This window comes from Haemorhous mexicanus, chromosome 15 (assembly GCF_027477595.1).
Source record: "Haemorhous mexicanus isolate bHaeMex1 chromosome 15, bHaeMex1.pri, whole genome shotgun sequence".
NCBI classification, from domain to species: Eukaryota; Metazoa; Chordata; class Aves; order Passeriformes; family Fringillidae; genus Haemorhous; species Haemorhous mexicanus.
Genome location: NC_082355.1, coordinates 6970479 through 7253655, shown reverse-complemented (window position 1 = coordinate 7253655; position 283177 = coordinate 6970479). Strand labels below are relative to the sequence as shown.

Sequence of the window (283177 nt, the reverse complement as noted above, 5' to 3'; positions counted from 1 at the left end):
CATTATTTGCTGTGCTTTTCCTCCTTGCCTCCTCTGCAATGGCTGCCAGAGGATTTGTTCTAGCTGTCTGTGTTCTGTATGTGTATTCAACTGACTCCTTTTCATCTTCCAGGGGCTGGATATTCTCTGCTTTTAATTTAAAATTGATCTCTAATCGTTAAATTGACTTGAGCACGCAAGAAAAGAGTCAATAAAAAGGAAGCTATGATGGAGAATAGGCAAGATTCTTCCACTTAGACATTCAGCTGATGGCTACACTTGGTTTATGCAAAAGTATCTTCCCAGAACTCCCTGTCCATATATCACACAAACAGCAAAGAAGTCCCATAAACCTTTGGGTTCACACACAAGGTTCTTGCAGCACTATTCCTCTGCAAAGCAGATATTTACTAGCTTCACAGAAAAGCACAGAGAGCACCTGTAAAACCCTTTAGCTATCCTAGGAGATCTGTGACCATGGTTACACAGCTGCTTTAATCCAGCATAAATCCAGTCTGCCAGGGAAATGGGGGACTTCTAAATTCCCCTCTCTATGAAACTGCTCCTTGTCATTCCCTCACTAACCCTGGCTTTAGCTCTCCCATGGTTGCACAGCGAGTCTGACACAGAAACTGATGCAACTGCAAACCCAACCAACAAGACCCCCTCGAATATTCATTTTTAGTCAAATGAGCTCCCTGATATAATTCATTGCAAAACTCTACAAGCACCAGCTCTGGAGAACAGTGAGCATATGCTGCTGAGGATGAAGGGCAGGGAGTGAAGATATTGCTCTGTTTAGTAAAAGCAAGCTGAAAATCCGCTGAAAGCAGGTGTGAAGTTGCAGCCCAGTCTCTTCCTTTCTGTGCCTGAAAGTGCAGCTCCATTTCCAAACTTACTGCCACTGGTTTGTTCTCTCAGTGCCTTGTTCTTGCAGTCTGAACTCAGGCTAATGGAAGAACATGCTTCAAACAGACTCAGCTCCTGATACACAGCTCAGATGCTCAAGGTTCCTGTGTCCCAGAGCATTCCTATGCTATGGCACAGGAGATGAGAGGCACTGACAATCCTCTGCTGAGGCTGAGGTTTCCAGTTTTCACCAGGGTTCTAAGGAGTCTGAGCTTCCACCAGGTAAGCAAGACCTCAGCCTCTCTCCTGCTTTGCAACCCCTCCAATCAGATGTTGGCCACATGTGCAAATATTGCACACATGTTTTGTCACCTTGTTAGTTACGGTCACATTCACAGGAACAGTTCAATAAAATAGGTAATGAAAGGTTTTGCTCTTGTCATTAAAAATTGACACTAAAGAATAAAACATTTGGAACATACATGGTCCTATATCAGGGCCTGCATTTAAATAGTTAATTCCACTTAATCTACAGGAAAATAACTCCAATGACCCTCAATTATAAAGTCAAAAGAAACATTTTGTCAACATTTATGGCCATCTAGTCAGTGAAGCTGAAATATACATGCCTTAGGGGGAAAAATCAATTACTAGTTTATCTAATAAGAACTTTCCCAAGTACATGTGTGTTTTAATTTTTCTCTCTTCTCACACCTATGTATAAAGAGTTAATGTATGTTATACAAGTACAGTTATATAATTACAAAAATCCTCATAGCAGAATTAAAAAACTATGTGAAACTGTATTATTTTTAAATGTAGAGCCACATACTCATGTATCATGGCCCAAAGACAAGAAACATTAATAAATAGTTTGAATTAAAAAGTATGCATAATTTTTAAGCATTTAGATATATTACTGCTTCCCTGCTGCACCAACTCACAAGGCTGGCTAAAGAAACCTGGATAATTTTAAAGAGCAAATCTGGTGTTGCTCAGCAACAGCACACCCTGATAGAAAGGATGCAGGATGTTGGAAGATTTAATATTAGGGAAACTGCTTGCAAGGGGAAGAAGAAGAACAAATACAATTGAGTCATACAACGTCCATAGATTTGGGACAGCTTAAAAATAATAATCAGATGAAGTTATCATTCTAGTATTAATCTTTGTATAATAGAGCTAAATAAAAAGTTATTGCCTGGAACCAATGAGCTGCCATTACAGCTCATTAAATGGCATTGATGTTTGCACTGTGTTGATATGATCTGACATGATATGATGAGAAAAAAAAGGCAGTGCATTTTATGAGAATTTGAGAGCAATCTCATGGCTGAAGGCTTCAGTTCTGGCACCAGCTTAGATGAATATTTGCTAAAGTGAGGACTGAGTAAGAAACCAGAACTTCACACTTTGTTCTGGATCAGAAGAAATCCAATGCTTTCAAGAAGAAAATGTCTTGGATGATACAGGTCTTACCTCCGCCTTAGTCCTACAGAAGCATCTCCCCCGTTTATTTATTCCTGATTAGAGTAGCAAACCTTCTTCTGTCACAGTACTCTGTGACTTTCTGTATTGGAGCCACACTGGCTCCACGTTCGTTCCATAATGTTCTTTTTCACTGAACATAAAAATTCCCACAGAAGATGAATTTTCTGTCTGTCCTTACTCAGCCATACCTTCTATTACTGCTGTGTGCTATTGAGAAAAACTGCAAGGGAGGCTGAGGCTGCTGAGATGGTAGAAGGCATGGCAGGTTCTAGGAGCCAGCAAAGACAGATAAATGATAGAATCATACTCAGTGCTTAGGGAACTGAGCAGCCAGACCTGCCTGAAGGTCTGCCACATGCCAGAACACATGCCAGACCTCACTAGCAGGGCTGCTTATACAAAACAGATTCTGTCTCAGAGCTCTGAGGGTCTGTTACTACAAACACACGCTGCAGTCCCCATGTGTGACAAACTCCAGTGCATCTCCATGGATGGCACCAACTCAGAACATAAAACATACTGCTTGCAATCCAGTACAATGTGGACAGAAATTCTCTGCCTTGGTCAATTTTAACTTTTTTTATTTTTTATGGTAATACACAGGACAAACAGTATGAAGGTCCTTCTATTAATAAACCATGAGGATGGGACTGCCTACTAGACCTCCATCCTCCCATCAGCTGGCCCTCTGTAATCATTTGCCACATTGCATTCTACATCAAAACTCTCTTGCTCTTCCTAGATATGTTAGATGGATACCTAAAATGGGCTATAAAGTCCTCAGAAAACAGATATTTTCTCAGAAATAAGCTCTGTGGGACTAAAGGTACACCTGAACAGGATATTAGCTTCTGTTTTGTTCATTGATTCACTGTTGAAACAGAATCATTAGGACTGAGTAAAAAACCTGTTGCTTTAATGTTTGATTCTTAGACACCTGGTGACAGCACAGTCATTAGCAACTGCATCACTCTTCTCTCTGCCTAACAGCAAATGTCAAACTCTGCAAGGTTCTTTGTTGTTTCTCCAATGTAAATCTCATTTTATTAAACAGGAGTGATACCATCTTGCCTATTAAATGACTGGCTGCATGGAAAATGAGTCTGACAGCACACCTCAGTGAATCTGTCCTTTGGGTGACTACCTTTGCTATGACCCAACGATACCCTTAGCTTGTCAGAAGATATTTACATTAAATAACATCAAACTTTCATTGAAAATACAAAACAAAAACCCTTCAAGCACCTGCTGTCCCAAAATGACAATGAAAAATGTTTACTAGAATTAAAAAGTATAAATATTTCATAAAAATAAGCATTTCATTAAAATTTCATACTTATCATTTCCCTTCTATTCTGGGAAAAGGATTTTAATTAAAATGTACAGGGCATAAGTGTAAAGTAAAAGACAGAACTAATAACCTCAGGAGAAGAAAAAAAAATGGAAGGAAGAAATTATCAAAGAATTACAATGCTGAAGATTTTGCCCCTCAGATTTTCCCATTGCTAGCATTCCCTCTCTCAAAAGGATCAAAGATCTCAGCATATTCCTATGATATTAAAATATTGTTGAATCCTTGTTTTCAAAATGTTGGGATTGTGCTGCAATCTTCAAAGCAGCTTGAAGCCAGTTTTGTTTCAGAGCAAGGCCCATGACTGAGCCCTTTAGAACATAAGTCAAGAAGAAATCACACTTTTCTGAATGGCAGTCAGTTATCGTATTTACAAAAGGAATTGTGTGGATGGACAGTTATACTATAACTCAGAAGAAAATTGTCAGATGAAGTGGAAGGACTACAAAATAAAAATTCTGGAAAACTAGTCAGTCTCTATAAGTTCAGTACTTCTTTCTGTCCTTTTACTTAGCTCTGACTTTGCAGTGTATTTTATTTAGTAGAAATGTTATAAAAAAGTATATTTATACTATAAATTCTCGTTATGCTTCTCAGGTATGCAGTTCTGGAAGGGTCAAGGTGTGGTGCCTTTATAGCCATGTTTTCCTGACCTCTGCTTCCTCAGGTTGAGAGAATTGGTAACAGTTGAGAGGAATGCACTGAGGAGGATGTGGTTGTTCCACAGGTGCCACCTTGCTAATTTGCAGTGGTACAGAGTCTGGAGCTGGCTCTTACATAAAACAAATAGTGTCTTTTTGGAAGAGAAAAAACTTCTCTGAAAAGGTAGAGCAGATTTTGAAAACCACATGATAAACAAATGGCCTAGGCCTATTCCATAAGTGTATTTTTCTGCTGGAAAGCTTTGGAACAATTGTAATGTCTTCGAAAATATCACTAAACTAAAGACTTGGAAGTGTATCCATGACAAAGTATTTTAACTAGTAGCACATGAATTATAGTTCAGAAATGAATATAAAAATAATCAGCTATAAGAAAAATCTTCCAAATTAATTTTATCTGTAAAGTTAGAATATATCTCATCATTCACAAGCAATAAAAAGAAAGGGAAATTATTAGATGAGTACTATAACAGACTCATCAAAAAAATACAAATAGTAGATATATGATCACTACTTTGAAGAGAGAAAAGGGTTTGGAGAGAAATGGACTAAAAATGTATCTGTGAAACAGAAGGGGAAGATTACCATGAAAATAAATACTATAGTGCTAGGAAGTCCTGTTGCAAAGTAGTTGTTACAGAATGCATCAAACCTGGAGGTATTTCATTGTGCACTGTCCTCAGAAAAGCTGCTTTACAAACTTGATTCTGTAAATTTTTTCTTGCACCTTGGACACAGATGTATAAATGTAATGGATTCAGGTATAACTTGTCAATGCTTCCTTCAGAGTGTACACTGGCAATAATTCCACAGCCCATCCTGATGTAAGAAATTTGACTGTGTCCTTCATAGGACATATTAATCATAACTTATGATTAATGTATGTTTTTCAGGTTCATATCCTTCAACCACACAGTGGATGAACATATCAGAACATGAGACTGACTCTTACCAGGTGTCATATAATACAAGTTACTGTAGATATTTACTGATACCAGGTATCTGCTCCCAGAGCCCATCTCTACAACTGTAAAACTGCATCCAGCAATATCTTTCAAGAAAGTGAACCACAATCCTAAAAAGTCAGCAAATATTCCCCTAACAGAGTAGCTTGCATTCTTGAGACCATTCAGCAGTTTTACCTTCAATTCTGAACACATTCTAAGTTGTAATTTGTTTGGAGAGATCTGCGTGTGATGAAGAAGGAGCTTGTTGCCCTTTTCAGTTTATAATGTCACCAGAAATTAAGTCTATTTAACAGATGTGAAATTCATCATTTCAGCCTTTAACTTGCATTAGAAAGTCACCTTTTTGATAACTGTTCCCACTGTGTGTCGTTTACACTGCAAGTATCAAAGTAACTCACATTGAAACAAGTTTTCTTCAAACAAAAAAGAAGTACCCTGTATTATATCTAAAGAACCAAGTCTCCGAAAACCACGTTTTTATGCAGTTTAGATAAGTAAAATCCTTGCAAGCAAAATAAATCGAAATAAAAATTAGTTGCACTTTAAAACCCAGATCTTCACCCAGTCACCACACATTGACAAGAATATTGTTTCCCTAAATTCCTTAGAAATAAGGTGGACATTTTTTACCCTGCTTGTAACTGAAAATATTCCAGTAACATATAAACCGACTGGCTAAACTAATGTTGGTGTTCCAAATCAATTTCACTTACACAAATTTACAATACAAGAATTCATTAAGACAAGGAGGAAACAGGTTTGCTATGTGGAATAATATTTATCTAGAAGCTTTGATCAAGATAACTTATCCTCAAATTCCAACAGCAAATTAGTTCCTTTCTCCTACTTCTCTGCATTTCATTTACATATATACCAGGCTCTTTCATGATAATCATAACAAATCCCTCAGCTTACTGAAATAAACATTAATTCAAAATAAATACATCAACATGCAGATCCTCAAACTGAGCAGGGGAAAGAACAAAAACTACTGCACATCAATTCCCCCACACTTACAAATTTCCGTATTTGTCAAACTGTGATTAGTCATGAAACTGAACTAAAATTAAAAATTTTAGAGTTTCATAACAAATCAGGAGGCAATTCCAAAAAAACACTAGTGCCTTTTCCAGGCAAATGTGAACACTTGTTACCTGTTTCTTCACCATTTAATTTTTTTTCCCCCTTTTCTAATGCAAACAAGCACTACCAGAAAAAGACTTGATCCCATTCTCATTTACATTATTTTTAGAGAACTTTGTCAATTGTTTTCAGTGGAGGGACTTCAGCAGCATCACAGCCCCATGGCATATGTCTGCTTCAGCTGCAGTCAGATTCAATCATTTGATTCAAGTTAGAGACAAAGTGAAGAGCTGGGAATCTACAGGAGGAGCCAGCAAGACTCAGTTCATACCTAAAGATCCATTCAGCTTAAGGAAATTCCATGACAGTCATCAACACATCAAACTCTTAATTTTTTTTTCTGTGTCTTGTCACCACTTTCTTTAGTTTAACAAATTTGAAAGAAATAGTGGTAGGATGTAGGCACCTCTTCACCTGGAGAGAGTTGGACAGCTCCACTGAAATCAGTGGATCAGATCTTCCAGTTAATATAAATCTCCTTTGGACCACTGAAGCTACTCACAAGCCCAGTTGGAATAAATTCATATACTGCTCTTAAAATCCATGGTGTTACTTTGATTTACAATCACTAAAGAAGTGCTGCCATGTTATACAACAAATAAAACAGGAACATTTGACATATTTGTAGGAAATTTCTTGGAGGGGAGCTACAGGACTTTATTTTCTTACAAAACGTCTGAAACTGCTGTATTTGTTTGAAATACAGGGTGGGCTTGATTTGGACTCTGTCCTTTTCCCAGGCTCAAGGACCAGTGAAGTGAGGGGGGTTTTGCCTAAAATGTCTCTAAAGTCAGTGTATAACATGAAGCTACTGCAGACATTCATATCCCCTCTACGCTAAGCCAGAAGGTCAAGCTCTACAAGACACCTGTGCAGTGAGGAGGGAGAGAGCACAAAATCCTGAGGGCACTTAAAAGCAAGAGTATGGTGCTAAATCAGCTTTAACCCTCTTGAGAAGGAAATGCCCCTCTCTTGCCCTGCTCCATTGTCCTTTTGGATGGTGCGACTGTAAAAACATGTGAGAGGCTTTTGGGGTATCCTTCTGTGCATTTTCTAGTTACCCAAGGCTCCTGTAAGACTTAAACAAGATGTGCATGTCTGGGACATTTCACACCACCCTAAATAACATGTTAAAGAGCCTATGAACTATTTTCCACAGCCCAGTAACTAAGTATGGGCAGGAAATTCGATTGCAGCTGTACACAAAAAAAAGCACCAAGATTGTACCTGCTCTCTCTCTCTCATCACTTGCCCCAGTTTTTCCCAGCTTAGTCAAGACCACACCATTCCCCTCACTTCCACTCCCTACCTGTTGTAACCACCTCTGCCTCACCCCTGCAGTTTCCCCAAAGTAGTGAAGGGAGAAAAAGGTACAGGCACTTTTTGGTATAATCCTCTAAAACATTACTTTCTGCAAGGTTTTCAATTTTCTGATTTACAGGAGTATTTTAGACTTACAGAAAATGTTATAATACTTGGAACCCCAGGCAAAATTCCAGTATTTCCTGAACAGTTAATCTTTTATATCTTTTGTTCTTCACTTCTCTGGAAAGAGAAGAAAGCTTGATTTGTGTTCAGATTATCAACTGGTTAATGGTTGTCATTTTTCTACTCTGATAATTAAAGTGTGGAAACATCTCTTCTTACAAAAGTCAGTCTCTACTTGGATCATTTTTCCACAATAACAGCAAGGTTTGTGTATACACATTTACTGTAATAATGTCAAAGTTCAGTCATACGCAGAGTTTATTAGATTTTGTTTTATTCTTTCCTTTGAATTATTCATTGAATATCTATAATTTCCCAAAGAATAATTTCATAAAGTGCTGCAGCAATAAAACTTTCCATATATAGCACACCAATGTGAATGGTATTTATGATGTACTCAAAGGAAAATCAGCCTGTTACATTAATCATGTAAAACTATTGAAAAATTACATTTAATCATTTCTATTTCAAAATAAAATCTGCTCAGAGCTTTAAAACCTGTGAGAAACCTAGAATTAAATTTCATACAACATTGCCTGCAACAGTATCTATAATTATTCAATACTTCCAGGTTTGTCTGGTGTTCAGTGATCTCTCATCTCATTTTCTCTGAATTGTGAGTTGTATTTAATCTTTTTTATTTAGTACTTTTTGCTTAGAATGTTCCAGCTTTAATGAGGAGAAACAGCAAGATAAATAAAGCCCTGTCCTTTGGCCAAGACTCAACAGGGAGATGTCTCCCTGCTCAAACCCAGCTTTGACTCAGGGCACCAGGCACAGCTTCCAGCACCTTCTCTGCTTCTCTCAGGCCCTGTGACTGAAAAACCACCCCAGCACTTGTGCTGGAACCCAGGGCAGGACACAGAAGGTTTTTACAGAGTGCCACAGATTTCCTGCGGGTGACTGTCCATTCAGCAACAGGATGAAGGATGCAAAATGTGGCCCACTAGAGATTATCACAAGAAATGTGGTGACACTGGGGTTTTAGGTAACTTTAGTAAGATTAGTAAACTCTTTTGAATGCCACCTAGTTAGAAGAATAATTTTTCCCTATGTTTGACTTCTGAGAGCACTGAACCACACTGTAATTCAATTTGATCTGTCTGACAATTAAACTTTACAAGCTTTACTATACTCTGCCTGTACAAAGTCAAGAGAAAGTCAAGCCTGAGGACAAAACCTGCTCTTCATTAGGCCAAAAAGCAGAGGTTCTGCCTTGTGTTCCTGGCAGGCTCATGGGCACTGCAAGCCAAATCATGCTGACATCTTTCAGATGTTTGAAAAGCTAAATAGGGTGTACCAAGATGCTGAGTATGTGGCATATGAAATCAAATAAAAAATGAGTGTGCATGATTCCTAATAAACCAGAATATATTGTCAGAGAGCTTTACCTTTGTCAGGACTGCAGGAACATTCCATAAAGTCAATTCTTCAAAAGCTGGTATCTATAAATAAACAACCATGTACTTAATTAGAAAATAAATCTATGAAAACATAATAAAGCCTTTATGAACCCTAAAAAGCAAAATGTGTGTGTATAGAATATATAAGCCGATATATAGCTGAAATTTTTCTAGAATTTTATGTTCCCTACAAAGGAAGCAAAGAATAAACAATTGGTATAATATTAAAACCCTCAGCTTTCAGATATGAGCATTAATAACTTATTTGAAATTGCTCAGCCTCCTGTATATGAGCTACCCTGTAGTGCTTCAGCTGATTCTGATTCTCTTTGTGCAGAAACCTTTTAGCTAATCATTTTCATCTCTTTGTGTCAATAAATCTTGCCTCTCTAGGGCAATGACTTTTACTCAGCAAATGTTAAGCAGAAATAAAACCACCCAGAACAGACTAAGCATGAGAATTTCAGTAAGAATTTAGCAATATATTGATCCACTTCTCCCCCTTCTGACTTTTCATTACTATGCCACTTTCAGCTCCTAAATTCAATAGGATAAAAAGCTCAAATATCATGTGACATATGGACTTTAGCCAATCCTACTAAAATTATTTTAAATGGCTTTTTCACCAACAGTAAACTCAAAAAAATGGTGAATAATCTGTTCTTGAAGGGAATAGTTGACAGCTATAGACTACAAGACAGTGACTTCATCTAGAAACAGTGTAAAAGGTACAAATTAGAAAATAAAAAATTAATACATGCAATAGTAGGAAAACAATGAATGTAATGAAAAGTCATGTTTCTCTATATTTCTATATGTAACATATGTCCTACAATTCCTCTTTCTCGGAAGCCAATTGACTAAGTATCTACATTTTGCATTACTTCTTAAATAAAGTAAAATTAAGTTAAAGTAACTCCTATGTAATTATTTATAAGGATCCTACCTAAAAGCCACTTGGTTGTGTCAAACCACACTTCCTGCACACCAGATGATCACATACTATCTCCTTTCTCTTAGTATTTATCAATGAGAACCAAAAGATAATCAATAGTCACCAAAAAAATCATTTTCATTTAGGTAAGCTTGTGAAGTTTGGGCTTCAAGACACATCCACAGCACTGAAGAGCTGCACCTGACAATGTAACAAATACTGGACACAGCATTTTTCAGCAGGTTTTGCAGAATGATTTGCCCAGACAGCAACTGATAACCAATAAATCCAGGTAAGATCTAACACAATCAGTATGACTGACCATTCTCTATCAAACAGAGCCACAGAACAACTTCACAGAGATGGTGAGTTCTAGGAAAAAATCTCTTTTCTTTCAGTTTTTAAGCAGACCCATCCAAGTGAAGTCATGATCTAAAATTTACACCTCAACATGCTTTTACTGAAAACATTGAAAAAATTGCTATGAAAATAAAGGAATTTGGTCATTAAATGAGTATGAAATCCAAAATGTAGGAAAACATAAATAATCCAAAGCAAAAGGTGAACTTGGTAAGATTGTTACTAAACTTCAGAAGTAAAACTTACAGTGTTCATAGTGTCCTGTATATTTTGTGACAGTGGTATCACTCTGTTTCCCAAAGGACAGAGGACACATAGTTACATACCTGAAGTTTCCCAGAATACTCCAGAATGAAGTTCTACACAGCAAAGCAGCCATGGGAAAAATTATGTTAGACTATCACAGACCATTTTTGTCAGCAATGGGTCAGTTTAAACAAAGCTGCATTGAAAATTGTTTTGGAAAGTGCATTGATTTGTATCCTGAGATGAAAACAAGACGTGGAACTCAGAACATCCCACAAACTGAAAACTACAAGTTTGTATCAGCTCCATTCTAAAAAAATTGCTAAAAAATGGATAAAAAATGCCAGCTGAGCACAGACTGAAACCTGCTCACAACATCGTGATAAACACAGGCTTCAGTGACACAAAGTAAGCAGGGTTTGTGCGCTGCAGCCAACCCAAAGGTTTCAAACCCAACTCCATAATGCTAAATTATCTCATCCTCCCCAAGCATCACTTTCAGCATCCAAGTGTTTATCCCATTTGTCCTCACATATAACATTCCCACAGAATGCAATGGGAACATTACCTAAATATTCAGAAAAGTTCCCTGGTGCATTTGCTTTTTCAGCACATCACAGAAATCTGTGTATTAGTTCATTGATCTCGGCAGATATCTTGTCCAGAAAATACCAGGAATGGTTTTTACTTATTCAAGGCAGAAATGAGAAAACAGGCTGAGTTGCTTTGCTTGTGTTTAAATAAGAACACAAGCATATTTTCCAACTTCTCTGACATGAGATTTCAACTTTGCTTTTCATACAATGGAAATGTCAGGAAGAAACAAACAGATACTGATAACCCAATAATCTTTTATAATACAGGTGATATGGTGCCAATTAAACTACAAGAGAAGTACAAGAGAACATTTCATGCGGCCCTCTCAAATAAAACTCACCTCAGGCTTCTGAGCACCTGAAGTATTTTTCAAGATCACACTGCAAATTCATCAACTTAACCATAATAAAAGTCCAAATAATCTGAAGTTTGATGCAGAGTCTTTCACAGATTGCTTCCATAACATTCTCACATCACAAAGGGAAATTATGCAATTAATCGTGACAATGGACTTCTTAAAAATGCAAATTTAGCTGCTGTGGCAGTGCACTTTATTAGCTGCATGAGCTACAAAGTCTGCTTGTTCATGTACTGTATGTGTCCCTTCTGAGACTGGGAAAAAGAACAATCTAATTAGAAATAATCCTGCCAAGAACAAATATCAAAGAAGAAAATCTAGAAGAAAAAAATTTTTTTTTCCCTACTTGCCAGAAGAGTCCATTAACCACAATGTGGGCCATGGTCTTATCTCAAGCAAAGATGCATTAGGCCTTTTCCCAACTATTTGGTTATTACATCTTTTAAAAACATTGTGATATTTTCTAAACATAACAGGACCTGCAAAAAACCTGCTGATTCTTATAAAACCCAAACAAGACAGAGTGTCAATGCACAGAATTTATTTAACACTAAGTAAACTGAGCTGCAGAGAAGAAACAAGCTTTGCTTTATGTAATGTTGTTGTCTGAACTGTAACTCTTGTAATGGGAAATAAAATGCTTTTTATGAGGTTCTAGTCCCTCCAGATATTTGGTAATAATGATTTAACAGCAAAGTTTGAAAGTAAACCCAATTTTTAAGTGAGCCAGAATCCTAGGTCTTTGGAGATTATCACTGGAGGTCAAAGTCAGTAACAAATATCCAGAAGTGAGCAGAGAATGTCAGGGTTGTTTTCTTAGTTCACAGAAGCTTCTGAGTTTTATATGGTCTCCCTACTAATTAAGATTCAATATAACAGTTAGATGTGATCTTTGGTGTCTTCTACACCTGCATAATATTTTCTGACATTTAAGTCAAGCTAAATCTGTGTGTTTTAGTGACAGTAATGAACTGTATACTCAGAACTATATTAAAAAAAGGTTTCCCAGGTTGGGTTTCTTAAGTTTCATTTGCAAATGTGGAGGTAGCAGCACACTGAGGTCTTTTCAAGCTAATCCCATGAGTTGTTACAATATTTCAAGATTAAGATAAAAATTGACTGTATCTCTATAAAGAAAAATGTAAAACCTTGTGAAATCTGTTTTTTATTTCCTATTGTACAATGCATTGGTTCTACAAGTAATGCCAAAAAAATTTGCCTCTTTTAAGACTGAAAGGTCTGGGAATTTTGAGACAGAAATTTAGTCCTGCAAAAATTGTTACTTATATCAAGGCATAGCTCTTATTTCATGATATTTTCTATTATCATCATAATAAAAAAAATCACGTTCTTTCTTTTACGCTTTACAATTCAATGTAGTTGTAAGAAACAACTCAGAGTAAAAGGTGTGTTAAAGATTCTCAGATTCTGAAAAAGAGAACACTGTTTTTAAACCCTTATTTTAGACTGATACCATAAAACAATAGAAAAATTCATAGGTAGGAGAATGTGAAAATTAAAAACAAGCCGTATTAACTCTCACATCATAGTATAAGTTTTCCCAGCAAAAATATAAGTCATTAAATTGCAAACTCTGGAATAGCAACTTACTCAGCAAAACTGTAGGGCTCCCTGCCAGCTCTTGAGTCATCACAGAGTGTTGTTGCCACATGTTTCTCACAGCAGCTGAATTTTCATCAGACTCTGCAGTACAGCAGGTAGGAAACTGTCACAGTCAAAGGATAAAGTCAAGTATGTGCAGACAGTGATATGGAAATCAGACTATCACCACTATCACCACCATCAGACTAACTATCACCAGAACTGGTCACTAACAGGTCAAACCAGTAGAAGGAGAACTAGTCAAAAAAAAATGGGAACATGGCATTTCCTGGGATGTCTAATTTTTTGTATTTGCAAGGCTCAAATTCTGACTATTTTATTCCTAAGCAAGATCACTCAAATAAAAAAATTAGGCATATGCTAAAGAAAAGTAGATTGTTAAATTCTACCTATAGAACAGATTTCTCAGACTGCAGCAGATACCGAAGATGTCATTGCCAGCTTGCACGATTCACAAAAATTGGATTTTTGTATTGGTGGTCTTCTAAAAAGAGAAAAAATGTAAATGGAAATGTAACAAATTAATATTTGACATGGTTTTTTAAAATGCATATTGTAACATTTTAAAAGTTTTTAAATTGTAAGAGGGAGAGACTTACTAGAAAACAAAAAGGATTACACCTAGATTTTCAATTTAATAAATTTAATTTAAGAAGTTCCTTCCCTGTAACTGAAGCAAGATATAATTTCCCATGGAGAGAATAGGTCCCTCTTCAATTATGTTTTCATCCTTGCACTATCTCTGCCACTCACTTGACTTTTAGTGAGATCATTCAACTCTCCAACTAAGCAGAAAAAACATTAGGATTTGGGGTGGGGGGGAGCAGTGTTTGTTGTGGTTGATTGGTTGCTTGGTTGGTTGCTTGGTTGGGGGTTTTGTGGTGGGGTTTTTTTGGAGGGCTGTAGCTTTCTGCTCCTTTAGTCAGATTTAGCTGAATCAGCTCATGGTAAATGTCAGATGAGTTCCTGAGCCAAGGGAAGAAGATGAAGGAAGGAACATGCTGATGACAAACAAGCAGAAAAAAGAAGGAAGTGATGTTCTTCTGGAGGTTGTGAGCTCCTGCTCTGGTTCAGACATAATGCAAGACTTAATACCAAAGATGAACTTCTATTAACCTGTGCAGGAAAACATCTGAGATTATTTTTGTTTCTTACACTTTGTTGTAAGTTCCAGTTCAGTCTCTTCTTCCTATGGTCCCTAAGGATAATGTATGTTACATTTGATTTGTCCTGAAATATAAAGGTTTTCTGGAATTTTAAATTAAGGCAACAATAAGGCTCACAACTGTTATCCTGAAGAAGGCCCCTAACCTGAGGAAATTTCTCAAAGCAAATTCTGTCCAGTTTCCTGTGGCTTCTGTCCTGTACATGAGTATAAATTAAGGCTACTTTACAAAGATTTGGATCTCATGTCAATTATTCACAGCAGACATTGAAATTTTGATTAGTAAGATCTAAAATCACTTGGTTTTTTCCTTCTCAACAAGCAGGGATCATATCTTTAATTAATGCCAGTGAAGTTCCTATTCATAAAGCAATATAAATTTTAGTTAAGACAGCCATGTGATCATGACACCATCATCTCTGCCCACTTAGGGAACATAAAAGAGGAAGAAAAATACAAAAGGCAGAATTGAGGATCAAGGCCCAAAGTTCAGATCTAGGCACTACCTCCAAACTATTGCAAAACTGGTTTTAATAAATTTCAGAGATACTTCAGGCACAAAACAAATATTTCCCTTTGGACTCTGTGCTCAGTGCATCTCAGAGCTGCTCGAGGAGTAAAGCTTTGCATAATGAGTTGTCATGCTTTAACCCCAGCTGCTGGCAACTAAGCACCATGGAGCTGCTCACTCACTTCCCCACCAGTGGGAAATCAAACAACTGACTGTTCTGATTCTGATCTAAAATTGAATTTAAAAAGAAGTTTAGCTAATTAGGAATCTCTACAGAATGTCACAGTCAAATGAAAAGAGATCTGTATCAGAAATTATTTTGAAAAAGTTAACTTGCACCTAGATCCATGGTGGCTTTTTTTTTTGTGTGTGTGTGTGTGTGTGTCTGCACTAAGCAGAGGCTAGCCTGGAAAAAAGCTGGATTTATGGTAAAATAGTGGCCTTGATATATCAGGAATCAAACTGATATTTTCTTTATGTTTTATAAAATATGAGCACAACAGTAAGAGATCATAAGCCAGTCATAGAAGGGAAAAAAATAGAACTTTTCTCCATTATCCTATAGTCTTAAATTAGTTCAAAATATTCTCTCACATTCTGTTTATTCAGGACAAAATTTTGCTCTTTCCTTCCCTCCATCTTTCTTATTCTGGGATCCATCATACCTACATAATTTCTCAAGCAGTTATGGATTTTGCAGTTCAGTCTCTACAAATAACAAATAGCAGAAATACTTTACTTTCAAAGACACATAATAAGCTGAAGTTAGAAGCCTGTGGCAAATTTAGCTGGTTTTGGTTAACGAAAATTTATAGCTTTCACTGTGAAACATTTTCTCTACAATCAGACATAAAAGTAACTTTAACTGGAAGCACTCCAATTCAACAGTAGCACTTTACAATAATTTTTTTTAAAGAGTGGCTTTAAATGTATCTACTTACCCAAACCACATTAGCTCTGGTTGTGCCAGGCATGATAGATGCATTTAGTAATACAATGAAAAGTCCCTGCTCCAAACAGCCTGCAGCCTACATAGAGAAAATTAAGGAAGATAGTGACCATTCTGCAGAAAGAAGACTTGAATCATAAACAATGTGTCACAACATAAATAAACTACCCAAGACCTGGGAATAGAACAAACACCTAAGTTTCCCTTCAGTGTCTAAGCCATTAAGCTTCTTCTTATGAGTAAAAACCAGCATCACTTAATAGTGAACTGTGAAGTTTTTAATCAATCAGTTTTTCCACTTACATATAAACACAACATTTTCTCCAAAAATCAAAACCAACTATTTTTCTGACCATGCAACTCCTCAATGACTTTTCAATTTGCAACTAAAATACAACAAAGGGGACTGCCTTTAAATCCCATTTACTTCTTCCACAGCATTTCCAGATTTTATCCTTTACCTGAAAGTGGTGGTGGATTCTTAAGAAACAAAACACCAATAATACCACTGAGGTCCTGGAGGGGATGCCTGACTGGCAAGAACCATCATAATTGGAACTTTTCGAAATGTACCTGAAAAGTCAGCCTGTTTTGAGAGTTCCAAGACAGCAGTGGTTACCCACCAATACAATACAGGGAAAGAAAAGATCTTTTCCTTCTGTGTTTACAGAGTGCATATGGCATCCCTGACACAGATCAAAACCAAAGCAGGGCCTCAGGATTATGTGACAGTGCCTTGGGTGGCCTCACCCCCAACCATTATAAAGCATTGACTCAGGGGAATCAATACCAACATTTCCTGGCCGTACTGGATACTGCACTGGGAGCTTATGAATTCTGACAAGCTGACAGCCTGAAGTGATAATTGGCAGAGAATGATGGGATTTTTTTTTATTGCTATTATTGTACTTAAAAACCAAACATGTCTGCTTTATGCTCATTAGAAAAACAACAAAACTCTTCAACTTAAGCCTTTATACTACATTTGGGCTTCACGTTTTTCCCTCCTCACTTCAGTCCATAGAGCCATTTTCAGATGAGGGTTTGGGGAATTTTTTGCTCTTTAAAAGAGGTCCTAAAAATTTTGCTACAGTTACTAATACTAACACTATTTCTATTTCTAATACTAATAGGTACTAATACCAAAACAATTTCCAACAGCAGTCAAGGCAATGTGTAAAATCTGCTGAAATTATTAGACCAAAGAGGAAAAGCAAAGATGGCAAGACACTGTACCTTAACAGCGGGATGCCAATTACCACTCTCTGATAACAAAACATAGCCATCTACCAGAGGTGTCTTTGCCCCCCCCTTGCACAAAGTGGCAATTCAATTACAGGTCTCTTTTTTTCACACTGCTAGAAATTTTAAACAAGTTCCACCTAAAAAGATAAATGATCTTCACTTTATTTCATTGAAGCCATCATTACACTTCTTTATTGCCACCCAAGTTATTATAAATTATGGCTTTTTCACAATTCTGTAACTTTCATCTTTGTGTGCTTTTAAGGTTCACCCCTAAGAAGGAGGTCTGCTGTAGAAAAAGGAATTCTCTTGATTTTGTGAGATAATTTAAAGAGATCTGTATTATATCAGGTGAGATGTCAACAGAAATTTGCCATGGTATGCACGTCTATCAATGCCACCTGTAGCACACTAAATGCATTTGATGTTATTAGACCCTTCTATTTTTCTTTTCCTAGCTGAAAATTCTGTCGTGGTTCCTTGGTTGCTCTGTTTCTCAGTACTTGAGGAAGGAAGTTACATCTGCCTACATGACAGTATCATCAGCATTCAAGGTGAATGTGTGAATCAGGAACAGTATAAACTGAGGATCTAAACAGAATGAATTTAAAGAATAATAATTTGGTGTTTTCTGGAGAGGTTCTGCTGTTGCACATACAAACCTTCAGTCTATACACATCTTGTTTTCTCTATACACTCTTTATCTAAAGATGGCTCCTTCAGATAGAACTCCTAATCACAAAGTCTCTGATCCATTGGTTACTTGAAGCTTTTGGAATTTACCAAACCAATGATTCCTCTTTCTATTCCTGGTCTTTTTCCCCAATGCTGGTATGATGCCAGGAGTCCCTATGGTTGAGAAAAGATGAAAAAAAAAAAAAGGATACTTAAGATAAAACACTCCAGTAGTAACTTTGTCATCTGTTTTGCTAATGTGGAGTCTCTGCCATGTGAAGAATTCAGGGCAGACAGAAAACTGGAGGTTGAACAGGACATCCATACAGGAAGTGATTGTCCCAATACACAATCTGGAAAATATGAGCATTTGCAGTGCATTAAATCAGTAGAATAATTACTCACTTTTGTTGTATTAGTTTTCTGCCATCTCAGTGCACTGAAATGGCTTAGCAAGCCAATGGCCAAGGGAGCTGAGGAGGGGGTTTGGCCAGAGGCAAGAGGCGACAAGAAGGCAAACGGCCTTGGGGTACTACAGAGCCCCAGCCTGCATTTCCTGCTGCTTTCATTGCCACTGGCTTGTCAGGAGCTGGGCTATGTAAGGAAATGGGAACACACAGCTGCAGGAAAAGGGGAACAGCAGCACTCCAGTGGCCCTTTAAACTAGTTTAAACCACTAGAGTGACTAGAGCCCTGCATTTTTCAGTTCTGTTTCCAAAGGTGACATGCTTACATATGATTAATTCCCTCAGATGGATCAGTGAAGATATTTCAAAAGATTTCTGGTCAGAGATCACTAAGCAATCTCACTGTTAACATCTAACCTGCCTACTCAAGCTTCCATCAAGCATGGAAAGGCCTGATGAGAAATTAGCCAAACCTGTAATGTGATAATGTGTCCTGATAACAGAGACATGGTGAAGCTGAGCTGCACACCTGCATTAACCCAAAGCTCAGGTTTCCCTTTGATTCTGTCTATAATTAAAGTGCTTTTGTACATCTGTAAAACATTTCTTTCCTTTTTTCACCTTATAAAAATTCCTATTGAATCAAAAGGTCTGGGAGTTATCCCTTAGTATGGTATAACAAATTTAAGTTACAGCTCTGCAAGAAAAAAACAGTCTGAGGAAGGAAAGGAGAGAGAGAGAAGATATTGTTTCTATTTAAAACAAAGAAAAATCTAGCTAAAGATTTATTGACTTCGCTTTTGGTTTAAGCTCTCTAAATATCTTACTAATTAGTATGCAATGTCACTCATAAAGAAATCAGAAAATAATAAAATTAAATGCAGCAGAAAATCAGGATTTGTATTTCTCACACTACTTGTTGCAATTTTTCCAACTTTTTGTGTCCTGCACCTTACAGAGGGGACTCAGTTATAAAACCTCAATTCTTTGTGGAGAAACCTGAGCCTGCTGGTGCCACACTGAGCCCTCAAGTGCACGAGTGCAGCATCACCAGAACTGCATGTAAGCACCTAAATGTTCTTTAGTTTATGGATAAGGGATTAAATGTCTATGAACTTCCAAAGTTTGCTTTTGAAACAGATGATTAAAATAACTAACAGTGGTTTTTTTTTGTAAAGCATAAAGGTATTTTCCTAAATTTGTCTAGGGAGTATATAATGTATTTCATTGGTTGATTTAATAACTAACATTTTCTCCTGCAATTTGCATAATTTCTGTTACACTAATAGAACGATAAGTGCCCATTTCTTCAGGTAATTAAGTCACATATAAGTATTCTCGTGTGTGTAAGTTGAAAGCTGCTTTACGTAGCAAAAATGTCAGCACATTTCAAAAATACTGCATTCATATCTTACTAGGATACAGCCTGTAATCACATTTATAATTCCTTTGACCCTATGCCCCTCAGTCGAGTCAATCTACAGCACTTTTATAAAACATTCAAAATTGTACTTGATACAAAACTGTCTGCATGAAATAGTGAGAAGAGAAGAGAAGAGAAGAGAAGAGAAGAGAAGAGAAGAGAAGAGAAGAGAAGAGAAGAGAAGAGAAGAGAAGAGAAGAGAAGAGAAGAGAAGAGAAGAGAAGAGAAGATCCATGAAAAATGTAACCCAAAACCACACAGGTCCTGAGGTCTAGAAATTAAGGTATTCAAACATGTGCTCTGATGTCTAAGTTAGTCACAAATGATACCAAATCTTTATCCAAATCTTCCTACCCATAAAGTCCATGGAACATTATGTAACAACTTGTAACAGAAAAGCATCCATTGTAAAACACTAATAACTTCATAATCCCCACAAAACTCTAGGACTCTAATGGAACTATGCTCTCTAATGGAACTATGGAGTCCTACCTGATTCATGCACAGTTCCATTAGAGAGCATTCTTGGACACTCATCCAGCAGTCCCAAATTGAAGCTCCCGAAAAAGGAGCCAAGGAGCTCCTCCTTTCCCCCCGAGGTCTCTGTCAGCACAGCCACTGGCACAGAGCAGCTTCAGGGGTCGCTAAAACGAGAATCTCAGCTTGGTCCTTTTCTGTTTCTTGGGAGCTCGCCGGTATTTTCTGGGGATGTGGTGTCTGCTGGGCGCTAGAGGCTGTTCTTGAATAAAGTGGTGCCATAGTGTCACCTGCTGGGAAGTTCTGCCCCTGCCTCTTTTTACAGGGCCAACAAATGTTAAATAACTAAACGAAAATCGGTGTGTTTGTTTTTTACATTCTTTCTGATACTCCACATTCTAGCCCACTATACTCTTATTGAAAGATTTCTCTTTTTTTCTAAAAATCAGGCAATAGTTCAGAGTAGAACAATAAATATCCTAGATTTTTCTTCAGACCCTCATTCAATATATATCTGGTGGGCAATTGGTCTTAACTGTCTGATTTAAACTTATACAGAGTGAGCTGCTGTTCTTTTGATTCCATACCAAAATTTTCTCTTCCATATTTTACTGTCTTTTCCTTTATTTACTATAATGACACACACTTCCAGCTATAAATATAATATGTCCCCTTAGGGACTCTAGTGATTTTAGAAAGAAGTCTGAAACAGCTGATTCTGTCATTAGCATTGAGTTTTTGCAAGGATGGCACTAGCTGGTGCAGTGGGGTCAGGGAGCATAAAGTTGTGGCTTTGAAATTAAAAAAAAAATATTTCACTCAATACAGATGAAATGACACAACTGGAATTTTGGTTTTCATTAAATCACTTTTTGATTAGAAGTGATAGGAAAGTATCTTAACTAGCTAGCTGCATTAGAGGTAGAACAACAGCTAAAACTTCTCTAATTACTTAATCACTGTCATAAGAGAGGAATTCATTCATGGACGTGGAAATTGTTGAGGGTTTGGGGTTTTTTTGATGATGTCCCCAAGGAAACGTTATCATTTCCTAACACCATTTTTCCTCAAGTGTCACTCACTCACCCCAGTAGCCAGGGGGAAGAATGTTTCAGTGGTCTGAGGAATGGGGAGGGAGAGAAGAGTACAAGGAACATTTTACTGCTCTTTGATGCTGCTGCAGTCACTGGGAGGTGACTCTGGATGGCTGCACTGTGTCCATGCATGGCTTCTTGTCCTGCTTACACAAAGTGGTGGCTAAGGACTTGTGGATGCAGCCCTACTCAGCAAGTACTGAATTCTCAGCAAATACTGTGATTTGTACTGTTCTGTAAAACTACTATAATGTGCTGTCAAACACGTAACACACCATTTGGGGGGGTTATGTTATTCCCAACTGCAGCTATGGTTGGTATTTATTCACACCAGCATTTTAAAGGTCAAAAACTCAACTGGATCATTTGCAATATAATCTCTTTTGCTGACTGAAAAAGTTATAGGAATGCTGTTATTTTAAATAACAGCTAATCACAAAAGTTTACCCTTTAGCACACAGTGGCATTTTGCTGTTTTAAAATATTTATAGTGTGAGATTAACTTGAAATGTTAAATGGCAAAAAAAAAAAAGTTCCTCAAAACATTACCTCCCAAAACAACAATAAATCTGAGATAAATAGGAATTAGCCAAAGAAACTGTCTTGCTAAGTATCAGCGAATAAAAATTTAGTTTCTCCTATTCTAAAATTAATTATCTTCCATTCTGCTAGCCAGACATTTAAATTAAATGTACAATTTCCTGATTAAAATAGGAATTCTTCCAGAATAATCTTCTTCTATACTTTGAATTAATTATTTTTTAACTAAAAAGTGAGTTTTTATTCTTCCACCTAAGACAAAGAAGAGGGGGTCAGTAAAACCAAACAAGGCTGTGCAAGATTTGCATGAAAAAAGAACAAAACTCTACTTATCTCAGCTTCATAATGGTATTTTTTCTTTAGAAACACTTTGATTTCTACAGTTAGGAAAAGCAAAATGTAGTAAGTGAGTCACTTAGTCCCCTAACTATTCAATGAGCCCTAACTATTTTAAGTATTTTTGTGCTTACACAGAACTGACATTTATGGCAGACAAAAACTAGCCACAAAATGGGTTTTCAAAAGAAAATATTGTTCATCTTCACATGAGTGGCAAGAGCTGGATCAGTGGTCTGCAAAAAGAAAAGTGGTGAAATAGCATCATCTGCAGAAGACCAAAACAAGCCCGATCTCCAAGCTAAAAGTAATCAAAGTTATTCATGCACAGTGCCCCTCCCTGATAAGTCAGTGAACTGAAACCAAAGTTACATCACCTTTGTTTTTGAGTTTTTTAATTTTTTATTTAATGTTCTTAAAGCTGCATTCTGTATTAACTTCACCCTCCTTGGCTGCCCCAAATGACCCCTTAGGAAACTGTAAAACAAATCTCTTTAAGTTAGGGCTCCCTTACAATGCCACAAGACCTCTTGCTTGCTTTAAAATAAAAAGTGTGAGGAGAGGGCATTTAAAGCAATCAGTAGCTGATTAAGTAATTTTGACCAAATAGTAGTAAGTGAAGCACAATTAAATCATGTGTAGCAAAAGTTTGACCACATTTATTATGCACAGTATAAATTCTCCTCATCAGACACTTGAAATAAAATTATCAAATGTTTCTTTAATGGCAACATAAGAAAATATGACCACAACTATGTGACAGCTTCATTTCATATTTTTACAAAATAGCATATTGTGAGTCTGTAAAGAGGAGTCTGAGGCATCCTTATCTTAAGGGAGCAACATAATGAGGTAAAGAGGAGCCTTGGTTAACTCTTATGTTCCCAGTCACAAAACTTTTATGCCCTATTCTTCAGATGCATAGGGAAAAAAATAATATTTTAATGCTTAGAATTCTCCTTCTATTCAAGACGACCTTCTCCACTCTGACTCTAATATTGGGTAGTTAATGAGAGGCAGAAAATCACTATCAAGTCTCACTTCTGTCAAGAGGTATATCCATATACTCAACTGCAAGACAGCAACATACGGAGCTGAGCTACTTCCTTACGAACAGCCCAATACTGCTGGAGTCCACAAGATGGAGCAGAACTTAACTCTAGCAGCCTTTAGCAAAAGTAGCTTAAAGCCTATACTTAGCTCATCTGAATCATGGGTGAATAAGAGGCTGCTGATCTCTGAATCCTCAACAAAAATACAAGAGCTTCCGTGTGCTTTGTGTAACACAAGTTGTTAAATTTTCAGTGTTGAAGAAGCCAAAAAGACAGAATCGATCATAAAGTAGCTTATATTAGGGAAAAAAATTATATATATATATATATATATATAGCTCTGAAGATTTATATTGCTGCAAGACTAAATTGACCTTCAACTCTCCTATTCTAGCCTCCTTCTCCTATTTCTTAAAAAAAAAAAAATCACCCAAAAGACTTTCCTCTATGTATCATAAAAAGCTCATATGCAGCATCTACTACCTCGTGACTAAACGAGTGACATATCTCAATCACACGCAGCTGCTGCATGGAAAAACAGTTAACAAGCCATACATCTGTAGGCTACATTAATATTTGGGGCACACAGCAAGATCAAATTTTCATAGTGGGGTAATTTCAGTTCCCCTTCATGATACATCTTTCTACCAAACCCAGCCCATACACATTAATGAAGCGGCGTTACCGAGTAGTTGTTTTCATGTCAGTGACGAGGACAATTCCTTTTCACAGCAGTGCACCTGTCATACCAATCCTCCACTTTAAGTCACAACGACTTGATTCACAGACAGAGTAATAGAGATCTCGTTAAGCTGTCACAACCGAACTGTGTAAATCTGAGACGTCAAAACACTTTTTTTTTTTTAATTGAAAACTGTCTGGGGACACAGATAGCAGTAAAAACCTATAGTTTTTTGTTCCTTTCCTAACTTGCTTAAAGGTGAACTCCTTCCTCATCTTCCACGCCCTTTAACTCTGAACACCAAGCGAAGTGCTCTGTCCTGGCCAGGTCTGTCTTACAGCCCTGCCTCTGTGTGCAGGTGCTTTACGCTGCCTGCGGGACCTGCCCTGGTTCCCGGGACCTGCCCTTGTTCCCGGGACCTGTCCCGCTTCCCTCCCGGCCCCCTGGTCCCTGCCCCAGGCCCTCACCCGGGGCGGGGGCGGCTCCTGAGCCGCGGTCATGTGACCCGTCCAAGATGGCTGCCGGGGAGCTCCGCGCCGCGCCCGCCGCGGGAAAGGAGGAAGACTTTGAGATTATTGACAAAAAACAGCTCCCTGACGCGGCCGAGCTGAGGAATGAGGAGAAAGCGAAACCGGAAGAAGCGCGGTGGTCTGCTCCGATCTTGTCTCTGGCCAGGAAAGCCTCGGAAAACTTGGCGCTGAGCTATGGCAGCGCCCTGAAGTCCGCATCCCTGGTGGGATTGGTGTCCAAGCCCGGCAGCAGTGACAGCCCGGCAAAGACAAGTACGGCTCCACTTCTTTAGTAAACTCGCTTTTGTGGTGCGCAAATGAGTTCGCTCCCGTAAGTGCTGCTGGGTCGTGTCAGTGGTGCATGGGTGTTACTTTGAATTTCCTTTTTTAAGATGCTGCAGTTTTGTATTGAAGTAAAATTAAACAATTGACACAGATATAGAATTTAAGAAATGCATTATAACCAGAAGAAGCCTAAACTCTTATATTTGAAGAAATTTACTTTTGTTTTATTTGCTGCCTTTTCTCCTTCTCCTTAAAGCTCCAGCAGCCTGGCTGCACTGAGGGATCTCTCAAAATTCCACATCCTCCCTCCAGTGCTGTTGGTTCTGGGAAGGAATCTCTGTACCTTTCATATCAGAGATTAGACCAGCAAACTAAGTTACAGATTTGTTATAAATTACTTTTTAACTACACTAAAACTGCCTTCAGTTTAACCTCAGATTGCTTTGTTCAGTATTGGCATTTGTAGATGTAGTAGCCCAACAGATTTGTGGAACAGATATCTTAGAACTGAATTAAAATGGCTTTAGTTGAATCATATGGAAATTAAATCTCAGCAATGTGGGGGGGTAGAAAACCCAAACCCATTCAAATGCAGCAGAAATCGGGCCTGGAGCCTCGTACTCCAGAGTCTCAGACTCGTGCTTAATTGTTCTGGAGCACTGGAGCTCAGTTTTGCTCTGTTTGGTGCTGACCTTTTTGTTTTTAATGGTACTGAGTATTCAAAGGGAAGTCCCATGCAGTTGAGTTGTGACAGCATGGGGCAATGTTACTGCTGATGGACTTCTTCATTTTTTTGTGAAAATTCCTCAGTGTTGCATAGTCAGAGTTGAAGATTAATTGTCCTGAAAAAAAAAGACTTTTTTCTTTTCCTGCATCTCAAAGTCTCACACAAAACTTCCTGGAGGTTTTTTTCTTGTGCACCTGGGATCTAACTTGACAAAGTGCAGAATATCCCAGTTTCTTTGTTTGCTTTTGGAATAATGCTGTGGATAGATGTAATTGAAAACAACACACAGCATTTGGCAAGGGGCAGGGAATAAAATATTCTCCTACCTGAAATTAAGGTCCCACATTTCATGAAACTTTTACCATAACCTTTCCACTTCTTCCTTGTAAAGTAAGGAAACTCACCACAATCTTCCCACATTGTTCAAAGGATTTTGATAATATGTTGATAAGTTTTATGGAAAATTCTGAATGAAAAATCAGTTAATAACTTGTATATGAAATGTGAACAGGCCCTAAGGCACCTGGTTTTACCTGTTCAATATTACTTGCCTTTGACCAAGCACATAAATATAGTTTAAAGCAGGTATGTTTAAGAAATAAGCCAAGGCCTGCAAGACCATTTGTGGAAAACTTGGAGCTTGTTGCCTGCTGTAATCTTTTTCCAGAGATTTTTACAACCTCTGTCTGCTACCTCAGATCTGTTGATCACATGTTCTAAACACATAAATCCCATCCTAAAACCAGTGTCTGCCACTGAGGAAATTGTGTCCTGCCTTGCAGAGAAGCCAGAAGCTTCAAATCTAAAGAAAATGAATCAAGAAAGACTTGCAGTCCCAAACACCAAGGGATGGAGAACTGTGAGCTTTCTTTTGTGCTTCAGTGTTTTCTGACTTCAAAGTGTGCTCAATAATTACAGTAAACAAGGCATGTGGCTTCAAAAAGATGTTGAAATAAATCTCTTGAGTTTAATAAGATACAAAACTGTGTGACTGCATTCTTAAAGATTGCAGCATCACATCTCTGATCATTTGCACTGGGGTAATCTGATTCCTAATCTTTAAAGCTTGGCTTTGGTAGTGTGTCTAATACCTGTTTATTTTGCATGTACCAACCTGCACGGTTTTGCAAAAGATGTGTAAATTTGCAACAGTCTAAAAAATATTGTTCAAGTATTTAACTTAATGCAAACTGATATTAAGACACTTCTCAGTTGAATTGTTTTCATAAAGAGCTTTTCATTCATGGTATTTTATAAGTAAAAATTCAAATTCAAAAAACCATCAAAATGGTTAACATTGCTTTGGAACACCCCAAAGTTTCTGGTTTTCTGTTTGTGCAGCTTTTTTTCTGTTCCTAATATGTAACCTGACAATATTGAGATCAAAATTCTAAATATTATGGTGATTTTAATCCTCAGCCTCATGTCAACACATTATATACAGTTTTGAGGCTATAGGCAATATACAGAATGCTCCTTCTCTATATAGGTATATGTGTAATATAATGTATATTGATTATATACTATATATACTATTGTATATACTGTATATAGTATATATACAATGAGCTATAGAGTAGCATGCAGAGATGACAGCATTTTGTGTGTATTGTGGTTATTAAGGTCAGTTAGATTAGAATGACTCTGTTTTCCTTCTTCTGACACAAGGAGTTTTGCTCATTTTTAACCCTAAATTAACATTGTGTGCACAAAAAGGAAAACACTGGAGAGACTTTTGCAAGATCTTAAAAACATTGTTAACCATCTTGGGTGTGACTGACACAGGGCTGGGGCTTCTGCCACTGCTTTTTCTGCAGAGTGTAGCCATGTGTGATCCACAGGTGACAGCAAGACTGTCCTGCTGAAACAGCAGTGGCTTAAAACATAATTTTGGTGTCCACTGGGCTGTGGTTGGCTGCTCCTGTCAGAACCTGTAGGTGCCTTAAGAAGCAAGGGAGCTGGTCTTGGTCCTGGTCCCAGTCCCCCTGTTGTCCCAAAACAGGTTCTTTCACTTGGTCTGCAAGGGGCCAATCCATGCATGGAGTGGAGGGATTTGATTTATTTATGGTTTTGCACAGAAAGGTGGCTGGGTGGCAAATCCACAAAGCCACCACAACCACCAAAACTTTTCAGTATTTTAGGCATTAGGTATTAATGTTCATTGGTTACAAATTCCCTAGTTCTCTTATGAATTACCATTCTATCTTCTGTTGGTCCATGATATCCTCACTTCCCATGCTCGTTAATCTGCACGCTCAGGCTATCTGTTCTTTTGGGTCACTGGGTTTCTTGGGTCAGTGATCACAGTCTGCCCCTGCCAGAATTACCTTCTACCCAGTCAGAGCTGATTGAGCACAGTTGCTGCCTTGGCTTTATGAGCTTCTTCCTTATCAGGGGTTCTGCCAAATGTCATAAAATCATAGAATATGCTGGGTTAGAAAGAACCCCCTAGGATCATGGAGTCCAACTCCTAGCCCTGTACAGGAGCATCCCCAGGAGTCACACCATGTGTCTGAAAGTGTTGCTTGAGCTCTATTAGGCTTGGTAATGTTTCCACTGCCATGAGGAGCCCATTCCAGTCCCCCCTACCGTCTGGGTGAGGAACCTTTTCCTGATCTCAACCTAAACCTCCCTGACTTAGCCTCAGGCCGACCTTGCAGCGCATAAATTCTGTATCCTTTGAGTCCACTATCAGTGCTACATCCTTTTATTAATCTCCCTTAGGCCTCAGGTCACTGAAGCATGTCCAGCCCTAAATCTTAACAAGGCAATTCTACCTACCAGTGATTCGCCTTTGTAACACCTGGGCGTCGCTTACAGCTTGCTCGTTAGCTGATGTTTCACGGCTTAAATCACCCTTATTGTTGCTTAGGCTTGAAATCGTACAAAGATCGAGAAACATCCTTTCTTTAAGTAAATCTGTACATAATTCCACATTTTGCAACGCGCCCCGGCCGGGCCGAGCCCGCCCCGCGTCCCTCACACGGCTCTAAGATGGCGGCCGGCCCGCCCCCGCCGCGCGCGCCGTAGCCGTGGTAACGCGGCGGGCCGGGGTCCCTCAGCCGCGGGGCCCCCAGCCCGGCCCCGCCGCTCAGGTACGGACCCCGCGGGCCGGGGCTGGGACCGTGTCCCCGCCCGGGGGCCGGGCGCGGCGCTGAGGGGGGGTTTACCCTGCTCGCCTCCGCCGCAGGATGGAGGCCCAGCTGGGGTACCGCGGCGAGGGGTCTTTAAAAGCTGCGCAGCGTCTCCGTGCAGATTCTCCCCAGGTACTCGGCACTGGGGAGGCCGCACCTTGAGTGCTGTGATCAGTTCGGGGCCCCTCACTTCAGGAAGGGCATTGAGGGGCTGCAGCGGGCCCAGAGAAGGGCAGCAGGGCTGGGGAAGCTTCTGGAGCACAGGTCGTCTGAGGGAGTGGGGGTCTTTAGTCTGGAGAAAAGGAGAATCAGGGGTGGCCTGATTCTCTACAATCCCTGACAGGAGGCTGTAGCCAGCTGGGGGTCGGGCTCTTCTCCCAAACAACCAGTGATAAGGTTACAGGATATAGTCTTACGCTGCACCAGGCAAGGTTTAGGTTGGACATTAGGAAGTATTTCTTCAGAGAAAGGTGATTGATTATATGCTGGAAGAGGCAGCCCAGGGAGGTGGTAGAGTCACTGTCCCTGGACCTGTTTAAAGAAAAACTGGATCTGGTACTCAGTGCCTTGGCCTAGTTTCATCATACATTGGACTTGATGATCTCAGAGGTCTTTTCCAGCCTATTTGATTATAGGACTGTAAAGCAGCTTTCCTTTCCCCACCCATGTGCCCCCAGGTACACGGTGTCATACCATGGAGGAGCGTGCCAACCTCATGAACATGATGAAGCTCAGCATCAAAATCCTCATCCAGTCAGCCCTGAGCCTGGGCCGGACCCTGGACTCTGACTTCCCACCACTGCAGCAGTTCTTCGTGGTGCTGGAGCACTGCCTCAAGCACGGGCTCAAAGGTGGGCACTGGCTGCCAGTCTGAGGAGAGCAGGTCAAGGAGTCTGTCATGTCCTGCTGTGGCTCCAGCTTGACTCCTGAATGGCATTATTAATTCTGTAAACACGATGCTAATCAGTAATGCAGACATAACTATGTGGTTACCCTTGTACACCCTGTATTTTGTGCCTCCTAAACTGTCAGAGTATTTTTAATGCCCCCTTTCTGCAGACATGTTATAAGCTGATAAGACAAAGTAACAAAGTGAATTTTGTCTAAAATTCTGGAGTTGGAAGCCTGCCATTTTTCCTCACAAATCTCTCTGTATGCTCCCTTTAGTGAAGAAGAGTTTTATTGGACAGAACAAATCATTTTTTGGTCCTTTGGAGCTAGTGGAAAAACTTTGTCCCGAAGCATCAGATATAGCAACCAGTGTTAAAAATCTGCCAGAGTTGAAGTAAGTTAATTTTTGGGGATGATGCATTTTGCTCATACTGCTGGGAAAAGCAATCCTTCGCATAGTCTCTTGGCTTCCTTAACAAGCTCTTGTTCCTAAAGAAAAAAAAAAAGGGTGTGTAGGAGGCATTGACTTCTCCAAGAGATAAGAAGGGTATCTCAAAATATTCAGAGTTTCTGATTCAAACAATACTGTCAGATTGAAAACAGCATTTGGAAACTTCTATAACCTTGCTAAAAATAACTAAAGTATTCACAGGTATTTTTCCTCTTCTTTCCCCCCTTTTAATGATTTTATATCATTTTGCGCATGTGCTGATAGTATTTGGTTTGAGTAATTCAGGATGATTGAGATAGACTTGATTTTAATACTAGGATATATTAATGGTTGGATTATGGTGGTAGTTGACAATATATATGGGTTTTCAAATTAAGAAGACTTTACAATATACTTTCCCCAAAGAAAGGAATATACTTAAATGTTCTTGTGTTCTGGATACAACAGTTCATTTCCCCACAGATTTGTTGGCTTTTAGTAAATAATGTCCTTCCCCTCACTTTGTAAACTGAGAATTTTGAATTGCACAAATCTAGTTAATAAAACACTTTGGTTTTACCAAAACATGCATTTTTTTATTTTAGGACTGCTGTGGGCAGAGGGAGGGCTTGGCTTTATCTAGCACTCATGCAAAAGAAACTGGCAGATTATCTCAAAGTACTCCTGGACCATAAGCATCTCTTAAGGTAACAGCACAGACAGTATTCCTGAATATTCCTGAAATATTGACACCCCCTGTGGCTCCAGGGAGAGTCATTAATTGACCACTTAGAGCTTGTTCTTGCAGCCTGCAGAAGAGCAAGTGGTTAATTGTTTTTGCAGTGAATCTACAAAGGAACTCGCAGAGTATTTTCTGAGAAAGTTCTAAATCTTCTGCTTTATGCAATAAATAAGTGAGAACTCAGCTGAGTTTTGTAAAGGCTGCATTATGTTTATATGATTTCAGTGATGGAAATGCCATTATAAATGTTTGATGTGCAGTGATGCCTTGTACTGTTTGTTCCAGTGAATTTTATGAACCTGATGCATTGATGATGGAGGAGGAAGGAGCAGTTATTGTGGGTCTGCTGGTTGGACTGAATGTTATTGATGCAAACCTCTGCTTGAAAGGAGAAGACTTGGATTCCCAGGTGAAGATTAAAGCTTAAATAGGATCAGTTGGTATAGAATTCTAGTAGAATTAAGTACATCTATAAATACTTTATTGATGGGTCCAGATTTCTTTCCAACATGGCCTGTGCGGCAGCTTGTTGTGTTTCCCTCAGTGAATTAAAAGAAAGTACATAAATAGCAGTTTATGGAAACACTGTCAAAACTAATATCTGCAAGGAAACTGTTCACACATAATATGGTTACTTTGATGCTTTTATGGCAAATGCTAGTTTGTATGTTTGCTTCAGCTAAGAATACAGGTATTATTTGTCTCTCTAAATCTAAACTTCAGATTTTTATCGTTTTCCAAATATACAGTAATGCCTGCTTCTACACATAATTGCACTGTGAAGGTGTGTTAATATCTTAAATATATTTTTCAGGTTGGAGTGATTGATTTTTCCTTGTACCTTAAGGGAACACAGGACAGTGATGGCAAACAGTATGTATGGGGAATTAATAATTCTAAATCATTACCATTTTTGTAGGACAAACCTGTCAGACAGTCTGTGGGAGGATGAGAGTGCTGGAGATTTCAAACTATTAATCATCCAAAACAGAGAACCCAAACCTAAACAAAAGTAATATCTTTCAGAGACTGAATTTGTGGTAATTTTAACAATTTGGAGAGTTTGAGTTTTGAGCTGGGACCAAATATAAAGTACACAAAATATTAGATTATGGTTTTATTTGGTTTTAGAAGAGATTATTTGCCAAGTCACCCATTGCCAACTCACTGCTTTGTTTCTAAGCACAGTTTCAGAAACCTTTTCAACTAAGCAGCTGTCCTTGAGGGAGAGATCAGTTATGGAGAAAAAAATGTAATTTTAAGTGAAATATTAGATTTGAGACTGCAGTTAGCAACACAGATCAGGTCTTCTAAGACCTGTAGCAAATGAAGGGATCTTCATATTTTATGTGCTTCTGTCACTTCAGAGCACTTCACTGTGGAGCTTCTAAGAAGCAGCCAAGCAGCTGCTTCACCTCCGTGGTGCTTCTGATCCAGCTCAGACACAAGTATTTTTATAAGGAAAGGATAAACGATTTTAGCTTTGTTTGCAGGTATATGTTGAAAGCCCTAGTACAGACTAGCACTTTAAAATGAATGAGTTTCTTCTCAATCAATAAATTCTCACTTTTACAACTAGAGATGGAGGGATTACAGCTGTCCTTGACCAAAAGCATTATGTGGAAGAACTGAACAGACATCTAAGGTGGGATTTTCATCTGTTCTCATATAAAAACACTTGTCCTCTTTAGCTTTTCCAGCATGACTTTGAATGTCTCTGCTGCCAGTCTTGTAGATTTTTGTTTGATATTGAAATTTTCTGATTATTTCCCAAAAATCTTAGTTTTCCTGTGGGTACATGCAACGTAGAAAGCAAGTGTGTGTAATAGTTTACTTTTCTGAGAGTGATTAATAGAACATTTTGAAATTTTTTTTTTTCAAGAGAAACTATTGCAAGTGCATCTGAAAATTCATTCCATGGAGGAAGAGTCTCTACTCTTCCCCCATAAGTTGCTCAGTGGGACAAGCAGGCCTCCCTTGCCCTCTTGAGGTGTTACAACTGCAAAAGCTGAGCCAGAACAGGGCTGCCAGCAGAAGGACATGGTCCTCTCAGTGCTTGAGGGGACAGTTGTTCTTCCTCTGAGTTTTTCCCCAGCTCACCAAAGTACTTAATTGTTAACAAATGCAAGATGGTAAAAATACTGTTGAGGATGGGAGTAAAAGTTGAACATTGACACTTCATTTATTGTTTTTATGTCATTCTCTTCCTTGCTGCAGTTGCACAGTTGCAGATCTCCAGAACAAAATAGACTGTTTAGAAAAGACCAATTCAAAACTCCAGGAAGAGGTTTGTATCTGGTCTGTTAAATATTTCTCACAGCTCTTTTCCATCAGAGACAAAACTCCCTAAGACTGTACCTTACACCTAAAAGAGAGGTTTGAATAGATAGTGATGAGCTGTGGGGACTGGACAGACTGGAATGGGTTGGTGTGACTTCTAGTTCATACCACAGATCCAGGGTGGATTTTAGCCTTTTACACTATGGTGCATTTCTTTACTCATTTAATGCTTAAAAATAATTGATGAAGGTGTGAAGCAGAAGTTGGTGAACAAATGTTGGTGGGCACATTAATTTTGGCTGATAGTGGGTATGGCTGCAGAAGGGTCAAGCAGCTCCTGGGGAGAGCAGAAGGGGAAGTGAGCAGCACAGCTGCTGCAGAGACTGAGCTACTGACTTCAGAATTGCTCCAGATGCTGCGTGATTGCACAGTGATTAAATATAGATATGTTCTCTTCACACAGCTTGCAGCAGCTACTGACAGAATTGGATCCCTTCAGGAGGAGCAGCAGCAGCTAAAACAACAGAATGAATTAATCCGTGAACGGAGTGAAAAAAGTGTAGAGGTGGGACACCTGCTTAGAGATGATGAGGATCCTTAAAATAAGTGAACTCTTTTGATCACTGTAGTGAGTTCTCCTGGGCCCACTGTGCACTGGAATGCTCAGCACAGTTGAGCACGTTGCTGTGCAGGTCACTGGGTTTGGGTGTTGTATGCTCAGGCATTAGATTTGACTGTTCTTTACTACACACCCAAAAATACACTTGCAGAAGGAAGAACAAATTCAAAGTATTAGAAGTATTAAAGTAAAAAGTGTAGAGTATTGAAGTATTTTTATAATTACTATATATTTGAAATTTCAGCGTATTAATGTTTACTAGGTCATTGATTGTAAAACAGTAGGATTTTACTTGAAATAGCACATTGAAATACTGTGTTACACACAAGAATTAAAGAGATACTTTAAATACTTTGTGATCTTATGTAGCTGATGTTTCTTGTAGGTAACAAAAGAGGATACAAAAGTAGAATTGGATACTTACAAGCAATCTCGCCGAGGCCTTGATGAAATGTACAGTGATGTTTGGAAACAGTTGAAAGAGGAAAAAAAAATCAGGCTGGTAAGGAAAGTTAACTATAGAAAGTGAAGTGAAAGACACAGGATTCAGCCTGTGGTAGCATTACAAATACAAGATGACACCTGTGCACCTTTTGCAGCTGTTCAGAATTCATAGAGCAATTGCAAACAAGATGCTGGGCATTGATCATTAACAGTGTCTGTAAGATACTGGGAATTGGGGTTTTTGGAATGTTGGAAATAAAAGGCCTCTTTTTAAGAAACCATTGGCATTATTATAGCAGAGACATTGTTTGTGTATGGGGTTGTCTGGGTTTTATCTCTGACCTATGGCTACATAGCAGTAACGAGGAAATGTCTTTGTAAGGAACTAGAGAAAGAGTTGGAACTACAAATTGGAATGAAAACAGAAATGGAAATTGCCATGAAACTTCTGGAAAAAGATACTCATGAAAAGCAAGACACTTTAGTTGCCCTTCGCCAACAGTTAGAAGAAGTGAAGGCCATTAACTTGCAGATGTTTCACAAATCCCAGGTATGCACAGGGGGCTGGGGATGGTTTTGTGAGGTTTCTGTTGTTTGGGTGGGTTGTGGTTTTACATCATTTTTTCAGTTGAACAAAACTGTATGATAGGCATTTCTACGAGGAAGCCAGGGTGTAGCAGTGCTCACACAAAGTATACAAAGCTTGTTTCCATTAATGAAACAAAAGTTTAACTAACCACTCCATGCATGAAGTAGGAGTTCAGCAAGCCTTCCTCTCCCACATCTGGTTCCAGATATCCAGAGAGGATTTCTCTCAATTTTTATGGCCTATTTCTTGATGCCTGTTCAGGCTTTACCCAGGTCCTTGCCTCCTTCCCAGACACTTGCAAGTCAGCAAAACCCTAGTGCTGAGGTGTGCCTTTGCTTTTGAAAAAAGTATTTATTTGGGTTTTTATTTGCTTCCTGGTTCCAAGCCCACTGAGTGCAGTTGCTACATTCAAATCATCATTGGTATTCTTATCCTGTCAGTTTAATCTGGTTTTATTTCTTCAGGCTTTTTCTGAAGAGAACTTTTTTTGGCTTATAGCTGATCTCATTGGTCAAAACATAGTTAAGGTGGTTTGGGTTTTTTCTGAGGTTGTAACAAAACAATTGGAGCAATGTCTGCTCTGGAATTATCAGCATTTTGTTTGCACATTCCAGTCAGACCCAGGCATGGCCTTCAGCAAGCTAAACATTCTTTTTCTGGTGGCAGACTTTAAACACTGTTCACTATTTCCTACAGAATGCAGAGTGTTCATTACAACAGAAAACAGAAGCAATATCCTCTTTTGAAGGAAAAACAAATGAGATGATGTCCTCTATGAAACAAATGGAAAAGAGGTAATAATGGCAAGATCAGAAAGTCAACACTGAAGTCAGTAGAAAGTTTCCAGTATAAACCTTTTCAGCATGACCTTCCATATGCCCCATAGACATTTGGTCCTGTGTGCCAGCAGGAGCTTTTTTACTTTCTCCTCTTCATCCCTCTGTGCTTGCTGTTCTCTCTTCCCAGGCAAACATGCCCATAAGTGACCCACTGGAAAACCATAGCTCTTTCCGTAAGCAGGCTGTTGAAAAACATGTTAACTTCACTTTAAGAACAGGTGTGACTTTGCTTTTGCGGTTTTTTTCAGAAACAGCTTTCAAAAGTCTTTATCCTCCACTAGCATTTTCAGTTCAAGCTTTTATAAAGATCCCTGTGGTAACTCTACAAGAAAGGGTGAGAGGGTGCAGGGAAGGAGTGAATTGAAAACTAATGTCTGTGTTCCTTCCCATGCAGGCTGCAGCAGGCAGAGAAGGCCAGGCAGGCAGCAGAGGAACGGTGCAATAAGATGAAGCAGGAGCTGGCTGGGAGGCTCGACTCATGTCGGCAGCAGATGGCCCAGCTGGACAGCAAATGGTATTTAATCTGAGCAGGTGTTTTCCTTCCCTTTGCTGTTTCTTTAAGAAGTGTTTTCTACTCCTTTTATGCTCAGGAAGGGTGGAGTTTGAAATTCTGTTGGCTTCAACATTGACAGACATGACTCAGGGAAGCACAGCCCTTCTGTACAGTGTGCAGTTAGCATCAGGATTTTGACATGTTTTTTCCAGGACATCTAATTAACAGCACGGAGTAGCAGCAAAAAATCTGCCCATTCCAACTAGCAATGGAGCTTTCCATTGCTGTTTTAATAAATCAGGAGATAGGTATGGTCATGCTTGTAGGCTGAGCATAGAACTGACTGTCATCCAAAGGGACTGGGATTTTTGAAGGGACTTATGAGTGTTTTCTTAGGGAATGTTAATCCTATAAAGATTTCTAAGACCGATAGAAAAATCTTTCACTGTGCAGACTGCAGGAAAGAGTGTCCCTTTTAAACACTACAGTTTAAACACAGGTGGTGAAATATTAACTTGTGGGGATTGGTTTCTTTGGGGGTCTTTTGGTTGGTTGTTTTTCTTCTAGCCCTTCATTGCTGTTTGTTTTCTGTGACTTGAAAATGTTAACATATGTTCAATGTTAAGTGTTGACATTTTTGATGTCTGCTGCCTGTTCTTTGCTTTCCCAGAACACCACTCTAGTTTTGCCCTCTTTTGGACAAGATTTCTACTTCTCACACTGTTGCTATCCTTAAGTGCTATAGGATATCCTTCTGCTATAGGGTTTTTTAGAATGAATTATTTTTAAATAGCTCAACTCTGGAAAAGGAGTTAAAATCCGAAAAGGAACAGAGACAAACTTTGCAAAAAGAACTGCACCAAGAGAAGGATGCTACCACTCTGCTTAAAACAGAATTACAACAGATGGAAGGACTGAAAAAGGTATGCACAGTTTCAAGCATTCAGAACAACTGAATGTGATTTATTTTTTTAAGCATGAACATTCTTATTAACCTGAAGAGGATTTGCTGCCATATATGGAGCAGTGTCTGAGGACACAGTTGTGCACCTGTAGCTGTGTGCTCCTGTGTTGGCACAGGACAGCCATTTTCTAGCTATGCTGAAGGATGGTCAAAGCCTGAAAATCTTCCTTTTCTTGGTAAATATGGTTAAATTATTCCATTGTTTGTGCAGAACCTGTGGGTAGTTCCCCCTTGTAATTTTAAAAATCAAGCCTTAGAAATAGGGGGGTTTGCAAAGGAGCCAATTCTTGTGAACTGCTTGGGTAGTTTGGGTAGACTGATCGAGGTTTAGGTCAAGCAGTGCACAAAAAACTTGATTTTGTCCTTGATTTATAGGAGCTGAGAAAACTGCAAGATGAGAAGCAGCAGCTGAAGAAGGTCCATGAGGAACAGGAGCAAGCTCTTCAAGAAATGGGACTTCATCTCAGCCAGTAAGTTCTAGGGAACAGAACTCCTGTAAGTGACCTAAGCTGGAGTATCAGACTAATACCAAGAATTTTAAACATCATTTACTTATAAAAATCAGTTGTTGTGAGAATTTTAGTAGGCAGTTAGTATGTATAAGAAAATAAAGAGCCGTGAAATGAAAGTGAGGGAGGATCTTGTCAGAGTGAGCTGGCTGAGAGGAAACATTAAAGGAAATGTTTAGTTCTTATAGTGGAACTGTGCTTTTCCTACATTCTTCTGTTTATACTGAAAAAGGGGCAAACCCTGAGTTGACAAAGTTTCCCAGTGATAGTGAGTGGTTCAGACAGGTAACAGGGAGCTGACTGAAGAATTGGGGTTTGAGTTCCATGGCTCGACAGTGGAATGGCAGGGAAAACCAAACACAGCTAAATAAAAAGTCATGCTGGGCATAATTTCTTTTTTCCAGATCGAAGCTGAAGATGGAAGACATTAAAGAAGTAAATAAAGCACTAAAGGTACTCTCTCGTGGATATGTTGACTAAGCATATGAATTTCATTTAACACCTTCAAATTTCACCATGGTTATTCTGCTTTAAAAGGTGGCTTTTGAAAAATACCAACAATGTTGGTAAAATGCCTCTAAGTTTATTTGTATCTCCAGTGTGGTTTTCATACCAATTTTCCAGGGTCATACGTGGCTGAAGGATGATGAAGCAACACACTGCAAGCAATGTAAAAAGGAATTCTCCATCTCAAGAAGGAAGGTAATGTCGTTCAGCAGATTATTTTTAAATAATCAATGGAAAACAAAAGTGGTGCTGTTGCATACCTTGCTGGGAAAGACTGAACCTGTTCAATTCCAAATCTTGTTGGTATGATAAATATATAGGGAAGAATTTGGCATTTACCACCCAAAAAGTAATACTGCCCCCTGCTTTCGTGCTCTCGGTGGAGAGCTGTTGTGGCTGTATTCAGGCTCCCTTCCCAGCTGAACAGGTGCTGCTCAGTGCCCGGCCCACAGTGCAGGACATTGTGGGGACCCGGCAGCTGCAGGCGGGCCAGCGCAGCCCCTCCCTGCGCAGCCAGGCCCGCGCCCGCTCCGGCTCCTGTTCCTGGCTGTCCCCGAGCCGGGCCCTGTGCTTGGCCCTGCGCAGGGGGAAGCGCTGCTGGGGGGGCTGGGCTTGGTGGGAAGTGGAGGGACTCAGTGGAGTTGGACACAGTTCCCAAGGCCTGACTTTTCTCTTCCTGATGCTGTTTTTAGGCAGCTATGCTCATTCTGACTCTTTTTTGTAGCACCACTGCAGAAACTGCGGGGACATCTTCTGCAACACTTGTTCCAGTAACGAACTTGCGCTGCCATCCTACCCCAAACCCGTCCGTGTCTGTGATAATTGTCACACATTGCTGCTCCAGCAGTGCTCCTCTAACTCCTCCTAAGGCTCTCCCACCCCTGACAGAGCCACTTTAACATTGGAAAGTAGCCATTATTTTTTTAATTCTGAATTGCAGGTGTCTTCTGTGCAACAGACTGGACTGGCTGGTCTGATAATTTCCACTGTAAGGGCAGTATAAATTAATTTGTAGGGATTGTGCAAGCTAATGCTTCTCCAACTGAAATAATTAAAGAGCTTATATCAACTGTAATTTCTCCAAAAGTTCTATTTGAAACTAAAATTCATTTTTCTGATTTTTAAAGATATTTGTATTAAAATTTGTATATGGCATTTCTACATTTATTTGATCCCTGTAGACATCATTGTCTCTCTGTACATGAACTTAATTTCTTTACCTTCACTGTAGGTGCTCCGTGTGCTCCCCTGGCTCGTGTACAGTTTTGTATTTGCTCTAAGTCAGTCAGAGAGGAAAAGGTCAATTTATGAATTGTCTATAGAAAGCTTTATAAGCAGTGTCAATGAATGTGCCTTCAGTTCACTGCGGAGTCAAAAACTGCACATTATACTCGTTCTGGAAGTCGCTGTGACCACAGTGTAGTAGTTACACAGTAAAGTCTTTTGCAAAAACTGAAAGCAAGTGAAGTTCTAATTTTTACCATCTGTCAAGTCACAGATCCTAGAAAAGAATGTTTTTCAGGCGTGCATATCCAGGGTTTAAGCTGAAAGTAGCAGACTGTGTTTGGGATACCTGACCAACACTGTGGTAGTCCCTGGAAGGTGCCAGATGAAGCCACTGCTCTGCAGCTGGAACTGCTTTGACCCTTTTCCAGAAAAAAAAGGGAAGTGGCTCCAGTGGCTCACTGCGTCCAGCCCTGAGACAGAGGGGAGCAGCTGCTGCTCCTCCCCCAGGGGACCCTGGTCCCTGTTCTGCCAGGCCTGGGCTTGGCTGTACCAGGGATCCCAAAGGACTTTGTGTTCCTGTGTCAGTGCACAGGGCTGTCACCACACCAGCAGCACGGTGAAGGCAGCTCTGTCCCCAAGCAGCACCCAACACCACCCGTCTGTGCCCCAGGTTCCAGAGCAGCTCTTTAACCAAGTGAGCTTCTTCCAGAGGCTCCATGTGGAACAGTGCAAACCCAGGGGTGATCCCCTCTGCCCCAGCTCTGACAGAGGCACAGCAGGGCCAGATGTCCATTGAGCTGGGCTCACTCAGCAAGCCCCTCAGGAAGCAGGTTGTTTTCATGGCAGACAGCCATTGCCAAAATACCCAGTGCTCACAATTCCACCCTTACAGCTCCTCTGCTACAGAACAGGAGGACACTTTCATCACTGTAGAAAGGAGCTCAGGTTCTTAACCCTTCAGGACAAACAGTTCCTTGCCACGGGCAACCAAATATACTATGGCCACTGACTGCATAGAAGCAGATTCCGTATTATTTCAGGGGAAGTGCAGTGCTCAAAAAGCTGTAACAATGTTGCTTACAAAATCACATCTTTAAGCAGGGTGTTTGACAAGTTACATTTATTGAAACATAGTTGCAGTAAGCGGCCCAGTTCACGGATGCCTACAGGAAAGTACAGAACGAACTCTCACCCCCGCCAGCAGCTTTAGGGCCTAGGCCCCCTGCTCAGGGCACAGCCCTGCAGTGCTTTGGAACCAACGCCCACTGGGCACCCCCAGCAGCAGGGGTGGTTGCCTTGGCTCCCCCTCCCCCCCCCCCCAGTTTTACTGTAACATTCTGTGGGTCAGGGCTCTGTCAGGAGTCACTGTGTGGCAGCTGCAGGGCAAGGGCACGACAGTCAGAGGACATGGGTTTAAGTGTGGTTACAAGAAGCTGGAGGTCAAGAAGGAGTGAGTTTTTAAAAGGATGATTTATTTAACAAGTTTCACTTAGCGCAATACACCTAAAAAGGAAATCACAATACAATGAAAGATTAAATCAAGGCCTCAGAATTTTATACGAACACCAAGACCAAAATCCTAAAGTAGCCGTATTGCGTCTCAACATGTTTCCCCCATTAACTTAAAAAAAAAAAAAAAGCTTTAACATGCCTTACAGGATATTAAAAGAAATAAACTAGAACTAACATGCCAAATGTTCACTTTGATTTTCAGACACAGCTCCTATATTGGTTCTTTACAAAAAAGCATGTCTCTTTCAACATGTATTCAAAACAGTGTTGGATGTAATATATGGTATAAGAGCAACATTTAACATAATTCAAACAGCTTTAACCTAAATACGCTTACTGCTTAAATACAATCCTACAACAAAACTAACTTGAGAAACGCTCCAAATTGTTTAACAGTTATAGTCTTTACTTGGTTATTACATCCTAGATGAATGTTCATTTCTGTATGTTCAAAAATACTGAACCTGAAAGGCTTTAAAACAATCCTGAATTCACTTACAGTAAAGCATAAATCACAAGCTCGTATTGCAAAACTGTTAAACTTAGTTTTTTGTTTTTTTGTTTTTTAAAAAAGATGTGACCAAAAGTCAGCGATTGGTTACATTCCCCAGCCACCACTCATGTTGGACATGTTGGACATGCCGCCCATGCCGTTCACTCCCATGGATGCGCGGTTCCCACTGCTGTAGTAGCTGCTGTTCATGGCGCCCTGGCTCCCGGGGTCTGAGGGGGAAACCGACAGCAGGTTCACAGCTGCCTCAGGCCGACTCGAAGCATCCTTGCCCCAACGCCTGTCCTTGCTGGGCCACCTCGTAAATACCGTCTACCGTGCCCAATGCTGCAAAGTGTCAGTTTACAGCTCCGTACCCAAAGCCAGTTATCGGATGTTCAATGACAGCACGAGCTCTGCATCACCCCCTTCCCAAGCCAGAGCTTTACCACTGCTCTGGGGGAATAGGGAGGACCCAGCCTCCCATGACCCCCTCCCCCATTTGTACTGTGCTTAAACAAAGCTGGTCGCCAGCTTCTGGGTTAAGAAAAGTGATCAGAGCAATGCAAGTCTGAGACTGGCATTTACTGCCCCTTTCAGAATAATTTTCCACATTTCCCCCCCCGTCAGCTCCCCACTGCAGCTTTGAATTGATTTCCCCCCCACCCCCTTCCCCAAATTCACAGTAGCCACAACCTTTAACTTCAGAGCCTGTGCTGCCCAGGTTATAACAAACCCTTTAACACCAGTGAAGGGCATGTTAAGCCAGCTGCACCTGGCCCAATGGAAACCAGCAAAGAAATGCTCTTACCATAGCCACTCATGCTGCTTTGACCTCCATATCCTCCTCCATAACCCCCACTCAGCTGCTGGTTGCCTGGAGCACCGTAACTGGACTGGCTCCCTTTTAAGTTAAGGGTAAAAACATTAAGAACTTGCCGGTCAAGATCTGCTCATCATCAACAAACCCAGCCCTCACCCAACCAACAGCCCCTGCACTCTGGCACTACCTTGCTCACACCAAGGGAAGTTTAACATGCTCAAGGAAAGTGATGGGGTTTCTAAAGACATCCCTGCAATCAAGCAGCAACAAGAACTTTAGAAGTTACTTTTACAATTTCTGTGGACTATACTAAACAGGCTCAATCTGCACTGTAACACACCCCAAAAAACTTAAGCTTGGCTTTAAGGGACCTCACACTGAGTGCTGCCCTTTCAGAAGCACAGAAACTCATTAACTGGAGTCACTCCTGTGTACACAGTCCTGGACAGACTTATTCCTGCCCCAGGACTGTGCATCACATCACAGCAGTGCTGTGGCTCAGGCACAGATACCTCTGTTTAAACAAAAAACTGCTCTTCACCTCATCACTTGCCTACACTCCTTTCCGTAGTTTACTATGAACATTTTGTAACCAAACACAGCAGCAGTGTATCCATCCCCCCACCCCAGCACCCTCGAGAGAACGGAGCCCCCACAGAAACCAACCCCACCTTCATCTCCGAAACCAGCCCAGCTGGGTGTCAGGAGGGTATCTGTCTTAGAGGCATAACAGCAACAGGCATTTAAGACTTGTGCTGCAAACACACATTTTAGATTTTTAAACAATTTTGGGGTTTGCCAGAGCAATTCAGACAATTTCTCCCAATTCCAAGTATCTCTCTCTCACCACCAAGACTCAGCTTGAATGGCAGGTCACATGCCACAGATACATCCTCCATCACCGAACCATGTTCTGGTATCCCCCATGGGGAAGGAGAATCAAAAGGACAGGCATCTCCCAGATTTTGCACTACCACACCTCCAAAGAAGCCACTCATCCCACCAGGCACACCACACTCAGCACCACAAGTTTATTCAACCTATTAAAGCTCAAATGTATTCCCAAAAGGATTATATACCTGGCAATGTGCTAGTGTTCCAATCCTGGACTACCCCTTCCGACTCCTTGACTGTGTGATTAAGACAGAATGTTGAATTTCAGTTTTTATGCCAGGCACACAATAAAGCAGGAGCTGTACAAAACAAGGCAGCTTCCTAGTGCAGTGAGACCGTTACATACCCATTGCTCCCATCATCTGACTGCCATAGGCACCACCAGTTCCTCCTGCTGTAGAATTCAGGAAGAGTTCTACGTATCTGTGTTCTGCAAGAAAAAAGTTTTCCCATGAGAGCATTTCACACCAAACCTATGCACAGCTTGTCTCACTGCAAGTGAAGCTGCAGTGAAATCTTTGGCATTCCAGTTGCAGCAGATGCACTACACCACAGTGCTGGCAGCTCCCTAACGCCACCTCTTCAGACTTACGCATATTTGCTTTGTCTTTGGACATAGCAGCCACTGCGTCCTCGTGAGTAGCAAATTCAACGTCTGCCTCTCCAGTTACTCTGCCATCTGGTCCAATTTCAATGTGTACTCTTACAGGGTTCAGAGGTGAGAAGAACTACACATGGAACAGTCACACAGATTAAAACGCACCAATGCAACAGTTTGGGTTTACAACAAGCCATTTTCTCCAAAGGAACACTGCAGCTGCCGTGCAGCTGGTATGTCCCCACATGGACCCTGGGACCTAAAGCCATGCACTGGGGAGCAGCATGCGGCACTCACGTTGTAGATGTCATTCTCCGTGGCTCTGTAGGGCAGACCTCGCATGTGGACGCAGTGGCCAGTCGTGCTCTGGAAGGTGGACGATCCGTCGCCGTACCTGTGGTCCGACATCCCTGCGGAGAAAAGAGTCCATTCTAGGTCTTTCAGATGTATTTTAGTTTCTTTTGGGACATGTCTTAAGTTCAGTTACTGTTCCTATTAGAGATCCTTACCTCTTCCAAATCTATCAGAACCAAACCCATAGCCATCATTATACCCATTGTAGTCATCATAACCTCCATAACCTAGAAACAGATTGGACATGTTCATTTCAACTACACAAAGTTTCAAATAAACTTTCATTTCGACTACACAGTACACACTGCAAACAACGACTACAACAACATTCCATTTCTTCTACAAGAATTAAGGCCAAGGACACATACAAAACTGGGGAGACACTACCAGGTCCTAGAGTTGCTCAAACGAGCAGCTCCCTGGGCCCCTGGGCACTTACCTCCTCCGTAGGCTCCACGCCTCATTCTCTCCAAGCTACTTCCTCTACCCAGACTGTTGTATCCGCGCGTCAGGCCGGGCCTGTCATACGGACCAGGTCTCTGCATGGCCAACAGCTTGCGGGGAGGGTCGTAGTGAGTGCGCACCTCTGCTCGGCTACTCTTGAAGATCTCAATGTACCTACGAGTGTTTGCACAGCGAGAAGTCAGTCTTTGATTCCTTCCACAAACACCTCACAACTTCACATTACAACAAGCCATTTAGTCATAGCCTTGACACTGGCAGTAATTTTAAGCCAGGTTTCGTTACATTATGTAGGCAATGACTTTCTATTATTAGCACTACATTACATTTAAATCAGTGTATTTTCAAGAAATTAAAATTACTGAAGGGTTTATGTGCTCCTCATACTTTGCAGTATCCCAGCCTTAAGGGTGGGGGAGCAATACTGATTGCCCACCCACCTCCCCCCAGTTTAAAATGTTAGTCAAACAATGTAGGAGGGACCAGTGTCCACTCAACTCAGCACTGTTGCTCAAGGCAACAGAAACAGAGGGTTAAAAACCCGATCTCCACCGAGAGTTTAACCCATCAGAATGCCACAAAAAGCTCTGCATGTACTACTGAACCCAGCCTATGCTTCAGTGATTCAGCGTAGGCAAAAGGTGCATGCTTCAATGAAAAGTAGTCACAAGTAAAATTGAATAAAAACCCTTTGTGACAATTTCTTGAAAGCTATGCTTATTACATTGAAGATTAATACAAGTAAGTAAATTTGTTACATTTCAACTTATAAAACAAGTTTAGAAAGTATCACATTTTCTTATGGTAGTAAGAATACTGTGCATGTCTTTAGAGCTAAAGGCAGAATTGGTGCTATTTGAGAAGTTAAAGCCATAGTCTCTCAACTTTGTCATTTCCAAGCTATAGTTTTGAATGTCTGTCATTACTTATTTTATAAAGCACATTTTAGTTTAGCCCAATTTTATCTTGTATTTTTGGGTAGATCTAAACAGTCTATGCCACACACACTGTAGCAATCAATACCTTAACTCATCATCAAGTTAGAGACCACAATACTATTTTGATTTGGATGTTAACACTTTCAGAAGAGAGAATATGGATTTAATTGTTTACCATAAGAAAAGTGACAGAGCCAACCAACCATCCATCCCCACCTGTGCCCTATTCTTTCCTTGTGTTTCTTTAGAGCCTTTTCAGCTATTTCCTGTGAAGCAAACTGCACGAAGGCCTCCCCCGTACTCCTCCCCTGGAAGTCCACCGGCAATGTTATCCCATTTGGCACGATTTCCAACCCTTCAACCCAAGGACAAATAACCCCAGTAGGGGGGCAATATTAACATCACAAGCCCAGTCATGAGTTTTTTTCTTATAGCTTTAAAAACACCAGAATTTAAACACTTTTAAGAGAATGGTATGTTGATTCTATAACACCAGAATAAAAAAGTCACTTTTAACAAAGAGCTCCACGATCACATACCATTCAGTTCAGGTTCTTAACCCACCCTGCAGAGCTCAGAAATGCTCTGAGGGTCAGGGACAGCCCCTCAGAGAAGGCATCTAATGCAGGGTGTGTTAAGAACTTCACACATCATTACAAACCTCGTCAATTCTGTGAAAGTATTTAAGATGAACTTTTTAAGAGAACTTAAATTCAAACACAGCAAGTTAAACAGCTTTATACAGAACAAGTAATTTTACTAGAAGTCATGTAAAATAATTAGTCTTATGCAAACATCAAGTTTCAGCAATTTTTTATCTTTCGGAGTGCTTAATTAAGAAAAAAATCATGAAGTAATTTTTAAGTATTATTTCCTGAACAGAAGAGACACATTTTGTATATTAAGCACATAAACAACTTATAAAGCTTGAATTATTTCACCATGTAAGAAAAAAACAGCTTAAAATGCACATGCTTAGAAATTGCTCTTGTTCATATCACCAATTCAGAAAACAAAAAAAAAAAAAAACAAAAACAAGTTCTGAGACTGTAAAACGCGATATGGTCTACTGCATTTTAAACCAAAACAGCAAGCTTCATATCATCCTTGTAATAGCAAAACATTTAAAAATCTAGTATTTTGAAAATAATAAATGAAATCCTAAACAATCAACAGATTCCATTCTTAGACATTTTAATAGTCTAATTCCAGTTTGTAAACATAAAACAGCTGCAAAAAAAGTAAAAATTAGTCAAAACAAGGCATTATCTCTTCATCCACAAAAACTTTGAGCTAGGCAACATCAAGGGTCTGGTGGGTTTTTTATCTCCATAGGAAGAAAAAGGGACAAATGTGTAGATCTGTATATTTGGGTAGAGTTCAGCAAGTTTTCTCTGCATTTCATTCAATACTAGCTCTATGTTGGGAAGAGGTCATGGGTCCTTACTGAGAACCTGCTCCTCACACAGAGCCCAGCGGTGAGTGTGTTCTACATCCTTCACTGACCAGGGCCAATCATCCAAGGCCGGGGGTGGAAGTAGCCTCCCACATGAACTGTTCAGCTTTATTGGGAAAGCAAGACATTTTTCTATAATCCTTTATTGGAACAGCACGTCCCATCAAGTATAAATTCAAGCACCTTTTTGGCATTCCCTAAATCATTTAATTTAGCAAGTATTTTAGGAAGTGATCCAAATGATTCTTCAAGCCCAGAAAACTAGTGAAGAATTACTTTATTTACTTTTAATACCCATCATAATACTGTTGGATGTACTACTGGGCAATCCATATGCCTGTTTGGTTTGCTGGGGTATTTTTAGCATAAACCAATAGTGCTATAGCTACTACTTTTATCCCACATACCTGAAAAAAACTGTACAATTTCTTCTTTACTACAGCCAAATGGGAGTCCTCTAAGACGTACAAAACCATCATTAGCTGTATCAGGGCTGTTGGGACCAGTATGCTTCAGAACCCAATCCATTTCAACGTTGTTTGACTTGAAAACTGTAAAAGGCACTTAGAATTAATGCATTCTGGAGTAAGGAAGAGTTTTTAAAGTCATTTGCCTTGAAACTAGTCAACTTATGATATGCAAGTCCATTTGTCCTTTCACATGCATTTTAAAGAGATTAAAAAAGCAATTAACCAAAAACCCATCAAGCACAAACACAGTGCAGTCAGTTACTAGACCAACTGAATCAAACCTTCAACGTATCTGTGTCCCATTGTTTCTCTGTCTTTTTTCAGGGCCAATTTCACATCCTCCTCTGACTCAAGTTCAGCAAATGCTTCTCCACTTGGTCTGCCCTCCCTGGTGTAGATGAAACGGATACCCAAAGCCCCATTCAGAATTTTGCAATCTGTAAATTAAACAGAAAGGTAAGAATTACATTACAAGAACAGTGTTACTTTGAAAGTTTCAGAGAGCCGAAACCCAAAAATGTATTGAGTATCAATTATACCATAACAACAAAACCAGCAGCGTTCCTGTTGCAATGCAACTTTAAAATGTCCAGTTAACTAAGACACTAACTAAAGTTCTCATTCTAGTCAAACCTACAGATAAAGGATAATTGCAAACTAGCTATTTCCAAAGCTTTTCTGCCTCAACTTGAGCATACTATCTGCTTCTGATCTTAACTTTCTTATTAGCGTGAAATAAGGAATAGTAACAATCAATGTAAGTGTAATAAACTAAATCAGAAAAAAGTCAAATACATTAAATTCCTGAAGCAGTTTTAAAAGGTCCAGTCACTGCAGAAAGCATGTATTTATCACCTCTATTAATTACTGCAGAATGCTAATAATCGGGGAAAGGATATACACACTTAACACTTGTATTGTCCCAACAGACATGAGTCTATTGGGACAATACAAGAACTAAACTGATTTAGCTTTAAAATTCTTGCTTCAGGTTGAACTGTCTTTAAAATTGAACCTTCTGTCTCCTGGTTACTCAAGCAGCAAAGGCAGTTGTGGCTATCCCGGCAACTCAGACTAAGTCCCTTTGTACTGAGCTCCTGCTAGCATGAACATGGTTTTGCATCCCCAGTTCTGGCTGAAGCATTTGTTGCACTACAAACTGCACTGGCTACTGAATGCCTCCTGCAACTGCTCACTACAGCACTCCCACTGCCACAGTGTCCCTGGGAGGGACCCAGAATTGACAGCAGAGCCCGACCCCTCTCCCACACTGCTTATTCCCCCACAGCCCTACTTACCGGAGAAGAACCTCTGCACCTCCTCGGTGGAGCAAGACCAAGGCAGCCCCCGGACTTTCACCACGTATCCCTCGCTGCTCTCTGTGTTAAGCATCACATTGGGGGTGAGGCTCTGCTCTGTCTCTGCTTCTGTGGTTGCTGGAAAGACCGGAACGGACCCTTTGAGAATGCTGCTCAGCACGGCCGCCACCCGCACCCCCTCAGAGCGCCCGGCGGCCCCCCTGGCCTGTGCCCCGGCCCTCCCTGATCCTCCTCTGCCTCGACCGCTGCCGCCTCACACACACGGCGCCGCTCCCGCCCCGCGCCCTGCCCCTTCCCCGCACGCACACATGGTGGGGCTCCGCGCTGGTTCTAGGGCTCCAAGCCTGATCCACTGTCCGGAGAGAGCCTAGTCCCGGTCAGGCGGCAGCGAGCGGGCGAGCCTGTAGCGAGAGCGCGCTAGGAAATGGCGGCGGGTGCTCCCGCTTCCGCTGGGCTGGGCCTTCCTCCGCACAAAGAGCGGGGTCCCAGACGCCGCCCTGGCGGGCCCGGGGCCCCCGGCGATGGCGCAGCGCCCGCGGCCGGTTCGCAGGGAGGGCCGTGTGACGAGAGGGCACCGAGCACCGCAAGCCTCCGCCGAGCACAGGACAGGCCGCGGCGTGGCCGGGGTGGGTGCGGGGCGCATGTGCCCCGGTGGGGCCCGGCCCCACCCCCGAGACCCGCGCGCCGCCTATGCGCACGCGCCGCCCGCCCGCCGCGCCGAACAAAGCCCCGGCCCCGCGCGCGCTGGGCACCGCTCGCCGCACTGCGCGTGCCCCGCGCGCTGCCGCCCCCGCCCCGGCCCGTCGCGGCTCCCGCGTGGCGCGGACAGCGGAGCGCTCTGGCTGCGCACACCGTGTGTGCGAACTAGCACTTACCAGCTTCAAAGGCTGACGCTACCCCACGTGAAACAATCTGCTCGCTTCGGTCACTGAAGCCTGGTGTGTTTGGAGGAGATGGGGAAAGAAGAGACAATGGGTCACAATTATCATAAAAGAACGGAAAAGTTAATTCCCTCCCATTTCCTCCAAACACACCAGACCTAGCTAGATTTCACCTTGTTATTACCGAGGAGGAAGGAGGAAATTGGAATAACTCATCATCTAAGAATCCTCCATCTTCTTTCCCCTTAGATAACCACTCATGTTTCAACTTGTCTGCACAGTTGACAGAGGGCCTATGCCTAGATTTAAGCAGGCTTCTGGAGCCCTGAAATAGGTATTTAGAGCCCAGAAGCTGCTCTGAGTAGTCTCCGGATGAACACCATTCATCCACGAGTGTTTCTTCTCCAGTCAGTATCAAAACAGACTATGAGCCTACTTTGCCTCATCTTTCATTACTTGTTCCAGACTACTAACAACCATCCCACCCCAGCAGCTGGAGGCTTTTTGACTTTTTTTTAAATGCATGCTCAAGTTTACGTAAGTAAATCAAACAACATGGCGAACTTGTTTACAGAAATGCAAATTAGATCAGTGGAACCGTGCTACAGCCACTTCCTGCACAAATCTCTTCTCCATTTCACTTGCCGAACGCCCATTTTGTAACACCGCGGCGGCGGGAGCTGGGTAGGAGCAGCGGGGGAGGGGGCAGCGCCTCCGCCTCTTCACGGGGAGGACTGGCGGGAAGCAGCCATCCCGCCCACCCGCCTGGCGGGACACTTAAAGTGCACTGGAGCAGCCGGGAACCCCTAGAGTTCCCGCTCGGCACCGCCATGTCTACCCCCGCCAAACGACACTGCAAGAGCCCCGCTGGCTCCCTCGAATCCAGCTTCCAGAAGCGCCTCAGGAAGATTTCCATCGAGGGGAACATCGGTGAGCTCGGCAGAGAGGGTGCGGGAGGAGGCTCAGGGTGGTAGGGGAGTCCGGGGCAAGGTGGGTGGTGTCAGGCCGGGAGCACCCCACGGGGCTGGGATGCCGGAGGAGACAGAGAGGGGCGCCAGCGGCGCTTGTCCCCCCGGCTATACGGGCGGGGGGGGGGGGGGGGGGGCGGGGGGGGAGGCCAGCTCCGCAGGGAGAGCCGCACCGGGACATGGACCCGGAGCGAGGGTGGGGCTGATGGGGAGTTCCCCGAGCAGGGCGCCCGTCAGTGACACCGAGACGCAGGGCGAGCTCGGGAGCACAAACCCCTGTGCCCCCCTGGCCCTGCAGCACTCGTTCGCTCCCGCCCGCGCCCAAGTCCCAGCGCCTGCGCGGCCGCTCCCTCGCTCTCCCCCCTAAGCTCCGCCCGCCACGGCAGCTCTAAAATGTCGGCTGCTCCTCGGCCGCCCTTATCGCCCGCCCGGGCGCGGCCCCTCTGGCGAGAAAGATTAGCGCAGCTTGCTCCACCGCGAACACGGCCGGCCCCGCGCCCCAAAAGACACTAACAACCCTTAAACTGCCCCCTGTCCGTCAGCAGCACCGGAGCTATCAACCCCCACACCTTTGTGAACTGCTCTAATTTTCCGCAGCTGCGGGGAAGTCAACGTTTGTCAGGCTGCTGGAGAAACACAGCGATGAGTGGGAGATCATCCCCGAGCCCATCGCTAAGTGGTGCAACATCCAGACAGCTGAGGATGAGTATAAGGTAGGTGCGCTGGATTTGGGCCAGAAGAAACTGCAGGGAGCTCCACAGCCAGGGAGTTATGCCAAAATCCACTATACTTCATCTGCAGCAGCCAGAGTCATCTCCACTCTCATACCACAGTTGGTCAGGCACTCAAATTGTAAAGGCAAGATACTACTGAGTGCATATTCCAAATCACATCCCCTACTCCACGGGAATCACACTAAAATCTGGAACTCAAACTGCTCAAAGAAGCTGTCATGAAAACCACTATCACCTGAGGAAGAAGAGTCTCTTAGGTCCTATGCCTAAGAATTTTCTTAGTAATAAAAAGAAAGCCATGAATTCTTTCTTAAACATATCAGAATTCTGGATTGAGAAAAGCAGTATATTCATATAACTTTTTTATCTTGCCTTTTAGGAACTTTCAACATCTCAGAAGAGCGGAGGAAACTTACTTCAAATGCTGTATGACAAACCCACAAGATGGGCTTACACATTTCAGACTTATGCCTGCCTGAGCCGAGTAAAAGCACAATTAAAACCTCTCTCAGCCAAGCTGTACGAAGCAGAACATCCAGTGCAATTTTTTGAAAGATCTGTGTACAGTGACAGGTAATTACTCTCACAGCATGGCAAGAACTCGCATTAACAATTTCCAGGTCTTTAAAGACACGGAGCTGAGGAAACACTTTATATTTAAACTAATACCTGCAAGGGAGCAGGCTTGATTAAGGCATTTTTTTCAATACCATCATTCTGTTCTGATGATTAAGTGTTTTGGTAGTTCACTTTTGTCATTCTTGGCACGAAACCGATGTCTTTCATTGCAGATATGTGTTTGCTTCTAACCTGTTCGAGTCTGGAAGTATTAATGAAACAGAGTGGTCTATTTATCAGGACTGGCACACATGGCTTTTGAATCAGTTTCAATCAGATATAGAACTGGATGGCATGATCTATCTCAGAACCACACCTCAGGTACGCTCACTAAAAATGGAGGTTTCTCAGTTCCAGTTTCATTTTCCAGAGGCTTAAGAGGGTACAAAAAAGTTACTCTAGATTTAACTCTTATATTCAGCCAGCCATCTAAAATTAATGCTCACTAATGTCCAGCATTAGTCCTTCCAAGTTAAGGCCCACTTGATCCGTGTAGATGATTTAACCTACAACATATGATTAATGACTAGGTTTATATTTTTTTCCCAGAAATGCATGGAAAGGCTACAGCTGAGGGGAAGAAAAGAGGAGCAAGGAATTGAGCTTGAGTATTTGGAAAACCTCCACTACAAACATGAAACCTGGCTTCGTGAAAGGACTATGAGGTAGGAACCCATTTTCTGTAGCAAGTTTCAACTTGCAGGCAAGGCTTTTTCCTACCTTAAAGCCCTAGTTTTGTCGAGTTTAGTTCAAGTCGAGTTTCACTCAGGCCGCTGGTTACACTCATATTTATACCCACTTCAGGTTTCAAGAGATGGAATTTCATCTAACTTGAAACCTTTGTTAAGCATTAGCTTCAACTGGAAAGCTTTACAGTTGTAACTCCAGCAAGGATATGGATTTTGCTGATTGGAAAAACTCAGGAAGAAGACACTTAAAATGGTGGTCAGAGGCCAATCACATACATTTCTCACCATGTAGTTTCTGTTGCAATGTAAGGGGCAAACAAGGCCCAAACTACCTTTAAAATAGCAGGACTGCATTTCAACAAAGTTTAAATATTAATCCTAACTTAAATTTAAACAATAAACAGGCTTTTGGCAGACCCGTTACACACAAGAAACCTAATGAGCAGAGTGATCTCTGTACACCTTCCCTTAAGCTCCTTATTGAATCTTACTGGCTTTCCCATCTAAAGAATTTGAACATAAAAACAGTCTCTAGATTTTTCCCTAGAGGAGTCCAAAATATTCTCCTGAAGGGGAAGCACTACAATTCCAGGAAAAGTACATTATCAGTTTGATCTACTTGCTGAAGTTTCACATAGGATGACCCAAATGCTTAGGAGAAAGAAGGCAGTGCATAGCGTGGAATTTTGGGAATGTTTATGTTGTGTACTCATTCCAAACTCAGTAAGGAAGCACTTCCTTCGTTTGGAATAGGTACTGAAGTGTGCAAGCACAAGTTAGAATGTTGTTCAGCACACATACTGTGTTTTAGAAATGCCTTCCACACTCAGAAAGACTAACTACTGCTCCCATCTGTTCCTAAACTGAAGCCAAAATGGTCTTGCTTATGTCCAAGACGTTATAAATACCAGTCTTATAACCTGTTAAAGAGGTCATCCTTATGAAAGGAAACTTTAAAATTGCATCTTGGTAAGTGGATTAAGTGGGGGAGACACAAGGCAAGAGATTTTAAAAAAATTACTCCATCTTACAATTACAAAATCTGTGCATTGATTCCATTACAAGAATGAGAGAAAGGAAATTAAGGTTAAACTATCCCCCCCCCCCCCCCCACTCGTACATTACAGATAGATACTAAGAGTCCAGATTTGTGAAATATATCAAGATCAATTAAGGACAAAATTGGCATGGGCGTTATATATAAAGTCATGAGCATCAGCTTTAACATTTCAGGTGCATGTGGTAATCAAGAGCAGGGGTCTTGAATGCACAGTATTTCGTGTAGATTTTACTCAAACTGTGTTCTTCCATTTAACAGAGTTGATTTTGAGAACATTAAGGAGATTCCTATTCTAGTTTTGGATGTTAATGAAGATTTCAAGAACAATAAAATTAAACAAGAGTACCTGATTGATAAAGTAAGTATGAAGTATTGGGGGGTTTGTATCTGCTCTTCTCCTGCAGTTATCATGCACGCAGTGACACTTTGAGAGTGGGGAGAGTAAACAACCATTCGAGGAGACAAGGTGGGAATAAAGAGCCAAAATGGTGTTTACCAGTTCTTACAAAAGGCAAGACTTGGGAAGTAAATGCCAAAAGAAATTCTGGTGGAGTTATTCGGCTAGTCCACAGGGGAAAAAAAAACCCTCCACCTAATACTTAAAAGCATGAGGAAGTGCTCTCCTAGCAAACCCTATAAACCATTTTCTTCATCTTGTTCTGGGTCATCAATTTGAGATTACTGAAGAATGACTCCTTTAAGACAAGACTAATTATCTCAATTTAACAGGTCTAAAACTGGGAAGGGGAGCCCTAATTGTGGAGGTATTTGTCATTACATCCTCGTGGAAAACAGCAATTAATAGCTTCGTTTTGAGCAGACACTCAGATATGCTATCTACCTTGCCCCTCTGAAAGGCCATACATATTTCAGCTCATGAATTAAATACAGGGGCAAAACATCACTGGAAAAATCATAGTAAAAGATTATTTCTTCCCAAATAATTGGAAAAGCCTGCTACTTTAGCTTTTGATGTACCAAATAATACATATGCATCTTTTGTTTGTTTTTTGATAGGTCAAGTCATTCCTGACTTCTTTAGAAGAAGAAAATTAATTCAAGTAACAAGTCCCTGAAGTTTATTCAATCTGTGTGTTTAAAAATTTACTTTAAACAAATGCATTACCTGTATCGCTGATTTTAAAGCAAGTCTGAAATGTAATAACATGATTTGGGGTTTATTTTTATCCTTGTCTGAGCAGTGTGAGTTTTGCTAGGCCTTTTTGTATAGCTAAAAAGAACAAATATGGGGTGGTTTGACAGTGGTTTTTTTCTGTATATTCTCTGCTGTTTAATAAAGATTTGAAAGTATATTGCCTCTAGAGTGTCTGTCCCCACGGGAGAGCTCAGCGAGAGGCCGACACCCAGTAAACAGATAGCAGGCGCTGAGCAGGGCTGTTTTGCAATAACTGGCACGGGTTCATCCTTTAAAGATGAGACTGTTATGGCGTCCAGAAACCTTTACTTTCAACTTCTGCTTTACTGAGTAGCTGTTTCCACCGGATTTACGCTACTTAAAGCTGGACGTTAGACCTGTAATAAACTGTAATTTACGCTTATCTCGTTTCCGATCTCACGCCCAGCCCCCCAGCACGGGGAGGGACCCGCGGGCGCGGCAGCGGCGGTGGAGGCGGGACAACGACCCCGAAGAGCCCCCGTGGCCCCGCCCGACACGACGCACGCGGCCGGGGGGGGGGTGAACGGCACACGCGGCCAGGCCCGTCCCCACCGCCCCCCTCCCCTCCCCCGCGCCACCGTGAGGCCTCCCCGGCACCGGGCCAGGGCGGGCGTCGCTACGAGGGCCCGATCGCCCTTTCCCCCATCCCCCCCATTCCCTCCCGCCACCACCTCCTCGCCCGCCGTCGCCGGGCCTTACCCAAGCCGGGGATCTCGCCCTCGGTCTCCTCGGTGTGACAAGGGTCCATCTTGGCCGCGCCTTCCCCGCAGGGGCCGCAAGAAGAACAAAGCTGGGCGGGGGCGCTCAGGCGCTGCGCGAACAGAAACAAAAGCTCAGCGGCGGCCGAAGGGGCGCTCGGAAATGGTGGATCGGGGCTCTGCGGGGGATTTCTCAGCAGTCCCGCGGGGATGGGTCGCGATACAGCCGCCGGTATCCCCGGTACCGCCCGCTCACTCCGTCTGCGCAGCGCCCGTTCCGCGCCTATAAATGGCCGCCGGCCGCGCAGCGCCGCACGCTGACGTCACGCGCCGCCCGTCCCCGCCAGCCAATGGCCGCGTGACAAATTGAACGCAGCCAGTCACGTCCGGCCCCCCGCGCGCGCGGGGGGGAGGGGGGGGGGGGGGAATAATGGAGGGGGGAGCGCGCGACCGCCCCAGGGGTCCCGCGAGCCCCTGCGCCCCCCGCGCCCGCCGGGGGATCCGGGTTCGAGTCCCCAGGGACCCACGTTCGAGTTTCTGCCGCCGGCCTCGGCTTCGGTTCGAGTCCCGCCCCCGCCCGTCCTTCTCCCCGGTTTTAGAACATGGCGGCGGCCTTGTCCCTCCCCCCCCACGCCCGCCCCGGCGCCCCCACTCGTCCCCGTTCCCCCGACACCCCCGCTCACGGCGAGCTGCAGCCACGGGGCTCCGACGGCGATCGGCGGCTCCGCGCACTGCAGCACCGCCCGCCGCCGGTGTCAGCAGGGCTCGGCTCCGCCTCCCGCCGCGGCGGGGGCCGGGCACGGCGGGGCCTGCGCGGGCCTGGCCGGGGAGGCCTTGAGGGCTCCCCCGCACGTTTGAGGGCCGCCGTGTGGCAGCCCGGGCTTTGGGAGCGCAGCCCGAGCTGAGCGGCCCCGCTCAGGCACTGCTGGGGCTGTTTGGGTTTGGCGTAGGAGGTTCCTGGGCCGGAGCTGCCCCTAGAATCCCCGAGTGGGCGCTGGGAACTTCTCACATGCCCTCTGCGCCCTCAGACCGCGCCCTCCTGACCAGACCCACCGTCTCCACAAAAATCGCGAGCTGAAGCAGTTTCAGGTTAAAATAGCTGCAAGGGAGCCTTGCTGTGGGATTGAACAGATAAGAGGTGACCTTAGGAGTGTGGAGGTGTGGCATCGACTCCAAGCTTTGTTCCTGGCCGAGTTTAGTGAGTGTAAAGCAAATCCCTTTGCTAATCCCCGTTGAGGCCTTTGCGTTTCTAGCAGTGAGATAATGATAATTTTTGGCTTTTTATAGTGTGTATTAATGTTTATACACTGAGGTACATTTACTATGTGTCATTTTATTAGTCCTGATTGGTATTTTTAGTCCCCATTACTGCATTTGAAAAAGAACAGAAAATGGGTTTTCTGTTGTTTATGCATCATGAGCCACGTGATTAAATGGCTTTAAAGAGAGCTGTAATGGCTGTTCTCTCGCTATCTAATTTACAGTGAGAAATTAAGCCTGATTTGCCTAATATTTTCTTGATCTTATGTTTATTTAGTTAAACAGGAATCTGATGTAAGACCTACCTTTAGAGGTCTTTTAGGAAATAAAATCATCCTGTGTTCACACTGACAAGAAGTTCTACATATCCTTCCAGTGTTAGAAGAAAGGTCATATGATTTCTTTCTGCAAATATGTATCTGCTACCAATCTTAGACAAAAAACTCAGCTTGCCTTTGACATAACCCACAGAAAGTTTGGTACAGCCATTTCCAAGGAAAGAACGTGACGGTGAGCAGCAGGGGCAATCAAAGACATAAACAGTTATCAGAAGAGTTTTGATTAGCTAATGTATATGCTGGTTTGAAAGACAAAAATAATTAACAATTCAAATGGACTTACTGCTAACAGAGCAGCCCTTTTCCTCAGAGGCCCAGGCTGGTTAGGTGCTTTTGTACATGGGGGTGGTCTCATGGCATGTGAGCACTCGAACAGAGGGAGACAGGAGATTAAAAATCTTCCTGAAAACATTGGTACAGTTTCTTCCTTCCATGATTTCTTCTAGGACTCAGGCATCACATTTACCTGGCTTTTGTTTCATGGTATGAGCCTGACACCTGCACCTTCCCCTCCAATAGACCCAGTAGAACCCCAGAGTGTGTCTGTCACAGCTCATGCTGCAGCTCTGGGTACATGTTTTTTTCCTGAAAGGCTTTGTTCTACTTCAGAAGTTCACTGTTCTGTTCCTGTGATGGGGAAAGGCACACCTGCTGCCCAGAGAGCAGGGGAGAGAAGCTGGTCTCATTTTCCCATTTGCAATCCAAGAAGGTTTTGCCCCATTCCAGTCAGCTGGGGGAGTGAGGGCTGTAATCCAAGCTGACCTCAGCCTGCTGGGTGTTTTAGTGCATCAGTTAGGAAATGGGCAAAGAAGTTGATGCCTTGTGAAGGCTGACCTAGAACAGAGACTAGAGAGAGTTAAAGAATAAAGTAGGTGTTTATTAGAAGGCCTCAATGGATACAGCTTGGGCAGTACGAGAGCCGACCCAAGATGATCCCAAATGGTCACAAAATGGATGACCAGTCACAGGGTCTCACACTTTTATAACTTCTGGTTCATTAGCATTTTGGAATTAATTGTCCAATTATATCATTAGCCCATGAAGTCCCATCCTTGTTTTCTCTCTTCAGTGCACTGTTGTTTATGCTCTTGGGCCTGAGATTTGGATCATTTGTCCTTGGTCCCCAGCTAGAGAAGGAATTGTTTTGTCTACCTACTCTGTGAAGAGAGCTTACTGTGCCCTAATATGAAGCTCAGAACTACACACTAAAGCAGTATAGAGTCTGAAAAATATAAAAGCTAAAACCTGAGGCATCTAGGTGGCCTCCAGAGTAGAAATCTGCCAGATAGTCACAGCCCCTTTGCAACATCCCAAATTCCATACAGGTTCATGGAGAGGAGTCCCAGTCCAGTCTGCAGAGAGATACATAAAGCTGAGTACACATGTGGAGTTTTAAGCTGGACCAAAGTAAAGCTCTTGAAACCTGCTACCTGCTCAAGAATTTTTTGTTTTATACCAGTCTCTCTTTGTTATCTTGCTTGCACTTCTTTCCAGGGTAAGAAAATAATGAAGATCTGCAGCTCTGGTTTGAGGGTTCAGAACTTAAATACTTGCTCTGAAGAGACAACAGAATTCAGTCCATCATCACTGTATGTGCCTTCCCTTTCTTCCTTAGCTGTTACCCATTTCTTCTGCTGCTACCATCACAGAGTCCATTTTTCATGTCTCAGCTACGTGTGTTGCATATGCCTCATGTTTGCATATAAGCACCTATAATTCAGGATCTTATGGTTAATCTGCAAACCTGATTAACTCTCAGTAAACACTGCTGCAGGTGACTTGTTTTTCATGTGGGCTCTGAAAAGGGGAATACATGGAAGTCTTATACTACTGATGTGTTGTATGTTTCTATGTGTGTGTGACCTACAATCAAAAACCCTACCATCCAATCATAACCTTTCTGTACTCCCCATGCCTTTTGAAACAGCCTCTAGCTGTAACACTGTGATAAATAGAAGCAAAACAATGCTATTAAAAATGCATGATGTGTATTCTGCCATATTAGATAACATGGCCACGTTCATCACCCACTAATGCTGCCAGTTCACAGCTTTGCCAGTGCAGTCTCCTTCCCATGTCTGATTTGGAGAATTTAAGGGGATTTTTGGCTACACTTCACCTTTCTTCCTTTTTACCTTTGTTTTTTACCTTTATTCATTTCTCTGAAAATGGTGGTCTGCAGTATGGATTGGATGTAGCTCATGTTTCCCAGTTTTCCTAAGCTGTAATTCACTAAGAAGCCAAGCTGGAAAACAGTTGAGGAGGTTTATAAACACTGTTTTAGTGGAAAGTAGATACCCACGTCCCTTGTTCTCTCTGGGACCTCTGCCACACTTTTAGAAGCTGTCATACTTCCCTTTGTGCCATCAGCTTATCCACAGCTTGTGCTCACCATCCTTTGCCACTGCGAGAGTGAAGAGTTCTGCTCTCTCGATGGCTGCACCCTTTCAGGGCTCAGAAAAGTTGACCAGCCTGGTTCTCTGTTTGTCAGTGGAACCCAGGCCTTTCGCCGTTTCAGTTTTGCAGCATTAGAATTATAGCAGTGGGCAGAACACCTGAATTTACCGCTGGAGCTGCCCCACTGTGAGTGCAGGGCCAGCGGGGTGAGGTGTCTCCCACAGTGTGCTGCAGCTATCTGCTAGTTCTGCTGCCTGAGCTCTGTGGGCATGAGTCAGCTCTGGTCCAGGAGCCATCTGGCTGAGCAGCGCCGTGCTGAGCTCATCAGACTGCTCCCGGGAAAGGTTTCTTCACTCAGGCAGAGCATTCACAGCCCCTTGGCACTTCATCGGTGTGCTGCCAGGAGAGAGGTGGAAAGTGGCCATTCACATACCTCCAAGGTCTGCATTTCTTCACACCCTTCCAAATGGAGAACGAGCTGTAAAGCTGTAGATACTGGACAGAGGGGTGACTCAGTCCAATGTTGGGAGAGTGTGCTGTGGTACTGTATCAGGGCAGACAGCAGTCCTGAGCTGCTCTTATCCTGGCCAACTGCATTCAGGAAATGGAGCCTATTTTAGCCACTCACCCATTGCATGCTTAGAAGCAGAGACCACAACAGCTCACTGGCTTCGACCTCACTGGAATGATGATCCTTAACTTTTAGCCCTGGCAGGCAATGTTGCCTTAGTAATTTGGTGTCACCCACCTTTCTCTTGTCAACCAGTGGCACATCAAAGCAATACGGCTGATGCACATGCTAAGGCACAGATCTACAGATCTTCTTTCATTCTCTCACTCCAAAAGTGCTCTGCGAGTCCTCCTGAGTGCTGACCCTTTGACTCTTCCTACATAACTTTTACCTTTAGTCCCTGAACACAGAGTCTGGCACAGCATCACTGGGGGCTGGAGCAGGGTATGCTCTTCCCTAAGGTTCCACAGCAGGTGGTCAGTTTTCCTTTGCAGGGAGGGCATTCACAAAGGGCCATGTTAAGCCCTGTCCATCTTATATATACTGTGGCTCTGCCCTTACCTGGGGAAAGGTGAATTCTTGGAGCTCTCTTACAAGTGGTATTTGCTGAGAGGTAGAAAACTGATGAGAACGAGGCAAATTGTAACTTTAAAATGTGGATTTTCCTGGCCTCCCGACCTGCTAACAGACAAAGTTGCAGATAGCTTTGGTTTTGCTTAGACTTTACCACACTATCAAGTGCCAGAACGGTTTTTACTGCACTGGGTTGTGGCCAGTGGTTAATGTAAATGAAGAACTTGCCTGCAGGTGAGGGGCCTGCTCTCACTGGCCTGTCTGAAACGCCCTGTACCTGCATCCACTGCTGCATCTACACCCTGATGGTGTGGGGGTGATGTTCAAGCCAAGCACGGTGTTCTCCAACTGCAGGTATGACACAGGTCAGCCACAGTCACGCTCTTCACCCGAGTGCATCTCAGCCTCTTGCACCCACAGTCTTCAATTCCCTCGAGCAAAGCACTCCTTCCCCTGACCCTACTCTGTTAACACCCAGCAGATCTGTGTGTCCATATGTTTGCTTGGTTTAAAAGGGCTCTGGATCTCACTGCCCATAGTGTTCTTCATAATTTTGGCATTGATGGACACATAGCTCAAAACGACCATACTGCAAAGCAGGCAACCCCCAAAATGCTGTGACAATGACAGCGAGGTTAGGTGAGTGAGTGTGACTGAGTATGTGTGAGTGTGCCCAAGTGTGCTAGTGTGCGCAAGTGTGAGTGTGCCCGAGTGTGCACAAGTGTGAGTGTGCCCACGTGTGCCTGAGTGTGCACTAGTGTGCATGAGTGTGCCCGAGTGTGCATGAGAGTGACTAAGTGTGAGTGTGCCCAAGTGTGCACAATGTGAGTGTGCCTGAGTGTGCATGAGTGTGCGTGAGTGTGCACGAGTGGGCAAGAGTGTGAACGAGTGTAAGTAGCGTGTGAGAGTGTGCTAGAGTGTGTGCGAGTGTAAGCGAGTGTGCACAAGTGTGAGTAATGTGCAAAAGTGTGCAAGAGTGTGAGTAGCATGCGAGAGCATGCACGAGTGTGCGAGAGTGTGCATGAGTGTGAGTAGTGTGCATGACTGTGCGTGACTGTGCAAGAGTGTGAGCGAGTGTGCTAGAGCGTGCCTGAGTGTGCGCGAGTGTGCCCCAGTGTGCCTCTGCAGACTCAGCACATAAAATGCGTCACTGGTGGGGTCATTTTTCTCACACAACGCCATGTGCCCGCCTTTCTTTTTCCTTGCCCTTGAAGTCATTTGCATGTAAACAAGTAAAACTATGACAAAGGGTAACAAAGTGACGGTGAGGGACGGTGAGGGGAAAGGGAACCGTCCCACAGTCCTGCTCTGGAGACTTCATCCTCCTCACAGCTCCTGCCGGCTGGCTCCCCAGAGCTCTGCTCCTAGTGCTGCTGCAGAAAGAAAGGCCCATTGAGAAGTCTGGCTCCAAATTAGCATTTGAATTCCCTTGTAGCCTGTTGTCAGATGTGCAGGAGGTGGATGCTAGTCTCGGTTGTTCAGCGCTGATACACAAAGGTGGCTTTAAAAGGTCCTTATTTTTCTGAAGGCAAGAAATGCATTGCTCAGAGTGTGGATACTTTAATCTTTTTTTTTTTTTTTTCTTTCCCTCTCCCATTCTTCTCCGTTTCACCCCTTTCCTGGGTCAGGCTGAGCCATAGATAGACACGTCTGGGTATTGTTAGCCCTGTCTGACCTACTTCTCTCCCTCCCCTTGGCCCCGTGTTATGGATGCTGGTGCTATGGAAACCTGCTTGACATGCCAGTGCCACAAAGCCGGGGCCACCAGCTGCACCCTCCTTTCCCGGCCCCACGGGAGTTTCCCTCCCAAAGAGCTCCTCAAAGAAAGTTAGCAGCCCTGCTTTCCGGGGAAATTCAAGGGTGTTCCCCATCCGTCCCACCAAGCCGTGCTCCGGCGGGACTGGGGCGCTCTTCCGTGGGCTTGGGGACACCGGTGCTGTTCCTCCTCATGCCAGAACCAAATATTTCGGTCTGGTGGCAACTTGTAAAGCCGACGCTGCCCGCACCAGACCGTATCCGGCACGGGCCAGCACGTCTCGGATAGGGAAGTACACGTGGGTGTCCTTGAAGTTTTCAAAATAATAAGCTACAAACTTCTGCACCTTGATCCCAAAGCCTTCCAGGAACCCGGCTGGGATCCTGGGAATGCGGCGGTGGGAACGCGGAGGTGGCAACACCTGCGTTCCGGTGGTGCCTGCGGCGGGTGGCAGCGGCTCTGTCCGGGGACAGAGCTCTGCACTTCCACCGTCACTCGCGTGGAACCCGCCCCGCCGGGAACAGAGGCTTGTTTACAAGTTCAGCCTCTGTACCTCTTGTGATAAAAAAGTTCTCGCTGGTTCTGCGGGTTTCCTTTGCTCTCTGGTGGCCTCCCATCCGGCTGCCTGTTTATCCTGGGAGCATGTGACACTATCAGAGTGGATTTCCTTCCAAACACCGCGCGTCAAACGTTTTCGCTTTTTCTCCCCGCTGCTGGCAATGAACTGGCAGCCGTAAGGGGAGGAAGCAGGAAGGAGCTCTGGAGTCCGCAGAGCGCTTTGCTTTATGTCTGTCGTGAGCGTCCTCAGGAGATTCCTGCGAGGCTCCAGGACTCCCCTACCCAATACCTTAAAGCCAGAGCCTGGCCCAGCACGGATGAAACTCGAAGAAAGGCAGATCCGTGGATGAGTGCCAGAGGCCGTGGCTGTGCCTGCTGCCCGGTGAGCCTGTCCCAGGGACCTCTCGGGGTGCAGCCAGTGGGGCTGGGGCACAGGCGGCGGGCCCGGGGCCGTCGGTGGTCGCTGCCCTTGGACACCCCCGGGCGCCCCGCCGCCCCCGGGCCGCCCTCGCTCAGCCGCGGGCCGCCAGCGCCCTCTCCCGACGCCGGGGAGAAGCGGCGGGTCCGGGACGGGCGGAGCGGGCACGAATCCTGGGAGGAACGGGGACATGAATCCCGGCGGGAGCGGGGCTGACGGCCTGGGCCTGGCCCCCATGGCGGATTCTCCCTCCCTCTTAGCGCTGGACCGTAGCCCATGGGAGCGCAGCAATGCCGCTGGCGGCTGGATCACCTTTAAACTGGTGTTCACGGGGTGGCTTTCACCCTGAGGGATGGACGGTGACCCGGGGTGGAGGTGCAGGCCCCCAGCACACCTGTGGCAGCCCAGCGGGCCCTCAGCACTTCTGCAGCAGGTTCAGGCAGGCACACTGGTGCCATACAGCACCAGCACAGCGTGCTGGGCAGCTGCATCATGAATTGAGTAAATCCCAAAATCATTGACTGTTTGAACCATCGATCCGTGTAAAGTGGTTTTCTTTGACTGATGAAGAAGCAGAAAATTACAGCAGCACTGGTGGAGGGGAGCAGCTTCCCTTCTGCTCAGGGCACCTGAAATGGCCCCTCTGACAGCGTTTTGAAGGACTGATGATGTGCCTGTCAGATTTTCTATGGCAGAACTGGTGGCAGTTCTGCCACAGAAGTGGTGACAGGCCTGGCAGCCACCAAGGCCAGAGCCTGACTGCGCCGTGCCAGGATTTTTAATGGTCTTCTGTGCATCCAAGGGGAGAAGCCGGCTACAATCTCACTGCTGAATCATTAATTTCCCTCCTCTGAGTCATCCTGCAGCCCTGTCACACACAGAGCGGACACAAGCGGGGCTGAGGTGGGCAGCGGCTCCAGGCTGATACAGCAGGTTTAGAAAACTGGATGTAGGATAAAAGACAGAGTGTGTCTACAGAACCAAGGAGCACCCACTTTGACCAACCCTAGAAAGCAGAGTTTTGATGCAGAGTCAGGACCTGCACCAGCAGCCGGGGCTGGTCCTTCTGCGTTAATTCACTGGGAGGTGACTGGTTATACTGGTAAAAAGGTGAGGACTGGGGAATATCTTCAGGACATGGTAGGACCTGTTAATGCAAAGGCTAAGTGAAATCTCACTGTGAAATCTGTTCCTCCCTGACCTTGCTAAGGCAGAGCCAGGGTTAAACTATGCTCAGACTTTTCTGAAATGTGTCACCAAAGATGCCAGGAGAAAAAGTTATTGTTTATCTTACTGTGACACCTGAGGATTTTGGTGAGGATGAGGCCCTGCTGCACTGAAAACTTCACAGAGACAAGGGTTGTACAGTTATTTTTGTTTGGCTTTAAGCTTTGCCCTGCAGCATTTGCCAGTTTCAATGCAGCAGCATGACTCCAAGGTAGGAGAGCCTGAAAGGGAAATTGACTGGATGCTTTGCTGGAGAAGCCAATTTAAAATGCATGGAAGGAAAAGAAACAATGTGAAAAATTCATCATTTCCTCCAAAAAGCCCTTGCCTTTTGTTCTTACAGTCCAGATATGCCTACTGCTGGGAAAAGGAGGGGAGAGTAATTGGCTTTACAATGTGTTTGGACTGGCATCATGCTCATGCAATTATTTTCACTCTCTGGGTTTGCTGTGAATTCCCCCCATGATGACACACAGAGCACTGCTGGTGTTTCCTGTGGCACTAACATGAGCACCAGTGGCCAAAAGCATCAGTATTGTGCATACTGGACTCATGAAAATCCAGCCCCTCCTGATGCAGGAGGGACCTGAGCACTGGGTAAACCCCTTTTTGGTGCTGAGTGGATCAGTACCCAATCCATGAGCTCAGCATCTCCAAAAATTAGCTCCTCCCTCTTCAGAGCTCTCCTCCCATGGCGCACAGGGTTGCAGGCTTTGTTGGATTGCATGTCAGGGAAACAGAGGCAGCCACCTTGCACTCACTCATGTTTCTGTTCTCTGCTAGCTGCTGACTCACAAAGAGACACCCAGGACAGCAAGTTCAGAGACCTTTTATTTGTGCCTGTTGTCACTGGGCCAAGTTCAAAGTGGCACACACAGCAGAGGTGATGAGTTTGCTCACTCTGATTCACAGCAGTGGCTGATAGCCAGCATGAGGGCACCAACAGATTTTTGCACAACGTGTTGGTGGCTACTCCAGTTTATCCCTCACCTCTTTTATTATGTCTCAGCCCACATCTGGTTCCAAACAAATGCTTTTCTTAGGTGTGGGCCTTGGAAAACTGGCGTGTTCTGTGCCTGGGCTGAGGGCAGAGCTGCTGGATAATGGGGAACATATGGCACTTCTCTTTGGCAACTCACAGGGAAACTCAGACTGAGAAGAGTTTGCTTTTATATGTCCTTGTTTGGAGTTGTTGTTTCCACATCAGACACGATGGAGCTGCCAGATGTGGAGCACTTGGCACACCAAGTGGCATGGGGGAAAAATATCTCCTAAACAGCTCAGCAGCTCCTGCCAGTGCTGGACAGAGAGGAAGGAGGTGTTAAAAGCTCAGGTGAGGGTGGATTTCTTATTGAGGGCTGTAGAGTTGCAGCCAGTCTGTTAAGGTGGGCCAGAGGGAGCACGACTTGAAGATGAGGACAGTGGTGAAGCACACTGAGGAATGGGTCATGCTGTGAGAAGCTGGAGGACGTTGAGCCCCACATAGTGAGAGAGGAAGAAATGCAGGATGCCCAGGGCTGACACTGCAATGAGAATCCAGAGAACTCCAGCGCTGAAGTATATCGGGGCTAGTCTGGCGGGAGAGAGACAGCTGCTGACACTGAGCTTCCCTCCTGGGAACAGCCCCTTCCTCCCTGCAGAGGCGGGTGGAAAGGCAGCCCCTGGCTGTCCCCTGCCCCCTGCATGGAGTCCCATGCCCTGCTTCCACCTCAAAGGAGCAAACACACACACCTAAAAGGGCTTGGGGCAGCCCCAGCCTTGACCAGTATCTGTGTCTCAGCCCTGTGTCCATGTTCACATTATGCCTCAGAGACAAGGCTGAGCCATGCAGGAGCCCTAGAGCACCCAAGTGTCTTGAGTTTTCCCAAAGCACATTATGTTTCCAAAAACAACCCCCCAGGAGTTACTGTGTAGTCCCCTGAGGGCTGCTGTGTGTGAATGCATGTGTGTAACTGTGTGTGTAACTGTGTGTAAGAGTGTGCAAGAGGGTGTAGCTGCGTGTAAGAGCATGCAAGAGTGTGTGTGAGTGTGTTTACCTTTCTGAGGATGATGCCTTGTATCCCATAAAGTAGCAGTAGCGGGCGTAGAGATAGAGCAGACCCAAGGCTGCAGCCAGACCTGTGTTTAGGAGAGATTACAGTGACCATCTCCAAAAGCTTTTCAGAGCTACTCAGAACCAAGGACGTAGCCCAAAGTGAAGGAATAGAGACTCTGTGTCATCTGGCTCTACCATTCCATCAGAGACAAAATTACTTCTTAATTTGTTGTTCAGAAGTTGAGCGGGACCTGAGGACTGAGGCAGCACACAGAGGAACAGATTCAGTGACAAACCAGGTAATGGGATATTCTCACCTTGATGGAAGAAGAGTCCAGCCTGCCACAGAAGTGCCAGGAAGATGGGAAAATACTCAGAGGAGTTCACCCTGCCAGGAAAGAGAAAGGTCATAAACTAGGGAAAGGAAGGAAGCTCTTCTTCTTTTGCTTCCCCTAGCAATTTCCAGACACTGGAGACTTTTGCTTTTTAGAACTAATGTTGTCATAAAAAGCCTCCAGGCTCCAGTTCCTGTCCCAGCTTTATTCACAGAAATTAAACAATGGAAAGAACAGGGTCTCCAGGTCACAAGAAATTAAGTAAAAGATTCCCAGGTCAGACTGTGCACAGAAAGGCTCCATGAACCACTCCCACAGCTGCTTCCCAAGTGCTGCAGCTCAAACCCTGCTGTAGATGCCCCAAAGCCCCAGGCTGTAGGGAAGGTCTGTCCCTAAAGTACATAAGGCCAGAGCAGCCTGGGCTTTGTGCAGGAGTTGGAGGGAGCACATAACTCTTGGGATTGTTTGTATGCCATGCCCTATCCTCCCAAAAGCACAGTAGCACCAAAAGATGCTGGATGAAGCTGAGTCTAGGCTAGTGAAGGAGCAAAGAAGGGGATGGCTGAGGGGATCCAGCTCAAGCTATTCAGTTGCTTTTTTTCCAGTGGTCACCTACAACAATATGAAAGCTCCTCCCTCCCCACTGCAGCCCTAGCACAGAAGTCACAGCAGAGATGCTGGGTTATCCTCATCCCAGCACCAGCTGAGATCTCTCTGGGAACTTGTATTTCACAGTGAGTGAAATTCAGAGCAGGGCTGAAGCTGCCTGAGGTTTGGCACCACTTGGATAAAACCAGTCTAAGTGTCAGGCACCAAGGGTTAGGTCTTTAGGAGCCCTTCACCGTACAGCAGAGATTCCTGTGTGCTTTCTATCAGCAATGGCTGGTTTAGGACTCAAGAGCCAACTCAATCCTGGTGTTGACTCTTCAAGCCATTGATAAACCTTGAGGGAGGTAATTGCTTAATTACAGTTTCAGGAAAAGAATTGCAAAGCAGGGGAAAGGCAGTGCAGTTACATGAGACCTGACAAACATCAAGTAAGAGGAGTTTCTTACTGTGCTCGAAAGATCCTTTCAAATTCAGGAGGGCCTGAGATCTTTGGAGGTGAAATGCCAAACAACCTCCTAGCATAGATCACCTGGAGGAAGAAGTAGGCTGCAGCAAAAGAGAGAAAAGTAGCAGTGGTCAGTCCTATGGCTGGGCACGGTGGAGTCAGGAGCTGGCCAGAGGCTGGGGAAAAAGATCTGCAGTCTCCTCCTAACCCCACACCTCCACACAGCAGAGAAAGTTTGAATAAAATCCCAGGTACCTTTTAGATAAGAAAAAGGAATGACCCAGAGCTATAGTGAAGCAAGTAATGTACTACCAGTATTATCTGCTTTCTTGTATAATCAGCAGATGGTAAAATTGTTACACAGTTCAGATGCACTTTATTACTGACAATTTCAAGGCTTTTCATTCTTTTAACTTTTTCCTCTTCTAAATTCTGAGATCTGTTTAGGGATGGAACTGATGCCACAGATAAGCCAACCAGATACTGAATTAAATTGGCATGCAATGTGGACCTGTGGCTGGGAGATGTTCCATGTGGCCCACCACAGCCCATACTTCCACCTTTTCACACAGCAGAGCTCTTTGTATGCTCACATCTACATGCACTTCAGGAGCTGCTGTAAGCCTAAAGAGGGAAATTCTACATGTTTGCAGAGGGAAAGATCTACCAAAAAAATTCTGAGTGGAGGGAGTAGGTCAGTTCAGAGAAAGGGCTTCCCCTGCACTCATTTGGTTGAATGCTCTCCAGAACCCAAACAAGATATCAGTTCCCTCTCAGAAAAACAATGAAGTGCCAGTGCGACAGGAGACATTAAATATGAAAACAAAAGAAAATCAGTGGAGTTACAGTAGATTGATTCAGCCAGTACTTGAGCACACACACCCAATGGTCCCTACCTTGCTCCAGGACTCCCAGGATTGTCACGGCAGCCAGCCAATGAATCTGATCAAACATACTGACTTCTCCAGAACCTAGAAAATCTTGTTCCTTGGTCAGAAGTTCCTCTGGCCAGGTTCAGTCCTTGCTGATATGGCAGTTTGCAATGGTATCTGGCAGCCTAGGCTTGTTCTAATTGAACAAAGCAAACATTTAGTCAGTGGTATTGACATCCAGGAGCAGCCTGGTGCCCATTATCATACGCACTATGGAAATGGAAATCAGTGGAGACAGGTTTAATGGAGTATTTCCTTTCCCACCCCGCCCTTTTCCAGGAACAGAGTTAAGAGGAAGTGGAAAAGACAGTAGACTGACAAATGTAAGAGATAAGGAAACTGGAGCTGAATGGATGGACAAAAGTCAATAGCCCACTAACCCACTCCCTCCAGGGCATCTGCTTTAGGCTAGGGCACATCCCCTCTGCTGATGTTGCAGGAGAAACCAAAGCTCTGCTTGGGCTGTTGTGTCACACCAGAGCACAGGCAACATTCCAAGGTACATATCCCTGTGTACATAATCCTACACAGGCTCTGGTTAGCATGTGTTGGGCACAGAGAATGACTTATGGCCACAACACTGAGACCCTGTGTGAAAAACACTCTGAGAGGGTAAGAAAGAATGTGATAAAGTATAAAATGTCTCTAGAGCTGTCCTGCACACTGATATTTTATCTGGGGATGGTCCTGCAGAATGACTGCCAGACACCAAGGGGGTTTCAGAGGCAGCCCTCATCCCAGAAAGGCTGGGAGATGTGCATTTAAGACTTCTGACCAATCCTCAGCACAACCAATTCTCAACATAAACACCAGAGTGAGCTCTTTGTGGGGAAAAACCTGCAGAATTCATCAGGACATAGCAAAAAGAAAATTACATTTTCACATGTCAGAAGAGACCCATTTGTTTGGTTCCCCATCTAACAGCACAACAGCTGGCACAGACAGAAGCTGCTGGGACCACCAGCTTTGTTTCCTTCCTCTCTCTTCATTCAATGAATTCTCCCATCAGACCAGGGAAAAAGGAAAGCAGGTTAAGACAAAGTGACCGTTGAACACCACTGTTATAGAAAGTTATATTACAGCAGTTTACAGAAATTACATTGTACACCTGATGTCTTTGATAAGCTTTCTAAGAAGCAATATGCTGGTTCTGGTTTTCTGCCTCTCTATAAGCTATAAAGGCACCCAAAATGGCTATAACAATGTCCCAGCTTGGTGTTTTTCAAAATAGCAAATACACACCCCATTGTTTTTCAAACACCAACTCTAAGATTAATTCCTTTATTTCAGAATTGAACTTTTTTCGTTGCAGTGACTCTTTAGAAATATGACTGACGAACATTGTGTCTATTTAGTTGTCAAAGAAATTAAGAACTCCCCTGTGTCACCTTAAGAAGGGCAGAGGTCTTGCAGTGCTTAATGATGTTTGATTTCCCTTTGCTCCTGTCTGATAACAGCCTGCTAGTGACAGAAAATAAAGAAAACAACTAAGCAGAAAAGATTTGAGCTTACACCTCCATCAGATGACAGTGCACTGTGAGCTGTATCAACAGTGTCAAATGTGTGCAATGGAATCTGGGCCAGGAGGAGCTGCATAGGCTGCCACAGAGCATTCCTGCTCTCCAGATCATCACTAAACACAAAATACTTCTAGCATCATTTTCTGTCATCATCTAGCATGATCTAAATATAATAAAGGCCAACAGAAATATGAATGAATAAACAAGCACAGATGTCTCCCCCCTCCTCCTCCCTCCTCCATAAGCATATTTTTTCAAGCTGTTTTTAAACTTTTGAAGAGCACAACCTTTTTTTGTCCCTGTTTCTCACCATCAGAACTCATTTTATTTTCCATTCTCCCTCAGTGTTTACAAGGAACAGGTACAAGTACCCCAGTCCCAGCACCAAATGCCCCTGGGTGACAGACTTGTCATGGGTGGGCAGCCTCTGCACCCATGGACTGCAGCATATTGTGATATCTCATCCTCTGAAGTGACACAGACACCCCTCTAGGCAAAGACAAGTCTTGCAGTCCCAGGTGCACCTCAGGGTGGATTTGCTGAGCAGGAGCTACTGAAATGCTGCACCCCCCTCCCACTCCCTGGCTCTGCACTCCAGGATATGCTGTGTGAATGTGGCCCCAGTCAGAGGGCACAGACCAAAGTCCTCACACCTCCCACTGAGTCAGCACTGCAGGCATTTCTCTGTGCCCATGGTTGCTTCTCCCACCTCTTCTTGCAGTCAATAATCCTTTCTGACTCCTAATTTTCACTGTAGGGATACACTCTTAGCTGTACGGCAACACCAATAGGGATTAAAAATAATCTTGGGAAGAAAAATGATCAACACAATGCCTTGGATGAGTTTTGAAGCATCCACAGGGCTTAGAGCACCTATTACTTGCCCAGAGCAGCAGGGCAAGGAGAAGCCAGCAGTGCTGAGTCCAGCACTGTTACATGCAGTAGCATCCCCTGGAAATATATTTCAGGAGCGTACAACAGCTCAAGAGCTTTCTGTCAGTGGAAGGGAGAACATTTTGCAGATGAGCAACTCACCCTTCAGCTGTGAAGCATGGAGGTGCCTCGTTCTTCCAATCCTATTGCACAAATAGGGAAATATTTTCTAATGCAGGTCGTACTTGTGCTTCTTTTCCTTCCGAATCCTTTTGCAGACACTATGTACATCCAAACCCATGACTGTGGGACTGCTTGTGAAAACAGTTACTGTCTTTGTAACAGCCAGAAAGAAAAAAAGAGGAGAGGGTTCATTCAAAAGAATTTTTCCTCACAGAGAGGAAAGAATTTCTCTAGAGAAAGAAAGAGAGCTCAGCCCTGAGCAACTCAGTCTGTTTAAGTACAATTCCTTGGGGTGGGGTGGTAGAGCTGGTGATGTGCCCTCCTGACCTCCCATTCCCATGGAGACTTCTCTTAAACTCAGACCTACATGTGTTGAGATTTTCCTGGAATTCGTGGATTTTCTATCTGTGTAAGGAAGGACATGCTAAAAATATGTCAGAGGAAAAAAGAATTCATTATTTTCCTTGTTAGGAATGCAAAACTGGCCACGTGGAAGTGGGGATAGCTGCTTGAAATAGACAATTTCTGCTCTGTGATTCCCAACAGGACACAGAGCAAGTCATAAGCTGGATCAGATCTCCTGACCACATTGAAATGTGTTCTGGGTTCTGCATTTTGAAAAAACCATAAGAACTTTGCATGACAAGAATTATCAGGTCTTCCTAAAATGAGCGTCTACCCAGAGGTAAAAGAGCCGGTGGTTGGTTTTGTCAGCAACATCCAGATTGGCATTATACAACTCATCTCTTGGAGTACAAACTCAGTGTATATTGGAGATGTGCCTTACCCTGTTCATCCAGACCAATTTCAGACCATATTTCTGGCATTTATATATCTATGGCAGATCAAAGAGTCACAAAAATATTCACAAATATTTAGTTATAGCAAAATTTCTAGGGGCCAAACCAGTCTCTGGGCTGCTTGAACGCTTCTGCATGGACCAGGACCAAGCCAAGCACCTATTGACAGCACTTCTCATCTCAGTAAAGGTGAATGGCTTCACTTTGAGGATCAAACAGGGAAAACATAAAAAGTAATTTTCTAGAAAGCAAGATGGAAAGCTGAGTCTTTGGAAAACCACATAAATGAATATATATACTCATTTATTTAGGGATAGTTTGGAGAATTTTTTTTTAAAGCTTTCTTCTAATGGAGTTTAGTAAGCTTTATCCATTTGCACATTAAGTCTGACTGGAGGGCACATCAGTATTAAAATAATGCCAAAACTCTTCCCTTAATTCCTCATCCAAAGGCACTGGTACATGCAAATGAATTATACCCCTTCATTTATGATTAACATCTGTTAAAAGTATTAATTAAATGTCTCTCTTGCCCCGCCTTGTCTTGTGTTATTGTCACACAAAGAAAGCCTTTTCCATTTGTTTGGCCAATTTTCCTACCTCCTGTTCAACAGAAAGTCAGGAATAGCTAATAAGCAAAAAGGAACAATGCCAGAAAGTGGCTGGCTTCAAGAATAAATCTCTGGAGCAATAAGTGCATATGTCAGGGAGGGGGAGGATTTCCCTTTGCAGAGGGACAAACAAGCCTTTCAAACATCTTCGGAAGCTCTTATGTCAACATACACTTAGTATTATCCTATAATGATGTGGGGAAAAAAATTACAAGTATACAGGGTACATCAGAATACATCAAAGGCTGAAGAGTGGTCATGAAGTGCAGCTTTGCTTTTCCTAAATTACAGAGGTGAAGAAATAGAGCTGTTCAGCATTTCTATCTAGTTTAGATCAGCACACCCAGATGCTGGCTGGCCCTAGCTGGTTATGAGTTAAAGCTGGGCAAGGCATTGGAGAGGGGCAGAGTGAGGACAGATCTAAGGAGACATTTTCCAGGGGAAAGCCTGGAATTCCTAATAGGTCTCCTGCAAAAAAGAGACCCTTGGCTTGTAAGAAACAGGGAAAGTCAGGGAATTCACTTAAGTGGGGAGGTGTTGCTGTGCCCAGGTGTTCCTGGGGCAATCAGGAAGGCACTGGTCCCTCTGCTTTATGGTGACTTTTCATACCAAAGTTCTGTTCCACATGGAGTTGAGGGAAAGGAGATGGTTTGGGGGGAGGTCTGCCATAGGTCCCCACTGGACATGCTCTTCTCTCCTTGCTTAGTGCTGTGGGACTGTGCCCAAACTTGAGTCCTCCTGAGTGTCCTGCCCTGTGTCACCCTGTCCATAACACTGGGGCACAGCCCAGCCAGACAAATACAGAGGGCAAGCCCACAGAGTGTCTGGTGACCACAGAGGCCCATGGACAAACTTGTGCAAGAGCAGAAGGCACTAAGGGCAGGAAACTGACTGATGTTTCTGTAGAACTCCACTGATGTCAGCAGTGTCAAAAAGTTTTAAAATACATCTTCAGAATGAATCAAAGGCAAACCCTGTGGATGAGAGCAGATTGTTTGGAGTGCTCTTTGAACTCATTCACTGTCATACCCCCAGAAGATGTCCCAAGTGATGTGCTGGGCAGGGAATGGAGCCCAGGTAGAGGGTGGGACACCCCCAGTGAGGGGCATGCACACCCTGCTGCAGCTGGGAGGCTGCAAGTGCACTGGAAGCAGAGTGAAGAGGCCGCCTGGGTCACATAGCACTGAGCACAGAGGAACACAAACAGGCTCTGTTTCTTCTCCCACCTCCAAAGCAGAAATTAAACAGAGCCAGCCTCCACATCTCCTGCTGGCTCAAGACCAGGGAGACAGCAGCAACTAGAGATCATGGGAGCAAGATGTGAGTGTGGGAGAGGCGGGTTTTCATTTCTTGTAGCCTTTCTGCCACATCCACCTATCTGCTCCATACTGCACAGGTCTGGGATGCTGCCTAACTTGACATGTCCTGAGGGTGGCCACTCCTAGGCCATTCTCCTAGGAGAATTCTCAGTGCCAAGTCAGGGCTTGATGCCTGCTGACTAAGCCAGCTTCAGTATGCGGAATAGCATCCATTCCCTGCCTCCCAGGCTGCGGGATTGGAGCAGCCTTTATCCAGGATCTGGGGAGGCAAAGCAGGTTCAGCACAGCACACAGGAGCCTGGGCTGTGCTATTTGAAAGCCCTGCTGTGAGTGCTGGTATTCGCTGTTTCACATCACAATTTAGTGCTTTTGTTCAGCACTTGCTGAGATCCAAAACGAATCCAATCTGTTGGTACAGCACTTATCAGGGACCAGTGTTTAAGTTATTACTAAAGCAAACAGAAAAATCTCCACCTATCGTTTCCAAAGGTTCAATATTTACAATAGATTGACACAGTCAGCTACCATCTGCAGAACACTTCTTTTACTCCTGTGAAAATTTGTTAAAATCACTCCAAAGTCCTCAAATGATCAACAATTTCAGAATTTATCATTTATCGTAACAGTGATCTTCTTCATCCTTAATACAGGGTTTCTTAACCAGACTCATACAGGTAGATTTTTTATTATGTATATTTTTATTTCCAGTGTCTTGATGGAAAACTAAAGCACCATATTCTTGACTTTGGAATTTGTGTTTGAGAATACCAACATTCCCTAAGGCGCAGATGATATTTTTATTAATCTTAATCAGATCTTTCTCTTCATTCCTCCTCATTCTTTTGAGTTTCCATTGAGCTTAGTAGCAGCTTGCCTTTATAATTGATCTATTTCTTTCAGTTAAAATACTTGCCCCATGATTAATTCAAGTCTTGAGTGATAAGATCTAATTCTGAGCTATTTGACTTGAAAATGAAAGCAAAGGTTGACATGTTTCACTTGTGTAACCTTAACCATTCCTTTCCCTCTCATGCCAAGCATTTTCTGTGACTGACTAGACCACCTTAATTTCCCTATCTGTCCAAATAACAAAAGAATTCTCTCACCCCCAACTTCTACTTGCTTTAATAGCCAGCCAGTTCTGAAATAAATCCCCACCTCCGCATTCCCTTGGGTTTCTGTACCTCTTAACTCTGCAGAGAATACTGCACCACTTGTTGCACTTGCACACAGCCACAGTGCTGCTGCACAATCTCTCCCACTTTCCCTGGAAACACTGTTAGAATGGGCATGGTTTGGGGGTTTTAACAATCTCCAGCTTTCCAGTCAGCTGCACAAGAGACTGGGGTGAAGCTAAGATCAGGACAGTAAAGAACAGCAAGAACGTAACACCCTTAGGGCTATGCTGTCACTCTCCTTACTCAGAACTGGAAGAAAAACCTGTGGATCCCAGATTCCCACTTATTGTCTTCTTTGGTTGACACGCACTTGCCTAAATCTGCTTTTAAAAAAGGTTCAAACTCGGTGGGTGAGCCTGCAGGACAGGCTCTGCTATTGCCTTGGAATGAGTCAGAATGGGCAGAAATGTTTGGTGTTAATCCAGTCATCAGGGCCCTTGTCTCTACTATGTCATGAACAAGCAGCTGCAAAGCAGTGCCCTCTGGTGCAGGGTAGGACTGCAGGGTTCTCAAGGTGATTGCTGATGATGTGGACAGCCTTAGTTTTCCACCCGAAGAGTTTTCAATTGTCTACAAAGATAATAAGGACACTACAGGCTGTGTCTCAGATTCACCCTACACTTCAAGGGCCTCCTGGGTGAGATACAATAAAAACATAGACACTCCCATAAAAGAAACCTCCAGTACATCTCCACAGTGCACACTTTTTGCCCATTTCTAGACACTTTTTGGACAAGAGTTCAGACTGACAACAAGTAATTGACAGTAAATTTTCCTCTGTAACCACGGGAGGGAATGCACACCTCACTGTAATATTATTTTGGTTTTGCCAGCCACAGCAATGCAAGAAAACACTGAGGAATAACAGGTTGGACCCTCCAAGGTCACCTTCACCACACAGAGCCCCATGCAGTGGGCTGGAAGCAGGGGCTTGCCGTGGTCCCCCTCTTCATCATGCTGCCACATCTGTGCCGACTCACTGCTGCCCCCGGGCACAGCGCAGCTTGGCGCTCCGGCAGTGACAAAGTCCTCAGCACACTCTTTGTTCCTGCTGGCCTTCGGAGGCCAGGCAGGCGCGGGACCACCTCCGGACCCCGCAGCTAATCCTTTCCTAGGAGATGTCTATCACAAATACAAGCAGCAGCAAATCCTATAAGCCCTTCACTGCTGGCTGGTTTGCTCCCAGCAACCAGGAATGGAAGTCCTCTCACCATTCCTGACCAGCTAACCCTGGGCATCCTAAGCTTCGGAGGTGCCTGCACTTTTTGGGGATGTTGACAAAGGGCTGCCAAGATCTTGGAGCTCCTGTGTGGGAGAGAAGCGTTGGAGACACGTCTCATTTCTGGAGGCAGAGTTGGAGCCTTCAAAACACAGGGTTTGTTTATCCCCTTCCTTCCTGGCACAGAATGGAGCCTTTTTCTGCAGAAAAGATGCGGAACTTCAGTACGGCTCTGCAGGGACGGGAGGGCAGGCGAGGCCAGGAAGGGCGTGAGACGGGGCCCCAAACCGCACGCCCTGTGCAAGTGCCCTGGCGCCGGCTTGGGAGGAGAATCCCGGGCCGGGAGAGAGATCCATAATGCATTTTTGCCACCAGAAGGCAGCGGGGAGCTGCGGTTGGGAACAGCTGGTGTTCGCAGGACCTGCTCCAAGGAGAAACAGCAGAAGGAGCTTCTCCCTCTGCTGACTGTAACCTGCCTTGTTACACTTCCCTAGTAAAGCCCCCTTCGCTGTCCTTAGGAAAGCACAGGGACTACAGTGTAGAGAGAAAGCAATTTTCTTATGATTTTCTTTGGAAAATACATATGCATCAGACTTGCCTTGCCCTCCCATCTGCTGAAACCCCCCTGGGGTGAGCATAAACGTGGACCCCTCCCCATCATGGACCACCCTCCTTGCACTGCTGTGGCGCTGCTGTTGTTTTTGAAGAGGGAGCTAAACGTGCAAAGTCCCTCTGCCCTGCAGCTCCAACCTATGGCCCAGTGGTTATTAGGGATACAGTGAAATCCTTGCTGGCTGGTTGCAGCCACCGTGGCCACAGAGCAGCTGTACCGTGACCGTGACCCTCCCTGTGGGCACTTGCTCCTCCGTACATCTCACACACTATGGGGAAGGAGCTGTTACTGGGAAGAGATTTTCCTTGGGGAAGTTGTTTCTCAGAAGCAAGTCCCTTCTGCACATTACAGAGCTCTCTAACTTACACGGCTCTTGATGGCAATTTAATAGGTTATCTCAGTTTTCCATGGGGGCCATCCACCAGAAGCTGATGCTCCATAGTAGGGACAACTGACTAGGATGTATGTCCCACCTGGACCATTCTGGCAGTGGCGTATTTCAGATCCAACCTGCCTTCATCAGCAGTTGCACTGGATGTTAGAGGTTCAGTTTCTCCAGTCATTCAGGCACGTCTACATCCATGCTGCTCCTCAGAAAGCCATTCTGCTATCCCAGCAGAGATCAAACCATGTCTCTTTTACTTGATTTGCTTTCAGCTGGGGCAGGCGCCCAACACCAGCCATGGAACAGCCACACAAGCACACAGGAGGAAGCCACATGGAAGGTGGCACACTGGTAATAGAAAGAGGCTCAGTGTAAAACCACATGCAAGATTTAAGTGAAAACAGTAGGGAAGTATAAAAAATAGGGATCAAAAGACAGCGTACAGGGTACTGACCAAATCTGGGTTTCTGTCTTCCTTAAAATAGAGTGGTGAGGGTTTCTTAGACACAGACAAAGACCCATAAAATGGCTGAAATGCATGTTTTTTGTTATCCAGCCTCTTCAGCTCCAGCAGCTGCTGATTGCAAGTGGGAGAGTGGCCAGTCTAGAGAGGTTACTGAGTTAAGTGCTACTAATTCCTTGTTTATTGACTTCAGTAAACTGGGATTAGGATGGGCCAGGGGTTCCAGGTGGTGGCCTTGTGCTTTACGTGGCATGTCAGGAATGCAGAAACTCTGCCATGATTTTGCTTGTTTTTTAAGAGGATGTGGTGGGGAAAGCAGAGAGCTGAGGAGGAGCACTGTGCTGAGGCCAGGTCAGTTAACCCAGGGTTGCATCTGGCCCCAGATGCCAGGCTTCTTGTGCAGGGCTGGAAGAGTTCTTGTCCCCTGAAGCCAAAGGGCAAGTGGGATGTGGGTGGGGGGTTCCTGGGCAATCCTGGCCATGGGACCTCACTGTGCCCCAGAGCAATCACATGTTGTTATGGGAGAAGAAGAAGATCCTTCCTTCCTTCCTTCCTTCCTTCCTTCCTTCCTTCCTTCCTTCCTTCCTTCCTTCCTTCCTTCCTTCCTTCCTTCCTTCCTTCCTTCCTTCCTTCCTTCCTTCCTTCCTTCCTTCCTTCCTTCCTTCCTTCCCTCCCTCCCTCCCTCCCTCCCTCCCTCCCTCTCTTTTGGCCTTGCTGCTAATCACTAATCACACTCACAGCCCCTCTCCGTGCCCTGGCTCTCAGAGAGCTGTGGGGATTGAGCATTTTCTTCTTTGCAAAAGGTTTTGGGCATTGCTGATTCCCTCAGGACACCAAGGTGTTGGCAGCCTCTTGCTGTTGCTGGCAAGCCTTCAGCTGTGTTTAAATCCAAAGGGTAACCTGCATTTCCCTAGTGAGGGAATAACTCCTGTCCAAGTGTTGCAACCATACTTGGATACAAATGCCTCCAGTGTGAGATCCTCAGGGAGGACACCATTCTGGGGATGTACGAGGGTCACTCTCAAGCAAACCAACACCAGGTCCATGAAAGAGCTGGCAGAAAGGGGCACAGTGAAAGCCAAATGGTGCCCAGCAAACTGGTGGAATGCTTGTGGGAGCCAGGAAAAGTGTGTACAATCATCAGGATTTCCCTACCTTATGTCCAGACTAAACCTGCACCTATTGTCTTGTCTTGGGTGACTCTGAATTTCTGGGTCCCGGAAGCTGTCTGTAAAGTTCCTGTTCTCAGGGACACTTCCCAGCTTGTGCAAATGGTATCAGGTGGATAGATTGTCTTCTTCCACCTCAGTACTGTGTCTGCCTGTCTCTTTCCATCCATCTGTGAGTGTTCTGTTACTACTTCTCTGTTGATTTTTTCTTCTATTTATCTGCTTCATCATTACAATTAATTTATAACACTTTTTATATTCATGTTTATTAGCTCTGAAAATGGCAGGACTTCATTATTTCCCTTTAAGATAATTATCCTCCCCCCACTGCAATAATGTTCACACATCTTTTCCCATCCTTCTCTCAAGCATTGTCTCCAGAGATCTCTTTGTAACAAAATGTTTTCCATGGAAAGCATTCCAGGGCACATGGACATTGCTCTGTACAGTGATGTGAGCTTGCCTTCCCTCCTGCAGTTCAAAGTTTGAAAGAGCAAAAGTCAGTGTTCTCTCACTGGTTGTCTGCCTTGACTGCCTGCTCCCTGCCAGTGTGGTGTCCCTCCTGTCACGCTGACCTGCTAGATTTTCCACTTGCTTCTTGCCAGTTTTCCAGAGGAGATGAATTTGAAATTATGTACTACTAGTGCTTGAAATGCAAGGAGAGCTTCAGCAATGTGGCAATGCCCTGAAGGGATTAAGGAAGGAGGAGCACTTTGGAGATTAAGTTAGAGGGAATTATGAAAATACCAGTGGAAAGCACATGAGATTTCTGTCTGATAACACTCAGGACAAGAAAGTTCCCCAAAATGGAATTACTCACAGTTCTAGTGCACTAATAAACTGACTGTTGCCTCTCACCTCTGAGGTGTGTATATTCAGGCTCTGCCAGTCTCACCACAGTGCTTGATTTCTGCCTTTCCAACTGCACTGCCAAAGTCAGAGAGCAACACACTTCCGGAGTGTTTGTCAGTGTGACAAAGCAAATCTGCTGCAATAAAGCCTGAACACACCAAAATGTTTTTCCTTGACAATGTCATGTTTGCCATGTGGTATCTGCCATTCTCTTTCTTTCATCTTCCCTGCCCTGGCACTCGGGAGTCTAAAAATACCACCTTCTCAGCTGCCAAAGCAGTTAAATCTCTGTGCATGTTTCTTCTGTTTCCTTTACTCATCCCTTTTGCTTTCCTACTGGATTATCTCTCTCCTATACTCATTCTGTATTTCTTTTATCTAAGTTCAAACATCTTGAAAATCCCCGCATAGGATATGCATTTAGCAGACTTTTTTTTCTTTTCTTTTTTTTTTTTTTCTTTTTTTTAACTTACAGTGCTCTGTTCTCCTCGATGACAAAGCAGCACAGGCAGGAGCCAGCTCCAGGGCTGCCTGCCTGTGCCATGATTCAGCAGGTTGTAAAAGGAAGGAATGTTTTCTTTTTTGGGAAAGGGTGGGAGAGAAAGGTGTTTGTGTGTGTATATTTGACTTCCTGGTGCTTCTGTGATTTCAGCAGGAGTATTATGCTGTCCTGCAGTCATGTGGCAGTTAATAACCTGTTTCAAAATAAAGGCTTGAAAGACATTTGGTGGAAAAATGGGTTTGCCTAGATTGAGGAGGGCACTTGCTAAAATATACTGCTTTGTTACTCTTTAAAGTATTTTTCCATAGTGTTTTTAGGTTCTTCTCTAAGGATTTGATATCTCCTGTGCTGCCTGTTTGTGACTGTTTCCCTGCCTGTCTGCATCTTCTGCTCAGTCTGGGTACAGCTCAACAGAGCAGTTTAGGAGCCAGCTTGGTGTCTTTCTGGAAAAATGTGTTTGATTCCAAACTTCAGTGCAAGCAGAGATTTGCTGATTTCATTTATGCTGAGCCTTATTTCTGAATGCTGGGGCCCTGCTTGCTTTGTCCTAACACGGTGGAATTTTCTCTGTGGGGAAACTTATACGGCTGACTCATTGCATCAACTCAAAACAGATTTATGTTTACAAAGGAAAAAAAATCACCACCCTTTCTTTCTTACTTTTCCCGAGTAATATTGGATTTGTTATTCCTACAGAATACCTCCTATCTCCTGGAACAGGCTGCAGCCCACAGACCACATAGGAGCTCGCTTTGAGCTGGGTGGTTCAGACACAGCTTTCTATGGAACTGCTCTCAGCTGGTGCAGCTCAGAGACAACGCAAAGGTGCTGTGACTTCCAGGCTACCAGAGCCTGTTTTCCTCACCGTGGGGCTGTGTTCCCTGCCCTCCCACATGGCTGTGAGTGTGGCAGGACACAGAGACTCCTCAAGTTTAATCTGGACCTTGTTCACATGGTCCCATCAAACCCGGCATCGCCTTCGGCCTGCCTGTCCCATCAGCCCACCAAGGATACTTTTTTCTGTATTTCCCTGTGTTTCTTTAATGATTCGATGTACAAACATTCAAAATTTACACAGTATTTCACCTGTTCAAAACTACGGTACTTTCATTTTCAAAATACAGCACATTTGATAATGTCCTGTGCTGCCACATTTGATATGCCCTTGCACAAGGCCTTTGGGCAAGCAGCTGCTGAGCAGCACTGCCATGTTCTGAACACGCTGGAGTCTGGGTCACTGTTCACTATTTTATTAAACCCTTGGCTTGTAATTGAGGAAAATAGCCACGGGATACACTGAATTTGCTGATTAGGCAAGAAAACCTGAACACCCTTTCTAAGGAACGAGAAGACAAAAAGGTAGCTCTGCTGGTTAACACGGCGGTATTTTATGGGCCAGAGGGTGAGAGGCGTGAGGGGATTGGGGGGGGGGGGGGGGGCGCGGAGAAGGTGTGAGGTGCTGGTGCTGGCCCTGGCCCTGGCCCCGCCCCCTACCGCCCCTTACCGCCCTCTATCGCCCTCTACCGCCCTCTACCGCCCTCTACCGCCCGCAACGCCCTGTCAGCCTCCGCAGCGCCCCTGGACCGAGACCCGTTGGGACCCCGCCCACATCCCAACGGCCTGCCCGCAACCATCCAATCAGCCGGCACTTCCTGCAACCCCGCCAACCAATGACAGCGCTCCACGAAGGGCAGCGCCGTTGGGGGCGTGTTTAGAGGCGGGCCGGCTAGTGAGCGGCGGTGATATCAACCAATCAGAGCGCAGAGCCGGCGGCTGGGCGGGCGGCTAGGCGCTCTGTGTGCCAATAGGAGAGGCTGAGCGCCGTGAGGCGGGGGTGGGGCTGGCGCGCGGCAGATAGGCGGGCGGCGGCGGGCGTGCGGGCACGTGACGGAGGTGAGGGGAGCCCGGCGGTGGTGGCCGGGGCGGCGGAGGGTGAGTGTGTCCGTCCGTCCGTGTGTGCCCTCCCTCCACAGCCGCTGCGGCTCCGGAACATCGGGGCGGGGAACGGACTTGCCCGCGGCGTGAGGCGGTGGGGGAGCCCGGCCTGTCGTGGGGCGTGCGGCGGGGCGCTGCTGGGCCCTGGGGGGTGGGCGGCCCGTGCGTGGTCCCGGCCCCATCCCGGGAGTGGGAGGAGGCGGGGACCCCCGGAGTCAGGGCGACAGGGACTGCCCGGGGAGGCCCCTGAGGCCGGAGAAGGGCGCGGGGCTGCGGCGGCGGCGCCGGGTCCCGCCCGGCACCCGCAGCGCTCGGAGCGGCCTGGGGGGAGCGGCGGCTCTTCTGGTAAGTTCTGGGAGCGGCGCTCCGGGCAGCGGCTGGCGCTAGGGCCGCGTGGTGGAACCGGGAGGGAGGCGAGGGTCGCACGTAGATGTGGGCAGCGCGTGGTTTAGGTTTTATCTGGTAACGTGTTCCATGTCGGAAATGATCTTGAACGTGCTCCCCATGAAGCCCTGCAAAGGGCGGTCAGGGGGTGGGCGCAGAGCATGGCGTGGGCCTGGTTGGGGCTCTGCGAGGGGAAGGAGAAGCCTCTGGAAGGGGGGAGCTCATGGCGCGGAGCTGGTGTCCCAACAGGTGAAGTGCAGGCGAGGAATCTGCAGCAGGAAAACCTGAAAATTTAAAGGAATTGAAATACCTGCTTTGATTTTTGTCCCCCAAATATCCCATTGGGTGTCTTTAAAATAGCGTAAAAATGACATCTCATTTCTGTATGAGGATTGTATTGTGTGCTTTTAAAAGAAAAAAAAACCCCACACCTTTGAATTAAAGCATGTACAGCACGCTGCTTTCTTATCTGTACTGATTCTAAAGTGTGAACTTTCACATGCAGGTTTGGGGTTCAGAACTTTCTAGGCTACAGAAAGAGAAATGCTGCAGGTGATCTGGTTGTGAAGGGAAATGGACCTGTATTAATGACAGTAGTGATGGTAAAGGTCCAGACCTCAAGATGTTCAGTGTTAACATAATTAATGCTGCAGAGCTTCTGCAGATGATAGTGGAAAACTCTTTCTGGAACTTATTTAGAGTATGTTAGATGTCTGAAAACTGGTCTCTAGGCATGTAATGTATTTCTAAATGTAGTGTGTTGATTTCACGTCGTCAAGTAAGCATGGTTATCACATGGGTTTTATGGGACAGTCTTGCACGTTGTGATTTTGGTTGTTGCTAAAGTACTGCAAAGAGATAGCAGAACTATAATAATGTATGAGCTAATGCAGATAAAATAATGGTTAAATATAGGTTGGTATATATATTACTCTAGGTTCACACTGAGGTACCTGACTTCAAAGACCACTTTATTCTTAATTCGGCTGTATTTGATGGATTTATGCAAAACACTTAATTAAATTGGGAAAAGGTCTGAGTAAAACTTTGTGTTTGTATTAACTTCTAGTGTTTCTAGTTTAAAAAAACATTATGAAGAAGTTACTTGTACAATTTACAGGCAGCATCACAAGCTGTGTATGATACGTAAATTTCTTTTTGGGATCAACTGCCCTCCTAGGAGGGGAATCTACTGTAAAATAGTAAGAAAGTTTTGAATTTCCATCAGATTACCCTCTCATTTGGTGTGCTGTAGCACTTCCCCCTGAGTAAATGAATAAATCCTTTACAGAGAATGCACTTAGACTTGTACTTAGCTTCGTCTTTTCCTTCCTTTTCTGGCCTTTGATTTTCTGCTTCTGGTAGTAATCATGGTGGCAGCCTGTTCTTGCTGGAATCAGTTCTGTAGCAGAGCAAACTTGAATTGATTTCTAGGTATGATGGTCTCAAAGATCTTGGGGTCCCTCCAGATCTGCCCCCACTAATATAATTTTCCTAGCAGCCCATCTGTTTTATGAGGTCAAAAAGCCTCATGGTTCTGTCTTACCCTCCAAGGACTTCCAGTTCTGCAGGAAGGATATCTGTGCTGACAAACAGTATCTGCTTTTTGCTTCTCTACTGTATCTGCACTGTTGTACATTATTTTTAGAAATTGGCGTATTTGAAATGCCTATTAAAAGCAAGCTTTGTTGCTGTCCCTTTTCACACCTAATCTGTTGCCTGCTTTGTGCTCTCTACAACCAAAACAGGAGGCAGATTTTTTTGTGGGGATCCCCAAGAGAGGTTTGGCTAATCCTTTCCAGGAGACTTTTTCCTCGTGTAGAAGTATATCCCAGCCACTCCTTACTGAAGGGAAAAAAAAAAAAAAAAGGATGTAGGAGGGTAAACCACCACCATGACCACCATGGAGAGTTCTTGACTCTTCTCTTCTTAGTAAGGTGGTTTTCTTTTGCCTTGTCTGCTATTCATTGAGTTATGATGTTAAAGGCAGAATCTTCACAACACTGGAAGCTGTCAGTATTTCACAGGAAAACAGTATTTCAGAGGAAAAAGTGGTGTCTGCATTATATGAATTGTTGTATATACATGAACACATTTTATTATATCGCCTTTCGAGGGGTGCCGTGGCACTGTACTGGTTGTTGAAATTACAGTATTTGGCCACACAGTTTTCAGCTACACCATGGTCTCCATCCCCCAAATCTGCCTAAAGACAGATCAGACAGGTGCAGGTGACAGACCTGCACTCGAAACTGTGATATTGAGCTGGCTCTGCTGCCAACAGCTTTATTTCCTCTGTCCTTGGCTACTTACTTTCACTGGTACTGCTACACTTCTTTTTGCTTTTGCTGCTGGATTGACCTGGGGTATTGATTCAGGGTTAAAATATCATGGCGGAAGGACTTCGAGCCATCTTAAACCAGCGGCTGGTTCATCATGAGGCTGTGTAAACAGTTACCCTGGCACCGCAGAGGAGGCAGGATGTGGAAGGCAGAGGGATTGTGAGATGTAGAAGAGATTTCCTCTGCTCTTCAGTAGTTCTGACTCTAGGAAATTAGTGCACTACCAAGTAGGGTAACTGAGCCTTTGCTCAAAACCCACAGAACTCTCATTTGAGAGGGAAAATGTATATCTGTGTCTCAGCCTCTCTGTTCTTGTCTCCTTGCAATTTTTTTTATGTTGTGATGAATCATCTTTATGTTGACTTTAAAGTTTTCTTCCCTAATTCTTGCCTTGCACGAGGCGTTATGCTTGTTTTCACTGGTGTGCTTCTGCTGTGAATACCACACTGAAACCCAGTGTTGGGAGCACAGGACTTTGCTAGCGAGTTTTGTTCTTCTTTGCCTAAGTAACTCATCTGAGACTTCAGGTACCACTGAAAGAGAAACCATTGATGCTCATCCAGTTAAATTGCATAGGCGTTGTTTGTAGTAAGTGTCTTGTTTTTATAGGATCTATTTTGTCTGACTCTTTAATTATTTTTTAAAAAGAGCGAGTAGTAAACCAGATAGCCAGTAGCCATTGAAATGTAGTTATGCATTCTGAAATATGCTGTATTAAGAACTGGCTTGATGAACCACTGAAATAGATTAGTAACCAAGGAGATGATTAAACTGGTTTTGCAGGCTCTGACCTGACAGGGGAGTTACTAAACAGTATGTTCTGGAAGAATGATAGCAGAGAACTTGAAGATCCTTCTTATGGGCAATTTAACTCTCTTACAGGGGACATGTATGTTAGGGAGAATAGTGACAACTGTCTGTTGTATGAGTGCTTCCAGTGTTGTACCAATAATAAAGAAGAACTTTCTCCTTTATGCCCAGAAAAAGGGGAATTCTAAATAAAAATTAATCTATGAAGATGCATGACTCTCTTGGAAGCCTTGAAATCCAAAGGTAGCAATCACTTAGTCCTGCATGGTAGGAGTTGTGCTTTTGGGGTAAGATCCTGATAAGTTTCTGAATCCCACTCCAGTTTGGTTTTGATTTTACTTTGTGAAAAAGTAAAGTCTGTAGTGCAGATGTTCCAGGAGACTGTTTTCAGCACTCTGCTATAGATCTTACAAATACTGGGGTAAAATGTTTCAGCCTTTTGGCAATCAGGTGCTCAGTGCTCAGATGTCAGCTCTGAAGTTTTCTGGGGTAGAAGCTGGCCATGGGTGTGTGCAGAGAGAACAAGTAATCTGTAGCACTGACAGTCTCAAACTTTGGGATTGCAGTAGTTTCCCCTTCAATCTGAGTGGTGTGCCAATGTCTGTAAGTGACTGAAGACTTTATTTTAAAAAAAGTACATGGAGTTGTTATCTCTGACTTAAAATGTTGTTATGGTGAAAGTGATGGTTACACTGAAGAAGAATGGAGATGTCAAAAGCTCTCACCTATTATGAAAGTGTTCTTTTGTTAATGGCTTTTGGCAATTGCATGATCAGAAATATACCAACCTTCAGAAATGCTGCACAGTTAAACCTGAAGAAGGAGGTGCAGGCAGAGTAAAAAATGGCTAAGGATGGTAATTGCTTGGAAATTGGACACTTTTTAAGGAAGAAGTCAGATCATAATGGAACAGGTGAGAGTGTCTGAATGTTAGACTATGTTTGAGGTGGCTAACTGAACACCTGTAGTTGCCAGCCACTTAAAGTTCTACTGAAAAATTGATTTATGCCTGTTTTGTATAAAACCTGAGTTGTATCTCTCTACCCCTTCCTTCCTCTTCTATTTAGGAATAACCTAATTTACTAAGGCATAATTGTGTTTATGTTGTGTCCCTAAGGATTGTGTAAAGTGAATTTTAAATTTTTTTCCTGTAGCAGTACATCCATTATGGATAGAAGTAGCTTTTTAAATATCGAAAATGTGTGCTTCACTTAAATTGCTCTTCTGAGAACATAGTGCCTTTTTTCTATAATTTAGTCAGCTTTATATATTGTTTTAGGTTAAACAGAATAAGGAGTTTGTCATGATAACTGGCAGGTTGTAGAAGAAGCTACCAGCCTGTACTCAAGGTATATAAATGGTAGCTTATGTTGAATTTGAGACTGATTTAATATGTAGGAAATGTCCTAAGCAGCTTTCTGCAGGGATATAAACTTGTGACAACTGCTTGCCAATGACTGTAAAGAGGTAAGGATGTGAAACTACATTAGCTCATTAGCTTCTCTTCAGACTTTTCAGCTTTCTCTCTCTCTCTTTTTTTTTTTTTTTTTGGGGGGGGGTGGGGGGGTTATGATGAAGCTTGCTTGGGAGCTTGACCATGAAATACTTCTTCCTTTAAATGAGGTTCAGCAAGGCCTCAAATTCAGACAGAGCATTAAATGATAAGTGTAGCAGGGTAGATACCTGTGGCTGTATCAGGAGCACAGACATGCAGCAGCAGCAGACTTCTGCCCCTGCTGTGTGGTCCCTGGCAGAATTGTCTGGTTTCACTAAGATGCTTTGACAGAAGAATTTCTGAGGCCACGTGCCTTTGCACCTTGGGTGTGAGCATTTACCAAAGTCTATTTGCTGCTGACAAGTATTTTCATAGGGTTGTAGTTGAGGTGGGATTGTAAGGTAGGTAATTATTACATATAGAGTCAGTACTGGCAGGAAAGTTGTGGGGGATGACTTAATTCTTTCACCAAAACTTTAGTGCTGGTTGGCTGCTGGTGAGATTACTTAAAGGATTACTTGCATGCTAAACCGTTAATACCCTTTGCACAAGGCTGGGAGGAGGGGTGCAGAAACTCCTTCCTTTTAGGAAGGGAGAGAATTGGCTGATTTTTAACTTTGGTATATTTTTAAGATTAACTTTGTCGTATCACTTTCCAAATCATGACGTGCTTATTCTATCTGTATAGTATAATTTGAAAGCAGTTATAAAACTGTATTATCTTCCTGAATTTAGTTCTATTTTTAAAATATTTAGTGAAGCTGTATTGGTAAGGTAAGACAAAATGAAACCTTTCCATGGGAAGGTGTTTTTGTGCCGTTTCATCCATGGTTGCTTCAATCACGCAGGGCACATCCAGAGTTCTAAAGATCACTTTTTCAGATGAAGTTTCAGGCTCTTATTTCTGTATTGCTTTTATGCTGCCGGGTATGAGTTTATTCAAAGAACACATTATCTGTGCAAGAAGAATTTGCAGCTCCAAGGGTACTGATGTCTGCTTGACCCTTTTCAGTCCTTGGTTTTGTGTTGCGGCTCTCACACTAATAAGAGCTGTTTTGGGGTCTGAAACTATTTTCAGTTTTGGCTGTACACTGTGCATTAAGCAAACAAGCTTTGCTCATATATAACAGCCCTTGGAAGTTTTTGTCAGCTATTCCTTCTGGAATGATTGTCCTTTTGGCTCAGAGGTGTTTGGGTGCAGTTGCCTGAACTGAGTGGGGGAGGTCTGTGCACATGCGTTTGAACTATAATCCTCAAGGCCGTCACCATTGTTGGAAAACTGGCTGCAATTGCATGTTCCTGTAGTGACAAACTGGACATGACCTCAGCTCAAGTCTTTAAAATACAATTTTGTTGTAGTTAGAAAACTACAGTTATAACGTTTTAAAATCCTCTCTGTCATTAGAAGTAAGTTAAAGAATAATCTAAGAATGGTAGATCTAGTGTGCAGCGTAGTCTTGGAAAATTGGATAATGCTGATAAGCTTTTGAGAGTGTAAACTCTTTTAGTTGCCTAAACATGCATAGGAAAGTTGAAAGTTGGTTTCCTAGCTTGATCTTAAACCCCTACAGGCACTGTTAATTCTGCTTGAGTTATGTTTGAAAGTCTGCAGGGCTGCCATGTGAGGTAGGAGTGTAAGGGCAGGAGGGAGGGGTTGTTTGGTTTTATACTTGTTTTCCAAAAAAATTCAGTCTCAGTTATACCTTTGGTTTTGGGAGGAAAATTTGGAGTGGGATTCAAAGGAGAAAAGATGAGCAAGGTGCAGGTTGCTGTTGTGAGGGTTTTGGGCAGATAAAACTGAGCAGGGTTCTGGGAATGTTGCCTTCTGTATCAACCTAAAGATGCAGTGATCTTGTCTCTTTTCTAGGAGGAAAGTCAAATTGAAACCCATTTTACTTATAAGATATTTTAAGCTCCAGCTTGCCAATATCTATTGGGTTTTAGGTGTGACAATGGGCTCAGGACTTTATGAATTAGTTAGTTTAGGTGTGATATTTTAATTCTGTAAGGCTTCAGTTAACAGCTACTCTTTCCTTGGTCATGTTGTTAAATTAGAGATTGAAAAAAGGGAATTGATTCAAGTGGCAGTTTCCAGCAGCTTCAACTGCTTGTAGGCATCTTCCAGTAGTAGAAATGACTGTTGGCAGTAATTCTACAATAAAACCTGGGGAAGGGGGTTAATTATTGAAAGCACCAGAGCTCTGCATTTGAAAGGACAAGAAATATATTGAACAGGAGATGAGGATTGAGTACTCTGCAAAAATTACTATTTTTGAATAAAATAGAAAATTTTATTTCAATTTCTGAACTGAATGGAAGCTTGAGTTCCTGCATGGTGTAATTAAAGTCCTTCATAAGCATGAAATAGGTTTTCTTTTTAGGCTTTTACAGCCACATATGTTGTGGTGTCATGTATGTGTCTGCTGTCCTGCTTGTGGGCTGTGACAGTGTAAGAGCAAAATTATGACACTTCTGCATGATCTGCAGAATGTGTACATGTGGTTCTCCGCTGAGTTAATGTCTGTTTGATATTAAAGACTTAGCTTTATGTTGTGTTCCTTCCCAGCTTTTAGAGCTGTGTCAGGCAGATGCTGTAAATAACAGAGCTGGAGAGATAAGTTTGCACTTCACCTGTTGCCTTGGATGCTTGTATTTGTACCAAGAAGCATTGTGTGGCTCTGTGTGCAGTGCTGGCTTGACCACTTTGCCTTGTCCTGTTTATTCAGAACATGGAGCTGAAATGGCTACTGTATGTGACCCTGCTAGCCCTTGGGATCCTTGCTGTCCAGGCACATGATACGGATGAAGACAATGATGCTGATGATGTAGGTGATATTGAGGATGACTTGGATGATGGTATTGAGGATGTAGAAGAGTCCAAGTCTGAAACAAGCAGTGCTCCTCCAGCTCCAAAGGTTTGACATAGCATTTCTTTTAACAATGTGTTTTGGTTAATTCGAGTCTGATCAGAGTTGTCTTTATTTTCTTAACCTGTTGTAATGTAATAAGAGATATTATCTAGGGGTAGGGCTTGCAATTAAGCTTGGCTGCTTTGTTCCTGTTTTTGTGTCCCCCGTGTTATTCCAGAAGACTTAGATCTATCCTTGAAATCTGTGATGTGAGTATCAGGAGTTATTGCTAAAATTTCCAGTTAGATATATTACTTGAGTTTTAGTTTCAGACGAGCACAACAACTTGGCACAAGCAGCAATATTGATGTAATTTCTGTGTTTGTGTTTCAAGAATGTCCAGGTGAGCTGTACTTGAATGTAGGAGGGAGTGTGAGCTTTACATGCCTGTATTTCTGTAGAATAAATGTGTCTTGGAAGGTGCATAAATGCCCCCCTTTTCCAATAGGTTACTTACAGGCCCCCTGTCCCAACTGGTGAAGTGTATTTTGTGGAATCTTTTGATAAAGGAACTCTGGATGGGTGAGTATAGTCTAAGGATGATTTGGTACAGCAAATAGTGTAAAATCATGGTGAAAGGCAATGAAACCTTCCCTGCAGAACTTGTATCATTCAAAACTGAATCAAAGGACCCCTCTTCAATTGGGATGACTTCTTGAGGCTAGGTGTTCAGATGCTGAGTTAAACCAGTCCTTCCTTAAGTTCTAGTAATAAGGGGGAGGTGAGGCCACTGCGTGTGGCTTTTTTACTTTCCTCAGGTGATGTGAGGATGGTAAGGCACTGCTTCTGGTTTTGTTGTTGGTTTTTTTTTTGTTTTTTTTTTTTTTTTTTGTTTTTTTGTTTTTTTGTTTTTTTTTGTTTTGTTTTGGTTTTTTTTTGTACAGGAGTGAGGTACTTGCTCATGAGGCTATGGTCCTACCTTGGGTTGGAAGTAGCAAACACAGAAAAGTTTGTGGGCTTGGGAACAGAACTCCTCAGGGGATCAAGATTCTGGGGTGTAGTCATGAGACAGCAAGGGCTGCCTTATCTTAAGGGCAGGATTTTTTAATGTATGTGTGTGGTAGGGGGGAAATACAGTTTTCCAACCATTGGGTGTCTGTCTTCTAGATGGGTCCTTTCCAGAGCCAAGAAAGATGACACAGATGATGAGATTGCCAAATATGATGGTGAGTCCAACCCAGGTTTTGGTTGATAAATGTTTCTGATGCTGTTTGTCATGTATGAAAAAGAGGTGCAAGTCTTTCTTTTCTGTTTGGTTCTCAGCTAAAATTGTATTCACTGAAGAAAATGAGATGGATGTTTATATACCTGGCTAATAATATAAAATGTAGTTCTAATTTAAACAAAAGATCCACTCAGCGATTTTAAGATAAATTAGTGTTTGGTCAATTTCCTCCCCAGGTAAGTGGGAAGTCCAAGACATGAAGGAAACAAAGCTTCCAGGAGACAAAGGGCTTGTAATGGTAACCCGAGCCAAGCATCATGCGATTTCGTCCAAACTTTCCAAGCCATTTGTGTTTGATACCAAACCTCTTATTATACAGTAAGTAAAGAATAATTTGATGTTCTGTTGATTCCAGGGTGACATGATAGCAAGCTGAGGTTAATTCCATAACTGAGCTTTTGTTGACTGGAGGTCTAGATGACGCCAAATGCTGTAATATATTATTACACTGTTTTGAGTAAGAGTAAAATAGTAACCCAGATTCCTGAAGTGGGGAGTTAGTAACAGCATGGGTCCTTCTGAAGCCTGGAAAAAGAAGTCTCTGCAAACTAGTCGTGGTAACCTGTCTTGTGGCTTCAGTTTACTTGATTTAATTGTGGTAACAAGGTCAGGCAACTGACTTTTGTACTGCTAATTGTGGAAGTCCTTGTCCTTTTGAAAGAATGCTGGCCTGTAAGTAGGTCAGGGCACGTTCTTATACAGTAAACTGCCCCCTGTTAGGGAGGAGAAGTGGACAGAGGGGTAAAGATGGATTTGTTTCCTCCTTCCTGTGTCTTAGTTCATTTGCCGTGGAAGATGAACTCCTTACATTGGTCACAGCTGTTGTAGAAGAATCTACTTGCATGTGTGTTAGACTAACAAGTCAGAGGAAAAACATAGTTCTGTGAGAACAGTTGAATTGTGCACTATTAGTGATGTTATCAATTTTAAACAAAGAGTAAATTAATTTGTATTTGCACAAGATAATGAATTGGTCACTTTGCTTTGCACTGTTTAGTTTTGGCTCAAAATACTAGGCTAAAAATAAAGCCCAGTGATCATCCACTCCAGCTCCTGGCATTGTGAGAGGATCAAGCATACTTAGCTTATTCCTGACAGAGATGTTTTGCCTTTTTCAGGCTCCTTGGCATGCCTAAATACTGTTGTATGCCTATAATCCAAAAGGGGCTTCTCCTAAAATCCAATTGTTTTTGCTTTGTAGTCTTGCAAATTGAGTTGTCTGTCTACTGTAGTAGTTGTGGGGAAAATAATTGGTTTGCCTCAATCCCTGTTGAAATGTCATATACTGGAAAGCCTTTTCTTTTTCCTCTCTACTTCTAGGTCGTTATCGTCTAGGCCAGCACTCAATTTCTTTAATCTCTTCTGTCAGGTTAATTCTTCTAAATCTTCAATTTTTAAACTGTTTCTCAGGCTCTTGTGAATATTTTCTTAGTCCTTATATCTATATGTATCTATATGATGGTATCTTAAATCATTTATCCAGTGAATATTAAAAGCAAACAACAACAAAACAGTGTTACTGTTTATTTGTACTGACAAAATTGTAATTGTGTATTGCAAAAATAATTTTTCCTCACATATAACGTGCTCTCCCCTCTTCTATCCAAAACTAAAATTAGGTATGAAGTAAACTTCCAAAATGGAATAGAGTGTGGTGGGGCCTATGTGAAATTGCTTTCAAAAACCCCTGAGCTGAACCTGGTGAGTAATACTCCTACTTTTGGGTAGTAGCTGGGAAAGAACTTGAAGTTTTTTCACTTTGCTTCTCTCTGAAGAAACCTTTTTAGTGAAGGCGGTGGGGCCTGATTGCCCAAGTACTTTGCACTCAGCATTTTCCCAGTTCTTTCAGTTGGAGAGAATAAGTACTGAAATGTGACGGCCTCTTGAGTGGAAACTGAAGTTCCCTAATAGCTGAGCAGTTGTAGACCTTTGCCAAACTCTGCAGTACTTCAGATTTTCCTGGGTTCTAGAACGAAGAAGGCGGTGCTTAGGAGAGCGGCCAGCTCCTAGTGCCTAAGAACTGCATTTTGTCCTCTCATTGAAGTGGGTTTAGCTTGTTCAGATGACGCTGAACTGCTGGGTAACCTTGCATAGGCTCTTGTAGCCTATGGGTTTTCTTTAGCCATTTTCCTAGACTTTATAAGATGTACCTTTTATGACTTGTTATCCATCCTTCTTTTTTTTTCTGCAGTCTCATTGGAGTTGTATTATTAATACCATTTCCAAACTATTAAAAAAACTCCAAAACAACCACAAACACCCAGAATGCAACTTGGCTGCCTAATCAGTTTCATATGTGCATTGAATTTTGAGATAACATTAGCAAGAACAAATAGACTTGCAGAGTTCAAAGATGATTTTATCCAGTTAGAGCATAGATTGAGGCATACCCCAGTTCAAAAGTGTAGACTAAATGCAGCTTGGCTTCACATTTAGTGCTGCTTACCACTTTGTGTGAAAGGAACTCAGTGGCCTTGCTAGCCTTTCGTTATTGCCAGTAGCTGATACTTCTAATTGATAGCTTTCAAAATACTTTGTTGTAATGCAGAGATATACTTAAACATGGTGGGTGTCACAGTAATATTTTGGATAACACCTGAATAGCTGGTGTTTTCCATGTGGAAAGTGGAGCCCAAAGAGTGTAAAATTAAATAGCTGGGATAATTCTTAGCACATTATTTTTGCTGGAGGCTTATATGAGGAACATAAGCTTTAGTGTGTAGACTTCATGGGTTTGATATTCAAGTTGCAGAATAGCTTTTAATGAATTGGGAATTCTTATGGCAGACAATGACTGAAATTGTATTTCAAGATAATGGAGTGAGGTATTGTGTTGTTTTATAGGATCAGTTCCATGACAAAACTCCATATACAATAATGTTTGGCCCTGACAAATGTGGAGAGGACTATAAATTGCACTTCATCTTCCGGCACAAAAACCCAAAGACCGGCAAATACGAGGAAAAGCATGCAAAGCGTCCAGATGCAGATCTGAAGACTTATTTTACTGATAAGAAGACTCATCTTTATACTCTAGGTATGGTGACTGCTAACTAAGCATATTAATAATTACTACATCTTCTTCACCAGAAGCTCAAAGTGAGCCAGATGAACAGGTGAATATTTGTGCCAATGCACCATACAGCTAAAAACTACTTGAAAGTTTCAAATGCAAAAACTGATTGTCTGTGCAAAGGTTTATTTCATCCTTCCAGGAAGTCTTGATTCATGTAAGAAAGGTCATGCAACTTGAACTTAATACTTAAAGGAGAACTGAATTTCAGGGCAGTTGTAAGTAACTTGAACTAAGTATATTTGAAATAATTATCAGCATATATACATTGCCTGAATGCTGCCTCTGGGTAACATGGGGTACGCTAAGCTTTAGATGTAGAGGCATCATAGTTTGTTGTAGTTTTGTTTGTATTTTTTTCTGCTTTCATGTACCAGACAAACTCAGGAGTTCTTGAAATAGTGTCTAGTATTTTAGTTATGATCAAAATCTTTCAGGAAATACTTAGGAGTGTCTCTGTCTTTTCCTACTACAGAGACAGCAGTAGATAAAGAAGTGAGATTAAAATCCTGTAAGTCAGTAGTAGGAAGTCTTAGTCTGGAGTAGAATATGAGTATATACATTCTTACTACTAAAGCAATACTTCCTTTGCCAAAGTCAACTTGTTGTGGTAACTGCTAAAGCACTTTACAAATCTCCATTCTTTTAACACATGTAGGACTTCTGCCAGGAGTCTGCCTTCTCACAGGGTGAGATGTGGTGCATCATTAGTAGTTGCACTTTGGTGTAAGGAGAAAGGTTTTTAGCAGTTCTTTAAAGCAGTTGATGGGTAGGTGGTAGCTTGGGCTGTACAGTGGGGATGTGTGATGCTTTATGACTCATGCTTTTATAGTACATGCAATGACTACATCAACTTTCTTTCCTTACAGTCTTGAATCCTGACAATAGTTTTGAGATACTTGTCGATCAAACAGTTGTCAACAGTGGGAATTTGCTAAATGATATGTCACCTCCTGTGAATCCACCCCGAGAGATTGAGGACCCAAATGACCAGAAGCCTGAGGACTGGGACGAGAGACCAAAAATCCCAGACCCAGATGCTGTTAAACCAGATGACTGGTAAGGTGTTGGAAGGGTGGAATTGAGGGAATCCTTAGCCCCATAATTTTGTCCTGATCAAAATTAGTAGTAGTACTTTGCAGTTGGCACCTTGATATGCCATGAGGCACGTGTGTTAGAATTGCAAGGCAATTCCTTTCTGAAATCATGGAGTGACCCTGACAGAAGGGAAGGTGGCTGGCTGTCTAGAGCAGTGGGCTGGTTCAGAGTCTGTAGAATCATGCCTTGGGCTTAAGAACTTGCGTGTTGTCTACGTTAACTCATAATGCTCTGCCCTCAAGGGATGAGGATGCTCCTGCAAAGATTGCGGATGAAAACGCTGTGAAACCAGAAGGCTGGCTGGATGATGAGCCAGAATATGTAGCAGACCCTGATGCTGAGAAACCTGAAGACTGGTAAGTTTGCTACCTCTTGCAAGTAGCAGCACTTATTTCATTACTTTGGTACTGACGTTTGCAGTTCATTGTTGCTTGCTGACAAAGTTGCTGTTCAGGCTACTTTTCTCCAAAAGTAGAAGGTAGTGGTCTGAGGACTCATGTTCAGCATTCATCTCCACATTTTTCAACTCTTCTGTGACTGTAAGCAGAACAGGGCAGGGGTGTTTACCTTGAAGTAGAACCTACTTGGAAGGGGCAGTGGGGGAGGCTGTGCTCAGGGGCTGGATTTTGTTGATCTTCTGTGCTTCACAGTTAGTCTTTGAAATCCTTGTTCCTTCTGCAGTATATTTATCTACAGTCTTATGCTGTACAAAGTTTCAGTGTCTTCATTTAGCGGTAGGAATTTGGATTTTCCCAGAAATCGGACATTGTCTGAGCCAAATTCTGTATGAAGGCAAGGGGTGGACTTCAAAGCTGAGTTTGCCTTTTCAGGGATGAAGATATGGATGGTGAATGGGAGGCACCTCAGATTGCAAATCCTAAATGTGAGACAGCTCCTGGCTGTGGTGCCTGGCAGCGCCCAATGATTGACAATCCAAACTACAAAGGCAAATGGAAGCCTCCTATGATTGATAACGTGAACTATCAGGTTTGTGTGTTCATTGCTTAAGCTGGTGGCCAATAAGGAATCTCTCACAAAAAGCAGAATGATTTAGATTCAGCACATGTAATTAGAAATGCAAGTGCAGTCACTATTGTGCTGTATTTCAAGTGGACAAATTCAAAGTGCTTTCTTACCAGGCATCACTTTGATTCCCAAAGACTGATGAGTTGCGCCTGTAGATGTTGTAATTAAGTGCAACATCTCTCCATTCATAATGGGCTGAAAACTAGTATTTGTCTTCTAGTAGATGAAGCTGAATGTCTTTTGTCTTTTCTAGGGTATATGGAAACCTAGAAAGATCCCAAACCCAGATTTTTTTGAAGACTTGGAACCTTTCAAGATGACTCCCGTCAGTGCTGTGGGACTTGAGTTATGGTCCATGACATCTGACATCTTTTTTGACAACTTTATTATCTGTACTGATAGAGCTGTGGCTGATGATTGGGCCAGTGATGGATGGGGACTGAAAAAAGCAGCTGATGGTGCTGCGGAGGTGAGAGAGGAAGGTTTAATTGTGTGCTGTGGAGTGGAACAGTAGAAGAACCTCTGCTGTTTTCTCTCTCAGCCTTTGTCAATATATCTGTATGTGCTAAGGCTGAGGGTTTTGCTAAACCAGGTAGGAGCCTCAATTCATAATTACGGTGTGTTAATGGTTGCTGTAAGTAACTAAGAGTACTCACTGCTCTCTTCTGAGATTTTGCTCTGATATTTGGACTGTTTAGCCTAATTCTTCATTTGTAAGCTATGGGAAAAGTACTTGTGCAGGTTAGTGTGATTTTTTTTTCTTTTTTTTTCTTTTTTTTAGGTCTGAAATACAATGTTTGAAGTTGCAAAAAGCCTATTTGATAATGTTGTAGCTTAAAATTTGCTGCTAGCTTGCTGTATGAGGTGGATTTTGACAGTTTTTTGGTCTTACAGCCTGGTGTTGTGGGCCAGATGATGGCAGCTGCTGAAGAGCGTCCCTGGCTTTGGGTAGTCTACATCCTCACTGTGGCTTTGCCAGTGTTCCTTGTTGTCCTTTTCTGCTGTTCTGGGAAGGTAATGCATTTCCTCTGATAATTAGCCCCATGTTTAACAGGATGCTCAGTAAAATGTGCTTGAATGTCACAAATAATGTCCTGGGTTTGTCATTGTCTTTCAGAAACAACCAAGTGCTGCAGAATACAAGAAGACTGACGCTCCTCAGCCTGATGTGGTGGATGATGAGAAAGAAGAAGAAAAAGATAAAGGGGAAAAAGAAGAGGAGGAGGAAGAGGAGGATGCAAATGAGGAAAAGCTTGGTAGGTAAACTAGATAATCTTGAATGATGTTCTGATAGAATAAACCAGCAGGATTGGCAGAAATGGAATATAGCCAATGGTGAACTGGAGGTAAGTGTCAGGAAGGAGAATGTTTTTGGGGTTTTTTTAAATTTTTAATTTTTTTTCCCATTTTCCCTTGAAGAGAAGCAGAAAAGTGATGCTGATCTAGGAAGTGCTAGTCAAGAGGAGGAAGAAGAGGAGGAGGAGGAAGACAGGAAACCTGCATCAGAGGTAAGAGTGCCTAATCTTTGAAGGAAGCTTATGCATTTTCTTTCATAGGTTGTGTAGAACAGACCTTACTACAGTGTTAACTTTTAACCCTCCCTCCCAGTTCAGAACTTTAGAAAACTTAATCTTCCTGAAGAATAGGAATTGCTGTGGCTAACTTGAGCAGGCTTGAGCACCCTGCTAAAGGCATTGCTGTAGACCCTGCCTTGAGAGGGGAGTGGGACTGTTGGAAGGCAGCTTCTTGAGGCAAAGGGCTTACTCAGCTTCAGGTTTAGTCAGGATGAGACCTTAAGTTCTCTACACTGACACAATGACTCAAAAATGGGTGGAGTCTTGCTTGGAGTTAAAGGATTCTCCCAGCAGCAGAAGCTGTTGAGCACTTCCAACAAATGGTGTACATCCACTGAAAACAAAGAATTTGCCCGTTTGCACAAGGTACTTTCAGCAGTAGGTCCTTTAAAAAACTGAATTCTGATGTAGAAGTGAAAGTGGATTATTTTTCATAGACTTTCTCAAAATGGTTATGAAGGGTATATTTAGGTTTTATTTTATTGATGTTTACACAAATTACTTTCTTGCAGGAGGAGGAAACTGTGAATAGATCACCCAGAAACAGAAAGCCAAGGAAAGATTGAAAAAAGTCATAAGAACTTGATCTGTGATTTTTTTTTTGTTGGGTTTTTTTTTTTTTTTTTTTTTTTTTTTGTTGTTGTTGTTGTTGTTGTTTTCAAACATGGTTCTGGGAGAGGACCTTGGACACCTTACATTGAAACTTGGACAAACCTCAAGATTTCACCATCCACAGGTTCCAGTCACACAATCCAATGTAATGGAGTGTCTAGCAGTAAAATATTTGCAATCATCTGTTTTAAAGAGCATCATTCCTGTAGAAAGAAAGCATTTAATATAATGGGCTGTGGATTTTGGAATGTAACATAACTAACCTTTTCATTTTTGGTTTTAAATATTCTTTTCTGTTCTGAAGTAGATTGGTAGAATTTTTCCTGTCTCAAACCTTGGCTTAATTTAATATATTAATTAGTGAAATATAACAATGAATCTTGAAAGTGCTAGGTGATAAAAATGCAGTTTTATAACTAGTTTTTTTTACAAATATGTAAATTCCTAAATGCACCAATGTCTTTATATCCTGAAAATTTGGTAATTGTTTGAAGTTGTCAATGCATTTGACAACACCCCTGCCCTCAAAAGAAAAGACGGCTGGGGGGAGATGTATGGGGAAAACAGTAGTGAAACTCTCTAATCAATCAACTTCATTCTTTTGTGGGGAGGGGAAAGAGGAAGAAGGGGTGGAAGGAAGGGGTTAGGCAGTCTATAAAATATATGCATATTGTGCATGGCTAAAGCCCTATTAAATATTGACAAACGATCTAGGATTTGAAGTGGGTCATCTTAATGTGGCATTTAATCCTGCAGAGCTTGCAGACAGCCAAGTTTATTTGTTCTTGAAGTCTTTTTGTAAAGCTGAGGGTTGCTGGGGGGGTGTGGTTAGGCTACTTCCCCCTTTGCCCTCTGTTCAGCCATCGGTGTTTTCCTCTCTATGACGATACAGCTCTTCCTGAGAGCAGCTTTGCCTCAGTTGCTGAAGCACTTCATGTTCAGCTCATTGTCAAACTCGATTTCATAGCTAGGCCTGCTCTTTTCCGGGGTCCAAACACTGAATTAAGGCAGTGTCCCATATCTTCTCACTGTTGTCACTGTATGTCTGCTGTAGAAATGGGGGAGGTAGGCAGGTAGACAAGTTAAAGTGAGTATTTGTAAAGGAAAAAAAAAACACAACCAAGATGTCAGTATTGTAGGTGGGGAAGGAGCATGTGGAATCTCTTAACTGGTATGTGAAACTGTTTTAAGTCCTTTTATCTGCTCTTTATATAACAAGTGCATTCTAAATTATATTGTGAATGTTAGAAAATTCCAATTCCAGCTGAATAAATTTTTTTAAAGTGTTGAGTCTACCATACTACACTGTTTCAAACACCTTTTTTTTTTTGTGGAATGCAGGTGAGCACTACAAGAGCATTACCTCTGAGGGTCAGATGGATGTAATTCATTACACTGTACCAAATATGTTTGCATTTGGATGTCTATGTAGATAAACTTTTGCCTTTGTTTAGAATGAAATTAAATGTCATGAAATTATTCTTCTTGCACTGAACTTAAACACTCCAGTGTTGTTTGGTGATATGATAGGTATAGTGTGTGGAATAGTTCCCAGGGGTTGTGGGTGGAAGAGTGTTCCAATTACCTTGCAAACAATCTAACCAATTACTAAAAGACTCTTGTTTTTTGTTTGGTTTTTTGTTTTGTTTTGTGTTTTTTGTTTGTTTTGTTTTTTTTTTTTTTTTGTAAAACAACTTTTGCTGCCTGTCCCTATGTTGTATCCCTTGGTTGTTGTGTTTAAAATATTAGTGATCACAAATGCATAGCAGGATTTCTTGATCTCTCTGCAATGTACAAATAAACTATTGCAAGCAAGACACTGGAAGTAATTTCAGACTTCTGTTGGGAGCTATTGCATGTTTAGAATGCCTTTGCCTGTTGAACACCTGGTCAATACTGCTCCTTATTGCAAAAATAGCTTATACTCTGACATGGAAGATGTCATAGCTTAAGCATTGCTACTAGCTTGTTCTCAGGACTGTATTTTTATCAAGGAGCAGCTGCTATTTATGACTCTCAGTCCTTTGAGATGAAGTATATGTAAATGGTTTCAATTCAGCTAATGTTTTGAGCACAACATAAAAATCTAATTAATCTAATGGTTTTTTATCTTAATATGCAAATTGCCTTAAACTCCCAAACAATCCCTCTGCATACATGTTCTTTCAAAGCATCAAAAGTGAACTTGAGATCTGCTATCAGCTTTTAAATAGCATTATATTAAAGCTAATTGTAAATCTACATTTGCTTCTGCTAATTCTCCTGAAAAAGTCCTGTCTGCATGTTATGGCTTTTTTTGATATCATAGTGTATGCTTTAAATAATCACTACAATAAATTAAGACTTTCCAAAGTGGATAGACAAGTTACTTTTTATCTTGCTTTCTGGCTTGGGTGCCTCAGTTTAACCTTAGAATTGCTCTTATTTTTAAAGTCTTGGAGGAAAAATACAGCTACCTGCCTATCCTCAGTGCATAAAGCATAGCTGTGTTTTTTAGAGTAGTAAAACTCCACCTGGCTGTCACCTGTGAACTGTGTTTGGAACTGTTACAGATCCTGGAAGGTGTATTTGGGCCTTTTGTGTCTGAGCAGCCAAGGGTGGCAGCTCTTGACAAGGATGCTGAGCTTGAGGTGCTGTGTCTGACAAGGGGGGGGGGGGTGTTAGGCTGACAGGGTGAATCAAAACAAACCCTGTGGGCTCTGACACACAAGGCAGAAGTGCTGAGAGCAGCTTTTCTCCTGGAGCCGGTGGTTTCTAGGGGTAGTTGATGGGTCAGGGTGCATCTAACCCACTAACTAACCCCTTCCAGCAGCAGCCCTGGATGTGATCTCCCCTCGCTGGCTCTGCTCAGGACTGAATTGTCACAGCTTGAGGCTGTGGCCTCTCCACTGTGCTATGAATATCTGGTTTTGAGATTGACTCCTGTGCCTGAGGAGGGTTTCTTGCAAGTAATGACTACTTGTACATGTCCATGGTTTTTTCTTGCTCCTTCCTTACTCCTCCTTCACAAACTCAGCTCCTCCACTGAGGCTGTGGGTACAGGCATGGGGCTTGTGACTGCTCTGCTCAACCCAAACTGATGGTTAAATACCCTTCTTGCCTCATGGTTTGTGAAAGGGGTTTTTGGTTGATTGGGCTTTTGTTTTGGGGTATTTTTTTGTTTTTTTTAGTGTTGCTGGACACAACTACTGTGATTTCATGTTCACTTTAAACAGGTACTTGTAGAAGCAACTTGAAAAAAAATGTAAAAAGTAATCAATAAAGAAACTTAAATCTGGTTGGCTTTCTTTGTCTAATTAGCAAAGCTGGATCAGCCTTCAGCAGGTGCGGGTGCGGTGACCCGCGTCTCTCGCGGTTTTTGGCCACGGGCGGGCCCAGCGGGGTCTGCAGCGGTGCCCGGGACACGGGGCCGGGCCGGGCCGGGCTCCGCTCCAGCGCACGGGGCACTCCTGCTGCCCGCCCCTCCCTGTCAATCACCCGCGGCCCCGCCTCCTGGCTCTTGATTGGCTGGGCCGCCGTCACTCCGCCCCTCCCTACCTGTTCCTTTAAACCGCGCCGAGCACCGCCCCCAGCTCGCCTCTGCTGCTTAATTCTCGCCTCCGCCCCCTCTTATTGGCTGAGAGGGGCGTCGGTCACGGCTCGTGACGCGCCGCGCGCCGTGACGTGCCCCCCACCCAGGAAGCTCCGCCCATTTATTCTCAACTCGGCTCAGGAGGGGAAAAACAATTTCAAGATGGCGGCGGCGCGGACAACAATGGGGGGCCGAGGGTCCGGGCCGGCCCGCGCCTGAGGGCGGCGGCGGAGGGAGCGCGGCGGGCTCCGCTGGGCCCCGCGAGGCGAGCACGGTTGAGGGAGAGAGGGGCAGCGGAGCGGCGCCGGGCTCGGGGCTGAAGGAGGAAGTGGGGCGGGGGGGAGAGGAGCGGGCGCCGGGCCGGGCGGGGGGAAAGACCCGGGACGATCCCGGCGGGGAGCGCAGGTAAGGCCGGCGGGAGGGGCGGCGGAGGCCCCGCCATGGCGGGCGCCGGAGCGAGCAGCCGGTGAGCGGCGGCGGCCGCCCCTTCGCCGCCCGGCCCATGGTGCTGCCCCCCTGCCCCATGGCGGAGTTCGTGGTGCCGCGGCACAGCGCGGTGATGGAGCGGCTCCGCCGGCGCATCGAGCTCTGCCGGCGGCACCACAGCGCCTGCGAGTCCCGCTACCAGGCCGTGTCCCCGGAGCGCCTGGAGCTGGAGCGCCAGCAAACCTTCGCCCTGCACCAGCGCTGCCTGCAGGCCAAGGCCAAGCGGGCCGGCAAACACCGGCAGCCGCCCCCGGCGCCGCCGCCGCCCGCGCCCCCTCCGGCCGCCGCCGCCGCGGGGAGCGCCGAGAGGAGCGGAGCCAACGGGCTGGACGGCGAGGCGGCGAGCGGAGAGCAGCAGCACGGCCGCAGCAGCGCCCTGATCGCGGTAAGCGCCGCCCGGGGCCGGGTGCTGGGGCCGGGGAGGGACCGGCGGTCATGCCCTGCTGGTACTGGGACCTCTCTGGAGCGTGATGAGGGAAGGAAAACAAGCTCTCGCTGCTGGTGTGGTGGCCTGCGGTGCGAGGGCTGGGGTTGGGGCTGTTTTGCGGAGTACCCTGTCTGCTCTGTTACAACTTCGCAGCCTATGAGGGCTGTTTTGTTTTCGCTCGTCACCTCTGCACGCTGGAAGAGTATAGAAAAACTGTGGCATGGTGGGGTAGGGGTAGTAGCAGGATTTCTGTGATGTTTAAATCATTCAGAGTATTTTGTGAATCATATTTCTGGCTAATTCACCTAAAATGTCCCTGCAGAAACTGTCAGAGGGGTATTAATGCTGCGGTGCCTTTAGATTTTTGTTTTCTTGTTTAAGTTTTCATTTTGGGGTGTCAGGGTTTTGTGGAGTCATTTGATAAGGATATGCTTATTACTTGGGGGGGAGTTTTAAGACAATGTATCTGTTAATTCTGGTTCATATTGGAAAGAATTTCAGTGGAAAGGCAGCTGCTTGTTTGCCGCTCATTCTTGTGGGTGTGAACACTATGAGAATCCCACTCCACCCATTAAAAACTGGCTTAGCTCAAAATCTTAATGTTTCTCTGGCTTCTCTAGCATTTCTGGTTGTGGGGACATATTCACATAGCCCTGTTTGTATATCAAGATAGCTATTGCTTATTCTGGGCCCTTTAAATATACTGCTGTGTGCTAATGTGTCAGTAATGTAGGTTAGTAGGATAACCTCTTAAAGGCTGCCTGTCCTAATACCTGTCTGCCTTAAAATCAAGTATTTTTAAATGGTGGCCTGCATGAAAATGATTCAGTAGCACTCTGAGTGCCTTTAAAAGGGGACACTGGGTTAAACATAGATATTCCCAGGTTAATAAATAGAATAAATAATATTTTTGTGTGGTCTGTGTATTTGATTGGATTAGAAAGGAAGGAGGATACACTTCTCTGTGTCTTGGACCTCATTTACTGTTTTTAAAATAGAATCATGATAGAGCTTTTATGTATGCTTGAGTGTCCAGGACATAATGTGAAATACTGAAGCACGGGGTTTATCGATGTCATCTTTACTGTGACCAGCACTAGGCAGCCTGGGTACAGTTTATAGTGTTTTCAAGATGAACTGAAAGTGTTACTTGACTGAATTGTTTCTGTTCTTGCTAATACACCTATGAGACTTGAGGACTTGCTGACTGTTGAGAAGACTGAGGTCCTTGTGACACAGTTAGAGCACTTCAGAGGGCTGCTACAGAAGGGTACTTGAGGAAGAGAGGAAACCTTGTGCATTCCTGACATTGATTCTACAAAACTTTACAGTTAGCTGTTGTTTAGCAGACTGATCTTGAATGTAAACTTGTGTCAAAACAAAAATTATTCAAACTTGGTTTTTATTACCTAAAACCTTGGTGGAGGTTCTGTTTATTTCCTGCTGGGCTCTTGGGCTTTTTGCATAAGGGGCTCTACCCCTTAATAATGTGTATTTTCATTACACTCTTTAGCATGTCAAATCCTGTTGCTTAAACTGCCGCCACAGGACTTCATATTGATCTTGTGAAAGAAAGATGTCTCTAATTCATTGGTGTTGTTTCTCTTAAATCACTTTGGATGTGGATTTGATCTAATTAGCATCCATTATAATGAGGGCTCTCAATAGCAGTAGGTTCTGAAGTGTACTGCACATATTGGGGGAAGCCCTTGTACAGGAAGCTGCTGCCAGTGGCCAATTTACACAACAGAAGAGGGGTTTAGTGTATGAATGACTCTTCCTCGGCCTGCTGTTTCCTTCCTAGGATCCATGACTGTGAGCTTAATTGCAGCTGCTGATTCATCACCTCGTTACTGGGGTATAAAGTTGGTTTGCTTAGTAATTCAAGTCTTGGAAAAAAAACACAACAACAACACCATTTCTGGTGCTGATTTAATTCCTCTGGCCCAGAAGGTCCCTCTCTAGGTTGGTATTTTACCTCTGCCCATCATGTTGCCCTTATCAAGACCAAGCATGTGCTTTGAATGGGAAGGATATGGGCTTGATTTCCAGTGTTCAATAAAGTTTGGATGAACACCAGAACTGTCTTTTAAAATGTCCTGGACACATCCTTTCCAAAGAATGCTGCTAGCTCAGTGCAACATGCATTATATCAGCTGTTGCTGCTGTAACAGTCCAGATTTTTCTGTGAAGCTGCATATGAATCTGGTCTTGGAAATTGGTACTTCATGTTGACCGGTTATGAAGCATTTATTTTGGTCCCTGAAGGAGAGCAGTTCATGTAAAGGTGAAGGCTTTTGTGAGGTCTTGTACCAGTAGGACATGAAGCTGCATTGCCCCAGGTGGGGACAGTGTGGGCGCTGCCAGGTGCTGTGCTGCAGAGCGCATTCTCTAAATCCACAATAGTGACAGGAACCACCACTTCCTCCTTAGTGTCTTGTATGATTTGTCACGTGGACAAAATCAGATATTTTCTCTTGTATCAGTCTTTGCTCTGGTTTAGATCCTGCAGTTAGATGGATCTTGCTTACAGGCAGAAGTAAGGGGTAGATTATTCCTTGATTCCTTACTTAGCAGCTGTAAAATTTGAGCTACAGACACTGAGAGAATACAGCATTGATACAGAAATACCTTGATTATTTGTGCATCACTTAGGCCTGTCCCTCGTTTGAGAAAAATGTTGAAAAACCTTCTAGCTTCCTACTTCCAAAAAACTTCCAGACCATTATTTAATGGGAAATCCAAATGTTGACATCTACTTCCCATTTCTGTTCTTTAACATGACATTATTAAGGCTGTGTTCAAAGTAGAAGATGCTTGATATTTGGATAATGTATTTGCTGTGTAATCTTCCATTTTTGAGAAACGGGGAAGTTGGGAAGAGATGGGGCTTGTCTCCTAGAACATTTTTTTTTCTCTGCCAGGTTCTGATACATGAAAGATCATCGAATAATGGTGTTTAAATTCTCTGCAGGAGAAAGGTTGGCTTCCTTGCATTTCTGTGGTAGACAAAAAGGCAGTGTATGGCTGAGCTGAACAGAAGCTGTTTCATTGACATGTGAATGAGGAGAATGGCAAAGGTCTGGATTTTCATCTCCACTCCTTGTTTTATGATGTGGTGTCTTGGAAGGAGAGCTGCTCCCTGTTTCTTACTGGGTTTTTTTCCCCCACCTGAGAGCAGTTGTTGTGCAGAGAGCTTGCTTTGTCTAGGACTGCCACAAAACCACAAACAGTATTTCTGGAATGAGCACAGAAGTCGAGTCAGTGGCCTGTCTTGAGAAGGCTTTGTGTTAAAGCTGAAGAGCAGCATTTATTTGGGAGTGATAGATGTTTTACATTAATATTAGTTAAATACTAAATTAAGCAAAGGCACCAAGTAAACAGTTTTAAATGAAATTGAAGTCCGAGGAGAGCAATGCACTGTTTCTTGGTTGAAAGACCTAAAGTAATAAATTAAAGGGAATAGATTGCCCATGGTGTCCTGACAAGTGTTAATGATGTTCCTCTAACAAAGCACAGGCTGGTACTCTAACAGTTCAGAAGATCTCATTTTTGTGTAAGCTGTGGTATAGGGGTGTTAAATTGTGAAATTATGTTTTACCACAAAGATAGCAAATTATTTACATGTTATTTATATATAGCCATGGTGGAGTGTAGTCTTGCCACCATTGTTTGTTTTTGCTGACAAGTCTGATAGTTTGTTGCCCAACAACTCAGACAGGTTTTTCTTTGTCTCCTTTTAATTCTCTGTGAGGTATTGTTTTATGTTTGAAACATTTCCCTTACCAGATTAGTTAGATATGCAGTGATGTTTCCTAAGTTGTAAGGATCTGGGAGTGACTGAGCTGCTGCTGCTGCTGCTGTTTAAGTTCAAGTGAGGTGGAGGATCCGGCATTGCTGCTGAAGGCACAGTTTTTTTGATTCAGCAGAACAATTCCTGTAGCAGAAGCTGCCCCTTGTGACTAATGCAGGCTTGAGATATTTATAGACATGCCTATCCACAGCCCTTCTTCACTCCAGCAGGCAGTCACCCAAATACAAAAGTCTGCTGGAATTAAAGTAAAAATTAAAAAAGAGTCCAGCAGTTTGGTTCTGACAGCACAGTGGAATGCAGGAACACATTGGGCAATAAAATGCTTTCCTTGCTGGGAGAATGCAGATTTGGAAACTGAGGGTAGATGCACACTAAGGGGGAGTTCTTGCTATGGGGTGTAGTCAGAATGTTATGTTTTCTATCCAAAATTCATACACTACAATGTCTGGTATTTGCATTGTTATTCCAGCTTAAGGAGTTGTCATCTTTGTTGCTCTTGTCCTTAGTGAGGCAGGAGAGGAGAATCAGTGTCTGTAGAGCACCTACTGTGAACTCTGATACATGGGAGCTTATCTGTGCTGCAATACTGGCACTTCCATGGCAGAAAAATGGATGTATTCTGGTTTGGTTTCCCCTTCTAGTTAAGAATGCTAGGAGCCATATTTGAGCTAGTTTTTTATTATGCTTGTAGTCTAATATAGCATTTCTTCTTTGAAAATGTCCAGCATTATGTTTCTCTTGCTTGTATATCATAACAAATTCTTGTAGACTTAATTCTGATATTGAAATGATAAACTAATTTGAAATAAAATACAAAAGATTAAAGCTCTACTAAATTCTGTAAGAATATTTAAATCTCTATAGCAGATACTTTAAAAAGCTAAATAAGAACATTACAGAGCCTGAGAGACACAGTATGAGTACCAGATTTTTAAGAAGTTTCTTTTCTGCCATGTTCATGAGGTGTTTTTTGTTGTTTTTTTTTTTTTTTTTTATGAAATCTGCATACAGTTTGTGTGTGTGTATATATATATATTTTTATCATCTTCAGTTACAGGTCTCAAAGTATAGCAAACTAGTGGATTTTTGTAAACGGACTTTAGCTTAACTGTTCTCAGTTTAGCTGTTCTGAATGGTAAAGGGTTTTGTTTTCAGGCAAATAATGTGGTCTAAACTTTCATGCCTGTTAAGTTCTAATGCATTGAAATGTCACTGGTTTCAGATTATTATCTAAATCTAGTTTCAGGTATTAAGTCCACACCAAAATAGTCAACACCAAACAAACAAACAAAAAACCAACAAAACCAATCAGAACAACTTTGTACCACTGTTTTGATCAGTGATTCATGCCCCTTCCCACCAAGGCAGTAAGAGAGCACTGCCCTGGCCTCTGAAGTTTTGAATTCTGCCAATGCTAACAGACAAGCAATAGATTAAGTTTTCAAACTTTTCTGCTTTCTTGTTGGGCTTCTGTTGTAGTTCTTGGACAACTTTTGTGAAGTCAGTCAATTTGTCCCTGCATTGAGACCACAGTAGGGCTGAGCACCATTGTGGTAAAGCTGGTGGGTTCAGGACAGAGATTGAATATATCAAAATGCTTTGTGTGCTCTCTGTTTTCTGCTGGAAGCTTTGTTATTTGCCTGGGCGCACATCCATCTCTGGCATTGCGAGCCTGTCTCCTTGTCAGTGTGTGAGTTCCATGGCCAGAGGCTGCTGTGTTGGACACCTTTTGTTGTCATGGATGCCACCTGAGTTTTGTCAGCTTGCGTTCTGTGCATGAGGAATGCACAGTTGAGCATGTGTGCTCCTGCCAAGGAAGTGTTTATGGCCACGTTGAGGACTGTGTGTTCTGCTCACGTGAATAAAATGCAGCTCAGATGATGGAGGAGGTGCAGCCTGTGGCCCCTCAGTGACTCTTTGACAAACTCTCTGACCTGTCCTGGGCAAAGGACTGAGGCTAGCTCACATCCTCTGCCTTGCACTGTTCCTATATTGGTATAAATACTTCAGATAAATGCTTTTGGGGTAATATTTTTAGGCATAGCTAGATAGCAGTGATCTAGAAAGTTCATCTTTTGTTGGAAAATTGAATAGGCTGAGAAAATGAGAGGACACTTCTGTATCTGATCTTGTGACAGTGGAAATGATTGGCTCAGTGTTACAAATAAAATTGATTCTGCTTAGGAAATTATGGACAGCATGCTGGAGGAACATTGTGCCTTACAGGATGGTAATGAAGGAAAAAATTAAAGCTAAAGGGTTTTCTTAGTGAATAGCAAGCTATGCTTTACTTTATCCGTGTGTTGGTTGGTTTTTTTCATGAGTTTTGGCAGAAGAGAACAGGTTTTTCTTGCCTTGAGAACTCTGTTGGAGCAGCTTGATATGTAGATAGCTTGCAGTCTGACTTTTATCTCACATGCAGCTTGTTATTTTTCCCCTCAGACCAGATTATTTGGATAGACACAGACAAGCTGGGGAGGAATTTAATCTCCCTTTTTTCTCCAAAGGAATACAGTTTTAGGTGAAAGGAGGATTTTGTCCCAGGCAACTAACAGTCAAAATGTCTCCAAGGATCAGATATCTGAGTGTTATGACTGTTAGAATCCATAGAGATCTGAGAGTTCCTGAGCTGGATATTAGGAGTCTGTGTCTTTTTCTAGACTGCAGTGACTGTAGCTCACAAAATGAAGTTATATTTTGATGTAAGTTTTCAGGGAGTGGGGTTTTTCCCTAACTATTTAGAATTAAGGAGGACCCATTCCCAAACTTTGAGTAATTTGACTCATCATATAATCTTGGGCAAGTTACTCATCCACCTTGAGCTTCAGTTTTCCTGGTGGGAGTATGAAGTAAACAATGGGAAACGCTGAAAGCCAAGTGTTGTGATGGAGTTGAGTTTTTTTGTTCTCTGTTTTGTCTTTTTACAAAAAAGTAAATTTCCATTATTCTTTCAAGTTGGTATTTGAAAAACGCACTAGAGAGCTGCTACTCCAAGCTAAGAACCTGATGTTCAAATTAAGAGATTTCAAGTTCCAGCCTCCTCTCCATATGTACACCTCACCTCATCCGACTCAGTCTTCTGCTGATCTTGCTATTCTGCTGCTATTTCCATGAGCCATCCAGAAGATCACAGTCTCCAGGGAAGTTGGAGTCTGTCCCACAGATAAAAATAAGGCTTTGCTGTTACCTATGCAAGCACTAAACAAATAGTGGGGTTTTTTTTGCTGTTACCTGTGCAGGAATTAAACAGATGGTCTGGGGTTTCTTTGCCCCCAAAGATCAGCTCACTGTAGATGGTTAAAAAAAAACCAAAAAAACAATTAACTGTGAACCAGTCCTTCTGTCTGTAAATCAAAGAATGCTGTTGCTCAGGCAAGTGTGTAAAATTCTTCTGATAATTTATGCTGGCCCTACATCCAGCCTCTTGCTTGAATGCTGAGATCTTGAGGTTTCCCATTTTTCCTTGGATAGAATTTTCTCCATGGGTTAGGGGACTGCCTTGTGAACACTTCAGGTAATACGAAAAGAACCATGCTTGTCTTGAGGTTTATTTGATGAGCTGCTTTCCTGCCATCTGAGAGGGCTGTTGCTCAGTGACCCCACACCTCAAATGGGTGGCTCTTAGTGGAGATTCCTTTTGAGTGTCCTGCTGAGATGTACCAGGGTGTCTGACCCAGACTGGGAGCTGATGGCAGTTCCCTCTTCCAGCTCCCTACGCTGTTGGAGCAGCGTCTCTGCCCTGCAGGTTTGTCTGCATTGGTGGAGCGTTCCAGCACCAGCAAAGCTCAGATTTTTTTACAGAATGCACCTGAGGGAAGGAAAAGTTTATAGTCACCTTTGATGTGTGCAGGAATTCTGTTTTCAGATGCTTTTGAGGTCAATAGAAAGAACATTATATTTGCAAGAATGCTGGCAAGAAGGAGAAGTCGAACAAAGGTGCTCAACCTCTGGCTGTGAAGCTGCTGCTGTAGCTGCTGGTTGCTTCTAGGTGGCACCATGAGAAAGAGAATCTGTGCCTTCACCATCTGTGAGAGGCCAACTGTGGAGCTGCTTGGGGCTCTGGTGTTCAGAGCAGCTGGCAAATACTTCAGGAGAAAAGAGGAAAGGAATGAACTTGCTCTGCTGCCATAGAACTGGCTGAACTCCGAATTGCATTTTCCACAAGTGTGAAGCAATGGTCGCTAAGTGACAAATTGGTTTTGCTTCAGTGCCAGAAGTGTGATTGTGTACAAAATGTATATACACAGTTCTTCTCAAAAAGATATTATCACAAGAGAATTACTCATTTTTTCTAAATATTAAATGTGGGACTGCTTTATAAATATTTAATTGTGAGACTTTTATGAAGGAGTCTGATAGAACAATTGTACTGTATGTGTACATAGATCAAATAGAATACAGCTTTTTATTCTCATCTGAAATTTAATTCTTAACATTATTTAATGTTTTTCTACTTTTGAATAGGAAAAATCATAGCATATTCCAGTTCACAGCCATTTTTCAACTTTTTGTTTTTAGAGTACATGGCAGCTTCTAGTTTTGTCTGAAGGAGGGGGCGTCTGTTCAAAGTAGTACATGTTTTTTGAAAAATTTCTGTAAGAGATTATAGTGAGGAAGTAATCTCAAGTGCTGACTTGTAAAACAAAATGTTACCAAAACAAAGATGCAGTCTTTGATTATTTTTCTGAAATGTTTTGTTCAGAGCAAGACAATGTTCTGGTAAGAAATAAAAATCCAGATCTGTGTAACATAGAACTACATAACTGAAATATTTCTTTTCTTTTTCAGCAGCTCCATGAGACTGTGAAAAGAAAGCTTGATAGTGCTGCTTCCCCTCAGAATGGAGACCAACAGAATGGCTATGGTGATGTGTTTTCTGTGTCCAAGAAACTGCGTCGTGAGGATGGTCTGGGAGTGAGTGGTTCTTCCAATGGAATGCCCCCTGTGTCTCCACTCCATCATCTTGACAAGAAATCTGGTACTGGTGATACCTTACAACTTAATGGGAAACATCCAATGGGGCTGGATGGCATCAGCAAGAAGTGTCTTCCAGATTCCAGCCTGCAAATGAATGGAGGTGGTGATGCTGATGATTCATTTCCTCTGAGTTTGAACAAAGAGCTGAAGCAGGAGCCTGTAGATGAGCTTCCCTGTATGAATCCTGTAGCAGGGGGTTCTATATCTCAGAATAACCTGATGCCTGATCTTAATCTAAATGAGCAAGAATGGAAGGAACTTATTGAGGAGCTCAATAGATCAGTGCCCGATGAAGACATGAAGGATCTCTTTAATGATGACTTTGAAGACAAAAAAGATGCAGATTCTTCAAATTCAGCTGCACAGACTCCATTACCACAAGATATTAACATAAAGACTGAGTTTTCCCCAGCACCCTTTGAACAAGAGCAGCTGGGATCTCCCCAGGTTAGACCTACTTCTTCAGGTTCAGCATTTATTGGTGCTGCTTCTGTACCTGTAAGTGCCGCTTCTACAACGGTTGTTAGTTCTCAGGCTATGTTCCAGCCTTCTGGTCAGTCAGTGACTGAAAATCCTAATCAGCCCATGATGCAAGCATCAAACCACTCTCAGAACATCCAGAGGCCTGTGTTACTACCTGGGAAGTGTGCAGGGAGTGCCAAAGAAATGTCTTCTGCTCATCAACTTCAGCAGATTGCTGCCAAGCAGAAGAGAGATCAGATGTTGCAGAACCAGCAACAAGCTTCACAAGTCCACCAAGCAAATCAGATGTCGACGTGGCAACAGCCTGGGCCTTCCCATAGTCCACTGACTGTCCCATATACCATGGAAAATCCTACTAGCCCATCGGTTTATCAGCCAGACTTCAACAATCAGAAACTCATGATGCCTAATTTGGGAAACAAAAGCTCACCAAGAGCTGGAGGCAATTATCATGTGAACATTTTGGGTCATCAGCAAAACAGCTTGAACCAGAACCCCGTGAACAGTCAAAGCTCTATGCTGGACTATGGGAACACCAAACCTCTTTCCCATTACAAAGCAGAGTGTGAGCAGGGGGTGGCAGTTCCTGGGCAGAACAAGACTCCCATTCTGGCATACATCCAGCAGCGCCAGCAGCCACCACTGTCCCATGCAGGTGATGACCAAAATGGGATGATCCTGTTGAAACCCAAGCCTGGAAACATTGCCTACCGACTGCCACATGGTCAGGTGAATGTCCTGAGTTACCTTTGCTCAGTAGCAGATTTAAGGTTGTTGGGTAGGTAAGGCTGGAGTGCAGATTCCTTGGTGTAGTTTCAAATGTTTTCATTGATTTTAAAGAGAAAAATCCTATATACAAGAATCTTAAACAAGAATCATGAGGTCTTTTTTCCACTGGGGACAGTTTTTATTACTGGGTTCTAGGTCATGTAACCTGTGATTTCCAGCTTAATATACTTTGTGGGCAACAAATTATGTCGTACTTCACAGAAGCTTCTACTTACAAAGATAAATAGATGCTTTGTAAACTTTTGACTAAAATAACTTGTATAGAACTGTAGTGTTACACAGTGTTCTCAAAGAAGCTTTGATTTCTTTACCTTGTTTTTAGTCCCTACTTGTGTCAGAGTTGGCTTACTATTAAAAGACCTACTTTTGCAGAGAGGTGGAAGTGGGGGCTGCATTCCTGATTTCTTGGGTGTTCTGTGGAGCCTTTCAGTTCTATGGATTTTTATTGGTTAAGTCTCTGGGCATTGGGGAAGCATGGCATAGGAGAGAAATATATCATTAAGAATGAATAATGGTAATGTTTGTTTGCTTGAAGCATATGCTTCAGGTTTCCCTGTAACAGAAAATTCCAGATGGTGCTCCTTTGCCTTGTATAGAACTGTTACTACAGGTATGCTGCAGGTGAAAATTTCTGTAGTAGTGGGTGGAAGTATAGACTCATTGGATTCTGTAACATGTACATGCAATGCACATACAGGAGGGCTTGTTGAAAAGAAAAGGTATTTGATTAAAGTTCCTCCAGCAAAAACTGTTTGAGATCCAACTCTAGTCATATGTTCCCTCAACAAAACAGAAAACCTGTGAAAAAGCTCTGATTAGTCTGTGATAAAGACCACACTAGTGTAGAAATAGAAATTTGAGATCAATGTGTGATTCATAAAAAAAATGGATGTCTTTGAAATCTGGCAGAAGTAAGTCTAACAGCACTTTGATGGAAGAAGGGTAGAGTTGATTGTATGTGTCACATCTCCCCCTCACTGAAAAATGTGAGGGTGACCTTGTGTCTACACTGCCACATTTGGACTGAACTAACAGAAATACTGATGAAAGCTTTGGGAGAATTTCTCGAAAGCTTGCACACAGAACAACTTAGTGCAGCATTCCTTCTCTTTGGCTTGTGATTCCTTCTGAAACTGCAAAGTGAGAACCAACAGCCAAATCCATTAGCTGACTGCATAAATTAAACATAGCATTTGTTTGTGTAATTAGAGATGAGTCTGAACTGTGCTTTAAAATGATGAAAATTGTCAAATTTCAAAGGGATTTGCTGGTACTAAGAGGAGAGTATGAGCTTTTGAATGTTCCATGTTATTTTTGCTTATCCCAAGTTCAGTCTAAAAAAAAAAAAAAAGACAAAAAATGCACACTTAAGAAAAACTAATAATATCAGACTTATCTCTAGTAGTATTTTTGTCTGTGGTGTATGGTGATGGTTGGATTGCTGGAAAAATACTTTGAGACCCATTTTGACCAGTGGAAGCTTTCTCCCCTCACCTGCAAATAGTAAATTCTCTGATATTAAAAAATAGCAGCTTTAGGATGGGAGACATAAACACTTGCCGAATGAAATGTTGACAGAAGAGGCAGGATTTCAATAAATGCTTTGTATAACAAAAATTAAAAATGTAGTTTCAGTTTTTCAAACACTGCTACCAAAATAAACTGAATCTGGGGTGTTTGAAGAGCAGTTTGTAAGTGCCTGAAAAAAAGCACACAGAGCTATACTGACCTGTTTGAGCTGGAAATTGGGAAGAACTTTGAGACTGGAGTTAAAGCCTCTATTCCTAAATGTTGTGGAGCTTCTGACCCTAACTCCAAACTGGCAGTTCTGTGTCTGGCACTGTATAGATGTGAAGAAGTTACTGCATTTCTCTAATTTTTGTCCCTTTTCCTGTGTTCTGCAGGATCAGAACCCTGCTCCTACTGTTCCTCGTGTTCCTGTTTCTGTCCCAGGCCCTGGGGTGGGTGCCCAAGCTCCAAATGTCTCCATGGCAGGTAACCACAGCAGCTCAGCTTATCAGCAGCAAGCAGCAGTGATGAAGCAACACCAAATGCTGATGGACCAGCAGAAGCAGAGAGAGCAGCAACAAAAGCATCTGCTCATGGAGCAACAGAAGCAGCAATTCCTAATGGAACAGAGGCAGCAGCATTTGCTGGCAGAACAGGTGAGAGGGGCCAGCTCTGTTTTCTAATTTGTGCTGCTTTGCTTTGGTGCATGAAATAGCATTTGATGTTTTAGAATCAGAGAATAGTTTGGTTGGGAAGGACCTTCAAAATCACCTCAGTTCCAGCTCCTCTGCTAAGGGCAGGGACACCTTCCACTAGACCAGGTTGCTCCAAGCTCCATCCAACCTGGCCTTGAAACATTTCTAGGGATGGGCAGCCACAGCTTCTCTGGACAGCCTGTTGCAGTGCCTCACCACACTCACAGTAAATAATTTCTTCCTAATATCTAATCTGAACCTAACCTTCTTCAGATGGAGGTCTTGGATTCCCCTTTGCTCTATCACTTCATGTCCTTTTGAGGCAACTTCCCCCTCCAGCCTTCTTATGAGCCCCTGTTAGGTACTGAAAAGTGCTCTAAGGTCTCCCTGAATCATCTGCCCATCAGAAGCTTTAAGAGAGAAGGAAATTATAGTCTCCTCTGAACTGAAAATGTATGACAGCCCATTTTGTGGGGAAGGTTGTAGTACAATATGCAGGATTGTGGAGCCATGGCTATGCCAAGTTCTAGCCAATGGCCCTTTTATCCCCCGGAGACATCCTGATGAATCTGAGGTCTCAGTAGAGATGACAGAAAAACCACCTCCGTTCTGAAGCCAGTGTAGACAAAACATATAAATGTGGTTGGCAGTGTATGTGTTGGCCAAGATAGGTTTTTGATATTTCAGTTAAAACAATTTGGACTAAGGGAATGCTGTGGGCTAATTATGTTATTAAAGACTGAAAGAAAATGCCCAAATCATCAATAAAATCACATCTCTATGAGTTATGTGATCTGTAAGCTTAGAATACTTTAGTAAATCAATCAGTCTTTGGTGACTTGTATGTTAATATCAAATATCGAAGATGAGTAATATTACTCTCCAGAATGTTAACAAACAGGTATTCTTTGAGAGCAGGTGGGGAAAAAGGAAGTATGGGGTGTGACCTCTTGTTTGTGCTTTTGCATGTCTGGTGGATGGTGATTATTAGAGCTTTGTTAGAGCTCTTACAGCTGTGGCCCAGTAGGTTTCCTTAGGACAATAATGAACAGAACAGGTGTCAGACCTCTCTGAACAGTGGGGAGGTGGTAAGTAGGGTATCTCAAACATAGCATTAAAATACTATTTTCCTATGTGTTTGCTTCTGCTTTGCCAGCACACGTTGCTGCAGTAAATATCAGTATTATGAAAATACTTCATTCATGTCCTGGTTATGGTAACTACAGTTAACTTGTGTAATTTCCATTTTTCTATGGTGATGCTTGGACTCTGGTCCAAAATAAGGGGTGGCTTTGCCTTGGAGCTGAACAGCTTTAGACACTGCATTAGCCACATTTATTGGTCTTGTGCTGCCTAGTCAGGCTAGGTCTTGTGAGCATTCAGATTTGCTATTTGTTCCTTTGGATATACATGATACTGGATGTAGTTTTACAAAAAGATTTCTGAATCTGCTGATGTCTGCTTTTCAGGAAACTTGTAGTTTCAGGTAGCTCTAGTGCCATTCCCTACCACTATAAATTTGTCTTTTCACTTGGCATTCTGAGTATTTTTTAATTTTCTTCTCTAGGCCAGGTTCTGCAGTTCTTGGTTTCTCTCAGAGCTATGGCATCTCTTGTTGGCTTCTGTGGTCAGCCTCTTTCAGGTCTGACTGGTCCTGCAAGCAGTAGGTCCTCTGTCAAGCAGCCTGCCCTCTTCATTCCTGTGCGTGTCTCAACAGCTTCGCAGCTGGAGACTTTTGGGAAGGGTGGTAGCGATGTGTATCTGCTCTTTGTTACATTGCACCAGCCTCTTCTCTAAAGGCTTCTGCCTTGTGTCTTTACCCCAATACTCTTGGAAGGGAATTTTTGTCCCCTGCTGTGCTCTGTGTAACTTTTTGGATAAGTAGGTAGTTGTGTATTGTATCACTACTTGGTTATGTCAGAATTTCAGTCTGGCTGAAGGTATCTGTGGAAGAAGAGACAGAAATGCTGTGCCTGGTACATTTCATATTGTAAAAGCAACCAGATGGCTATTAACACTGTCAAAATCTGAGCCTACTGTCACTACATTCCCCTCAGGAGTTTAAATTTCATTTTCCCCCAAAATTTCCTAATAGAAAATTTGCTTGGTTTATTTTTCAAATGGTTTGATCATAAAATAGGTATGGGTTGCATCTGCCTTTATTTTGCAGAGGTACAATTATTTTGTGTCATGAGTAGGGTTTGTTTCAGTTGATAAGTGCATTGCTAAGAAAGTGGTTTGAAACAATGGTTGCAAAACTTGTATGACTTCTATTATGGACTTAGTTCTGCAGTTTTTCAAAATCTTCTAGGAAAACCTGTCATATATGAGAATATGGATTTGTGTATATCTTTTCATGTTTGCAGACAAGGACTAGAAAGTATTTACATGTTCAGTTTTTGATATTTCTGACTTGAACTTTTATTGATTTCTAGAAAGGGGTCTAGAATATGGTTTTGGAAATAAAGACCAAAAAAGTAAATGGGGCTTTTTTAATACACTCGCTTTTGCTCTTTTTTTACCTGTACCTTTTTGTCTTTAGAGTATTGCTAAAAATGCCTATTGATTATGTTACTAATTGGGGGACTATCATCTCAGATTTTCAATCTCTGAAAGGCTTCAGACATGCACTGCAGTAAATCTCGTAATGCATGCTGTTGTTTCTGAGATCCTGGTCTTGTCACTCATCAGAGTAAATTGACTGTGTTTGAGCCTTGAGAACAAAATCTGAAGTGACTGTAGGGCTGCAGAAGCCCCTTTGATTCCCAGCTGTGCATAAAAGTATGCAGACAACTTGTTTTTCTCCAAGATAGCCCTTGGAAAAAGCTTGATCTGTTTCTGAACCAGCTTGCATTGGGCATTTTTCAGGAGAAGCAGCGGCAGCAGCAGGAGCAGCAGCTGCAGCGGCACCTGACGCGGCCTCCGCCCCAGTACCAGGATCAGCCGCAGAACCCGTACCAGCAGCAGGTTGGACAGTTCACAGGTGAGTAAACATGGCCATTGAAACAATAGCAGAAAAAATACCAGGAGTGAAAAACAAGGTGTCTTCAAATTTCCTGGACTGGATAGCTTTTAATTAATTTATTACATGTCACTGTGCCTTAAAAGCTCTTGACCTGTACTCTGATTCTGTTGCAAATTAACAGCTTCCCTGGTTGCAGGTATCTGGGGCAACTTAAGCTTCTGATTCTTAATGTTGTTTGGGAAATTAGTAAAGTTTTTAAGTACCTTCATTGTTCTACAGGCCTTTTTTTATACTTCTATTTCATTGTGAAGCTTGCAAATCTCTCTATCTTTGATATATTAAGATTCAGAGGGTTTTTTTTTCTGAAGCCTGACATCACTAGTGCCTGTATCTATCACAGGCCCTCATTAAAGAAAGATGATTGGTGTGTTATTTCTCTCATCTCTACAATGAGTTTAAAAGTCTCTAACATTTCTGTCCCTGCTGCCTTTAGAAGGGAATGCAATTTGAATTCTCTTCATTACATGTGAAGTGTCCTATGAGGGGTTTTTTGTATGAGAAGCAGCTTAGTATGTCTGTAGTATATTAATTCTGTTAAATTTCCCTTCATTTTGTTTTCTTACTCTCAATGTTCCTGCAGAAATAAGTACTGAGGGGGTGAGATGCAAATAGAAATGTAATACCCTCACCCTGACAGTGTTCGTGCCTGTGGAGTGTCAAGTGCAGCTACAATTGGGTTTTGTTACTTCACTGAAAAAACCCAATGCCAATACAAAAGGATTGTGTGCTAACACAGGCATCAGTAGCATCCTTCAACTATTGCACTGCAATATTTTTTATCTTGCCACCTTTCTACAGAAAGATAGGCATACAACTGTTAAAAATAGAGTAGGTTTTGCTATAATGAATATCAGTACTATTAAAAATATTTTTTCTTTTTGATGATGGTTGCAACTATTTTTTGCATCTTAAATCCTGATATATGTGCTATCTCTTCACTGTAAATATTATCACAGTAAAACTCTTCCCCCACCCATCATTCCTTTGACACTGGTGTTTTTATTATGTACTTTGTTGATAATTAATTCAATATAATTTGAATTTATTTTTGTTAATTCTGGTTTTATTCAGATAGAATGTTAATAATAATGGAGATACAGTATTCCTCAGCTATCATAAAATATGAAAAAATTCTGCCGCTTACTTTTAGTTTTGAAAGTAGAGAAATTATTAGTGTAGAAAGGTTTCCCCTGGTTGACTACAAGGAGTGTGGGGGGTGTTACATGCACTACACTTCACAGAGCTTTTCTGCTTTCTTTCTTCAAATAGGGGGCTGTTTCTTCTACAAGAAGAAATGTTGAACCCAGAATTTGCAATAGCAAAGGACCCTATTTGGTTTGCTGAGAAGACATTTTTGCAAATCACCTTGCTTGGCTGTCAGCACTGCATATTAACATAGTGAATACTTGACTGTGAAAATCCAAAAGATACCTGACCAAAAAATTTCTGAATTAGATATTTCTATATTCGATAAATAAAAGATATTCCTGGAATTGGGAAAATGCAGAACTGGCAACCCTACAGTTGTATGATAAGAGATGCACTCTTGAGTATGCATGGAATGACTGACTCTGTGTGTGTGTGTGTACAGTAAGAGGTATTTTTTAACAGCTTAGTAAATTGTGCATGCACTTCAAAGTATTTGTGTTTACCTTTGTTCACAAAGAAATATCAGAGTCCTGCCTTTAAAGTCATAATTTTTTTTTGAATTAGTGATGCTGAACTCTTAGAAGTGGTATTCAGATTTTTTTAGGACATTGGCATATCTGTGTTTGAGATCAAGGTGGAGGTGCTAACTGGAGCCACAGTTAACACTCTTTAATTAAACTCCTGCTCTCTGTGTGTTGCTTGCAGAGGTCAATTTATACAAATGCAGCTGCATCTCTCTTGTGGGTTATTGTGCCTACAAGCCTGGCTTGGCTCTGGTTGAACCTGAGGTATTTAATGAACAAAATATTTCTTTGTATTTCAGGGACATCTTCAGCCATGCCCGGGGTCAGTAATTTAGGACAGTCCAGCTCCGGTAGTCCTCGGCTGTTTCCTCAGAGCCAGAACATGCTTCAGATGGGACCTGGACACGCTCCTGTTGCTCCACTGCAGTCGGGCTCCAGCCAGCAGGAGCGGGGGGTGTCTCAGTACCCCAGCATGCAGAACATGCAGCGTGGGGGGTTGTACAACCTAGCACCTGGCATGAGCCAGATGGTTCCCCAGCACACGACTCAGAGTGCCACTGGACAGACCCCCATGCAGAGACAGGGCAGCTTGGGCCAGGGCGCTGCCGTTCCTGCTGCCTACGGGCAGAACACCTTACCAAACTCAAATATTTCTCAGCAGCACAATAAAGGTGCGCTGAATGCAACCTTATCTAAGCCACAGATGGCAAGAGTACCAGCTGCTATGGGGGCTCAAAATCCATCTTGGCAACACCAAGGTATCCCTAATATTAACAACCAGACACAAGCAAACAGTGGCTTAGGACCATTTACTGCCAACTCCTCTTTCCACATGCAGCAGACACATCTAAAGATGTCCAACCAGCAGTTTGCCCAGGGAATGCCTCAGGTAAGCCTAAGCACCAGCAGGCCCATGACCTCAATGAACGCTGCTGTCTCTGGGCAGATGCTGTCGTCCTCTTTGGGAGCACAGCCGCGGACAAACGCACCCGCACAGCAGCAGGTACCCTCTCAGCAAGTCCTGCCTAGCATCAACCAGACTGTTCCAGACCTGAATGCTTTCAACCAGAACCCAAATCAGCAAATTCCCAACAGAGGAAACCTGCACTGTAGCCAAGGATACCCTGTGAGGACGACCAGTCAGGAGCTGCCTTTCGCCTACAGCGGCCAGTCAGGCAATAATGGACTTCAGAACTTGACTGGTGACACAGATCTGATAGACTCTTTGCTGAAAAACAGGACTTCAGAGGAGTGGATGAACGATTTGGATGAGTTGTTAGGAACTCATTAAAATGGGGCCGGGGGTGGGGGTTCTACTTCTTTTAATTATTTCATGAAATATAAACAACTCTTGGACCAAAAAACCTGTGGCATTGAGGAGACTTGCAGGCATTAGAGGTAAATGGTTGCGAAAAAGATTGGAGCTGCTTCTCACTGAGTGTTGACACGTGGTCACAGCGCACCAAGCAGGTCTGCAGGAGGAGTGCGCTTTGGCTGCTGTCTCTGAGGAGTTGCACACTTGAACAGGTCAAAAAATGCTGTGTCCTAGCCAGCCTTCCAGAGATCTCACTTGCAGTGTTCTAAGACTAAATATTTTAATTATTTAAAAACAAAACAAAAATTCCACAGAAGTAGTGCAGAAAGAAAGCAAATAGTTGCACAAATTGTGTTTAGGGCTTAGTCTGCAGCTATTACTTGCAATAATTATTTGTTCATAGCTTGACATGCTGTTATAGTACTGTCCATCAGACTTCTGATTTTTGTTTGAGAAGAGGCTGTATGCACCTGAGTATGCTTGCAAAATGTTTGGAATTGTTTCTTTTCCCCATTGCTGAAGCATGTGCCTGTACTCTCAGTAAGCAAGTGATATTTCACAGTAAATATTTCTAGATGCTGGTAATAGATGAGAAAAAGTATTAAAACCTGGCCAGTTAGTCTAGATAGTCATCTTCATAGATTGTAGTCTTTTAAGCTGCAGTTTGCACTCTGTTGTAGAGAGGCACAGTTCTTGGCTTGTACCTTGCTGTGTTTAAAGGGGGAATTTCTTATGGGAGAACTTTTAAACTATAGTAGGTTTAACATGAATTGTAAAGCCATTTACTTTGCACCTGTGTCTTCATAACTTATTTCCAAAGGTAGTTGTATTTAAATGAAGGCTTTGCTTCATGACAGCTCATCTAGTTTTCTTTGTTGTAAAAAGTAAAACTAACCTTTGAAATCAGTTCATCCCCCGAAGTTAGCAATGAGCACAAGACTTTGTCACTTCAGGATAAAAATGAGGAAAAAAAAAATTGGTTGGGAGGTGGAAAGTCCTTATTAGCAATAATAGCACAGGCAGCCTGGGAGAATACTTGTATCAGGGTTGCTCCAATGAGGAAGTCTCCCCCTTTAAATGCTTTGGTTTTTTTAATACTGGCTTACAAGTTTGATAATCTTTCTACAGACTGGTGGATTTACGTTTTTAATATCCCTTGAAGCAGATGCTGTTCTTCAGCTCGGCCCAAGGAGACGTCTTACCCATATGTTGGGGTTGGTCCCAGAAAGGACAAAAACCGCAGTGGGAACAGTCAATGTTCCAAAGTCCTTACTGTCTACCAAAAAAAAATCCCTTATCCACCAACAAACCACCTTGCCTTAACGTTTATTTTAAAATGAAAATAAAGTTGAAAGCTTTTGTTTTAAATGCACAAATACCTCTTCCCTTTCTAAATCCACTTTCTTGGAAAACTCCTCTAAACTTTCTAACCAAACCCAGCATTGTGATTTAAAAGCAATTTCCTTCAATACAGACTGGCTTCACCAGGAGTTTTCTGCATTGCAGAATTGTGAGAGAGGGTTTTTTCCAGAGGGTTGAAGGGAAGGGAAAGTTATCATTGGTTTCAAAGAAGGAAAATATTTTACTGCATCTGCAGCTCCTTTATGAGACAATTTGCACTTTTGAAAACTGCTTTTTTAACACTAATACTTTAACCCTTTCCAAATATGCATGGAACATGGTTTGTCCAGCACACTTAGCTAGTGTGGATGAATTCCGCTCTGTTGATCAGATTTGCTATTTTATCATGTTGAACTGTTGATGAAAGATGTGCATTGATCAGTGGATCCCACCTTTGAACAGTGAATAAAACTTCACTGAAGCAGGCTTAATCCCTCATAGAGCTTTTGAAAAGATAACATAAAGATTGTCTTTGGATGGGAAGATAAAGATGTTGGTGACTTTGGTTGTTGACACTTCTGGTATTTTCTAGAATAAGTAGTTGAGATGCAAATTACTGATGCTAGCTTTTCTCATACTGGCAATCTAAGAAAAGAGCTAGTGAGCTTGGTTTACTGTTAAGTTAAACCAAAAATTGGTCCAATGTAAGTGTCATTAGAAGAGTATAGCTATAAACTAGCAATGTCAGGGGAAGGAGTGTTTGCTGTAATTTTTAATTTTAAGGGTTAACTTTGCACCAGTGTGCCTTTCCTTCCTGTCAGGGGTGCTTGAGACCTCAATTTCAAGTGACATCCCTCTATGTCACTGTTTTTTTTCTCCCCCTTACAAACACTTAACAGAAATAACAGGGTAGTAGGATTCAGCTTTTCTTTCTCCCTGTTTAGGTTGTTGTGAAATCTGCTCTGTTTTCCAGTAGATTTTGCACACAAACTTGGTTCTGAATAAGTTAAAATACAATCCATCCAGTTGTGATTTCTTAATTGGAGGAAAAGAACATCTGCTGTTTGCATTATTACTACAAAAAAGGCAATCCAGCAAAATGTCCAGGAAAAGGCAGGTGTGCTCTTTCCTCCTCTGTTTCTGGAAGCTAAGGTGGATATTGCTCTGCTTGACCAGAGGGTTTGTTCAGGAAGGCATCTGGGTTTGATGACAGGGCCTTTTCATGGTACTGTTGGAGTAAAATTAGGTGTGATTCTAGACAAACTGGCCCATTGGATTCCGTGTGTGAACAGGATTCAAACAGCCCCTGGCTCTGGCTTTGGTCCCTGTCCACAGAACACGGTGCCACTGGAACAAGGTTGGAACAGTTCAATGGAAATGAAAGTATGGATTTGATGTACATGGGTGCATGGGCAGGGCTGGGCTCTGCCCTGGTGCCCTGTAATGTGTCACTGGTTGTGTCTGCACTCGGGCTTTCCATTTGCTGCAGCTTCAGAGCAATAAAACCAGTCTCCCCCGAACTGAACCCATCCGGCCGCCCATGGCTTTATTTATAAACTGCGGTTTTGGTTGGGCAGGCAAGGTGAGAGTGTCACTGTGCAACATCCACTGCCTTCCAAAAACCACGATCCAATTAAAAAGGGTGCTCAGAATTTTGTTATACACATTTCCTTTGTGTAAATAAATGTTTACAATTTTATATTAAAGATTTGAATAAGAGTTAGATCTTCTGACTGTATATTTTTTACTTTTTATAGATTTTAAAACTATAATTCTTTATATATGTGTTTGCGGGGTATTATGGTAAGTTTTATGCTTGTAAATGGAGAACAGTTGAATTTGATGCTAACCTTTATGAATTTTTGTCATTGAAATGTATAAAGAGTCCATTAATCCCCTTATTCTTTTACTACAATTACTGGTGCACACCAAAAAGAAATCCTTCACTTCTGTTTTATCATTATAAAATAAATATTTTGCTAGTGTATTAAATATACATGGTGTGACTTTATACATTTGCATGAGCCTAGCAGAGTTCAGCATTGTCATTCCTAGTGAGCTGGTTTCTTCCCTTCATCCCAACATACAGTTTTTGCTCAGCCTATTTATTACTAAGGCTAAAATTCTGCTGCTGTGTCTTACAATTCTTATGGTTTCAGAAAGTCCATTTAAACAGGCCAGAACTGGATAAAGGGGCCTTAGAAAATGTAACTTTGAAAATCAGGCTTTATGCTACTCCCACTGCTTCTGGGCTTTGGTGGGTTTTTTTTTTTTTCCTGGAATGCATTGTAGGCCTTAAGCTGGGAAATTCAGCTGCAGAGGTGGTTGTTAATAGTGAAAACGATGTTAATAACGACCTCGCATGCAAAACTGTAGAGTTCCAAAATATGCCAATTCCCTCAGAATAACAGCCTTTAGAGGTTCAAACTGATTTCCTCAAGACTTGTCTGATGCAGGCACATGGCACACACAGAATCCGGCTGAGATGGGGACACGTGCTGCAAGCAGGAGCTGATGTTTCTGAACAAGGAACAAAGTACTGGCAGCAGTGTGTGTAGAGGTCTTGGCTTAAGGCTGCTAAAGTCTCATAGGCACTGCCCAGCTTCAGACATTGATGGGTCATTCTGCAAGCTTTGCAGTTGGTGTCATTGTGTAGTTGGGTTTGCAGCCCCAGCTCAGCCTCCAGGTTTCCTCTCAGCGTCCTGACTTACTGGAGTATATTTTTCATGTATTCCTACTCTACAAGTTTTGTGTTCTGTTTGGAAGAGGAGGAGACCTGTGACTTCAGAAGTTTATGAAGAACCAAATGTAACAATCAGTAGCAGTACCAGAATCAGCTGCTTTCAGCCCATGGGGAACCATGAAGTTACATTAATTTTTGCTTTATTGTCTCATTAAAAATGCATTTTGGTTATTGTTCAGTGAAACAGAAATTTCCCAAGCCATCCCCCACTGAAATGGCATCTGTGGTTTTCAAAAGATTTTAAGGAGTCCATGGCAGCTTGTCACAAACCTTTGCTCAGAAACTGATTTTTATTTTCTTGATGCCAGTGTTTTTCCTGAGAGTAATGGAAATCTGTAATGAAAGTTTTCTCAAGCCTGCATTGTTTGTTGAAATATGTTGTAAGGATACCCTGGTGGCATTTCCCCTCTGACTTCTACATTGGACACCACAGATGAAATCTTTGGTCACCAATAAGTTCAGTTAAGGTTAACTTTTAGGTTTTAGTTCTATTTAGTTTGAGTCTGCTGTACCTTGGAGAGTCTGAAGTCACATCATATGAGTGTTTTTTAGAGAAGGGGAGTGGTTTTGCTATTCTACATGTGTGGTTATACATAAAAAGTGTAACATTGGATATTTGATTGATTAACTGAATTTTCAACTTGGTGTGCTGTCACAATGGGGTTTTGAAGCAATGAAGAGCTAAACTAGAAAAAAATTGCTGTGTTGCTCTTGGGAGAAACTGCAGGTCTGGTACATGCACAAATTCTGTAGTGAGGGTTTGTGTGTGTGACTCAACAGAGAGAAATGCAATGGCTCAACCACAAACATTAAGGGAAAACCTTCCTCCTCTTTGATTTAAAAAATTTTAAAGTCAGAGTAGTCATCCATATAGAGCTGCTCAAGAGCATAAGGTAACTTTTTGAACTGATGCCGATTTTACCTTTGTGGAGTGGGGAGAAAAGTTATTTAGGGCTAAAACATTGCTGGTTTTCAAATTTTACATTTTACAATTATGACTCTGATGTCAGCGTAACATTTCTCAGGGTCTATGTTTCGACATCCTCTGCTCCTTTCAGAACTGAGAACTTATATTTTGTATGTTAGCCAGGGAAAGGTTTGTATTGCTTAAAATCTTCAGAAAACTGTTAAGGGTGAGTGAGTGCTAGAAAAGAACTGTGCTCCTCTTAGGTAAACTGAAGAGTAGTAATTAGTAGGATAAAGTATCTGAATGTTCTGTTAAATCACAGAATCTGGTAACAGAATTAAGTTATTCCAGCTGGAGTGTATCAAATCTTTCATGTGGTCAACTCCACTACGTGCAATAAGAGCAGAAGGTCAAGTCATTAATTTGTAAGGGCTTGTTAATAATTTTTACAACCTTGCACATAATTGAGATGCTTCAGAGCTCATTAAAACAAGCAACAAAAGGGCTGGAAAGAATTCCATCATTTTCCATTGCCAGCAACATATAATTCAATAATGGCATAAAGTCTGTAAATGTCATTAGAAGAATTTCACAGTTTGCTCATGTGAAATTCTTCCCTGCTCTATTGTTCAGCAAAAGGCACTTGGCTAAATGGAACAGACATTTTCTGGTGGGTGGCTGCTTTGGAAAATCACGTGGTGTGGAGAGAGTTAAGGTGAGTTAAGGTGTGGTGGAGGAAATGCCTGTGCTCAAAGGCAGCTCTCTGGAAGTGCGTGGTGGTGGGAGAGAGTGTTGGGACAGCTGTACCCAGCACATCGGGCTGGGGTTTGCTCCACAGTCAGCAGCATGAGAGATCAAATAGACCTGCTGGCCACAGTCACAGTTCTGGGGGTCCTGGAGCAAGGTAAATGTCCTTTGTACAATGCCAGTATTCAGCTAATTATGTTAACTTTGTAGGATGTGGTTCCTGTGTTTTCCTTGGAGCATCTGTGGAGTGCAAGTCACTGTTTTCCAACATGGTAAAATGATACAAATTTTTGGCTGTTAATGGCAGAAGTGTCATGCCTGAGGGTGGTCATTATTTAACAGGGACTAAAATGGTCCTCAAAGCCAACAAGTAAAACTTTTAGACTTAAAGTAATTTCAACGTGGTGTTATTAAAGTAAACTAGTTTGTGATTGAATTTTAGCAGGTAATTTGTAACTTGCAGTGGCTGGAGGTAGCTAAAATAAAGCAGGTTAGTAAATGTGCTGGTGAGGAGGTTAGTGTACAGACAGACCTGGTGTGGATATAGGAAAGAGCCTCATGCACATGGGTGTTTCTTGTGACCAATATCCACGTTCACATGGCACAGAGCAGATGACAAGATGGACTGAGAGCACAGTAATTTGGAAACTAATGCAAATTCTGGTCAGAAATTGACACAGAGCTCTTCAAAGGAACTCTGACTTCTAATTTAAATAGATGCATTGTGTTTAGACCATTTAGAAGGAGCAGCATTGTTGACAAGCTCTGTTTATTTGTGGGTCGTTTTGGCAAAGGATCTCCCCCTTGAGCTTCAGGACAGTCACTCCCCTGCCTGGGACGGGGACAGAGCCTCCATCTTATTAAAATCTTCACCATTCTATAAGGAAAGGTTTGTGGGGTTTATTATTACTGTATTAATTCACCATACAGCTATCACACCTCTGCTTACAAATGGATGTGAATCCCTGAGCAGCATGTACTTTTAGCTGTCAGATGATAAATCTCTTAATATAAGCATTATTTAAACCAAAATATGCCACTTTAAAAATAGAGCTCATGACTTCTGAATTTTCAGTAATTTCCACTCAATTTACAGAAACAACTACAAACAGAAGAAATTTTGTACTATGAATTTTTTTGTTATTAAACTAAGTGGGGATGGAGCGAGTGTTTAGTGTGCAAAGACAAGACATGAAGAAAACTTGAAATTGAGTTACAGAAATGCTGCTGAGCCCTTTTTCTTTAGGAAACCCTCAGAAGCAAATCCCTAGATAGCAGTTTTGTGTCAAATATTTTTGTTTAATGAGACTTTCAAGTACTTTTTAAAGGTTGCAGCATTAAGCATTTTACTTTGATGGCATACAAGCCAGGTGTGAAGGCAGCAGATAAATAGCTGGCATTGGGACTCTCCTATCTGTTCTATCACATGAAGTATCCTGGTTTTATGATCTCTGTGTGGGAAGCCAAGGAGCAATTGCAAAATACTGTGTGTTTCCTTTCCATCTAGTCCTATGAAATCTGCGTGCCCGTGTCACTGGGGTTCAGAGCTGTGCAGTGGCTTTCTCTGCATGTTTTGAAAGGACATTCTGTAGGTGAGTTAGAGGTCTGGGATTCACTCTGAGCAGGGGAGCACTGAAGCACAGACATGGGCTATCCCTACAGACACTCCTCCATCACATCCTGGTGCAGGAGATGTAATTTAATGGCTGACCTTGGTACAGTGTTGGTTGATTTTTATGTTTCCTTTTAAATTTTCTGGGAGCCTGCAGTTTCTGTGTTCTTTCAAGTAACTTTCCCCTTTTTAATTTAGTCATTCTCAGTTTAGTGAAACCCTGAGTTTAGCACTCTGTAGATGTGTGCCCCAGCCTTGTGGTGAACATTGTACCACAGAGCAAAATTATTCTACTCCAGTTTTTTTCCCCCACTCCCTTATTTTACAGCTTCAAAGGAAAGAAAACTTATGCAATGTCATGGTCAGGCCCCAGAGGGCTTGTTTGCCAGGTTCACTCAAATGTGGCAGATAGCAACTGTGATATGATTTGACAAGTTTGTGGACATAATCAAATAGAGAATGAAGAATATTTCCACTGAGGAGCAAAGTTCAGGGAGAGCTGAGCCCCTAAGCCACATGGGAATCCACACAGGTGATTAACCTCGAGACATGAATCACAGAAAACAATGCTTTGAAAGGTTCTGCAAGTAGATTGAGCTCTTGTTCTCTAAGACTCTGTGCTGAGAAGGTTTGTGCAGTGTGGGTTTTTCCAACACATTCTGGGAAGTGCTTTTGTGGACTGGTTCTTCATCCTCAGTTCTTCACCCTTACGCCAGGTTTGGGGAACAGCCAACTGCTCTCCAAAAGGCTCCTGCTCCTCTTGGGTGGCTGTTTTGTATGTCACCCACCCCTAAGTGTCAAGGATCTGTGTAGGACTTCTCTGAATATTAGGCCCTGTGTAGAAGCAAGATGCTAAGTGTAGAGCTGATGGAGAGGTTTGATGTGAAATAACTCTTACCTCACCCATCAGTCACAAGAATCCTACCTTAGGAAAGGTGCAGATGGCACAAAGCAGGATGAAGAGCATTGACCAGTGCAGTTGGGCTAATGCCACAAGCCAGATCTGTTCATGATGCTGAAACTTCAGCTCAGCCCATTTGTGGAGAGGAGACTGGGATGAAATCCTGAGAGCATCAGGGAGGAGGAGAGATAACAGGATGGGTCATGGTTTCATGTCATTCCCAGAGCTCTCCAGCAGCTGCTGAATTCCAGTTATGTGTTACATCTCTGGATTCACAGAGGGAACACTATCCTGTCCTGCTTCACCTCTGCAGAAGGATGAATCCCTCACCCATGATCAACCTGCTACAAAGGAATCAAAGAGGGGAAAACAAGAATGTTCCCCCCCGGCTTTGCTCTGCCAACACCTCTCGTTTAGGGCTGGGTCTCTGTGGAAGCTACTAGAACATGCTTAATTGTTCTTGTATGTGTTCTGAAAGGAATGGCTGTGTTTCTGTTAGTAAAACCTTGTGATACACAAGTCACATTGCATCAGATTATTTACATTTCTAATTCCCTTCTACATATGTTCTAATGCTTTTCTGCAGGCACGTCTTGTCTTTAATCTTGGAACATCTGTCCCTACTTCCCCTTCTCTATCCTGCTGTTCTGCTTTCATCTTTCTAACAATAGGACAGTCCCCAAAGCAGGCCTTGCACCTTGGCTCCTTGTCTCTCTGGAATGCTCTGGATGTGTTGCTATGTGAGGACTTTGCTCACTCAAGTGTCTCAGTGACACCACCACAGCCACAAAGTAATTGTTTTTATAATTTAGTTTTCTCCTGTATGAAAATAGGAGTTTTCAATAAAGGTAGCAGTGTAGTAGTGCCCCCAAATAAAACAGAGCATCAGCAATTGCCTGTGGGAGTAGGAGCTTTCAATAAATAGTGAAAAATTTTAAATCTTCGTGTTAGCAAGTTTTCATTGTTTTGAAGTGACTTTCCGTGTCCTTTACAAATGTACAAAGGACTGATGTAGCAGACACTGAGTCAGTGCCTTGGCTCAAATATGGCACAGGCTGATTGCAGGCATGGGCAGCACCTGAGCTCCTTGACAGCCTTGGGTCTGTCCTGCAGGAGTGAAGGGCAAGAAATAATCACCCTCTTCCCCATTTCCTTTTATTGCCATGATTAAGAGCATCTCTAATTGACTGTCCCAGTGCTTGACAGTTTGGATGCTGCTCTGTGACATGGGCCATACTTTGCACCCACTGGGAATAGCAGAAAGTGTTGCACATCATTCCCATCAAACTGGCTGAGGGTGCACAAGTACTCTAAACACAAAGTGCAAGATTAAGAGGTAATTCTGTGACTCAGTGTGGACTTGGTAAGGTTTTATTGTGTTTTAACGTTTTATCTGACAGGGAGCAGCACTGAGGGCTCTGCTGGGTGTGAGATGATGCAAAGTGTCACCCAGCACTGGCACTCAGCTGGGATAATCAAACCTGAATTTAAAGCATGAGAGTGAAATAAATGGCACATTTATTACAGGTCACGTGTGGCAGCCCAGGACTGTGGACCTAGATCATATCAGCTCTTTCATTCTAACCACTTGCTAGATTCCAAGCCAGATAACACTTGGCTAAGCAAACACTGCTGGTCTGTTACCATTCCTGTGTTCTGTTTTCAGCCTATTTTGCAATGCAGGTGATCCACGCCCGTCGGAAGTACAAGGTTTCCCCTCCCCAAACAACAGGTCACCCTGAATTTGAGCGGACCTTCAGAGCTCAGTAAGATTTTGACTTTTTGTGGTGACTTTGTCTAGATAAGACTTGAGTCAACTGTCACTTTTGGGAGAGACTGGTCTCCCTCAATCACCTTTCCACTTACTGCTACTGTTACTATTTTTTTTTTTTCAATGCTTTGTGTGCAAAGGTCTGCATTTTGATTTGGAGCACTTTGGCTGGGGTGTTTCTGTCCATCCATGATAATTCTCCTTCTGGCATTGTGAGGCAGCCAAATTACAAATTAGTGGCCATATGGAGGAGGTGCAGAGCATTCACAATTAGAATCATTAAATTTAATATTACCATTGGCTCCAAATGGTGAGAGCAGCCAAAGCTTTATTAATAACCTGATATTTTCTTGTAATGTTTTGCTGTTGAATTGAAGCAAAAGGCCTTGCTGGCAGAACCAGCTACAAGGGCATTTTAATTTTTTCCCTTTCAGAAGCCATTGTACTGTGAGAATCAGCACTCGTGGGCCCCTGCTGAGGGCTGTTTCTTTTTGCTCTGTTCCTATGGAGAGAGCAATGCTGGAGCTAAACTGGAAACGTTCACAGATCCCTCCAGCTTCCAGCAAGCACCAGATTCCATCTTTCATCTCAGTCATTCTGTTTTGTGAGCAATTGAAAGGAATTGGCTGGAGCTGGTGTGAAGGGTAATTCCAGCCCAGCACTAAATCCTGAACAAAGCAGCTGCGTTCCCTTGCCAGCACACAGGAAACATTTGTGGAGTGACAAAAACACCAGCTCCAGTCCTTCTGTGGGACCATGGAAGGCTAGCCTGCCTGGAGACATCAGCTTCTGCAAGCTGGGGAGCTGCTGATGTGGCTTTTAATTAAATACTTAACTATGAAATGTGTGTTAACCAAGTCATGCCATGGGCTGTGGCAGGGAAGGTGACCTTGGGGAGCTTGGCCTTGAGATGTTGTTTTTCTGTGGGTATTCTTCTCTTTTCCCTGTGGAAGAGTATACAAATGAATAATTTGATATATTGAAAAAAAATATATGGGAAAAACTGGTATTGATGCATTACTCACTTGAAACCTGGCAGCCTCCCCTCACTGAGGCTCAAACTGCATTTTCAGAATAACGTTCTTCAGACTTTTTCCAGCTCCCAGTCTGGCTCCATTCTCCAAAAGTTTGTATATTTTTGGCCAACATTAAGATTAAATTGCCTAAGGAATGGTAAAATGTGGGAGAAGCAAAACCAGTGTCTTTAATAGCACAGCTCCTACTCTTGCAGAAAATCTGTATTTTTGTCACTAAAGGAAAAAGGAGGAAAACCTGGTGGTAAATCTGATCATCTCCTGCTGAATTTTATCTGAGAGAAGGCTCCTTTTTGGTGTGTGACTTGTGTGACTCCCAAATTTGGGCTGTGTTCCCCCAAGGGGAAGAGAAAGCTCCTTAAATACTGACAAGGCTCTCCCCCAGCAGCTGGGGGTGCAGCAGCTCTCTGGGATGGTTCTGTGTGTGGGATGGAGTCTGTCGAGGGTCCAGCAGAGACAAATCTCCATCTCAGCCATGTGAATGCAGGAGAGGTGAATGCTGTGTGTTGTTTGGCTGCTTTTTTCCCTCTACAATACAGATATTGGGTGTTCTTGATCACAGAAAAAGCTCCCTTCCCATAGCACAGTGATGGTTCTCATCAGCTCTTTTAGTTTGCTCCAACGTGAGTTTCCAATTCCCTTCTCCAGCCTTGGTTAGCCGGGCTCTGATGTACACGGAGGCAGTTTTAACTCTCATCTCTGGTTCTCACCAGGGCAAACTGCTCAGAGTACTTCCCAATCTTCATTTCCCTCCTCTGGGTTGCTGGAATCTTCTTCCATCAAGGTAAGAGGGATGTGGGGGGAACTCCAACCCAAACCATGTGAACAAACCAAAAAACCCCAGCCCCAATTTAAATCCCATTGTGACTCAGGCATTCTCTCTGTGCTTGTGAGGCTATTTTTCAAGGAAAGCAAATTTCCCCTTTAGCTGGATTGACCGAGAAGTGCCTCAGCTCCAGCTGGGAGCAGCTGAGCCCACTCCTGCCTGGAGGAGGAAGCACTGGCAGCTCTTGCTCCTTTGCTGGAGCATGGCTGTCCCCTCGTGCTGCTTCTCCTGGACGAGGTCAGGCTGTCCCAGGGTGCCAGGATGGCAGCAGCTGAGGTAGAGCTATGTCAGAACAAGAAACCATAACCCAAACATTTACTCCTCCACTGTCTATCCCTAACAAGTGAGCTCAGGGGATTTGGTTGCTGCAACCACTTATCTGTGAGGAGAAACCACGTAAGGGAACATTGCCAACCCAAGTCCCAGGGCAAATCTGTGGGGCAGAGAAGTTCAATCTTCACAAAAAGGGAAGGCAGAAAACTCATTTAAACTCTCCCAATGGTTTAAAGCCATATCACTCTGTGTTTGGTTTTCTGGTCATGCCCCATCTGCTGGGGGCACTGTGCTGGAATGCAGTGTCAGGGATCCTGAGCCCAGCAGAACTCAGCTCCCCTGTCCCCCCAGGTGTGACTGCAGTGTGTGGGCTGCTGTACCTCTACACCCGCCTCAGGTACTTCCAGGGCTACGCTGGGGCTGCACAGGGACGGTAAGGACCTGACAGGACCATGGGCCCCAAACCAGCCCAGGGAGCCTGGCAGCAGGACCTGCCCCTGGAACAGGCTTCCTCCCTATGGGTGGGACTGCAGGCAGATTTTCACCACCTCCTCCTGCTCCCCTCCTGCCCCCATGTGCTCGAGGCTGTGTCGCCTCTTCCCTGACTGTCCCAAAGGGGGCAGGGGGGACTCACAGCCCTGCCAGAGTGCCCAGTGCCCTAGCTGGGCTGGCAGTGCCTGATGGTGTTTTCTCCCACCCAGGTTGGGACCACTGTATGCCAGTGCCTGGCTGCTCTGGGCGCTGCTGGGGCTGGCACTGGCTGGGCTCCTGGCACACTTCCTGAGGCCCAGCTCCTCCACAGGGATGGCAGCACTGGTGTGGCCTCTCCAGCTCCATGGTGCCTGGTGAGGGGGGCCACAGCTCCCCCAAAACCCACTGTTTGCCCCTGGGACAGGGGAGCCAGTCATGTGGCACCATCAGAGAGAGAATATTTCCCTGGCTGCATTCCCTGCTGAAGGGACATGTATGCTGGCACTCCTCTGCTCTTCAGAGATAATTTCCCTTCTAGAAAGCAAATGCTTTCCAGCCCCTGCCCCTGCTGAGAAGCTTCACTGCTGGGCTTTGTAGCACTGTCTGCTCTAAAATGACTCTGGCTCTGCCTCATGGAGCACAGACTGACCCACATGCTGTCGTCTCTCCTCCTTACTGCTGTAATGATCTGTGTTGAAGAATCACACGATGGATATAAAAAAAATAAATTCTTTTTCTCACTAGAAATTACCTGTGATTGTCAAAGGTGCTCAGAGACTGGTGTGAGAACATGAGTTGCGGACTGGGTTTCATAAGAAAAGCTGCTGTGATTACCTGAAAATGATGGGTAAGCTTGCCTAAAACCACATCCAAAAATTGGGAGAAAAGCCTGACCCTAGCCCAAGTATTAAAGTCTGTTTGGTATTGATTAAATGACCTTTACTTTACCCCAGTTTCACTCACCACTAACTCTGCAAAAAGACTTTGCCCGCCCTAGATTCCACCCTCCACTGTGAACTTGGGGTTCACAGGTGCCTAAAGCAGCCCTGCTGCAAGTGACTCTCACTACTGCACCAAAGGTTTAAATTTAGCTTTTATTACAGTGCACATTGTTTTATATATTTATATAGAGAGATGTACTCGAAAAATCAAATGTATCCAATAATAAAAAATACAGAACAGTAAAGTAGTATAATGCATTCCAGTGTATAGCTGAAAGGACATTGGGATTTACACTAATCCCTGCTATTTTTGAACTGGGCTACCTCTGCTTTTTTTTTTTTCTGTCCCCAAAAAACCCACATCAATCAATAACTGAATTAGTTATTTAAAAGACAGTTTCTGCACTCAATCTCAAGGCATGAAGACACTGGAGAATTCACTGTGAGTTAAGGGGCTGTGTTCAATGCTGGCAGGCACAGTGTGGCATATTTTATTTTTTTGTTTTCCCTGCCATAATCATAGCTCCAACCCCTTTGGATTCGTTCCTCCTCTGCTGAAGGAGGGTCAGTCTTTGCCCTCACTTAATCCTCAGCTGTGGCCAGGACTGCGGCCTGGGAGAGGGCAAGGCAGACCTCGGGCCCTGCCGCCTCCATCCCAGCGTGCCGGTGCGGTCAGCTGACAGGACTGGGTGTGACCTGCTCTGTCCCCAAACAAAGCCAAAGATCTGAGCCTGTCTGGAGCTGAAGGTGCTTTTTGTCCCCACGCTGGCTAAAGTTCATCCCGACCCCAAACTGTCCCATGTCCGTGTGTCCCGAGCAGCAGCAGCAGCCCGAGGGGCCGAGGGAGCGGAGCAAAGCCGCCCCTCTGCACAGGGGGTTGGGTTCTGCTTCTCTTCAGGAGAAGTCGATGCCCGTCCTGGCCCCGCAGCCCTGCTGGGGATGGCGCAGCAGCAGCAGCAGCTTGGCCGCGGTCTGCGGATGAGTGCCGCCCCTGGCAGCCGGCCCTGCGCTGTCCTGGTCCGGGCAAGGCGCCGCGGGGAGCAGGGAGCGGGAGGGAGGGAGCAAGACCAGGGATCCAGGAGGGTGTCCCTTCTGCCTCATGCCTGTTTCACTCTGCTTTTTTGATAAAAATCTGAAAGAAGAGCGGGATGGGATCAGAGCGATGAGCAGGGCAGGGGTGGGAGGTGCTGGGAGAGCTCGGTTTACCTCGCTCAGGATGATCCACACCGGGGAGTCGGTCTGGATGGACAGCCTGATGGCCTCCAGCGGCCCGAAAGACGGGTCCACCTCACCCTCTGCAACGCCCTTGGAGAATGAGCCTGGCGGAGAGAGCACGTGGCTGACACAGGGATGATAATCTGGCACTGCCCCTCCACTTCCCCTCTCCCCCAGGGCTCCAGAACAGCCCCAGCAGCCCCTGCCTGCAGCTCCCCAACACCAAACAGGCTAAAAACCAGTGTGGATGGCAATACAGTGCAAAATGCCACACTTTGGAGAACACAAATCAGGTAAACAAAACAAAATGTATCGGGAGTATCTGATGACATATCACTGCTGTGCAAAAGGGGAGTGGCCTGACATGCTTTTTGTGTTTGATGATTCTTTTTTTGAAAATGCAACTGGGAGAAACCAGCCAGCATGCAGAAGAATGAGAAAATGGCAAAACACTGCATGTGTCAGGAAATTTTTCTTTTATTTGTCTACTTAAAGAAAAAGAAATCTTATCAGGGACACCAGGGCTGTATCACACACTGGAAGCTCTCTGGAGGCTGCAATTGCTTGTTCTTGTCCAAGGGCAGGGCAAGCACTAAAACAAGCTCAGGTGGCAAGAGACAAAGTCTGATCTGCAAGTGGTGTGAGTACAGAGATGGCAAAACTGTCCATGGTAGAGCTTTTAATCCCAGGGTAAGCAAACAAATTATCAGCATCATTTGGTCCCAGCTCTGAGCAGGACTGGCAGAAATGCAGGACTGAAAATGATCTGAGGACAACCTGGTCTGAGAGAGAGGGCAGTGGAGGAGAGGAGACAATGATAAATCCTGTTCCAACCTGGCTCCTGGCAAGCAGAAATTACTCTCTGCCAAGCAAACAGCTCTAAGGTTCTTGACTGACATGCAGGTGAGGACATGGCTGTGTTATCAAAGCCAGCAGGCACTTCCCCACCCCACACCCCCTGTACCTATCTGGACGTAGCCATCCGCTGTCCTGCGGTATTTGACGACTGTGCCTCTTCCCTCCTGCAAGGCTTCCTTATCTGACTGTAGATTCTGCAGAAGGAGAGGCATTTTTTGCAAGACCAGAGGGAAGAGTCACCCAAAAGCCCCATGGAAAAGCAGCAACCCCAGAGAGCTGTCCTTGCCAGCAAACCCTGGCATCTCATCCCATACCTGGCACCCAGAGACACATGCCCAAAACAGGAGGACAGTTGCAGTCCTTACGCTGCTGTTTCCACTGTGCCATTCTGGCTTCATCCCCTCCTCTGCAGCCATCCCACCCACTGGAGCATCCCCAGGCAGGGATGGCTCACACAGCCATGCTCAGGAAAGCACCCTGTTCCTGAGGTGGCATCACACCAGGCATGACCCTCTGGCTCCCTGCCAGCACCTGTAAGAGGCACTCAAATCTTGTAATGATTTTCTTGATGACTTTAAGCAGTTCCCTCGTCTCAAACCTCTTTTTGCTTCCCACTCCACCCTCACCTCAAATCTCAATCAAACACTTACGTCAAACGGCAGAACCTCCACAGTTGTGTTGAAGAGTTTGTCTTCTGGGTGCTCGATGTTCCCACTGCGGAAGAAGAACCTGTGACAGAGACCAAACCCACAGAAAGGCACACTGAGTGAGGGGGCATATGATGGCTTTCACCCCACCTGAATCATCAAACAGCTCAACCTAACAGGCACCTTCCCAAAGAGCCCACAGCATGATCTGGCAGGAGACTTTCTGTGCCAGATCAGCTAAACCATGGACTGCTCACAAAGGGCTCTGGCAAAGGTGGCCCCACTGAGAAAGGGTCCAATTATCCTTCCCCTGGAAGAGCACTGTTCCCTCCTCCTGGGCAGCCAAGCAGGAGACAGGCAAGAAATTTGATTTAAATTGCCAGAAGAGTGAAAGTCAAGTGTCTCCACATGGTCTGGGCTGCCCCCACACCCCCGCTGACCCCTTGAGCACTGGCCTTTCAATACGGAGTGGTTTGAAGAATCTGAATCGGATGAAGTCCCCGGCAGTGGGAGTGAAGGCCCAGAAGAAATCCTCCCGCAGGTAAGCCTTCTCCAGGGTGAAGTGCTGGTAGGTTTTCAGGCTGGTGCTCACCTCAGCAGGAGGGTTGACGTGCTCTTTCCGCAGTGCGTGTTTTCCAAAGTCCTTGTCCTTGGAGGGCACAAAGTAAAAGGGCAGAGAAGGGTCATGAGCTGCTCTGGCTTGTGAGGAACCAGGGCCCCAGCTACAAGGCACTGCAAATTAAAATTTTGTGATTTGCAGGGCACAGAAGGATGAGAGATGGAAGTAATTTTGGCAAGGCACAAGGCAGGGGAATGTGTGACTGGATTCCAGGACACTGCTTCAGGAGTGGCAGCTCAGAAAAACACCCCTGCTCTGTGCTCTGATCCACACCAAGGAGCCTTTCAGTGTCCAAATGTCCCTGAACGCTGGTCCATGCCCCAGGAGCTCTGGAAACAGTCTTTACACTTGAGGAGAAAGCAGCTGGGAGGCTGACAATAGCATAAAATAACTGGATTACAAGGCCTGACAGCACTGCACTGTGATACAAACTGGATTATACCATCCATTTCCCCAGGGATCCCACAGACAGCACAGCCCAGGGATGTCTGTCCATGGATTCTGCACTTGTAGTTGTGGGAAGCTGCATTTCATTCATGTTTAAACACACCTCAACGGTTCCAGCTCTTATACAGTGAGTTTTAATTTGCCTATCACCAAACCCCAGGAACATGAAGTGGAGTAGGAAGGTGATCAGACCAACTCAGGAGTCATTGCTTCAAGGTTTTTCAGTAGATTCTTCAAAGTCACTTGCCTGGACCATGGCCTGGCACTCAGGATGGGCGCCCAGGACTGGTACTAAGGCTTATAATCTTGCAGTGACTGTAGGTGCATGTCACTGCCATTCTGAGAAGCGGGAGCTACCTGAGCTCACTGTAATTCAGAATAAAATACAACCACTTCACAGAAATCCAGCTGCCACCAGCTGCTGTCACTGATGTCCCCACCCAAAAGCAGCCAGTTCCTGGGTGTTTGCAGGCCAGGCCACCTGCAGCTTGGACAGAGAGTTGGTACCCACCTTCAGCTTCTGTATCTTCCCAGCCAAGGAGGAGTGGGTTCCCACGTGCTGGAAGAGTGAGGGCTTGAAGCGGATCCTCAGGTTTGCCTTCTGCCTGTCGCAGTGTTTCTGAAATGAGACAGCCCCACAGTGCCCCAGGCTCCAACCTCTGCAGGCCACTGTGGCCCACAAGAGCGATGGACAAGGGCACAAGGAGTGACAGACAAGTCCTCCATCTCTATGCCCTTCTGTGGTATTTAGGCTCTAATCTGGCAAGAGGGCTTTTCACCACACTTTGGAGAAACCTGTGACTCTCAACCCCCAGGCTCTGCTGGGCAGGGTCCAGGTTTAAATGCCAAATTTCTCCTTGCCCAGCACAGCTAAGAATGCTGAGCAAATCCCCTCTGTGCTGTCAGGGAGGAACAGCCAGAGAACTGAATTTCCTTTGCCCCTTGGCTTATTGGGAAAGCCTTTTTCCTACAACTCAGAGCTTGGAATCCCTGATGTCTGAAGGTACAACAGTCCTGGGATGACTCAGAGCCAGGTGAACAGGTACCAAGTGTGGGCTCTCTCTGGAAGGGCAGTTGCCAGTTTGCTGGCAGGAGTTGTGAGCAGATGTACAGCACGTGCCATCGTCAGAGCTGCTGGGCTGTTTCACGCCTATCCACCACATAAATAAACTTGGAGATGCAACTGTGATCCTGGCAGTGATTTACCGTGGAGTGGAGGGAGAGAGACGATGGAGAGGGAATAGAGGACAAAGGGGAAAATCACTGAGAGCGTGGGGAGATGAGAACTCGCATTTTAAAATAGCTCATTTCTCTCAGTTTGGGGGAGCAGGACAAAAATACAGGTTAAAAGCTGTATGAAAGAGGTTATTTGTTATCCAACTTTGGCTTTTTCTAAGAAAAATGCATGCACACCCCTAATGCCATCTGCTCTTGCAGCCTCTCACTCGGCAGAAATCCCGCGGTGGGTGCCTGGAACAGACAGGGTGCCACACCAGGCCCCCACCACAGGCCAGAAGCTGGGAAATTCCAGGCATGACCCCTGCGAGCTGCAAAAGAGATAATCCCCTAATCCAGCTCACGTTACATTAGAAAATTAAAACTAGTCATGCTAATGGGACAGACCTACTCAATGCCAGCAACTGTGGATGCAACTCCATCATGGCTATCTCACCCTGGATAGGGAGAGGAGGATGAAGGGGAATGGAGGCAGCTACAGCTCCTGATTTATCTTTTTCCCCTTTTCCTGCACTGCTAAAGAAATGTTTCCTGAAAGCAGCCTTGTCACAGACAAGCCAGGAGGGGGAACAGCTCAGTTGGTGGTAAGAAGGTCATCCTTTCACACAGATCTACCCCAGGTAAATCTAAAATTAGTTAAAAAAGAAAGAGCAGAATATACCCAGAGCAGGCAAAGCACTTACCAAAAGCTCAGGTCAAACAAACTTTCAATCAAAAAGACAAATCCTCCCTGCTACCAATTTGATTTTGCACAGTGGGATTTACAAGAGAAAGTCATGTTTGAAAGGGCGCTGTGCAGAGTTAATCATGCAAACAGTGGGGGAAAGGAGCCAGAAATCCACATGGAAAGTAGGTTAATTTTTAAAAAGGCAACATGTTTAAGAGGTTTGCAATTTCCCCTGAGAAAACCTTGGTTCCATCAGGTAGGAAAAGATGAGCACAGATGAGTTAAGGAGAAGAGGATCCAGCGCAGCAGGATCTGCATTTAATCAGTGCTCAAGCTGAGGATTTTGAAGTTGGGGGCACAGACAGCAGCATCATTCCCAGCTCCATCCCAGCATCCCACCCATCCGGCTTTACCCACAGCTGTGCAGACTGTGGGGTTGCCAGACAGTCCTGGGGACTGCTCTGTCACAGCTGAGCATATGGTCTGAACTGCCAGGAGGATTCAGTGGACATCATCTGAGACTGGTCCTGCTGCACAAGGGGTACTGGAACCAATGCCATGTCCTGTGCCAGGGATCAGGCCAAATTAAACCACATCCTTGCCCCAATTCTGCAGAGCTCTGAGGATGGTCCATCCTCCCAGCACATAAATACAATACTAATTCCCAGAGTGACCACTTGCTCTGGCATTTATCACCACAACATGGCTGTCACCATGAAGTCTGTTCCAAGCCACCGGCTCTGAGCTCTGCACAGCGACTCTGCTGCTTGTTCTCCACCGGGGAGGAGGGCAAGCAAGCATTTGTAAATACAGTATGTTCAGAGAGAAGACAGGAGAGTATCTGGTGCTGAGCTCATCTTACATCTGCTGCCACAGACACTCCGCCTCTGCCCTTCCCACTCGCTTTAGCCCCTTGCTGCTGGAGTTCAAACACAACCTCCACAGGGCACAGGGGCTTATGGCTCTGCAAAAGGAATGGCAGCACAAAAGCAGAGCCCATTTCACCTCTCTGCACCTTCCTAGAAACCCTGAGCTTTGTGTGATCTGGCTTCATTCTGGCAGACTGTGCAAGGAGGGTTTGCTCTGGGCTGTCAGGGGTGAGCTCTCTGGGCAGTGTCCATGTGTGCTCCAGGCAGGTACAGCCCATGGATCCAGTGTCAAAGGGTTACTCTGGGGTTGCAGTCAGCGAGTGGGAAACGGCTTCAGGGAGAGGAGCACACCAGAATGCAAAACAACATAGAAGAACTGGGAATGACTCCTGTCCTCGAGGGCTGCAGGTGGAATACCCTATTAGTGCTTAGATGCAGAAATAATGCCTTTCCTGGCAGCTGCAGACTACAAAAGCCTGAACTCCCAGGTCTCCACTTACACAATCCACAAGGACACCCTGCAGCATGCTCCACAGGGATGGCACAGCTCGGTGCAAAGTCATTTAGCACAAGAGCTCACAGAAAAGAACCTCAGGAGGCACAGCCAAGTGTACATTTGCCCACACACAACAGAACATTTCCCTCCAACAGAGGTTGTTTACGTACTGCATCTTTCTCGGGGTTGCAGACTTTCACCCAGAGGATGTGATCCAGCAGCCAGTCAATGGGTTTGTCCTTATAGAACATCAGGATGAACTCCACAATCAAACTCAGATCCAGAGACTTGAACATTTTTCCTAGAGCACAAAGAGAGAGAAAGAGGAGCTATGGTACAAAATGGTCTAGAATCAGAGCTGGGAAAGAAAAAATTGGGAGACTGGGCTGTGAAGGTTAGCTGTGTCTATCCTTGTAAAGGAAACAACACGTGGCTCCTGTTTATGTACCAGCACTGCTAAAATTGCTAATACAGTTCCGGATTTAATATTTGTTGCAGAATTAGAAAGCATTAGAGTCTCACAGGTCATAACAGTATCAAAAGGTCTAAAACTCTCCCATTCAGTAAAGAGAAACAAGGATGAAAAATGCAGCCAGCTGCAGGACAGACCATTTCCTGCCCTGAGAACTACAAGTTTTAAGCCAATCAAACGAGTATCCAAAATAACAGATCAAGCTGCTACTGCAACCATGTACTGCTGTTCCCAAAATAATTCTGGGCTGATGCAAACTTCCTTTTGCACACTCTTAGGCAAATCCAGATCCCATCCAGCCTAAAAGCTACTGGCCGTATCTAAGCTGTTTGGCTGTCGGCTGAGCCACTCACCAGGTTTATTTTTACTTAAAGTGAGCATCAGCAGTACCAGCTGTGAGGATCTTTCTCCCCTGTGCTAACACAAGGGTCGCTGCAAAAATAGGAGGGGATCAAGTCCTGATATTTTACCATCTTGTGGGGACGATTTCTGGGGCCAAGAATGTAGTGCTGGCAAGAGCAAGCAGGCTCTTGTGCCTTGTGCCTGATAGAACTGAGTGGGGGAGAACATTACCAATGAACCCCAGCTGAGAGAACTCCAGGATCATCCACTCTTCAGAGGGCTGCTGCAAGGCAAAGTTCTTCATTGTGCTGAGATAGTTTGGTTTGGCCACAATGTCATCCTCCAGCTGCAAGACAAAAGGGCACAGTGCCAATGTCCCACCCAGGTCCCAGCAACCTCTCTCTATGCAGAGCAATCACGCTATAGACCGGAGCTTTGGCACAGACCCAGTTTATTCTGGAAGGTGCTCCAAGCACTTTTTTTTCACTCAATCTAACAGGTAAGAGAAACAAGAACTTCTGCCTTTCCTAAATGGGAGGTTTCCAAGTCTAAAAGTATTTTAAAAACCCAGTTTTTGAACCTATGTGGTTAAAACCTTCTCCCACGCTGCTGCATCACAGAATTGGATATATTCTTTGCTCTCTCTAAACTGGTAAGAGCCAATACAGTGAACTCACAGATACATCCATCTTCCCTCCAGCACCAGTACCAAACCCACCTGCACATAATAAATGCCTTTGGACTGGGCATACATCATTAAAAAGCAGTAGTCCAGGTTCTGCTTTGTCCTCCATCTGCAAGAGACAAAGACAATGGGAGCATCAGTCTCTGCTGGGATAGTGGCTGCTCCAGGGAGCCTGCCCAGGTTGGGCTGGAGATGGGAGGCACAGCCCTGGGAGGCAGAGGGGATGGCATATGGCCTCTCCCTTTGGTCCCTGGTCAGCTAACAGTTACTGGAAATCTCAAGGACTTGTGAAATTAAGATAATTTGGGTTAAAATCAGCTCCTCACTTTGTGATGGAAACACCACAAGGCTTTTGCCAAGCCTGGAAAAATTGGTGCCAGTTCATCCCCTGTCACCAAATTGTGTCCTTCCAGATCTTGGATAATTCAAACTTAAAGTCCTTGCCTGGCCCTGCAGAAGAGCTTTCCCTGCTGGAGTCAGAGAGGAACTTGCTACAGTTCCTTAATTCAGGGCTTGATTGTTTATAAGCTCACTCATTCTTACCTGACTCTTTCCTTGGGGTCTCCAAAGGATTCCCGCAGGTGGGAGAAATCAGGATAGAAATGTGGAGATGGGGAAATTACCTCCAGGAGACCTGAGTGTATTTCCTTCGGGAATCTGAGGGAGAAAAGCAGCAGTAAACAAATACCTCCATGTTTGACACAACATTTTGTAGATCAAATCACTGGGTAAACACTGAGCCACAGAACCAAACGAAAAACAGCCTCTAAGGTATAACTTCCCTGGTGTCTAGTGCACTTTCATAAAAAGACATCAGCAGGGCTTAACATGGACTTTTTACGTTATCTTCTCTCTCCCACAGTCTCTAATAGCCCCATGTGCATATGCTCCCCACCAGCATCCTCCTACCTCCTGCACACATACACAGGTCAGCTTTAAAGACCAGCCCTGAGCACCACGTACTCCTTACAGGATTAAATGACCTCCAAAGTGGTTCAGCAAAGAAAGGACTTGGCACTACAGGCGTTTAGAGATTTTCCAAATGCATCAGTAATTAAAATTAATTTTGCCAAGGTTGTGCTATACATTTCTGCTAAGTTCCTTAAAACACTGCTGTGCTGTAGTTCAGAGAGCCAGCAGGAAGTCTACCTAGCTCTCTTATGCTGATAAAATCAGCATCTACTTTTCTTATAATATGGCTAAGAAACCTTTAAAGAGTCGAACCCCAACAGAAAATAATGTCACCCATCTGAGAAGCAGGCACCTACATCAGCCTTGCAAGCAATACCCTGGGACTGCTCTAACTGTGAGAGATAAGCAGGAAAACCAGTTATTTTTACACTGCCTTTTCGAGAACATTTGGTGCAAGGCTGATTTCCTCTGTTTATGCAGAGCCTGGAGGACGGGAGATGGGGCAAAGGGAGACAAAGCAGTGACACTGCCAGAAACTTCTCACTTTTCCCCTTCCTTAGTCCTTCCTTGGGACAAGCAGGTCTTTCAGCTAACATTTTCAAATCTTCCCTTCTCCAGGCAGCAGTGAAACAGCAGCTTCTCACCGAGCTGACAAAACATTGCAGTAAAGCAGCAACAGCTTCCTCCCTCCTGCTAGAGAAGCCCAGCCTGCCCTGGCCCCACACCATCTCCATTCTATTAGGAAGAAAAATAATTTCAGTGACTCAGGGAGGGGCAGGAGGCACTGGAGAGGGGGATGATGAGAAATCAAATCATTAAGCCAATTAAAGTTTCGGGACTTCTACGCAGAGGCACTCTCTGCAGCAGTGCCTGGTAATTTCATCAGAACCCATCGAACAATCAGTCCATTATCCGCGGTGAGTGCGTCCTCCTGCCTGCGGGCACAAGGAGGGGAGTCCTGCCAGCTCCCGCACTGCAAGATGGAGGGCCCAGTTTCAGCTCTTTTGCAAGTGCCCAGGAGCACAACCCTCCCCACGCTGGTCCCAGCCCCTCTGCCACCATTGGCTCGGGGACAAGGGGCGCTGGCAGGATGTGCTCGCTGCCCTTTCTCTTCTCCTCGGTGCGGTGACTGCGATTCTTTGGCAAGGAGCAACCGCAGGAGCTGGACGGGAGTCACCGCCCCTCCTTCACCACCTTTTCTCTGCCTCGGAGCTCTGGTGCCGTTAGCGCCTGGAGCGGCTCGTGGTTAATAATTGTTAATAATCCATCACCAGCTCCTGCTCAAACAGCCACCGCCGAAGCTGCAAAAGCTACTGAGGCTGCAGGACATAAATAACAGCCAGCACCGGAGACAAGTGTAACTAGAGCCTGGAACAAGGGGAAAACAAACAGGCTGGAGAGGGAAGATGGATCATGGATTTTAAAGCAAAATAAGGCAGGAGCATTCATGTATGCTTACTACACTGCCCAACCTGCACAGAGCAAGTACAGGGCTGCAGCAGACACTGAAACAACTGCCAGGATAGCTGTAAATCTAAACAATCCATCTCCTCACAATGTCCCAGGGCAGAAGGAGCAAAACAGAACGAAATGACCGTGTGTGTTAAATACTACAAGCACAAAGCAGCCTCCTGGAAGCTACATACGGGATGCACTTCAGAACAAGCAGAACGTGGAAGAAGCATTAGCAAAGACAGCACAAAGTCTAAAAAGAGGAAACAACTCCAAGCAACAACAACAAAATACAAAAGGGAAGCAGAAAAGTGTGCTTCTCCTTAATGAAGCCGTTCCCTGGCCTTGCTGCAGGCACAGGCTGTACACTGAAGCCATTTGGAAGTGCTTACAAGTTTTTGATATTTTCTGCCACTCCGGCTGTGTACTGTGGATCTGTCTGAAAACAAAAGAAAAGCACTGTTAGACCCTTCAGCCTCAGCCTGTGTCCCCCATGGCTCAGAAATCTTCTTCAACACACCCCAGGGTACTGTCAGCACATCTATATCATCTTTATTCATCTTCATGTCTCCTTTTATCCAGCTTTACTGCTCTCACATGCTGACAGGCTCCCAGGAGCCCTTCTCTGTGGTCAGTGTTAACCAGAGGCATCACACACCAAAATCCATCCCAAAGGACACAAGATCCTGCACATCTTTCCCACGTGCTCTCTTGGCACTTCTGCCCCAGCCAGCACCAAGTGTTTGCACAAGTTTTAACCTCTGGGCTATTTATTTTTTCCCTAGGCACGCTGGCTTGCATCCAAGAGAATTTTCTTGGCAGAGAATACTCTGTACCCTTTGGTGAAAAACAGGAGTCTATTTATAAGTTTTTCATTTCAGGTTAATTTTGACACTTTTCATCCTACAGCCCCAGTTTGTTCCCACAATCAGTGTGGCATCCCATAACATTTGGGAGACAAAGGTGGCCAGCACCTCTCACTGCTGTCTGCGGGCGAGGTACAGGGACAGGCACTGGACAGAAACCATCTGCACAGTGACAGGGAAACAAAGCCCCAGAGCCAAGGGCAGGGACCCACGAGCAAAATCTGTTCCTGTTTCCTGGTGGTGGCACTGGTTTGGGCAGCCATAGGGACCATGAGGCTGCATGTCCTGGGCGGATCTGCCGAGGCAGCACCACAGAAGCCGGGACCAGCTGCTGCTGCATTGGCATCGGGCGAGGTGAGAATGAGACACCGGGATGTGTGTCACAGGCTGAGCACAGCACTTCTGTGCTGGCACAGAGACAAGGGAGGGTTTTCTCGAGAGGAAAAGGTCCCTTTCCTAAACAGGGCTTGGAGTCCCAGCGCTGGACTGAATTCTTATCTCAGCGTGCCAAGAAAACAGCAATGGGAAAAACAAAAGCAGGAAAGATGCTCCTGGTCTTGGCAAGAACCATGCAGCTCCACTCCAAGTGTCTGAAGCAGTGGGTTGGTGACAACTGAGCCAGCCATCTCACCCCAGGGCTCCCCTCAGGCAGCTGAGGAAGCCCCTGCTCCCCCAGGCAGCCCAGACACTGTGGGTGACACCTGCAGAGGCCAGCAGTGACACTTGGGAATGAGAAGTCCCTATCCCAGAAAGGACACTCAATTTCTGCACTTGTGCTGAGTGTCCAAATTACTCAGCATTTGCTTCAGGTTCCCCCTCTCCACTACTTACTCTTTATCTCATGCCCAAGGAGCTCCAACAAGTGCAGGTACATGAAGAAATACTTTGGGAAGAGGCAGAGCAGGCACAGCAGTGGCAGACACTTGCACAGAAGGATGTTGTGCAGCTCCAAGACCAAACTTGGCCAAAGGAATCTGCAACAACTATATCTGTTGTTCATTTTCCTCATCATAGGAAAATCAGAAGCTGCCATCACAGAATGGCCTTATTTTTAAGTCAACTAAAGTAGTATTGCTGCAGTCCAAAACAGGAGCTGGTCTGGGTAAAGTTGCTTAAAACCTCTCACGCTTCAGCTTACCCACTGCAAAAACAGTCACCAAACTTGTCCTGGCTCCAAGGGAGACAAATGACAGCCAGGACCAAACTCTGTCCTGGGCCCCTTGGGCTGCACCCATCTATGCACACCTTCTCTCTGGACAAAATACCAGCCAGAGCCCTGAAGGCCAAATGCTACTCAAAATGTCAAATTATGGGTGAACAGGCAGCAAACCCGGGCATTCATCTTTGTTCTGCTCCCCGTAACAGGCTACTGAGGTTTATCTTTCTCACCGGATTTCTGGAAATTAAGACAAATGCACTTCAGGCTCAAGAAAATAATCCTGAGAGGAAAGCCATGGAGAAAAATAACCATCTAAACCCATAGATAAAAGCAGTTCTTGCAGATTAATGTATCAAGGCTTTTTAGCCCTTGGATTCAGCAACTGACTCCAGGCACCAATACAAAGAGGCATATCGGACTCAAGCCCAAATTACCAACTCTTGGGTTTCAACAGGGGTTTAGTGCTGTGTTGGTGTTGTGTTACAGGTATGTGGAGACACAGAGCTGCTGCAGGAGCAGGTCTGAGAGCTCTCCTGGTCATGGGACTGCTCCAGCTCACTTTGTGGATATCCATTCAAGCACCCTGCAGGAAGCATCATGGTTTAGGTGAGCTGTGCCACACCTGTAGCTGCTAACGGGACATCTTTGCCTGCTCACATCCTGATCCTCTCTGGTCCAACCAGCATTTCATTTTGGGCAAGACACACCTGCCAATCCCAGTGGATGGCAGCCCAAGGCCAAGCTTATCTACCCAGCAAGTGGCAGAGCTGGTGTCTGGGTGGGCAGCATCCTGTTTGGCACCGAGTCTGGCAGACAGTGGGATGGGGGCCAGGGAAAGGGGGCAAACTGGCAAAGCTCTGTCTTACCTCAGCAATGAGGACAACGATGACAGAGTCCTCCTTCTCCTGCTGAGTGAGCTCTGAGATGAGGGAGTTGAGGGTGTCGGTGAGGTAGGAATGCACCTCCCGCTTCACGCTGGGGATTCCCATCACGACGGACACTGTTCAGGGCCACGGAGAGATTTTAGAGAAGGGGCTGTGTTGGACACTGCTCTGCTCCCATGACAGTTCACCTGATCAGTGCCAGGCTCTGCCATTAAAAGCCAGCAGCGAGCAGCAGGTTGGTGGGTTCCTGGGCTATGCAGGGTTCCCACACTCCTGTCCTCAGCCCAGTGCCAGCCAGCAGCACCCCAGCGAGCTGGGCTGGCAGGGCACCCACGGGCAGTCAGATATGCTCTGCTGTTTGTCCCTGAAAGAATGATCTCTAAGGAAACACCACAGATCCCTCCCCCTCCCAGGGGCCTTTTCAACTTGTGAGCAGCAACTTGAAGATCACCTCTTGTTCTCCAAACTCCTCCCATGGCCCAAAGCACTCCAATTTAGTAGGTGCAAGTCAGGTCTTTGGTGTTGGGTTTGGATTTGGGAGCAGGGGGAATCATCAAGTAACCAAAGTCCTGTTACCAATGGGATTTGTCTCCTTAGTTTGATTACAGTCTCCATGAAGCACCCTACAAACTATGCTTTCATCTGAAGCCCTTCCAGGCAAAGTCTAGAGCACTCTGGATATGGAAAGCGGCAAACAACACCTGGCAGAAGCATCAAGAACATTTTAGGACCAGTCAAGAGCACAGACAGCACTCCCCTGTAGACTTGCAGGCGTGACATAGCTCACCCACCCCACATGTCACCATAACCAGGGAAGCTTGCATGATGCATGCAGCCCTTCCTCCAGTCCTGCTCGTATCTGTGCCACAGGCAGGCCCGGAGGAAAGGGGAAGGACAGGCACCAAGGTGAAGAAGAGCAGCAGAAGCAGCACTAATTCCCATTTACCTCCAGTGCGCCCCTGTCCCACATGCACGGCTGGCTGCAGACTGTTCTCCTTTGACAGCAAATGTGGCAAATGATGGAAGATGGTGGGAAGGTGCAGCACATTCTTGTTGGTGATATTCCACAGTTTTAACTTGGTTTCGTCTTAAAAAGGAAAAGGGAATCAATTGCAAGGCACGGCAGGTAGGAAGAGACTGCAAGGCAAAAAGCCTTTTTACAGCAGCCTGGCCACCCGAGACTACTGCTGGGTTATAAAAAATCAGGCCAACCTTTAACATGGTACCACAAACCCAATTAAAGTTCAGCAGGAGCCAGGAGGGCCTTAAAGAAGTCCCAAAATATTTGGGAAGGAGAGGGGAGAATGAAGATAAAATGAAGGTCAAATCAGATCTTTCTGTTGAGATCCAATTTTCTTCAACCAAGCAAATTAAAAAAAAAAAAAAAAAAAAAAAAAAAAGAACAAATAAATTGGTGAGGGGTGCTCAGCCAGCCTAACTCCTTCCTCCCCCCTCTCTTTGGATACCTATTTTCCATATGGGTTGAATACAGCCATAGGAAACAGAGTGTATGACTTGCAAGGGAGAAAAAAAAGCTTGTAAGCAAGCAAATTGGCAAATATCCTCGGCAGAGGCAAATCCGTGTTTAATGATGCTTCTGCACCTCTAATTAAACAGGAGTTTAAGAGCTCCCAAGTCTCTCTGAAGTCCACAATTTGCTCGTGCTGGGGAAGAGAAGAGCAGGTCCTGTCCGCAGCCCTGCGCACACACACCTCTCTACCTCCTCATAAGAAACAGCTTGAACACAGCCCCAGATCCTCAAGGCCTGTTTATTCACCAGATAAGCTGCTCCAGGTCCGGTTTATGTCCCGCAGGGCCTGCTTCTCTGACAGGGCTCTCTTGATCTCCTCCAGGACCAGGTTGAGCTCCTTGGAGCGCTTCAGGCTCTCCTGCTCGGCCGTGTGCAGCCGGTCCCTGAGCGCGAGGAACTCCCGCTGGTAGATGTCCACAACGTCACCTGAGGATGGAGAAGAGAGAGAAGCTTAGTCCTCTGTGCTCAGGAGGGTTTCACTCATATCTCCCTTGCCTCCCCAGCCCTTCAGTTATGGATTTAGGGAGCCGTGGTCCAGCACGCACCCATTGGCGAAAGGGTCACGGGGAGGGCAGTTTAAGTTCACAACTACAATAATAAAGCTATTTCCATTTTTCCTCTTTCAGCTTGGGTTTCTGGGCCATGTAGAAATAGAATCATGAATAGTTTGGGCTGGAAAAAAACCTCTGAGATCATTGAGTCCAACCATTAACCCAGCAATGCCATGACCATCACTAAACCACCAAGTGCCACATCTACAGATCATTTACATCTCTTCAGAGATGGTGATTCCACCACTTCCCTGGGCAGCTTGTGTGAATGATTGGCTGGTTCCTCCTGAAGGATTTTTTCCTAATAGCCATACTATCCTTTTCTACAGGTTGAACCTTCCCAGCTTGTTTGCCCTTCTTTGGACACACAAATACAACCACATCCTGGAGGATCCTGAGTGATGGAAAGAGAGATGTTGGCAAGGGGTTATGCTGCCCTGCAGTGAGACAAGGGTGTAGACAGCACCTCCTCCAGCTTTGGAAGAGAACCCCAAATTTTAATAGTCAAAAGAGATTTTGGGACTCTAACCTCTCCAAAACACGTCAGGATAAAGAAAATCACATGGCAACAACTGCCTGGATGCTTATATGAATTCAAGTGTTTGGACACACACCTTTAGGATACATCATAAATGTATAAAAAACCCCTTCTGATAGGGTTACAAAGCTTTTTGTTTTGAAACAACATATTATCCCATGCTCTGTAAACAGAGCAATAAAACTATTAAGAGCTTTCAGTCAGAACTAACTATACAACAGCTGGGAGTGGAATCAGTGAGCCACTAATGAACCTTCCCAGGACATTTTTTCCCATTATTAATGAAACTGCTCATTAAAAATACACTTTTATCTGTGGTTATTCATTTGTTTTCAGTAAGATTATAACTCACAAGACTATACACAAAGCAGATTTATCCACTGAATAGACTCTTAACCCAAACATGACTAGGAGAGTTAATGATCAAAAATACTGCACTGGAACTTCACAACATAGGGCTAAATATAAATCAAAGCAAATGAAAAAAAATTGCATGAAAAAAACTTCTATTTCGGGGTCCATGAAGAAAAACCAAAAGGAATTTTGAAAATCATACATATCCAGCTTCAGTGCACAGAGTTTCCAAGACAACAGTGCTTCTCAGTCCAGGTACTGGTAATGCATTTGCCTAGAAAAAGTTTCCCCTATTCAGTCTTTCCCCCAAGAAAAACCTCCTTAAAGACTCACTGCTTCAGCACACTGGATCCCCCCAAGGCAGCCTGGCTCCTATTAACCTTTTGACATTATTTTCAAAGCCATGGCACACGGGGAGGGAGCAGAGGAAGTTACACCCATTTGATGACTCCGTCCATCTGACAACATGTTATTCAGAGAAATTCAAGGGAGAGACATAAACAAGACCAGTCCTTCCTTTTTCCTGTGCAGCGCTGCTCGCTTTCCACTCCCATCGAAAAAACATTTTCAAATATGCAGAAAAACAAGTTAACACCCAGCTTTGAGAGCTGCCACAGGAATTCTCAGGAGGATGTCAGGCTCTAAAAACTTGTCCCATGATGAGTGAGACCTTTACCTGCTCCTCTCAGACATAAGAATACAGCTACATTCAGCTTCCCAATACTCCACATTATAGGTTTTCCTACTTGTATCTTTGGCTGCATCTGGGAACACCAGCAAGGAACAAGTCTCACTTTCTGTTTTTGCACAACATGATGGCTTGTGCAAGGCTGGAAGCATTTGGCTCGTGGCATCCTGGGGGGTTACAATCCTGTGGATGCTATCAAAGCCAAATCACAGCTAAAGGCTGCCATTAGATCTTGTTCTGCAATACCTGGAGCAGAGTAAAGGCGAGGCTTTGCACTTAATGGCTTTTTCCAGAGCACTGCACTTCATTTGTGTCAGATTTAGAAGGGAAATGTCACTGATTATTCAGTCACTAATGACCTGCCCGCCGAAGCCAAGAGCTGTACTTTCCTTAGACTGCAATGGAGATGTGCAGTCAACCATTTGCTGCTTTTCTGGTTAATGGTTGGAAGTGAAATTGTATTTGCTTCCAGCTCTCTTGTCATATGATGTCTTTGTAGGCTTTCCATTCTTTAATTAAAATTTCATTACATTTAAAAGCTGATCGATCGTGACTGGTTCTGATGACAGCCTGGACAATCCTAGACAAAGCCTGAGATGGGTGTACAGTTTCCCATGAATTTCCAGTAATTTTGCACTTGTCGGCCTGCAATGACACGTGGCTGCAGATCTGTGCCCTCACAAAAACCCTCACCTCTCAGCCAGGGTGGGCTCTGAAAACCCACGAGGGGCAGCAGAGGATAAGGAGGGGGGATTGGCTCCCATCTCTACAAGCAAGGTTGGACACAGAAGTGATTTGCTGCTAATTAGGCTGAACAAATTTTTCAGCTAGTGTCAGTTCAGCACAGACCCTTTACATACCTTTCAAACCAGCAGCACTCCCTATCTACATATTTATTGTATTCCCTCCCAGCACAAGATAACAGAACCCTTAAAATATCCCTAGACTCAAGCACTGCAGGACAAAAACTCCTAGCTATATCTAAAAAAAAAAAAAAAAAAAAAGCTTATTTTTTTCTTGAGAGCTAACACATTTCTTTGGGCTTAAAATATACTGGTTTATGAAAGAAAGATAGTCAGCCTTAGGTGACAGGCTGCAGGACTGACCTGGGAGACCAAAACCCTTTCTAACTTGCAGCACACATGTGGAAAGAATTCATTTCTCACCTTGCCAGGGCCGATATCTGCACTCAATGGTTTTTCACAATCTGTTTTTAGAAGCAGGCTGGCTGTGAGGCTACAAGTGGGAATCAGGCATCCTCATACAAGTCAGGGCTCAGCAGGGCAGGGAAGCAGCGCTGGGCACAGCTGAGTGCCAGTCACCATCTGTCCATGCCATGCCCACTGCAGCAGCTCTGAGAGGGGATCCCTGGAGGGGGAGCAGCCCCAGGCTGAGGGACACTGGCCACAAGAGTGGCCACTGTCTGGCTTATCTGTCTGGCTGAGCATCACTCACTGACCAATGACCCCCCCCCCCCCCCCCCCCCCGCCCCCACTTTGCATAGCTGTGCCCAGACACAGCTGCCAGACTTTGTGTTTTACCTGAGAAACCTGGGCTGGGTTTGCTGAGCAACAACATAAACCACTGGGGAAGCAAAAGGCAGGGATGGCTTGAACAGGTCCTTTCAGGAGCTGGACTTAACTGATCTTAGCGGGTACCTTCTAAGCCAGAACATTCTGTGACTTCTCAGCAGCTGGGATGCAACAGCATGCAAGGGATGGGCACAGGCTGGAGGGGCTTATGGGCTGCTCCCCAGGAGCCTGTGGGTGTCCCACAGAGCTGAGCTCCTGCAGACTCCCCAAAGGATTTACCCATCTAAGACAGCAACCCCTCAATAATAAGTATTTCTCCATTATGGAGAATTCTGTGTCCTCATTCTATTCAAGTGACTCTTAAGTGCAAACTATGTTTGCTAGCAGAGGTGAGGGCTGGCACAACTGGATGCACATCCATTTTCAATTTCTGAGTGAAAGCAAAATAATCTGATCCTAAACCAGAAGACAGAGACAAAATCAGACCAGTGCCAATAAAACCCCCACCCTGAAATCTCACACAGTCATCCACACACACACACAACACGCACACACAAATGCATGTATATATATATATATATATACACATACACACACACACACACACACACACATACATACTATCGCACACAGAGTCAGGAATGTTACAATTCTGTATTTTGCATTCGTCTTTCCAACCACACTACAACCTCCCAGAGAGTCTGCAGTGCATTTTAAACATGTCCATATTTCAGTTCCAATTACTTTTGGTTTTGTTCTCCGCTGATAACTTCTCCCAGCAGAGCAGACCCATGGCTAACACCGGAGATTTCCCTCCAGTTCAATCTTTTCAAAATCAAACACACAAACACACAGTCTTTGCTAGCTGGACTTGCTTCTCATTAGGAAGACTTTCAAGAGACTTTGTTTAAAAACTAAAAACAACCCTCAAACCTCTAAACTGTTTATCTCTACAAAATCTTGGCTTCTAGAGCATAACTGCCCCTTTTGACCACTGTTGCACGAATTCCCAAAGCCTAAAGAGCAAGAAGAAGTGCAGTTCCCTTACAATGTAAATGAAGTTGGAGCAGAAAATTCATCTGCCTACAGAAAATGTCTCTATATTGACTGTTCTCCCTCATTTTATTCAAAGCACCCCTTTAAGAAATAAATGCTTTCCCCTCTCGGACTTGCAAGGGCCTGGGGGGACTGCAGAGCACACAAACAACCCTCTCCATGCTGGAGCATCTGTGTTATCAAAAAATGTTAACAGGGAAGAACAGGAACCAGGCTGGTGAGCCACTGTCCCCACCCCAGGCAGGCATCCACCCATGCTGGCCCTAGCTGCCTCCAGCCCCAGCCATTCTCAGCAGCTCCTGGAGTTAGATGGTGATTAGGGAATTTTTTTTTTTTTCCATTTTGATGTTTAATGATTTATATAATGCTGGCATGGCTCCACGCATTACACTCTAGATTGCCCTGATTGAATTGCAACATTCATTAGGTCTTTTGCTAACAGAATTTCACTGGACCATTAAAATGAATAGAAGGAGTTACTGTGCCGTGTCGGTGAATTAAATTCTGCTCGTGAGATGCACAAAAGGAGCAGTCCTGCTTTACATGGAAATCTGGTGTGCAGCACACAGGTGTGAGGCACTTTGCACACAGGTACACAGAGATTGCAGCAACTCCACAATAACCTATTTATACCATTAAAAGCAAAATGTTGCCCTTTGCTTATCTGGCTTTAAAAAGTAGAAACCAGCTCTAGAGACTCACCATAAACAAATCCCCAAATCATCCCTCAAAAAACCACCGCAAAGGGACTCTTAAGTAGCAGTAAGAAAGGACAGTTTAGCATCCAAAATACCCAAATATCAGCCCCTCCTCACCCCCCTGCCAAAGGCAGGATGATGATCGAGGTCTTTTCCTTCAGATCTAAAGAAACACAAACAGTGCTCCTGTGAGATGAGAAAGCTGAGAGACACATCACCTTCCCTTCTCTGAGCCAGCAGGTCATTGCTCCCAGTTTCAGACTCATCTTTTAAAATCATAAATATTTTGGCAGAGTGGGATGTATGCAGCCACTGAGAACCTGATTTGCATTAAGGAACTGAGCACCGAGACACACTGAGCAACAACTTAAACACTGTCAAGGGTAGAGTTTGGGGAGTGGGTGGTATCTGGCAGGGTGGGCCTCCCAAAAGGCTCCAGCAGTTGCAATTACCCTGTTGGGGGCTGATTCATCTGCACAGAAAGTGTGTTTCAGCAGTGCCATCACCACACAGCAAACACGGATGCTCTATTCAGTAAACATTATGTGACATTTAATTCTCCACTGTGTCCCAAACCACCTGGATACTCAGCCAAAGCAGACATTTTCTAGCTGCTCCTTATAAGTACACCCCAAGAATCTTAATTATAAGGTTTTAACATAAGTTTTTAAAGAAAAAAATTTTAAAGCAAAAAAAGTTTTTTAAGAAACTTTTTCAAGTTTATAAAATTATATTATGTTGTAATTTGTGGTGACCACCAAGGCAAAACGTAACATGGAAAGTAGAATCTTGAGTACCACTTGAAAGCTGATGATTTTTGTGAAGAGCTTCAGGCAGGACAGGGACTAGGGAAGGAGAGGGGTGGCATGTGGGTTTCCCAGCTCAAAGCAATCGGGCTGGGTTAGGTGGTGCTGGCACTGGCCCTCACAGGGAGGCCCAGTCAGCAGAGTCATGGAATGGTTTGGGTTGGAAGGAACTTTAAAGCTCATCTCATTCCACTCCCCTGCCATGGGCAGGGACACTTTCCACTAGACCAGGCTGCTCCAAGGCCCATCCAACCTGGCCTCAGACACTGCCAGGGATGGGGCATAATGGGCACTAGTGGTCAAAAGAGCTGTCAGAAACCAGCTATGGTTTAGCTCCTTGTGTTCATCCTCTGCCCTTTATTTACTCTTTATTTCAGTTCAGTCAGTACCTACAGCGTGTGCTATCCTGAACTGGGGCTGAATAATGTATTTTGATGTCCCCACCACCCCAATGCACCCCTCAGTGCCACCACTATGCTCCAGCTTGGAGCCTATGCTCAAGAACTGTGCTGAGTGGATGCAGAGCTGTTCTGGAGCACCAGAGTCCACAGCATCTCAGAAAAACCAGTACCCACCCTCCACACCCAGCAAAAAGGCACTAGTTGCCCAGGTGGGTGATGGCAGCAGGAAAGATCCCCCCCAGTCAGTGGATGCTCCTGTGCTGCCCCTGGGTTGGCTGTTGGGTTTGAACATCCCGTGGCATCAGCATCAGGCTGAGAGAACTCATCAGCCAGGGCAGAGGCTTATCAAAAGTCAGCCTGTCTGAAAAAATGATCCTCAAATAAAGCAAGAGCTTTCCCCAGCTCCAGTCTGGTGTTGTTTTCTTTAATATGGCCATTTAATAAGAGCCTGTGGTATATTTAACAGCATTTCAACCTTCAGCAGCTCTGTGTAATGAGATAGAAATGCAATGCATCTCTCCACCGACGGTCCCTCCCCAGGGAACACGGGCACCTTTAAGTCACTATTTCTTTTTGCAGCAGTAGGTGTTGATCATATTTTTGTTGCACAACTCCTCGCTGGAGTCTAACGTTGTCTCAGCACATACGTCATCAGAGGGAGTGAGGAAAATTCATATCCCGTGTGCCTTGTTATTCCAAAGTATGAACTAGGGTTTACATTGAAGAGTCAGTTCAGACAACATGCACACAGGTATTTCAAAAAATAAGCTTTTTGTTTTGCTTCAGAAGTCCTAAGTTGTAAGTTTTCAGAGATGGGGATGAGTAGATTTCCCATTATGGGGATGCTGAAACACAACACAGATGGTGGACATTCCAATTCCCCATTCCTAGGAGGAGAGCAAGTCACAGGGGCACCTGTGCCCAAATCCAAAGGATCCCCAGGGGGGATGTAGGCGCCAAAGCATGGATGTAGAAACTCAGAAATTAGGAATGTGAACAGCAACGCCCATCACCTCTGCCTAAAATGCCTTGGATCAGGGCAGAGGATGCAGCAGAAGCTGTCAGACTGCTCTTGGGTACCTGCAGAGCAGGTTTGGGATCTCTTTCTGCAGCGCAGCTCTGTGGGTGAATCACAGTGAAGGATACAAAGGGCTCCTGAATCCCCTGGGCTTCACCTGCCAAAAAAAAGCACTGGCAGGAGAGGAAATTCCCCGCAGGTAGAAAACACCATCAGCTTCTGACAAAGAAACCAGTCCTTCTGATTTGTCCAGGGGTTTTATCAACCCATTCAAGGGATTTATGAGATGAAGAAATCAAATGGCAATTCATTTTGCTGCCAAAAAAGCTAAGGAGGAAAGGGGAAGAGGGCAAATGCTGCCATTGATCTAAAGAGAAAAAAGATGGGATTAAACAGCGAATTTTCATCACAACAAAAGGTTAACTATCCGGAGGAAGCCTTAAGGATTGGTATTAAACTCACCAGCTAATAGATTTAGGGAGGATCTGGGGAAGGAGATGAATTTGTGAAGTAGCCAAATACAGAGTGGACATGGAGATAAGCTCATCAAAGCCAGAAAAGGAGCAAATCATCAGGAGAAGTCAACCAAATGGCAAAGTGACACCAAAACTGATACGTGCAATTTAACTGGGGGGGATCAAGGTATTTTTCACATGGTTCTTAATTAGCAATATTAACTAGGGAGGAAACCACAGCATCAGTGTCTGCAGCCCAATCTGCAGCAATCCAGGGAAAAAAGGGGGTATAGGGAGGGAGGCAAGCAAGATGTTAGTGTGGTTAGTGAACAGAATGGGGAATAATAGTATGAAGATTATAACATTATTAAAATGATGCTGCCTAATCCCACAATAGTTTTCACCTCATCTGAAAAAGAGTATTAATACAGACTTAAAAGGGGCTTTTGAGAGGGTGATAAGAATGATCAAAGGCCTGGGAAAAAATCCTGCTCTGTGAGGAAAGAAAAAATATATGACATAATTCATCTTAGGATGGGCATGGTAATGGGGCTTATGATGAAAAGCATAAATAATAGAGTGATATAATGAAAATATACCACAGGCTTCCACTCTCCCTGTTTCAAAACATAGCACTAAGTAACCATTTCATTCAAATATTAATTTGAAGCTGAAAAGGAAATGTGTTGCACAGACAAAGTGTATTATTTCTCTGAATTCACTGAGGAATTTAAACAATATCAAAGAGCTGGAAGGTGCTGAGCCCAAGGTCAGGTAAAACACTGTCCCACCAGTGGTCCCTGGTCTCAGCTGGGTTGGAAGCCCCCTTTTCTCCCCTTTTCCTTGAGAGAAAGATCATGCATTTCTATGTCTCTCCTCACAACCTAATTAGGAACACTGAAGCTTTTGTCTTCAAAGCAAAGCTAATTCATTAGCAATCTAATTATTTACCTGTGTAGCACCAATACAGCTTTCAATGCATTTTTCTCTCAAATGGAAAGTGAAGGCTTTGTACTTGGTGGGTTTTTTAATAGCCTTTATTTGACTGGGGAATAAAAACATGCTGAAAGTGAACAAAATAAAGCATTATAGAAATCATGAGTCATTAAACCTCGAAATAATTGCAGCTTGACAGGATTTTTAAGTGAGGACATTACACAGCCAAACCTGGGCTAGGGGTGGAAAGGGACAAAGGAAAAGGGGAACGGGAAAAGCTGGCAGCTTGTACATGTGGTCAATCCTACCAAGCAAACCAGTGTTTGGTTTAAAAGGAGATGCATCTGCCTGATGTACTTTCCTTACATGGCATGGCATGGAAAATGCTCCTGGATGCACCAAAGGGCAGCAGGAACAGCCTGGCAGAGGGTGTCATTCTCCTGCTGTGAACATGAACATGCAGGAACCTGCAGCAGCCTTGTCTGTGCATCCCTGGGGTCCAGGCACAGCTCTGGGCACTTACCATGCCATGGGCCATGCCACTTGTCCCTTGTCATGCTGAACTGTGAACAGCTCATCACAATGCAGGAAAAGCCCCAATTGAATTGTCTTCAGCTCTGGAGCTTAACAGAAGCAGAAAACCCTGAAAAAGAGCAAATGCCTCGCAGTCCAACAGGAAAGCCCTTTCTATTATAACCTAATTAAGTTAATAGTGAAACAGAGACCTTGTTCCACAAAAACCCATAGCCCCCACGCATCCTGCCCTGTGCTTAGTGCTAATGGCTCACAAGTCCATTCAAAAGGAATCCCTCCAAGAAGGGAAGTCAATCCTTGCAAAGGTCACATTGTTAATCATCACACCCCTTCTCTAGCAGCAGCTGTTGGTAATTGCCTGTGAAGGAGTTGAAATGAAACTCTAGTTAATCCTTCTCCCAACATTACTAAAATCAAACATCATCATTATCTCCCCCACAAATGACCCTGAGCCACCAGCACTTTGCAGCTGATGGACAAGCTCAGCCCATTTCAGGAGAGATGTGGCACTGACCAGTGGAAAAAGCAGCTCCACTTTGCGAATTGAAGGTGAGTTTATTGATCAGCAGCACTAAGTGCGGGTGCCTTGTATTTCCCCACCTCCTGTACAATCGACCAGTGCACTCATCATTCCACTAAAGTTACCACCAGACTCAGAGCAGCCGAGATCCTGGAACAGTGGGAATTTGTTTAATCAATAACATATGAAGCTTTTGGCAGGGCTGAGTGTATGAAAAAATTTTACAAGAGTGAAATAAAGTATTGCTCTGTTATAAATCAGAGAACACATATGGAAAAGTTAGAGTGATGTACTAAGAGGGATATCAAGGAAATCACAGAAGTTCTGGCTGGAGTCCCTGGCTCCGCTGATGTTAATAGCTGAGAACTTCAATGCAAGTCAGGTTCTTTTTCCAAAAGAGTAACTCATTTGCAATGTATGTGACTGTATTGGAGTGAAAGGATATTGAGAGCACTCCCCTCACTCCACTGTTTATGTAAATTGTACATCTTGTCTACCTGCAGATCCACAGCCACCACCAGATTCCAATTTCCCGACTGTACCAATGCCTGATCAGCTGCACGACCATGCTGTTGGGTAGAGCAGATTTTAAAATCACCACATACTGATCACAGGATGAGCTGATCTGATTTGCATTTTGTTTTAGTTGTCTTAAATAATTTGCAGAATGCTCAAAATAAAATGCATGCAGAACCTTTCAAAAATTACTCAGCATTAATATTTGAAATATTTATCCCCTGGGGTGCAGACTTGCAACATGAGCACTTAACGGGGTACATTTTCTTTTCTCCAGAGAAAAAACAAGACATTGACATAAAATAGCACACTTAGGCCAACTATAGCTGTCTGAAGGCTCTTGTTTTATTTTACATGCTAGGATAGTTCCTGGGAAGAAAAATGTATCTCTAAAAGAGTGGGAAGACCCACTTCTCCCTTTTGCCATTCACCAGCCAAGAAAACATGATAGAGGGTTATCAAATAATGTTGACACCCTCTCCCACAAAGCCAGACCAGCTGCTTTAGAATGCATAAAAATCCGCCCTCATTTCTTCCCCTTGCAGAAAACACATCACTGGAAGTACAAAGACAGAATCCCCCCAATAGCAGCCTGAAGTAAATTAACTTTTCACTATTTCAGAATGCAGGGACTAACCCAGAACCAGGCAGCCTTGGTTCCACAGCCCACAACAGCCCAGCTGCAGAGCTGCCTGCCACCCCGAGCCAGCAGCAGCAGCAGCATCATTCCAGCAGATCAGCTCTGCTGAGAGGCAACACAGATGTTGGCGATAGCACAGCACAAGGTGGGGGGTTGCAGGATGTTTCAAGGGTAGAAAATAAACAGCTGGAGGGGAGTAGGATGCTGACTACACGGGTGTCCTACTGCTCAGACCTTTGGTTGCTTATTAAATGATGCCTGAAAGCTCAACAAGACGCTGCTCTGAAATGTTACTAGCATCTCCCTCTCCCCTGTGCTGAGCTCCAGGCAAGGTGTCACAAGTGGCTTTCGGCGAGCCAGGAGTGTCAAAATGCACAGGGTGCTCCCTGAACCTCCTCAGAGGGCACCAAAACCCACTCGGCCCCACAGTCCCATGGCCTGATCCAGATGGAAAATTTAACATCCTTTCTGCAGGCTTAATTTTGGGTCAGATCATCCTGCTGACCAAGCCAGTGACACAAAGGAAGCACACGGGAACCAGGATGCCCTTTTGGACAACAGCCCGAAAAGAGAACAGTTTAAATGTCTGTGAAACCACATCCCTGGAGGTTTTGCTTTCTTGCAATGTCAGGTTTACCTAAAGGCTTAAAGGCAGTGCACTGAGTTACAGCCTGCTGCTCCAAAAATAAGTGTGATTCCGGGAGCCTGGACCACAGGACCATGGTATTTATGCTTAATTTCACAACTATTCTTAAAGTGCTGCTGAGTCCTGGCAGAAGATACTTCACACTCCCTGTGAGCAAAGGCACGCTGTTCACACCTCACATTCCCTTTGAACATGTCTATTGAAATGGATTTGGCTTTTTCAGTATTTCACACACCGTTACCTTCACTGGTGCCACCTATAAGGTAACCTAATTGCTATGGGCTGCCGCGGATCACTTTTCCAGACCTTCCACCCCGAGGGAAACTTTGTAACAGAAATTTGACGTGTTTAGGTGCAGCAAGAGAATGCAAGATGGGCTGCCAGAAGCTGTGCCCAGCAAACAGCGCTAAGAGCCCACAGGGAGAGTTTTCCATGGTTAAGCGGTTGCCTCTCACGAAGCCCAGAAAGCAGCGGTGCAGCCGCACATCCTCCCAGCAGCATGCCAGGGATGACATTGGATCAGGCTGCCGGCTCAGGGAGGTGTGAGGGGAAGACAAGAGAGGGCACAGAGGGCTGGAGAGGCCACGGCTGCCCAGCAAAGGCACAGGAGAGAGAGGGCTTTTGCACAAGAATCACCCCGAGCACAGCTGAGCAAAGCCACAGTTGGTCCTGAAGGAGTTAAAGTGCAGAGATCGCAGCAAACTACACCAGGAGAGACTGCAGGGGCTGACTCGCTGCAATCTGCCTGCCCCAGGGGTGCCACGAGGTCAAAACTCAGGGAAATTCCCACCACGGGGGAGTGAGGCTCAGCAGGCACAGGGAAAACAGCAGTGTGACTCACCCACACGAAACCTGCCCTGGTGGTACCTGCAGCACCACTACGGAGAGCAACATCAGAGCCCTTGTTCCCTCTCGACAAAGAGGTTTATTGGACTTCAGTGTCCAGGGAGGTAATTTCTGTACTGAGGTACTCTAGGTACCCCTGATGTACTCGAAAGGGTCTCTCAAGGGCCATGGAGGCCACTCAGCACCTCCTGGAACGCCTTTGTGGAATATCCATCAAGCAAATCACCCTGGGTGAGTCCCCAGTTAATAACCCGTTCTCACACCCAGCTTCCCAAAGCTTCCTGCACACGGATCAGCTTTGTTACCCAGGATCACCGCTGTGCATGGCTGAGAAAAATCTAATCCAATTTCTTCTTTAGGAATAGAACATCAAGCGCGGGCATTCAGTCAGATACAGCAGCAATGTGGAAGTGTGGCAGCACAGCTGTGTTATCATTGCCAGCAAACCTATGGCTGAGGGAGCAGTGGAGATGGGGGAGCTCCAGCGCTGGCATGGGCTGGGAGGAGTGGTTCAAGACACACAGCCTCTTTTGGGGAACTCATTATTTAGTTTTATGACCATGGAAAACCCCAAAATGTGTAAACTATAACATCACGATTTTGCATGTAGGTATTCATGACTACAAAGACAATCCTACAAGGTTCCCATGGCCATATCCAAAGCCTGGTGAGAGCAGGGGCATTCTGACAGCCTTATAAATCCATACACTGGAAGAAATATCATATTAGCCCTACACTGCTGCAGACTGGAGCAGTTCCAGCAGAGCCACCCAATGCTCTGCACTACCCCTCTGGCTTGGAGGGTTTTGCCAAGGTACATATCCTTGTGCACCACCCAGAAGTAGCTAAACCACTTAAAAAGCCACAGTGGGGTCAGGAAGCCACAGAGAGCTGCCTCAGCACTGCTGTGTCCTAGCAATGTCCTCTCTTGGGACCAAAACACATCCTTTGCCAAACCACCTCCAGTACCTCTGCAGTTCTGGCACTGCTCATTGGCAACCTGGCCAGTGCACACACTGCAGCCAATTCCCTGGGCATGTTTTACTGAGGAGACAAGCCCAGGAACTCCGTGTTTGTGTGTGTGTGTGTGTGTGTTTGTTTGATATCAGATTTCAGGGAAGTGATGTTTCTAAAACCCTTCCCCAGGACAGATTTGGAAGGTGTTGGACAAGCAGCCATCCAAGCACCCAGAAACAGGCAGGACGTGAGTGCTAAGCCAGCCCTGCACACCTGACAAATAAATTCTTTAAGGTTAGACAGCAGACTATAAAACGAAGCTATAAGCACATATCACTGCACATGAAGGAAAATGCACTCTGCTGTTAATGCCCATAACTTCCCTACTGGCAGTAATGGATGCCAGCAAAAGAAGAGACATCCAAGAGTGCCAAAACATGCACTATTTTTTTTTTTTTCTTAAGCTTGTCTTGGGCATGCTAGTTGAAGTACAGAATGGCTGAATTCTATTTTCTCCCTAACCCTCGAGCCAACATAAAATGCCCATGTTTTAATACTGTCATTAAGCATTAGGATAAATTACCAGGGTTATAATGAATTCTCAGAAAAAATACTTGAGTCTTCAGAGCTGTGTTCCAGTTATACACCAAGCTGCATTTCAGATTAAATAAAAAAAAACTCCTGTGATGGGTTGCAGATAAGAAGTCAGACTAAATAAGCTGGAGTTCCTTCCCACCTTTGAAATAAAAAACTCCATATGTATTATTTATGATCAGTGTACTATAGGGTCTGGCTGATCCTCTGGAGCTGAAAAGGAAAAGCTGGATGATCTTCCAAAGGAGAAGGGAGAGGAAGGATAAAAGCTACTTATGTTTCCCAGCCAGGGAAACAATTTATGGAGAGGAGCATTTGCTTCAACTTCTTCAGCAAGGAGACCGTGCACACTCATCTTGCTGCTCAAAGGACATCTTGTGCGTATGAGCAAATTTGTCCAAAGCGTTCTGGCTCGGGCCACGGCAGCGTGTTTAGAACTCTATTTCCAGATGTGCCTCTCTCCCCGTCAGTCCGGCTGCTGCCTCAAGCCAAGAGAGTTATATAAGCTGCAAAGCTTAATTGGATTATTTAGCCCAAATCTTTGGCCAAGAGGCAGCCGGGCTGGAGAGCTGGACAGGCAGCCTGGAGAGGAGCTGCACCCCCCTGGGCTTGGGGGGGAAAGAGAGGAGCAGAACCCAGCAGATAAACAGTTCATAAAGCAAGACTGGCCTCCCTGTCTCCCTCCAATTTCTCACACCTCCTTGTCCCTTTTACAGAGGGCAGTAGTTGGTATTTTATTACAGCCATGTTTTCCTACTATAACAACAATTAAAAAGGAATGCAAGAAGCATTTAGAAGACATGAGCATTGCCTCTCTGCACAAACAAGCATTTCCTGACTGTGCCGCTACACAACACGGAATAACTCATTTAGCAATTTTGTTTTCCCACAATAATATTTCTTCCCCAAACTTAGGCTGTTATGGTGGCTTATTTTCCATTTAAGGGCATAATCCTGCTCGTGGGATAACCCATCCCAGCAGATCTTTGCAGATGTAATTATTAGGGCAAAGTCCTAAAAAAGAAAGTGCTGTGACTATTCTTGGGAAGAAATCAGGAAAGAGAAGAGAGAGAAGCTGAAGAGTTTCCAAGTGCTGTAGCTACCAAAGTGTGCCAGAATGATTTTACTCCTTTTATTTTTAATAGAACTGGATAGTTAAGTCAGAAGTTAACACCAGGATATAAACTCACACTAAACTTTGAGCAGGTTGCCTGCTCCATTGCTTAAACAAAAAGTACATGCATGCTTGACAGCCACTCAAACCACTGTCATGAGGCCGTGGATGGACTTTGTATGGCTTTACTACAAATAATAATAAAAAAAGCACCCTGGCATCCTTCTCTGCCACTGCTGACAACATTCCCACTGCTCTCCACCAGGCAAAGTGCCACAGATGAATTCAACAGATTAAAACAACCAGAACAGTACAACAGGCAGGGATGTGCTCAGTCCTGCTGGAAAGAGCTCCACAAACACTGCAAATCACACACAGAGGGAGGATGCCTCTCACTGCTCCAGCTCTGGTCCCCAAAGCATCATGCACACAAGAACCTCAAAATCCAGAGCATCACTGCTGGCATCCACTCTGCAATTCCTGCTGAATATTCCTGTGAATGAGGAGCTGCAATTAACACGCAGCACAGAGTCACAGTAAACAGCAGCAGTGACCGAAAAGCTCTTTATAGAAGGGATCTCTGCTACAATACCATGATTACTAGTTATGGAAATATTTCAAAAAAAGGCAGACAAAGAGATTTCCACAGGGCACAGCGGGCCATCCAATTTGTGCTGTGCTTGGACTTTGTAAATCAAAATCCAAGAAACATTTACAGCACTCTAGCTGTTCCTTAAACTTTATTTTTCTTTGCTGTGCACATTTTGTGCCCTCAGTGAGCTGCAGCTAAAGCTCTGCGTGACTGATGGGAAGGAGAAAGTTGACTCAGGCTGACCGGGCAAAGCAGGCTTACCCCCCCTTCCCTGTTATCTGCATTAAGAGCTTCAACAAATTTGTGTAATACCCAGCATTATAGAAATGGATTTCCAACCAGAAGAGCAGCTGGTAGGATTAAACAAGTAGAAAAGCACATGCACATAAAAAATCAGGAGGTCTGCACACGAGCTAATGGAGCAAACAGAAAATCACTGGGCATACTCCCTGGGCTGGAGAACCACTTCCTTTACGACAGACAGTAACATCTCATTACAGGAGAAACAAATACAATAAAGATGAATATTCCATCTTCCCCAGCTACATTTTAAGTGTTAAGCCAATACAAATTCTCGGGTTATGTTTCACAAAAATAGCTACTCAAAAAAACCCTGCTGGCAGCGCAGCAGAGCAAATTTCATTTGAAAGATAAATCCTACATTTTTCGTAGGCAGATGTGAAAATATATCAGACTTTATCATAACAGCCCCTCCCAGGAGCTGAAGAAGCCACAGAGTAAATTTGCAACAAAAAATTTGCTTCCTTTCCCTCCTTGGCCCATATTGCTTAACTCAACTCAGACAAAATTACGAGCAAATCAAGTTACTGCATCTGGTAACAGAGGCCAGACACTCTCCGCACCACGGTGCCCTGCAAAGTCAGTATGGAACCAACCCTTGGGATCATCAATGAAACACTTGGAGGGTGGAACTGCAGGGCTGCTGTAATTACTGTCATCACAAAATGACCACTCGGCCCCACTCCTCCAGCGAGGCAAGACCATACCAAGCCTGGGGAACAAACGCTGCCTTGTCGGGGTGGCTGGGCACGAAAGCGCCTGGCACCGGCCAGCGGCTGCCAGGACAAGGCTGCTGGCAAGCTCAGGAACACTGCCAAATGCTGAGCTGGAGCAGGACACTGTAGCATCGCTATTTCTGGCTGATAAAAGGCAAAATCAAGCTACTCCCACAGTTTAGTGAAAACTCCTATAAAACTGGCATTAGAAATGATCTTAAAGCTGCTTTTCGGTGCAGGATTGTAACTCTGGCTCAACACCACCTTCCCCCCTGCTGCAGGAACACTGCACAGAAGGGTGATTATCCATCTCTTACCAGGATGGGGCAGGGAGCTAAGGAAGAAGCATCATTAATCAATTAAATCCCAGCTTGGTCTGAGCGAGCCAATCCCTGCAAAGAACATCCCACGGCTGCTCCCACAAAGCACATGAAATTCCCTATAGGAGGAGTTGAAAAGGGAGGGCAGAGAGGCATGCACCCTACCCAGGAGTGTGCTGGGTGCCTAATCATTAAAACCTGTGGTTCCATACAGGTCTGCATCTGCAGTTCTCACCTACCCCATGTGAGGGGATGGATTAGGGGAATGGGAGCTGGAATTACCCCAGGCAGTGGTAGCACCAGGGGTGTGAGTGTGACTTCCAGTCCTGTGCCTCTTGCAATCCCATGAAGACCTTTCTGGATTCAAAATACTTTAAATTATGACTAAATAGTTAATTATGACTAGCAATTTTAGCTTTAATGAAACTAAGAAGTAGACAATCATTTTTAATCAAATAACTAGCAAAAATAAACCAAAAAACCATATATTTAAAAGAAATCTGGTCTGCTTGGCAAAGCTTTCCTGCTACATAAACCAGGATCAGTGATGACCTGAAGTGCAACAGAGCTGTGCAAGGGGGGCAGCTCCTTAGATTTGTAGTTTTGGCCAAACTCTGACTACAAACTGGAAATTCTGCTGGCCTAAAATCCCCTGGATTCAAGCACTGGAAGCAAACCTGCACCAAGAGGCAGCTGTTTCTGTGGACCAGCTTGGAAGATGAGCTTAAGCTTTTGAGATTGCTTATTTTTCTTAAGGTCAGTTTACATATACTTATTCCTTCTATAATCTCCCCTTGCCTTGCATCTCAACTTTGAATTATTTATCATCAGGTATGACAATCATTTGCATACTTTATGAGGTGCAAACCAAATGATTAGCCATTCCATATTAGACTTTCCTAAACCATCTGTGCCAGGCTCTGAAGCAGCTTGGTTTTGGTTTTCTTTAATACTTGGGGGGGAAATAAAAGTTCAAGGGGAGAATACTGGATTAACTTTAAAACACAGAGTAAAATAGTCCATGTTTGTGGATAGCAAAGCTTTATTACTCTGCTAGAGCCATGCTCCTCCAGGAAGGTGCAGATGATCATCTTCATTGTAATTTAACCAGTGATACAAATTGCAAGCAGCATTATTTCAAAGACCTCTGTTTATTGATTAGAAAAAAAGTCCTTCTCCTCTTCCTGCTCCCTCCTTGAGTGGTGCTGATTGCACACAACAGAGAGCTATCACTTAAAGAGCCAATTAAGCCAACTTCTGAAAGGTAATTGAATAGCTGGAATTCTTAGTGCACTATTGTACTGCATTATCTTGATTGCAATGAAGGAAAAACAAAGCAGACAGAGCAACAAAAATTAGAGGATGAGGCTCTGGCCATAGGTAGGAATACTGAAATGGATAGGCCCATTAATGCTGCCTCCCTTCCCCCTCCCCAAGAATATTTTCTTTCTGTGATTACTTCTAACTCTTGCTAAAAGTGTGAGAAAGCACAGAAAACTTGGTCTTGTTTATTTTCTGCATTGGCAGGACTTTTTGAGGGGTGGGCTGAGCTGCTGACCAGGCACAGAGAATGTTGCTGGCTACAGCCACCCCAACACACCCCATCCCTGGGGGGAACCCAACATCTGGGCATCCTGTACTCAACCAAAAGCTTTAATCAAAAAAACTTCTTGTGGCTTGGGCTATGAAGGTAACACTTTCTGTACAGATTCACCCATGCCTGACAGAACCATGAAGAGATCTCTTCTCTGCCCTCCTGGCTACCTTCAAAATACCCAGAGGACTTTAGATCATCTCTGGGGTTTCCATACCATGGCCTAACTGGGCTAAAGTGAGACTAAGATTTTGAAAGCTGGTGGGAAGAAGGACATTGTTTCAGTCTCTTAGAAAAAACAAGCTTAAAAAATAATTGTAAGCCTGCCAGCACTCAGAATTTATATAAAATAACTCATTTAAATGCAGTAAAAAAATGCGTCACAATCTGAGAGAAGAATCCTCAGAACTTGAAGGCACTGTCTGTACACGGTCAAAATTCACCATCAATTTTTGAGCAATTACTCAAAGTACTCACAGCACTTGGGTTATAAAGCATTTACACAGACACAGAAAATAAAAGCTTTTTCCAAAGTAGGAAAAGAGGCGCCACAAAACATAAAAATCTCCTTCATTCTTCTGCGCCGACAGCAGCCTGTGGTGCGACCTTCCACCCCTGTCCCCCGGCCCTGGGTTTCCAAGGCAGCACAATCAATCCACCCAAGCTCTGAGCACACTAATGCTGCTCTCCTCGAGTACTTTGGCACCAGCTGCCTCCCCACATGTGTATTTTGTCTGGCACTGGAGCCTTGCTGGAGAACATAGGGCTGAGCAGGGTGAGATGCTGCAGAGAGGATGCTCTGCCCTCCTGGCACACCCTGAGGCTCCTGCCCTGAGTCCCAGAGTTCACAGCCCAGAACAAGGGTAGATCTGGAAAAACCCAGTAAATGCCATTCCTCCAGTAGCAAGAGAAATACAAACCCATCCTTCTGTAGACATGGCTTTTGTGTTCAAGGGGCTGCAGGAAGGCTGCTCAGAGGGAGGTTCCAAAGGGATTTATGCACCCGGCAGGTTGGGAACCTCTCCTGTGCCTTGACTGCCCACCTGTGAAATGGGCTGAATGACACCCAGCCAGCCTTGTGGAGGGCTTTGCTTTTCATCAATCCACTTCCCTGTCCAGGAGTCAGGTGATTCCTACTCCCACCTACTCCACCCTCACCCTACTGCTTGGGGCCTCAGGAGCCCTGACTCTGAACAGAGACATCCATTCATCCACTGGGAATCTGGCAGGACCATGTAAGCAACCTCTGAAACACGTGGTGCCAACCTCGGGCACTGTGCACCACAAGTATGACTGGCACACCTGCCCAAATTTCTGCCTCATTCATTTTTGTCAGTCTCTCCTCAGCTTATTTGCAATTATCTCTGAAATTCCCACTGAATGACAGGACACAATTTAAGGAACTTGAGCTATTTTTTCAAACTTGAATGGTCTCTACGCAAAGGAAGCCATGCACTCAAACACACCCTGAGAGTCTCAGTCCTCAGACATGCTGTGAAGTGGGAGCTTTAGTTTTTCTTCATCAGCAGACTGAAAGCCCATCAAATACAGCAGGGTACCAGCCTCTCCCTGGCCATTCTCTAGTTGAGACTTGTTCTAGCTTTTCAAAAGCTCCTTTCAGTTATACAATCAAAAAATTCCTTAAGGACTATATCTAGAACAGCTCTAAAAATTGTATTTACCCTGAGAGCTCACATCATCTTATAGGATGGAGGAGCCAAGAGAACAGAACAGACATTTCATGGAGCAGCCATTGCACATAAATATTGCCCCTGACACACATGTACTGCGAATACAATTGTATCCTCTCATCAATTACATTCCAGAAGCTACATTTGTAGAAGTCAAATAAATAAATGCAAGTTTGAAATAAAAAATTATTTAAATTTCTAGCAAGCCACTTCACCTTCTAACCATTCTTTCCTGCGACATGTTGTGCTGGTTCCTATTCTAATAACACATCCATGTACCTGCATAGGTACAAAGGATGTGTACAAATCACATCTTGCAAAACAACTGCTGGCAAAGAGCAGGATTTGAGTATTCATTACTCACTGCTCAACAGTTACATACATTTTAATTCTGACCTCAAAACATAATTTGGACCACGGCAGATGTTTCCTACAGCACAGGCTGCCTTTGGATGAGATTTAATTCAGTTTCAACATGGAAGCAATGAAGAAAGGGATTTAAACATTTTCTGCTCATTCTCCAAGCTTAATGCCGCAAAGGTAAAAATGAGGGAGGACTAAATTGAATGGCTGAATTTGCTCTCTCAGCCTCAGCTCTGGATCCAGACCAGCCAGGTGAGGCTGCACCTCCCTGTCACATCTGTGACATGAGCCTGTGTCAAAAAGAAATTAAATTATTTTAATGAGGTTCTGCTGAATGCACACTGGTGGAACCAAGAGAAGAATAACCTCTAGTTTTAAGCTGCTTCATTTTCATCAGAAGGGGACATACTCCTCTGCAAACTCTTCCTCCTCTCCCCTTGTTACCCTAACAGCTCATTCCTGCTATTCGACATCAATAAGTAGATCATTACTTCACCAGCAGCACTTAAAATCTTCTGTAAGGTAAGATCCAATTGCAATTTTACATCCACATAGTTGCCCACACTGAAGAGCCCTGAAATGCTCTTAACGAGTTGTGTGCACAGGGATCGGCTCTTCACACATCAGCGGAACAGGCTTGGGGAGCGACAGCTGCTTCCATAGTGCACAGCCAGTGGAGCAGTTTAAGGGGAAGAGAAATGGTATAAATAATTGAAATCACAGCAAGAAATGTAGGCAGAGCAGAGGGAAGGAGGGCAGCTCCAAAGGAGCTGGCAGCAGGAGATGAGATAAGGACTTCTCCTGGAAGCCAAACTAAACACGAGTGCATGCCCAAAATCCACGCTCCTTGCTAGTGCTCTACACCACACACCAGCAGACTAAAGAATTTCTTGACCTTTTCTGCACTGGCTGGCAGTGATCTGAATTCTACCTACCTACAAGCTCTCCTGTCAACATCTTTCCTTTCCTCCTCTCCATGAAATCCTGAAGTCTGATGCAAATGATCCCCATGTACATCCCAGCACTGCAGTGACCTTGGTAACCAAACAATGCTGATGAGTCAATGTGGATTTCAAATTCTGCCACTGACAAACACCTCACCCACAGGGACCCACTCCTGGACCAGCCTGTCATGGTGAAGCTCTGAGGGGGTTCCCAGAGCAACCAGGACATTCAGGGCACACTGGAGAGGACCCTGGTCTCAGGTGGGGCCTCTGAGCACCCTCAGGTCACCATCAGGGGTACCTGCAGAAATGGCCACCTTTGGTTTGCAGGCTTGCAGAACAACTAACCAGCACTCTGGAACAACAGAAAAGTGCTAAAAGTTTCAATCCCAGGAGGAAAACACCTCCTTTGATGACCACAGCTGCTACAAAGGGCTAAAGGCTGTCATTTTGCCTGACCTTTAAGTATTACAGCAGTATTCCTTGACCTGCATTTTAGAAGTTATGAACAGACAGCACAACCCAGGCTAAGCGATCTGCCACTGTCTTGACAGATTTCCAAAGAGACATGAAATATCCGCCTTTCTGTGTGTGTGCATCGTGCAAGTCACTTGAGAGCTGTGCAGACATCAGGAAAAACCCACAGTTTCTCTCTGGGTAGAGCTCACCCAAGCAGGAGATGGCAGGAGATCATTTATAATGCTCTGTGGAGGTAACACTTGGCATAACAGCCCCAGGAACAGCTCCATCACAACACTGGGTTGAAGAAAGGACACTTCAATTAGCAACTCAGCTAACCAGACACCTTTAACGGAGCAAGTAATGAGATTTCTTAATGAGTGGTTCATCTGAAGGGTGTGCAGTGATAGCAAGACCCAGGTGAAAATGTTCATCAAGATCTCTGTGCAAGTCATGGCTGTGTAGGATGGATATCTTATTTTAAACAGCAATCAATTGATTTTAAGGAATCAGCTGTTGGACTTTACCAGACTCCTCTTGCAGAATGTCAGTATTTTTAGACAAAAGCCTCCATCAGGCATCACTGTTAAGTTCAGCCCTGTTTCTAGAGCCAGAGGGCACACAACTGTGATCAGAAGGTGAAGAAACCTTGATACTGACTCTTCTGTGTGAGCATTTAAATTTAAGAGCTGCTGTTCAAGAAGCATGTCACCAAAACAAAAAATGACCACAATTTTTAAACCTGATTTGTTTCCTGAAGAGCCTTCCAGAGGCTGCAAGGATCCCACATATCCTTTTCTCTACACACAGTCCTGCTTGGCAAGTGCCTTATCAGGGTGTGCCCAGCTGCACATCACACCCTTGTGCAGCCTACCTGTCCCAAATCCAAGCCTGGTATGGAAAGGCTGAGCTTCATGTGCCTGTAAGGATATCCTCCAGATGGGACAGGCAAATGACAGCTCACAGTGGTTTGAACAGCAGTTCTGGTGTCAAGAGCAACTTACAGTTCACAGCAAAAAGAGACACACAAACCCCTTGGATTTCAGCACAAAACTGGCCCTTGTAACCTCTCTCTGCCACATGAGGGAGATTGGAAAACCAATATCACCTTGGAGAGGACAGAATTTCTTCTTTGACTTCTCACTAAGAACAAGGAAGCCCTTCTGTACTTCTAAAGACAACTGAGCCTTAATGAGGCTGCCATGCCAGCAGGTAAATATGGGAACCTTGTGGTTTCAGAGGGTCTGCTACTGATGCATTTGGGCTCTCTCCAAATGAATGATGGGACTCTTTCCCTGACAAAAGAGCCACGAACAGCATCTGTCCTCTGGAGTGCAAAGGAATGGTGCCAACTGCCAATCCCCCTCTTCCAGCTGGAGGACAGCTCATGGGCAGCCGTCTTCAGCTGAGAGTCTCCAGATTGCTCCCATTGTGGGACACACAGCCTGGCTCACCAAGAGCTGCAGCCAGCTCAGACATGCCTCAGTTCATTGGGGAACACTTGATGTGAGGATGGAGAGAAATGGCTCTCTGACAGCTGGAAAATGAACTTTCATAAGCTGCTGGGGGATAATGAAGAATCAGCCACTTCCTAGAGGTGCTTTTCTGTCACCATAGCCTTTGTGTCACCCTTTCCTCTGACCACAGGGTCTCAGAGAACAGTGTCTGTAACGCAGAGCTTTGAATGCTGTTAACTGAGCCAACCCCATCTAAATGCCATGGTCTCAGTCACAACAAAACTGTTTCTTTCTCTTTCTGCCATCCTCCATTCCACTCATGAGGTGTCCATTAGATTCAAACACAAAGAGCCTACCACAAGAGCCTCATTAGCTGACTGTAAAGCTGGATTTGTTTTGCAGCACAGCGCTGTCCCCCACACTACAAGGCAGAGTTCTTGGGTGGGGGAAAAATGGATCAATTAAAAAAATATCTTGCACACCTAAATTTTACATGCATCTCTTCTGTCAGACTTAAACCAACAGCATTACCATCTGTAAAACAGGGAAATAACCCCAGGAAGTCTCTCAAAACAGCAGACCAAATGAAAGGAGAAAAAGATGAAGGGGGTTTCAAATCTGCCCTGGAGAGAATGTGTGTCACAGCTTTAACCAGCTGCAGGGAGGGGGAAAAAAGGAAACAGGGCAGCAGAGACCAGAAATCAGATTTATTATGACCAACCAGGTAGATAAAAGACAGATGATCACCAAGAGAGGATGGCTGTGTTGGAATCAACCAGGTTCTGAAAATGTCTAGTCAGCTTTAGCATTTGATACACATGGAATCGGTGTCCATACGAGAGTATTCTCCTGAAAGGATGGGATTTAATGCAGTCAAGATAATTATCTAGATCCTTCTCTATCCCATTAGTGGTTTTCATTCGCATCCTGGAACACCATAAGCGGATTGCTCAAGAATTATTTGCCATCCGCTGTTTCAAACCCGATTGGAATTATCTTTATACCTCAGTATGAAGAAAAGAGATTACATCCCTGCCAGGGCTTGCTGGGATGCCCTCTTTTCTGAGGCTCTCCTTATCATTCTTGTTCTAAGGTGATGAAAAGAATCAGAAAATAATTGTCATGGACATGATTTTGCTCTCTCCTCTTCCTTCCCCACATATGTGTTTGGGAGGAGGAGGAGGAGATGTTCTTCCCGTTGCATCCCCTGCAGGAGATGCATCACTGCACCTGCAGAGATGAAGCTCAGCAAGACTTACTCATCAAATTACCCAGGACAGGATCCAAAAATGCTCCCAGCTTCCTTTTGCAGCACGATCCAATAAAAGAACAAGGATGAAACTGTTAAAACCAATTAAACCTATCACTTGATGCATGAGCAGGAAGTGGGATTCAGTGCACTAGAGATCCCCGGGGCGCATGCCAAACGTCGCCTCTCGTGCTCTCCAGCAATCTATGTCACTGTGCAAGCTCTGCTGGAGATCAGGCCAACATCACTCAAACAGCCAACACAACCCCTTGCTTCAAGGCCTAAAATAATAAGAAGACAAAATTCCCCTCCCAGCCACTCAAACTGCCTGCCAGGTTCTGTATTAATGGAAGAATTACATCTCCATCCAGGTATGGCAAGGACACAGCTCGTCTCCTCATGGGCAGCCGTGACTCTGACCAGCAGGGACGAAAGATGCTGGATACCACAAACACCATCCCTTCTCCTTAAGGAATGTGAATGGGGTAGGTATTCAGACCTGACATGAATAGGAATGCATATATTTTTTAAAGAATCGTGCTTTATGGCTGTGTAATGAGATCTGTAGGAGAGGTATCTCTATAAACAAGTTATTAAAAGGGGGAGGAGGGACACAATAATAGCAGGTGCCAATTACTCAGCTCCCAGCAGAGACTTTTCAATTTCTCACCTTCCCCCAAAGCAAGATGTGCCTCTGTATGGCACCACATTCACTTGCAAGTGTGAGACCCTTTGGAGTGTGGTTTCTCTCGCCCCCAGCAGAGCTCCACTGCCAGCAGAGTGGGGCCATCCCTCGCCCCACCAGCCCCGCACCAGAGCTGGGACCAACACACCACAAAATTAATTTGGAAACTGAATAGAGCCATATTTTTATTTGACTTCAGAATCTGGCCACTCCTCCCATCAAGAGGAACAGCGAATTCATGAGCTGACTGCAACTGCCAGGTTTGCATCTCTGCAAGTATCTGTTTAGTTTTGGGTACAAAACACCAGTAATGATTTTGTTATTTTAAGATGGCAGCATTGCTTCAGACAGTAAATGTCCACCCTGGAGCTGTCAGAGGGACCCCATCCTTTAAAACAAACACACCAAAGTAATGATTCATATTACAAAAGTAATTCAAGCCTCTAAAATAATTGTTTTTAAGATCAGCAAATAATTACTAAGGCCTTCAGCAATCAATACCCAAGATAAATAGAAGATTAAATTGCAAAAGAAACAGAAGAAAGTACTTAATATTTGCCAAACACATGCCAAATACACTTTTTAATGGTAACCAAATACTTACAGTAAATAGATATTTTAGCTCACTGGAGAGACACTTTCAGAAACTAATAAATTAAGCCAATAAAACAGAGAGACAGGGTGGAACCAGACATTAACGAAACACAAACTGATCTATACAGAGCCAACCCACAATCCATGTCCTAATTATGCTCATCCACCACTCTGAGTACTTACCTCCCCCACCCAGGTCAGCTCCTTAGCTCGGGGAAAATACATGTTTAATGTGGATTCACTGGCACAACAAAGTGGAGAATTTCAGCCATCAAATGACAAATATTGCGCTCAGCCAGAATTTGCATTTCCAGTTTTTTCCTAAATACTTCTCGCTCCTCAAAGTTAGCAAATTAATCTCTTTTTAAACACAATTTTCACTTTTCCTTCAATTTAGGTGAAGCTCTGTATGTGAAGTGCAGGATGAGCTCCTGCTGCCCATCAGCACCAGCCACCCCACGTGTGACACCTGTGGAAACATCCCCACGGCATATCCTCACTCTGGGGTCAGGATGGTTTGTCCTGGGGGCTGTGCCTGGCCTCACCACCACTCCAGGGACCCAGATGGACTCAGAACAGCCCCTGAAACTCGGTACAAGGACCAGCACCATCTTCTTCCCAGGCAGCCTAAACCAGCTTCTACACAAAATCATTGTTCGGCATTAACGAAGCCACACTGTCAGGGAAGTACCTGGCAAAGCTCTTCAAAAAGTGGGTGACTTGAACTGGTCAAGATTAAGAGAGGGAAGACATGGGAAGATCTCCATCCTGGTCATTTTCTACAATATCAAAGGACAAAGAAAGGGAGGAAACTGAGGGAAATAGAAGGCAAAGAGAAATGATATCAAAGCCAGCTCCAGAGAGCACAATGAGAGATGGCACGAAAAAGGAATAGTTTAAACATGAAAGGCAAGATCAAATAGAAGTAAAAGATCACAGTCTGGGCACAGAGCAGAGGGAGGGGAAACCACCCCAACACTTCTGCCAGCATTGACTGAATAATTCATCTGACAGGTACTTGTCTGTGGTTGAGTCTGAGAGAGCTCAACCACCACCAGACCCATCCATTCACCCAGCAAAGGACACAGACAAACACTGCCGTTGTTTGTCATGTGGGGGACACATTCTGGGGACACTGTGCAGCAGCTCTGCTCTCCTGACTATCTGTCTTTTGAGGAAGAATAAAGAAATTTAGCTTTCCCTCAAAAATCTTCTCCAGCTTCTGTATGAAGTTCTTGGTACTAGCAGGGCTGGCCTCACTACTACACTTGACTAAACCACTACATGTTGTCACTATACAAAATATATATACAGAGATCTTCAAGGAGCTAATTTCTCAGGACTGGAAGTGTTTCTTTGATTATTTACAAGAGCTTTTAAAGGCTCCACACCTTTTGGTACCACAGGCCTCCTCCCTAAGCCATGATATTCCTCAGAACACCGACAATACACAGAGGATATGCTGCCACGTAAGTGCAAGCAGTGAGTGACAAAAAAGGATCTCCAGGTTGAACCTACCAGAAAGCTCTTGCCATTGCAGGGAGAGAAGAAAAACCTAAGTGCTTTAAGGCAGACTTGAAAATGTGATCAGGATGGTCTAAAAACTCCTTGATGAACCAGAGAGCAGCACTGGCATAAGCCAACACCTTGCTCTTCCCATAGTTCAGCATCCATCCCACTACCAACAACTCCTAAACCACCAGAGTGACAATTATAGCCACAAGTAAATGGACACTGCAAAGCAACAAAACTCATCATGAACATAAAAGACAGGTGGAGATTAATTTTTGCCCAGGAGCTTCTTTAAAGCCTAATGATTTACATTTTAACACTACTGCTGTCCACTTTAATATAAGCAGAAATTAAAATATCTTGCATCAAAGACAATTTTGTGTGCACGTCTAGTCATTTCAAAATACAGATTAACCTTTAGGTAAGCATTTATCCTGTATGTAACACAGGAGGGATAGAATATTTAGACACTGGCAAAGCAGGGGCAGGCAGGAGAGAAGACAGAGTTACAGAGCTGTCTCTGTGCACCAGAGATGCATCCATGCTAATGCACTGATCCTGGAGACTCAAATGTGACTTGACACAGGGACAAAAACAGAAGGAGAACTGGCCAGTGACACAATTAATGCAGAAAGAGATTATTTAATACAGGAATCTGCCACTCCCAGACTTTCCTGCTTTGAAAGGGAAGCCTGACATAAGCTCGAAAATAAACCCAAGAAGGGCACTGCTGAATAAAAAGCCCCCTATGCTGCAATTCAAATGGAAAAGGCAGAAAATTTTTTTTCCCTCCATCAAAGACAACAATCCTCTGCCTGTATCAGGAAGCTGCTAAGCAGATACTTGATCAGCCCTCCCTGAAAAGCCTCTCCTCCTAACAATGCTAACCTGCCCGCCTCCACTGAAGCTCTTTGATAATTTTAATACTTTCCACAATCCTTTAATTTGCCCAGTGAGTTCTGCCACCACAGCAGCCCTCTTCAGCCACCCAATCTCCCAACCTCTTGATCTCTGTCTCATGAAAAAGAAAACTTGAACATTAGAATTGGCACAATAATGATATGGAAAATCTTCACCTAGAACATTAAACATCATCTCCAAGTATTTTTAGGCAGGTGGCTCAGCCTCGAGGGCTTCCTTCAAAGTCGTGGTGGCTGTGGATGCCTGTGCTGAGCCAGGCACACCACTAGGGATATTTGTGTTTCTTCATACCACAAACAGAAAAATTGGTCCTTTGGTGACTGGTTTGAGTTTTGTGAACAGGGAGAACCGTGGATAATCCAAGCCTACCTGCAGCAGCCTTGTTAAAGCAATTTCTCCAGCACTTAGTGTCTTCAAGGCTTTCTGGAGATGAGTGGCAGCTTCACGTAAACTAGCCAGCTACAGATGTGTTTTACATTAAACACTAAGTGAATAATCAATGAACATTCAGGATATAAGTACAAATCAATGATTTGTTTTAGATGAATCAAATGGAATCACAAATGAGTTTTGTTCTGCAACAGAAGTAAACTAGGAGAAGTACTTGATGTAATTGGGGGTGTGTGTGTTAACCTCCTCTGACTCCTCCTCTCCTGTGCACTGACACAGACCCTGTTGTCACAGAAGTGTGGCAGTGTCCTCCAAACCCCTGTGACAAGAGATGCCACTGTCCCCAGAGAGCAGATGGAAACTGAGGCATGAAACCAGGCAGTCCATTGTTCCAAGACTGGGAGGGACACAGCACAGCAAGGACATGAATCCAAGTCTGTGCAGGAGAACACAGGTTAGGAGAGAGCCCTTTTAACTTCAACTCCATCACACAACCACAGCTCTTAGTGTGGGAGCAGCAATGGCACACAGCAATACAGGCCAAGAGCTCCGTTTAAAGGCCTTTGAAAAGCTGCAAAAAAAATCAAAACATATACAGTTGACCCCAGACAGTGAACAACTTATTTTAATAAATGCATTTCAACAGATTGCACAGTGCCCCTTGCTCTTGGGATGAATTTGTTTAATTCACAGGTGAGGTAATTTTACTAATGCCACTGCATTCCAGCCACCAATTTCACACAATGTCTGCCACGTAAAGTCTCTCAGAAATGCTCCTGCACCCCTTTTTATTCACCATGCATTTTAATGACAGATTTCCAAGCTCCATGGTTCCCTAGCCAGGTCCTTGCCTGCACCTCCTCAGCCCTCAAAAGCATTGCTGGGTCTCCTGCTGGTGTCTCTCCTACTGGGAAATGTTTGCAAGGGTTGCTGTGAAGTGATCCCAGCTCAAACCAGGGCTTTCACTCGTATCCATTTCGCTGCAGGCAGTGCCCAAGACCTCAAAGAAACTACAAAAACCTGAAGTCAAGCTGGTGCAGGCAACAGAAATGAAAAAGCAGCGGGAACCCCACATGCCACAGGACATGGCTCGTATTTAACAATATCAAGCTTTGACTCTGCTGCTTCCAGAGCGGATTAGTGTTCATGGCTTTTATGCACTATAGAAGAAGACTTTGTAAACACACTCAGAGGAACATCCCTCCGGGACAAAGTTTGCTTCCCACAAAGGACATCCCCAGTGAGCAGAGCATCCCACCATGCACGGCACTGCATGAGCAATATTTCCTTACAGAGCCACTGCCTGAGCCCTCCCTGCTGCTCCAGAGCAACATCCACGCTGCAGCCAGTGCCTCACAGCCACCAAACCCAGCATCCTGCTCCCCACCGCACTCACAGACCAAGGCAGAAACCCTGTGCTCAGACATGCACCAAGACACCCCACCAGGATGCATGTGGTGAGTCCTTCAAGGAGCTCTGCACGTGTTCTGAGGCGCTTCCACAACATCCACAGGAAAATACGCAACTGATCTTAGAGGTGTGAAGCCACCACGCAAACAGGAACCCCACTGTGCAGGCAAACCTCCAGGTACAGAGTTGGCTGCAGTTGGGGTTTTACAATGGATGCCAGGAGCTGGCTGGCAGTGAGTAACTAGAAATCGTTAAAGTTGACAGAGAAAAAACTTGCCAGGGGAAGCCTGCACAGGCAACATGGGTACAGAGCCTGCCCTGAGCTACACAGCCATACTGAGTAGGTATCATGCCAACCTCCACATATAGCATTTCCAATGGGAGTCTCCTAAAAGGTTCAACACAAGATTTAAAATTTGCAGTCCAACTAAAAATCAAATCCCAACACTTAAACCCCAAATATCCTGCAGCATTTATGGCTCTGGCATAGGCTGCAAGGGGCAAAGAGAAGGGCTGCATAAACAGCACATGGCTGGTCAGTCAGTCAAGATAAGAACAAACATTATGGATGAGAACTGAACAGTTTTCATCACTGGAAATGAAAAAAACCACAATAATTTAATTGGTAGGTTAAACTGTTTACCTTCATCCCATCTGTACTTGTGACTCACCTAAAGTCATGAAACCTTCTTGGTTTTACCAATCCCTCAGTAAGTCCTGAGTCCCCTGGAGTCCCTACATGGGGCACTGCACCTGCCTGCACCTTCCTGAAGCCTGATCCTCCACAGTTAAGCCCTACACATCCAACACCCGACACCAGGTTACAAAAGACCTTTCTGCATGGCAGGTTTTGGGAAGTGAAACCGTGTTGAAATCTAAAATCAGCAAAGAGAGAATATCAGACTTCGGCCAAGACACCCACCACCATGACGCACAGCACGTGGCCCACCTCTGAACAGGACGTGATGCAGGACACCTGCTGCCTGGGTGAGTGGCTGTGCTATTTGAGGCTGCCCTTCTCTTCCCACTCCAGGAGACTATTTCAAACCCCATTTATAATTGGAAATAGGCAGCATCTGTTTTTGCAGACCATGAGGTCAAAACTTTACTAATAACCAAAGCACAGCAGAACACCATTAGCAGGTAAACGAGCCCTGAGCTGGTCTTGGAAAAGCAGCTCTAGAGATGGTTTGTTCTGTTTTTCTTTCAATTAATTGTTTTGTCCTCCCAACATAGAGTGGGAAGACAAGCAGACTCTGCAAAGCCTTACATTTTAATATCATATTATTCCCCACTAGAGGCAATGTGGACACCTTGCCAGACTTCCCCAGAACTCAATGACATCAGCAACTCAGGAGCACTGGGAATTGTCTCCAGTCACTCACAGGGCATAACTGATGTGCCAGGACTGGCAAGCACAAAGCCTGTCTTTGAAAAATACAGGTATGGGAATAAGGAGGCAGGAATTTATAGAACAATCAGCTTATCTTCAATTGAAATGCTTAGAAGACAAGGAGAACTTCAGCAAGAGATAACCTCTGCTCATCAAGAACAAATCACATCAAATCTGTCATATTTCTTTCTGTGACAGAGTGTCAGGACTCGCAGGAAGGGGAGAAGAAGCAAAGATTTCAGAGACCTCGGATGGTGTCTGATGGGACATCCCCACAATGAAGCCTGGGATGCAGGGACTGGCCTGAGCTGCCCCAAGGAAGGACCACCACTGTTGGGAAGCCCACCTGTGAATGGGGTACTGGTCTTTGAGCACAGACTGGGGGGGCTCTACTGAAGCATTTTCCAGTGGAGCCCACCCCAGATCCAACACCAATTGGTGTTTCCAACTACAACTTGGCTGATGGCAGAGAAAACAGGCTAACTGCCCTGGAAGGCTACACCAAGCTGAGAGGGACTGCAAGCATGCAGGAGGACAAGATCAGAATTCAAAACAATCCTGATAATTTAGAAGATGCAGACTGGGGAAAAAAAAAAAAGACACAGTTCAAGAAGGACAAGCGTGAGGTAATGCAATTTGGTAAGAATAATTAAGCAGGCAAACACAAGATAAGGAATGAAAAGCAGGACAACATCTGGAGAGGAATAGTTGAAGGGTTGATGGGATAAAAAAATAAACATGAGTCACCTATGGCAAAAGTGAAAAGCATACACAGTGGGATGTATAAACGGGATCATTGTTTGTAAAAGGTATGAAGTAACACATAGTCTTCTGAGCAAAAATACAGCAGCAACTTCAGCCCTTTATCCCAGATTAAGCATCACCCCTCACCAAGGATGATGGTCCAGAAGAGAGTAACAAGAGCAACTGCAGACCAAGAATACATGACCTAAAAAAGAGTGATCAAAGGAACCAGTGTGGTTTAATCGGTATTAGTAAGGGAAATGGTAGCAACTTCCAAATATCTACTGGCCTGCTGCAAAGAAGGACAGAAGGAACTTTTCTGCCTGTTCCCAACAGATGGAAAAAAAGAAGAGCAATCCTGAAACTAAACTGAAGGAAAAGACATTTCTGTACAAATCATAAGAAATGCCTAATATGAGGGCTGCTAAATGTCAAACAGATTGTCTGGGGAGCTTAGGAGTCCCTGTCATCGAAGGTTTTTAAGAACAAACAAGAGAAACATCTGTTAGGAAGGGGTTGGTTATCAGCGATCCTGCGGAGGGCAGGAGATGGACTCAATGACCGCTCAAGGTCTTCTCCAGCTCTGTACTGAACAAGGGTCTGATAGGTAAATGTCCACAATAGCTGGAAACCTGCTGTGCTGACACAGCCACCCGTGCTGGCCTGACCTGCTGTGGCCACTGCAGCTGACAATCTGTTGCTGCCAGAGGAACACGCGCATCCCGGAGAGGGTCCTGCCGGGAGGGGCAGGGGTACCCAGGGGTGCTGTTTTGGCACCTGCATGAGCCACAGGGAAAAGCTGCTTGTTAAAAAATAAAAGTGTGTCAAAGGACAACAGAGCCCAAACAGCACAGAGTGCTGAGTGGGGTTGGGCACCCTGCTTCTGGAAGCAGGAGGGGCTGCTCAGAGCTCGCACAGCACTGCACGCTGCTTTTGTTTTATTTATGAGAGGAAGCTGCAAGCAAAGCCTCTGCTCAGTGGTAACCACAGGGCAGTTCTCAGAGCATTCCTCTGCCCCTGCACAACTACCATGGTCTAGTACTCCTGTCTGAAAGGAACACACAACAGCAACACCTGGGTATGCAAACATTTTGGCCAGTGATAAATAAACATTTTGGCCAGTGGTGATAAAAATCTCACCAGCAGAAGCAAAGCCATCCACTGGTATGGAAGCAGCACCCCAGCATTGCAAACGCCCACCACACAAACCTCTGCAGGAGGCAGCTTTGGTGGGATTTAAATCACCTTAGCAGCACAACAGGAAAGCTTTCAGTGATGAATGAGGCAGAAGAAGGCAAGCAGCCACCTGTCAGACACCTGCAGCTGCCAGGACAAAATCCCAGGCGCTCTGAGCCTGCTGCCAGGGAAGGGGCTGGGTGGGTTCATGTCATCCTGCCCATCAGAGCCAAAAAACCTTCCCCAAGAGCTGCCCCAGTCCTGATGCTGGCCTTGCACCTGCACCTTGTGATGGTGTGCCACAGGATTGCAAATCCACCAAGTCACAGCTTATGCTCAGCAGAAGCTGCTTCTCACCTGTAGCAGAGAGAGATGTTTCTACAGCAATGGGAGGAGAGAGTCAAGGCCTGGCTGGTCAGACCACACACCTTTAATGACCTCTAAAAGTGCAGGAACCGGAAGAGCTGAGCGATTACCCTAGGTGTAGGAGGTTACACACTCATACACAGTACAGAGACACAATTCAAAAGCGACCGTCAGAATTGTCCTCCAGGCTAGAATAAGTCCCGTGCACTGTTTGAATGAGAGACTGGGTGGAGAAAAGCAACTATTGTGTTGTCAGGAAAAAGCAGCAGCAAGCATCTCTGTAACACCTGAACAAGATTCCTCCGCAGCCTCGGCGGGACAGGGCCCTACACCTCTGCTCTGCAGCTGCCTACTCAGTGGAAAGCCACGCCAATACTTGTGTGCTGAAGCCACAGCTGCCACACCTGTCCCACATCCACTGAAGTTACTGGACTCAGCATCGAGCCACAAGAGATGCATGCAGAGAAGGCAGAGATGCTCAGATCTCTCCTCACCAGTTTGCCCAAAGAACCCCCAGCATCTGAGAGCTCCCCCCAGTTGCTGGCACTACCACGCAGATTTAACTCACCTGGCTCCCATCGCCCATGAAGGTTTTGGCCATAAACACAGGGGTGGCAAAGAAGCACATCACCAAAGCCAAGCCAAGCGCTTGGCTTGGACAACAGTCCGCCCATCACCCCAGAGCCCCCCCGACCCTCCGTGGGCACCCCTGGACGAGCAGAGACCCCCGGGTGGGGTACCTCCCGCCCAGCTAGGCACGGGCAGTCGTTCCAGGGGTTCCACAGGTCACGGTTCCGTGGGGACCAGGGAGCACCGCGGGGCCAGGGGCTCACAGAATCCCTCCGAGTCCGCACCCGCGGGGCTCCAGCAGGATCCTGCCCTTAGGGATCCCCCAGGTCCCGCAGGATGCTCACCGGGTCTGGATCCCAAAGCACCCCCGGGGTCCAGCCGGGGCCGACTCGCGGAGTCCCCGCGCACCCTCCCCGGCGGCGGGGCGGCGGCCGGGTCCCCGCGGGGGCGGCCGAGCCCCCCTTACCTTTGTGCCCGCCGAAGGCGCCGTACCAGGAGAGAGAGAGGAGCGCGCACAGGCAGCCGAGCAGTAGCGTGAGCGCCGTGCCGCTGCGGAGCCTCATCGCCTCCTCGCTGGCGGGGGCGGCCGCATGTCCCGGGCGCGGCGCGGCCTCGGCGGCGCCGGGGGCCCCGGCGGAGCGGAGCTGGGAGCGGAGAGCCGAGAGCGGGAGCGGAGCGGGGCGCACCGCCCGCACCGCCCGCACGCAGCGCCCGCGCCGGGCCCGCCAGGCGGGCGGGGCGGGGCCCGGCGGGGCCCGGCGGAGCCGGGGGCGGGGCCGAAGGGCGGGGCCGAGGGCGGGGCGGCAGCGAGTGAAGGGCGCTCTCGTGCGGTGGAATGCGGGAGTGCACAGGGGCGGGGTGAGCGAGCGAGCAGTGTGCGAGAGCGCGCGAGTGTGAGTAGTGTGCGAGAGTGTGCAGGAGTGTGCAAGAGTGTGCACGAGTGTGAGTGTGCAAGGGGGGCGCGAGTGTGCAAGGGGGGCGCGAGTGTGCAAGGGCGTGCGAATGTGCAAGAGTAAGCGCGAGTGTGCAAGAACCATCACAAGTGTGCAAGGGGGTCGCCAGTGAGCAAGAGCTGTCACAAGTGTGCAAGAGTTGTCAGGATTGTGCAAGGGGGGGCGCGAGTGTGCAAGATGGGCACGGGTGTGCAAAGAGGACACGAGTGTACAAGAGTGGGCGCAAGTGTGCAAGGGAGGCACGAGTGTGCAAGACCCGTCACGAGTGTGCAAGAGTAGGTGCAAGTTTGCAACAGGGTCGCTAGTGTGCAAGAGTGGGCGCGAGTGTGCAAGAGCTGTCACGAGTGTGCAAGGGGGGCATAAGTGTGAAAAGGGGGCGCAACTGTTAAAGGGGGTCGCTAGTGTGCAAGAGTTGTCACAATTGTGCAAGGGGGCACAAGTGTACAAGGCACGCACAAGTGTGCAAAGGGAGGCGCGAGTGTGGAAGGGGGATACGAGTGAGTAAGTGCGGGCAAGAGTGTGCAAGAGCGCTATTGATACTGCATTTATCACATGGGGCGCTATAGATACTTCAGTTATAACATGGGGGTTCTATAGATACTGCATTTATCACATGAGGGCACTATGTACTTAATTGATCACATGGGGCACTATATACTGCATTTATCAGATGGGATTACTATGTACTGCATTTATCACATGGCCATATATATAATGAATTTATTACATGGCGGGGGGCGATATCTCACACTTATTACACGAGGACGATATATGGCATTTATTACACGGGGCGATATAATAAATTTATTACATGGTGGGAGAAAAAAGGTATGGCATTTATTACATGGGGCGAGATAATCAATTTATTGCATGGGGCGATATATTGCATTTATTACGTGGGGGCGATATATCACACTTATTACATGGGGCGCTGTATACTGCATTGATCACATGGGGGCGCTATATACTGAACTTATCACATGGGGCAGGCAGCTCAGGTGCCCTGTACATGGGTGCATAATTCCTGAACCAGAGAAAGCTGTCATTTCCCATTCCCCAGAGCTCTTTTAGCAAGTAAATATTTCTCAGGCATGTAAATATTGTAGGACTGGCTTCCAGTGATCAAAGTCTGTTGCTTGAAATGTTTGGGTCAGTTAGGGAGCAGTGTACAGCGAGGCTGTGCCCGTGCCAGAGGCGGGAGTGGAGCTGCAGGCGCTCGGCAATGCTCGGACGCCGCCCCGGAGCCATACCAGGTGGCAGGCGGGGAGGGGCTGGGAGCCAGCTGCTCCCAGCAACACTCCAGCAGACATGGGAATTCTCCTGAAAAGGAAAATCTGCCAGATGGGTCCTTAGGCATCCACTTTTTTTCCTTCTGGAGAGGTGTGCAGTGAAGGGAGCCCAGCATGCAGGAAGGTGCAGGGGCCGCCTCGAGGTGCTCTGGGTGCCTCGTTTAGGAGGAAAAGCACAGGTCACCCATTTCTGCAGTCTTGGCTATCTGCATCCTTAGAATATCCTTCAGTTCATGAAATAAAGCAAGTTTTTCAAATCTTGAAATGGCCTCTGCCAGTGGTTAGAAAATCCGGGAAGGAAATGGGCAGAGGGAGCCCTTTGGACGGCATCAAAAGTTTCTGCCTCCCTCCTCTGCCAGGAGCCAGGGAGGACTACAGGGCCGAGCACTGACCACATCCCCGAGCAGGGAAATGCCCTGAGCAGAACTCTCGGGAACACTGAAAAAACCCCTTGGGGCGGGACTTGGACCTGTGCATCCTGTGCATCGGATTTTACAAAGCGTTGCCCAAACAACCTCCATCAGAACATGAGCCAGCAGCAGGTCCACGGGAATTCACGGTAGCCTCATGCCGCAAAGGTGGCAGACAAGTAAGAGCTGCTGGTGGGGAAACATTGTGCTCCATTAAATGTTGGCTGTTTATTTTCAGAGGTGCAAAATGCTCCCACCACTCGGGTTATGTGGTGTGTCTGCAGCGGAAGAAAAGAGAGAACATTAATAATTTCTCCAAGACAATTAATTAGACTCTTTCCCAAGGATGAAGTTTAATCTAATTTCTGCTGTTATACTTTGTCTTCATAAAGGTCTGAAGAAATGAATGAGCTTTATAGCACCCTCTCATGATAAAAACCTTGGGTTCTCTTGAAAAAATGAGGGACTAAGCCAATTGTAGCACCTGCCATTTTTCTCTCAGATCTGATTTTATCTAGTGCTCTAAAGAGCTTGGCCCTGGAGTTTGGCCCATCTTTAGGCTTGATCCTTTCCCAGGCTGCTTTATCCAAGAAACAAAATAACTTCATTTTCTAGGTATTTTATAGGCTGCTGTGTTCAAACATCACTATGGCTTGTTTCACTGCAGTATAAATGTTTCCAAATCTCCTTAACCATGAGAGAGGAAAATGACAACAGGGTACTTTACCTTCAAAGTGTTGACATATTGATGCTTTAATTCAGGGCAAAAGCTACAAGTCAGATTCTCAAAGCAGCCCTTGCCCCAAGCAATTCACATAGGCTGCAAAAAACTCTTTCTCACCTCCAGGAACATAAAATCCTTATGGAGCTGCATGACACCCCTAAGCTTATGCCTTGTGGCTGCTCTTTGCCCATTCTTCCTATCTGCTCCTGTGCCTCAGTCAAAAACCTGTGCCAGAGTTTTCTGCCTTTACCAGTTCCACGCCACAGCAATGAGGAGCTGCTGAGCCTGTGTGAACACCTGACGTGGCACAGCCAAACTTCAGGAAAGCTCAGCCTCAAAAATGAGACAGCAAAAAACTCCCTGCTCGGCTTTCTGCTCTGCCTGTGCCAATGAGGAAGGAGGGCTCTGCTTCCGAGGCATGAATAGGCTTTTCACTGGGCTAGAGGAGGAAAGCAGAGGCCACGGGACGGGGCTGAGTCACCGGTGTCTGACCCAATGTCTCTGGAGGATCCTGCACCTCTCCAGAAGCCTCTGGAAGGAGCGTGTGAGATTGCTGTGTGTGGATGGGGCACTTGGTGCAGCCCAGAGAGCTGTGCATGGTCCCTCCATCCCCACACACAGTCCTGCCAGAGCTGGGGGACACAGGGGCCAAACCCTCCCCTCCTCACCAAGAGTGCTGGGACAGTGATGGGAGCCTCAGGATGCAGCAATGATCTGGGGGAAAATTTCCTCTGGAAAATTTCCCCATCAGCCTCTGCTGTGGTTTGCAAGCAAGAAAAAGATTGGACATTTCCCCTCCTCCACCCCACCTTCTTCCCCCCAGGGCTTTATTGCAAACGTAAGAAGTTTGGACAGAAGGAGTATTTCTGGTGATTGTGCCCTCAGAACAAAAACCTCACCAAATATTTTTGAACATTTCCCAGCAGAAGTGGGTGTAGAGAGAAAGCAGAGCACTGAAGGGATGCTAATTGCTCCTTTTTAAGCCTTTCCTCTCTAACTTGAATTTTTAAACTCCAACAGCTTTTTTTCCCTGTTCCCTTTACTGTTCCTTTGCTACATCCATCTGTGAAGCTGGTTGCTCAGCACCCTGGGCCAACAAGGCACTTGTTTGGGAAGGGCTTGCTGTGCTGCTATGGGATTCCTAAGGAATCATAAGAAAATATCCACACAGCCACTGCTTCATGCTGAGAATGCCAAAATCCAGATACACTTACAAACAGAAGAAGAAACTTCTCAAGTGGGTCTGGGAACAGAGCACAGCTCCTCCCATGGCTTCTCCAGGGGGCTGAGGAACCGGGCAGAGGCTGGAGGTGATGGGGAGAGAGAGGTCTGAGCTGGAGAAGGGCTTGCTGGGAGGAAATCCCCGACCTCGAGGAGGAGGAGGAGACTCACTGAGTCACCCCCGTCCCGTGATCGGTGAGGTAAGCCAACAACAGACCCGTGAAAGCCTGTTTGCCTTATGTTTTGTAAAAGTGCATGATGTCACACCCAGAAGGCTGAGCGTGACTCAGCATGTCCTACCCGGAGAATGGATTGAAGTGGACACAGAGGAAAACTCAGATTTCTGATTTTACTTTAGTGCATTGCTTGATAAATGCAACAATCAATTAGCATGGAGACAGAACTGATGTAAAAAGACACAGCAACTTGAGGACAACCCCGCGTGCCTCAAACACCCCTCAAACACAGGCAGGGATGGAGAAAGGAATAGGAATTGGAGCTGTCTGGGACAGCTTGGAACCTAAGGAATGAATGTGCTGGAGCTGGGTCTCAACATACAGTCTCTGGCTTTATGGATGGGATGAAAGTGGCCCTCGGGGTCCTCAGAAAGAGGACCTGAGATGGGTAGGCTGGAGGTGCTGCTTGGTGAGGCACATTAAACACTGACAGAGTGTCCTGTACTGCACCTCCTGCTTCTCCTGGTGCCACATCAGATTTTATGGAGAAAAAACATAATCCAACAATGCCAAGTCATCAGCTTTCCCTGACATTTTCAGACATAAGGGTACACACTGCAAACAGGCAAAAGGGAAGGTGAACACCATACAACTTTGCTGCCTGCCCAAACTTTTTAATATTTCCTGCTGTAAAAGCTGCTGAATCATTTCCTACACAGCATCATCCATGCTTCCACCTGAGTCTGCTGGTGTTTAAACTTTAACCCAGTGCTTTACAGTGGAAATATTAGCCATGTCATACCTGGAAATTGAATTTTCTAGAAAGCATTTTAACTTAAATGGGGCAAACTTTTCCACTGTAAATACTACTTTCCAGGAAAGAGTTGCAATTTCAACATTGCCACGCATATGCCAAAAATGTCTCTACATGAAAGGCCAAGTGTTTTAATATATATACTTTAGGTCAAGAAATAAACTACCTTCCCATCGTGGAAATTAGAATTTAGGCTTCTCTTGATTACAGAAAATGATAAATCATGACACAGTTTCTCCTAAGTTCTTAATATCATCAACTAAGAAATACAGCACCAAGAGTGAGAGTGGTCAGGCCCTTGGGTGAGAGGAAATTAACACCAACAAGGAACCTAATAATCATTGATCCATCATTATTCAATTATGCTTGGACAGCGCAGACGGTGTGTTCTGCCAGCTGAATCCTCCCGTGGCTGTATTAAGATGCTTGTCAACTGTATCTGATCTGCAAAAAGATATCGCTGCCAACCAGCTTGGAAAGGCCACAGCACATCCTCCTTAAGGTCAGTTGTGTTTACACCAGTGACCTTATTTTTAGTGCCCCCCCCTTCTGAAACACGACGTTCAGGGAAGAGTCATTTATTCCTGTCACGCTCGGCACGCAAACCCCTCCGGTGGGCGCTGCACGAGCCGGGCTGGCGCGTGGCTCCCACCTCTGCTCGTGGCCGAGCTGGCCCTGCTTGCCACGATGGCAGGGACAGGCGGGACCGGGATGGCCAAGCAGAGCTGGCCCTGCTTGCCACGATGGCAGGGACAGGCGGGACCGGGATGGCCAAGCCGCGGTGGCACGTGGCCCGGTGGATCCCGGTGCCGAGCGGTGACGGGACCAGTGCAGCCCAGCTCTGCCCCGTGGTGTGGTGTTTCCCCACCGGAGTGTTCCGGAACCCACCCAGGACGTCCCTATGTCGCACTCGCTCCCCGCCGCCCAGGCCCCGCTGGTGTTTTGGAGACCACAACAACCCCGCGCCGCCAAACGCTGCTGGCACTGCCCCGGGGCGCGAACCCGGGGCCGAGCAGGGCTGGGAGCAGACACGGGCACGTATCCACAGGTTTTCCCGGCTGCAGGAAAAGGTGCCTCCAGCGCTTTCCCGTCCACGCTGGACGGGGACGGAGCAGGACCAGAATCGGGATCGGGCCCGGGGGCGGGGCCGGGGCCCGGGCGAAGGGGACGCGCTCTATTGGGGGCGTGGCCTGCCCCAAGGCGCTATAAAATCGCGGCCGCCAAGCCTCTGTTGCCGCCGCTCACTCCGCCCCGTGTGTCTGTGTGTGTCCCAGCTCCCGGCCGCAATTCCTGCTGCGCCACAGCCATGGCGGCGCTGACGGTGAAAGCCTACCTGCTAGGCAAGGAGGAGACGGCCCGCGAGATCCGCCGCTTCACCCTGCCGCCGCCCGCTCGCTACCGGGCCATCTACGACCGCGTCGCCGAACTCTTCCAGGGGCTGCTGCGGGCCGGGCCGCCGCCCGCCTTCCGCATGCACTACAAGGGTGAGCGGGGCTTGGGCTGCTGCTGGGGCCGGGTCCGGGGGTGTCCCGGGGTGGCAGATCTCGGAGCGCTGGGCTCTGGATACCCTGTTACTCCCCGTGACACCCGACCGGGCCCCTCATCCTGCGCTTCGCCCTTTCCAGATGAGGACGGGGACCTGATCGCTTTTTCCACCGACGAGGAACTGGAGTTAGCGATGCCCTACGTGCGGGAAGGCGTATTCCGTGTTTATATCAAAGGTACGGCCACGCAGCTCTGAAGGGCACGGCGGGTCTCGGCTGAGCGCTTCCTGGCAGCGCTCCCAAAACCGGCGAAGCCAGCCCAGCCCTGGCCCTTCCCCGTGTCCTCAAGGGCCTAGTGAAAACTGCGGCCTCTGCGGGGGAGGTTAAATAAAGGGCGATGTTGTATGACAGAACATGAATTTGAGGTGGGATAAACAAACCACAGGTTTCCTCCTAGCCCTATCAGCTGGCCCAGTGCGAGACTCTGTTGTCATTCTCGTTCCCTGGATGCACTAAACTAGCACTGGTATCCTAAATATTCACAACAACATGTTAGGCTTAATTCCACTTAACCAGTACATAGTTGCTCCCCAGTTCCTTGTGTTCAGGTAGAAGCTCTCAAAGCTTTATCTGCAGTCCATCTAATGAGCCACACCTGTTGTCCCCGTTCTCATGTTATGCTTCCTGGCATCTGCGTTCCTAACTCCTCCAGAAACATTTTGTTCTTGTAGTGCTTGGGAAGGTAGGATGAGAAGCCAGATGAGGTGGTGCAGTACTAATCTAAAATAAGCATGCCAAGAGATATTTAGGATAAGGTATGCTTGGTTTCAAGAGAAGGTATCTTTGCAAAACCTCTCTGCACGTGGTTTAAGGTCTCTTACGTGAGCCTGGCTTAAGTTTGACAGCCAGTGTAAAAATAAACTGACCTAGTAAGTCAACACTGCTCTGATGGGCTGTTTGTGCTTCCTCCTCTGCCTGACTTCCAGGCTGTAAATAGCAACGTGATCTTGATGTGAAGTTTCCTTTCCTTAACAGAGAAAAAGGAGTGCAAGCGGGAGCACCGCTCGCAGTGCAGCCAGGAGCCTCCCCGCAACATGGTGCACCCCAACGTCATCTGTGATGGCTGTGAGGGACCTGTGGTGGGGACCAGGTTCAAGTGCAGTGTCTGTCCAGACTATGACCTGTGCAGCACCTGTGAGGGGAAGGGCATCCACAAGGAGCACAACATGGTGATGTTCCAAAGCCCACTGCTTAATCCATTTGAGGTGAGCAAAATCTCTCAGGGGGAACTGATGAATGAGAGAGTCTCCAAATTTAATTTAGGAGTTCCAGTTGCTCAGAACCCAGTGTCACATGAGTGTCACCCTTTACAGTGGCTTCCCCGAGGACGGTGGCTCCGTAAAATGCGCCATGGTGTTCCACCCTTCCCATGGATGCACTGCTGGGGGTATCCTGGGCCTGCAGCTCCCTGCCAGAACTCGGAACAAGCTGAAGCCACCACTGCAGCCCCCAGTGCACCTGCTGCAGAAGGTGAGAGGAGATGCCCTGGTAGACAGGGTGGTGGTGGAGCCTCAGACCAGCTGAGGTTCTGCAGCACAGGGTAGAGTCTGGGTGGGAAAACAAACAAAGGAAGGAATCTAATTTGCTTGAAATAATTGGCACGTTTCAGCACTAAGTGTGATTACTTTAAGGTGTGCTTGGGTCCATGCAGTGAATGAGGATGCAGATAAAGTATCTGGAACCCAGAGCTGTTAGGTCAAGCATGTCACTATTCTACTCCAGATCTGCCTTTCAGCATGGGTAATGAGCCATAACAATGCTAATGCTGGCTTTCTGTTACAGAGGTAGCTCAGTCAGTTTTTCTCTGTAGTGCTTTATTCCGTAATGTATGTCAGTGACAGGAATGAGCACTAAGCTCCTGTGGGGACACGCCCTCTGCAGGTGCCCTTTCCCTGGGAGCTTGTGTGTGCTAACAGAAATTGTTTTTCTAGAAGCTTCTACTAACAGCCAGCCTCAGGACCCCAGTGTCACGTTCCTAAAGAATGTTGGGGAGAGTGTTGCAGCTTTTCTGAGTCCCCTGGGTAAGTGACCTACAGTTTGTTACCAGTCCCTGAGACTGGCTTACAGGTCTGTTTAACAGGAGCAGAAGTCAGTTGTTGTGACTGGTCTTGGTACTACCTCCTGTGTCCTAAGCCTCAAAGGCTTAATTTACACTTGGATACTAATAATGCTTAGGCTTAGAACAGCCACTCAGTATCTTTTCTTTGAGAGAAAATGAGGAAAGATTTCATTCATGTGTCAGCACTGTAACACTTCGAGTCAGTGGTGACTTTGGATTTTGCCTGGTTTTATGTGGACATATTTTTAAAGAAGGCTTTGCATTTTAATTCCTGCATGTTACATGGCAGATTGTAGGATGACAGAAGCCTTCAGAGTATAGAGCAGGATTGGTCCATTTAGGACTGTGCTTTGGAAAAACCTCTTAAGACTTTGTCCATCTCAAATGCTTTTCTAGGTATTGAAGTTGATATCGATGTGGAACATGGAGGACAGAGAAGCAAAGTGACTCCCACTTCTGCCAACCAAGAGGAGACCAATACTGAGGCAACCAGCAGTGCTCCAGCCCAGAATGTTCAGACCAAAGCAGACTGGAATAACACAGAGTCTGGTGCACAAGTAAACATCATTGCAGAACAGATGCAAGACATGGTGGTAGATCCTGTGCCCACACAAATGGAAGATGGCAGCTTCCACTCCCAGGTACAGGAACTATGACAGTAATTGAATACAATCACTCAGCATGCACTGTGGGAGTGTATATTAAGATGAGAGCAGATTAAGTGATACTGTATATTAAGATGAGAGCAGATTAAGTGATACACAGCACCTTTACAGATTTACAGCAAAGGTGCTGGGACTTCTTGTGGATGTAATTCTTTATATTAAAAGCAAATAGTAGTGTGCATACTGCCTGGAAAGCACTACAGCACCTGGACCCTTTTATTTTCCATTTTAGGAACACAGTGAGTCTAGCAGTTCATCGGGGGGTGAGGAGGACTGGACCCACTTATCATCCAAAGAAGTGGATCCTTCCACAGGTGAACTACAGTCCCTGCAGATGCCAGACACAGATGGTCCCAGCTCCCTGGATGTGCCTCGGGATCCTCCCCAGCCAGGACCTACAGGACTGCGAGAAGCTGCTCTCTACCCACACTTGCCCCCAGGTAGGAGAGTGTGAGCAGCTTTCATAGCTAAGAGTAACTTCAGCTTGGGAACTGCCAACTTGGCCTGACAAGCAGACTTCTTGTAGAGGTGGTAGAAACCAAGGTTGTGTAAGATAGAGCTAAACCTGTGCCTGACTTGGGCAGGTTTGGCAGCTCTTGCACCCTGTGATCAGGTGGTTCCCCTCTTGAATGTGGGCCGCTAAGTCTTAACGAGATGTCTGACCTTGGGCTAATAGGCCATTTGAGCAACACAAAATAGGTGCTGTCCTCACATGTCCTTGCTGTGTACTGCTCAAGAGAGCCTTTTAATGCAGGAAGTAGACCAGTACCTCCTGTGGCTTTAGGGCAGCACTTTTCTGGTGGGAGCCAGTAACAGTATCCAAGGGCCCTCAACTGACATCAGCAGCACCGAGTCCTACAGCAAGGCCAGCTGAGCCTGACTAAGCACTTTCCTTAGCTCCGATTATGTATTGTTTATCTCAAACATCTGCACTCCTGGGAGACAAAGAAGAGCATGTCTCCTCTTGAAGAGTTCTATTAAAGCCTTGCCTGGTTTTCCAATTATGTGAAATAGCTGAACTCTTACTCTTTCTGCAGAAGCTGACCCTCGCCTCATCGAGTCTCTGTCCCAGATGCTCTCCATGGGCTTCTCTGATGAGGGTGGATGGCTCACTCGGCTCCTGCAGACCAAGAACTGCGACATTGGGGCAGCACTAGATGCCATCCAGTATTCTAAGCAGCCACCTCACTTGTAGTAGTAACAAAAAGCACTTTTCTAGCTGAAAGCAGATAAGGCAGCATGAGCTACTGTGGTTCATCATTCTTCCTACTCTGGGTTTCTGTCTCATGTTCTTAAGTGCTTGTAGAATGGAAGAAAAATAAATACTACTGCATGTCATGTGTCTGTGGAACATTTCAGTATCACAGCTACAATATTTATGGATGAGGCTGAAAACACAAAGCAGCCCAGGACTGCCTTTCTGCACATACTTTGGTGTACACTTAGGGCTACACTTAGGAAGAAAAATCTAGTGCTTTGCTGGCTCTGGAGCTTGCTTAGAGCTCTGGAGGAAAGGGTTGCTTTCGGAGATTTCAACAGAGATGTAGTTCAGGGAAAAAGAGCTGTAGTTTGTAAGGAGGAGTTAATCACAGAATTTAATTGTACAGGCCAGGAATCCTTAAAGCCTGGGAGCTTCCTCTTCCCAAGCTGACCTAATTCCATTCCTATTTCTAGCTGCTGAGGTTGCTAGACAACCCTGTAACCTGAGAGCAACAGTCTGTTCTCCCTCTTTCCCTTCCCCCCAAACAACCATCAAGCAAGTAAACAACTTTAATAAGTGCAGTTCTCTATGGCTTTGAGTGAAACCACCTTTAGTTCAAAATTGTCTCAGTAAACATCATCTCAAATACATTAGAGCCAAGAAAGACATGCCAAAGATGCCTGAACTTCAGAGATCATCATCAAACTCCTCACCTGTGCAGAAAAGTTGCTCACAAGAAACATTGCTCAGCTTTGGCCCAGGATAAGAGTTAACAAGGGTGTTTGGGCTCCCCATGGTATCCAAGCAGCACCTTCCTGGAGTGGTCTCTGCAGCAGATCCCACCCTTAGCACCTGGCTGTGGGAGTCTCTGAGCACATCCCCAACTGAGCACCTGCTGCTGGGCAGTCTTGAGGCCAGATCCTCAGTGCTACCAACATGCTTTTTAAATTTAAAACCTGTACCCTGAGGCAGAGTTCTTCCAGCCTGATCTGAGCATCTCCAGGCCCCACGAGCAGCTGTGCTGTCCAGCCCCACACCTCCACTGTCCTCCTGCAGTGCCATGGTCACTGCAGCAGCATTTTCACTAGAGCTGTCAGATAATGAGAGAAATTTTCCCCACTTGGATGGTTTGGCACAAGTTGGGGGCTGTGTATTCTCAGGCACTACAGTCTCACAGACAGCAGGAACCACACTGCCTCCAGAACCAGCATCTCCATCAGGCACTGCTACAAAGTATTTCTTGCACTGTAAGAAAGGAGAGAATTTGGTTATAAATGCAGCATAGAAGCATTAAAGGTGGCATTGACTTTGCCTAAATAAAACCTTTCAGAGAGAAACCCCAGCATTTTTTTTTCCTCCCCAGTCATTCATTGGCTTGCTTGGAGAAGAACAGAGAAAGACTCATAAAAATTCAAACTCAAGATGATACAAAAGAGATCAGGAGCATCTTCTATAGCTAAAATACCTCAGTGGTTTTAACTTTTTTGGCTTGATAGACAAGCTGAGAAACTCCACTTTCTTCTGCATGCTCCTGAACATCGCTGGAGAGGAAGCGCTTCAGGTGTTTCCTGGCCAAGAAAACCATTCACAAAGAGGACAGATTAGATCCATTGTGATTCTTTTCACAGGAGAGGTTCATAAAATGTAGTACCAAATCCCTCAGCTCAGGTCATACACTGCAACCTGCACCCAAGCTCAGATCTCAGAGTTGAGCTCCCTCCCACACCTCCAAATCAAGTGTCACCACTCGGGGCAGGACTTGCAAAACCAAGTTCTCTCTGTACCTTTGTTGTCCCACAGTGTTCCTTCTCTGGGAACAGAACTCTTGCCTTTCCAGAGCTGCCTCCTCCTCATTTTCCTGATCCTCACTCTCCTGGTCCAGATATTTACTCCAGCGACTGCCTTCTGTCCTTCTCTCCTACAACACTGGAGAATTACTAAAACCAGCAAAACATGGGGGATCTCATTTTTGGTATTGTTACACATGTGCTGAATGCCTCAAATCATGAATCAGTTTAGGATGGCACTCCTGTGTAGTTCCCAGGATTTATCAAATAATTTATCTGATTTGATACACCATTTCAGCTATCTGAACCACATAAAGGGGTCACTGAGTTTCACCATGATTCACCCAAGACAGAATGGGTTTCTATTTACCTCAGCTTTGCAGGGATCTTACCTGCTGGACTGAACTGTCCTCATATTGTGCTGCTCTATTTTTGCTGTCATTTACAGAGTCTTCTTCGCACCTAAAATAGAGGTTTAAACTACAATTTCTAGAACACACTCCTGTCTGTTGATTTATGGGCTTCGAATCACCCAGTCATAGCACAAGGGATTGAACTGAAAGCATGGATAGGAACACTGGATAGGAGACATATCAGAAAAACCAGGATCTATGGTGAAACTTATGCTAAATGAATTATTTGCAAGATATATTGCACAAATACTTGAATAAATCTAGTTACAGGCTCTAGTTAGAGCCCTCCTTGTTGCTATACAGAGGTGCAAGTTTGATCTAAAGCCACTAATTATTAAAATTTTAATTGATCATAACGAGGGATATAACAGTGTTTGTTTGCTACAACAGTTTAAACTCACTCATTTTATCCCATGAAAGCAAGGAAAAGGGAAGATGTTTCATAATGATTTGAATTTCACAATTCTTCGAGAATAAAAATAGCAACACTTTTTGATAAAGTGAACAATGAGTTTTCTTCCCCAAACCTAACTGTGAAGCACTGTGTAGTCACAAACAAGTTATATAACTACCCTTGACTGAGCTCTGAAAATAACTTTGAGTAAAAAGGAGGCTAGATGAGTTCAAGACCACTTTAAGATTACATGATTTATAAACAGATTCAAAAATGAAATAAACAGGAAGGTGCTACTCAGATTTTCCAGCCCAGCAGGAATTACACTGAAGTGTTTGCCCTGAACAAGACTTTTATCACTAGCAGCAGTGATTACTCAACAGATTCATTGTGAACCCCCTAAATGCCAACAGTTAGGCAGCAGCTTCTTCAAGTGGATGTTTTTTGAAGATGTAATCTGATGAGGATTGTAATCTGTAAAAGGGACATCTCCACAGTCAGCTCATCAAACAGTACATAGGAAAGACCAAATTAAAAAAAAAAAATCAAAAATCAACAAACCAAAACCGTGTTGTGTACAGATTCATGAGTAAAGGCCTGACCAACACATGCTGTTGATCACCTATAGTTATCTGAAAGAAATCCTTATCTAAAGAAACATGCTGGGACACTAAACCCCCAACAAAGAGCTTGTTCCTATGAGGCGAGGAAACAAAATAGCACGGTCAAGGCTTCTCAACAGGCCAGAAAACCTGGCTGTGACATGCTCGGGTTGGCCAACAGGCACCCGGTGTGTGAAGATGCGCATCAACTGCAGCACATCAAAAGCCATGAGCAGGTAAAGGTTAAACACCGTACCAAGATGTCCAACCCAGCGCCTCCTCTGCTTCACCCTGCAGCAAGTTCAGCTTCTGGACGTGGCGCCTGCACTCCAGGCCCGAGCCCTGCCCATAAATCTGCACAGAATGAATGAGGACAAGGCTGAGGGAGCAGCCAGAGAGGCAGAGCACGGGGTGAGGCGACAGCCCCGGCGTCACCGAGGGCAGCGCGCGCGGCTGAGGGTGTAGGGCTGCCCTCACCTTCTGCACGGCCTGCCGCTGGCCGCACACGCTGCAACTCCACCGCCCGCTGCGCTTGGCCTGGGAGGGCACAGAGGGGTCGGTCAGGGCCCGGAACCCACTGCCCCCGTCCCGTCCCGTCCCGTCCCGGCCCGGCCCCACCTGCTGCCCCTGGAAGCGGCGGCAGCAGCAACACCTCAGAACCCAGAACTGCTGCGCCATTGCGGTCACGTGATCCCCGCAGCGAGCCGCCCGCGCCCCTCGGCGGCGGCACCGGGCAGCGACACCGGCACCGGATAGGGACACCCGGCAGGGACACTAGCACCGGGCAGTAACACCGGGAACCGCGGCCGGGCAGCGACACCGGCACCGGGTAGCGACACCGGCACCGGGCACACCGGACAGCGACATCGGGAACCATGGCCGGGCAGCTACACCGGCACCGGGCAGCGACACCGGCCCCGGGCAGTAACACCGGGCAGCGAGCAGAGACATCTGGAACCACGGCCGGGCAGCGACACCAGCCAGGGACACCGGGCAGGGACGGGCCCTCCACTCTCACAAACCAAATGCATCAGGTCACCGGCCGAGCGCCCTTCAGGGGACCAAACCCCGCTTTGCAGGGGCCGGCTGGCCGTGGGTGACTTTCCTGTCTGCAGCCGCATCGGCACCGGTCAGGTTTGCACCGACCTGGAGATGTGTTGATCTGTGTCAAAAATAGGTTAGGAACTGTTATAGAATAGTTGATAATTGTTAAGCATTGTTAGTTTGGTTGTTATATTGTAAAAGGGGTTAAAAGGGTCGTTATAAGAAATACAGTACTCAATGTACCGCACTACACCTCAGTAAAGTGCAGCACCCCCCAAGCGAAACCGGCCTGGACAGAACTGTAATGGCCAATCAAGAGCCTTAAACCTTCATGCAAATGAAGCATCCCCACAGAAACCAACCCAAAGGGACAACAAACAGGATAAAAAGGGGCATCTGACCCAGTGAAGTTGTGCCGCTCCACCTGGAACATCGGGGACATCGCTGCTCAAGAAAACCCAGCGCCGGCGCTGCAGCATCCTCGACGGGAACGCTCCTGCTCGGCCCGCGTGTCCCTGTGCTTTTGGTCTTTATTTTATCATAATAAATGCTGAAATCACTTTAGTACTGGGATTGTAGTCCCGTTTTTGACAGTCTGCGTGATGTAATAAGCAAATTTACAGAGTAATAAGGAAAAAAGGCGGCAAAGGGGATAAAAAGAATAGGGAAAAAAAGGAAAAAGAAGGGGGAAAAGAGGGGGGAAAGAGGAAAAAGAAAGGCGGGAGAAAAGGGGGAAAGAAAAGAAAGGAAAAAAACAGGAAAAAAGTAAAGGGGAAAAAAGAAAAGGAGAAAAAATACAATATGAAGAAAATTAAAAAAAAGAAGAAATGAAAAGAAAAAAGGAAGGAAAGTAAAGTCCGAGTGCAGTCACACCAAGTCCACTTGTCGGAAAATATACCAAGCTTAAAATTTTTTATATAACTTTAGTCAGGGGTCTCGTTCATCTTTGCCTCGGAGGAAAGAAATGTTAAGTTTCTTTTCAAAGGACTGTTTCATCACTCAAGGCGTGATGAGCTTAACATCTCAGCAGACTGGGAGTAGCACAGAAGATACACAAAAGATAGTGACCATTAACGACCATTAGCGACCATCAGCTCCAAACAGCACCCCTGGCATGGTCAGCGACACCTGATCCAGAAAAGACCGATAAGAGAATCAAGGAGAGAGGGCCACATTAGCATCGGAAGTGAAGAAATACATAACCAAAAGAAACCAAATGCTAAGAACTGTGTAACTTGGGATCAATGAACATTGAACAAATGAATCTCTATGGGTTTTAATTCTATAAGTATCTGAAAAATCTATTTAAGAGCTATGTGTCATGGAACAATTTCCGCTGCACACCCAGGCTGAAATGATTTCTGTTGCATATCCTGGACAGAATAATGTAATGCCTTGATTTTCTAACACTAAAAATGTTGTTGGAGGTTTTTTCCCCCACAGTTTTGGTGACACATTCCTTCTAATAACTGGATAAAGAACCAGCAATATTCCACAAGCTCAGAGAGAAATAAAAGACAGCCAAATAGTCTACAGGATTCTGATTCATTTATTGAATACATGACAGGTAAGACAGACAGTGTAAAATCACATGTATTATTTGTACTTAAAAAAATTACAATAAATTACTGAATAATTAGTAAAAGCAGTTTAACTAATGGCTGCTCTCCAGTGATACAGGACAGAGGAGGCAGAGAAATAAGAAGTATGTACCAGCTGTGATTACAGACCAAAAATGTCATAAGGATGAATTAACACTGAGTAGCACACCAAGTAGTGTCAAATGGGAACATCCACATGTGTCCTTCCTACCTTTAGATCCCAAGTGCCAGCCAAAAGCTGGATCACACCTTGCCTTCAGTGCAAGGTCTGCTCTGGCTGAGCAGCAGGTCTCTCACCCTGCCCCAGGCAAGGCCACTGCCTCGCTGCTGAGATGAGTTTATCTGCAGTAACAGCATTACTTCTCCTCCCGTGGAGAACACACCCTGCTACCAGAAGGGCTTCTCGTAGTTTCCTCTGGGTTTAATTTCACATAGCACTCACTAAGTCTCCCAGTTACATTGTCTCTTAACTGGAATGAGCTCCGGTATTCCCATAAGGGGCTGCTGGCAGAGCCACGCTGCTCTGAATTCTTCCCCTTTAGGTCAAATGCCCTTGGATGTGCAGTAGTTTCTAAGAGTCATTGCTAAACTCTCAAGAAAGGACACTGAGCAGCAGCGGGTGGCACAGTGCCCCTGCACAACTTCTGCCCCAAGCATTTGTGAGGGCTGACTGATCAGACAATTCTTTGGGGTCCTCCTAAAGGGCCCCTAAGGTCCTCTTTCTGGGAGGTCCTCCTTAGGGGACCCATCACTAGCTAGGAAAAACAGGGAATCAGCACTGAATAGCCAATGTATCATCAGGGAAAGTTCAGCAGACCAGTGTGCCACTCCCCAGGAATGCTGAGGCTGATTCACTGACTTCTATTTTAGGAACTAGCTCCCTCATTATAACCATCATGGGCCCACTGACTGACTTAGTATTACTTCTGCACTGAAGTCAAGGAGCTTGTGGCTTCCCAGACAAACTTAAAACAATAGCTTTCTAAGAAACAGAAAAGCAAATGCTAGAAAACCAGGTTTGCCTGAAAATTCCTGAATTCTGAAGGAGAAAGTGAGTGATCGTACACTATGAAAATGCCAAATCACATGTGAAAGAAACCTGCAGGTCTGAGCAATGTCTGTGTTTAGATCTTAGGGTGCTGGGAGCAGTGGGGCACATTTGCTTTACAGCTGCTGAGTCACAGAACAGCTTACAAGAACGTACAAGATTATTTATAGGTCAGAGTCCTACAGCACTTGACTACACTGCATAAGCTCTCGGACTGGCAGCCAGAGGTGAGCATGGTTTCAAGCCAGGCTGCATCTGCTATGCAAGTTACCCAGGAACCTACAGCAAACAAGGGCAGGCAAGGAGCAGTTACTGTATGAAATAAAACTTCATTGAAATAAGATAGTGAAAGGCAGACATGCATAATTTATGGTGGTAATTCTATATGTCAGGGGCTATCAGGTTCTAATGGCTCTCAAAAATGTAAATCTAATTCTCTCAGCCAGAGTAGCCAAAGAAACACCTACACAGTCACTGTCAGAAGCCCCTTATCAACTGGATTCTATTGTAATTGTGTAGTTACTGGTCTCTGAATAAACAAAAAAAAAAAAAAAAAAAAAAAAAAACCAACCCCAAACAGAAAATACCAAACCATCCTGTCATCTGCCACACTATCTTCCTGTTTTATTTCCCAAAGACAACTCCTGATTTCTTGAGTTCACCCTGACACAGAGGAAAGTTCATAGTCACTGGATGAACTGAACTGCCTCTCTACCTTCTTCTGATCCTTGATCTTTTGAAGAATGTTGACTTTTTTCTCAAAGTAGTTAACAAGGGCTGTTTCTGTCAGCATGGAGGCCAAGATCTGCTCGAAGGAGATGGACCAGTCAGTGTCAATGGTGCTGCCATACCTGGCAGCTGCACTGCTGCCCTCACAGCCCACCAGTACTGTGTCGTCCGCGATGTCTTCGCACTGCAGGGAGCCTGTGCTGATCATGGAGTAGGAAGACATGGACATATCATCTTTGGTTTCATCATCTGATAGCAGCTGTAAAGGAGAGCCTTGTCCTTCCCCTGACCCATCTCCCAGAGTTTGGTTTTCCTGCTGGGTTTTTTCAGGCTGAGCATCAACACTGCCTTTGTCCTCATGGCCAGCTTGGGGCTGCTGCTCCACTGCTGAATTCTGACTCTGTTCAGATGTTGGTGACTCCTCTTCACTCACAGGATCTTGGGCACTATTTGCTTTGCAGTCCTCAGACTTCCTCGTGGGCCTGTTGGAGAATTTTTTTCCAACTTCCCCAATCCTGAGCAGCAGACTGGCCACAGTGGCGATGGCATGGTACAGCTCCTGCTCCACAGGGTCCTCACTGAACATGTTGTAAAGGGTCTTGCATAACTCTATGAACTGTTCCTTTAAAAGACAAAGACCAAATAATCATGTATCAGGCTGAAAAAAGTTGTCAGTGGCAGATGAAGCAACAGGCACCATCTCAAATGACTCATTGCTTATTTGCCTCCCCACCAAGTGGCAACTTACTGCACTGATTCAGAACAGTCTGACACAGACAAACTGCCCCCTCTCTGTTGTGGCTAAATTGAGACATGGCTAGCAATTTAATAGTGGTGGGTTTTCTGCTGAAAGATGAACAGAATAGTCACATATTCACTAAGAAAACTTGAAGTTTTACTTCTATCCTGCTACTCTTCTGTGGTCAGCTTCTAAGCATTTCTGAACTGGTTTAAGTAGCATCCATCAAGGAAATTAGAGACAGAAGAGATCACACCAGTCATCTGACTCTCTCTTCTATAACCACATTCTTCACTGCCCACCAAGCAGCTGTAACTTGAAGCAGTGCAAAACCAGAAAAGCTGAATAAGTTTCTGTGACTGATGGAATATTTAAAACATCCTGCTCTGGGGGGAAAACAGAGTGCAGTTCTTACAGGGAAAACTGGTCTGTAAGGCTGAGTGAATCCCTTACATTTGATTGGTTGATACAAAACAGTTTGTCCATATCCACTGCAGAACTCAACACAAATGTGTGGAATTAGAGGTTCTAAAGCTCACCAGATCAGAACAGCAGGGAAAGCTGTGGGCAAGGACTGAACATACTGGCACAATGGCTGCACATACTGCAGAATTCCACTAAGCTGCCAATGATCCAACTGGAAACCTTCATACTCCTTTCTTACCTGGCTCATTCTGGGGAGATCTTTAATGGTTTCTTTCTTGTTCTCTTTTTCCTTGGCCCACATTCTTAGGTAGTATCTGTAGTCCTGTGGACTGGTACCTTTCTCCTCTGCAAGGTAAGAACAAGCCACTAGTCAAGTGATTTATGGTTTCACACTTAAAAAAGTGAATGCTGAGCCAACAAAAATCAGGCTTGAAGGTGTTGCTGACAGCCCAGGAAAGCATCTATCAGGAAGGCTGCATTGTTTTCTGCTGGTTTATCTGATGCAGCTCAATAGAGCAAAAAATTTACAGTGCTGCATCAGCTTGACTTCTCACAGACGAACTCTGTGAGGTGACAATTTACCCAGCATGATCTACAAATGCTGTGATCTTGGTATGTAAAAGAGTTGGAGCACTAAAGCATAAGGGATGCTTATTTCCAAGGTCACCTCCTGGTTTACCTCTGTCCACAAGGGACACTTTGTAAAGTCTTCTTGCTCAGCATGAGACAATGAATAGGTCATAATATGAGAGAGATAAGATTAGAATGTAGTCTGTTGATGATGAAATTACCTTTTTCTGGGCCATTCTCATTTCTTCTTCCTTTATCTTCTTGGGTTTCTATAGAATTATGGAATTACAAAATAATTACTAGCTGATTTTTAGTAATACAACACACAAACAATTTCAGACAACTCAATATACAAATTAAAATTATACAAGAGTACATTTAATAGAAGTTAGATCTCACATTCCCATAATCGTGGTTAGAGGATTGAACAGAACAGGATGGAAGCACAAGGCTGATGGGATGAGCTAGATAAAGAGCCCCACTCAAAAAGTGGGTTGAAGAGCTAAGACAGAGGGCAGAGGTCTTAAAATAAAGTGTGAAAAGACAGATATGGAAGACAGAAAAGCAGTGTGATGGCTTAAAGACAAGGATGTTCAGTTGTCCAAAGCAAGATAATGAATGGAAAAAACCCAAACCACTACAGAGCACATATGTGACTAATGCCTACACAATCATTATTCACTGCCTGGACTGACATTTTGGGAGCAATTTGCAGTCTAACTTCATGAACTTCACTTCTGATTCCCTACATTGTCACTAGAGCAAATAGGAAGTCTTGGTTCAACTCAGACTGTTAAATCAGCCACCTAGCACCAAACTGCACAATTACCCCTTGATTTTTTTGGTGCATTGTTGTGTTTCGGTAAATGTTTAGCATGATTGACATACTTTGACCTCCTATCTGACAATTCCTAAAGTTGTATTTTAAGAAACGCAGTAAACTAGTCTACCAACAATTCAGCAATCCAGTGGCATGCATCCTTATTCCTTTAAACTGGAAGACGGTGGGGTAGGCACAGGGATCACCTCCCCAGGCCAGCAAGCCCAGCACCCCCCCACTCTGTTCTGAGCATCTTTTTGACCATGAGTTTCTAGGATGAGATGAATTCCACTGAAAGAAGCCAGACAAAACCTATCTTGACCAAGGCTGAAACTCAATAGGCAGATTATACTGAAAGACATTCAATTACTTGTAGCATTTTATTAATAGTGAGAGAGTCATGAGCAAGGAGCAACAGCAGCAATAATTTCAGAGTATTTACATCAGCACACTGGGCTGGAAGGTGGTATAAGCACCACAGCCATGCTCAATGCATGCACATAATCCATGGACTGACCTTGAGACTCACAGTGCAGGCAGATATCCAGCTCTGAGACAAAAGGAGATACTTGAGCAGCAGAAAAAAGGGTTGAGCGGACAATATCCCAGATAAAACAGAAGAAAAGGTCAGACATAGACATAGACAGACACAGAGAAGGAAACAAAAACAAGAAGAGAGACAATGAGACCTGTATGAAAAACCTAAATCACGGTGGGAGACAGGGGCTGGTTAAAGCACACTGCTCCTCCTCAGCAGTCTGTGCCTATGCTTCAGAGCATGCTGTATCCTGCATGGAATGGACACTGAGGAGTTTTAGCTCCAAACTTCTTCCCCATCATGCAACAAAGACAGTGAACTCAAACACACTGGCAATCCTAACACATGCCAGCATGAGACCATGCCTTGCACAGAATCACTGTTCAGAGCACATGGATCTGTGCTGCAACTCCTGCCCAACTGAGAGGTAAGGGCAGCAGTGTTGCATTACCTTCTGTTGTCACATCTTCTGTGAAATAACTTGTGGCCTCCAAAGCAGACTCTGTCTCCTCTGGATTCAGAGCTGTATTCACACAGAAGCAAATGTTAAAATTTCTAATTGAACGGCAGTATGGCCCACTTCATTAGCAAAACTCCCAAGGCACCCCATGTCAATTGATGTCAGAGCAGCCCGTGTTCAATAGCAGCAGTACACAGAAGCAGTCACTCACCAGGAGGCAGGTGCAATTTGTAGAGTACTTTGAGTTTTTCAGTGAGGTCACCATGGTACATCCCACCTGGAAAGAAAAAAAAGGTTAAGAAAAATAGAGCTTTAATGATAAAGAATCACCCTCTGCTCACAGGTTCAAACCAGAATGAATTCCCATACAATGACTGCTCAAAGTTCAGTGCAGAATCAACAATGAAATCCATACCAAAAGGTCTATTTTGTCCAGCTTGAGGCTTCCTGCCACCCTCCCTCCTCAGGACAGTAAGCACACCATTATCTCTTTTCAGTTCTCTCTTCTTGGAAAAGGGCAGACACAGTTTTTTGCAGTATTCCATTTTCTCCAAAACCACCACTTACTCATTCCTGTGACAAACTCCTTGAAGTTGATGAGAGAATCCCTGTTCTCATCCAGGAGGCGGAAGAGCCGCCCTGCCAGCACAGGGGTGTGTGCCCCACAGGCCCAGGGGGTCAGGCTGATGAACAGCTCCTTGAACTGCTCCATGTCTATACGATACTGCTCCAGGTAGGGCAGGCTCTGGTCCCGGCGGGCAGCGGCCGCACGGTTGTTCCCCCAGTAACAGCTCATCAGGTACTTGGCCTTTGGAGGGAAAGGATTAACAGGGCAGATGATGCTGCTGCACAGGAGTGGAGCCGGTCACAGCTCAATAACAGCATTGAGGAAGCAAACAAGAGACATTTCAGGAAACATTATCTGCCTTGTGATTCCTAGTGTTACTTCACTACAAAATAATATGAAACAAAGGAAGAGACACAGATTTCAGAAAACAAGGAATTATTTAAAGTGAAAAGTACAAAACATGATTTCAGGTTTTAACAAAATGTAACTCAGGCTTTATTGCAACGGGAACGTGCAGGTTTTAGAACTAAGCCTCTCTTTCTGAGTCTAAAACAGCACAACCAACTTTGGTAAATGCACTTGGGTAATGCCATTCTTTTAAAAATATGTATGCTGACAAATAGAGGCAAAGCCCTTAAGTAATCTTGTCACAATTACAGATGAGGGAAACTTGAGATTAAAAATTGAGGTACAGTCAACCCTAGCTCGCCATTCTTAGGGCTTTGTTACATTTTCTTCCACTGACTCTACAGTTTCTTTCTGAGTATCACTCAAATTCTGTGAATGTGGTTTGGCCACCTTTGGGGGTAAAAAGATTAAAAATAATTAATCAGATAATAACAGGGCCAGTCCTACTGGCACCACATGTTTCTGGTATGTCACATTAAGAATTAAGGCAAAGTCATTGCTTGCCTTTCAATTTACTTTGCTATTTGTACTGTGTGTGACAACACTTCTTCCTCACCCTCAAGGAAGGCTTCTTACCTTGAACACTACATACAGCTCTTCTAGTTCTTCCACAGTGAAACCAATGTCACCAGACACAGCTCGGACCTGTAGTTACAGACAAAACAGAGAGAACAATTTATTTCAGAAGTCAAAAAATCAAATACAACTCTGTATTTGATTACATAGAAATGATATTGAAATACTGAAAAATCTGTGTAACACAGAAGAGAACATGTTCAAGGAGATATCACACAGAATGGCACAAAAAACATTGCCATTCTAATACCCCTGGAAACCAGTTTGCAGTCAAGCAGAAACTGCTGACATTTTCAGTGGTTTACTGTGCTTATTTCCTGTTTGTGCAGACTTGGCTGAGCGGATTGTGTCACCCCTCCCTCTTGTTTTTTTCTTCAGATGTTTGACTTGGATGCATTAAAAAGCAACAGTGAAATAAACCCCTGATGAGATTCTCCACCTAGGACATGGGAGATAATGGCAATAAATATGGACACTCCCCTTTGGCTGTGAACCCTTTAGCAAAATTCCCTAATGGGACTCTCTAAATGGCAGTAAAACAATTATCTGCTAGCCAGCTTTTCTCAAAGATTCCAGGCAAGCAGTAAAATAGACAGCACTAGGCATGGGAGGTTATGTCAAAGCCTACAGGTGTTTTTTATCTCCCTCCATACCAAACATCTCATTCAATCATTCTTTCAGTCACTTAAAACTTGGTCTGTTACAGCACGAAGTTTCTCAATGCTCACAGCAAAACACTTTCCAAGAAGGTGCCATTTGGTAGCTCATTCAGTCTGGGAGTCACATACCACACTCTTCTTGGCTGTATCCTCCAGAGACTGGATCACTTTCAGCCTTTGCTTGAAACGCATTTGTTCAATGTCATCTGCCTTCAGATTGCCAAATTTCTACAAGAAAGGAAGCAGATCAGGTCAACATCATCTCCTGAAGAGAGAAGAACCCATCTTCAATTACACACTCTTTAACAAGTGTACTATCCCCTCAGAGATGACCTAAACCCACTAGAAGCCTTTTATGAGCAGCAAGATGAGAATAAACTTGAGCTCTATTCCCTATTCACTCCTGTCCTGCAAGAGGAGTAATTCAGAGTTCATGAGAAATCCAGCATCAGAGGTGTCTACAGAAAAGCTGAAAAAGGATCTGTCAGGACAGACAGAAATACAGGCCCTCTACTGTGGCAGAGATAAGAGAACAGACAGATTGTCATTCCTTTCAGCCCTGTCATTTTTTTCCTCTAGAACCCCCAGGAGATTCAGCCAGAAACACCACAGTCAAGAAGATTTTCTATGGACTAGGTCAGACAAGTAATATGAATTCAGTGACACTCTTTTATAAAAAGAAACCAAGAACAAACAGAGATGGCAGATTTGAAAATACACAAAACTCCCAGGAAAATGACAGCTGCCTGACTGTAAACAGCCAGAAGGGGATGGGGTGAAAAACGAGAAAAAGAGGGAAAGGATCCCACATTTAGCAGAGAATAGCAGAGAAGAAGTGCCAAACACCAGTTTTTTCCATCATTTAGAATGAATTTTCTTATGAGTTTGTTCTCAGTATGAATTGTGAGGAACACCTCTATCAGTGCAGAGATATTTTAACACCATTGACACCGTTCTGGGGTCAATTCCTATTACTATAATGTAGTTCCACAGAACAGGATTCCTATGCATGTGAACTGAGATTCTTCCATGTTTCTGCAGAGTACTTCACAATTCTTACCTCAATTTCCCTCCTTAACTGCTTAGCACTGAAAATCCTCAAATAGAATTAATAATGGAGACATTTTTGACAAAGCAGGAAGAAATCTCTAGTCCATAACTTCTTCCTTATTTGCACTCTTCATTTTAATCCCTCTGGTGTTGGGCAGACTCTTTGTAATCAGCAACAGCCAACACTGTCAGGTGCTACTCATATCAAGTAGGTGGAACAATGGCTTCAGCCTGCACTCCTTAAGCATCTCAGTCTATGAACATTGCTCAGATTTTGGCTGCACAACGTATAAAATGGGATGTTAGTAGAGAAGAAATCTCTTGGGCAAAATACCAAGCCAGAACTTTACCTCATATGAAGTTTTGATGAGTTCAAAGATGTCAATTTCAAGTGGGGGGTCATCTCCACTGGTCAACAGTGCATGCAAGTGGGGAATAGGGGGAGAGACACTCTGTCTGTTAACTACATTGTCCAAATATCTGTGGACAAAAATGAGAACAGATGCAAGATTCCAGGATTAGTGTCCCGAAAAAAAAATAATATCCTATATGCATTACCGCCAACTTTGTATCACTAATCTAAACATGAAAGAGAATTTAATTTTTGCCATCTAATCTGCAATGTTACCCTCAATGTACCTGGAGCTAAGTTGATTTTCACCCTATTTTGGGGGCATTTGCTCTTTTGAAAGTAGGCTTCTAGTCATATGCTGAAGATCTTGCTGGACATAGAAGAAATTGTCATTTCAAATAAGAAAATCTTACATTTACTAGACTTGGGAGATATCTGCCTGATAATATTTTAAGTTTCTAGAAGGTGATTCCTGCCAGAATCTGTTTTAAATAGTAAAGCACAATTAATATGCAAACTTCAATTAAATAACCTTTAAGAATTCAAATTCAAACTGAGATGCAGGAATTCATTATGATGCAAAACAGCTCCAGAAGTATGGATTCCTCCATAACTGAGCCAACAATTAATTTCAGCTCTTGCAGAAGGCAATAGCAAACCTCTCTGGATCAGAAGTTTTGTCCTAGAGTGATATCTGTGACCTGCTATTAGGTAGAAAGAGATGATGACTAAAAGGCCACTGTTACTATTCTGTTATAAATAAGAACAATGAATGGTACCTGCCCAAAATAGTCATGGCTTCACCTTCATCACAGCACTGTAGTAACTTCTCCATGTTGGCATCAAGTATGGCCAATGACACCTGCAGGATAAACTTGATTCCCTCGTAGAAAAAGCAGTCGACAATGACCACGGCACTCTCAAAGGGCATCACACTCAGGAAGAGAGTGAGAAACCAGGAAAGGGATATGGTGGAGATCACTCCCAGGTCCTGCATCTTTTCTGACAGCTGTGGAAGATACTCTCGTGTAAGTTCTTCAAAGATGCCTTGGTCCACCAATGCACCTGAAACAGACAAACAAAACAATGCTAGAACTCAAAATGGTGGTGTCATGTACCAAGGTAAGCAATTATTAAACAAAACAGTATGAGTTCACTAAATTTCATATAAATTTCCTCTGAACATCATAACTAAAATTAAGACATTAATTTTTTACCCTGGTCTCAATAAAACCAATGAGACTATTTCTACATTGCAGAGCAGGCAGACACAACCTCTCAAAACAGAACCTTTCATTCATTTGTGCATTTGTCCTGAATGGAGGGGTGGAGGATTACTGATATTATGGTATTTACACCAGACTATAGCCTTTTATACAAACCAACTTTAAAAGCCCATGAAGTGGTGCTTTGACTAACGTTCCCTGAGAGCCTGTTCCACAGATTTAACACGTCATCCAGATGGGGAAAACTAAAACCCAGTAATGTTCTTCTAGATATTCCTCGTTACTGCTAATGATCCCTCCTGATACCAATTTTTGGTGACTTCATCTTCCTTGTTACTAAAAGGTAGAACTACTACCTTGGAGGCCTGTAGTGTCTCCTTCTATGTCTCCATCACACCCCTGCCACTTTAAAAGGAACAGAGTTGCACTTCATTATCTTTAAAACACATCACATTTAATTAATTATGAACAACAAAATGTTTCTGGGAGATGCTGGTGCAGCTGAAAATCCACAGTGCAGCAGGAATCTGACAAAGACTCACCCACTACTCTTGTGTTGTAGTAATCTGGCAACATCCGCTCGCACAAAGCCACCAGGAGCCAGAAAGCCTCTTCCTCATTGCAGTATAGCAACAGCACCGAGGTGACAATGTTCATGGCCTAGGAACCAGCACAGAAAACACACAGGTACAGGAGAAAAACATGGAGGTCTTCAGGAAAACTCTGCTATTGCAGATTAGCTAAACTTAAAAGCATGAATGAACTGTCACTAAGAGTCGTATCTATTTCCAGCTTCTGCTGGTATCTGAGTCAAGAGATGACCTTAAGCCAATTTTTCTTCCTGTTTTCAGTTCCTCTGCTCATGAGGCAGCAAATAATTTGATGACCGTTTGTCACGCACTTTCAGTAAACAACATTAACAAGAATAATTGTCCAAGTCTTCATAAAAATCTTTGTAAGAATTTGGCCATAACAGAACACCATAATGAGAACCTGTAACATCACAGCAATTCACAACATGAACCTGAATTTCCACCAAGTTGTTTCACAAACCAGCAAATGGCTACATTTTCAATAGACTGTCCATGTGCAACATCACTTATTTGATTTAACTGCTCCTTTTAATGAAACTAGAAGATGTTTTTGCTGAACTATGGAAAGTTCTGGCAGGAAACTATTAAAGACTAACATTACACCTAACAGCACTGTGAAAAGTTTATTTAAATACTATATGTTCAAAGGATATTTAAGAGATGATGCATCATAATTTCTTTCCTATTTTCTCACCACTACATAGACAGCATAAAGGAAAAGCTTGAAACTGAACAAAAAACTGCAGAAAAAGTCCAAGTCAATCCACTGTGTAGGACTAACAAGTCTAAGACTTCTTTCCTACCTGACAGTACCCAATTGTTGGATTTCTGAATGCATAAGCTGTTAAGACTCTCCGGAGAGCAGCAATTCCCAATTCGTTTTGGAAGGCAGGATGTTCTGGCATAGAGCGGTGCAGATCTCTCTCAATTTCCTCTGTAGCAAGATTGTACCTTCCCATTGACTTTTCCACAAGATCTGCGTAGTAACCAGGGTGAGTCACCATCTCATTCCAAGCACCTGAAATGACAAACAAACTCTGCTTTACCTCTGGTGCTTTGAAAAACAGATTTTATTCCCAGTTTCAGAGATAAGGGAGGCAAGAAGCACTTCAAGAACTCCTGAACTACAAACAGATGTGAAAATACAGCAGCAGACTCATTGTTAAATCATGTTAGACTTTAGGTCCCAACTCTGAAACACAGTCAAAAGAGGCCAAACAGCTATTAGTATAATAAAGCAAGCCACCACAAAGTATCATTCAGATTAAATTAACCTGTCATTAATTTTCTCTGAAATGGGCTAAGATTCATACCCTTTTCTTTGAGATGTGCTGGAAGTTTATTCCTGCTGTCAGCACAATATCCTACCTGAGAAAAGGAGCCACAGCTCTCCACGGAGATTCTCTGGGATTCCTTTCTGTACCAGCTCCCTTGTCTTGGCAGTGCGGTACATACACATCCCTCGCCCATATTCAAAGAAATGAATATTCCAAGACTCTTCCTTCATCTTCTCCTTTGCCTTCATAGGAACAAGTATGGCTATTTTAGGAGATTATTGCATTTTTATGTTTGTAGGACACGTGATTTCTGGGTATACTCAGGCCTGCACTTCACAGGAAAAATACACTGTGACATTTAAAACCTCTCTTCTTTCTGCTGAAGAAAAGAGTGTATATATACTAATCTACCCTGTTCTGCATCTGTTATGACCTTGCTTAAAGTCAAGTCTTTACAACTATGCAAATCTCCACATAAATGCAAGCAGAACCATTGATCACGATGATTAACCAGCAAGCAGATACAAGTTCCCTGCTTTCTTGCTCTAAAGAAAAGCTGTTCTTCACAGCCATGAAATCACATCCCAGAACACTGGTAACACTCATTTCTCAGCCTCTGGTCAAGTATGTCAGGTATGTCAGTACAAACAGTGTAAGCTGACAGTCAAGTTACTTCTATGCAGTACTACCACTGTGATACACACAGCAGTGATACTGAGTAGGGATACAATGCATTTCCATTCTAGAGCAGGCCAGGAAATCAACAAACTACTGCAAACTATTTATACTTTATTATTGTACATAAAAATATTATTTACCCCTTTGGGTCCAGAGAGCTCCTCAGAATTCCTCTTGAAGAGTTTGAGCAGTCCCTGTGAGGCTGTTGGCACTTGCCCAGCACAGAAGCTGACAGGTTGATGGCTGAGAACAGACGTGGGGCTGACAGCCAGGGGGCTGCTGGAAGGCAGCTCTGGAACTTCCTGGACAAGAGAACAAAACATGTCTGAGCTCATGCTCCCTCCTCTGCTCATGGCCTGACAGAGACAGCACTGGCTGGTGACAAGCACTCCAAACACACTGTAAGGAGCATTGCTCTGAAAAGTTGTTAAAGTTCCTCCCAGCTATTTCCTCAGTACCTCGCTGCTGGGATCAGCCGCATTCCACTTCCATTCCTTGTCAATACCACAGGGTTTCTTGGACGGTGTTCTCTGGAGGAAGTCAGAGATCCTCTGAACCAAGAAATCCCGGTCTTTCAGATTGGCGAAGAAGAAGGTCATTTTACTTTTAGTGCTGATGGACAGAGGGCTGGGCAACACGCTGGAACTATCAGCTTTCTCAACTATTGTCACCTAGAACACAAAGACAAGGGCCATTTGGATCTGGCATGTTTTCCATTATTCACAAAGCACAGCACAACAGACAGAAGGACACAAAAGAAAAGAGAGGCCTGTAGTCTTAACATACAGCTAAGAAATCCCCACCTCCCTGAGAGGAATGATGAGATGACAGGCCTCCTCTGCCCTGCTGGCAAAACAGATGTAATTGTTGGAAACAAACATCTGGCCAGGAATATGCATCTTGTTGAATGGTGTCCACAAGGTACAATCTGTATGTCCATCCAGGCATTCATCCTTGGGCAACCGGAAAGTGGCACGGTAGCACTCATTTTTGGCTCGAGCATCCAGGTCTCTGGGGAAAAGTAAAGGGTAGTATCCTGAAGCTTTTTTACTCACTTGAAAAACCCACTCAAACACTAATGTCAAATGTTCATTCCAATCACAACCTTCAGACTGTGCTGCGTATTCTTAGTATTCTTTTCTCTAACTGAGATGCCACCCCTCCTCTGACTCCTCTTTCAGCCTTCAGACATGCCTCTCTGACAAGGTATGTTCTGCAATACAAAATAAAATATGCAAGTGCATCTGCAAAACTGAAATATTACATGAGATTCTGAAACTGCAGAGAACAGTCTCTAGTGGGAGGATTTATTACAATAAAAATCTGTTTCTTTTTATAAATCTTTAACTTCAAAGGAGCTAGTGTAATTTTCTTTCTTCACTTTTTTTTTAATATATGAATTTCAGCAGTTTCTAGTTGAAAATTCCTTCTGACAGTGCCTAAGCATGCATGAGAAAAACATGAGGGGTTGTGTCAATTCAGCTCCAATTTGGGATGAGGAAAAAGAGAGAACAAGCAGAAGGCTAATGACTGAAGTAAGTGATGCAGCCCCTAGAGTAAGAAAACTCTAGTAGCACCTGGGAGCTACAAAATAATGCAGATTTATTTTTACAATCCCTTACTACCTGTCTTCTTTTCTCACTGCTGGGAACATGATACCTTTTTAATGCAGAGATGTTCTTAAGAGGCCTCCTGGGCTTTGGGAGAGATTTGTCCTGTAGGAAGCTCTCATTATCCAGCAGCTGCCGCATCGCAATGTTGGCCAACTGCTCCATCAGCTTGAACGTCTCATTGATGTTGAGAAACATGGAAAAATAGAGTTCACTGTCCCTCGTGCTTACTTTAATGCACTCAGGGAACAGCAGCGTAGCATTTTTTTCTAGCTGGGTTACATCCACCCACTGGATCACCAGTGTAACTGAGAAAGAGAATGAAAAAATACTATTATCACAATTGAGGCAAAACAAGAACCAAGCAGAAATGAAGGTCAAGCAGCCTGCAAGCTCTCAGCAGAACAGCATTTTCCCCCCTTTTACACATGGACAGTTCTTTTCTCCACATTTTTACTGGGTTCTCCAAAAATACTTGGAAATAACCTTTGGGATTAACTAGACTAGAAATAATGCATAATTTCCAAATTATCTCCCATCCAATAAATGCTTTCAACTACAGTTACTCAAGTTTTCATTCTTTCTTTTCAGCAAATTAGCTTTAGGCTCAGGAGTTGGGGCTTCTCAAAGACTGGGTTCTGGCAGGTGTTCCAGATGAAACTCACCAAGGCAAAAATATTGCTTGGTTCTCTAACCCAGTCTAACTTGTAAAACATAACCCAGTTTGAGTAAAATAGGTGTACAGCTTGGGAAATGTTTTAAAAAATGACTCAGGCATTCAGTCTAAAAAGCACTGAAGTGCCTACGAGAGCAAGAACTGATTTATGTGCTGAGCCAGGCAGAGCTCAAGGATTCCTAAAAGGAAAAAAAACCTGTCGTCTTAAAAAGGAGTTCACACAAAAGATAACTACATTGAAAAGATCATGAGAAGTGACAGAAACACAACTTGTAGGCTCATAACTCACCCTCTTTGCCCAGCAGGAAGGAGTAGAAACAGAGGTGGTTGACAGTGAGGTACAGCCAGCCCTGCCTGGGGACACGTCCCTTCCAATAGCTGCAGGAATAGTAATTGACCAACTTCTCCACCTCGGGCATCCCAAACTGCTTCCGCATCTTCAGTTCAGCCTCTCTGAATTTACCTGGATCCTCTTCGCTCTGGGGCTGCTCATTCTTGTTCTCCTCAGCAATAATGCCCTGAAAGGATGTGGGAGGAGAGAGCAGAAACAGAAGTGAAGGTGCCTGCTGTCAGAAATAATGTACAAAGCAAAGGGTCACAGCAGCAATCCAGAAGGCACAAAGGAACAGGACACAGCACTTATCCTGTCATGTCAGAAACAGCAAAGACATGCAGAAAGGGCAGTCAGATACTGTGGGAGCCTGGGATCCACTCCTGAACACGTGCCACAAGCACTCATGTTTAATGTTTGACTGAGTTCCTCATGGCTGGCCTGGGAACACTTGGAACACCCTGCAGGAGAACTGAAGTCTCTTTTCACTTACACACCTGCTTCTTCAACTGGAAGATCATCTGCCAGGAAGGGCAGAACTCTGCAGTCTGTCAGATCTTGACTGGCCAGAAGGAAAAACAAAAGACCACAATCTCTCTCATGCACAGACACACATGGAAAATATGAAGAATCTGACAGGAAAGCTAAAAAAGATGCAACTTCCGGCAGTTCAATAAAGAACTGTATTTATAAGTTTCTGCTCTGGAGGCTTTGTGGGCTGGGAACCTGAAGTGTGTTAACTGCAAAACCAGCAGACATCTGACTCCAAAGTCAGTGGAAGCTGGGGTGCACTTCCTTTACAACCCAGGTACTTTTCAGACCATTGGCAGAGCAAGTACATGTCTTGTGAACTAGAATTCTCTCTCCTCCACTTGCTGCTAGATGAACTCTTGTTAAACCATTCTCCCTCCATCAAAGGCAGAATTGGCAATGATTTTAAAGAGGTATTATATTTGGATCAGTAGGAACATCCTAAGCAGGCTGATCTTTCAGACCTACTGCTCTTAACCCTTCCCCTTCCAATATATTTGTTCAGTATTTGCTCTGACTGGATGATGACAATGCTGGATGCATTCCATGACACTTTCATACCTATGTACGACTGGAAAGGATAAAAAATTCTTACAACCATCTCCCTTGTCCTTTCTCAGAATCTGGAAGTCCTTCAGGGAAACAAGTCACTTACATGTATCTTGCCCTTGACAAAGGTGGTGATATCTTCTTCATTGTCAAAGATGGACAGAGTCTGCAGTAAGTTATTCTCCAGCCATTCCCAATGCTTTGTGATCTCTTTACGAGATGATCCTAATTGAAGGGGAGAAAGATGATAACAAGAGCAAAGAAAAAAGAGTTAGAACAAGGTCTTTTTTCCTCCAAGTTCACAGCAGGAAACTAATAATTACTGAACAGTGACTAGGATAAATCGCATATACCAACTGTGTACATGTTAAGGATATTTCATGTACACCAACATTATGTTTCTAATAAAGTATCTCCACTGTCACCAAGGATACTCCAAGGCACAGAATAATCAGAGTATGCTTTGACTGTGAAAAAACCCCACATATTCAGAAACAACAGGAGTGGAACAAAGTCTGTGTCCTGTTTTGTTTCATGAGCTACATCTCTTACCAAGTGACAGCAGCCAAATTGCTAAAATAAGCCTGGCCTCACTAACTGACATCTTTGTAAGAACTATATTAGAATGACATACATGAGAAGTAGAAGTTTGTGATTCCTACAAGAAGGGTTACAAGAATGAAGTGCTGAACTGCTGAAGCTCTATATGTGACCTGATTGCTGCCCACTAGTGTTTATACACAGTGAACTGTAAGAAAAATAATTGCATTTTTCAACTAGAGAGCAGTATACATTTTATAACATTAAAGGAGTGCCAGTACTCTTAGTTTGACAGCAGAATGAGAACTAGGTATGATTTTAAAAAAAATACTTTGGATGAAGACAACATATTTACTGCCTTACAATAATTTATCAAACTCCATTTGGGTGTTACCCAGCCCACCCCAATTCTACATGCCTCACTGTTTAAAAGTAACTGAGATATACAGGGTATCAACTAAAATACTCCTGAAATTGAACAAAAATAACATACTGAGTATCAAGATACCATAAAATTACAGATCTGCACTAAATATACTCCTTTGTTCTATGCAGTTTCTGACCTGCCATTTTGTTTTCTGTCTTTCTTAATTCTCTGCCTCCACCCTCCTCAAAGGGGAACCTGAGTTTCTGTGAAACACAGCAACATCTAAACCTCTCCTCTGCAGAATTTAAGTAGCTCTGCAAGGGAGAATATTGTGTTGGTTGCCTGGGGAGAAGGTGGGAAGAGGAAAAACAAGACATCAGCCTTTGTGGGCCTAGCAAATGATTCCTTCATGATCAGATTTTATGTCTCCACCACAAAGTGAGAAGTGAAGGTTCTTATTATAAATAAAGTTGGTCTAACAAATGTGTCTAGAGATATTTCCCCTTTAGCAAGCATTAGGACCTAAAGCTTTAATCAAAGTTCACCAACAGGCATCAGATGGTTACATTATGATATTCTAAAACAGTAGTTACATTCCTCAAATAAAAGAGGCCAAGGATCCTTGATGTTAAAAAAATACTATTCTAGTCCTTTTTACAGATCTATATACACATCTATTCCAGGCCAGAAATAATAGAAAAAACACAAACTGGACCAAGAAATTCTCCAAAGTACCTCTGGTACCTTGAACAATGTTACGCGTTCCCATCTTGTGCAGCAGCACAACACTCATCATCCCACCAAAACCAGCATGTGTTATTCTCTGCACAATCTCACTACAACCTTGTAAATACAAGGTACATCTCAGAAGAAAAAAAATTCCTAACATCTGCAGAAACAGAAGCTTTTGCAGAACTTCAAGTTCCTTAATTACAGTTTAAACAACACTGAGTTTTGTCATTTTTAGACTCTTCCACTACACCATCGGAAGCTCTTGGAAGTGTCCTGAGCAGTCACAGGATACTCCCACATGGGATAACCTGCCATCTGAACCAAAAAGACAAGAAAATAACTCAAATCCAGTCCCCAACAAGAGTCACATACCACAGGCCACTGCCCAGTACACTTGAGAGTCCTGAGTCTGGTGCAGAATCCGGTATGGGGCAACCCTGGCACTGGAATCCAAAACCACGTCTAGAGTTCCTACAAGGAGACCTAGGAAACAAAGAGACAGAAATTACAGCAGTGTAATACCAAAACAAAGAACTGGGTTAAGCAAAACCACAGGATGATCACTGCAGAAAATGCTGACGTTCACAGCCTGTGAACAGCTGTCATGAAGAGCTGTGGCACTCGATTCAGAAAATAAAGAAATTTACCTTCTTGGTTGAGAAAATTTAGAAATTTACCTCCAGTCACCGGAGGTAAATTCCCTAAAAACCAACTGCAGCCTGTCCTGCTGGTAATGGACAAAGTTTAGATGGCAATTAAAATGCCTACTAAGCTTCATTACAGACCCCCACCTTCATAGAAGAGTTTGATAATGAAAGTGTAATGTGTTTTTCTCTGTGGGGTTTTTTCTTCTAATAGTGATTTTTAAGCCTACCAAGCTAAAAGACACAAGTCTTCAATGCTGTCTTTTTCAGAATCACCAATGCCAAAAGTAGGTAACTTGTCCAAATGGAATCAGGTAGATCTAGAAAAACTGGTGCTCACAGGATGTTTCAAGGATGTTCCAAAAAGTACTTTGACTAAACAAAGATGTCAGCAACTCAAAATTTGGTAATACAGAAGTCAAAATATTTTTATATTATGTTAAATAAGAAAGGAGACACTTCCAGAGTAAATGCTGAGGAACCTGACTTTGTAAAGCAAATCAATTTACTTCAATGAAGCCTTTATTTCAATTAGATAAAACAGATACATAAGGATGATGATTTGCTTTGCTGTTCTAAACAATGCATTATGAGTATCTTTAATGCAAATTAACTTTCAAAACACTCATGATTAAAGGTTTGCTAGTATTAGAACTTGGAGAAGGAGCATGGCTGCTCCTCGGTCTCTGACTTAGTGGGGGGTCCAGCTCTTATGGTTTGGGTAAGCCTGTTTGAACTGTACTCATTCATATCTCATTCCTTATCAAGAAACATGCCACTTCCTCTCCCTTATCTCCCCTGGCTATCTATGTAGCAATTAACAAATTAAGAACATACCACCGATTGTCCCTGCAGTGAAACATCACCCACAGCAAGCCCATGTGACAAACCTAAACCAAACACATATGTAACCAGCACAGCAGGATCTGTTTGGGCTCTGGGTTTCTTGTGTAGTTTTAGGCAGGATACGGATTAAAAGTAAATTTGGAATCCATTCTATGACAATACTGAATGTGTAAAATACTGATACACAACCGGTAATGAGATGTTTAATAACTTGAGCCTGGCAGCAACTCAAAAACCTTTCCAGCTCAGCGGAACATCCCACTCTTAACTCTGAGATGTCACTGTGCAGCTGCATAGCTCCTTAAGGACACGTGGTTTTTAACCTGCAGGAGCTCTGAAGAAGACTCTCACTGAGCCTCACTAACTCAAAAAGTAAACATAGCTCAAAGCTTCAACCCATCAGGAACACATCAGTTTAAATGTTACCAAAATAGCACCAGGCGTTGTTGCTTTTTGGAAAAAACTAGAAAATTGTAAAATACAAGTATAAGCCTATATGCAAAACTGCACAAGTTAGGTGACATCAAACAGAACAGTTCAAAATAATTTTGAACACTGTGAAAAGATGAAATACGCTAACGATGTTTATCAGCTGCACCAGTTTGTCTAAAAGGGCACGACAACAGGACAGTTGCTATGTGCAATTGACAAAAGTAAAATTGACATCTTTGTAACTGACATAAGTGAAAGCATTTTGCACATAAATGGGGTTTTTAAAAGTGAGGGGATTTGCTGTTGTTGTTAACATCGTGCTCTGGTGACAGTCGTGTCATTTTAGCAGTTTATGTCACAAACAAGGCTGTTCCCCCACATACAGCAGTATTTTCCACTGGGCTGCACCCACATAGCTTCATACCCGGCCCATGTACAGCACAACTTCCATACTGCTACTAATTATAAACCACTTCATACTGTCATCCTCTACGTCTTGAAAAGGCACACAGACATACAAAATATGCAAATAAACCACCTTAATAATTCAAACCAACGCAGGACTGAGAAGCCATTTTTGTCAAGAGAAGAAGACGGTCCCAGGCATCCCGTCAGCTGTGTGTCCTCCCCGGCAGCAGCCCCCCGGCCTGACCGCTGACAGCCCCGGACGGGGGCGGACAGGGGCCCCGGGCGGACACCGCGGCCGAGGGGCTCCAGGGTCACACACAGCGAGGAGACGGGCGGACCGCTCTTCTCCCCCCGCCGGGCCCTCCCAGCCCCCGCCCCGCACTCACGGACCCCACGCCGGGCCGGAGCCTCCCCGCGGCCCCGCCGCGCCTCACCCGTGAGGCCGCCCCCTTTGCCGTGTCCCCGCCGGCGCTGGAGCAGGAAGAAGGGGTTGGCGCGCTCGGTGACCCACAGCGCGCCGGCCAGCAGCACCTCCTCGGGGCCCAGCCACATCGCGGCGGGGCTGCAGAGCGGAGCGGCCCGCGGCGCTGGGCCGGCCCGGCCGGGGCGGGAGCGGCGCGGGGGGAGCGGCCGGGCCGGGTCACGGGGCCCACGCCGCGCCCGTCGCCACCGCGCCCTCTGGCGGCCCGGCCCCCTCACTGCCTCCGCAGCGCCGACGTCGCAGGTTCGAGCCCCGGGTCCGGACGGCGCGCGGAGCCGCCTCTCGGGACTGTCCGCGGTGGGCAGTCGGCGGTCACCGCCGCGCTCTGCAAAGCTCCTCTGCCTCCGGTGGCGCATTGTGGCATTGAAAAGACCTGAACTGAACGGCCTGAAGTTGTGTCGGAAAGGGGGAGGGGGGTGTTTAGGTTGGATATTGGAAAAATATCCACCCCAGGGGGTGGTCGGGCACTGGAACAGCAGAGACAGTCCAGCACTCCTGTCCAGTCTGGTGATGCTTCCATCTCCCAAATTAAGATGGGAATTAATTTGCCCTTTTTGCTGTGAAGAACATGCCCTTCCAGCATCTCAGCCTCGTGAACTCAGGGTGGGGGTCCTGGTATCCCCCTCATTTCCGTCCTCACTTTGCAGCTCTGGAGCCCACTCAAAGCTTGTGGCCCAGCCCATGGATGATCTTCACAGCACACAGGACAGGGGGAGATGCAGTTCCCTCTCATCCCTTGGCTGTGGAGCAGCTTCCCGTTAATTTAGTGAACCACTATTCCTGTTTCAATAACCATCAGAGAGCCTCCAGGCAAATTCTGAGAGTGTTACAGCAGCAGAAAACACTGACATCTGCCATCTCTGTGCTTGTTGCCCAGCTCCCAGGAAGGCGGGAATGCCATGGTTTTTTTAGGCTTTAAATCCTTTAACCCTGGATGATCTATCTTCTTTGTTAGTGCAGTGCCCTAATCCCAGCTGGAGCCCTTGTACACTAATATAAATATTTATTAGCTGGCTCAGCCTGCAGGGCTGTGCCATGCTTCTGGGGAGCAGCAGGGTGGTTTCTGAAGGCTGGGTGTCCTGTGGGAGGGGTTTGAGCACTGGGAGAAGATGCTGAAGGATCCTTCCTTATTTAACTATTGCTGTTCTTGCTCACTTTGTGTCATCTTAAAGGTGGCAAAAGCTGTGAGAAGGTGGATTAGTGTCTCCAGCATATTCATAAGCCACTTTGAATATGCCCTCAATGGCCTTGGATTTCTAGGCACCAGTACAGCAAAATAAAAAACAAAATTTACGTCAGAGTGGGAAAAATCCTTCCTGAAAATGGATCTATTGACAATGTTGTTCCACACTACTCTCTAGGACAGATTTATAAGAAATGCTGGAGGCACTGGAGTCACCAGGTGGTGCTTTAATTCTCCGTATGTTCAGACACCAAACTCACAAACTCTGTATTTTTAAACTGCTTTTTATTGAAATGTAGTACATTAGCAAACCCTAACTAGTCGGTATACACTATGAACATACTGGCATATACCACGTAACTACAATACAGTGTTATACTTACATCAAAACATGTCAAGTTCTGCTGCTGGCAAGCTACACCTCCACAGGGGCTGGAGAGCTCTGGCTGTTGGGAGGGGACTGTGTGTCCCTGTGTCCCCGCAGTGTCCCCAGACCCCTGGCAGCTGCTGGCGTGTTCAGGTTACCTGGTCACACCGGTGTGACCAACCTGGTAGCAAGCCAGTTCAAACAGACTCTTCATTTTACACGCACGCAAATTGGGGGTTTTTTATTGTTGTTTGCTGCAGTCTCCTGTGCCCAAAGGCTGGGGGGTCCCCTCTCTGCTGAGATAAAATGATCCTGTTTTGGTGGAGTCAGTGCATAGTTAGCCATGGCCTTGAGCAGGTGATCCTGGACAGGCATGGTCATCCAGAGAAGCTCTTAGGATTTAACATCTACTTGCATACTGCAGCAGGGCCGATGGGACAAGCAGAAGAGCGATGCTACCACTCCTTTTGCTCCAAAAGGTTATTCCCCTTTATAGGAGCAGTGCAACAGACCTTACCAGTGCTGGGAGCTAAGCCTAGACATACAGGGTGGGCAAAGTCTGCCTGCTGATGTGGTGGCACAGGGCAAGTCTCTTGTTCATGTAGCACCTTCCAGCACAAACAGAAAGCAACAAGCTGGGGTGCTACCTTGCTGGGACCTCATGAACCTGCATCAGGAGCTTTGCTTTGACAGCCCCAAACACTCTATTACACATTCCTGGCTTAACAGCAGCAAAGAACAAGTTTACTTTCACTCCCAGACTTTCCTGTGCTGGAGCATGGGAGGGTTGCTGAGCTGTTTTCTGATGATCCTCCCTCCCAGTGCAGCCCAGTCTGTGGGGAGGCTGCAGGCAGCTACAGCTCTTACTGTCTGAGACAGTGTGAGGGTGTTACAGACACAGGCACAGGGGATCCACAGCAAATCTGATGATCTATGCCTTAACACAGCCCCTGCAGAGCTGCTCTGCTGGGAATTAAAGGCTCTTGTCCCCCCCGAGGGGTTTGGGCAGCTGAAGATCAAGTCAGAGCCAAGCAAAGGCGAGCCCCGGAGTATGTGAGAAGCAGAAAAAAAAAAAAAAAAAAAAAAAAAAAGGCAAATGGCACATAAATGCACACAGCTGAGCTCAGGGAAAAGAATAAAAGCTCCTCGCTCCTGAGGGGCTTCTGGATACAAGTGGAGAAAGGAATAGCCCAGCAGGAGTGAGGAAGCCTTCACATACATGTCCATCTGATTTCCGGACTGCAAACCCCCAGTCCCAGCTGTATGACACTAGCTAATGTTACACCTCAGCCTTGCATTAAAATCACTCCAAGCAGCTTCAACTTTCACTAAAACACTAAGTAGTTCTTACTTTGTAGGAATATTAATACTTAATTATAAAATCCTTAGGAAAGGGACTATTTTTGGGCAATAATTTATTCCACAGGGCCCCAAAGCCCAGAGACCCTGGACATTATTGCAATAAGAAAGAAAAAATATTCAGATATTACTGCACAACCTACATATCCATTTCTGAGCATCTTCATGAGGCTAATGGGCAGAAGAGCAAAAGGATGCTCCATTCAGTGATCCAGAGAACGAGCATGCCACAAGAATGGCCCAGATCCCACACACCCCGCTTTGGCTGAGCACAGCCCACCAGGAACCTCTGCGCTCCCACAGACTGTGACTGGTTTGGAGTGATGCACCCCCTTGGAGGGGCTGGCTGGCATGGTGGTGGCACAGTGAGGTGATGGCACAGTGATGAAGAAGATGCTGGAGAATAGGTGGACAGCAGTGCCTGCACAACAGGGACCTTCACCCAGCTCTCCAGAGGAAGAGGAAGCCAGTAGTAACTGATGGAGTGGAAAGGTAGAGATTAGAATTAAGATGGATGGGAGTGTTGCAGGCTTTTAAAAAGACCAGGTTAATGAAAGACAGATAACAAGGTGTCAATTAGGGGTGCTTTGCAAAGGCTCTGTGACCAGATTTCATCCCCCAAAAAAGCACTTGGCAAGGACCAGGTAAACCTGACATGCCCTTGTGAATTTGGGGTTTTTGGTCAGCATCTCAGGACATCACTGGCTGGGGTTACAGAGCATCATGGCTCTGCATCAGGAGCAAAATCCCACCTGGAGTCCTGCTCTTGTCACTGCATCCCACAAGGAAGGGGTAGGCACAGCTTTTTCTCTTAATTATTTCAAAGACAAGGAAAAAAAAAGCAGATATGAGCGCCAGCATACTGAAGTGCTGTCTACCACTCCCCTGATTTTCCCCCAGTCTGTTTAGCTGGAACATCTTTCCCTCTCTCACTCCCTCCCCTGCTCACCAGTTTCCACCGAGTGTGCCAGAGCTGAGGCTGCCCCGCGGTGCAGCAAGTCTAGCAGGGAAAGGAAAAAGTGAAGATATCTTTAAATATAACAGCACATATGCAAGCTGTCATGGCACATCACACACTCTTCTGCACTGCTCAGGCTGGAAAATTAGGTCAAGTATGGCTGGGTAACACAGGGTGAAAAAGGAGCAAAAGCTTTACTTGGGAATTTGAAGGTGTTTCCTGAGGTCCCTGCCCTGAGCTCTCCTGTCCTTCTCTCCCCACCCTGCAGGGCTGGCAGCAGCCCTGTGGCTCTTGCCTTTGCCCCACTGTGCCTCAGCTTCTGAGCTGCTCTGCTATTTCCTGTGCTGTAAAAAACAAATTACTATTAGCTAAGGAAAATAACAAATATTTTTAATAATTAAGTCAACTCATTTGCCAGTAATCAGGCTGCAGAGCTGCCTGAACTTCAGCTCAACCCTGGTGCCTTCATCCTTCAGCTCATGAACTGACTGTGGCACTACCTCAAACCTAAATTGGACTGAACAAGTCCTGGAGCCTCAGCGTGACCCATGTTTCCTGCAGAATTCCCTCTGCCTTCCAGGAGTTGGTGAAAAGCTCTTGGCTCTCCCAAGCCTTTGCACTATTTTACATGAATGTGTTTAAAGAAAACAGATGTGTGAAAGTCTCATAACATAGTCCTAGACATGTTTATTAAACTGGTTTTGGTTTTTCTTTGGCTAATGCAGGATACCTGGCTATTCCTATAGCATCCTCAGGTGCCAGGGCAAGCATCCTAGAGCAAAGGGACAATGCAGATTCCAACACATGAGCTCACTGGAGGGAGCAATTGTGAGGGTCATTAGGTAAATTTTAACATGCTTCAAATTTAATAATGTTGTGTATTATAGGTAAAAAGCACACTTACAGTCTGGTTTCTTACTGGCAATTATCCTCTAAGAACACAAGCAAACCTTGATTTTACAAATGTCTTATGGGAACATGCAAAACTTTCATAGAAGAGGAAGCTGAGAAAGAGAAGGCAAAGTGTTGGGGTTTAAATACTTTAGGAAAACACTTGGAGAAAAAAGCTTTTTTTTATATGTAGAAGTCATAAACTGAATGTATTCCTGTTAAAATAAGCACTTTTTTTTAACCTTGAAAATGATTTTCCAAGTTACTGGCACTTACAGTGCTTGGTAGGTTGCTGTATATTTTACTTCTGTGAAATGACTCAACCACACACAGCACCACTGCAGCAGAACAAGAACAACAATGCTCATCAAGCTTTTTTTATATACTCATTAATATTAAAAGGAAAACCTCAAACTTACCAGCATAGCCCAGAAAAAAATCACCCATGTTGCTCTGGTGCCTCTTCCCCATCCTAAATATGACTAACTGGAGAAGGCCTGCTCCAGCACGTCCTGGCACGCACGTAGGGACTGATTGCTTGAACAAGCTTTTAATTTTTCCAGTCTTGCAAGATGTCCCAAATCCAGGATGTCAATTACAAATACAAGCTCCCCTATCCAAGATGCTACGGCACAAATCCATTTTTACATTGTTGTGCCAGACCCTGATCTCCACTGAGGCAAACCTGCCCTCCCCCTGCTTAAAGCCAAGATATTCGGTTAGAAATAAGATTTAGCAAAATACAAATTACATTAGTCATTATTTTGTCTTTGGGGGATTTGTGCTTTCTAATTCTTAATTTCCATGCCTCTTCTAGCTTTTCTGTATATTCTGGCACACAGCTCGTGCAAATGGGCTCAGTTGGAGCTGAGAAATCATCAGGTTTGGTTTTGTGCTGAAACTGTGCCCCAGTGACATTCCCAGGGGCCTCAAGGGAAACCCCTGTGTTGGGATGGGGCAGCCCCTATGAGAAGGATTTGCTTGGGGTGTCAACAGCCCACGCAATGCTCCAAGAGCCTGTCCTAGCCTCAACCCCACTGGAGCAGCTCTGTGCTGGCTGGAAGACACTAAGACATGCTGGCATTTAGCCAGGTAACCCAGGTATCTGGGTTTATCATAACCTGACTGCCCTCATGGATAAAAACAAGCCCTATAACATCCTTGAGAGACGGTGATTTTCCTCTCGGGCATTTGCGTTCCCAAGGCGCCGCTCCCACATGTCCCTGCTGCTCTCACTGATGTAATTACGAAAACAGGGGCTGCTCAACCAGCCCTTCTGCTGCCCCCGAGCCCTGAACGGGTTCAGCTCAGCCAGGGGAGCTGTGCCTGGGCCTGGGTGCAGCTCAGCTAGGCCAGGATGGGGAGCTGTGCCTGGGCTCGCCGGCGGTGCCTGGAGCCGTCGCTGCCTGCCCCGCACCAGAGGAGGGATGCTGACCACGACCCGCTGCTGCCCCAGCCCCTGTGGCACTTCCTGTGACCTTCACTTCTGCTTTGGAGGAGAAAGTGGGTGTCAAAATTGTGCTCTTAAAAAATTTTCGGGCTTCAGCGCATTTCCAGAGCGAGCTGAATGGCAATAAAAGTGCATTTGGTAAATATCAATGTGGGTATTATGAGAAAAACCTCCCTACACTTCATGCCACCCACTCTTGAATTATCAGATTAAATAAAGCTGACGCACAGCAACAAAAGTCAAAGCATGCTCGGCAAAGAGGCTCATTTCCTCATTTTACAGAGCTGGGGTTTTCTTTTTCTCTTGAACATCCATGTTAAATACACAGCTGAATCACACTTCAGAAAAGGATATATGTTAAGCAGACTGCTATACAATTAAAAACATCATAAAGGAGGGGAAATTCCTCTGTTTGCAAAAGCAGATGAAATTAAAGCATGGCAGGATAAGTCTTACCTTTCTTTTTGGCTTAACTGATTTCTCAAGATTCCTATACAGAGGGTGAAACTGTGTTTCACATTACAAGGATACAAATGAGTTTCTACACCTACAGTAACTTAGACTGCAATGGAGAAAAATCCAAACATTCATTAACAGCTATGCATTGTCTGGTAGGAAACAGTGGAGCAGAAGCGCTCGCTCCTCCATGTATGCTCATTTGAGGAACGCTGTGGGTGACTTAGCTCCAGAGGTTCCTCTCTCTCTCTCCATTTCTGCATTGTTCTCTCAGAAGCTTGCAAACAATATGCATTTCCCCACCGCTTTTGTCACATGCTGGTAAAAATTGATTTTTCCTGCAGCGTGTCAAAGCAGTAGCTGCTTTCCTTTCTTCTCCTGCCTTCTGCATTCCCGTTATTGATGTCAGTAGGAAAGGGCACAGCTCAGAGAACGTATTTGTTAAATAACTGTTGCAGATCTCAACGGGAGAGTGGGATAAGAAGCTTACCTCTTCTCGTCTCGGTATAATGCCAACATGCTGGCTTTTAAAAAATCTCAGTGAAAAATTTGGTGGATTTTTTACCCCCCACCCCCCCAAAAAAAGTTACGTGAGAAAGAAAGCTAATTTGATTCCTGCATATTTCAAAAAGTCTAATGGTTTTTAGGTAGATCAAGTGCTGGTTCTGTGAATGTCCTCTCTACAGAAAGAGACTCACTTGACTTCAGCACACAGAAGGACCAAAAGTATATTCTGTGTATACCATTTTTCTCCTGCTTCAATCAAATTGGAGAAAAAAATCCAAGCATCAAGTTCCTTGAAATCTTTCTGCAAATGCAGGTCCTCTCTGCAGCTTGAACATCAGACTGGCTCGCCACTGTCTGGGGTTAAGTGGGTTGTAGGAAACTCAATGCACTTATAAAGGTCCCTCCCAGAAGGGGTTATTTCACAGTAAGGTTATGGATTGACCGAGATATACGAGTGCTTTTACCAGTCACTGGCCATCTCCTCTACAACCAGTTCCCTTTCTGACATTGCCCAACCATCTGGACAACTAAAAAATTGGAAACAGCAGATGCCTGTGTAAGAGACGCATTTGCAGTTCAGCACAAACTCTTAGGGCCACCGTAAAACCTCTCCTGCATCGCCGCGGCTGGGCTGACACAGCTCCCCATGCTGTTACTCAGCAATTTCCATCAGACAACCTTGTTTGTCACCGCTCTTTGTCACCTCAAAGATGCCACCCTCAGAATCCACCGCAGCTGGTCTTCGTCTGTGCAAACGAGAAGGCGGGTTCGTGTTCTGGAAAAAGCAGCTCTTCTTCAGACAAAGGAGATCCATGGAAAGAGTACACAACAATAGGAATGAGAAATGAAAAAAACGCAAAAAGGGCCAGGAAGGAGCACGGATTCCTTTCAGGTTTTGTTCTCGTCGTACATGTCCAAGGCAGGCTCAATGGTTGAGAACTCGCTCTCGTAGACCAGGCTTCGAGGGGACAGAGAGTTACGATGGAAGAAGTGACTGCCTGCAAGAGGGAGGACAAAACCACATTAGCAACACACGTGAACAATGGAAGAACTGAGTGAAGCATCCTCGTACCTGTGTGATGGATGCAAACACAGTACACATGGAAAAAACAGCCCCCCTTCAACACAAAGCAGCAACAACTATATGAAACATTTCACCTCTGTTCCTCTGCTCCCCAGCCAATTTAAAGCAACTGCTTTCCATATGCATGAACAGTCACATCTCAAACGGCTCTTTCAGATAAGAGGTCAAGTCTGAGCAAGGCGGGGGCAGGCTGGAGTTTTGCACTTGGGGCTGGCTGTTGATTTACAGCCTTGTAAAATGGGGATGTGCTTCCTCAGAAGACCCTGAAATCTCTGGTCAGCACCAAAGCGCTGTGCCCTGCACGAGCACAAGTGCTTCAGCTTGGGGTCAAAAGGAAGGAGCAGGCAGAATGAGGGGCTCCCCAGGGATCATTCCAGCAATGCTGCTGGAAGCCTGACCTCCTCCAGAGCTCAGCAAACTCCATGCACATGAGTCACCTTCTAGAAACAGTCACCTATGGATTTCCTTACACATAACCAAGGAGACCCAACCCTCTTTTCACTGGCAATAACTGAAACAAGTACCACGTGGCTGTTGAAAAACTGGGGAGTGGAAATCCAAGTTTTTTCCTTGGTGGCTGGCATTCCTGTGGCTCTCTGAATCCACAGATGTGTTTTTGCAAGGAGCCCAGCCCTCCTGCTGCACCAACGATTCTCTCTGAAAGCATCTATCATCAGATCAGGCCCTTGGCCAAAACGCTTCATTACCTGGTTTCTCGATCCCAGGAGGGATTAGCTGGGAGCAAGGCTGCTTAGATTACAACAGCTACATGAGCCAAACTGGAGGCAACTGAAAAGCTTCCAAGTACATCAAAAAGGCATTCAACAAACTAAGGTGCCTCCAGTTTCAGGCATTAGTGAAGCAAGATGCTTAGGGAATTGTAGTTTTAGCCCTGGCAGATTTTATCTGCTTAAATTCCCCCTTCTTTGCCAAATTTGAGCCCAGCCTATCCCATTCTGAAATAAAGACCTTACAGAAGACATAAGAAAATAAGAATTCAGCTGCTACTGTCCAAAATGCCTTTTTTCTTTTCCCACTCAGCCAAAAGACACAGATTTGTGTGCCCTTTGCTAACAAGTGCCCAGCAGGAAAATGGAGTTGGGCAATGAATCTGCTGCTCTTTCACAAGCAAAAGTCAGTGCACACACTCATTCCACCATTTGCAGTGAGAATGGGAAATTGTCATAAACAAACTAATTTTTGATCTTGTAGTTAACTGAAACAAGAGTGAAATTAGTGGTTACATTGAAGTGGATTGTTGACTCTGCCAGGAACTTGCTTGGAACAAGTGGGATGTCTTGGAATCCATTTCCAGAAGCAGTTGGTGGGGAATGATAAATCTGGATCTGAATGGTCCCCCAAATTTACAGGTTTCTAAAATTGGGCAATGATTAAAATAAAAGTAAATAAATAAATAAATAAAGGTTGAGTGTTTAAGGAAGCATAAAGCTGGAACTGTGACTTCCAGATTATCATGGTCTGTCTCCAAAAGCCGGATTTGATGACCTTAGAGATCTTTTCCAACCTTAATGATTCTATGATTGAAGCAAAAAAACCCCAAACCCTGAACCTGCAATGAAATTATACCAGATAAAACTGACTTCAAGACTGTGTTATGGGTCAGGATCATTTACTTTTTGATGAGTGAGTCTCATTTTGCAGTTCAAATAAGCTGTGAATATTGGATATTTCATCCCCCCTTTCCTCCACCTGCTGCAATGTTACACACAACCAATGCTCAAACAAACCAAAGGGATTCTAAAAGCTTGGTGCTGCTTTTGTTTTTATTACACAGAAATCAAACATGGGATTAGGAAGCAGACAGCCCAGGCTGTCATCTCCTCTGTGTGCACCCAGACTTCCACTCTAGAAGGTTGGAGGCAGAGATTTAATCAACAGGCAGAGCAGGTCATCTGACAACAAGTATTTCATATTAATCTGGAAATAGGCAGTGTATATCAAACACCTCTAAAATTCTTTACTGTGACGTTTCTGTCCTTCTTGGCAAAGGAAATTTAAACCACCCACTTCCAGGAAGGCTGCATGTTTCCATGCAGATAGACATCTCTTGGCTTCCATACCATTTTTGAGACATATTGTTCATTCTTTTCCTAATTGTCTCCTCTCCCATCCAGTGCAGCCAGCCCAGAGCTGAGACTCCAGCTTCTGCTCAGTGTTTTCCACCATTCAATCTTCAGGTGCTCCATTAACCAGGTCAGGAGCATTGCCCATAGCTTATGGCTGGAGCAGCAGGGCACAGTGACCCAGCCATGCTCCTCTTAAAGCAGAAAATTGCTACTGTTTTTTTAAAAATGTGGCATCAGTCCACCTGATAAATTCACTGAATAAATGTATTTTAAGGACAAATAAAAACATCCGCAGTTCCAAATTCAGCTTATGAATCTATTCTTCCTATTTAGCACTTACCAAGAAAGATCAAGATTTATCCCTTAGGTACAGAAAACAAATGGGAAGGCTGCATGCAGTTTTAATACATGAAGATGAATCCTTCAGTGCTCTTTGCCACTATTCTTCATTATATGCCTTAAAAGAACTTTTCAGATAACTTGCATTGAGTGCGAAAATAAACATACTACCCTGGAATTGATGTTTATACCTACCATAGAATGCCACCAAAGTGAGGACAAGACCAAGGCCAAAAACTCAAAGAGACACAGCGCTGCAGGTACACCAGGATTAAGTATCAGCTGGTGTTCCCTTTCCATCTGAAAGTATCTTAATGCCCTTAGTCATTAATCAGGGCCTTCTTCTGCCACAAGCTGCAGTCACTTCCACAGCTCCTCCAGCAAAGACTCCTTACTGTGGAAATCTGATCAGAGCACCCCCTACCTTAATCTGTTTTAGACACCCTCTCAGTTAAGGAACAGAGTTGAACTATTTCAAAAAGTGCCCTTTCCTCAAAGCCAGCTTAGCAGGAAGACTTTAAAGCAACTGTTTTCCATATGCATGAACAGTCACATTCAAATGGCTCTTTCAGAAAAAAGTCTGAGCAAGGCTGGGGCAGGCTGGAGTTTTGCACTTGGTGCTGGCTGTTGATTTACAGCCTTGTAAAGCAGGGATGTGCTTCCTCAGAAGACCCAGAAAGACATGGAGGGATGACTGGCACAACTGGAGTGCTGCAACAGCTGGCTAAAAACTCTTCAGAAGGGACAAGCAAGGAAGGAGACTCTTTGGGGTAGCCCCGTGGTGGCCACAGAGCCACTTCCCAAGATTTAATAGCACTCCCAGCTACCTAGGGAGGTCCCAGTTGACTGGAGGTCAGCGGATGTGACACCCAGCTACAAGAAGGGCTGGAAAGGGGTCTGGGAAACTGCAGGCCTGTCAGCCTGACCTTGGTGCCAGGGAAGGCCATGGAACAGATAATTTTAGTGCCCTCACACGGCACATTCAGGGCAAGCAGGGGGTCCGACCCAGCCAGGCTGGCTTTAGGAAAACAGGTCCTCTTGACCAACCTGGTCTTCTGTGACAAGGTGACCAACTCAGTGGACGAAGGAAAGGCTGTGGATGTGTCTACCTGTACTTTGGAAGAATTTGACACTGTGTCCCACAGCACTCTCTTGGAAACTGGCTGCCATGGCTTGGACAGCTGCACCATACATGGGTTAAAAACAGGCTGGATGGCTCAGCCCAGAGAGCAATGGGGAATGAAGTTACATCCACAGGGCTCAGAACTGGGGCCAGTCCTGTTTAATGTCTTTATCAATGATCTGGATGAGGAGATTGAGTGCACTCTCAGTCAGTTTGCAGCTAACACCAAGTTGGGTTGATCTTCTGGAGGGCAGGAAGGCTTCACAGATGGATCTGGATAGGCTGGATCAAGGTATTTAAAAGATACAGACGTGGCACTTGGGGACATGGTTTAGTGGTAGGCTTGGCAGTGCTGGGTTAAGGATTTGACCTGATGATCTTAGAGGGCTTTTCCATCCTAAGTGGTTCTATGATTCTACAAAAAACTTTGGGGATTTCCTTCTGTTTATCCAGAGTAAAAAAAAGAAAGAGTTTCTGGTATGATGTAGAGTCCATCTTTGAACATATTTATTTCATTAACAACTAAACATGCACTGATTGCCTGATCTCTAAGTAACCAAACAAAAGTTGTATCATTATTAACATTTTGTTGAGACAATTGTTAGAGGCTCAAAAAAAAAAAACCTGGAAAAGATGATGCTGAATAATTTAAATCTTCCATGGAGAGAAAGGCACTAAAAAGTCCTGTCAATCCTTTTGTTCCAAATATCACTCAACTTCTCCTTCTGCTGCTGTTCTGAAGAAGAAACTTGAACTGGAACCATTATGGTGCCTTTTGCATCTGGGTCACTGCACTGCTCACGCAGCCCCTGCCCAACAGCATTAAATAGCACCTGTGGAATTTTGCTTCAGGAGACAAGCACAAACTTATCAGTTTTACTACTACTGTTGAGAGATGAGTGAAGAAAACATGCATCATAGCTTGTTCCCTAAATCATGCTATAATCACATTCCTCCACTTTTGGCAACAACACTCAGTTGACACATGCTGTACATTACAAGCACACAGCCCTCAAACACAGAATGTTTGAGGTTTTTTTTCTTCTCATTAGTAAGTCCAATGGGGTCTTCCAGTCTTTCAAAATGCACTTACTGCTCTATTGATTTGTTTCAATATTTCTTTCAGAATTTCACAAGGACACATTGAAGAAGAATTCTATTAAATGCACTGAAGCTATCACATTCTTCACTGCTTATTATAAAAGCTGCCTTCTCAGCTGAAGCCTGATGGACAAATAAGAATTAAGAAACTATTTTAATGTAGCATCTGGCTGTGTTCCTAAATTCTAAAAGTGCCTATACATAAAAATAAAATTAAATTAAATCCTCTAGTTCTCAGTACATAAAAAAATTAAATCTCACAGCGAAATTGCTTCTCTCCATTCATTTAATTAAATTAGAAAGCATTCACTTTCTACATCATGATCCAAGAACAACAAAAACAACCGAACGCAGAATAGTTTTTAACTTCTGTCAATTACTTTTTCCTTCCCTACTTGTTACCCTCATTTACCCATCTCATTAAGCCCAGCATTAGCATTTGGCTGCAACTCAGGCCTGTGTGTTTTAACTGACAGTTGTGAAATTACTCACACAGGGCTTGCATAACTTGCACGAAACAGCCAGAGTGAGGACAGTGAGGGGAGATGTTTTCCCTCTGTCTCCTCGTCAGTACAGAAGCTGTGGCAAGAAGGGACATGCTTGCACCGAGTTTCTACATTAAAGAGCGTTATCAATCTTCCATGATCTGAATTTGAACCAAAACTAACCCCTGCCACTGATATGAAAGGAGGCTTCACACAGGGCAGCGGGGGAAATGCTGCATTTTCACTTGTTATTTGGAAGGAAGAAGCAGTTTAGAGCAGCTTCACTTTTATCAAACGGAGGGCGGGGTGAAAGTAAAAGACAGAAAAGATTTATGATTTGTGTTTTGAGACCACAGCATTGCAAATCTCCAGCAATGCCTCGCCTCGAGGCAAAAATCATACTGCAGTGTTCCCAGGGTAACTGGGAGTGTTAAAGGAGGAGAAACTGAGAAAATGTTCTTATTTCAAATTAATTTTCATCTGGAGTCAAGGTAGTCCATTATAGCAGAATTGACAGCTTGACCCAGCTTTTTCCCTAACAAGTTGATGTCAAATGATTGCTAACAACACTTTTTAGAGACTTCAGTGGCAGTTAAGTCACTTGACTGGCATTGTAACAAGGGCACTGCATGAGATTTCCACTACTCAGCTTGTGTCCCAAATGAATGGAGAATAATAGAGATCCTCAAAGATGAAATCATTCAAAGGAAATAAAGCACCTTGTAAAATTTACAAAATGCTCTCAGACTTGAGTACTAACACAGAAAGCCCAAGAAAAATGAAATTCTCACAGAGTAAGATTTCATAATTAAAGTTTTTTTTTTATTTCTTCACTTTTTCTTTAATACAAAGCTTTGGCATCAGCAAATTTTATGAAAAAATAGAATGTACTAAATAATTGCTTGTGCTGCATGATCGATAAATGATGCATAAAAATAGGTGTCTCTCTCCAAGGCAATCGGCCGGAAAGCGTTTCTTCAATAGCATTCTGCTCTGCAGGGCAGAAAAAAAGGAACAAAATATTTATGTTAAAGTTAATACTGCCAATACTAAAAAAAAAATAAAAATCCTGCAAAAGTAAGTTAGTGAAAAATTACTAATTATACAAAGCCAGAGCATTAAGAGATGTCTGTATTTGTCACATCATTCCTACAGGACAGCCAGAAGTCTGAGCACTTCTAAGCTTCTGAGGACATTCCATCTGCTTCTGAAAACGTTCTCTAAGTGGTGCTATCCAACATTTGGGATTTTTGGGCTTAAACACACACTTACTTTTGGGCTTAAACCCACATTTCTGACTGTTCCCTAGGAAGCAAGGCAAACTGTACTGCTTCTGTTCTTTTCATACACTGCCTAAAACTTTTTATACTGGTGCTGTAAGGGTATTTGGAGACCAAGAGAAAGCAGCTGGTTCCTTATTTTATCACTTAGACAATGTTTACTTTTATCACAACTAATTAAAAATGCATGTATGTATATTTACACAAACACACAAACATACATATTCACAGTTAAATATGTATATACTCACAGCTCCGGAACTAATGCTCTAAATAACTATGTTTAAGCTGCGGGAAGGACACAGTAAAGAAAAGGTACAGGATATGTTTTCAGGTGAGTTTTAAAGCAGAATTTCCGGTCTTTCACTTGCATCAGCATATTACATGGCCTGATTTTTGCTACTGTTGTTTTTCAATAAGAAAACACCCTCAGAGTCCTCTTGAAACACTACCAAAAGAAAGGCAGGATATGCCAGCATTGCTTTTTATGTGGAGAGCAGCATAAAAAGCAGGTATGCTGTTTAATAGAAAAAGCAATGAGAAGGAGTTGCCATATCTCTGGCATGATATTCAGAACAGGAAATACTTTGTCTGGCACTGGGAAGGTGTCAGTGAAACAATAAATCTTAGCATTAGTCTCATTTTAAAGAGTCTAAAATGAGTAATCGAACCCAGCAGCACTTGTGGAGGATGCTCAGATCCCAAAGGATTCAGATGAAGAGCTGCTGAGGTTAAAGGCCACAGCCAAGAACCTCAGTTATACAAATAAGTGATTTTTGAAGCTCTGGTTGCTGGATTGTGAGTTTTCTCAAGTCTGTCTCAAGCACACATTTGATGTGGCTGCATTTCAATTCCTATCACTGAGAACAGGAGCTCTCCTTGTATCAGCACACCCTTTGTTTGTACTGAGGGAACATCACTGTGAAAACACTTTGCTGGAGGCCCGAAGTCCCTGCCAATGTGCAGCAGCTTGTCCTTGCAGTGAAAACAGTCCCAGATACCACTGAGCAACAAAAAGAAGAGTTGCAAGGAAAGGCAGAAATGCAGCTGCTATCTGTGCCCACATCTGGATGAGACTTCATGGGCTCCAGCTCCTCCTCCTTCCCAAGGATGTGCAAGTGCCCAGCAATGCAGACATTCCTGTTCTGCAGCTCATCTTGCCCCATGCTTTCCCAAGCTGCTTTTCCAGGCAGATTAAAGATTAACTATGTTCAGCTGCAGCTCTGTCATCAAGCTGCTGACTGATGGCTGCAAGATTTTGACAAATGAAAAAAAAAAAATCAGTAGACTTGATAGGGCTTTTTGAAGTTCTAAAGTTTTCTTTGTGAAGCCCTTTTGGAATCAGCATATGAAAAGAGAAGGAAGATTTGCAAATTAGTGGCAATCAAAAATCCCTGATGACCAATATTACGGACCCTCTTGAAGATCTTTAGCTTGAGATTGCCTAAAATTTTACACTAGAGTCTCTGCGATGCCTAAAATTTTACTGGAGACTATGAGACATGTTTCCATCTTATTGAGGACACCTTATACTTTCTAAATAGAAAAAGAAAAAAAAAAGGAAAAAGAAAAAAATTTCCAAACCCCTTTTCTTATCTCAAAGAAAAAAAAAACCAAAGAAAATGTTTATAAAGCTGCATTTCCCAGCTGCATTTCTTTGGATCTCACCCCGCTTCTGGTACAGAGATCAGCACTGTAATGGAAACTCCGCTGTGTCAAGATGTTCAGAGACAAAGAAAGATGTTGACACTTTGCCTTCCCGAATAAAAACTTAAATTAAGATTAAACATATCTCCTGAGACCAGATATTCTGTACACCTACATGAAAATAGATGTACCTAGTTAACAGATCTGCAAAACAGATTTATACTTGGCCACACACAGAATTATAAAAAAAAGACTGAAAGTCATCTGCTAGGCTAATTTCTTGTCCAGCCTGCCTGAAGGGAGGCTGGGGGTTTCCACATAGGTTAAGAAAGCATGGAAGCAAGTATCACTTCATTTAAGAGAAAAGAAACAGTACTGTATTCATTGCTTTTATCTCTTCCTCACCTAATGCAAAACTAAAAGGTAGTTTTCCATTTAAACATCTTCCCCCCCCAGCTAGCAAACTAGGAATACAGGATTATTTTTTTTAATATGAAATTTGACTATAAAATTGAGATGGAAACTGTAAAAGGTAACTGCTGGTAGTAAGTTTTGGCTCTGTCAGGTGAATTTTGAACATAGGAATTTAATGGCAGAAATCTAATGATTACCTAGAACATTGATCAAAAACTGACCATAAATATTCTCTGTTTTCCCCTTGTCATGTCTCTACTTAGCAAAGAGATTTCCTCAGACAACCCAGCTAAATATAAATTAAGAGGGACTTTACATGTCACCCTGAAACCTGCTGTTAACAGAGACACTTGTGTTTGAGAAAAGCAGGAAATGAATTTGATTCCTTGAAAACTCCATATTCCCCCTTCTGTTGGTATTTATTCCCAATGTTGTCCATGACACACACCCACCAGAAACACACACAAACATCTGAGTATTTACTTACTCATTAGCATTCAAGCTAGCTGTGGCTTTGATGATCATGTAGCAGAGTGTAAGGGCACTGAGGAGGCCAAAACTGGCAATAATAAACCATTCTTCTGTTGACAAAGGAAAGGAAGGAAATCACTCGTGGGAGAAAGCGATGCCAATATTTCCCTCAAACACCACTGGCAGAAGGCAAGATGCTTCTAAGCCATGACTGGCCCCAGGAGGTGAAGCAGAAGGAGGTTAAGCCACAGAGTTACTGACGGGAGAAGGCTAGCAAAGAAGAAGTGGAGAGAGGTGCAGAAAAAAAGCATGGCACAAACAGTATTTCCTGGCTGAGCCCGAGGGTTAGTGATAAAGAAGTTACTTAACAATGTAAAGTGAAATGCAGGATCAAGGGGAAATGTAATGAAAACTCTGTCCACCCCCAAGTCAGAAAGATGACTGTCAGGTTGGGTTAGGTTTGGTGACATGCAGCTGTTTCACACAAGCACACCCAAAGTACTGTCACACTTAACTGTGTCTTTGCCCCCTCCCTCCTGAATTTATGTTATAGTGTTATTCAAAACCCAACAAAAATCAGGACAGATTGCTCAACAGTAAACATAACTACAGTTTTCTACTTAATAAACTGATATACCCACGGAAAAATAATTTCAATACTAGGGTAGACACAAACACATATTAAATAAAAAGCAATATGAAGAAGTCTATTAAAGAATGTTCACTATTCAAAATTCTCCTCAGGATCAACCTGGCATACAGCAACAGTTCAGAATACAAATACTGTTGTTGAACAGCTTTTGGTTTAACTCTGATGCATCAAAGAATGCATATGCCATCCATAAATACAAACATTTCAAGAGCCCTTTCTAAAGCTTTACTTTATAAACATTGTCAGAATGTACTGTTGGTGGTTATTTCTTGTTTTACCCTGGCATCCCATCTGTGCACAAGCAGCACTACAGCTGGGAACAGACAGCAAAAAACATCTTCTGAAAAGGCAATTAGTAAAAAGTGAAAACTACAGTTCTCCCACCCATGACAAGGAAGCAGCACAGCAACAATCTGTTCTTCATCAACACAACTGAGTGCAAGGTGAATGCTGGATGGCAAGGTGACTTACTAGCTTTGTGGAGAATCCAGATTTTCTATGTGGATTTTCCCATCTCAGATCAGGACATTTCTAGGTATGGACTACATTTTTTACGACATGAGTTTGGGTTTTTTTTAATGAGACATTTACGTTGCTACAGCATCTAAAGAAACATTCTTCTGAATGTTTCTGAAGCATTGGCTTCACTGTCTTGCATAAATGTATCAGTGGCAAACACTGCCACTAAGTTCAAAATCTAGATCACAGATGGACATAAACAAAATACAAGGAGAAAATTAGATTATTGTACTGCACGGATTCTATTTTTCAATTCAGCCAGAAAAACAACCATTCATGCATCAAGTTGAGACTGTACAGCATATGGAAAACTGATGCAATTCCACCCAATCTGTGTGGAATTTATTATAGTGCTATTGTACCTTAAAAACCCTAGGTAAATTCCAGTAAGTGGAAATTTTCCATGCTACTCATGGATAAGAGCTTTCAAGCAGTGCAGGAACAGTTTTCTGATGTTATAAAACACTTGGACAATACTCAAATGTTGGCACATCAAATGCTTCTTTAAGTCACAAATTTTGTAAGAAAAAACAACTGCTAAGTGACGTCAGAATTCCAGTAGCAATGTTCTCGGAGGAAAAAATGTCTGCAGAAATAGCTATCAGCTAAAATATTTATATTTGTATAAATTATTGTATGTAAAGTATTCTGAAGGAATAAATAACAGTTTTGACAATCTAGCTTCTTGTGCTGGTTACCGAATTCAGGAAGGTTATTTTGGTGCCATTTCAGTTCATCCAGGATTCTTTGTATGCAGATCTAAATGGATATACCATTAATAATGGAAGTGTTGGCACTGTCATACCCAGAGTTATTGGTTCCAATAAGGAACATATGCTTTTTGCAGAGGCACTGAGGTCACCTCTGTTCCTGCAGGGACATCCATCACCAGGGCCCTGCAGCACAGAGGGACACACACACACACACACACACACACACGGTACTGGGAGCCAAAGGACACTTACTTGTCACTGCAATGTTGATCTCTCCTGACCTTGGTGTCAGCTCCCCGTCCTGTGGCAGCTGTGACATGCCCGAGGTGCGCAGGGGCTCCAGGCTGAGGGAGCTGTCGGTGCCGAAGTCACCGAGTGCCGAGCGCCTGCTCGCCGGCTGCCCCCGCGTCAGCCTCTCCATGTCAAAGGTGACATTATCTGTGCACGGCACGTTGGGCTGTGAAAAACACAGCTCCACGTTACAGTGGGAATGTTCTTCATGCAGCACTCCCACACATTGAATGGAACCTGACACACACACTTTGTTCAGTCATTGTAGCTGTTCTGAGGTCACACAGGTGAGAAACACATGAATGAACAACTTCTACCTTGTGGCATTCACATTCTTTGAAATAATTCCTTTGCCCTGGATTTTTCTCCTGGGAAGCTGAGAAGCCTCATAGAAAAGGAAAACAATTCTTATCTCATTTGCTTCTCCTCTGTTTTACTCATGTGGAATGTGTTTGGAGATTGTTTACCCACAGGTGATTGTTTCAATGGATTCTGGCGTGAGTGGTTTTGACTCATTGGCCAATCAGGGCCAAGCTGTGTTGAGACTCTGGAAAGAGTCATGAGTTTTCATTATTATCTTTTTAGCATTTAGAAAGTATCTTTTCTGTATTCTTTAGTATAGTTTAGCATAGTATTCTTTAATATAATATAGTATTATAAAGTAACAAATTAGCCTTCTGAGAACACGGAGTCAGATTCATCATTCCTGCCTTGGTCAGGGCATTCCCAGCAAATACAATACTACCTCTTAAAGAGGAGAAGGAAGAAGCAGAAAAAAGGACTGAGATACAAGGAAGGGACTCAAACACACCTATATCATAGCCTATGCCTGTATGGTTTACCACAATCAGGACAAACTCTGAATTCTGTATCCTCTTCTAAAAACCCAGGGATGTTATTAACTGCAAAAACAGGTCATCCACAAAATATCTGCTACTATTTCTTAGGAAATGTACAAATTTGCGACTGACACAGCTAAAAATGCAGGCCTGATTATTCTCACTGTCTTGAATCAAAAGCCACTTTAGGCAGTCTCTCCATATGTTTTTCTCTTACTTTGAAAAGAGCATCACTCCCACTTTGTAATTTTTTCTTCATACAGGAAAGATTAAAAAATTCTGCTTTGAGGTTTCACTGCTATCCCTTTGTGAACTGGTCAATGAAAGAAGTCCTTGGGGATCCCTTAAGACATAAGCTGCTGGAGGAAAACTCACTGGCCTTGGCTAGGGCGGGGCTTTTAATGTGCAAATTTAAGACTGCCTACAGGAAACCACAAGAACAAGAGCTTCAGAGAGTAAATTTAACAAGAAGAGTTGAAAGGACTTGAGAAAAAGGAAGATTACAGAGAATCTAACATACTTCCAGTAGATACTTGTCATAAATGCTAATATAACCATATATTCTCAACTATCAACCAGGGAAAGAAGGGAAAGAAGGAAAAACAACAAATTGGCACCAAAGAAATTTGTAAAAACCCCCAAATATTTTCTGAGTAACAGTACTGAAACACCCTTCCCCCTCTCTCCCCTACAACTATTCTTTCTATTTTGGGTCTCAGACACAGGAGGGAGAGGAAGAGTTCACAACCAAGCAACTTACCACAATTCCCAGTGCCTTCAGAATGTTCAGTTTACACATTGGACATGTACAGTGCTCACTGAGCCATGGATCCACACAGACTTTGTGAAACATGTGCCTAGAAGAATAGAGAAGGCACATACATAATTTGCAAACAATTCTATTCAATACAATGAAAACTACTCAAACTGTTGGATAGTTGGGTTTTTTTCCTTATTTTAAAATACATGCAATTCTTAGAATTGCCAGTATTCTGTGCTAATTGCAGTAATTTAAAAAATAAATTAAAAAGATTGCTTGTTGTTATCTCTCTTTACTAATAGTTCAGTTAGGAGGAAACACTTGATTTTCATTCCCCCTTCACCCCTCTCCCCCTTTTATTGTGGATTTGAGTAGTGGATGTAAGGTAAAAGTACCAAGCTAATGCCATTTCCACCACAACCTTGTCTACAGTCCTGTCTCAGTTTTGATGCAGAATCTTAAGCATAAACTTGGTAGGAAGAGCACAGACCCATCAGCTGTCAATTTTGTTCACAAGTCAGTGGAACCAACCCAAACACACTCCTGTTTGACTTTGAAAAGGCTTTTATAATTATCACATCGAAGCAGAAAGAAGGCTTTCCCTGCCATCCGTATTTCTTGATATCAAGAGGGAAAACATGTCCATCACCATACGGTTGTCATAAAAATAAAAGGAAAGGCAAACTGGGCTTTCAGAGATGGAAAGGCAAATTGGGCTGCTACTGGAAAGCAGGGAACTCTGCAATAGGCAACAGACTGAATTGCCTCCTACATTGCATTCAAAATCTTAGTCACATACATGGATATAAATGTAAGTGTTTGGATTGATATAAACCAGTATAACAAGGAAGGACTATGCAAAGACCAAAACAAGGTATATAAATTAAAGGAAGTAAAGGAAATGCCCTCTTAGCTTTTCAAAAGGCAAAGAACTTTCCAGAGCATATTCATGGTAGGAATGGGTATCACAAGACTGCTTAACCAATATAGCTTTAGGAAATGCTCATAATAACACAGTCTGAGTAACTGCCTATGTTAATTCCTATGATAAGAGTCCTGATCCTTCATTTCCAGTGGTGCTGACTGCAGAGCAAGAAGCCAGTAAGAGCAGGCACACCCAAACACGACAGACTAGTGATCATGACAAAGATCAGCAATTACAAGGGCTGCTTAGTCAGCAAAGAGCTGTGCTCTGGAGCCAGCAGGGAAAGGGGCAGGGGCAGAACAAGCAGGTCTTGGCATCTATTTGAGGCATCAGCAGGGTCTGGAAGAGGTGGCCATGCGTGCCCCAAGGCAGCACAAAGCTGAGATACTCTCTCTGTCCCCTCCTTGCTCGGGTTACACTTGTGCTCTGTTCCTGAGAAAGCTCATCATGGAATCTGGGATTTCTTTGCTCCCTATCCCTTGGGATTTTAAAACCTGAGACGAAATGAGGCATGTTACCAGATAATTCTCTTTTAAATCTCTGGAAAGCAACCTGAAAGGCCTTCTGAAACTGTTAAACATGGCAAACGACAGTATATAATTACGTATCAGTCTATGTCTACTGAGGCTGATGGAGGCACTAAAGAATATCAACATAATGAAGTTCTAAGCAGCTGCAGCTGTATGTCCTACCTGTACTAAGTAAAGACAAAGCATTATTGTGTAAAATAGTTAACAGAAGATGGACAGGCAGCAAAATAATTTTGCTCATCTTTATCCCAGATAATGCAGGAATAGAAACTTAAAGGACCTCAGTTATCCACTTGGCTGGCCTGTGTCCTCTAGCAAGCTGGCAATCAGAAGAAAACAAGGAATGTACAGTGCCTTCTGTTTAAATCACCCCCCAAAATAGACTCACTTCTATTATTATTAAGTCTTAATGCATTCCCTTTATTATTCACAAAACTACAGAAAACAATGTTTAGAAACTCTGGGTGATACATAATGGTTTGAAATGTTCTGAAACATACAGAGATACAATTTTTCTAAGTTAGGTAAATTATTACTTTTTTTGTTCATGTTTGAAGTCTCTGGAGTCCGGTTTTTAAAGTAGAACAAACCTGAAAATCTAGTATTTTGGGCAAGAGCAGACATCAAGACTCCACAGAAGTATGAAAACAGCTTTATTACATCATTATTGGCTAATCAGTGCTGTAGAAGCACTCAGATTAAGTGAAGCAGGCAACTGATATAGATGCCAACATGTATCCACTAAATATTATGAGTTATTTTAAAAAGTCATTAGCACTTTGATATATTTATATACACAGCACAAATGTTTTTATGACCTCCTAATTCTTTGCTTTTAGTTCCTAAATCTTCACAGATGTTTATTAATGTGTTTCAAAGAAGTGCAGTTCTCCAAAGGTTATTGATTTAGAAAGCATGGGTCAGCCTACTACTTACAGTTTCTCTACCTCTTAAAAAGTTTGCTGATAGCATCATTGTGGCTCAGGCTCTGTCTGGATTTCTCTGTTTGCAAGAGTTAAAAAGCAGTTATAAAGCAATGACGACAGCAAACAAGAATTATTTCAAAACCTCACCCTGACAAAGTAAGCCCCTGCAATTTCTGCTCTCACAAACCTCCCCCATCTTCCTACTTCTGTAATTGGTATTCCAAGACCAAAATATAATGAGTTCCCAGAGAGTTGCTCTTGGTCACGACAGCTGCTGATGTTTCCCAGGAGCCACACGCTGGGAGTCAGGGGTGACACTGCCTGGGGCTGGAGGATGGGAGTCAGGTGTGACACAGCCTGGGGCTGGAGGAAGCAGGGCCAGCAGCCAGGCTGGCAGCACTGACGGCGTCTCCCATGCGGGCACAACTCCAGGCAGGTGACCTGCAGGTATTTTTCCACTCTGTCAGCACACCCAATCCAGTTGCCCTCCAGCGGGTAATAAACACCATAACACTGACTCTTGTACAACATAGCTTCTTTGCAGCATTTCACAGGGGAGAAAGTGACTTAGGATTCTCTTTTGGTGGTGTAAGGCCTCCAAATTCACACATCACAAAAGGAGAAGGGTTGGATGATTTACAAGTTCTGTTTCCCTAGAGCTCACTACCCTTCCCTGCTCTCAGTGCAGGATCCCACCAAAGGGACCTTTGCTGCTGCAAAGCAGGTTCTTTGGCTACTGCTGGAGGCAGCTGCTCTCCTGGCCCTGGGGTCAAAGGCACTGCAGGAAGCAGAAAGGATGCCATCAAGACACTGTTATTTTGGTCTTAAAAAAGGCAGCCATTTGCAGCAGCACAGAATCAAACATGAAAATCTGAAAATCCAGTTTAGTTGCTTTTGTCACTTCCCTCCTCCTTGCCCAGGACAGGAATTAAAACTTTGGCTCAAAAGCCATTTATTTTATAGTATTTGCTAGTCTTTTAATTATTTTCCTATCTTGTTAATTCATTCCCTCCTTCCTTCCTTGGCCATCTTTCTGCCCTTTCCAATGTCATTTTCTGTTCTTCTCTAACCTGTCACTTTGCTCTCCCCTTCCCTTATTTCTCACTAATCCTTCACACTACCCACTCCTGATCACTTTTCACCTAGTGCCTGTTCAGCCCCTAGGTGCAACAGTGTGATGGTAGAATAAAGTTATCTGATTAAGGAAAATTGTCTGTGAGGTTTGTCTTTTGGTAGGATCCCTCTGACATTTGCTTCCTCTACTCACTTTTCACTTAGATAATGACATTGACAAAAGACACATTCCACAAGCTTGGAAGCCTAAAACAGACGGCTGCTTGTCCCTCCGTGCACTAAAGCTATAGGTATGTCCATAGGCTGCTGGTACTGAACATCTCTCTCTGAAGCACAAAATGAACCACTGCAAACAATGAAGTTGAATTTCTACCGTTTTACTTTAGTTTATTTTTAAATTAGACACAATTTCCCGCATGCCACAAAACTTTACACCACAAATGTGGTGTTTCACTACAGAATTGTAGGTGCAACTTGCTCAGCTGCTGGTAGATTTTGCCTACTGTGTGTCTGTCCAGACCAGATTCCTCTGCTGAAGCACAGTGTGACAGACCATACTTAACTGCAGAGAACAACTGTGCTGCTAAAGGGAAAGGCTACTTTTAAATTGATGAAAGCAGCAAAGTTGTCACATGTCAGTGATTCCTACTGTCTAATGATTACAACAGGCACAGTGAGAACTTCTAGCCTTTTATTTGCTTCCTCTTGGTCAAGTAATTTTCTCCAAGGTTTCCTTGCAACTTATTTTATCATCTGGCTTAGAAACTCTCTTGTAGGCTTTGTTTTATTGTCTGTGTCCTGTTTTTTTCTTTTTTTTTTTTCTTTTAAACTAACATTGCATGCCACACTAAAATGGAAGTTTGAAATATGAGGAAGCAGAAAGGAGTTAAACCGCCATAACAAGATTTGGGGAGAAGCATCTCAGGTACTGAAGACTGAAAAATCTCACATGGAATCTGAAATTTATTGGGCTCATCTTTGAAGGTACTAGTTGGCTTTTCATCTACAAATATAAAAATGTCTTGTGGAAAGCATCCATCTCACTGTGTCTAGCCTAGATGGTTTTGCACTTAACTTAAAAGCTGGGCTGCAGCAAATGAAAAGTGAGATGTAAAAAAAAAGCAGAAAGCGAACATAAAAGTTGTCATACAGCCTTTGGCAGCAATGTAATCTGAGCCTTTGCTGACCTTACTTTCTTGTGAAAAACAGAACAGAAAACGATCTACACAAGAGCCTTGATCTCTCCTTCATATGGGAAACTGCACTGGGGCAAGTTGTGCTGAGGTGGCAGCCAGGTGCACCTGTATGCAGCTCCCTGAACAGCTCTAAGTACCCCGAGAGACCAGAGCTTCCTGGCTGCAGGACTGCGGCTCAACAACGGTGTCTGTAGAAAAAGGACTTTTTTTTTTTTTTATTAAAAAAATAAATCAATGATCACCTTGATCAAATGGTCTGTACAGTATCTATGGATATCAGCAACATATCCACTGCTTGCAAAGGAGCAGTTGTTCACTAAGGAAGTTGGCTTTTAATCCCAACTCTGCCTTGTGCTCAGTGGGAACAGCTGTTTTCCTATCAGGGAAGAGTCATTCTCTCTTCACTGGTAAGGGCCTCCTCCGGCCCTTTGTTCAGTACCAAGAGAAAGGCACAGAAGAGTGGAACTTGTGACCTTTCATTCCATGTCCTTGAGCCTCACAGTAGAACTACACAAGAGAAGCTTTCTTAAGAGGCAGTTTACAAAACAATCATCTCAGTGGTCCAAAACTGGTGGGCAGTTTCCAGAAGTTCCTCCTCTAATTTCTGAATAACCTTCTGCATAACATATCAAAAGAGCAGGGCTTAATTCACCTATACAAGCTTCACTTGAGATTGCAATAAATGATGCAACTCCTAAATATTTACTTTGCACTTGGGAGTACATTTTTCAGGGCAAGAGGACATCAACTTTGAGTAAAAATGACTGAATTGTAAAAAAGAAATGCACATACATTTACATGACCAAATCTTTCCAATCTAATCCTTCTATTCCTAAATATTTTAATGAGAGTTTCTAAATAATCAGTTTTAGGACATTCTAGCTAAACAACACTGAGAATCTAAACAGGTCATTGTTTCCTGCTGTCCAAGAGGTAAGGAACACTGAGAACAGTAAACTGAATTAGATTTTTGGCTACAGAAGTATAATGCACACATATTTTGATCAGTAAGATAGAAAATACTACTGTTCTCCTTTTATGATTATGGAAATACCCTGCACATTAGAAGATATTCAAGCTATTCAGAACAGCCTGCAGGAGGATTTAGAAGACCAATAACGAGCTCTTATGTGTTGCTGCTGCCTGACTGGAGATCAACTCCAACACATGACTTTGCTGCTTCTAGAGTATCATGCAGAACCATTTATGTACCAAGCACAAGCCAAGTTATTGGATCTTGCTGCATATATACAACCTCATTTACACATGGGTTTTGTGCCTGGAGATGAGGAGAAAGCTTTGCATTTCAGAACACAAGCGAAAGATGTCCTTGGTAATGCTTAATGCTAGCAAAACGTACGATTCATCAAAATCAACCACCAGGTAGAAAAGTATTTAAAAGCATCTCTCCAAAAGAAAATGTCCCAAAACAACTCAAGAATGGAATTTGAATGGAAGCAAACTAAAAACCTGTCAATGTCAACACAATGCTATAAAAGGGGAGGAAGTTGTTACATTTTAAGCAGTAATGCAGAATCACCAGCAAGTACAAATCTTCAGACACAAGCCAAGATCACACTGCATTGAAGAGACCAAAGACAGATGACAGCACAGTGGCTGACTAATGTCAGGAGGTATGAAGGTTGCAACAAATGCATTTCCATTCCCTACAGTTTCAAAAACCAGCAGGCATTTGTTGCATATCTACAGTACAGAATGCTGCAGCTGTACCTGGCTCATTATATTGAAGTCTTTTGAGTATGCCCATCACTTGGTCCTTAAACCTGCACCCTCCACCTCACTTCAATCTCAATAGCTCCATTGCCAATATCTTTAAAATAATTCTGTTTAATCTCCATTGTCCTAACAGTGCCAGCACCTACCTTCACACCTTCTGGCACCATAGTCTAAAATAAAGTGTCTGTAATTAGGACTGGAAACATCCAACAAATGCATTTGTGAATTACAATGCACCTATTACATGAAATGAAGCAAAAGAGAACAGTTTCCAAACAAAGCAACTTTATTATCTTACTTGCATGGCAAAATGCGAACAACATCATTCTGCTTGTAACTCTCAATGCAGACAGCACAATGATCAAAGTCTGGGTCTGTTTCCTAAAATGAATAGAATGAGAATTCAAGTCAAGAGTTGAGGCTATGACAAATGTCAAAGTAGTTGTGACTGGTACATGAACTGCACTGTGCCAAGTGGCTGTTACCAAGCTATAAACCCAATGACTGGATTATTATATTCCAACATGACTTAAGCAAGAAAAGCATCTCATACATGCAAAACTGCCCTTTCTTGGAGCTGGTAAATCATAATTTGATACATAAGCTAAGGCCTAAGATGATTCTAATGTTCCGTGAAGTCATTATAAAATATAGTGGAGACTTTCCTAGATTTCCTTTTTTTCCATCCAGTTTAGAGTTAACATTTCTATTTTATCCAGGAGGGGTTTTTTTTATGTTTGTTTGTTTTGGCAGAATAAAAATTCTGGGGCTCATTTTTACAGCCAGAATGAGCACATTTTACTTAGTACAGAGTAGTCCCATATTTATGTCTGCTGCTTACTTGCAGAATTATGATCAATCTTATCAAGACATGAATATGAGGATCACTGACTGACCAGCTCCTCTCTTCTGTTTTCCAGAAGTTATGATTTTTTAAAATTACATTTTAAAATATGATATTTTAAAATCTCAAATGAAAAAGGGGGGACTTAATTTATATATAGATATGGCATCAACAATACATATTTAAAATGTTTGGGCCTGTGACACAAAACAGGCTGTGCCTTCTCTTAGTTCAACTTCATTATTCTTTTTGATGCCAACCAGCTACAAGCCAGACACCAAGACAGGGACCAGAGCAAGGCCACAGCCACTCCTGGTCAGCACCAGCCAGGGCTGCACACAGAGAATCCTGATGGCTCCTCTGAGAAAGAAAAAGTTTTTCCCACTCTGTTCACCTGTATGTGCACCTCATGCAGTCTGTACTGAAACCTACATAGCACTTGCCAGCTCTGAATTTATGCTGTCAAGACAACAGCATTATTTTACATGGAAAGGTTCCTCTAATTTGTATGTTCTTCCATTACAGAAAAGATTTAGTGCAGTGAGCTGTTTTGAAATAGAACTAACATGGGGAGGGAGGGAGGGAGGAAGGAAGAACAGAAAGACATCTGCTCTGCCTTCTCTCTGGAAGCAAATTTTCCTATCACTTCCTAATCTCCCACTGCTGATAGTGTTGATAAGAAAGAAAAAAGGAATCACAATAAAAAGGCCCTAAGAAATAATATTTTAAAAATCAAATCATAGCCAGAATTCCCCTGCCTTTTGAAAATTAAAACTACAAATCGAGCAAGATTAAATAACTATTTTTTCCTTTCAGAATCAAAAATAAAGCAGTACTGCTCTCAAAAGTGGAAAAAGCTTAAGACATAACACACCATATATTTTAGTCTGTATACTAGCAAGAAATATTCTTGGAGTAACTTTGACTGAAATACCTCTTTACGCTCCCCCTTAACTTACTGAATAGTTGTATTTTACCTAAGAGATTATCTTCTATTACCTGTCTTTTAAATTTATTTTTCCTTTACAGAACTTACATATGATAAGGTTCTAAGCTTTAAAATTCCACATAAACATGACCAGTCCTATCTGCTTATGCCAGGACACCCTCCCAGTCAGCCAGCACACAAAACCACCCTCAGTCTCAGTTGCCAGATGGAGTGCAGATAGTATTTAAGCAGGAAAACCTTCTTTGAAATATAAAGCACACATCAATACTAAGTTACACAAAATATTGTGCCACAGAACAAAGTAAGCCTCCAACAAGAAAGGCAAAGTCATAAATCAGAAACACAAAGAAAAAAATGAGATTGTTTCCCCAGTAAAAAAAACCCCATGATGCTCAAGTTTATAATTTTGAGATCTTATTATTATACCTTATCACCCTTCTTTACTGTCCTGGTTGTCAATTTACCAACGGCTTTCTTGGCAGCATCTCCAAGACGACGCTAATAAAGTGATAAAGAAGAGAACACAAATTAACCCTGATAAACAAGCTTCATTAGCGTCCTTTACAATGACTTATTTGGACACAATAATACCACTGCAATACACACTATGGCAGCAGGCCAACACATAAGACAAAATGCAAACACAGCAAAGCACAGAGATTTGTTGAGAGGGAAAAATAGCCAACAGTTGAATCCTCAAATGCTCTCCCACAAGCACAGGCATAAAACTCATGGACTGTATAGAAGTCCACAGAAGTGAATCAACATTGATGTGCAAACCTAATCAAAACCAGGTTGCAGGACAAAAGCTGAAGCAATGTCCCCTCTCAGTGATTTCCATTATATTCTGTTCATACTGGCTTTTATTTAGTGTGCTTTAATATACTGCTTGTTCTCTTGAGCTTGAATTATTTTTATATTTCCACTCTGAGCAGGCTGATCTTATTCTGAGATGCAAGAGATCCTCCCAGCGTAACCTAGTTTCTCTCTTGCTATTACCCAAAACCACCAGGATCTCATAAAAGAAAAAAAATGATGGGTCACAAAATCTAAATAAGCCAATACAGACTTAAATAAAGCTGAAATTAATACGGAAGATAACCTCAATTTGAATGCAGAGGCCAAATTATTTTTTTGCTGTTTATGCTGCTTTATGACCACCACAGCTGAATGGAAGGAGCCTTTTCTGACATGCAAGTGCTGATTCCTACTGAAATGCCCAGCTTCCAGCTAATAAAAACCAGCTCTTTGTCACTGTTTTCCCACTGGGGTCCCAGAGATGGGTACTGAATGAAACAAAGATCCCATCGTCTTCAGGGACATGGGACAACAGATTTGGTTTACAACTGACTTAAAAAGCAGAAGTGACGTATTTTCTCTTTCCCCTCCAACCTGTACTAAGTACTCTGCCCTTGAAAGAGATGGGCTTCTCAGAATTCAGCTCTCAAAACCTCTTCTGCAGCCTGCAATGGATGTGTGGGGTTTTGTGCCCACCTATAAAACTGAAACCCAAATCCTTCATAGGGTGTACCCCCTGTATCACACATTTCCCCACATGCAAACTGCAATGAAAGTTGCTTGTATTTGTGAAACACAGAGACCTCAGAAGGCTGTATCACAACTGACTGTACCACTTATTCTAGAATTACATAAGCACTTTTCTTCCTTGTGATTTTCACAGAACAGTAGCTCTTATTTTATATTTTTTAGAACAAGGATTTGAAAAAAATCAGATACACAGTCCCAGCTACTGAAGTGCATCCATGTAGGAAGCACAGCATCAGAAGCAGAGCTGGGATGGGAAATTATATGCTTGCTGAAGTCAGAAATCTCACCCTAACTTCAATATTGCAAGAACTTGGTCAAATTAATCCGATCTAAATTACAGCCCCAGAACAAGCATATTGGCCTGAGTACTTAATGACACAGAACACACTGGGCACACTGCTGGAGTAGATAACCACTGCATAACCAAAAGCATGATTACTAAGAGAGGAACGAGGCTGAAATGGCATTTAACTTAAATGCTCAACACCAGCTAAGTAAATGTGGGTAGTATCTATATTTCGTTCTACTGCATGTGACTGTATATGCACTACAAGAAATTTTAAAGATTATTTTCCCATTGAAAGCATAATATTTCAGCAGAACTCTTCCAACATATTGAAGTTCTTTTACATAAATAGATTTACTAAATAATAACTTCCATCTCTTGAGAGGTCAACCTCTTCCATTTTCTAATTTTAACAAATATTCTTTCATGCTAACACTGGAAATGCTCAGGATTTGCTATTTTGCTAAGTTAGGGCACAGGCACACAGCATATGCTTGCTTTTAAAACCCACAACTGTCTGGATGGAAAAGGTCACTTCCACATGCAAAAGAGTTTCACACCTCTGGCGGAGGCACGCAAGAATAATGATGTGAAATACCAATATCTACTTGTGCTTTCTACAAAACACAGCAAGTTTTTGATGGCTTTGATTTAAAAACCAGAAAAACCTGTGCCTTGACATAACTTAAAAACAAGATCATAGTCTAAACCAAGTTATTTCATCACTAACAGTACAGTCTTTGTGAAAGCTCTCAAAGCTCTTTAAAAATAAGCTGTAGCTGTCGCCACCTTCTTATTAAAGTTTAATAAACTCAGCTTTTTAAACCACATAAAATTTTCATCAAGTTTCTCCTGACCTTTGTAAAAATCTAAAGAAAGACAAAAGGTCATAAGAGCCCTTTCCCAATGGAGCAACTGTTTTGAAACGTGGACATTTGGAAGGAGCCTAAAGCCATGTAGGGGATAGAGAAGGCACAATTCAGTATTCCACAGACATTCATTAAGTTACAGTTATATTTAAACTTTCACCATCCCAAGGGACAACACTAAGTACTGGCTACAGTGTGGTCATTTAAGAATGACATCCTTAAGAAAATCTACAGGATGGCCATGGGACCTGCAGCATCAGACACTATTTATAGTAACTGAAAAGGAAATCCTGTGCCACAGTTGAGGTTTTGTAAGTTTGGATTTATTTTAGGTCTGACAGAACACAAAAAAACTGGCCCACAGTCAGCTGCTGTGTATCAGCTGTAATTTGGGGGAAAGGGGTGACAGTGATTAGAGGTCAGGAGATTTCTAAGTTAGCCTTGACAGAGAGACAGGGCAAAGAGGGCACTGTGGGTTTACTGACCCTTCTCAATAAAAGCCAAGGCACACTGTGGAGGATCATTAGGTCCACACCAGTAAAACATTTACTAAAGTTTATCTGTGTTTGAGTTGACAACTTGATTTAGTCTAGGTCTCTGAGTATGGCCATATATAACTCAGTGCTTAAACAAATAAGAATTGAAAAAGAATATAAGAAAGGCATATTGGACAAAATTTTGGTTAAAATATATGACCACGAGAATTAGGTACTCCTTACCAAGGCTGATCTTAAACAAAGTTGAAAGTTAACACAGACCACTAAGCAGCTCTACACCTCAGTTCTTTTACCCTAATATTCAAAACAGATAATGGTTTAGGAATACTTTAGTACAACTTCTGAACTACCTTAACTATTACAGAACATATCCTTGAGAGCATGGAGAGAATTTGTAACATTTGCTCAGTGTTTCCCTACACTACACAAGTTGATTCACAATTTAATTTTCCTCCTCATTCCCAACATACATCCAGTATGTATTACTAGCCAACAGAGAATTCATCTGACTTTTGGACTTACACAAACAAAAACTCAGGTATTTTGCTTCAGTTTGATTCTTTTCTGTCATGTAACAGGATCTATACCAGTGCTGCTCAGGATGAAAATATTTTGCTGTATAAAAATTCTTTTCTGGCAACATGCTTTGCCTTGGAACAAAGAGATTCTGAACACTAGTTTGATGGGCATTCCTTATTTGTTTTCTATTGATTATTGTATACTGTAATATTATCTCCATAACTTAAGAGAAAAGAAGAGACCCCTTACCTGATTCCTGTCACGTGCACTTGTGTACCTGATCTTCTGGATGAAGTAAAATATTAACCATGCTGAAGAAATGATCATCAAAACAATGAATGATATTGACACAAAGACTAGAGAGCCCCGACTGAAGTTCTTTGGCGGAACACGGGACCCCACTGCTATGGCCATCAGGACAGAGATATTCTTTTCCAAGTAATTCAGGATCTCCTTAACCTTCGATTCTGTAATCATGACAGCAACAATGTCTCCAGTTCCTATAAAAAGGGGAAAAAAAGATTAATTTCTATTTTAAATTAACATGGCATGCTGCTCACAAGATTTTCCAAATGCAAAGCCATTTGACAACTCAAGAAGTTTTAATCTAAGCCATCTGTGCCACATGAACATGCTACTGGGCACTCTACTCATGCCTTGTCCTTCAAACCCAGATTTTCAAATTAGGGCATTAGCATTTGCCCTAAACTCTCCGCAGCTCCACACATAGTAACAGATCTCTACTGCTGGTACACAGTACTTCCCACATTGTAATTACTGTGTGCAGTGTGAACAAGCTTTCAAAAGTACATTTGTTCCAGATCTGAAGCTGTGAATACCTAAACAGGCAACTCTCAGAAAAACATTTAGGAGATGAGTGAGAATATTGCTCGAGCGCCCTTAACATAGCCAGTGCCGTGGATGTTGCTGGGGAGAGTTATGCAAGTTCCCCGGTGAGGTTATGTGGCTGCAAAGTAGAAGAGAATTGAAAAATCTTGGCAGAAGTTTGGCTGCTGATTTTATCACCCACACAAAGACACGCTTGATAGGATCACAAAGAGGCTGTCAGCTTCATCAGCTCCATTTCCAATGTGCAGCCCATCTGTTTTCAGAGTGTCTTGCCTCTAGACTATTTCCTGTCCCAAAGGGAAAATTATTGGTACAAGGATAATAGGAAAACCATAAGCCTTGCTTAAAAAGAACAAAATCACTGATAGAGCAGAGAGAGCACCTATGTTTTAAAGCAAAGACCTCAGTAAAAAAAGAGGATCTTGAACACAGGGTAATTCTAAGTTAAAAGAAAGAAAAGTTTTAGAAAAACCAAAGCCAGAAAGAAAAAAAACCTTGTGAAGTTTCATTCTTATTCATCCAGACTAATTTGCTTCCAATACTAAAAACCCTTTCAAGACCTATTTTCAAAATGCTTGCAAAATCTGCTCATCTGCTTGTTCCATCTGCTTGCTCCAACTCACATTCCCTCAGAGAGGAACTGTATAAGGCAAACGACTTCAGCACCAAGATTCTGGATTTAGAGTGGATTTAAGCTACAGAGAACCTAGTGTGACAGTAGGGAACATGAGGTCCTATTTTAATACAAGGCATTTGTTCAAAATCTTTTAATCACAACCTAATTTTTAAGAAGCTACTGTATTCACAAAATCATGTTCAAGAACCGAAAGAGCAGCACCTCTGAAACCCTGGGCACAATAACTCAGGCTGACAGCTACATAATTTTCCAAAATGGGGACTTCTAATAGAGTTGTGCAAGAGCTCTCTATGTTCCCTTGTTACTCTTTGAATTTATCATGATAAATAGTAACACTTAGAGTCACTATCATCAGTTTTCCTATTAAGATCACTAACATTGGTGATGTGGACTGCGCTGACAGAACTACTCAAAAGAATCAAAACCAATAATCTCAGAAATTAAAATTTTCACAATAATTGAAAAAAACATTTCACAGCCCTCAAATTGCTTTCCTCAAAAATTTAAACTTTATTTAAAATTGAAATGGCAAAGTCATTCAGTCCTTGTCCTGCTAACATGGGACTGAATAGGAAAAGAAAGTTCAGTGTTTCCTTCTGAATATTTTTGAAAAAGTACCACAGTAATTGAAAAGCTTTGAATAGCAATGAAAACTCAACACAATGTATTTAATCTATAGTATAGCACAGACTCACACAAGATCAACTTTAATCCAGCTCTCAAGAGACACTTCAGTACCAAGTTTGGTTTTGTGCAAAAACAATCAAGATATTTAATAGACAGCAAATCTTAAGAGTAAAAGTACATCACTAGCTTTATTTTCATTGACATCTACCCAGATTCCTATTTGTCTCCTTGGGAAGATAGTTCCTATCCAGACTTGCAGCACATTTTTACAGCACAAGAGATACCCTTCCTTCAAGATCCTGTATTTAGATTCAGCACATGCTCCTGCAACCCCAAATCCCTGCAGCTCAGATAGTGCAAGATCAATGAAGAGCAGATAATTTATATTGCTTGATATTTTCCCCAGACTTCACTTCTGTTCTTCATATCTAGTTCAGACAGGGAAGAAAAGCAGGGAAGGTACAGGAAGACTGTATTCCCCAGAGCACATGCTCTGCTAAGCTTCCCCAGTAGGAATTTATTTGCACTGAGAAGTTATGTTAGTATCAAAATATCAAGCTAAAGCACTCAGTGTAATATTCTAACATGATTTATAGTTATCTGCAAAGCAAAGATGACAAAGATCTTCTGATACCAGTCCAGCTCTATCTGAATCCAAAGCCGAAGCCTCTACCTATTCCCTGCTGCCCAGGGAATGTGACAAAGCTGACAATCTGTCATGCGTTTTATATAAAGCCCAGCACAATGGGAACCTCTGGCATCACTGCAAAGTGATTTGCATTCCAAATGACTCAACTGGGAACAGCCAAAGTGCTACTGCTGCTTCTGACCCCACCAGAGCCAAGGAAAACTGCAGAAAAGAAAAATAAATTGTGTCTGTTTAACATACTGAAGCTCAGTGGAAACTGGGACTTGGTTCATCCGTATTTTTGTCAGGGGCATCACCCTAAATAATTTTAGCAAGAACTCCCTGTTTAAGAACAATTGGGGGCAGGAGGAGACAGTGACTCATTTATTTTAAGCACCTTGAAACCTTGTATTTCTGAAACTTCAGCAGAAAAAAATCCTCAGGTGAAGACAGAAAGACTAAGAGTGTTTGTGAAACTCAGAATATGGTCTTACTTCATGATCTTATGAAAAGCAATATTCTCCTCAGCCAAGAACACAGTGTCCAGAGAAAAGAATCTGGATTGCTTACTAAAGCCAATGAACTACACATGGAACCACAGATGACAAGCTAGGACAGACGGTAGGCATAAGATAAATATTGATGTCTGTAAACGTAAATCATTTAATTGCTATCATCCAAGCCCAGGCAGCTCTTTCACGCTTGCAATTTTACCATGTGCATGTTTAATTAGGATAGTTATACAACTCTGTGTATGAAAAGGGATGAAGTTGTTACTAATCATTACATCTGTGTAATGTTTCACTGTAAGAGCAGAAGACAGAAGAAATTAAAAGCTTACAAGACAGTAAAAACAGGACTATGGGAAGAACAGCAACATCCAGGAGTTTCCTGTAGAGCTCATAAGGAAACTGCTTTGCTCTCTCACTTACCTATTCACATCCCCTAGCAATTCTAAAAGAGCATGCTCAGAAAGTCAATAAAAAGTCATCTCAAAGAAATGTTACAAGTGTCATCACGGCAAATATTTGTGGTGCTTTTGTTGTGTTGGGATTTTTATATTTTTTTTAATTGTCTTTGTTGTTGTCAATTCTTGACTACCAAATGTTTATCTGAAGCTCAAAATATGGTTAAGTATGTCCAGGATACCAGGCTGAACCTGAAGATAGGCATGGTTCAAGAGCAGACTTCAGACACCTTCAATCCTCCTAGCATCCACTGGAGGTTACAGGGAATGGCAGCCTGGCAAAACGCAGCTGCCAATCAGGGCCGCAAAGCTTCAATCACCTTCTTGGAGATGGGGAGGGCAAAACCTTAGATCCTACCTTGAGTGTTCAAAGTGTCAGACCACCTGTAAGAGGCACTGAACTACTGTGATTTGATGCAACAAGGTTTGCAGAGAACTGAGATTTAAGTCAGATACTCATAACAAAGGTCAGTGATTTGCTAATGGCTGATATTTTAAGCTAAAGTCCTTGTAATAAGTCTCTGTTAGTGGCTGCTGATGCTGCAGACACAGCATGAAGCACACAGACTGCACTAATCTCATGCTTGTGAAAGACTACTGTCCTCCCTTTAAATAGCAGAGAAAATTTAACTGCAACTGAGTCCTTTCATCACTTCTTTCTGAAAAACCTAAACACAGCACATTTACCTGAATAATTCTGCTGGTGAAAATTTCAGAGTACTTCCTCAGAAAACACATATTTCCCATTCCCTGATAAAGGTAAAGATTGGTCCAGACAGTCACCTAAAAGATGGATTCAGACAGTGAAATGTAACTGCCTTTCTGAGTGCAGCAACAGGATCATCATCATCATGTAATTGGAAATAGAACTGCCCATCCTCAAAAGCCAGACTTCCCTATTCTTCTATTACTTCCCTATTCTTCTGTTAAAATCCTGTAGCTGTGTGCTAAGCATTTCTGAATGCATCATATCAGAAAGAAAAAGACAGCAACACCTACTATTCAGTACCCAGGAAAGGGATCAGTCCTATTACTGTGAGCAACAGATTTCTTGGAATGACATCAACTAACAGTGAAACCACTCCAACAGAATTTGGGATCCCAGAAAATGACAAAGAAAGCAGAAAAACATTAATGAAAGCTATGGCTGTATATGAAATTTTGAGAGACCAATTGTGAGTTCTGTGAAAACACCAGAAGACATCTGAGTTGCAGGAGAGCAGAGGTGGAAGGAAGGATCACCTCTACAAGGGAAGGGATTCAGCCACAGAGGATATAATCCATGGAACCAGTGAGATAAAGGGAAAGGCGTACTGACCTGAGTGCAAAGCTGTGCTGCTAGAAAAAGCAGGCTTGGGGAGAACTGTTTTTAAATAAAAATTCCATGGCACAACAGTGGGGGAAACCCACACATTTATCAGGTACCTTAAGTTTTTTTGCCTAATGCAAAAGCAAGAAATTTGCTGTGAAGAATAACTTCTACATTCTAAATAGGTTTATGGGAAAGCAGACACCAAGAGGACGAGCCTTGGCATATCTTCAGAGTCATTAAAACCGGTCTAGCTGCACATATTTTTATTTTGATCTAATCAGAAAGTAAACAAGAGCACATCCAAGCTGTCAACACACGAGCAATCTCAAGAGTGGAATATGTTGTTTGACATGTCCCAAATCAAATACTTCTGAAAACAGAAAAAGACCATAATATTTGACAGCTATTGCATTCTAAACAAGACAAGAATTTAATGCCAAGAATATACATTAATTTTAAAATGAGACTAGTTGCATTTTAAAACATTTGTCTTCCTGCTGCCTTAATAATATTGAAAATGTTGAATTATTCCCTGTATGTAAACATTTAGTTTGGAATGCCTATTTTATGTAGTGTCAAACACCAGAACAGATTTTACACAATTATCATGAGAAAAATCGTGAAGGGCAGCAGCATTTGAAACTATTACCCAAAAGTCAGGCTTTCACAGGGTCCCTTAGTAAATACAACCAGTGGAACAACCTTCTATCCCAAAACACTGAGCAGGTATTTTCAGAAATCACAAGCCTCTTTGCTGCACAAACCTATGCAAAACAACCTAAATAAAAAAGCTTTTAAAATTAAAACTTGAATTCTCTCAACTCAAGAGGGCAAAGAAGCAGGTATTTCAGGTTCAGTGAGGAAAAGTCTTCTATGAAATACTGTCAATGTGTATCTGAAGAACATTCAAAACTCTTCTCTGGAGCAAGAAGAATTTCAACAGATTTCACTCTGACAGGTAGAGAGTGTCCTGCTCTGTGCCCTCTAAACATGATTACACACATTTCAGTGCTCTGCAACGTGCCAGGCACTGCTGTACTGCAGACATGATGGACCATCACAAAGTCCTGCTCCTTTAAGAAGAGCAGGTATTGATTGAGGCATATGATTAGAAAACCAGAAACAGCAAGAGCAGCTTTTCAAAGATGGGTGTGACACAATTAAATTCAAAACAAATATTAAAGCTTAATCAGATTCTTGTTGTGCTCGTCTGTGGCACATTAAGTTCATAAGTGATAAATAATAAATTTATAAACCCATCCTCCTTCATTAAACAAGAAACAATGCCTCAGTATAATGTCCTTGCTGTATTTTTGATGAGCTTTATAATCTACTCTGACCAAGAGTTCCTAAAAGGAGAGCCAAATAGCAAAATCAATTGAGAAAACGGTTGGGCCGTATTTAGATGACAACTGCTGACACATTATTTGATAACCCAATTGCTCTATTCTGACATTCAGGGAAATGTTTCTTAAGGAGGAATTTGCATGCAATCAAAACAGGTCGTCACAGCCACATCCTGATTCATTCACAAGTCCAAATCCTGTTGATACATGTGAGCTTGGGAGCCACGCCCTGATTTCCTCAGGTTTGTCAAGGTCAAGCTGTCCTACACCCAACCCACTCCAGAAAACCAACGCTCACAGCCTCTCAAAGATCCAACATACGCACAAAAGGTGTTGGGCTTTGGCTTCTCTGCAGATCATTTCCTCCTCACCTGCCTCACCAAGGAGCATCTCTACCTTCCATCCCAAGTCATGTGACACTAAGAACTGCTAGAAGAATTAAGATCCTCCATAAAGCTACAAGGTACATCCACCTCTTTATTGTTAAGAGTCCTTGTTCAGGTTCCAGAAACTCTTCCCAGTCTTTAAACATGCTACTTCAATGCTTCTGATGGGCAGCAGGAGGACAGATAGATGGCTGGGCCAAGAAGGGGAGAGACTTTATAAATCCCTGAAATTTGAACTGCAGCAGAGTTTCCTTAGAATAGTAGGGACATTAGGTTTGGGGACTTGGGGTTTCTTGTGCTCCCCTCCTTTGAATCACCTTGATAATTCCACATATATCACATATTCCCTTTCTGCGGAAGGACTTTTATCTTATGGGAATTACATTTTTATATTTATTTATTTATTTTGTGCATGTGACCTTCTGGATTCTTTACACTAGGAAAAACCAAGCCTAGACATGGGAAAAGCAGACAGATGTTGCAGCGACTTTGCAGACATTTTACAACCTCTCAGCAATGCTTCTTTGCATCTGCTTGCACTACAGTTTTATCTTTTTTAAAGGAAAAGGACATTCCACCTAAATAATGCCGGAAGAATAAAAAAAGCCTGGCACAAAGAAATGTATCACTTGATCATCCCCTTTCCACAATATGAGCACAGATTTTTTTTTTCCTCTTACTCACATTTTTACATGGCATTTAACCATATTTATGGCAAGTAAACTGATTTGCAGTCTCTTTGAAGGCATAAATACTTTTATTGTTAAGGCATCAGTATGCTAGCAAAGGAGACCAAATTTTATATTCAAACCTTGAACAAATGCAAGTGAATAAAAAAGCTGAAGGATCACTTTAAGTTTTGACTAGGGAAATGGGGTAATCCTAACATATTGCACACCACTGAAAAAAATTGTGTCACAGTTTAACACATTTCTGAAATATCTATGTCCGCCTATCTTCAGAAGATATTTTTTCTGATTTGAAAACAGCTTTTCTTCACTTTCTATAATTCTGAACAATGTCCAAAATCTGTTTCAGTGTTACATGCTTGATTCCTCAATAATATTAATGCAGTGTAGACCTCACTGACCCATTCATCAATGTAAAACACACTTGGATTTTGATAATTGTCTCTTGCATTCCATAGTGTGACCAGTGCTAGCAGGTGGCTTACATTTTGCCATTTCTGGATAGCAGTTTGTATTGCCACTAATGGATCATGCAGCTAAAAAACCTAGGGATTTCTAAAAAAGGGGAATTTGTCATGCTCATGCATTTTCTTCTATAGACTTTTATACACATCTCTCAATCTGGACACAGTCATTCCAAAAAAATTCAGCAAAGCACCAAAGAGAAATGGCAAGACAGCCTTATCCAAGGACACTACAAAATACTTTGAGAGATTTATAAATAGCATATTCATAGATTAATATCATAAATTTGGTTCTACTGAGTCCATAGATATGGGGAATTACTCTGCTGCTGGAGCTCAGACTTTGGATAAGAAGAAGAATGTAATTACTTACAGTCACTAACAGTCCCGTGGGCCTTTTCACAGTCACAGAACTAATTACCCTTTCAGTTGGCTGAGTTAAAATGAGCCTGACTGCTGTTATTTCAGTTGTGGATGAGGCATGTATGACACAGAAACACTGGTAAGCAGTTCTGCAAGGCACCAAGGCTATGATGGCTCTGTAAAGGGGTTTCCCTAGATTGCCTTGAAGAGACAAGGGCTTCCTTATGGTCCAGAATCAGCACATCAAACACTCCTCTCCACGTCTCTAAGTGTCAGACACCTCCATCTACTGTGTGACAGATTTTCCTGATTGATACAGCTCCAAGAAATGTAGTGGGAAATGGGATCAACAACGAAGCTGTTGACACTCATCCTCCATATTTTCAATTAGCAAACATAAATAAAAAATGATCAAATATATGTAAACAATGCTTAAACTATTAATTACTTTGCCTTTTATAAAGGCTTCAGCTTTAATGACTCAGCTCTTTCCTTTTCACTAATAGTCAAAGATAAATTACTAATAATACAATTTAATAACAATATTGTAATATAAAATAAAATTAGTTTGGATCTGTGGATTAAAAGTAGGTCTCAGTAACCCAGGGCAAATTTTGCAGTGGATTTGGTGTAGAGCTAAAATATTCGTCAGCACACATTTGTGCAAGATAATCTGCAGTGCACCCCGCCAGAGCTTTCATGCATCAGTTCAGCTGAAAGTTACATAAAGAGACATTTGTGAGAAAAATGCAAGCAGCAGAGTTAAGAGATGAGATGCTCAGGGATCAGTGCCACAACAGAGGGCAGTGGCACCTCGACTGCCAGCTCTATTGTACCCAGCCGGAATGAGGGCAAGAACGTGGAATAGCCATTAGGTGGCAACAACATCAAATTTCTTCCTGTCCCTCCTGCCTCTGACCCACTGACCTAAAACAACCCACAGAACATACAGGCAGATTTAGCACAATTCAAAGCAAGTACAGCCCTTGCTTCCCACACCAGTGTGCTTTTTAGGCAAACAGAGGGCCATGAAAAATCCTTCCCTTGGAAGGAACCTGTTTCTGGGAGCCTGTGCTGGACAGTTTTTGCACAGTGCCATGGCAGGAGAATGTCACCTGTGCACACCATGGAACAGAAACACCTTCCTCCAGAAAATTATTGAGGTGTTTCTTCAGAAGAGCAGTGAAGACTGATCTCTGCATCTTGGTTCAAAAGACCTTAAAAGATTTACCTGTATCAGGTAAAGCTGTTTATATACTTCTGGAAATTTCTTAGGTGCTGATAAACCATGATTACTGGAACCCAGCAACTTCATTTTGACACTGTCTTTTATATGTGTTCCTGTTTTTCTGTCTATACTTTTTTCATCAGTTCTCAGTATGAAATTTGAACTTCAGAGGCTTGTTTGGCAGATATTCTTCTCTATAAATCAAAATAAAAGTCTAGATTTTAAGACAGAAATTCAGTATCATAAAATCATAGAATGGCTTGGAAGGGATCTTAAATATCACCCAGTTCCAACCTCCCCATACTTAAATATTTTGTACTTAACAGGATTGTCTCCACCACACACAAACAAAAAATTCAAAATGTTATTCAACCTGAATTTTCTTCCTTTTCCCATAACTGCTTATAAAGGAGACAGCTACTACATATTTTCTTCACCACACAGGCTCTTTTTTACATTAGACAGTATCAGTTTGGCTTTAACAGAAGCAGCAAGCAAAACCACTCATAAAACTGCCTTCCTGTCAGTGACATCACAGTCTAACATAACCTATGCTGGGAAGAGTGTCCTTTGCTTAGGTTGATAGAAGACATCTACAGGATTGTGCAAAATAAGTATACACTGACATATACAAGTCACAAAAAAAAAAGAAAATAATGTTGCAAATAACATCCACAGAAGTACAGATATTTATTTTAAAAAGCTGGCCAATTCCTGAAGGTCATTACCTACGTTAAAACTCAAAGGTGAAAATGAAGGGGCAGAGACTTGGTGGACTGTGACACAAGAGAAAGAAAATTCTGCTATTAGCAGCAGAAACTGTTCATTTGACACAGTGATGATAGACTGATTCCAGAGTGACAGTTGTTATCCAGGCACCAGAAGGATTTGCCATTCTCCTAAGTAACATTTTGAGTACGAACAAATTTCCATAAGAATAAAATTTTCAAATGTGCATTCAAGCATAAAATAGCTTGGATAAAATATTAATCCTACAGGTAAAAAGTGCTTCCTAAGCTCTTTTCACAGGGAATCACCTCTCTGCAGGTAGGCAACATACAAAAATCTGTGTAATGTGTTATTTATTTTTACCACAGATGCTAAGCGGGTGATTGGAATTCATGGAAATATCCAAGCAGGAAAGCTTGCAGCTCATAGTGTGCATTATAAGCAGTTGCTGCTTTCCTCTCTGCTTCACCAGGAAGACAGAATATTTCTAAAGCTTAATATGCACCAGTACAAAGATTATATTACAGTAGTATAAAATAACACGAGGTCTACTTTCTCCTTGGTCTTTGGCAAGAAAATATAGAGTAATTAACTTGGTCATCAACACAGCTGCCAAATTGTTTTGTGAAGACTGCATTTTTAAAGAAAAGAGGAATACAGCACAGCAATAAACATCATATGGAGCTAACACCAGCTTGGTGGCTCACCTCCACCCTCACCTGCTATCAGCTCCAACACATTAACTTAATCAGTACAGAACGGCTCTCAAATACACAGGGTCAGCTCCTCCCAACATTTAGGGACAGAAAACACTAAAGAGAAGTGATGTAGTGCACTGGAATACCTAATTAGCTGATCACACAGAATCAATTAGGTTGGAAGAGACCTCTGAGATGACTGTTCACCACCTAAAAAGCACACAAGCAGTGCTATAGTTGAAAAGGCAGAAAAAGGAAGACCAGGGAATGGCTTGAATGTGTGCAAATCTGCTTTACACAGTGTTAGAAAAGACTCATCCCGTATGCACAGGTTCAGGAATCTGTCTCACCCTTGGAATAACTCTCAAGAAGGGGAATACTGGATTCCAAACCCTCCCTGTGCTGAGGCTAACACCAAAGGACTAGTCTACATCACAATTACACACAATTACAGTTCCTCCATCAGCCCAACAGGAAGTTATCTGCAGGAAGCTCTGCAAAGTGATTGCTGAGGAAATCCCTCACATGTCTGTAACAATCAAAACAAAGGCTGTGGAGCAACATTTCTCTTCATTCCAGGTGCTACCTCAGTTCTAAAAAATTACTTTTAGCCTGTCACATAGTTTGAACACTTCAAGTCCAACATTAATTTTGAGATAGAGCCTTCAGCCCAAACCAGGGCAGATTCCAGAGTACACTGAGCACATGCACCTAAAACCAATATTTCAAATATACAAACTTAACATATGCATAATCTCCAGTATTTTTTTTAAAGCTTACCATAAGTAAGAGTAAATATTTGGAACTCAACATGCTGAAGACAGTATTGGTCTTTTTCCCTAAGATCAACTACCCAAACAGCTGCCTGGCTACCTTACAAGACATTCTTTTACCCACAACAGCTCTCAAGTTTTACATCTTAGATGGTATTTCAACCAATCAGAACTACTGGGCCTATTGATAAAGTTTCAAAGGCAACACACTGATCTTCTGAGCTGAAACAGGGAGTGAACAAGGATTTCCTAATAAAAGTCAGACCCCATCTTACTGCTGTAAAGCAACTGTCAATCTGCAGAGCATTATGAGAAAGAGGGTATTAAAATTATAATCAAACTCATTATATGATTTAACATATAATAGAGCAAACGATGCTAAAGCTGTATTAGTAGCAGTAGCCTTTTTCCTCCCACACTGAGGAATTCCAGACCACAGGAAAAGTAGAATCATTGCTAAATAGAGCATATTTATATAAATATTCTTAGAGGTAGTTCAAAAAGTCCAGAGCAGGTTTAAGAGGGCACTATAACTGTAGAGAGAAATGGAGAATCTTAAAAAAAACAAAACAAAACACAGGAAGGTGGCAAAAAATGTTTCATTAGAATATGGGACTTCTCATCTTCAGATGGCTTATAAAAAATGCCTAAGCAAGGTACCAGAGATAAAAATCAATTGTCAACAGGCTTTGAATTGCTACATGGAGGTCAAAATCCTCCTGCAAAATTCCTGTGATATAGAGAGTTGGGAAGGTCAAACCCCTTTAACATTTTCCTTGTTGAAAAAAGAAAGAAACAACCATACCATTTCTTTAGTCAAGGAATTCAATTCTAGTTGTGTGACAACATGCAGAGCAATAATTAAGAAATTGTACTTTCCAAGCAATCCCCTATGCTAAAAGAGACTGAAAATATCCTTAAAAAAAAAAAAAAATCAGCCAGCAGTACCACCACCAAATATAAAGATATGCCTTTTCTGATTAAGCTAAATAGTTCCAAAAGGAAGAAATCTACTGGAAAATGAAAAAAGTAGTTATCAGAATTGCAAAAATAATTTTAACCAAGGAAAATGTTTACATATGAGGCTTCCAGCAACAAAAGTAAGTCACAAGGAACAGTAAAATTTTACACAAAGGCATCTGTAAAACAAGAGAACTGTCCAGAAAAACAGACTTCCAGTATTATTCTAGACAATTTACAGAGGCAACTACCCTTCAAATCACTGTTTTTGGAATCCCTGTTGACTCCTGTATGGCACTCAGACGTTCATTGTAGAAAGAGAATCCTCTGTAATCTGTTATTAAGAAAGCATGAAAGCTCAGATCCCAAAATACAGCTGTTAACATCTGAAGGTCCCCACCAGAACAGTGATTTGAAGACATGCTGCTACAGAATTCTTCAGGTTCAGATGCTTTGTAAAATTCTAGATCTCCCATTATATCTGTATGTTAGCTTCTCTTCTGCAGAAAGGTTTGAAAGAATGCTCCTCAGCTCTTACAGGCATTTCCTCACTCCAACACACCCACATCCCCACTGCAGAGGAAAGTGTTCCTCACTGGATAAATGAATGCTAAAGGAAAATAACTCTGCAGAATTATTGGCTTCTTTCACTACATTGCATATATGCAAATATCATTAGTGAATGACTACTTCCAATACCATCTGTCCAATGCCAAAGGCTCTTTATCAATAGTTTATATGACAAAAGCATTATAGTGAAGGAGATTACATTTTATTTACCTTGATGAGTCATCGTGACAGGTTCTTCACTGGATACATTGTTGTAAATGACCACAGCTGTGGCATTATGTGAAGCTGCTCGAAGTATTTTCTCTTTAAAAGTACAATTTCCTCTCTGTAGCAAAGCAATCCACTGCTTGGTGTTTGGTGGGACCTGGAAACGCGTTCGAGGGTCACAGCCCAGACGATCTGCAACTGAAATGGGAAACAAATTTACACAGACGCTAATTTCGTCTAACAGGCAAAGCAAAGGAAAAAAAAAAAAAAAGAAAAATCCTAATTCCAAGTTGCTGAAGTACTTAAATATTATGCACTAGGAAGCCACTATTCTCTTGTGAAGAAAGTCTAAAGATAATTGTATTCTTATGAAAATAAGATTTTTAAAAAAGAAGTCTCATGCATTAAAAGCTGTGACTATATGCCCAAGAATTAGGCTCACTAAAACAAGCTATTTTTAACTCCAGTGCAGCTAGAATAATGAATTCACATTCAAATCAATACCTGCCTAGAGGCTGAAAAACATTAGAATATGGTTCATCTGCTATAGGCATTTACAAAACAGCTGTTTATCAGTCATTCTGGGGAGTACAAGTCTTTTTCTTCTTCCTACTGCAGCCACAAATATCACTGCAGTGGGAAGTACAACTAAACAAAGCAGGTTGTGAAAACAAGATTTCAGAGTTATCTGCCATTTGCAGGCAACTGTAAGAAAGGACAACATTAAAAGCTGATCTTGTAAAACCCCAGCAGCCAACATCAGCTTTTTATATATGCACATTTTGTCTACAAGGAAATGTATTCAAATTCATAGAGAAACAAATGGGTTTGCAAACACAATGCACTCATCAGCTAAACAGGTATAGATGGTATAAAGGAAGAGTAATAGAAATGGCAAATGCCAGATGTCTGAATTCAACAGTGTGCAAAAGCTCTTTTGTCCCTTCTGATGGTGTAACATATCCGGGAACAACCCAAAGCCACAGAGCTGTGTACAAAAGACACAAAACCCAAGGCAGAAGGAACTTCTCAGCAGCTGAAACCAATGAAAGACGGATCTGTTTGCACAACTGGAAACACAGTTTAGTCTGATACACTGGTCATATCATTAAAGGATTTTAATTTAGAGCCAACAACAGTTTATAATGCAAATATATTTATCCTTTCGAATGCCAAGAGTATAATAATCTTTGGTTACTAAAAATGGTTGGGATAAACAGTGATTTTTTTCAAGACATAAAAAACCAATCTATTTGCATAATAGCTCAGAAAGCATTACAGTTCTGCAATGTAAGACCAAATCAAATGAAGTCTCCCATAATTTTTTTCCTTTTCAAGAAGTGAGTTCAGCACAACTATGAGATTTCAGCAAAATAATCTATCACCAAAAAATATCCAGTTTACTATATTAGCTGGAAACAAAAGGTCTTTTTAAGCACTCTCAGTTTAACATAGCTGAGGTTAAAATCTGTAACAAAGGAGATTCAAAGAGCTAAAGATGTCTTCTGAAACAAAGAAAATCTTCTGCTTGCCTAAAGAAAGCTAGCGCAGATGAAGCTATACTGTGGCAGACATACAGGAAGTCGTTGCATCTCTTAATTTGGACAAGAAGTGCCTCTCCCTGTTCCCCTGGAAGGAGGGTGGGGAGCCAGATACCAGCACATCCTTTTCACAATTGTTTTTCAAGCCTGTCTTAGACATCTCAGACATGGAGGGGTATTTGCTGTATTTTTGTTTCATACAGGCATCAGGGAAAATCTGAAATACAGATGGCTGAAGCCAAGTTTTTTAGAGTGTTTTCTTCCATTACCCTGACATCATTACTCAAATCCTTGTGGAAATTGCTAGCTATCACTGATCCACACGTGTTTTGCAGCACTGGTGATGGCCATCACAAACACCAACAATCACACAAGAGCATGTTCATGCCCACTGCACTTTTGCAGCTTGTCTTTGTAATCTTAAACTTGAGAACAGTATGTATTTTTGAAAGGAATCACAGTCCTTTTTGAAAACAAAGAATCACAACACAGCACATGTGCCACCAACCTTTTTGCCCTCTGTTAAGATAAAAGCTATTTAATGAACGATTCCCCCTTGTTCTGAACATTTCCACTAAAAACAAGGAAGGGGGAAAGCACTAGCAGACTGTGATAGGAAGTTCCTCAAGCCTTGAGAGTTAAAAATCCCATCCTTCTCCCATGAAAACATATTCAAGAATCTCAGTTATGATACATCTGTTGGAAAATACCATTTTCTAAATGGCTACAATTCCACAGAATCCCCTCAAACAGCTAAAAATAACTCTGAAAGTAGACATTATGGCCAACATAAATTTACCTAAAATATATGGGATTATTAAAAACAGTAATCCCACAGATTATGTACTGTTTCCTTCAGTACAATCATGATCAAACTAATATATGAAGTGAAAACAAAAATGGCCACAGTTGGGTTATTACAGTGAAAAAAACATAAAAGCAACAAAGAGCACCTTGAATGAGAAAGAAGCATTCTCCAAATTCATGCAGGCACCTTGAAATTTGTATGCTTGAAAATTTTTAGCTTAAAAAGCAACAGAGAAAGCAGCGAGAGATAACAGAAACTTCATTGGTGGGAAAAGTAGTACAAAATTTTCTACCACTGTAGAGATCAAAGTCTCTCTCAGCTGTGGACAGAGCTATGAAATGTTACTGGATAAAGCAAAAGAATTAGGAAACAAGATATTAAGAGATTAAAGCTTTCCAGATATAGACCAACAAACACCACTCATGTTATTCTTGACAAGGTGTATTCAGTATACCCTGATGAAAATTTAACAGCTGACAACATTAGCTCAGTACTATTTAAGTAATATAAAAACATTGAGGAAAATCTGGTTGGTTTAGATAACTCTGAACTGTCTGCAAGTCACTTGAGATTTAATAAAAAGTCACAACCCACTTTTCTTTGCATTAGCATTCTATTACAGCACACAAACGTTAAGCAATCTTTTCACTTTTAACTAAATAATAGTCAGAAACAACAGTGAAAAATGTGGGGTATTCTGTTTGTCTTTTCAATAGACTGAAGATCCTCTGAAAAGTGTGGAAGTCTTGAAATCACAGTCACCTTTCTAGAATAGTGAGGTGGTTACAAGGAAGCATCTCCTGTACAGCTCAAGTGTCAGGAGCATCAGTGGGCACTGAAGGAGACACACATGAACAGGGTCAGCCAGAATCACCTCTGACACTCTCCACTACCCTGCCATCTATGATCTGCTATCCAAAGTTCAACTAGAATCAACAACACACAGGTTGCAAGCATTACCTGAATGATCACAGAATTGTTTGGGTTGGAAAAGACCTTGAAGATCATTGTGTTCAACCAGTAATCTGGCACTGTTGTGGTACTGAGGAACATGGTTTAGGGGTGAGCACTTCTACAAGTCTTTTAAATCCCTCCAGGTATGGTGACTCCACCACTGCCCTGGGCAGTCTGATTCAGCACCTGACAATCCTTTTAGTGATGAAATTTTTCCTAATATTGAATCTAACTTCCTCCAGGCACAGCTTGAGGCAGTTTCCTCTCACTGAGCCACTTGCTCCCTGGAAGAAGAGGCTGAACACCACCTGGCTCCACCCTCCTGTCAGGGAGCTTTAGACAGCAAGAAGATCCTCCCTGAGCCTCCTTTTCTGCATCTCCCTCACTCTCTCCTCATCAGACCTGTGCTTCAGCCCCTTCCCCAGCTCCTTTGTCCTTCTCTGGACATGTTCCACTATCTCAAGGTCTTTCTTGTAGTGAGAGGCCCAAAACTGATGTTACTTGCAAGAATGAAAAGCAACTTCGTATTAAATTATTCTACAACAAACCACTGGCACAGAGAAAGATATGATAAGAAGCCACTCATGGAAGTTCAGAAGATATAAGCATACAAAAAGCCATTTAAGTAAGTTTCCCTATAGGTGTCTTCTGGCATATTTGAAATATAAGCTATTTACCCTGCCTGTCTCTGTGTTTATCTATGCATCATGTGTTGGCAAAAGCCCCAATTTTCTGGTTTAGAAGGTTTAAAAGTGGCAGCCTGCTGGGTTAAAGAGCTATGTACAATGTTGCTGTAAATATCTCCCCTGCTAACATAAGTCCCAACACCACAGAAGAGCCTCTTTACAGAAGAATCAGCTGTGATTTAAGTACCTACCATTAGGCTCATGTTTGTTTTCTGCTTTAGGAGCACTTCAGTTTCCTTTTGCAGAATACAGGGCTGCTCAATTTGTATAACTGTTTTTCTTTGAGCACTTTTTATAATTCAAGACCCCTTTCAGCTGAAGGACTAAGGTTTGTGACAGCATTTTAGAGATTCATGGGAAAAAATAGTTAATGATGCACTAGATCCAACCAAGGTTCCTCAACTTTTGAAGAAGTAGTGGCAAGCTCACAGTACCTTCCTCTTCCAATTGCTCGACCATGTTTTAGCCTTCTCCCTATAGGAAAGGGAGCCATTTTGTGGAGCAAAAATGAAACAAAAAGGGCAGCTCCCAGCAGCTTTGTCACAAGTGCACACCTGTCTGAATGCAGACTGTCCCCTAGTTCTGAACTGTGCCTGGGTTTGCTCTTTCTCACGCTGTGTTCCTGCTGCTCCTGCACTGCTTTGAACACAACAGTGACACCCTCCTCCTTCAGCCAAGGTTGCTGCACTGGCTGTTATCAGACTTTGTCCCCTTTTCACAGAAATATTTCACTCTCTGTGCATTAACCATTTTATTCTAGGCAGGGCTTTTTTTCTTTCTTTTCTTTTCTTTTTTTTTTTTCCCCTCTAAAGGTCAGATATCTTGCTATTGATTTCATCTTAGCTAATACTGTACTCTGTAAATCCAGCACCAGTTGCCAGAGCTGGTCTGTCTCAGCTACACATACAGAAATCATTTTAAAGTCTGACCTTCAATCACTGTAATACAATAGCTGGAGAGACACCACTAGTATGTTGAGGGACAGCAGATCAAGAGGCTTGTTGGTAAAGAAGCCACAGAGGAACACAAGAAGGTGCAGTGCCATGCAGGCTGCACCCCAAAGCATTCCCTCCCTACAGCTCTGCTAGTCAGGTGTTCTACATAGCACCAGGTAGGTGCTATGTAGAACACCTGACTGGTAAAACAAGACAGCTTTGTTCAACACATTCATTATAATCCTGTGATAAAATTTCCAGAAAAGGAATTCACCTGGGAAATTCACAGAGGCTACTCAGCAATGCTGATGGATTATTTGAAGGAATGGTACTAGTTATTTTCTATCCCATAAGGGCTTAATACATGCAATGGACATATTTTCTTTCCATTACTACTGGTGTTATTATCAATACAGCCCTTATTCATGCCAGTCATAATTTCTACTTTATAAGGTGGTGCCAACGAATCAATGAGTTATGTACAGCAACATTTTCTTTTCAACAGCTCTTTCAGGTGATTGCTTTGACTGAAGCTGGCTTTAGCATGAAAAGAAACTCTTCGAACAAGAGGTAATCTGGTTTCAGGGAGAAAGTTAAACAAAAGAAAATCACTGAAGCTTAGAAGACTTCTGTAATAGTTCAGATTTAATCTTGTTAGCTCAGTAAGTATTCTACAATTATGGCTATATACTCCAATATCTAACCTCCACTTTTGCTATCAATTAATGACTGCTAAGTAAGCTGAATACAAAGATAAATCATGAAGGACAGAAGCATGGCACAAGATCCTTCTTCCCGTAGTCTACTGATATATTTGCTTGCTGCATTTTCATAAGCCATACTGGTTTGGATTCTGGGCCAGAATTTCTGTCTGAAGGCTGCCTAAAGCTCCACAGTTACCAGGAAACTGGCATTTCAAACCTTCTGTAGCTAAAACTTGTTCACACAACATGTTTATGAAGTGCCAGATGCTACAGAATGCTGTAGTTACAGCACTATGCACAAGATTTACCTCCTTCCTAACACTGAGCCAATATTGTTTCTTCCACACTTTCACCTTTTTCTAACATATTTTTTTCGTCACATTCTCAGTCTCCTTGCCAAGCCCCGACCCTTATATCCCTTTGGGAGAGCCCGCCTTTCTGTGAGCCCTTTTTCCAAAGCAGCTTTCATACAACCACCACCTCCCTGCCAGCCCTTTAGACTCCATCCCTTTCCATCCCTCCTCACCCACTCATTCCTGACCTACTGGCTCAGTGAATTTTAACATTTCAAGTCTGACTCTGCTGCTCCTTCCCTTCCTATCAGCTCCACTGCCAGTCCTGGTCATCCTGCCTGCTTCCCAAAACAACCAAGGTGCACAAAACCTTACCTCCCAGCAAGTCCTGCAAGGGGACTCTTCAGAGCACACAAGACTGAACTTTCAGTCCTCACACTGGACTCCAAAAGCAATAACCCAGATTCAACAGCCACAAAGAGTCCTGCTCCCCACAGAAAATGTTTTTGAGGGAACTAAGCCACAAAGCACCACAGTTTCTACCAAGAACCATTAAGGTGAGTACTCGGTGGCTTCTAGCTTGGTTTGCCATGGCAAGGGAAATATGCCTGACACCTAAAGGTCTGCACCACAACTGGTGTCAGGCACCCAGTACCAAAGAAGAGTAAAAGCACAGGTCATTGGAGTGGCACAGGGCTAAACACCTGCAGGGTGCATGTACAGACATCCAGGAGCACCCAGGCAGCTGCTTGAGAGGACTGGGCTGAAATGACCTGGAAGTGTTCAAGGCCAGGATGGACAAGGCTTCAACCAACTTGGTCTAGGAGGGGGTCCCTTCCCAAGGCAGGGGGCTTAGAACTAAACAATCTTTAAGGTCCTTTCCAACCCAAACCACTCTGATTAAATGAAAATGTCTGGTTGCACAAAGTCACAAATAACAGAGTAAGGGACTGAGAAGTATTCTGGAACCTCACTAAAGGAAGTATAAAACTGAACTAAACTATCAGAAAATCTGCATTAGGCTGTGAAGACACATTTCACTTTTATCCTTCCATGCAAAACAAGAGGAGCTTTTTTTTTTTTTTGGAATCTGCAAGCATTCACATGTCCAGAAGTGGTTTAAAAGCTCTTCTAATAAGAAATTAAGTCATGACAAGAGATTAACAAATTAGAGGAGGTAAGAAAAGCAACTCAAAGTAGAAGAATGGAAGAGAGATTAATAAAGAAACTATGTTGCTATCATGCATTCAATGTGCTTGGAAAAATAAGCCTACACAGCTGCTGAATGTACACCCAGCAGCCAACTGTGACCAAGAGGTCGCTGGAGCTGCACTTTCACAAGTCACATTCACAGGCGGTCATGCCAGTTACTGCCACCCCACTCCCAGGGGAACACTGCCTTTGAAAGCCCCTATCAATTTCATACAAGCTCTATAAAAAGAACATAGAAAGAGTTTTAATACATGTATTAACATGACAAGGTTGAATTCCATTAAAGAAATCCTGCTAAAGAAACAGGAGAAGTGATTGACTATCATGCTGCACAGAGATTTAAAGGATGGGTGACCACATGGAGCTGGCATCTTCAAAAAGCAGTACATAAAATATTAGGCATTCAAGAATAGAGGTCAAAAACATCACAGAACACTTAAAATTACAAATTGTGTGTGGTCAGCAGCAGATCATTGGCCCTGAATCCTGAATGAGTAAACTCATTTATTTCCCTGCAGGCAGTGAGTAAGGGATGTGAGAAGATGCCCCATTCCTGGAAGTGTTCAAGGCCAGGCTGAACAGGGCTTTGGGCAGCCTGGTCTAGTGGGAAGCATCTCTGCCCATGGCAGGGGGGTTGGAACTTTATGATCCTCAAAGTCCCTTCCAAACCAAACCATTCTGTGACTCTATGATTCTTCACAGAGCATGCAAAAATGTGAAATTAAGGACACTTCAGCTCTGAAACAGTCCATGCCATCAAGGTGCTAACAGATCACCCACATTTGTGAAAATTTCAAAGATAGCCCATAAATGGGTGAATGCTTGACATCACAGCAGTTTCAAATTCAAGGTACCTTCAAATAAAGTTGCTAACAATTGTAGAGTCATTTTCTTCTGAGGATACATGAAAACTGGGGTACAGCATTTACTGCTCTAAGAGCAGTGGCTGGCAGCTACTCATGTTGATAGCTATTAAAAAAATTTTTGCAAACGAATTTCACCAACAATATTAACAGGCTGATTAAAAAAACATGAAAGCAATTACTTTCAGTAAGACTGCATCATCTTTTATCAAACCTGAATATAAAAAAAAGCAGATGTTCAAGAACAGCTTAACTAAAAGCATAAAATATTCCAATCTTTCTTACTAAATGAAACATTTTTAAACCACAGGCACATCAGCAAAATTCAAATAAAATGTAAATAAAAAACAATCTACACAGAACAATTCAGAGTAACTAAGAATAAGGAAAACAACTGCTATTGTGCTTGCTTTAAGTTGTCTGTTATGAAACAGAAGGGTAAAACTGAATTTCCCCCAAAACTGATAACAAAGTTTTAACAACTGCACTATGTCAAACCACGTCAGGTCTGACATTTTCACATTTCCTGCTGTGCTTTCTCAAGAAAGTCATTCATCATAGTACTTTGCAGTAGGTTTAAAAATACTGTTTATAGACTATTCATAATTTTATTTAGCTCTTCTCATTATCAGCTGCCTGTGAAAATGCTGTCAAAGCCTCCCTCAGTGTTTAAATTGCACCTTAGTAAAGGCATATCAAAAGAAAGCAGAAAAAGTTAGAGGCAGATTAAAAGAAATTAGTATCAAAAGTTTTTCCTGACAAATAATGCAGCTCAGAAAAAATAAAGTGCTTTGATACCTTGTATGTATTAAAAGGCAGTATTTTAAAACCCGTTAAAATACTACTTGCAGTAACAGTGTTTACATGCCTAAAACTTTCAGGACAGACTCCTGATTTCAAGGGGCTTGTGTGGGGATGTGAAGACTATCAGGAAGCAGAAGAACAACTGCAGCATATTTAATGTCAGCTGATAGACAGGATTTGAAGTACAAATCATTTTGTAAGTAAAAATCATTTTAGAGCAGACTTCCTCAACAATTTCTGCTTCCTCACCCTTCCACCCCAAAATCTACCCCATTAATATATTCTAGTTATATTTTGCAGAGCTTCATTGAGACTGGTAAGCACCTGCTGCTGCACAGCCTGATGCATCTGGACCAGAAGCTTACAGAGGCTGCCTTGCAGAATGCATTTTTTCTGAAGAAGCATCAAAGTATTTTCCTGATCTTCAGATTTGGAAAATTCTCTAAAGCTTCTAATAACACAGTAGTTTTGTGCTATCAATTCTTCTAAAACACTCTTAGTATTCACCACTTAGACTCTAGTTTTAACTGATTACAATATTTCACTTAATACATTATTCAGATGTTCACTGTCCAGGAGGCAGGTTGGGACCACTGTATTCCATCAAGGGGCCTATTTCTTAAAGATGGCAGTTAAGATAATGTCAAGAATGGTTTTTTTAATAAGATACTATTAAACTACATTGCTATTACTGAAAATAACTGGTTTCACTTCAGGCAAAAATCATGACAATACTCTCAGCTGTTGAAATCAGTGTCCTCTATAAAGCCCAACATTTATCAAAAGAAGAACTGATTGACAACGGCTTTGTTTAATTAAAAGAAAACTGATTTGGACACTCTAGCCAGTGTTCAATACTGCAAGCAAGTGCATTTTGGGCTGGCTATGGTAAGAGCAGCAGCTTGGTAGCTTCAGTCTTTCCAAGTCTTGATGGGCAGCTTAAACAGTGTTTTCAGGAATTGCACACTGAAAAACTGTGACTTCATACAGTTGCAAAGCTATCCAGATGCAGAGCCGAGATGGCTATGCAGCTGTTCTGAGATTCAAGGCAATGCTGGAACCAAATACTGTCAACTATCGCTACCCTCTCTGTAATTAGTTGAGGAATAACACCTTCACCGCTCAATACAACCAATCTACTGGAATCCATGCTGGAAAGCACATTATGCTTTGCTGAGCCGTTATTCAAGCCAACACTCTCAGATCATGGATTTATTTTATTTTTCTCTGGGCAAGCTCTTCCTCCTCGTTTGTCAGAGCTCTCTAGGAAAGCCTGTCCAACCCAGGCAAGGACCAACCACCCGGCAGCGAGCGAGGGAAGCGTTACCTCCGTTGACAGGGACGGGAGCCACCAGCAGCCCCTTGACCTCCACCTTCGGGGAGTCCTGCCCGTAGCGGCCACGGTCGATCCGCAGCACCGTGGGGCCGCCGCGCTCGGGGCTTAGCACCGTCACGTTGATGAGCGCGGTGTAGTACGCCTGGCTGGCATTGTCGGCGCCGGCCGGCCGGACCCGGCCGTGCCACAGCAGCAGCGGCAGCAACAGCAGCACGGAGGAGCCGCCGTTCCAGTGCTGGCGAGCCCACCGCCAGCTCATCTTCGACTCCAGGCGAGCCGACGGCCGTCACCGGTTGCCTCCGCCGCTCCCCCCCGGCAGCGTCGAGCCCCGCACGCCCGGGTGTGTCCTATCCCATCTGACAGCCCGGGAGCGGATAGAGACCAAAAGCAGGCGGAGTGGGGAGGAGAGCTCGGGCTCATGCCATGGGAGGAGCCAGGGGAGTCATGGCAGGTCCCAGCCGAGTCCGATCCTCCGCCGCCGCGGCTCCCAGGAGAGGCTGCTCAGGGGAAGCCGAGCTCGGCCGGTCCCTCAGAGCGCCGCGCTCATACCGCCCGCCCGCCGCCGCGGGGGAAGCTCCGAGCGGGCGAGGGGAGGAGGCGGGGGCGGTGCCGCGGCCCCCTCCCCGCGCAGCCCCTCGCCAGCCCAGGGGAGGCTGCCGGCAGAAGCCGCGGCTGCCGCCTCAGTCGCGCTCGCGAGCAGCCGCGGGGCTCGCCTAGGACTCGGCCCGCCGCGCCGCCTCGGTTCGCGTCGGGGCTCGTCGCCGCCTTAGTGCGGCAGGCGGCGCAGCTCAGTGCCCAGCCTGGCGTCTGTAGCCGGCAGCCGTCGCTTCATGCCCGGTTCGCCCCGAGGACGGCGAGGGCCCCGCACCCTCCCGCGGCTCCACCACCAGCTCCTCGCCCGCGCCTCGACTGCAGCTCCGCGCTCTGCGCAGGCGCCACAAGCCCCGCCCCGCGCCACGAGGGCGAAAGGCGGAGCTTGGTTACCGACCACGCCCTCAGAAGGCGGGGCCCTCACAGAGGGCGGGGCCATTGTGCATGATGTCATTGTGGGCATGGCCAGGCGGCGGTGGGAGCTGGCGCTGGGGTCGCAGCAGCGACACCGGGCTGCGGTGACACCGGGCTGCAGCCACCCGCGGGTCCCGAGGAATTAAATCACAGCGTCCAGAACCACGGGATGGAAAAGACCGCATCGAGTCAACCTGTCACAAACACCACCATGTCAACTAGACCATGGCACTGAGTGTTACATACAGTCTTTCCTTAAACATCTACGGGGACGGTGACTCCAAAACCTCCTTGGGCAGTCCATTCTAATCACCGTTCTGTGAAGAAAGTCTTCCTAATGTCCAACTTAAACCTTCCCTGGGGCAGCTTAAGATGTTGGGACACATACACACTCCTTGGCATCTTTTCAGAAAAATATTTCCAGTTCAGAAGTGCTGATTGCCAAAAAGATACAGAGTTTTAAAGCATGTCAGAAATAGGGGGAGAAAGAGCTGTGTGTGTGAGAACCAGGTGGAATGTGTTCAGTCTGTCCAGGTAGAACTGAATGGGCTTTTGGGGTAGGAACAGCACAGCCTCTGTGTCAGGTTTCAGTCATTCCTACCCTACTTGGCGTCACTCGCTTCTGATGTACTAAAATGGGAAATTGTATAAACACTCAAATATTGTTAATAAATATTAATCCCAGGAGATACTGTAAAGTAGGATTTGATGAATGATCAACTAACATAGTTTTAAGGATTTCAGCCTCTTGGGAGATGTAACAAAATAGTGTAATGGCCTCCTTGGACTTTGCAAGACAAACTAACTGAAAATTAGTTACAGCAAGGAGAACAATTACTGCAGGATTGTGAGTTAGGATATTTTCTAAGTTTTTGAAAAATGGCTGTGGAGCTGTTCTTTTGAGATATGGTCTCCTTGGTGACTTCCCCAGCTGCACAGGAAGGCCCTCAGATAAGTTTGGTGTTCAACCTATGCATCTTATTAACTTGTTTTCTTCTGGGAGCTTTTGTATTTTATTCATTTGTGATGCACCTGCTCACACAGACACATAAGATAACACTGTTGAAGCCCAGTCTTATTTATTTCATTGAGATACAAGTAGTTTTATCCTGCTCTTGGAGAAACCTGTTCCTTTTCCGAGGAAAGCAGCATGCTTTCAAACCTGCATCTTGGAGCAGAAGGGATGTACAGGCTCTGCTAAAGGCACATGTGGCTCTGTAAAATCCTCTCAGAAGCTGTTTCTGCAAAGCTCTGTAGAAATGTCAATACGATCCAGGAAATGATTCTGAAGCAGCAACTGAATGTTCTGCTTACATTTTTTTTAAATTTAATTTTGCCATTCTTGGTACATGCTGGGCGAGGAACGACATGCTATTGACTGTCTCCTCATTTCACCCAAACTTTCACCCCAGCCAGAGGGCAAGAGCTGTGGCTGACACACTGCAGTGTGCAGAACATGTTTTGGAGCTGTTCTTGCTTTGATTTCTCAGCACTAAGAGCTCTGCATCATTCTGATGCAAACTCATGTGCTTTATTGCCGAAATGTCCTCAGAAGGGGCCAAGAAGTCCTGGGAGCCCGAGAATTTTTTGCTATGACTGTGCTGACCTTCAGAGAAGGATCTCAAAGCACTTTTGAAAAGCATTGAGGAAGTATTAACTGGCCATGTTAGAAGCAAAACAAAGAGCCTGGCTAGAGCATCCCCAGTTCTTTGCTAACTGCATGAAATGGCTGGTTTTTATTTTGCCCCGTCCGGTTTCCTGTGCGCTATGCTTCTGATGGAGAGAGATGCTCCAATGCCTGTGTAAAGGCTGCCTCTTTGGATCCATCCCTGTCCCAGTCCCTGCCCCATCCCCATCCCATCCCCATCCCCATCCTATTCCCATCCCCATCCCCATCCCCATCCCCATCCCCATCCCCATCCCCATCCCCATCCCCATCCCCATCCCCATCCCCATCCCCATCCCCATCCCCATCCCATCCCCATCCCCATCCCCATCCCCATCCCCATCCCCATCCCCATCCCCATCCCCATCCCCATCCCATCCCCATCCCCATCCCCATCCTCATCCCCATCCCTATCCCCATCCTCACTCACATGGTTGGGAAGCTGTTCCTCACTTGCCTCCCAGCCTGCCCTATGGATGGGCTGGAAAGAAAGTGAGGAGCAGCCAAGGGGGACAGCTCATGGCCCCAGAAGAGGAGCAGCCAAGCACTGCTCCAGGATGCACCAAAATAGGATATTTCATCAGTTAGAACAGCTTCAATCTCCTCATTGCCCAGATGGGCAGGCCCCTGGATAGGGAAAGGAAAATTAAAAGGTCCTTTTGGATGCTTTCACCCCATGGTGGAGCTGGATGAAGGGATGATGATGGAGAGGAGTGGAGATGTCCCCCTACTGTCCCCTCAGCTGTGTCTCTGCCACTGAGGGCTCCTCAGGGAACATTATTTCAGTCAGACAAATGGTGCTGATGCCTTCACAGGTCCGCCCAGAGGTAACGTGGGAGCTGTGCCTGAGCGTTCCTTGAACTC

At 43.8% G+C, this 283177-nt stretch overlaps 12 protein-coding genes and 1 long non-coding RNA gene across 39 annotated transcripts; 6 read left to right on the top strand and 7 right to left on the bottom strand.

The window, feature by feature from the left end:
• Positions 1-24496: 24496 nt before the first annotated feature.
• RUFY1 (RUN and FYVE domain containing 1) lies at positions 24497-39428 on the top strand. 5 transcript variants are annotated; one of them, XM_059859915.1, is made up of 18 exons: positions 24497-24790; positions 29341-29514; positions 29831-29948; positions 30590-30691; positions 31012-31135; positions 31541-31599; positions 32306-32371; positions 32944-33013; positions 33470-33571; positions 34011-34127; positions 34452-34619; positions 35355-35452; positions 35892-36011; positions 36784-36913; positions 37330-37424; positions 37868-37916; positions 38088-38165; positions 38695-39428. In XM_059859915.1, exons 1-18 carry the CDS (start codon positions 24523-24525, stop codon positions 38836-38838), a joined length of 2082 nt encoding a protein of 693 aa, XP_059715898.1. In that variant the 5' UTR covers positions 24497-24522; the 3' UTR covers positions 38839-39428. The 5 variants fall into 5 exon arrangements, with proteins under 5 accessions (XP_059715898.1, XP_059715899.1, XP_059715900.1 ...); XM_059859917.1 differs by having other exon boundaries at positions 24710-24848; XM_059859920.1 differs by lacking the exon at positions 24497-24790 and adding an exon at positions 28602-28624.
• A 1220-nt stretch (positions 39429-40648) lies between these two features.
• On the bottom strand, positions 40649-56169 carry HNRNPH1 (heterogeneous nuclear ribonucleoprotein H1). Of its 13 annotated transcripts, none has more exons than XM_059859924.1 (16): positions 56022-56169; positions 55340-55451; positions 49389-49448; positions 48493-48630; positions 47476-47631; positions 47132-47275; positions 45485-45623; positions 44308-44486; positions 44024-44095; positions 43812-43945; positions 43509-43644; positions 43263-43346; positions 43102-43152; positions 42694-42777; positions 42011-42103; positions 40649-41547 (listed from the first exon to the last, which is right to left on the bottom strand). In XM_059859924.1, exons 2-16 carry the CDS (start codon positions 55386-55388, stop codon positions 41468-41470), a joined length of 1599 nt encoding a protein of 532 aa, XP_059715907.1. In that variant the 5' UTR covers positions 55389-55451; positions 56022-56169; the 3' UTR covers positions 40649-41467. The 13 variants fall into 13 exon arrangements, with proteins under 13 accessions (XP_059715907.1, XP_059715905.1, XP_059715904.1 ...); XM_059859922.1 differs by having other exon boundaries at positions 40649-41432; positions 43812-43924; XM_059859921.1 differs by having other exon boundaries at positions 40649-41432; positions 56022-56168.
• Positions 50031-54774, top strand: LOC132334133 (deoxycytidine kinase 2). Of its 2 annotated transcripts, XM_059859936.1 has the most exons (7): positions 50031-50324; positions 50960-51075; positions 51476-51669; positions 51888-52035; positions 52264-52379; positions 53722-53821; positions 54481-54774. In XM_059859936.1, exons 1-7 carry the CDS (start codon positions 50225-50227, stop codon positions 54517-54519), a joined length of 813 nt encoding a protein of 270 aa, XP_059715919.1. In that variant the 5' UTR covers positions 50031-50224; the 3' UTR covers positions 54520-54774. The 2 variants fall into 2 exon arrangements, with proteins under 2 accessions (XP_059715919.1, XP_059715918.1); XM_059859935.1 differs by having other exon boundaries at positions 53722-54774.
• Positions 56170-65189: 9020 nt separating the features above from the next.
• On the bottom strand, positions 65190-71561 carry LOC132334134 (leukotriene C4 synthase-like). Of its 2 annotated transcripts, XM_059859938.1 has the most exons (6): positions 71288-71561; positions 68697-68868; positions 67802-67901; positions 66729-66799; positions 66413-66494; positions 65190-65949 (listed from the first exon to the last, which is right to left on the bottom strand). In XM_059859938.1, exons 2-6 carry the CDS (start codon positions 68752-68754, stop codon positions 65823-65825), a joined length of 438 nt encoding a protein of 145 aa, XP_059715921.1. In that variant the 5' UTR covers positions 68755-68868; positions 71288-71561; the 3' UTR covers positions 65190-65822. The 2 variants fall into 2 exon arrangements, with proteins under 2 accessions (XP_059715921.1, XP_059715920.1); XM_059859937.1 differs by lacking the exon at positions 71288-71561 and having other exon boundaries at positions 68697-69241.
• Positions 71562-82238: 10677 nt separating this feature from the next.
• Positions 82239-102179, top strand: CANX (calnexin). 2 transcript variants are annotated; one of them, XM_059860409.1, is made up of 15 exons: positions 82239-82351; positions 90112-90300; positions 90743-90816; positions 91402-91460; positions 91696-91837; positions 93139-93220; positions 94364-94556; positions 95462-95651; positions 95933-96046; positions 96521-96677; positions 96970-97185; positions 97611-97730; positions 97834-97972; positions 98136-98224; positions 98803-102179. In XM_059860409.1, exons 2-15 carry the CDS (start codon positions 90115-90117, stop codon positions 98854-98856), a joined length of 1815 nt encoding a protein of 604 aa, XP_059716392.1. In that variant the 5' UTR covers positions 82239-82351; positions 90112-90114; the 3' UTR covers positions 98857-102179. The 2 variants fall into 2 exon arrangements, with proteins under 2 accessions (XP_059716392.1, XP_059716393.1); XM_059860410.1 differs by lacking the exon at positions 82239-82351 and adding an exon at positions 82677-82699.
• A 424-nt stretch (positions 102180-102603) lies between these two features.
• Positions 102604-124999, top strand: MAML1 (mastermind like transcriptional coactivator 1). 2 transcript variants are annotated; one of them, XM_059860553.1, is made up of 5 exons: positions 102604-103344; positions 111992-113389; positions 115354-115614; positions 118522-118636; positions 120651-124999. In XM_059860553.1, exons 1-5 carry the CDS (start codon positions 102976-102978, stop codon positions 121640-121642), a joined length of 3135 nt encoding a protein of 1044 aa, XP_059716536.1. In that variant the 5' UTR covers positions 102604-102975; the 3' UTR covers positions 121643-124999. The 2 variants fall into 2 exon arrangements, with proteins under 2 accessions (XP_059716536.1, XP_059716535.1); XM_059860552.1 differs by having other exon boundaries at positions 111989-113389.
• Positions 125000-125121: 122 nt separating this feature from the next.
• LOC132334471 (leukotriene C4 synthase-like) lies at positions 125122-135039 on the top strand. Its single transcript, XM_059860554.1, has 5 exons — positions 125122-127561; positions 131584-131683; positions 133436-133506; positions 134173-134254; positions 134523-135039. The coding sequence occupies exons 1-5, from the start codon at positions 127504-127506 to the stop codon at positions 134668-134670; spliced, it is 459 nt and encodes a 152-aa protein (XP_059716537.1). The 5' UTR covers positions 125122-127503; the 3' UTR covers positions 134671-135039.
• Positions 135040-135367: 328 nt separating this feature from the next.
• Positions 135368-186160, bottom strand: MGAT4B (alpha-1,3-mannosyl-glycoprotein 4-beta-N-acetylglucosaminyltransferase B). Of its 3 annotated transcripts, none has more exons than XM_059860083.1 (15): positions 185903-186070; positions 150837-151016; positions 150006-150146; positions 149042-149175; positions 146543-146589; positions 144330-144443; positions 143820-143895; positions 143333-143447; positions 142458-142588; positions 139531-139638; positions 138409-138602; positions 137957-138035; positions 137413-137500; positions 136440-136552; positions 135368-136365 (listed from the first exon to the last, which is right to left on the bottom strand). In XM_059860083.1, exons 1-15 carry the CDS (start codon positions 185997-185999, stop codon positions 136342-136344), a joined length of 1641 nt encoding a protein of 546 aa, XP_059716066.1. In that variant the 5' UTR covers positions 186000-186070; the 3' UTR covers positions 135368-136341. The 3 variants fall into 3 exon arrangements, with proteins under 3 accessions (XP_059716066.1, XP_059716067.1, XP_059716068.1); XM_059860084.1 differs by lacking the exon at positions 185903-186070 and adding an exon at positions 160147-160195; XM_059860085.1 differs by lacking the exon at positions 150006-150146 and having other exon boundaries at positions 185903-186160.
• A 992-nt stretch (positions 186161-187152) lies between these two features.
• Positions 187153-190868, bottom strand: LOC132334113 (uncharacterized). Its single transcript, XR_009488341.1, has 2 exons — positions 190027-190868; positions 187153-188366 (listed from the first exon to the last, which is right to left on the bottom strand). It is a non-coding gene; the product is annotated as an uncharacterized LOC132334113 (long non-coding RNA).
• Positions 190869-192244: 1376 nt separating this feature from the next.
• On the top strand, positions 192245-196629 carry SQSTM1 (sequestosome 1). Of its 2 annotated transcripts, XM_059859868.1 has the most exons (8): positions 192245-192507; positions 192649-192744; positions 193543-193772; positions 193881-194037; positions 194499-194588; positions 195023-195267; positions 195524-195731; positions 196329-196629. In XM_059859868.1, exons 1-8 carry the CDS (start codon positions 192330-192332, stop codon positions 196484-196486), a joined length of 1362 nt encoding a protein of 453 aa, XP_059715851.1. In that variant the 5' UTR covers positions 192245-192329; the 3' UTR covers positions 196487-196629. The 2 variants fall into 2 exon arrangements, with proteins under 2 accessions (XP_059715851.1, XP_059715852.1); XM_059859869.1 differs by lacking the exon at positions 194499-194588.
• Positions 196630-197085: 456 nt separating this feature from the next.
• Positions 197086-200392, bottom strand: MRNIP (MRN complex interacting protein). Its single transcript, XM_059859870.1, has 7 exons — positions 200307-200392; positions 200166-200225; positions 199945-200042; positions 198672-198741; positions 198277-198410; positions 197958-198060; positions 197086-197737 (listed from the first exon to the last, which is right to left on the bottom strand). Exons 1-7 carry the CDS (start codon positions 200364-200366, stop codon positions 197180-197182), a joined length of 1083 nt encoding a protein of 360 aa, XP_059715853.1. The 5' UTR covers positions 200367-200392; the 3' UTR covers positions 197086-197179.
• A 1866-nt stretch (positions 200393-202258) lies between these two features.
• On the bottom strand, positions 202259-223328 carry TBC1D9B (TBC1 domain family member 9B). Of its 2 annotated transcripts, XM_059859794.1 has the most exons (22): positions 223151-223328; positions 220759-220869; positions 218854-218972; positions 217626-217854; positions 216710-216968; positions 215854-216061; positions 215509-215721; positions 215191-215352; positions 214464-214614; positions 213899-214113; positions 213045-213162; positions 212056-212341; positions 211275-211404; positions 210004-210102; positions 209216-209284; positions 208231-208471; positions 207875-207940; positions 207655-207726; positions 207183-207233; positions 206067-206114; positions 205514-205620; positions 202259-204732 (listed from the first exon to the last, which is right to left on the bottom strand). In XM_059859794.1, exons 1-22 carry the CDS (start codon positions 223266-223268, stop codon positions 204040-204042), a joined length of 3765 nt encoding a protein of 1254 aa, XP_059715777.1. In that variant the 5' UTR covers positions 223269-223328; the 3' UTR covers positions 202259-204039. The 2 variants fall into 2 exon arrangements, with proteins under 2 accessions (XP_059715777.1, XP_059715778.1); XM_059859795.1 differs by lacking the exon at positions 207183-207233 and having other exon boundaries at positions 223151-223327.
• Positions 223329-224648: 1320 nt separating this feature from the next.
• Positions 224649-280569, bottom strand: RNF130 (ring finger protein 130). 3 transcript variants are annotated; one of them, XM_059860312.1, is made up of 9 exons: positions 279990-280569; positions 279634-279924; positions 269510-269704; positions 256323-256573; positions 252781-252852; positions 250860-250942; positions 244174-244270; positions 242536-242740; positions 224649-231366 (listed from the first exon to the last, which is right to left on the bottom strand). In XM_059860312.1, the coding sequence occupies exons 1-9, from the start codon at positions 280060-280062 to the stop codon at positions 231257-231259; spliced, it is 1377 nt and encodes a 458-aa protein (XP_059716295.1). In that variant the 5' UTR covers positions 280063-280569; the 3' UTR covers positions 224649-231256. The 3 variants fall into 3 exon arrangements, with proteins under 3 accessions (XP_059716295.1, XP_059716294.1, XP_059716293.1); XM_059860310.1 differs by lacking the exon at positions 224649-231366 and adding exons at positions 237388-237580; positions 240416-240509 and having other exon boundaries at positions 279634-280565; XM_059860311.1 differs by having other exon boundaries at positions 279634-280567.
• Between the last annotated feature and the right edge of the window lie 2608 nt (positions 280570-283177).

Bases quoted from the DNA above. Each gene is read 5' to 3' on its own strand.
- RUFY1 (XM_059859915.1), top strand. From the start codon at position 24,523: ATGGCTGCCGGGGAGCTCCGCGCCGCGCCCGCCGCGGGAAAGGAGGAA. The intron at 31,600-32,305 runs GTATGTATGGGG...TTTTACAACTAG, and splicing joins CAGGACAGTGATGGCAAACA to AGATGGAGGGATTACAGCTG. The intron at 33,572-34,010 runs GTGGGACACCTG...TGTTTCTTGTAG, and splicing joins GGAGTGAAAAAAGTGTAGAG to GTAACAAAAGAGGATACAAA.
- LOC132334133 (XM_059859935.1), top strand. From the start codon at position 50,225: ATGTCTACCCCCGCCAAACGACACTGCAAGAGCCCCGCTGGCTCCCTC. The intron at 51,670-51,887 runs GTAATTACTCTC...CTTTCATTGCAG, and splicing joins AGATCTGTGTACAGTGACAG to ATATGTGTTTGCTTCTAACC. The intron at 52,036-52,263 runs GTACGCTCACTA...TTTTTTTCCCAG, and splicing joins ATCTCAGAACCACACCTCAG to AAATGCATGGAAAGGCTACA.
- HNRNPH1 (XM_059859921.1), bottom strand. From the start codon at position 55,388: ATGGACCCTTGTCACACCGAGGAGACCGAGGGCGAGATCCCCGGCTTG. The intron at 47,632-48,492 runs GTAAGTAGGGCT...TTTAATTTACAG, and splicing joins GGTGCAGAGGTTCTTCTCCG to ATTGCAAAATTCTGAATGGG. The intron at 41,433-42,010 runs GTAAGAGCATTT...TTTCCCCCTCAG, and splicing joins AAGCAGCATGAGTGGCTATG to ACCCCGGGAGCCAGGGCGCC.
- LOC132334134 (XM_059859938.1), bottom strand. From the start codon at position 68,754: ATGTTTGATCAGATTCATTGGCTGGCTGCCGTGACAATCCTGGGAGTC. The intron at 67,902-68,696 runs GTAGGGACCATT...CTTTTGCTGCAG, and splicing joins CCTGGGAGTCCTGGAGCAAG to CCTACTTCTTCCTCCAGGTG. The intron at 66,495-66,728 runs GTGAGAATATCC...TCCTAAACACAG, and splicing joins TGGACTCTTCTTCCATCAAG to GTCTGGCTGCAGCCTTGGGT.
- CANX (XM_059860409.1), top strand. From the start codon at position 90,115: ATGGAGCTGAAATGGCTACTGTATGTGACCCTGCTAGCCCTTGGGATC. The intron at 91,461-91,695 runs GTGAGTCCAACC...TTTCCTCCCCAG, and splicing joins TGAGATTGCCAAATATGATG to GTAAGTGGGAAGTCCAAGAC. The intron at 95,652-95,932 runs GTAAGGTGTTGG...TCTGCCCTCAAG, and splicing joins GCTGTTAAACCAGATGACTG to GGATGAGGATGCTCCTGCAA.
- MAML1 (XM_059860552.1), top strand. From the start codon at position 102,976: ATGGTGCTGCCCCCCTGCCCCATGGCGGAGTTCGTGGTGCCGCGGCAC. The intron at 103,345-111,988 runs GTAAGCGCCGCC...TTTCTTTTTCAG, and splicing joins GCAGCAGCGCCCTGATCGCG to CAGCTCCATGAGACTGTGAA. The intron at 115,615-118,521 runs GTGAGAGGGGCC...GGCATTTTTCAG, and splicing joins AGCATTTGCTGGCAGAACAG to GAGAAGCAGCGGCAGCAGCA.
- LOC132334471 (XM_059860554.1), top strand. From the start codon at position 127,504: ATGAGAGATCAAATAGACCTGCTGGCCACAGTCACAGTTCTGGGGGTC. The intron at 133,507-134,172 runs GTAAGAGGGATG...CTGTCCCCCCAG, and splicing joins TGGAATCTTCTTCCATCAAG to GTGTGACTGCAGTGTGTGGG. The intron at 134,255-134,522 runs GTAAGGACCTGA...TCTCCCACCCAG, and splicing joins GCTGGGGCTGCACAGGGACG to GTTGGGACCACTGTATGCCA.
- MGAT4B (XM_059860083.1), bottom strand. From the start codon at position 185,999: ATGAGGCTCCGCAGCGGCACGGCGCTCACGCTACTGCTCGGCTGCCTG. The intron at 149,176-150,005 runs GTAAATGGGAAT...GGCCCTGAACAG, and splicing joins GGGACAGGGGCGCACTGGAG to TGTCCGTCGTGATGGGAATC. The intron at 136,553-137,412 runs GTACAGGGGGTG...TCTCTCCGCCAG, and splicing joins GGATGGCTACGTCCAGATAG to GCTCATTCTCCAAGGGCGTT.
- SQSTM1 (XM_059859868.1), top strand. From the start codon at position 192,330: ATGGCGGCGCTGACGGTGAAAGCCTACCTGCTAGGCAAGGAGGAGACG. The intron at 192,745-193,542 runs GTACGGCCACGC...TTTCCTTAACAG, and splicing joins ATTCCGTGTTTATATCAAAG to AGAAAAAGGAGTGCAAGCGG. The intron at 194,038-194,498 runs GTGAGAGGAGAT...TTGTTTTTCTAG, and splicing joins CAGTGCACCTGCTGCAGAAG to AAGCTTCTACTAACAGCCAG.
- MRNIP (XM_059859870.1), bottom strand. From the start codon at position 200,366: ATGGCGCAGCAGTTCTGGGTTCTGAGGTGTTGCTGCTGCCGCCGCTTC. The intron at 200,226-200,306 runs GTGGGGCCGGGC...GTGCCCTCCCAG, and splicing joins GCCGCTTCCAGGGGCAGCAG to GCCAAGCGCAGCGGGCGGTG. The intron at 198,411-198,671 runs GTAAGATCCCTG...CCAGTGTTGTAG, and splicing joins AGGACAGTTCAGTCCAGCAG to GAGAGAAGGACAGAAGGCAG.
- TBC1D9B (XM_059859794.1), bottom strand. From the start codon at position 223,268: ATGTGGCTGGGCCCCGAGGAGGTGCTGCTGGCCGGCGCGCTGTGGGTC. The intron at 216,062-216,709 runs GTATCATGTTCC...ACTTTTCCCCAG, and splicing joins AACATCTCTGCATTAAAAAG to AGACCTGGATGCTCGAGCCA. The intron at 210,103-211,274 runs GTAAAGTTCTGG...CCTTTCTTGTAG, and splicing joins TCATCAAAACTTCATATGAG to AAATTTGGCAATCTGAAGGC.
- RNF130 (XM_059860312.1), bottom strand. From the start codon at position 280,062: ATGAGCCCGAGCTCTCCTCCCCACTCCGCCTGCTTTTGGTCTCTATCC. The intron at 250,943-252,780 runs GTATAATAATAA...TATTCATTTTAG, and splicing joins CAGTAAAGAAGGGTGATAAG to GAAACAGACCCAGACTTTGA. The intron at 244,271-250,859 runs GTAAGATAATAA...CTATTCTTCTAG, and splicing joins GTTCGCATTTTGCCATGCAA to GCACATGTTTCACAAAGTCT.